At 41.4% G+C, this 259,658-nt stretch overlaps 5 protein-coding genes across 7 annotated transcripts; 1 reads left to right on the top strand and 4 right to left on the bottom strand.

The window, feature by feature from the left end:
* Positions 1-16,626: 16,626 nt before the first annotated feature.
* Positions 16,627-43,800, bottom strand: PGM1 (phosphoglucomutase 1). The gene is made up of 11 exons (XM_075037286.1): positions 43,468-43,800; positions 28,675-28,837; positions 28,244-28,390; positions 26,964-27,089; positions 25,788-25,978; positions 25,199-25,353; positions 24,464-24,579; positions 21,139-21,274; positions 19,522-19,705; positions 18,300-18,434; positions 16,627-17,324 (listed from the first exon to the last, which is right to left on the bottom strand). Exons 1-11 carry the CDS (start codon positions 43,711-43,713, stop codon positions 17,235-17,237), a joined length of 1,689 nt encoding a protein of 562 aa, XP_074893387.1. The 5' UTR covers positions 43,714-43,800; the 3' UTR covers positions 16,627-17,234.
* Positions 43,801-45,271: 1,471 nt separating this feature from the next.
* On the bottom strand, positions 45,272-75,915 carry EFCAB7 (EF-hand calcium binding domain 7). 3 transcript variants are annotated; one of them, XM_075037285.1, is made up of 16 exons: positions 75,807-75,915; positions 75,447-75,563; positions 72,989-73,176; positions 68,613-68,824; positions 66,561-66,647; positions 65,147-65,342; positions 63,922-64,046; positions 58,082-58,223; positions 55,957-56,066; positions 54,806-54,963; positions 54,471-54,604; positions 52,214-52,362; positions 50,109-50,318; positions 47,399-47,506; positions 46,250-46,301; positions 45,272-45,443 (listed from the first exon to the last, which is right to left on the bottom strand). In XM_075037285.1, the coding sequence occupies exons 3-16, from the start codon at positions 73,173-73,175 to the stop codon at positions 45,439-45,441; spliced, it is 1,875 nt and encodes a 624-aa protein (XP_074893386.1). In that variant the 5' UTR covers position 73,176; positions 75,447-75,563; positions 75,807-75,915; the 3' UTR covers positions 45,272-45,438. The 3 variants fall into 3 exon arrangements, with proteins under 3 accessions (XP_074893386.1, XP_074893384.1, XP_074893385.1); XM_075037283.1 differs by lacking the exon at positions 45,272-45,443 and having other exon boundaries at positions 45,451-46,301; XM_075037284.1 differs by lacking the exons at positions 45,272-45,443; positions 75,807-75,915 and adding an exon at positions 75,656-75,726 and having other exon boundaries at positions 45,451-46,301.
* On the top strand, positions 75,878-111,405 carry ITGB3BP (integrin subunit beta 3 binding protein). The gene is made up of 9 exons (XM_075037288.1): positions 75,878-76,003; positions 79,993-80,035; positions 85,570-85,708; positions 92,878-92,950; positions 96,383-96,461; positions 97,567-97,660; positions 99,665-99,715; positions 107,724-107,777; positions 109,797-111,405. The coding sequence occupies exons 1-8, from the start codon at positions 75,999-76,001 to the stop codon at positions 107,774-107,776; spliced, it is 537 nt and encodes a 178-aa protein (XP_074893389.1). The 5' UTR covers positions 75,878-75,998; the 3' UTR covers position 107,777; positions 109,797-111,405.
* A 308-nt stretch (positions 111,406-111,713) lies between these two features.
* ALG6 (ALG6 alpha-1,3-glucosyltransferase) lies at positions 111,714-137,560 on the bottom strand. Its single transcript, XM_075037289.1, has 15 exons — positions 137,493-137,560; positions 134,235-134,346; positions 130,531-130,615; positions 126,946-127,035; positions 125,919-126,007; positions 123,518-123,600; positions 122,766-122,830; positions 120,296-120,481; positions 119,649-119,784; positions 117,486-117,571; positions 116,840-116,924; positions 115,647-115,717; positions 114,593-114,661; positions 114,244-114,442; positions 111,714-113,971 (listed from the first exon to the last, which is right to left on the bottom strand). Exons 2-15 carry the CDS (start codon positions 134,314-134,316, stop codon positions 113,774-113,776), a joined length of 1,524 nt encoding a protein of 507 aa, XP_074893390.1. The 5' UTR covers positions 134,317-134,346; positions 137,493-137,560; the 3' UTR covers positions 111,714-113,773.
* A 6,658-nt stretch (positions 137,561-144,218) lies between these two features.
* Positions 144,219-147,085, bottom strand: FOXD3 (forkhead box D3). Its single transcript, XM_075037282.1, has one exon. The coding sequence runs from the start codon at positions 146,942-146,944 to the stop codon at positions 145,715-145,717; it is 1,230 nt and encodes a 409-aa protein (XP_074893383.1). The 5' UTR covers positions 146,945-147,085; the 3' UTR covers positions 144,219-145,714.
* Positions 147,086-259,658: the final 112,573 nt, after the last annotated feature.

The following is a 259,658-nucleotide window of genomic DNA, read 5'->3' as shown; positions in this document are numbered from 1 at the left end:
CATGCTGCAGCCTGTCGTACCACAGTGGAAGAACTAAAAATATATTAAACAAAGGAACTAGAGTGGACACAGCCCTAAACACCGTAAAATGAATAGCACAGAGTATTCGTAACGATCTGATGGCAAAAAGTAGTCGAGGTAAAGATAAGCACTGGCTTGGGAGGGCAAATTAGAGACAGTTTCTCCTACATGGTCTGCAGGATGCTTCAGAGATGTAATGCACAGCTAAAGCTTCAGAAGGTGACTCTGGGGAGAAGAATCAACTGTTTGATGCATGTCTACATATTTTAAAACAATGAAAGGCTTACAGTCAACATTGTTGTGGAATTAGTTCCCGCAGGGAAAATGTATTGCACACAAAACTTTTTTATTCTTTTTTTTAATGAAAAGATAGCAAAGAAGCTGACTGTCTGGGAATGATTTGTAAGTACAATAAACCTCACAAGAGGATGATAAGCAAAATATTGTAAGAGAATAGTGTCAGAAGTACAGCAAAATAAAAGAGAAACATTACACATTTGTAGTTACTGACGACGTGTGTTCTTAAGTATCTTGTCACATTATAAAAGAATCCTTGTTTTCCTTTCCATCTTTCACTAATACTCCTATTAATCTAGACCAGATTTTTTCATTCAACCATTTGAGGCTGTATCAATCATCCTTTGCCCATTTGAAATTCAACTAGAATTACACTAATGTGTTAAGGCTTCCAGAGTGGAACCTGGAGATAAGGTTAGAACTGCCCATGGATTCCTAGAATCTGTGCACCCATGGAAAGACCACCTGTAAATCTGATTTCAGTGCTGATTTTTGAATGCTGATATAACATGGAAAACAGCAATTGCTGGTACTTTTTCAAGATTGGAGATTTACATATATCTTACACTGTCAATTCTTTAAAATAGGAATTCTAACATGTGAACATACTGTCTCAATTGATGCATCCTTTGTTTTCTAGCTGAGTTTTCAGGAGCAAGTGCAGTACAAATAATAACATGTTTCTTTAAAAGGAACAAGAGATATGAGTGTAAATTTTCTGAATTCTCTAAAAAAAGTCAGCCACTGTATAGAGAATAGGCATGAACAAGAAAGACATGTATTGTGCTATCCGATTTTTTCCAGCAATTTATAGGTCTTGTAAAAGTCTGTTGCAGACAGTTTAAAGAAGTACAGACATTGGCCAACATGCATGTGAAAAATTTTACTTTATACAATCCTGTAGCAAAAGCTTTCTCTTTTGTTCATAATCGCATAAGAAAACGGTTGATAAACCTGGGGATCGTGACAGAACACTATTAAGCAATTAAGGCTGGTTTCAGTATTTGTATTTTCAGCAGGAGCAAGAAAAGACACCAAAGACAGGGAGGTAATGGATTGCACTTGACGCGTTGTTTTAGTTAAGAGTTAAATCCAGCGCCGGTCCTTGTCAGGATGTTTCCTGACATGCCTTTCACTGCCCGAATCAGGCAGGTCAGCTGCAGACACCCTGGAGTAGCTCAAGGTATGTCAGTAAGTGGTGGGATACGCATGCCCTGCCGGGGGCCTCTTTTTATTTTGAAGGCAACAGGTTAGGCCGATGAATCGGTGTGTTTGTGCCAGTCTTTGCCACAGCTCTGTCTCCTTCTCAGGCTGAAATGTTTTTCTTTGCCTTAAAAGAAAAGCAAAGGACTGGCTAGCCGTAGGGAACGGTGGAAGAGAGCACCATCAGGGATCAGAGGACAGGTTGTAGCCCTGGGGAATGACGGAGGGAGGGAATATCAGGAGGTGCGGTACAATCTTGTTCAGACTGTGATCTGGGAGTACTTTGAAAATTGGCAGGAGACTGTGGAAAAGATAAAAGGAAAAGCCTTGAAATAGACCACAATTCTTTCCCTTTCATATGTGTATTACACTGGAATTTTATATATATAGCAGAAGGACTCTGTTCTTTATATCCTTGAATTACATACCTCCATAACATGTAATGTTACCCTTCTGGAAAAACGAGGGCGATAGAATCGGACACAAACACCAGCAACTACTTAATAACATGTGCAAATATTGGCACGCTTATTATGCATTATTTTTGTTGTTGTTTGTTTACAAAAATAAATACTTTATTTTTGTAACTGTGTGTTGGCATCCCAGCATTTCATTGAATTTGATATCCATTGTGCTGGGCACTTTCAAAGCGTTAATTTAACAACCAGACGTGGTACAGCGCAGGACGGTAGATGGGAGAAGCGTGTAACAGCAATGTTTCCAAATAGTCACACAGGCTGGTTATTTCCATGTCAGATGCTGAGCTTTGTAGTTATCCTTCAGGAGGAAAGAGTTGCAATTGTTTTATCTCTGACTTTCTCATTAGCCCCAGAAGTGAGTCTTGAAAAGAAGGCAATGGATTTACAGCTTAGTTCAGGCATGACCAGGTTGTACTTTTGCAAAATATCTTGGGTAATTTCAGGTGAAACTCCTCTTTAACTTCAAAGGGACCATGACTCCTCTTGCAGAGTTTGTTTGCTTTTTCTAAAAGGAATCAGTTAACCCAATCCTCAAAAAATCTGATTCAGGGAGGAGGTTATCAAGGCAATAGTTTGGAAAACTGAACTGATATTACACTCAACTGTCTTAATCCATGACTTCACACCATTTGCAGGGAGCCCCAGACCAACCCGTAGTAAGTAGTCCTGTCAGGAAGGGCCATGGCAGCCATCAGCATGAACAAGGGAGATTTCACCACCTTCCTAAACAATATCATCTTTGTTGCCAGGCATGTAAAGCAGTAAAATACTTCAGTCATTAGAGGAAGAAGAATGTCACAATTTTTGCGGGAGAAAAATAGATTCCAGAATTCATGGTTTGACAGGTTAATAAGAAGCCCTGTACATTTGCCTTTACAATTTATTTACTTGTGAGTCTATACAGGGATTTTGTTAGGGATTTGGCATCTTAAACAGGTTTTTGTTCCAACAACATTTCAATTCACCTTTAAGACTTTCAATTAAGACAAACTGAACTAGAGATCCATCGGTGGAATTTGCATGGAAGTTAGCGGGGGGTTGGCAAAGCCATGATAGCAGGGTTTAGGTATCAGGTTTATAGACTTGTATCGCACTATCTAACATCTCGTATTTTCCACTCATTTTGCATGTAAAACTTTTATTGATATCAGCGTGAGTTTAGCACGCCACTAAAATGGAGACTATGCCCCTAGGACACAAAATGATGTAAGGTACCCCATTTAGTTATAACAATTTGGCTGCACTAAATCTTGATGTTGAATGTTTGGTTTAGTTCCCCCATAAACTTCGTCTGCTGGATTTATATATTTTGGCTCCTTTTATTTTGACTCTAGTGGCTAAATTTGCAATGGGCTTAAGTGAATGCAATTCCAGTCACACCAGCAGCAAATCTGCAGCACAGTGGGTATTTCTTGTTATATAAATATAGGGCCTCATCTGGCAAGATGCTGAGTGGACTAACTTGGTCGGGTTTCTGTGAGATCCGAGAGTGCTCAGCACCTCCAGGGAGAAATTCCAGACCTTGCAGCAACTGAACCTCCACACAGCATGTCTGTGGTCATTTTCTATAGCCCTTTGTCCAAATCAGAGTACACAATGCATTTATCGTCTTTTTAATCACAAACACAAAAGCTAAAATATTTATTTTCCTGGATCTTATAAAAGCACACCTCTATCTGCAACAAAGAATTATGTAAATTATGAGGATGATGGAGGGTTTTTTTTCCTCTATAGCTCTGTGAAATTTAGCTTTCGCTTACACGGGTGTGGGTTTTTTTAAATAAAGCAGTATTTCAATAATGGCTTCAGTGGGATTTTTTAATTCTTTTGCTCTATTTAGAGTTTTTTTAAAAATCCATTTCAATTCCAGTGAAAATGTCTCTGATCTGATAAAGGAGATGAAGTCACTGCATAGGCTTACTATTTTATTTCCATAAGGTTTGAAAGTTTTGTTCCCTGCAGTGTTTTGGAGCCCAGGAGTATTCATCTGTTTTGTAAAAGGAAAGTTCTACGGAGCAACATTTGGTCACTGTTGTCTGAATTTCATTATTCTGTTCTCCAGACTAGCAGAGGGGAAAAGTGCAAGTTAGCTGGGTCACAGTCTGAAATGTGAGAGCAGTCAACTTTTTCTGAAGTTTATGGGAATGAAAGGAAATTTAATACTGTTCAAAAGAGAGATTTAAAGTTGCATCATGTGAAAACAATTGGAGAAGTTTAATCCTGAGGTCTTGCGTTATTTGGTAACTTACATGACCATTTGTCAGCCTACAAAAGCTGAAGTTGGCTTTGCCTCTGTTAACAGTTGGCCTCTGTTTTGGAGTGGTATTGCAATACCAAAGGAACAAATACAAGTTATATTGGTTTTATAGACCACTACTAGTTCTATTCTTCTTTATCCTTTCAGCTCATGCCGTGTCTGCTTGTCTCCTCTGGGTTGCCAGTGCAGATCTCCCACCGATCTCAGCAACACGTGCTGACAAGCCTTTCATGTAGAAGGGACTACAGAGCCTGACAGCTTCTTAGACCTTTAAAATGCTGAATACATATCCATAATTTAACCTTTACCTCTCAGACTGCTTCAGGACTCATACATTTCACTGTATGTGGAATGAAAGCAATGGGACCCTGGGACGTAACTGAATACTTAGTATTTTGTAATGTTTCTAGTGTATCATTTATGCTAAAAGATGTTGATTAAAATGTTCTTTACATTTATATTAGTTTCTATGGAGCAAATGAAACAGAAAATCTACAGAGTTTTAAATGCATAAAAACTAGAGATGTTTTCCAGAGTGTTCCTTCACAAATTGCATCAAATAACCCCTAGCAAAACCTCTTACTGTTAAGAAAATTCTCCTTTAAGGTAGCCTACATGTCTCTGTGTCATCTCCTTCTCCCTCCACTGATACATCCTCTCTGGTTTCGGTATCTGCATCAGCACCTTCTGTGTTTAGCCATCACTCAAGGTCTCACTACACAGATTTAAAATAATGCTAATAATCATTATTAATGGGAAAAAAATGAACGGTGTCAAAATAAAGACAACTGGTTTTTGAAGGACATTTCATATACTTTTAAATATTGTTTTGAGGGACCTGAGTCCCACAACAAGACTAACTTTTAAGAAAATCTTTGGGGTCTGCATTGGTACCGGGTATCACTGACCCACGCAGCCAGCAGGAGTGCTGGAGCTTGGGGAATAAGACCACATACATAGCGCAAACATCCTTGCTTCTACTTCTAGGTTAAATATTCCCAGTTGCCCCGCAGTGCTGGAGTGCCCAGGTACATCTGCGCCAGGGGCTTTCGCCCACGTTGTGAGCTGGGCAAGTACCGAGCTGCTCCCGTCGGACGGCTGCACGCTCACCCGGGCTCCGCAGCAAAGCATGCTGGTTTGTGCACAGGGACGTGTACGTGTAGCTGCCATGAAACTGGACAAGATGTGGTTTAATCCTTCCAGCTCACGTTTGCAGTGACTGATGAGCCTCTTTCCCTTTATTTCTCAGTGCGATTCATTTATAAGTTGCTTATACCAGCTCTGAAAATTGGGGGTTGTGTCCTTTTTTTTTCCAGTCAGTGCTTCATGGCTTCAACATTCCTTGCAACCGATGATCACTGCAGTACTGTAAAGTACAGGAGTGAGGCAGTCCCATGTGCTATTGCTACTACAAACACTGCAGTTGCTATGGAAGATGTTCTTTGCTTTAACACAGCCATACACATTACAACATCTCTTAGTAGGACAAACCTCCACAGCTCAGGCTACGTGGCCAAAGCTCCCCGGCCCCCAGCCACGCTCAGCCAGCCCAGAAGGCGCCACCGCAGCCAAGGTGAGCCAGAGGAGCCACTGTCTCGCTCTTCTCCCATGGGCGCTTTCTGGGGACATTACAAAAACTGCAACATCTGCCTTTTCTGCAAGCTCACCTGGTTGTACAGTAACTCCTCAGACATCCGTGCTGGTGTTCCACAAAGGGAATTTTAGTGAATGCTGAAAGCATGGACCAGAGGAGGGTTTGCAGATGTTGATGTTCAATATTGAAGTCTTGTGTTCCTACACGGTACTACAAAAGAGAAAAGAAATCTAGAGGGGGAAAATATATTATGTACAGAGAAGATGTCAAGTTGGAAAACTGTGAAGGAGACTGAAGAGGAGGAAAAGCCGGAAACAAAGAAGGGAAAAAAGAAAGGAGAAGAAACTCCAGAAGTTAAGATGAAAGAAAGATCCCATATGCAAGCACTGGGCTACGAAACCATTATGCATAATTTTGCAGGAATTAGTGCACAGTGAGAGGAATCTGTAGCACTTCCCTGGATCTGAAAAACAATTCCTATGAAACATCCAGTGGCTATAAGCTGTTTAGCATCAACCCACTTGGTAATGGCAGAAAAAATTAGTAGTATGTTATTTATATATGAGCTGAGGTATATTCTGTACCTTCTTTCTACCGCACAGGAAGTTTAACATACATGCACAGGGACATTCAGCTATTTAGTGGGTTTTCAAGGCCTGTATATAAAATTGAAAAATGCAGCTCAGCTGCTTTTTATAAGACATTCACAATAATCAGTTCAAAGTAGAACATACAATAGCTGCTTAAAAATTGACTTTGATTCCCTCTATGATAGAGAGCTTACCAGTACAGCCTGGGTATTTGAAACCACTAATGTCTAGTTTAGTTTTTGCTGCTGTTTAATTTGCATGGATCTATTCCATCTCTTTTTTTTTTTTTTTTTTTTGTGAAAGCAGAAAAATAAAATGTCTTACATTGCTAGTGCTGCCATAAATGTTATCAACAGTAAATGCTCGAAATTGTGCCAGAAGCTCTACTGTCCCACCTGCTACTGCGAGCGAGATACTAATTAACAGCCCTGTACATGTAGCACATTTTTGCTTGCAGTTTTGTTTTGCAATAAAGTAAAAAATAAATGGCTTCAATTTATGTTAAACATTTTGCTCAATCAAAATAAAACGTATGAAAATGAGGACGTTTATCCTGACAATACAGAGGCAGAAAGATTAGCTTTTTTAAAATACCTCCCTGATTTTCTCCAATCAAAACAGTTTGCTGAAGCAAACAAGTATCTGCAGCGTCACAAATCACCATCCCTCTTCACCGGGGTGGACTCGGGGAGGAGAGCAGCCCCAGCTCCGCACGGCACCTGCCAGCCCCCAGCGCAAATCCTGGCCCTGCCTCAGCCCCCCGTGTTGCACCCAGGCAGGTAACGCAGCCCAGCACCACGGCTCTGCAGGGTAAATGCCCGGCTTTGCCGGGTTGTTGTCTTCACAACTCTCATCACGTACAGATTTTAATAGCAGACACGCACAAAAGTCTAAAATGTTGGCAGCTTGCATCCAACAGCACGTTACTATAAACAGAGCAAGTTATAAAATAGCCGGGTGTGTTACCGAACCACAAACACAGCTTTCATACCCCGTAGATTCCCTTTACTTCTGCCGGGGCAGCTTTGGCCACATTCTGCCATATTTCTTTGTGTCGTGATTCTAATGACTAATATCAGAATCCCAGAATATATTTTTAAGCAAGATACAAACAGCACCAGTAATGATACCCAGCAGTTTTGTGTCCTTCATCCTTTCCACTTGCACCTCAAAATTCTTCCACCAACTTTCCAGCATCCATCACGACTCCAATTTACTGAGTTTCCCACCTCGTCAGGGAGCTCCCACCTCCCTCCTTGCCCCAAAGCTGCTGGTGTGGCGGGTGCTGAGCTGCAGTGCCTGCACACACACACACACACGCGCCAAGGGCAGAGCAGGCAGAGGCTGAGGTCACGCCACAACTTTTCCCTTTGGTAAACAAGCAGAAGAAGGAGTAAACCAGAAAAAAAAAAGCTTTCCAGCAGATCCTTCCACAGCTGACCAAGTGCGGCTGCTGCTGACGTTGCCCTGGGGCTGAAGAGTCATGGCATCCCTTTCCATGTGTGCAAGTACCAAACTCCAGAGTTTGGCGGGATCCTACAGTCTCAGGGATCACGGAAAAGAAACTTGACATTAACAACAGCAACCGGAGACGGGATGAGCCAGACCCCTGCCATGAAGCAGACCTCTGCGAGCTCTGCCCTGCCTGCTAAGAGAGGAGGGAGCCAGAGGAGCCGTTTCGGGGGCTCTGTGTCGCACCACGCACCCCACGGGGCAAACAGTAGAAGACCGTGGAGAAGCACCAGAACCTCACACATTTCTTTTGAACAATTATAAAACAAATAGTTCCACTGGCACGAGAGACGATGGCACTGGATTTCCTATAAGTGTGTGTTTGGGGCATGCAGTCCTGTGTGGATTCACTGATGTCTAGAAAGGGCTGAGCTCCCAGAGCTGCCATTCTTCAGCAGAGATCTCACCAGGGTTTCCTTCTCTCTGCCATTCCGCCGTGAAGTACCATTGAACCAACTGTATTTAACCTCTCTGCTAACTCACATCTATATCCAGTTTGAAATAAGTCAACAGATTTCCTGGTGTCACCTAGAAGAGACACGCAAAGGTGGAGTGACCACATGGGGCTCTTTAGGAAACCAGGCTAAAAAATTCACAACAGCGATGTGCAGGCAGGCGTGATACCCTTGCATTGCCCATTAAGAAGTTAAACTCGGGGAAAGCAAGTTTCTTTTGATTGCAGGAAGTCTGAGGGAATCTCTGATAATAGGGTTTTAATTTGAACAGTGAAAACAAGAATGTTTTCACAATGTTTAACAGAATGTCTTTAATTTTTAATAAGCTTGACTAGTTGGTTAAATAACACAGGCTGAATGCTGCCATCCTGCATTAGGAAATCTGTTCTTAAGCTACCTAAACTTACTGACTTCTCTACTTTCCATATAACTTAGTGTTTCAACTTCCACAAAAACAATAATTTTATCAGGAGGACACTCAAAGCTAAAAAACAGTAAGCATGGGGTACACTCTGACCTCTCAAAACACATGTACTCCTGACAAAGGCAATCAGCACCTAACTGGGCCATATCCATTTTAGCATTCTAGTAAACTCCTATTTAGCTATTTGAAATAACACTTACATACTAATTAAGTTCTTCAGCCTAAGCTGCATATAACTGATGCTTTCATTTGGCTTTGTAAAAGGCTATGCTTCACCCTGAAAGATGTAGGCATCTGGAACTAGGCAGAACTGTCATTTAAATTATACGTATTATTTTTTCTCTGTCATCCAAGTGCTCAGACTCTCTAATAGTCTGAATTTCTTATGAAGGGAGAAACACCTCTAAATTGTTGCTGAGCCAAATTAAACCCCAGCATTGTTTAAAAATCACATTCTTTCATTTTGTGCCACGGATTGTAAGAGCTGAGCATCTGATTACTGCCCTCATAAAATTTCTTCTTTGAGGCTGACTATAATTACAGAGTATTTTAACGCTTTTATCTTTGGACTACACTGGGACAGGATAGGTTTGTAGTCTCTGTCTCCTGTTTCATCCAGTTTTGCATGATCAGAAGGGAAAAATACATAAAACTTTCTCTCTCCTTCCCCTCTTTCTGGACAAGTGTGTAGCCTTAGCAGAGCCAAACCCAGCCTGCAGCAATACGCTCAGTTCAGGGAGGGAGCAACATTAGTGACCTGAGCAGGAAAATGCTTACAGAATCATAGAATCATTTAGGTTGGAAAAGGCCTTTAAGATCATAAAGACCATCCATTAACCTCGCACTGCCAAGCCCACCACTAACCCATGTCCCTAAGCATCACATCTACATGTCTTTTAAATACCTCCAGGGGTGGTGACTCAACCCTTTCCCTGGTCAGCCTGTTCCAACGCTTGACAACCCTTTTGGTGAATAATTTTTTCCTAATATCCAATCTAACCTTATAGATATGGTGGCCTTAAAACAAATCTTAAACTCAGGAAAACCTCTCTCTTGGTAAGGAACCTTGCAGGCAGGTGATCCCAAAGGAGAAGCAAAGTCCCACATGCTGCTGCCCCTTGTCCGTCCTTCCTCGCAGGAGGGATCCTCCAGCCAGGGCAGGGGTTCGGCTTCTGCTACCTTGATACCGAACTGCCTGGATTATGCGCCTTCCTCCGAGCGAGCCATCCTGCAGCCCTCAGCACCGCTCGGAGATAAAAGCTGTTTCTCATTTCAATAGCAGCTGCCTCCAGCGCTTTAACCCGCATTTGTGAGATTTATTCTGCATAACTGGATCCTGCCCCACCTTGCTCATGGCTCCTCCTGGCAGTCCAAGCCTTGCTGCTGCCAGGAACAACTGCCGAAGTCATCCTTCATGGAAGTGGTGGAGCTGATCATTTCTGAAGGTCTCCCGGCCTCGCCATGGGAGGTTAATGGCATTGTGAAGGGACACACATGACTGGTTATTTTGTGCCAGAAACAACACAAGCACTCTGCTTGCGAACTTCCTAAACTCCTCCGCTTCCCTCCAGCTCCCCCCGTCTCCCAGGAGCGGTGGATAAACATGGAGTCAAATGATTCAAAGCTTGGCAAACTCGCTCACTGTGACACAGGACTTTCTTTGCCTATTTATTCCCCCTACAACTAACCTTTTTTTTTACCTTCCTTTCTGCCGAGGACACGAGGAGGTTCACCGGGACTGGAAAGAGCGGAGGAACGACCCTGAGGACTCCCCACGCAGGGAGCTGTACACCATGGTGGGAGCCGCAGCACATCTAAAAGTCACCCTGTGGCACCCAAACAGGCACCTCGAGGGAGCAGAGCGTGAAAGGTTTTTAACAGTCCTTCCAGAATGGCTTTTATAAAGGAGGCGAGGCAGCTGAATTGATCCGAAGTTGGTGCAAGGTCTTTCTTAGCAATGCCATGATATTAAATATAGCCATTAAATACAGCCAGACTCTTCTATTGTTTATCTCATCCTCGCTACATCTAGGGATGGATGGAAAGGTCAAAATTATGGCAAATTAAATGTGCCACGGGCGGGATTTCTTTGCCAGCCTTTGCCTCGCTGTAGTTTCGCTGGTGAAGTGCACAGCGTTGCTGCTTTGTCCAGGAGCCGGTGGGATGCCAGGAGATGTTACCAGTGCCCAGCCCCTGTGGGCAGAAGGCTGTTGTGCTGGGGTTCGTTTACCAAGATGATGCAAATTATAACCCGTGCAATCAAAAATGGGAGGATGGATATTTAATAACGACTTCAGATGCTGTACGAATCCATCCTAATGGCTGCGGCTTTGGCTCCTTTCACACACTGTCACACAAGCCTGGATGAATTTCAGATCTGGACTGTTGCTCCTCGCTAAGATTCCTCTTCCTAATTAAAACTTAATTTGTTCCCTGTAATCAAGCTCTGTGTGAGTATATCTGAGTGTTTAGCCACAGAGGAAAGCGTGAGTTTACAGAATTAAAGTGCAGGTGGGATGCTGTGAGCAGCAGGTTCTGCGCTGGTGTATAAAGCCATTTCCCATAATGGGGAATAGGGCCGTTATCTCTGTTAATTCTGGCTCGTAATCACAACCTGTGAAAACAAAGGCAGTAAAACCAAACGCGTCACTGGGTTGAAGCTTTCATCCCTTCCAGTCTCCATATATACCACCCCCCACACCTCCACCCCAGTGCCGGTGCGTGATCCACTCTCATTCTTGTCACACTTCCCTGACCCTCCTCCTTTGCCCGCATTCCCTGGCCCCAGCCTGGCCCTGCTCCTTGCTGGTCCCAGCTCACGGTTTCTGGGATCTTTCCAGAGCCTCCCAGAGCTGGGGAGTGCGAGGGAATACTAAGGGAAGGGATGAGAGGAAGCTCTTCTGACGGTGGAGAAAGTGCACCGACACACCGGGACATGCTGGTGGTCCCACATGCCTGGACAGCATCAGAAAACATTGAGGGGAAAAAATGAGAATTGGTTTATTTGATTTGATAAGTGGTTTGTTTCATTTGCAGCCATTTTCCCCACCTGAAACTGGGCTGTGATGGAAACATGCCGAATAACACAGGCTCTTCAGGGCAAAGCTGAGGGAACAGATTTTTTTCAAGGCTTAACTGGCAATTTTGCCCCAAACTCTGCATACTGAAGATCTGGAGATTAGACTTTGGATTTATCACATGGAAATACCCCACAAAAACCCAGCATTGTGCAGCATTTTCCTGAATTGTTTTAGCCAGTCTCAAAGTGACTAGTTTTGGTTTACCAGGCTGGGTTTCAGCTTTGTGCCAATACTTATGCTCAAGAGACTATGCTTAGGGAACAGCTTGGCAGCCCGTGAACTCACTAAGAACTTCAAAGATGCAGTAATTTTGAACTGTGAATGAACGCCCGGATTATAGATGAAATCGCGGCGACGTGAGGTGTCGCAGGACCCTGGGTCCATCGGCCACTGCCCTGAGACTCTTTACCAATGCTGCCACCTAGAGAGAAACAGTCCATCTTCCACGGGTGTCACATCCTACAGAAGAGCAGGATTTCAGAGCTTTTCTGCCTCTAGCACAAGGGTTCAGCCTCTGGTGCATGTGCTCGCTGACACTAGCTAGTAAAATCATCACCCCGTGCGCTGGGAGTCACCCCGGCCGCTGCTACCTGCTAACTTGACTTCTGGTAGTGGCTCCTCTGCAAGACCCACCAAACTGGGACAAGAAATCACCGAGCAGCAGTTCAGTGGCTGGGCTGACTTCTGCTCCATGTACACCCATGGTTGCTTTTGTCAGTGAGCTCTTACGATGTATTTTCACTTCTGTGCAGTGGAAACTGCATGCAGAAATGAGATACGGCATTACGTAAACTCAGGGTAAAGATTAAAATGCATACGATTAGTGAGACATCTGGATCTAATTGGGCTCCTCCGGGACAGGAGTCTATAGCTTTAGTCTGAAGAGAAGCAACGAGCGAGCAGAAGTAATTTTTCATGCAAATATCCGTCTGTGCAGAGGGGCCGAGTCTCTGCAAACAACAACTCCATTGCCACGTCTTTGGCAAACGTGGCCCATTAAGTGCCGTACGGGCTGACCGCATTTCTCTGTTGTTGCACACAGTCACTGATTTGGAAGGAATCCGCTATACTACAGCCCAGGGGTAAAAGCGAAATTTCCTGAGAAAATTATGACTAACTGAATCTCGGCGCGTAGAACGAAGTCTCCCGTAGTCAGAGCTGTACCAGTTATCCTTAACCACCAGCCGCTTTTCCTTCACTTGCTGTATATTCAGAGATTTGCTGGCACTCAGGTGACTGCCAAGAGCTACGTCCCACTCAGCAACCCAGTGGGCAAATCCACCCGGGCTTCCCCAAGAGCAACCGTTGCCTATAGCCATCTCCCTCTCCCATGCAAGGCTCCAAATCCCACCAGCTGAATGGGCAAGGGCTGCACAGCCACAAATTGTTTGCCATGGAGGAAGGATACTGACGGGGGGAACAGCTTGGGCTCTGCTTTGCAGCACTTGTAGGTGCAGTGGAAAGGAACAGTTGGAGGAACTGTAGCTGAGATAAAGCTATGAGAGTGCAGGAAGCTTTGCATCTCATTCGGAAGATGCTGAAATAGTGGGGAGCCCCAGGAGAGGAGAGCTGCATACCACTGTAAAGCTGTTAGCACCATTGTGGGCAAGAGAGCAGTTTTTAATACATAATTTGACTGAAAAGCACTCACAGTTCCATTAGAAGGAACTCAGGACTGACCTGCTTTAAAAAGAGGCCAACCATAAACTATGGGGTCACTTGTTCACGCAACACTTAAAAGGCAAATTAGAGCAGCCAAATTGTTTTTCCCCCACTAATCCCAGCTTTCTGGTTTAGTGCTTTGCAGCCGGCGGTGAGGAAAGCCTCCGAGACCCGACCCTGCCAAGTGAAGCGCCGGCCTCGCAGGCACAGGACCACGGCACAGAAAACACGGCTCTCCCAAACTCTGGCACACGCTTTCCCCGGGTCAGCAGCCGCCGCACCGCAGGGCGATGATGCTGCACGCATGCACACGCTTGTGCACGCACACCGCGGGTCCTGCTGCACGCAGCAGCTTAGCAGAGCCTGCCTGTGGGCAGCAGCGTTTCCTACCATGGCTTTTAGCCTTTATTAATATCTCCTTTTTTCTCTTTACCCTAAGACTAAACCAGGTCATTTTATTGAGCAGCTATTAGGATGCTAACACATTTTACAAAACATTATTTGTGATTCTCATTGGTTTTTTTAATCAAATCAGACTGAAGCACTATGGTGCAAATGTAAATTGTTTTGTCTCTGCGAGTATTTTATAATCACCAATTTACATTGGTTTCAAGTTTGTTATTAGCTGACTGAGAGATCAAATGTTTCTGTGCCATATGGGTCCCTACAGAAGAAGCTGTCAAGTAGATTTAGGCTTGGTCTTTCAAGTGCTCAGAAGAAAGGAGACTCCCCAGATTAATTTGGAAGCTTCCTTGCTGACTGCATCTGCCCTTTCCTGGCCGCATGGCTCACACTTCCAGACCAATTCATTTGGCAAAAGTCACAGGAGCATCTGCGTTAACGATGCCTGACATGCAGTATGGAAATGGAGTCCTTCATTACAGCCCCAAATACTCCACAAACATTTTCTCCGCTAAAACAATTACAAACCTCCTCTGCAGATTAAAAAGGGAAGAGTGAGCCAGTTCTGTGCTGCAGAGCACCAGCAAAGAGAAGGTGTTTTTATCATAGCCCAGCACTAAGTACTCTCAGGGAACAAGGGCTTCTGTTAGAGGACTGAAATCTGTATTTGCCAGTAAAAATGTTGGCAAAAAATCAGAAAGGAGGTTTCACAGCAGTGATTTGCCTGAGTAGAAAAAAGGGCAGATGAGTCCCATGCTAACCCACATGAGCTAGGCCAAGGAGAGGGGATGGAGCAGAGATCTGACAATAGTGGTGAAAAGCAGCGGGGTTTGGTCCCATGTCCCTGATGCTTCTCTGCTGCAACTGCCACTGTGGCAGGAGCTGGGCTGAAGGAAGTGCCCCACAAGACAGTGCACGACGGGGACAGTTGCTGGCTTTTTGGATTTCTTCACTTGTGTTTCGTTAAGTGACACAGCACAGCTTACTCCGGGTAAGGCTTTTGTGCTCCCTGGGAGCAGCACCCACCTCCTGCTCTCTGCACCCGTACTGCCTCCAGGGAAGCTTTCCTTTCGCTCGGCAGATTGCGAGGAGGAGGAATCAGCAGCTCCGCAGCAGCTACAGGGGAAAGAGATGCAGGAGCGAGTCCCCCGGCAGCCCGGCCGCGCAGGCACAGCTCTGCATCAGCACAGAGCCCTTTCGGTGACGGCTGTTAGCCGCTCAGCACTTTCAACACATAGACTTTGGAGACCAACCTTCGGCATCTGTTTTTTGTGAAGAACCCTCCATCACGTGCTAGGGCGGAAACTCTGGTCCATCTCTATGCACATGGGTTGTTTGGGTTTGGTTTCTCCTTTTTGCCTGGAATGGGAGAAACCCATATGCCACCTCTGCTATTTTTCACTGTAAACAGGAATCGTTGCTGTAGTTTGTGGCCAGAGCCCGAGCACAAGCACTACTTCCTCAGACAAACAACACAGGGTTTATTCAGATAATCTTCTGGTATTCTTCTGCGTTGCTGACCTGAATCCATCCAACGCAGAGGCCACGGCTGGTCCAAACCCAGAGCACGGCGTGGACAGGGCTGCAGTGGAAGTGGCACAGCTGCGGCTTTCCCCCAGGACCATTTGGCCATGCATCCCCGTGGGCACGGCTGGCCAGCGGAGCCGGGCTGCAGGAGCAAGCAGGGACAAGAACTCTGCGTCCCCAACCAGGCGACATCCAGCACCAGGGCTCAGGCATACAACGAGCAGCAACAGGCTGTGAGGTGTTTGTTGTTTTTTTTTTTGTTTTGTTGTTTTTTTGGTTTTTTTTAAATATGCCCCACACCAAAGCAGCTCTGCCAGCAAAACTTAGAGCAGATTAAGCAGAGAAGTCTGTCTGTCTGTCAGAAAAGACACCTCACCTCTGTGAGGAAGATGAGATAAAGAGCTTTTTGTCAGCACATCTGCATCTACCTCAGAAGTGTGCTGGCAGCGTCCTGGTTAGGGTGAGGGTGGGATGTTTCACATTCCTGGAAAACAGAGGTGTTCCCTCAGACCTGCCCAGGGACCCAGCCTGAATTTCAGCTGCACGGGCAGTGCCTCCACAGCAAGGCCCCGGGGCAGAGGGCGAGACGGGCCACGGGTGTTGCAGGGATTTGGGTGACAAAGGCAAGCAAACCAAAAAGGGGGAAAGCCACCTAAACTCATTCCCACTGGTGCGGCTACTTTTATTAGCCTTGCTTAAGCCGCAACAGCCTTGAGATAGAGGGAGTAAGTCTTGTGGATTTACCTGGGGTTATTTTCCAGAGTCCCCCTCTCATTGCTGGAGGGTGTCATTTCCATGGATGAGGGGCACTAAGTCAGCGGCACGAGCACATCTAGTCCTCTCCAGGGCAAAATCAGCCGGTCAGCAGGAACACGGCTCAAATCCGAGGGGATGGCTTCCAGGAAAAGGGCAGGAAGGTGCAGCTGCAGGGCATTAACGTCGAACAGCTACAAGTGTTTCCAAAGTGACCCTCTCTGTGCCCTTGGATAAGATACTGCACATTAATGCCTGCAAATCTGATTATTCCAAGGATCTTACCATCCACGTACGACCAAAGGAGAGCTCATCAAAACAACCTTTCATTCTTCAAAAAGTAAGAAAATAAAAGAGCACTGAACAGTAATTGTAGCCTGTATCACTTTAATATCCTGCAATGCTTGTTATTGCTCATTTCTGTGTGGAGGGTTTGTTGTGGGTTTTTTCTTATACAGAAGGCAAATGGAGGTCAATTTACATAATTTGTTTTTGAAAGGGAAAAATCCACCTACTCGAAAAATACTCAGCCTTAATACACAGCCATTGCTGATTCAGAGACATCACATTTAAAAGACTATGTATTAACAAGGATAAAGTATTTGTGCTTCTTTTCCAGTAAAGTTTCCAAGATAGAAAAAAACCTCTGTGCTATTGAAGAATTTAGTCTCTGTTATTTCTAGAGCCTTTTGTTTAAGAAAAAAAAAATACATATGCTAAACCAAAAGGCTGTGCTAATGAGCACCATACACAAATTGCCAGCAGTGCTGTGTGACGCAGAAAAGCAGCACAGCAATGTGCACACAAAGTGCTGACAGGGGCTGGGTTTTATTGTCTATCTTTAGCAGTTCAATAGTGTTCTTAAATACAGAGATAAAATTAATATTCCTCTTTTAGTGACAGATTTGACAATAAAAGGGGAGACAGGCTGACTTCCCTCACTCGGTGTGCACTCCAACATGGTGTCTGACCAAGGTTTTACGTTATGACGGTCGGACCGGTGCGGCCGGTTCTTTCATGAAGCTGTGAAAGTTTCAGTGCAATAGAAATGAGAGGTGCCAACATGACCTGCAGAAAGGAAAGAGACGGCTCAGAACTGCGGAGCAGAGCAGCACGCGCAGCCTACGCCCGTCGTGTCCACCCTTCCCTCACGGGCGTCTGTCTGGTGTCAGCCCGGGACACCCAAAACTTGGCACTGCTGATCAAAGGACTGTTTCAGGTTCACAACGCGAGCTGTGGGACCAGCGAGAGGAAAGGCGCAGTGAGGGATGCAGTGTTACAACCTCGTGCAGGTGCAGTGAGAAAACCCAAGCACAGCTACGGTGTCGCTGCTGCCACCCTCATTGTGCTGTACTCCAAACTCTGTTGCGCCATCGGCACAGGACAGTTAAACTGTTAAGTTTAGTTTGTCCCTCTCAGAATGTGGGGGTTTTTCCAGTCTTTTTGTCAATAATGGCACAGTAAGTTATGCAAAAAGAGCTCAAAGACTGTTTGCTGGGGAATATAAGATGAGGATTCTTTTCCTCCTGAGCCTATGAGAGAGGTCAGCAGCATTTTTAAATGATGCTGTAAAGAATATGTGTTAAACTTAGTACAGAACAGGTCAGCATCACCTTATATACAACTGCATCCTTTTACTCCTATTTATTTGTTTTAAACAAGTATTTCCCAAACTCGCTATAGGAATGACCTCATTTTATCCCTAGCAATACAACACTTCAATTAGAAGATCAGTTCTGGACTGAAGCAGTGTCCTCCCACACCTGCGACCAGGCACAGATGTAACATAAACAGGAAAAACTAATGTGTGATTGCAGGAGCAGCTGTGAGGGATTCTGAATAAGTAACACTTGTTCCACATAGAGGTTTGTTTTTTTTTTTTTAATAAATCTATTTATACTGGGATTAAAGATAACAAAGCCCTTGTTTCCAAAATACCTAGCACCTCCACATAGCTCTAAGCAAGGCAGTGCTAAGCAAAGATTTAAGCTTTTTAGGAAGGTTGGGAGCCAGTGGTGCCATGACTTGAGATGCAATGCTTACCTGTGGGTCTTCATGTATCTTCTGAGCATCTTTCTCGTAACTGTCGATGTACAGCCGCACAGTTGCTCCAGCACTGCCTGTACCACTTAGTCTGAAGATGATGCGGGAGCCATCAGAGAAGATGAGCCGCAAGCCCTGGAAAGACAGAAGGGGAGGAGAAAAGCCTCTCAGCTATGCGCCTCTTGGGTACCCAAGGTATTTTCCACGAGACCCAGCGTGGCTATGCCTGACCTGCACAATCCCTGAGCTCCTCCTCTTTAGGGAGCCACAGAAGGCTCCATTATCCTCTGCCCACTCCCAGAGGAGCTAGTGTCCCTCCTAACCCACTCTGGGGAACTTGCTAGAGCTCCTGAGCACCAAAGCACATTGCTGCTGTAAGGTCCCTCGCCTCAGGGCTTGCTTGGAAACAAGAGTCAGGGACTGCTTCTCTGTCAGACACAGCATTACCAACCCACTTGGTTACCAATTCCACGAAAATAGGACATAAAGAAAACGCTCCTGTCATCCCACAGGCAAGGCAATCATTCTCCCCATTATTCCTTCCCACTTACTATGCTTCCACATTATGCTGTCAAACCAATCCATCTACAGGACATTTTTACTTCAATAATCTCTGGTGACAGGTTACTCATCTCACATGTATTTAATACCCCCATGACTTCTGGAGCCTGGAACTCAATCCCCAGTTAGAGCTGCTCTGCAATGCTGCCTGCCCTCTTTAGGGACAAGCATGTGAGGAGTGCCATCAGCTCAGGGACAAATGCACCTACAGAGGATTCGCTTGCAGCAACCGGGGGGGTCTAGCGCTGGAGACGAGACGAAACCTGAACGGGAGGGTTTGTGCCTCATGCTCCAGTGGGGTTTCAACGCTGTCTTCAGCACAACCCGTTTCCCAGCTGCTGACCCATCGGCCAAAGGATCCCCCTCAACTCAGCTCCGTCACTCCTTCCCCTTCAGAGCGGCTCTAGGGAGGCTCTGCTCTCCCTCCAGGACCTGCTGGGGCTGGAGCAGCCTCCAGAGCCTTCGCTCTCCAAGGCAGCAATTTCCCTCACGTAGGGCAGGATCCCACCAGCAAACACACAGGCAGAAAATTTCTTCCAAGGGACAAATGCAACGTGTGACTTTAAAGCAGGTGCAAATGCAACAGACAAAGATTAAGCCCAAAATACACAGCGCAACACCCCTCTGAGGTCACGTTCAGCCAAGGCCAGGCTATGCCCACCTGGTTTTTGGAGACACTTCCATCCACAGGATCATTGTACTCAAAATTATCAGCTTTCTCAACCGTGTAGACTTTGTCACCACATGATAACTGCTTCCCCACAAAGGAGCGGTCAAACATCACAGTCTCCAAATCCTTCATCATTTTGTTAGCTGCATCTGCATCCACCTCTTCATAGTCATATCTACAACCAGTCACCATCAAACAAAAATTAGGAAGGGGAGGCTGTAATGAATAGCAATGTTTTGTGATGCCCTTGTTTAAACACTGCCGTCTGCCCCATAGATGTTCTCTACTCCCTTACTGCAGGAGAGGACAGGAAGAAAAGAGAGGAGGATCTGTGTGCAGCAATATAGCTACGATCTAACACAGATCCGTGGGATACGCTTCAACGTATCACAGGGATTTGGCGTCAGGAGAGATGAAAGCGCAAAATGTGCTGTCTTGCACTAGGCATTTCGAAGACAGAGGGCTAGACTCCAACAACACTGACTGCAAAGAATTTATTCTAATTCTGCTGATAGGATCTCAGCAGGTTCCTCATAGTAACAATTTTGCCTGAACATCCTTGTGTTTGTCCCCACAGCAAAATGCAGGTGTGATTGCAGCGCATGATAACATACCAGTGCCAGCTTTGATCTCATTAACCCAGCTAAGTGAGGCAGCAGAGAGCGGCTGAAGCACACATTGGGATCTGAGACTTTGTACTCTGATTGCCAGTGTGATTTGCGCCGCTTTTATTTGCCCGGCTGGCTAGATGAAGCACGCACAGGCTTGCTAACCTGCCTACCATTGCACTTAGCTTGCTATGCAGACGTATGTCTGGTGCTAAAAGACTGCCTTTTTATTCTAGACTTTGGCATTTTTTCCACAGGTTTAAATGCCTCGGATGTATGCTGGCTTTGTGTTGGGGGCGGGGGGGAAGAAAAAGGCAAGTTCTTTCATTTGGCAATTTGAGACAGAATTTTCATGTTGGTCTTGCAAGCTGAAAGATTTCTGCCTAATGCTTTCACTCCAGACAGCGTTCCCACCTCTGCTTATTTGGCTGGGTTGGTTCTCACTCCTTCCTTTTTCACCTTCCACGTCTACTGCAGTAGAGTATTTGGGGACTGGACAGAAACTCAACCAGGTAAATAATGGCCTAGGGAGCTGGAGCATCCATTCAATAAAACATTGCCATCACTGAAGATACTACAAATTCACTTATGATTTCTGGTCTCAAGAAACCTACTGTTCCAATGGCAAAAAAGAATCTTGTAAATAAAAAAAAAAACCTCCATTAAAAGAAAAAAGATACCTCGCATATATAAAACGTACAGCCTTTGCAGACTTTGATACTTACTAGATTTATGTTTAGAATAACAAATCCTAAACTGGACATCATGAGAGGTTAAGGTGAATACCCACTGTTTTATTTCACCCAGATATGTTGCACACTGCAGCAAACTGCTCAGGGAGTTTTAAATTACTGCAACAGGACAAAACCAGCAAGTGTACCGAGGCAGGAACAGCACTGCCGTAGCATATGCTGGTGCCATCAGTGCTGGGGACTCTGACCTTGGAGGGTCGAACACAGGACAGAGGTAAGTGTGAGGCAGTCAGGAGCACTTTCCCCACCTGGTGAAGAAGTTCCTGCCGTATTTCTGCCAGTGATCCTTCATGATGTCCTCCACGCTCTGCTTGCGGGTGGCTAGGATGGACAGCCAAGCCAGGACAGCCCACAGCCCGTCCTTCTCACGGATGTGGTCGGAGCCTGCAGAGAGCCACAGCAGAAACACATTTCCCACCTCCTTTCACACAAGAGTTTCTGCTACAGCCCTACCTTGTTCTCCTCTTCTCCATCCAACTGGCAGCCGTACAAACTCACAAATGGAAGGCATTTCATGAGCTCGATCCCTGCTGTATTGTTAAAATAGTTCAAGATATCATCTGCTTTTAGCTATAGCCCAAATAAAACATTCGGCCCCTTTTAGCGCACACACACACACACTCATTGTTCACAGATCCATAATTCCGTTCCCAAGGAAGTAATGGGGAATGCACAGTAAAAAGGTCATTTAAAAAAAAAAAAAAAAAGGCAGACGCAAAGGAACAGCTCAGGAAGGACTAGCATCAACATCCTCAAGCAGCTGTCACGTACCGTTTGCCAAATCAGCATACTCTGATCAGCACATATTCTGGCTGAGCACCAAGAAAAATGTCAGCCCTCGCTGAGGAAGCCAAACCCTAACGACTCTGAAATTACCCCATGACGGAGAGAAGAGCAGCCTGTTGGACAGCACCAGCCAGCGGGGCTGGCAAACGGCAGCACAAGGAAAGACATCGTGCACGTGCGGAAACCAGAAGAGCACCTCGTGCCTGCTCTCACTCCCAGGTGCCAGGCACTGAAAGGCTGTGAAAAACCCTGTTTAGACTAGAATTCCTCCAAAACAAGCATTGCACGGAGAGTAGGAAACCATCAGAGGCCAGCCCAGCCTTGCCCTGGGAGCAGACTGGACAGGGGCTGACAGTGGCAGGGCAGGGACCGCACAGCACCCAGGCTCTCGGGAAACCCGAGAGGGTGTTGCAACTTAGAGAGCACCCTGAGCACCTAAATTAAACGAGGGATTAAATGGCAGCCCAGAATACATCCAACCCAGACTCCAGGCTGCTGGCTTGCGAGATCGGCGCTGTGCCCCACAGATGCACAACTTCTGAGTTTTATCCTTTGAGCTCTGGAAAACCTCCAAAGAGGTAATTAAGGAAATCCCAAAGAGCCAGGGTACACGTGCTAATGCAGAGAGCTGCCATTTTACCCTCTCAAGAATTGCCAGAGTGGGCAATCATCTGGGGAAAAAGGCTGGGGCATGGGTTACGTGGCGCTTTACACAAATCCCACTATTGTGGATGCGGTGATAAATTATCCTCACGGTCCTTTACAGCGGAGAGAGCTGTACAGAGGTGATGGAGAGGAATGCTAAATAAACAGAAGTCCCATGTGATGTATCAACTTATTGCTGGAATAAAATACCCAAGAAAGCAAGCAGGAATTCTGTCACGTCGCATTACTCTAATTGCTCCTAGACTCCAGTCCCACCGGTTCACAGTTTGTTTCAATTTTTACTGGGTCTATTTGGCTGCTCCTTCACCTCTCTCCCCTTCAGCACTCACATTCTGTCCGGCTCCAAACAACTCCTCATTAACTTACTATCAAACAACCTTCCTCACCCCTTTTCATTCCTTAAAGTGCCTTTGCCAGATGGACAAACCCCCTTTGCATGGCGGGCGGCATCCAACACTCCTGGGCCCTTTCTTAATCCGTCCCCCTCCAGAACTGCTTCAGCTCCTGGCCACTCAGACATGATGCTGCATGGCCAAAATCTCAAACCTCTCTCTCAGCCCCTGTTGCAAATGGAATCAGTCACTTTTATTTGTAGAGTCACTTACCTATTGGGGGGATGGAAAGAAACTATGAGCTCATTCCTCATACGATAAAAGATGGAAACAATTTTAGAGAGCTGCTCATTAGGGACCATCTCCTATCAGCAGCTCCATGAATCATTTGCTGCTTTTTGTTTTTATTTATTTACTGAAATGCCGGTGCCCTCTCATTAGCCAAAGTCTAGCACATAAACTTAACGTATGCCGAAATCATTCAGGGCAAAACTCCAAAATCTTTTTTTACTCATGATTTACTTCAAGATTTCTTTACAGAGATACCACATTTTCTGAAATTCCCCCTTCCTTCCAACCTGAAGCCAAATCCCATGTATCAGAACAGCATCCGATTGCAAAAATATTGCCACTGAAGGCTGCTTCAGCCCCACAGCAAACTGCTTTCAACAGGAGTCTGTGATGCCATTTCCTTAGCTACAGAAAAGCTGGGGTGATCCTTTCAGGTCAAGTTGTGCACCCCAGTTCCACAAAGCACTTAATTTCAGGCATTTGGGGATTTAAGGTCATCCCTGCTCTGTGAGACAGCCACACACAGGCTAAAATGTTCTTCTGAAATATGGAGTGGTAGAATGAAAACACACAAGGTTTGAGCCTGAAATCATCCAACCTAAATTCCCTCAAGACCCTGTGCCTTGCATATCCTACCAGCTGCCCCCAGTCTTCAGAGGTCTTTAGAGAATAGGAATAACAAGATCTCGGGGAGAATTCAGATCAGGTAAAACTCAGCCTTTGTGCATGAATTAGGTGCTGACCTCCTGCATGCAAGCAAGGTCCCGCTTCCACAGTCACGACGTTAAAACCATGTGGTAGATGCCACGGGAGAAGTCAGAAACTGCTGAGGCCTCCCGGGAACACTGCGTGTTTTGAGCACGCCGCTCCAACGCAGAGCAAAATCTGCTCACTTTAACTTCCCTGCACAAATAATAGTTTTGTGTCACGTGCACACCCCTAGTAAATTCCTTAAGATGTTCACTTTGTTTCTCAGTAACCTAATAACTTGCTTAGACTGTTCAAAGGCAAGTGTTAATTTAAACTTTATAAATCATACCTTGTTTTTAGAACAGGAAAATGAGGGCCCTATTAAGCTCAGAGATTTAATAGTGACCTGAAACCTTCCCTAATAAAACTGCATGCTCCAAACCATATTTCTTTCCAGAAATGAAAACATTTAGAAGGTTTTCCTGGCCACCAAGAGTTGAAAAATACATTTAACACTGCACTTAATCCCCATAGACTCAATGACCGGGCTAGTAAAGAGGCCCTTAAACTTCCTGCGTATCTACGTATGCCTTCCTAAGTAACTGAAAGGAGAACTAGCTCTTGCCTGACAAAACTTTTAGCATTGTGTTTGTTTCCACCAGTGATTCTTGCAAGCTTTTTTTTTATTTTATTATTTTAGAAGCATTAACAACTACACATGAAAGATAAACCCCCAGCTACCCAGCACAATGAAGAACTAAGAGGAGGAATAATACCATCATTGGTGAAATCAGGAACGCTGACTTACCAGTACCAAAACTTTCCTCTCCACACAGAGACAGTTTGTTTGCATCCATCAAGTTTCCAAAGAACTTCCAGCCAGTTGGAGTTTCATACAAAGCAATCTTTGTAGCATGGGCCACCCTTTAAAGGTAAGAAGGCTAAGTCACATCACAGTTGGACTCTTAGCGCTCCCATGTGAAATACTGCAGCAGGAGCTTCAGTTGCTACCAAGCATCTCTTTTGGGGTAACACTGAAGGCAGGTCATGCCACTGTTTTGGTTTTCTACAATCAACAAATCTTTGTACAGCAATCCTCTATTTTATCCCACTGTCACATTTGGAAAATGGGTGGGATGCGCAACTAGAGAATAAATATAAACACATAGCTCTTCTAAAGCCAATTTTAAATTGTATATCTCAAAGCATTTCACAAAGAAAGTATCACTATCAAATTTAAAAAAAAAAAAAAAAAAAAGGGGTGGGGTGGGGAAGATCATTTGTTTGGGCTTATCTGTAGAGAAGAGAAAGAGCCAAGAGCAGAGCCTAGCTCTGCCATGGACCCAAACAGGATTTAATTCATTAAACTTCACTGCCTCCCCTGGCAGCCAGCCCGCAGCAGCCCTGGCACTGCTTCACCCTTCAGGCAGACCATGCACTCACTCCCTTCTATAGACATGTGTTAAACCACAAAAAAGGGACAGTCCCCCTCCTTGGCAAGGCTCCCCTCCCCTCTCCCACCACACACAGAGGTAGATGCTACCTATCGAGAGCCCCACTGGTGGGCATGCTCCGGGCAAAGCCACGGACTCCAGTCTGCTGGAAATAAGGGATACTGAAAATATTGGCAGCGATGACAGCGACGGAGTCGGAGGGGTTCACAAAGAAGCCGTGTTTCCCAAGAATCATGTTGCGATCCTGGTGAAGACAAGAGAGAAACAGCTCTTATCCCTGCTTAGCACAAAAAGGCTGCGATGGCAGAAGTTGTTCCACTTGGCAGGTGCAGCCTACCAACATAACAACTCAGAGAGATTTTTGACTGCACTGAAATAAATACAGAGTTTTGAAAAAGTTAAATAGCAACACCTGGATAGTATTTCACCTTCCTGCTGATTTTTCACAGCTTTTAAAGCTACTTAAATACAGTTTGGACTTCGTTATTAACACAGTAGCCAACTATTGCCATGGTGGCAAACTGCAGCAAGTGGTTCACTTCTATTTGCAATTACAGAAGGAAGAGAGAAAGAAAAATGGTCTTTGCCTTCATCCTTCTCTGCTTAAAAGCAGCTGAACCATCACTCCCACACAAATGACTAGAGGGCAAAAAGGTGAATACAGAACAGCCCATTTACCCCGTCTCCATCAAAGGCAGCTCCAAAGTCATACTCTCCCGTCTTCATGGTCTGGACGAGGTCAGCAGCGTAGGTTAAGTTGGGGTCAGGATGGTGGCCACCAAAGTCCTCTAGCGGGGTGCAGTTCACCGCTGAATTTGCTGGGGCTCCGAGCTCCTCGCACAGGATCTTTTTCACGTAAGGGCCCACAACTATCACGGCAAAACACGGAGAGGAAAGAGTCAGCCTCTGCCCTCAGGCAGCTCTGCACCAGCCACATAACCACCCTGGCCTCCGGTCTGCTCACTTTGGGTCAGTTTATCTGGTTTATTGCACTAAAGCACAAGCGCTCACGCCAAAAGCCCCACGCAGCACATAGGTGTGCTCGAGCCTGATCCATCCAGGCACACAAGCTCTTACCAAAGCCAGCTTTTCAGCTGAGGGGCTGTCCCACTAAATAAGTAAGACCACTTGTGGGTTTAGAAGTGAGGATGACCCTATGCCAGCGGCTCAGCACATGAGCCAGGACCCCACTGTGAAGGGCTTGTGCACAGAGGTATTAGTACAACAGCCCCATATAACAGAACAAAGTGCATGCGGGATTCATGGATATCCAGCAGTACAATAGGATTTACTGCTTTCGAACACCAATAATGTAGACAATAAAAAAATAAGTGAGCATAGGAATGGGAATGTTCTGGAGACAAGAGAAACAAGATGCTAAGAAAGCTAGGGTGCTCCTGAAAATGTCTATTGAAAGAGACTCACGAGCTTGGCTTATATATTAAATTATATAAAACAGTCCAATGGTCCCATTTTTGTACTCAAATATCTATGGGCAGATCTTTGCCTAACTGCTGTGACCTTCATGGGACACTGACTGATATAAACTCTACCAGGGCAGCATCAGCTCTAACCTCCTCTGTCTCTCAAGTATGGATTAATGTGTGTGAGCCACACAGGATCCTCCCCGAACTCCAAACATTTCCCAAGTCCAAACATTTGACAAAAGAAAACAATGTAAAGCCATAAAAAGTTTGCCTGCAAAAAGAAAAACGCAGTATGTTGCAAAACAAGAAACAAATTCACAAGTGACAGATATAAATTCCAGAAAAAAGCTTTCTCTCTGAAGTAGATGGCAAAGCCCCAGGGACACCTGGCCCCCCACAATGCCCCAAACCCAAAGTCCACTCGTACCTCCGTGCATAGCATCTATGCGAATCTTGAGGTGATTTTTCCCTGAAAGCAGTTCCTTTAATGCATTGAAATCAAAGATGTTCCTCAGCATATTTGCATAAGCTTCTACTGAGTCCACAATTTCCACTGGGGAAAAAAAAGTAAATAGAGACCAACTCTCAGAGTCTGAAATCTTTGCAGAAAAACAATTTTGCTACACATGGCAGTGTGCTGACACTCCTTAGTGCAAAGGGCCAAGACTCAGCATAAAGCCTTTAAACATCCCATAGAATCATTTCATAAAGACAATAATAATGGTCCTACATTAATAATTTAATTACAGGCTGTCACTGCTAATCAGGTTACAGACCAAACAGACCAACATAATCCTTAAGACAAACACTGTTCCCAGCTACAGCTCCCTGGACTTCTTTTGAGAGGGTTCAGTTCCACTCTGCTTACCTGGAGACTGGAATTAAAGGAAAAGGGAGAATAAATAAATAACCAGATCTCCAACTTCCAAAGTCAATGGGAACTGTGCACCTAATAGTTTGAAAAAGTTGCACCTTTGCAACTAACAGGCCATATAAACACAGAGCCATGAAAACCTCATTAACATAAAAATCCCACTACAGAGAAAGGGAGAATGAGAGAAATACAAATTTTGTAATCCTCTGATTTTATTTTTTTTTTAAATTACAAGCACAGGTCACCAGGAGATGGTAAAAAATACTTGCAGTTAAGTGTTTTTCAAAGTCTTTTTTTAATGTATTTTCATATTTCACTGATAATTGACAAAAGTCATGTGTGAAATGTAATGGCTTTCCCACTCACAGAGAGAGCTTTTGTATGTGAAACCATGGGAAAAAAAAAATCTGTTATAAAGATTAAACACTAACACTATAATTTTTAATCAGGAAAGTGCACTTTAACTGCAGAGTTGTCCATTTCAAAAGTACATGTTAATGGTAATCTTACAGACAAAAGTCTCTGATTTTAACAAAGTTTGATGGCTCAGATTTACCTACTGAAGTACAACCATTTTTAGGACAGAAACAATGATATAATTAAAGTATCTACACAAGGTAAGATGCAGGCAAAAAAAAAAAAAAAAAAAAAAGCCAGGATGTCAGGGTGACCAGGAGCGATGTCCTTGCTCGGATTATCCAAGAGATGAGAAGGACAGATCAGAATGGCCACATCTGTCCTTCAGAAACACAAAATGTCCCTGTCTGTTCAAGGCAGGTCCACACTGACTCCACCTGAAACGAAACTTTACAAGCGGAATAATAGTTGTTTACCTGTAAATGGTTTAAATTTGTTCTCCAAGTCAAACTGCTGTTTCCCAATGGTGCTCAGGTCCACCTGGAGATCTGGGCAGATTGCATACTCTTCAATTTTCTTGCTGATTTGGAAAATTTTGTCCGTGATACCTTCAGGAGCAGGACCTGCAAGATACAACGGTCGAGGAGGAAGACATTAAAGAATCAGACTGCACGAGAAGTGCACTTCATAAGTACAGCAAAAGACCTGGAGCTGGGAACACCTCCCTTGGAGAGGAGTATCAGGGTGTGAGGGGAGCAGATCAATCACTTGCTCTGTTTAGGGAAACCCACTGCTCAGGGCACTGAATCTCTGCGATATTAAGACAGTTATATTAGGTTCCTCGGGGTCAACACAAGAAACAGCCTAACAGAAACAAAGCAAGTCAAAACGAACCAAGCAACCTTACCTCCATTGGCAGTATTGAATTTAATGCCAAAATCCCCATTGGGCCCACCAGGGTTGTGGCTGGCTGTCAGAATGATGCCACCGATGGCTTTGATTTTCCTGATGATGCAGGACACTGCTGGGGTGGAGAGAATGCCGTTCTGCCCGATGACCAAACGGCCAATCTGAAAATTGAAGAGCAAAACGAAGTACTGTGAGTCCCAAATCCTAACACCAGCAAAACCACCAAACCCCAAACACTGGTGACAGGTAACCAGAGCCCCCAGGAGGTGTGCTGATGGCAGAGGTGCCACTTCTCTGCAAGCAAACAGCTTGTTCCTAGGACGCTGCCGAAGCTCTCCACTCTCCTCTGTGAAGGTCAGCATCTGACCCCACTCTGTTGTGCCTTTTTAGCATTTTCCTTTATGAATGCTGCAGCTCAACTGGAAATGGCAGCTTGCACTGAAGGGCTGAGCTTTCCAGAGGCATCTAAACAACCACCAAAAAACCCCCCCCAAACAACAACCCCTTTGGCTATGGTCTCGAACTTTGCTTTCAAAAGACACAATGGGACTGAGAGAAGCCAAAACAAAACAAAAAAAAAAACCCAAAACAAAACAAAAAAAAAAATCAAACATCATCACTACTCCCATGGGACCAGCTGCAGATTCTCTTACTCACAGCGGGTAGCACACCTCCTTCCCACAAATTTAATAATATCACTGAGATTAAATCCAGACCAATGTGCTAAGCAATACAAGGTAATCAGGATCCAGTTGCTGGAGTTCACGTAATAAAACAGAAGATGAATATTTTTCTGGAAGAACATGCTCCTTACCATAGCCCCCAAATGAGGTGCCAGAGATTTAAAAAAATACCAGACTACTCTCCATCAACTGAGGAGATTAGACCCTGTATACAACCGAGAAAAGAGGAGGAATTTCATTCAAACACAGCATAAACCAGAAAACAAAAGGCAGCATGCCCAGACTGAAGGTCCACGTTCGGTGCTAAGCCAAGAGGACTGGATGACTGTGATTCCTCTCCTGCGGCACTGCCTGGTGCTAAGCTCCAGCCTTGCTGCCGATCGGTTATTACATGCTACAGCTGTCACAGGCCAGCTGGGCGAGCGAGGCACCGCTAAAAGAACTGCACCTCTAGCAAACAATGAGCAAAAATGTGAAACAGCAGTTTATAAACCCAAAGTGAATGCCCTTCTTTCAGCTGGCCATGGTAGCTAATATTACAGCCCTCACAGTGCCTATCTACCAGGCTGTCTGCACTAGTTTATTACACCATACATTTAAGTTGAAGTAGCCCAACCTACATGGGTTTTGCTTTTTTCCCCATTCTCACACCTTGTCTCATGTTTTATTCCAGCCTCCAAGTCTTGCTCCTTCAGTTTCACCGAGAATTAATGCAGTCTCCAGGAAGCTCCGCTCTAAAACTTCATCTTTTGTTTCCCAGGTTCATTTCAAGGGTCGCATTCAGCCGCAAAGGCCCCTCTGCATCGCTGCTCTGCCAGGCCTCGCATGCAGCTCAAGGGATGCTGCGGAGGACTGGCAAAACAAGGGGGTTTCCCTCCCAAACCACACAGCAGCTACAGGAGAGCTGGGTGAACACATCAAATCCGTTGTCCTTACTCTACTTGTCCTCCCCGCACACCTGAACTGCAGCTTTTGCATGTGCATTGCTGCTCCCGCAACGAGGAAGGAAAAAGAAGAAAAACTTGTCTCCATAACAAGCTGCTCTCTGATTTGGGGTCCTCCTTGGCTTTCAGAGGTTTTCAGCTGTCATTCCCCCCCATCCAATGCTAAATCCTTTGTGGTAACTACTGGAAAAGGTTGCTCAGTGTAGCAGCGTGCTGAGCAATTTACACTTAATCTTTTTTTAATTCTCTGGAATTTCTTATGAGAATAATCTAAGGATGTAATGATGCAGAAATACCTTTCACAGAATGCTCAAAACAGAGCCATTCACAGAGCCAATTTGTGCAGCAATTTTGGGTTACAGCACTTTGAAGCAATCCAGGCAACACTTGCACCTTGGTTTTACTGAAACCCCCACAAAGATACACACGGGCAAAAGAGGAGACCTCCTGCAGCCCCCCGTCCTCCCGCCCAGTATCACAGGCTGATGCTTTCACACTGAAAACATCTTTTCCAGCCCACGGAAGCTGCTGTCTACAGCTCCATCGTGTCATCAGCACACCCTTCCAGTCCTCCTTCCGTAAAAGAGATGCATCACAAGATGCACCAATCCTATATACTGTGCCACAGCTACAGTCTCTGAATAGAGACACTTCTATTTATACAGGTCAGGTTAAGTGGACAAACTACCTTGGTCATTTCCTTTGACCAAATAATCATCATTTAAAACATCCAATGTGATGCTACCGACATAGCAAGCATGCTTGGCGCAATTTGGAAAACCTACTGATCCCACGTTTGTGGAGGTAACAACACCCATCTCTGCTACACACCAACAAAGAGATTTTTGCATACTCAAAACACAATATGCATGCCCCCCTTGTGGCTTTTTATATTTGAAAACATCCTTGGACTCATCCCTTCTATTCTATAGAGTGAGATGAGCACAACACTGATAGACACAGGTATTAGCCAGACTGTATAAAAACAATCAATGAAAAATACCAAAACCAGCAGCGAAACTATATTTTAGCCAGACATGGGCCACACTGCTGAAAGAAGTGCATAAGAAAAGTCTCAGCTGGTGAAGATCAGTCTAATCTCACCTTTACCAGCAGAAAATCTGTCCTGGTGTCAAACAGTCCAATCAGCAGACCTGGCTCTTTGCGCACATTTTCCAGCTCTTCTGCTCAGCCCATACACTGACTTAAGAGGAATACATTACTTTGCAATGCCAAAGGAATTTTTTTTTCCAAAACAGAAAATATGTAGATTTAAAACAAACAAACAAAACAAAACAAAAAACCAAAAACAACACCTCTCCTCCTATTCATCTGTTCCTTACAAATTACCCTGTTGTGATCAGCTAAGTTTTTCTGTCAAACACATTCCTAAGATCCAGGTCTCTTAGAGTAAAGTTTTGCTCTGCATTAAGAGATCCAGGACAGATAGCAGAGTCATTTCTTATTAAAAAGCAAAAGGAAAACCTCAGTGCCCAGAGTCTTGCAGTGCATGAACCGTGCTCTACTACAAACAGACAAGCCTTCTGTTCTGCTTCCCAAATAGATTTCCAGCACAATCAGAGATCACTGTAAAGATTGCCACTCACTTGCTAACTCATCTTATTTCAATTTTCAAAGGCTCTCAGAGTACTTATCACATAGCCATAACTTACACCTGCTAACAAAAAAAAAAAAAAAACAACCTGTGTTTTGCCTTTTCATTTGCTGAGCAGCTCAGACCAATGCTGAAAGAGCTTCTGTTGCGCTGCCATTGAACAGTGAGCCATGGCTCTACCAGTTCTTCACTTCTTAACAGTATCAGGGTTTTATGATCTGATGGAGGGACTATGAAAGCCACAGATGCCAAGAGCTTGTGGCATGTCAAAACACAAAACGAGAACACGCAAAAACCCAGCACTATTTATTATCTTTGCTGCATGTGTATTGCCACATACTTATATCTAACTGCATCACTTAAAAGTGAAAAAACAGTAATTTCTGTACTATCAAACTCATTTTCCATTAAAAAGTTAACTATTAGCAGTTGAATAAAGTCTGGGGCAATTAAATCTCATAGTGACTAATTTATTATGGTTTTCTGCATTTATCAGCTACACAACTATAGGAATTTAGTCATTTAACATTTACCAACCCCGTTGGCAGCAGCCATTTGGACTATCAGTTCCACTGCAGACTTATTAAGGTATCTCCCATCACCTCCAACTACCATAGAAGATCCTTGTCGATCTCTTAGGTCTATGGAAAAAAATATACTCTGGATAAAATTCTGCAAATAGTTCATCTTGGATTCAAAATAAAAGGTCTTCTTCCGTAATCCACTGGTTCCTGGTTTCTGATCATTATAAGGAGTTGTTGGCATGGTCAACAGAGGCAGAGGAGCGTCTTCCATGTTCTTTTTTCATACAAATGCATTTAAAAAGTAAATCATGCAAAATACAAAAATCAATCTTGACACCAGCGATGGCCCACCTATTACACAGAAGTTCAGTGAAGTTGTTGAGCACCCAAAAATAGCTCCTTGAACCTCGAGCTGAATGTGGTTTCTGTAACTGAAGACGTTTCCTTGCACTTGTTGTGGAGGATCAATGTCACGGAGAATACACAATTCCACGCTGCCGTCCCTCACAGAAATGGCTGGGAAAGGATTTTGGTCTTCTTTACCATCTTCTGTTTTCCACAGGCACAGCTCTTTGCCATTCGGTGCGATCACCCACCAGAGCCCAGCACCGTCAATCCATCCGGTTCTCCCTTAGGGCAGGGGCGACTGGGGAGGCAGCAAGCAGCTCAGCCCTCTGCTGGGATGCACCGACGTGCTGCCCCAGCGCGGAGCCCAGGGTTTTCGCCAGCCAAGCAGATCTGCACGGCAGCGCCAGGCCGCTGGCCGGGGCCGGCCGGCTGGAGGTAAGCCTCCAGCAGGCACGGCAGCACTCTGCTGGAGTTATTTTGCAAAGTCTGATGAGTTAAAGGTCACTCTTAAAATGGAAGGCAACAGATCTGTTACCTACAGTTTGCTCATACGACTCCTGCTTTGACAACCTGACTTCTCCACGGGCTCCCTCTCAAACACAGGGACATTATGCACGATGAACAGCAGATCAACCTTTGTTCAACTAAGAAAAACCCAGAGTAGCTAAAAATCCACAAGAGCAATGGTTTCAACTGAATACCCACACAATTCTCACCAAGGGCAGTATATGCAACCGGAGTTATTAAAAACACAAAAAACTACCAGATGTTTTGGAAAACTGCATCTGATAAAGCTATTTGTTTTGCAGCAGCTTAAACAAATACAGAAGAGACTCAGATCCCAATAAACTTATGAAGCATCATGTTCCTGAACATGGGGAAGGTAACTTTGAATGCTAGATGAAATCAGAGTTTCCTCCAAACCTCTTCAATCACATTCAGAGTCCTCTGCCCAAGCTGCTGGAAACAATTTATAGATATTACTGGAGCAATTAAAGAACATACACTTTGTAATGACTCAGTTTGTCCCATTATTAAAAAGCAGGGGGGGAAAGGTGACGTGTACACAGCTGAATCGTGATAGTTTACAAAGGCACTCACGGGACTGTTTCCTGAGGTGCCAACTCTGTCAATTGTTGGAGCAATGACAAATTTTCTTCCAAGGGATAAAGAGATCCTGTTATATGCATCAGTATGTTGAAATCCAGCTGGGTAACTTGTATGAGACTGAGGGGAAACCTCATGACTGAAGGCAGAAAAACACCTTTGGAGAGAGAGGCTCTACCTGAGCAAAGGCATCAGCCAGACCCTGCAAGGGAGCCGAGCAGCCAGGTGAGCTTCCTAGGGAGGGAATTCAATTCCCAAGGAAGTGGAATTTAATTCAGGTTTAATCTGAGAAAGCAAAGCTCTTTAAGCCATCTGCAGGAAGCCTAAAGGCTGCTGCCCCACACAGCCACCTACCCAGGCATGTCCAAGGGGCAAGCACTGGCTTAGACAAAAGCTGGGACATTGCAGGGCGCTGGCCTGAACACACTGCACATGAACAGAGCTGCCTGATCCATCCAGAACCCTCTTGTCTCAGAGCCCGAGAAGCCATTCATTTTGCATGGGCTCAGAATTTGATTCCTTAATTCCTCTCTTTTCCCCACCAAACCACACTGAAGCATGTGTACTGCAGAACTAGGACGACACGTATTTTACACCAATAGTGAGATTGCCTGGGATATGCAGCTAGAAACAACTAGTTTGTATTTGATACATCCATGCTATTTCAGCATCCTGCAGCTGAGATGCCCTTTATTTTCATGCAAAGGCACAGGTTTCCCTCTAGTGGCACAGAAAACAAAATCCAGCTCCCAAAATGAGCTATGGGGAGCCTCACATGAGACAGTCGTCTGGCAGGAAAAGGCCTAAGCAAGCTCTTTCCCTTCTTATTCCCAGCAAGATAAACTTACTGCCCTACAAAATGCCACAGCATTAAGTGACAGGAGGACGGCACAGGCCACCTACCAGCTCCCACAGCTGCAGGGAGGAGATGCACACGGACTTACTGGGAGGGAAAAGGCCTATGGAGGGTTAGGAATTTGTGCATGTAATTAAGTGCACATGTACTAGACAGAGGAATCAAACTAAACTAAGCTGGGGAGGAAGGTGTTGGTCATTAGTGCCTGCTTATGTACATAAAATGAAACACGCTCTATCAAATGAAATATAAAATTCGGTGATGAGCTAGTGCATGTAAAGCAGAGGGACGAGAATGGCATATCCACCAACCCCACCTTTGGGGCGCTCACCTGGTCCCAGGGTTCTCCTGCAACACGTGCATCGCTATTTGGGATAAACTAAATCACCAGTAATTGGCCAAAAAGGCTGGTATAGGGGTTGGTGATCACACGGTTGCCAGAAGATTCAGAGGTGCAAAAAGCTCACCAAAGGTGGATCCTGTCCACCTGAAGGACTGGAGCAGAGACTGGGGAAGGATCATTTGATCTGTCATCTGGGATGGATGACTCTGATCATTACAGATCGCTTCAGCAGGTCATCTGCTCTCTCCCCAGAACTGGTACAGCATCAAATACACCTAGGGCATCCTCCAGAAAGTGGCTATAACTTGTTCTTGAAATCTTTTTCTCCAGGTAAACTGTGCCAGTACATAATTAGCCTTGCAGTTAGAAGTGCTTTCCTACAGTCTCCTGGACACCTTCCTTGCTGTGGTTTAAGTCCTCCTGAGCTGACACAGAAAACAAATGGATCATAATCCTCTTCCTGACAACTTCTCACACATTAAAAAAAATATCCTTTAGCATATAGAGTCTGAGTGCCCTCTCTTTGCTACAGTAAACAACGCCAATCTCTTTTCCTCTTCTCTCTCCCCAACTTTTCCTTATGGTCATGTTTCCTAGGTCTCTTATTCCTCAGGGCAGTCAGAGGCTGGTGAAGGTGTTTCCCCCTCCAACCAGCCAATCTGCTGTAGGCTGGGACATTTGCTAGCTTAAGGTCCCCTTTTACCGTCTTGTACTTCAGACGTAAAAGAACAGAGTTAAAACTATTGACTTTGGTTAATGATAAAAAGACAAACAAGAGTATTTTGAGAAGACTTAAGCCTCACTAAAATATTGCAGAGCACGCAGCTCCACCCTTGGCTCAATACTGCCAGTCCCTGCCCCATCCCCTCTCCTCCTCCGTGAGCTCTGCCGTCTTCCCTCATCCCACCCACTCCAGACCGTGGCTGTCTGGAGCCTTCCCCAAGCCTGGGACCAGGCAGCCGGGCTCTCCCAACGTACCACTCCGACACTAACCCATCCTCTGCACAGCCTTCCTCTGAGGTACAATCTTATATTTTGACATTCAGGAAAGCAAAATAGTTGTGGGGGGAACCCACTGTGCAAAAGCCAGACTGAATAGTAATTCTCTCTTCTCATCCCCTGGAAACACCCTTGGGTGAGGCATCTCCAAGGCCCAGGACACCTTCTCCTCCATGAGCAGCCCTTCTTCTCGTCTCCTTTCAGCTTCTTCCCATGCCTCTTTCTCACACTTCTCTCTCCCCATTCAGTGGGCACATAAAGTCAATGTACCTCACTGTGGGGCTGTGTTTAGATGCAAACTTTTTCCTGCTTCCCGAGAATCTTTCTAATAGCAACCATATGGCAACAGGCATTATCTCCTATGCTCTTTTTCTGTGATTTGTCAAAAAGTTACACTGCATGAAACCCCAGGGGAACAACTGGAGTCAAATCAGGTATTTTACACTTATTTTGCAACTTTCCTTTGAGACAGAAATTGCATTTCCCTAACTCCTGCCCACAGAAAAGTTCTAGTCCCTGCACTGCTGCCTGCACACTCACCGTAAGAGGGTGCCAACAGCCCTGAACAACCCTGCTGTTCAGCTGCCAAAACCACGTACTTTCTACCCGAGTACAACTCTGGTCCAGGGAGCCACTGCTCTGTCTGTGACATTTGGTAATGCCAAGACAAACGGAGCCAAAGTAAAATAAATAGACCAACTGCAAGCCTATTAGTCATAGAAGGAGTGCTGCTCCAACTGCAAAACTCTTTGTTTCCATACGAATGAATTAAAAATCTACATTTTGAAGTTGCTGTAGAGATTCCAGAGAGGCAAAATATCTGGCACCATCTTGATGGCATGAGTGCACATACATGCAACCACGTACATACAAATCACTCCAGAAATAAGAAACACTGTTCTGTACCTACATTGCACCCCAGTTAAAATTAAATGACAAGCCAGATGGGTGGCAGAGAAAGGGCTCTGCAGGGCTAGGGATGAAACCACCATCTGCAAGGCTGCTATAGATCCCATGGACTGCTATTAGATCCCGTGATGGGCTCCGGGTTTGTCACACTGGTAAGGGCCAATCCTCCCTTTTCCAGAAGTACACACCAATGACCAAGATTGCGAAACTTTCTGTTCAAAGGTCAGTTCTTCAAAGCACACCCAAATCTGCATATTACCTGAGACTGCCCTGGCATTTGCAGTCCTAGCCCTGCACAGGGAGGGGGGAGAGGGATTCCAGCTGGTTTACCTCGAGCAGACCCAGGAATGCTCCAGATTTCCAGCCCCAGCCTGCTGAAAGATAGTCCCTGTCCCTGGATCCTCTTAGAAACCAGCACCTGAACCCAAAAAATCCAGAATTACAAAATGCAGTCAATGTTGTGGAGCAGGAGGCGGCACTGGCTGGCTCAGCCAGATGCCAGCTTGAGAGGCAGAGACATACCTGGTTAAATCTTGCGGGATCAGGGACAGAAGCTCTGGTCTGAGGCATAGAGAGCCAAGCTGCTGTCTGTTAGCATGCCAATAACCCACAATACGTATACGTGATGGTGAGGTGGCTATACATAGCAGGGAGTAGCGTCAATAGAAGGGGAGAGAGGGAGATGTACGCAAGCATTTTCTCACAGACTTACTAAGATGTGCTAGAGAAGCCTCGTCGGTGGGCCCGGGGATAAAAAGCGGCTGAAGTACAGTAGCAGGAAAGAGGGCTGGAAAAGCTGTGGAGAAGTCACCTAGACCCTGCCCTAGGCAAGGTCAACCCTACCCAAACCATTCTCATTAGAGGCTTTCCCAGGCAGAGGGTTCAATGACCTCCCCAGGCAACGCGCTCGTTTCATTAGCCATAAGCTTCCAAAACGCTTTCGAATGGCTAACCTAAACCTCCGCTGTTACAATTTTAATTCTTGCCCTATTCCCAGCAGGCCCGAGAACAATTTGTTACCCTCCTCCCTGCAGCATCAGGGCAGACTGTCAGCATGCTTCCCCATCTCTCAGCTAAATTCATTCCCTCCTCACTGGCCCCATCTGCCCGACCTCAGGTCGTTCCTGCTAGAGTCTCCCCCAAGCACACTGCATCCTCTCTGAGGGGTGGTACCCCAGATCAGGACTTACATTCCTGGTGAGACTTTATTTCCTGGGTTTCACTTACAATGACCTCATTTAAAAATCTAGGAATGATGTTTGGTTTTCTGGATAACTGGATGATACTGCCAATAGTCTTTGTGGTCTACTCATCAGATCTGCTGCTTAGTATGTTACTCTGCAACTTGTACTATGATTATAGAAGTACACATTACATTTGTATTTTATTACTTCTGCCTATGCATCCTTCTTTGCACGTCTTCTTACTGATACCCTATGTTATTTCTGGTTATTTCTAAGATATGTTCCAGTTCATCATTTGAAACATCAATCAATATACTGGCTAGCTCAGAGAGAACCATGGCAGGATGGCAAGGAGTGCATTTCTTGATCCTGGTGCAGCTCAGTCTTGGCATAAGACATATGGGTAGCACCTATTTAGTCCAGCTCACCTATCCCAAACTTTGCCTTGACAAAAAGAAGGCATTAGACTCCATCCTGCTGCCCTACCAACACAGCCAGAGCCGAGTTTTCTGGTTATACAGAGTCATTGTTCCAGGAGATTACAGTTAAACCCCTGCTAGTATGAATTTCAACTCTCTCTGCTGGATTTGCAGAGATTAACTGCAAAGCACCTTAGCTCTTCCTTTGAGCTGGAGTTTCATTATTGTAGAGTTTAAAATTCCAAAAAGGCACTGAAACTGGACAACCTGGCCACTGCCTTAATAACCTTCAATTGTAAACTGATATAAGCCAGTTAGCTTTACATGCAAAAAGAAGCTTAAGCTAGTGTAAAAGAAGTCTCCAAGTGGAAGAGCTGCTGCATGCATGGTTGTCTTCTAAAACCCACCACAACCTGAAGCCAGCATACATCTGCATGGGAATGCTCATGGCACAATCTATTTCCTTACTTCAGATATCACATCTCTATTTCCCCTCCTGCTTCTGAGAAAAACAGTAACATAAGAAAGACCAGAAACTGAATTTTTTCTTAATGGCCTATAGGATCTAGCATCACAGCATCTAATTCTGGTACACAGGGATTGCATTTTGGAAGAACTTTCTTTACGATCACTTTAGTTTAATGTTTCTAATAGCAAGAGCTTTTACTTAAAGGGAAGATCTGACCCTGAGGACTGAGGGAGTCCATTCTTCAGGATAACAATGCCAATTGCTGAATGGATGAAGGTCTGTAAACCAAGAAGGCTAAGGCTAACTGCAGTGTTGTGCGGAGCCAGGAACAAGTAGAAGAGATGCTGGTAACAGGTTTCTTAAAAACTAGACAAGAAAAACAAGTGAGGCTGAGATAGGGGTGAGCAACAACTAACACTTCCCATCAGCATGCCCAAAGCAGATCACAGACATGCCGGTCCTACTATGCCCCTTCCAAAGCTGGGATGCTGAGGCTGAGAACACGGGCACACTCTAGTTGGGACCAGAATGTGGCTCTCCAAGCCAGCACTGCACCATACTGCTTATTATGGGCTCAGCGGCACCATCAGAACGGGAACTGGTCTGTCTGGAGGCTATGGCAGAACAGCACAAAGAAAAAAGGAGCAGAGCTACAGAAGTAGAGCAGTGGCAAATAAAGAGCTGCTGAGCAAAGCAACACAATTTAAACACTTGGTTTCCCCGGGATAATTGAGTGGGGAAAAAGGTTAACAGCAGCCAAGCCAAGAAACCAAACTTTGTAGGGTAGAGAGCAGTATTTCTAATAAATGCACTGTTTGTCCTGCAGCAGTAAAACAAAACCAGGCTAGTATTTAATATGCAAAGCACTGCCTGGCATTCAAAACACCTTCAAGCAATTTGCTTTAATGTAGCTACTTTGCAGCACTTTGAATTCTGTTTATTTAAGAAGGAACCAGGGGCACAGTAAATTTGTTGCATAGCGGGTGACAATGTTAGAGAATCAACCTGGTGCTAGGTATATGATCAGATCTAGATTTATAGCTTCAATTCTGTAATTTTTGCATGCTTTTGACAAAAAGCTATTGTACAGCCACAATTCTACTCTGACAGGTAATGCTCCGACAGAAGCTTCTAAGATTTTATTCATGTAATTAAAGACTCAGATGCACTAACTCTGTGGGAGTAACATCAAGGAAACCTGGCACAACAGACCAAAACAAAGCAGGCATGCTACACTGGATGCCAACTGAGAATGGTAAAACCAACAAACTCTATTTTAGTTTACTTATATAATGCAAACTTATAAATAGGATAAACACTCCTTAATCACGCAACTACAAATTGAGTTGTTGCTAGTCAAATATAAGTACTTAGTTATGTATTAACCATTTCTGATGGAAACAAAACAAAAACTCGCTTTAGTATCCTTTCCTTCTACATTGTAAAACTAACAATCAAACTGTGGTCCTCACGTTTCTCCTGTGGCCTGAGAGGACCACTCAGCCAGATATTAAAAAATCACATGATTTTACATTATTAATCCAAATACCTCTTACTCCATAGGACCAGAAATACAGTTTTCCAGAACTTGCTTTGGGACAGGTGGCTGGCTGACTTTAGATGAGTGAATAGAGCCTGGCATAACATACCTTGTCAATCAAGCAATCAGAAAAGCTAAAACTTCTTGTTTTAATTTCTATCACATTCTTACTATACCTATACACCATTCCCCCTTACATGCATTGTAATAACCATTCTGTTACAGATAAAACGGCACTGGCAGTTCAGGTGTCCAGACAGGGCAGTGCAGCCACCTCTGGAGTTTTCTCTGTATTACTCAGTATTTCTCAGCATGAGACTATCAAGTCTTTCTCTGAGACCTGGCTGCTGGAATTAGGAGACCCCCAGGAGCCCCAGCACTCAGACAATACCACAGTCTCCAGGAACAAGTTACCACGTGTTCTCTGTTCCGCAGCATGCCTTCTTACTGGTTAACAGAAGTAGTCCACCCTTCTCTTTGAAGGGTAGGCAACTTCCAGTTACTTCACATTTATTACCAAGAAACAGGATATTCATAGGCTCTTACTCAACTACACTGTGGTAATTATCAGGGAACTAATATTTGCAGTTATAGAGAAAAACCACAAAGCAAGCATCCTAACCATTCCAAAATACGAAAGCAAGTACATAGAAATTTATTAAAAACTAGCATTTTGCATTTGATAAAGAAACTTTCTATCTTTAGTCAACTTATTTCTTGGGACCTGATGGTTTTACCATTCTTGAGTTTGGCAATGCAATACTTGCACTGTCTTACATAGGCCAGTGCCACTCAGACTAAGCCAGCAGTCATATATCAAGTTTTCAATGGCTCTGTGTTCAGGCTTTACCTGCTGTTTATTTATTAAAAAATTTGGGGAATATTTTGCTCTTCTCTTCAGTGCTCCCTTACAAGGTCTTTTTCGTCCTCTTTTTCAAATGGGATACTTAGATCTTTCATTTTGCGGTGCTTTTGACCTGCCATTCCTCTTTGAATCTCGGGGGGGTGGAAGGTGGGGGCTAATTCCATGGCACTCCACAGCACTCTGGCAAAACTATACCACTACCTCTGTCCTGCTACAACAAAGGTATAGAGAACCTGCGTCAGTAGGTGACTGGTAACCCTGTAATGTTGCCAAATTTCTGTTTGAAATAGTCTAACATTTTGTCTCAGGCCATGGCCATTACCTTGCTTTATAAATTAATGATTCAGAATGAAAAAGCTTTTAAAGTAAGACTTCTCAATTTGTATACTAGCATCTTGGCTCTTAACCCACATATTCTTCTACTTGTTTTCTTCCTCTACTTCCCATTTCCTTTCTCGCCTTTCCACAACATTTTTCTGAGTTCAGAGCCAACTCTGTCCTAGCACTCTGAATTCACGCGGACAAAATACTACAAGGCAAATGCCCATTAGCAAGTCTGTCCCTTGGGACCTGCTTCTGCAACTCTGGCGGCAAGCTCAGCACTGTAATGCTGCACGTACACGAGTGTCTGCATGATGAGGATTCAAGCACTGACTGGCCCTCGACCCTCTCCCAAGAAAACACCTAATCAGACCCCAGCATGGTTTTACCTTCAGGCCCTTTCTTATTTCTGGGATCGAGCTGAGATGTAGATGACGGAGAACTCCTTGGTGCCCGGAAGGCTGCCACAACCCACCAGGCCCTGGGTGCATACCCAAAAACCTGCACAAACTAAGGCTTTATCCCAGGAAACAAGTCTCCTACTCTGCTTATTCACAGGGATCCAAGATGCTGTCTGTGCATGCAGTCAGGCATGAACACTGTACGTTTCAACCCCAAGCCCTTCTTAGAACAAATAAACAAACCAGTGTCTGCTGCTTTTCCCGTCAGGGAAGGTTGCACTATCCATCACTTCCACAGATGCATACAGCAAGGGCGATGCTGCTAAGGGATGCTGGGACATGGACTGAAAGTTGAACAGCTACCACAAATCACAAAAGATCAATTTCTGCGTGGCTTAAGAAGAAAGTTATTTGCTTCTTTATGCCATAAGAAGGCAGTGATCTCTAATTTTGTTTTTTTCTTAAGAAGCCAGGCATTTAAAGGCATTGAGGCACCTGATTGCCACTGGGAAGCTGAAACAGGTAACCCTAAGGTTTCACCCTAATGTCCAACCCTAACTACCAAGCATCCTCAGCTCACTCCCTCCTTGTTGGTCTATGAGGAAGCAAGTTTGCTGCTGACGAGGAGGAGTCAGGTGTCCCAGGAGAAGGGGATGTTTTTTCATTTGGAAAAGACCAAACGTAGGGAAAGGCCTCCCTTTGCAAATTCAGCTTCGGGGCAGCTATTCCTAACAACATCACATTCCCTGCTGGGCTTCTCTTGGGCTGACCAAGTGACAGGACCAAGATCAATCCCTAGGGACGAAGACTCAGGCAGCGAGACGCAGTCCAGCGTGGCGGAACGAAACGCTGCTCCCCACCCAGCACACCTCACCGCCAGCACGCCGTGCCACTGGTTTGTGCTGTTAACTGGAAAGCACAACCGTTGCCCGAAGCAAGAAAAAGCAGTAACAGGAAAGCTGCACTTGCTTCCCCACCTCCGAGCTTGCAGATAACCGATTGCAACCGCACGTATCACAGGGAGATAAAACCACGGGGCGATTTTGTACTGCGTCAAACACGACCTGAGCCTCGTCAGCTCCTCTGCCGTTCCCCGGTTTACTTCCACGCCACGGACACGCAAAGCACCGGCGATTTCCCAATTCCTGCTGCCGCTGTCAGCTCGCACACCCCCCCACACACCTCCCCGGGCAGCCGGACCGAACGGGGCGATACCGTTTCCCCACCGAGAGGCGAAGGTAAACGCCGGGGAGCGCGGCCTTACCCCGTTAGCAGCGGCGATGCGGACGATGAGCTGGATGGCGTCCCTCATGTAGAAGCGGCCGTCCCCCCCCACCACCAGCGTGGCCTCTTGCCGTTCGGCCGGCGGCACGGTGGCCAGGATGCTTTGGATGAAGTTCTCGGTGTAGTTGGCATTGCTTTGGAAGACGGTCACCCGTTTACGCAACCCGCTGGTACCGGGTTTCTGGTCGCCGTACGGCTTGGTCTTTACCGTCACGATCTTCACCATGGCCGGCCGCGGCTGCGAGTTCCGGGCGGCCGCGGGGAAGGGAAGGGAAGGGAAGGGAAGCGAAGCGAAGGGAGCGGAGCGACGCGGAGGGCGGGGGGACCCGCAGCCGCAGCCGGCCCCGGCCCCGCTCCCGCCCCTTAAAGGTGCCGCCGGCCCCGGGAGACAGCGGAGGTGGTGGTGGGGGGGGGATCCCTCCCTTCTTCCCTCCCTTCCCAGCCTCGTACCGGCGCTCAGGAGGAGGCGAGACGACGACAGGCTTTCCCGCCGAGCCGCGGATCTCTGCGCCGGGGGCTCTCTCCGAGGCCGCCCTGCCAAGGACTCTGGGGGGGGGGAGAAGAAGATGGAGGTGTTCCGTCCCGGCGCTTTGCACGGGTCGGGCCCCGCGTCCCTCCGGCCACCAGCGGGATGGCACCGCAGGCCCTGGCACCTCAGGCCTCGACTGATGGCCTGACACAAGCGGGAGACCCCCCCCGTGCCCCCAGAAGGGCGGCCGGGGAAGGCCAGCGTTAGCGAAGCCATGAAGAAGCTGCCTTGTGCTGTTCTAGCTCTGGTTCTCCAAAGAAAGCTAACACGCCAGAAATCCAGGTGACAAGCTGTTACAGGCACTTCTCCCAACTGCCTCCCATTGAAGAGAAGAGGCTAGTACCCCTGTTCAGCCTTAAAAAGAGAAGCTAGAATGTTTTTCTGCCTTGGTGGCACCTGGGCTTAGAGCAAACTGGAAATGACCCTGCGGATACAACTGACATCTCTATTCTCATCTCTCCAGGGCAGGAAAGGTAGAACCTACCATGGAGAGCTAGCGTATGTTCCCACTTAAAAAGTTAGAAAATGAAACTCTTCCTAGCAGTAAGGGGATCGGAAAAGAAAAAAGGTTCCACTCCTGTCTTGCTGTGTCCTGTTTAACTTAGACCCTACCTGCAGCAAAACCAAGTCTTTTCACCTGCAGTGATTCCTCAGCTAAGTACTTCTTCCAGTTTTAACCGTTCCTTTCCTAAAATGCAGAAAGAGTGCATATGGATTCCTGCCACATCTAACAAGAGTGATTTTATAAACAAAAGAAATGCAAATACTGGGGTGCTCGCTTGGTACTGTCTGCTGTACACAGAGAGTGTCTCGTGATTTCCCAGCTCCTTCCTAGAGACGTAGCTAGGAACTTCTGATGTATCCACATATCGCCTGAGGCAGCATTTACAGAGCTCAGTTGTTTGCTAGAAATTACCAAACATTTGTGGGGCCTCTTAATACAACTTCTACTTTTTTTAGACAATTCTGAAAATGAAAACGATATCTGCTGTACCTGCTACGAAAAAAACACCCAGAAAACTAAAGGATCACCAGTCAACCTGCCTGAGCACCAAGTACTGAAGTGTGTAAATCACCGCCAGCCTCTAGCAGAGCTCTCATTTTGTAACTGACATTTACTTGCCCAGGGTACGATTACAGCAGAGTAACAGCAGAGCGCAGGAGCTGCTAGCAGACAAATATAGCTTTTCAAGACTACTTGCTGCCTTTGCAGATAGATGAGGTCACATACATTTAATGTCTATTTTAAACTCAGACACTTTTTAAGCATCCAGTGACCAAGGTCATAATTTTTTTTTCCACATTAACAGACATTTAGAGGAAACAGAGAAACATAATAGGCTGAATATTTTTAGTACCTCAAAGCTGGTTTTCATTGCTATTGCGGCTTACACTTGCTGGACTTCAGTCTCCTTATTTCAGCTACCCTGGAAATAATTAATTGCTGTTAACAGTCAAGAGCCCAAGACAAACCTTCGCTTTCCTCAAAGTTATTTCCTTATTGCATATGAAAAGGCAGACTTTATTTTATATGAAAGAGTATAAAACCAGGCAGTAATTACTCACAACAAGTGTAAGATGAGTATTACGATCAAAGGACAAAAAAGCAAATAAAATTAAAGGGGAAAGAACCAAATCCTGTATCAGGTGGCAAAATAAAATCATGAACCCCACCCCTTTATACTTCTCATGTCAAAACCACAATAGTTTTTAATTAGGAACCCATGAGACCAATTCAACAAAGCAAGTTTCTCCTCAGTGAAACATTTCCAGCATGTGATGGAACTACACAATATGTTATAGAAAATAAGAGTATATTTGTGGAAACTAGCCTTTATGAAACACAGTTACATTACAACTGTCGGCTATATTACTGAACAGTACTAATTTTTATTGTGTCTCAATGTTTTCATGCCCAAGTATTTCATTAGACCATCTGTGATGAGTACTCTATTCTGTCAAAGGATTTTACATACTTACAGTTATTCCATCCCTATGCTATCACTATACATGTTTCTTAAAGGCTTTTAGCAGAATTGTGATACCAGAAATAAGTACTTATGTGATTCATTGGCTTTAACAAATCAAACGCTGGGAAGCATAAATATATGCCAGCTTTTTGAGAAGGACAAGACTAGAAATTGTCTAGTCAAAAAAAAATCCTGGTTTAGTCTGAAGGCTACCAAGAAACGGTTCTCTAACTAGAATTTTTAACGTAAGAGGGAATGCACACAATTATAAAGCCATTCTTCCTGCTCATTCAGTGGCATCACATGCTGAGAAACCTGTATAGAAGAGAGAAAACAGAGGTGAAATAGTTGGTTATTGGAGAACTGCGTGTATGTTACCTAAAGTGCTATGTAAGCAAAACAATCTGTTTCAGTACTTATATCACTAACATTAGATGACGAACATTCATCATCTCTAATGACAGTTGGTATTCAAAACATACTATTGAATTTAATTTGCATGACAGCAAAATATCCATAAGGGGCACTGAGCCTACAGTTTATACTGAATGAAGCCAAAATTAAAATTAATAAAACACCTTACAGGATCATGCTATAGATATCTAAAGCATCAGCAGTGATATTAGAACAGGCCCCAACCCTGCCCATGTCATGGGACTGTATCTGTTTACAATGGGTTTGAATGCATCCACACTGGAAAGCTGTGAAATAAAAAAATAGTTCAGATGCCTCTTCTTTTAAAGACAGACACCATACTTTTAGAATAATAAAAACTGGATTTTCTTCATAAGTGATGGAAGAAAAATATCATCTGCATTTGTAATGCATTTTCAATCTCATTCTCTCCCTTAGAACCCTCATTTAGAATTCCCACTAAAGCCTGCCCAGCTCTGGAATAGGGATCAGCAGATCAAATTGCCTTTTGGCTAAATATGATCCGTAAGTCAAGTTTAACAAAAATTAGCCATCTGCAAATCACGCTGTGCATAAGGAGTGCAACACATATATTTTTGTTTCTGACTAGCACATGCTTGGGCTGTTTCTCACAGACATCAATGTATCCGATTAAAATTTTCTAAGTGAAAAAAAAATACAGCCTTAGAAAAAGAATATTAAAAAAATATTAGTAAATGGTACATGTATTGAATGGGCAACTGAAACAGGCACACATATGAAAAACTGAACAGCTATGGACTTTTATAGCAATCTGCACGTGGAAACGTGGATACATTGAGTACATGTTCAGCTTTAAAATATCAAGAACTATAGCTGATCTGTATTGGTGATGAAGATGCCACTATCCACATGCTCATTATCATGATAAAAGACCTGCAAAAGGAAACTGTAAAGATGTCACATGATTTTTCTCTTTTTGCTTAGATTTTCAGTTGGCTAAACAATAAAAATCTTACCATCATGGATTTTGGTGCCACTTCCACAGCAAAAACAGTAAGTCCCCTATTACTTAGGCAGTTCTTACTCTGCTCATTGTTGACATGAATAATCACTTTGTTTTCAGACTGCAAGCGAGAAAACATAAAGGAACCCATTAGCTTAATGGTTAAGTGGCTGCTCTTCATGTAAAAACTACACATTCCTCTTACTTCCTCTGATTTTGCTATTTTATAGGATAGAAACGCTTTTAGGGTGCTGATGTCTATTCTCTTTGAAGAGTAACAGTTTCAAATGTACCTTAGCATCATCAGAGCCCAGATCCATCGTCAAAAGTCATTTAAGGCTCATTGAAATAACTTAAGCACTTATGAAGATGTAACTTGGGAACACCATTTAGTGAGTGAGCTATTTGCCACAGAATGTTACACATCCTAACCGTTTACATAGTTTCAAAGGTAACTGGACAAATTCATACTAGATTTTAACTACAAAGAAAATATTTTTGTCTCAAGTAGTGCTCAGACTGCAAATCACTAGAGGCTAAGACAGCGATCTGGAGAAGTGTCACTGGATGTTTGCCCAATTTTTGTTTGCAACATCCACTACAGGCCATTTCTGAAGACTTCATTAATAGAGATTTTTCAAAATATTTGATGAAATTAACATAAGTATAATCACTTAAAGAAGAGATGCTCTTGCTGAAGCTCTGCAAGAAGGATCCAATATATAAAACTGAAAGCTTAGGTAACAAAATTCTTTAACCACCAGTTTATCCCAGACAATACTCAGACACAAGACCTAAAGACATGCTACTGTACCCCGTTATTCAGTTGTCTCCAGAAAAATCTGACAGAGACACTGGGAAACATTTGATTCTTAGACAATGCTATCCAACAAGCTCTCTGTATTGAGAAATGGAATAGAAACACAGTTACTTTACACAATCAGCCTTACGCAGCAAAGAAGCTACTATTAGACTGGTAAGGTCTGACACACACACAAAAAAAAGAGAGCTATCTCTGGTGCTTACAGTACAAAGGGTTTGTGGACAGCAGAGTGCAAATATGGTATCGTTGCAGAAATGTAAACACAATCTAGTGTTAAGCTGCTCATTACTTTGATCTAGCTGCTCTGGCATCACTTTGTTGAAGTCCTCACGTCTACATGGCAGTGAGATAAAGGCAAACAGAAGAATTACCTGTACCGGAAGATACTTACAGCAACAGGAACAAGGTCACAGATATTCACCTAGCACAGAGGGTATGTTATAGGAAGTTTGTGCTTTGGATGATGGGAAATGCCTCATTAACTATTTATTTTGGCATATAAATGGGCAGACAGTAGACCTGATATTGCTTACTACCCGAGAAATTTGAGGCTCCCCTGCATGCAAAGTCTTTTAATTTCCCTAGTTCACACCCTCACTGGGGAGGGTTAGAAGACAGACACCTTTCTCTACCCACTGATTAAATACATATGCAAGACTATAATGAAATCCCTCAGGAACTAGCATATTTCCTTAATTTAATTACAAAAATAACAAAGAAACAATTATTTCCATTAAAATCATCAGTACCATAACTGAAGATATAATCAGGCTGCTTGCACTGTGAGAAGATTAAAAGAAGACCGATGCATAAAGCTGCCTTTTTATTATTTCTTTCCAGACATTTACAATACAAAAAAGCCTCCAGTCTACAAATTCTAATGAGATTTTTCAGGGAAATGCAACTATTTGCTTCAATGCAGAACAGAGGTATTTGTGAAACCTAAATGGTATAAATGGCAGTAGTCAGTGATTTTAATCAGGCAGCATCCAGTTGCCTCAGTACAGACCTCATCTCCTTCTCTTACATATCCCCAAACATATAAATAACTCCAGTATATCTACCCTAAAGGGCGAAGTGCAGATCTAAACCCGTAGTTCCAAGGAGCCTCGGCATTCAGTCCTAATATTAGTCCACCAACCCACCCCCTTTTGCATGTTTGTCCATTTAAAAATATACTTCTTGCTGTGATCTTTCAAGATTTAAAGCGTCTTAAGTTTAGCATCTTACTGCACTGTATTTATTTACTCACAGTTCCTGATATAAGTGAAACTGAGAATGAACAGCACATTCATTAGGATCTATGCAAAAAGGTTTAAAAATCTCTGCTTCTCACCAACCACTTTTGCTTGGATTTACAATTGTTAACTGGGATTAGTAATAAAGTAGGCCTGCCAGCCGGTTAACAGTTCCTCTATAATATGCTTTTAAAATACAATCAATGCAAATCACTGCCCTTTTACTTTCTTATACACACTGAAAACATTAAATAACATAAATGCTGTAGTCTTTACTCTTTCTGTAATTGTATTTCCTGTTCTTAATATTTGATTTCTGGTATTATGAACATATTATGTCTCCAATAATTATCAAAATATTGAAAATTTGGAATGTTAACATGAACAAATATTCAGATTCTATACAATACTTAAAACTGCTTGCCTCATAATAAGCTGTCCCTTTCAAGAACACTAATCCAGACTCTCTTGAATGCTGAGTCATTTGTCAAAAAGAGCTTTGGATCAGGCACTTGTTTTTTTAAATGAACTAGATACAGAAACAATATCAGAAACATCAGAAAATGTAATTCTCAAAAACGATGCAAGGAGGGAAGAACAACAATAATAGACACACAGACAATAATTAACACAAAGTACCTTACAGAAGTCTCATGCCATACCTTATTTTCAATAACAGAAGTGATTCTCCTGCCCGCTTTGTAGGTATAGATGATTATGTTTTCACAGCCATCCATTACTTTGGCCTCTCCTTTATTAACAACAGACTTGCAAATAGCCCTGTTGAGTTGTGAGCTCCCTGCCTCTAGATATATGGCTTTAATTCTGGGTTTGCATTTTTCTGCATAGATGTCAATGACAAAGGGGCATGCCTGCAATGGAGAAAATGAATTTCATCATCACTTTTTCCTGTAGTTTTTCCCCTCAGATTTTCACCCACAGCTCCTAAGTATTTTCATATATGCTCTGAAGTAGAATTACCCAAATACAAGTATGTCACTGAATATTAAATATTCAAAACCTGAGAGCTGTGGCAATCTTTTAAACCAAATGAAAGCTCAGGACAAATGAACGTTTTTCGTGCCTGTCACAGGACACTCGATATGCAGTTTGGCACATTCGGCTCCAACACAGCAAACCCTTCCTTGGATAGCAAAACGTACAGGAATTAAGATGAAGTGTGAATGTATTTCAGTGTCTGAAATAAACCTGTCTCCTTTACCTGTCACGCTCTTGCTATTTGTGCCACTTCATACAGATTTAAAATATCTGCAATATTGCATTAAGGACTCCGCTCTTACAGTTATCTTGGCTAAGATTAGTATGTGCAACAACCAGGAGTTTCTATTTTCTTAGACTCAGTAATAGCGCCTCGGTTTCTTTCAAATGGCTACTGGAATCCACTGGGATTTCTCAAGTTCTATCTTTAATTTGTTAGAGGCTCAATGCTCCTGAAATATCAATCTCTTAAATCATCTGAAATCGAGGAATTAAAGAGTTAAGTTATAGACACAAGTTAAGTAGATGTATATTTTTAGATGAACGACTAAAGTGTTTGGAAAGCTATATTGTTCTTTGGAAAGCAAAGACTACAGCCATAAACCACAGCTAGTATAAGGCACAAAAAAACCTTTTTGAAATTTCTAACTTGATAAAACACTCCCCAAAATCTACTTTCTTAGAAGATAGCTCCCTCTTACGTCTGAAATGCAGAAAGACAGTTTTGTAGTTGCCCTGCTAACCATGCTCACAGGAAAAGGAGGAAGTGCTCATCATTAAGAAATCAATCACCATGATCTCAAGATTTTCACTGAGACACAACTGATGTCTCTCAACCATACTGAGTATTTTTGGTTCTGTACATATTTGTTTAACACACGTATGGTTTTATATGGTGACTACACTGACCTGATGTTGTTTAACAAAAGTTAAAGATATAATATAATCAGACTATGGTTTTAAACAATCGGCTTTTCTTGGGAATGAAACTTAAATTATTAAATTATTTGCATATTTAATGTTTTCTTTAATTTTTCATAATTTTTTTTTCTCTTCATTAAAGAGATCCTCTTTCTTTAGTGAGAACTATTAACATCAACATAGATACTGTTTCTGTAAAAATGAAATAAACAAAAATAAATCTATAAGCACACAGAAACAGCAGAGAAATAATCCCTGGTCCTGTAAAGTAAACAGTATGCCACCCCAAGCCCCTTCATTAAAATTTTGTGTTGAACGCCTTCAGACACGGTTGTGAAAGGCAACAGTAATAGAAACGGCCATGTCTGAAAACTATGAATTCTGAATCATGGGGGGGGGGGGGGGCGGGGGGAGTTATCTTATCCTTATCCACTGCTGTTGTGGTTTGCGCCAGGGAAGCGACTTTTTTAAGCAGTGCAAGTCCTGCATTTTGTAGGTTTGCTGACAGGTCAGTTTACCATTGCTGTCTTCTTACCACTTCCCATGAGCAGGGTGCGTGAATGCTGTCAACAGGTATAACCCAATATTCCTTCCTCTACAACACCACAAAATAGTGCCTTTCTCTAAAGCAAATGCCAAATTTCCTCTTTCAACTCTTTCAGTGTTATCCTGAGAAACAGAATACCATAATGACTGAAAGTCATAGTGTAAACGCTGTATTAACAGTGTTCAGACTGGATCACTGACCTATTGAAATCAATTTATGACAGTCAGAAACAGTACTGCAGTTAAACATGTGCAGCAAGTTGTATGTGAAGCAGTTATTTTTGCTATATGGCTATCATACCTCTGTCATTTCTAATGCTTTATTGTAGCCCAGAGACAATAAAGTGACCCAAAGGTCACTAGGATCCCCTTCACGGTCATTGGCTTCCATGAGATTCAAATCCATAAATCCTTGTCTTGTTAGTTCATTCTTCTTCATATCAAAATTCTCTGTTTAAAAAGAAATATAAGGTAGCACTTAACGTCTGCTCTCTCTGCAAACACCCCTTATTCTTCCAAAGCTAAACTCCTGCTTATGTTAATGAGGTTTGAAAGATGGAGCCATCTTGCAGCCTCAGGCTCTCCGGTATTATTTGGGAAAAAAATGTCCTTGATCAGGTATGTGCTCTTTGCAGAGCTTCCCTGTGGATTTTAGATAATGACTAGAAACAGCTGGCCCCTTGTATAACCCAAAAGAGGGCAAGACTTCAAAACAGAAAGAGTTCATACTGATTTTTTTTTTTCTTTTTGCTAGCAGTATTTGTTGTGGTTGAGATTTGCAGAATGGGGTGTATTAGCAATGGGAAATGAAAGTCTGCTGGAGCCAGCATCCTTAGTGCTTGAGGTCCTTGATATAGAAATGATTTACTTAGTTCCTAAAAAGCAATAAAATGCCAGTAATCCTAACACCCCTCTCTAGATAGAATATCATAGATCGACCACTCTAATGTCAGCAAACACATAATTGAAATGTCCTTGTGTCAGAGATTTTTAAAAATGGTTTTCTCATCTTCATAACAATGCTAAATCTTTACTATATATTATTAAAAAGGGATTACCAATTTAATAAATCTATCTAAGGGTACAGATACTATAATAAATGGCTTGAACTTTGGTGTCAAGATTTATGATATTCGTCTGAACCCTTCAACTGATTAATGACCTGGTAAAACATTCACTGTATTCTCTTCTTTCCTCTCTTATACACTTCACACCCACCCACCCATCCTACTCATGTTAAGACCAGTGCAGAGGCATAACACTGACAAAGTCATAAAGTGTGGGATAGCATGTATGGGCATGAAAGGGACAAGAAACTCATATATAGAAAAGTATTTGTGTATGATCTTTCCATCATTTAGGAAAAAGTCTAATATCTTAAGAGTGTTTTGGGGAGAAATATTTATCAGGACTTGCCAGATCTGAAGTATTTTGGCCCAAATTAAGCAATCTATCAGAGCCCACAAAGGAATTATATCAAACATGACATGGGCCAATATACAATGATATGCCATACTGGCATGTCAGACATGAGTTGCAGAAAAACTGTATTTCTTATAGAAACTTCTAATTTTCATACAATGGCTTCTAAATTTCCAGTTTGTTCACTCACTGCAGCTAAACTGCCCATGCTTTGAAACCACTGCTTTCATGCACCATACTATCACAGCAGCCTATGGTCACTGGTGGTTGACTTCTCTTAGCCCTGCTATGAGATAAATATGTGCATTCTCAAGGCCTTTGCGAGCTTAAAGCAATGCCACAGAATTCCTTTTTTCTTCAAAATTCATGTTTGTGGCCCAACACTGTTCCTGCAAGCTGGCAGGATGTCCAGTAACGTTGATGAGATGTATCAGCAGACAGAAAAGAAAGCACAGCTGCAAGAGTCTTAACTGACTGCCAGCTTCCTCAACTCACTCACAGGAGTCTCAGAATCTCACAGCTGTCATATAGCACAATATGGACAAACTGACACATCATATATGAACCTTCAAAAGATGGATTTTTAATGAAAAACTGCTTACATCTGAAGAAAATATATAGTTGCAATAGGCATTTTCTAACGTCTAATTTTCTGAACAATCATCATAAGCTCTAGATGCCATTTTTAAAGTATCACATACACACTATCAAATGTCCCTCTCAACACTTTGTGAGGTATGAAAGCAGTATCAGCTTAGTCTGCAGAAAAGAGATTGATTAAATGAATACCTGTTACAGTTTAATTCACCATATGATCCATGATTAGCAAACTGTAGTTTTTGGCAGCTACAAAATCTTTCACCTACTAAAGTTTGAAATTAGCAATGGGAAGAATTTTCTCAGCAGAAGGTCAGTGGCACACTATCCAGAATGAAGCAAAACAAAGGACAGGAGACTGGAAAAGGAAAAAAAAGAAAAACAAAGGGAGAAGAGAACAATATCTACATGTATTCTTAGTATAGGCTACAAAATATTCAGTTCTTCTACACTATATACATAGTAGGATGCTATAAACAACAGCTTGCAAGTAGATTGATAGCCCTAATTACTTGTATCAAGCACAGCAATGAACTTACCTTTACATACAGCCCATGCTTCCTCATCACATTTCTCACCACTAGTTCTCAGTTCAAAGAAATTGTATTCCTCCAAACTCAGAAGGCCATTTCCATCCAAATCAATTGTTTCAAATATATCCAATAAAGCAGCTCTAAAAGATGAAAAAGGCAGAACTATTTCCAAACACTTGTTTCCTTGACTGTCTCATAATATTGTCAATAAGTATTCAGTCTATTTGAGAATATTCTGTACAAACAGTACTTTAGTAACATACAGCTTTTAAAAAGCTAGATGTTATTTGGAGCACACAAGTTTGTAATAGTTACCATGCCTATTTGGGAATACGACTCACCGGAACTCTTTGGTCAGAGCCAGTTCTCCATCTTCACCTCTATACACCAGTTTTGCTTCTCCAGCAATTTGTGTTTTTACCTTCTTCAACCTACAGCCTGTCGTAAATGGGAGTAGCCAGTAAACTCCTGATCCAAGCTCCCCTTTCCATCCAAACATCTACTCTTAAAGGAAGACAGACAAGTTTGTAAGTTACTCGTCAAATGATACCTTTCTTTATTACTAGTTATGTTCATGCAAAAGTGATTAATTACTTGAAAACACTGGTAATGCTAGGTTCTTTCCTTAAAGAAAACATGTCTACAGTGACATGCTGTATGATGCTATTTTAAAGACACAAAAACTAGTGGATCTCTTAGTTATAATAAAAGTTAGAAAACCATACAGGACCAGAGATGAGGGGAGAACAGTCATTACTAGAAGTGTCTAATAACAGTCCTATCATTTTTCAGATTTGTAACACCTTTTAATTGCTTAACTTTAAAACAAAAGCAGCCAGTAGCAGGCTGACAAAACCCACAGAGTTTTTAATTTCCTCCCTGATTTATCAACTTTGTTCAAACTAGCAGCAAAAACTTCCTGTCTAAAAAGTCACAAGTGACTTAGGGTTTAAGAAGCAAGCTGAGTTTCCTGTGGCTTGGAAGGGGGAAGCAAGTTAACGCTGCCATTTCTCCTCCTTTATTTCTGCCATAGGATAAGAATATTCTGTGCACTACGAAGTTCAAAATCATATATATGGCAACAAGAAAGAAAATTAAAGGAAATTTTAACAAATTTTACCTTTGAAATTTTGTTTTTGAAGGCGCAGGAATACAAGCGAGTTTCCACAGAGTATCTATATAGATAGCCAGCAACTCAGCAATACTTGCCTACACACCACATGATAATACGGTCCTCACCAGAATTTCATTACTTCCATACATGTCGCTTGCATTTCAGCCCATCCAAAGGGCATAACTAAGACAGTATTACATCTTACCTTGCACAAGTTCTGTCAATTTTGAAAGAGAACATGCACAGAACAAGGGTTTCTTCTCTCTTCTAGCCTGATTAGGTACAGTTTGAATTCCTGCCAAACACATGGGAACTCACGCATGCAACATTAACACATAAAGATACAAAAATTAAAATAGGAATACAAAACCATCTAACCTCTTTGTTCTGTTGTTCAGTAAAGCTCACAAGCTGTAGATTTTCTTGAGTTTCATTTTCCTTGAGAATATACAAAGCTGTATCCACTGACAACCAATGGTAAGATTTTCCTAAAAAGAAAAGCAGTCCCAACACAAATGCTTAATAATGGCACAAAATAGTTTTTCTTTGAACGCCAAAGTAGATATTTCTATAGTATTTATCATACTGATCCCTGTTAATGTAGGATGGAAAAAAATCCATTATATGCTATTGGGATTTCCTTCCTATTTAGGCCGATCAGATAAATAGTTCGAAGTCTTGTGATCGTCTTACAGATAATGATTACTATTTTGAGTTCTAATATTAAAACCTTTGGTAGTTAAGGAAGCTATTTTCATTGTTTTCTACTACTAGTACAACATTATTGGTTTTTATTTTTCTTTATACTAAGGCTCCTAGATATTTGCAATTAAGGATGTTAGCAAAATTATATAAAATTCTCTTCTGATGTTCTGTAAAATACTGTTAAACTCATCTTGACTGGAAACCCAGATTATGTGCAAAAGCTAGGGATACTAGAAGATGTGAATCTCAGAAGTATAAGTTTCAATCATTTTTAAGATTTAAATAGCAAGATCTCCCTACATGGCATCACTTAAGATTTATTTGTCTGATCATGTATGGTTTGTTTGTCTTGGGTTGGATTGGAATGGAGGTTTGGTCTTACAGGCCATGTTGAATAGATGCCATTTGAATCTCTTTGATTTCTTGTAGCTTCTCAGTTCCTGAGGGCAATTAATCAATGAGCTATTAAGTGGTCTTCAAGTTAATCAGACCACAGCAAAACAATGAATGCAAGGGCTTAGTTTTTCTACAGTTAGGAGTCAAGAACACTAATGAGTGGCTACATACCACACAACTTTGTTAAAAATTTTAAGATATTTTTGATTTCTCATAAAAAGCTAATTGCTCTGCTAACATGAATCCTTTCCTTACATACCAATATTATGCCTTCCTCTTCACAACAAAACAGAAAGATATTTCTATATACAGGACAATAATGTTGTGCAAAAGTAGAATTTTTTTATGGAAGACAAGTAAGTACTCTTTCGTTTACACAGAATGTCTGGACAATCCTGCAGCAGAACTATTCTAAGGCACAGTTTAAGAGGGTGCCACATGAAAAAAAGAAAAGTTATGAGCAGAACACTGAGACATTCTGTTACTCAAATCTGTTAGTATCGGACCATGTTTCCTCACCATTAGAAGTCTGTTGATCAGCTTCCCATTTCAGCCAGGTAGTAACTGGAATAAGACTACTTTCTGTCAGTTATTTACAGTGAAGTTTTTATTACCAACCTCAATCAGAATCAGTTACCAACCTGTAGCAAAACAGCCAGCCCAGATGACTCTAAAACATCTCTGGGATCTAATGGCTCCTGTTTCACAGGATTAAAGAGGAAATAATCTACTTGGGGAAAAAAATAATTCCAACATAGCAACTAAATAAAGCTCCTTGGTAAATCACTGGAGAGAACAAAGCCAGTAGCATTTGGAAAAAAGGCCCACAAAGGCTGACTAATCTCAGGTGGCTCTAATGCTGGGCTTCACTCTTTTAAGATGAAAATTAAAATAGGCAAACTAAGCTATAAATCTGTCAGACAAGATTCATAATCAAAACATCCAGATACCATACTGCCAGAAAAAGCCATAATCTATTTTAACTATGTACAAAAGTATTTTAGGTGGAGAATACAATATTCACTAAATTTTGTATTGTTGTTTCCCCACAAAGTACACCTTAAAGAGAGATACTGCAAACAGTGCTAAAATTTGAATTTTGTAATAAGAAACTTCACAAATCTATGGCCAAAAATAATCTAAGAGGTTGGCTGACTAAAGAGAGAAAGATAATGGACCTAGCTGATTTTCACTGCCCAGGCAGTGAGCACAAAATAACTAAGCAGAAAATAAGGTGTGACAAGTTAAGTTATATTTTTAGTAGGACTCCATCAACAGAGAGAAGTATTGCTATATTGCAATATTGCAAAGTATTACAAGTGAGAAATGGAGAGATATATCAGCAGAAGAGAAAATATTTGTAATACAGGAAAATTCTCCAAAGAAATACAGATACACTTACCTTCTACCTGACGAACGTTTAAAGGCTTGATGGTAATACATACTGTAGACCTTTGAGGTAAGTGCAACTTGTACTTGTGACTAATGATTTCACCATCTTCTTCTAAGTAGAAGCATCCTTTAGATTGTGCACATTGCCATTCCTGGAAACCAAGCAAATATTAGATGTTGCCTTGATCTTTGATAAAGATAAAAGTGCCTTCTCTGAAATATATTAATTTGTAGTCAATTTTTGCAGAGCAGTTAGTAACGTTGCTTCACTTGTGAAAATGCTTGAAAAACATACAGATTACCCCAATGCTCAGACAGTTGAAATGAAATTTGAATTGCCGTGAAGAATCAAACTGAACTCATTAAATTCTCTGAACTGTGTGATTTACCACTGAAAGGGTGGAATTTTGCTACGTTAGTTCCATCAGGCCAATCAAGCAAAGAACATAATTGATTAGCTGAACAATGAGGAGTTATTTGCTCAGACAAATCACAAACACAAGTACTGGTCAAATTAAGTGGTTCTTCTTGACTTCTGTCAAAGCTATTGGAAAGACATAAACTGAAAACTACTGTATTTGTGAATAATATGGTTCCTAGAGAAGCCATGATTTTGCTGAGATGCTAAAACAGCTACATGCTTCAAATTTTTTAATGTTTTTTTAAACAGCAAGTCCCAATTTGCAATTTCAAATATCATTCAAATGATATTTCTTTAGCAAAATAAAAATAAAGTCCTTGCAGACATATTGTATGCCTTGAGGGACAGAAGATGTTCTTGATTTGCCTTCCCTGGTCTGGATTAAATCCATGATTTCTAGTCACTTTCCTAGCAATGGAAGATAATGTTTCTGAGCAAAGCGTAGCTAAAGGAATCTTCCAGTGTAATCTTAGCAGAGAGCTCTGTCCAGGTGGCTGTACCTATGCTTAGTGTTCAGTGCCACAGGTAAGCTAACACAGATTTGAGAAGAGAGCTTGTAAAAAATGGGGAAGGTGTGCATGCAACTCCCAGTAAGAAGGCTGACTACTAACTCCATCCAAGGTCAAACAGTCTTCATCAAAGTGCTACACTTCATTTCTCCTCTTAAAGAATCAGTTCTCATTACAACGCATTCACGCTCAGTTGATGATACTTGACAGTCAATGACCTAAAGGTGACAGGCAAGAATAGGACTTTGCTAGCATACATCCATCCGGGATGCCAAGTAACGCACTTGGTAATACATGTAGCTGTGATCCTGAATTTAAATTTCTCCATTCCAAACTCTACATTTCTTAAGAATATAAATTACTCAGGGACTCATGGATTTAAGAGCCTTCAGTCCTGTGCCACAGTTTTGCCACAGATTTCTGTGGGAACAGGATCAGCTCCTCTATACTAGACACTTCTCATTCAAACATTACCAAATTCATCTTCATTATACTTCTTTCTGCTTTAAGAGCTTTTTATAAATAAATCAAAACAAAGAGAGAGATGTACTCTGAGAAAACTCACCACCTCTGTTGGCATAGAAAGACTGTAGAATCTAATACTATATCTCACTTCATTTTCTGCCTCTGAATCACTCTTATAAGTTTCACCCAAATAGCACAAACTCAGCTATGAAAAGAATCTTCACACTAAAGGAATAAAAATATATCATCCTGAAAACATGCATGTGGATAAACACTGAGAATTCCACATTTTACATAGCTAGAAACTATCTTCATCTCAAATTACTTATGGTTATGGTAAGACTACCCTGTCCCATCCAAGATGTTGATCTAAAGGCAACAATTATTTTATATTCAGTACCCCAATAGTTTTGGTAGCATAATGCATCATACCAATTTTAGATGTCAAATTCTGCTAATTATATTTGCATACAGCTGACAATATGGAGTACTTTTAAGTACAAATACTATATACTTTGCAAGTCACTTTCTGCTGTTCTTTGGAGGTTTGGGATTTCTAAAGAAAATTAAGACTTTGCTAAGGAAGTTCTAAGAAACTTTAAAAGTAAGCCTGTACTCTGGGGAAGTATGTTATCAAAAAGACAAAGACCAATTAAGCTATCTAAAATAAAGTGGGACATCCCATCCCTGATGGAAACTAATATCCAAGTCCCTCCCCTCCCATAATCTTTTCCAGTTAAGATAACATGTTGGATCCAGGGCCTTCGTGGAAGCCTATCTTCTCTGCCATGAGAGATGCAAAGGGAACAGCATGCTGTTGGGAAACAACAATCACTAGCTACATCTACACTGAGAAATAAAAGACAGCAAGAAGCAACACCTAGCTGTAAGCTCATTCCATGGCTCCGTTTCAGACGACTATAACTAGCACTCTTCAAAAAAATGTGTACGCAATTCAAAGAATTTTTCACTTCAGGCACCACTTTCAAAAAGGAATATGGATGTAACTGCACTCGTTTTGGCTTCCTGTGACCTACACAGTCCACATCAACCCATCAGGTTTTATAACCTTGCACACTCCATGCCATGACCTACCCCACAGCTTGTAACATATATTCTTGGTCAGGATGCAGAGACATAAGATTATGAATGGCACTGGAAAATATAATTTCTTAAACCCACAACACTACCACATGGGTTCTAGGAAAAAAGCAAGAAGTGCCGTTTAAAGTGGACACAATCTGCTTGAGAGGGTGCTAGGCCTAAGCCTTGTGGAAATACAGCTACGTGTGCTACTTGGTCCACAGAGTCACAGATCAGTCCCTGGGCACCTTTTACATAGCGGTATAGACCTAATTAACAAGGCCACCTAAAAATTTTATACCGAGCTCTACCCAGGAAACTAGATTTCTAGTGACAGGATAAGCAAAAGGAGTGCAATCACAAAGAATAATTAGGAAAGAAGTGAACAGAGACAAAACATTACTAGGACTTAATGGTGAGGGTTAAACATCGAGCAACAGATAGGGTTCTCTCAGTCAAACAAGTGGATAATGGGAGTTGATATTAACATTAGAGTCAACATAAGTCACTGCTAGAATTTGAATATGTAGTTTAGTCTGTTAAATCATTTCTAGCACTACTCCATTCTCAGTAAACTGTTTATTCCAATACATGCATGACTCCTAACTTTGTCTAAACTACATATGCAGTAGATTGAGATATTTCCTTAAAACTTGACACAGCTGAGATAACTGGTTGTTAGCTCATTTAGTCTCTAAGCTTAATACCTTACAAAACTGTTTGAAAAATTAATGACATTTCAAAAAGATCAAAGTCAAAAGGTCTGCTAATGAAGCAATATGGCTGTTCTTTGAGACATAAAAGTGCATAATATCAGTTTAAACAGCAGTCCAAATGTGCTATAACTACTCAAAAAGATACTGTGACAATATTAATGTACAAAAATTACTGTAACAGCCACATTTACATGTAACAGCCACAGTAAGCAAAAGTTTGACAATGCTTTACGAATCAAATACTAAACTGTTATTCTTGCAGGGAGCGTAAGGTGGTGCTATATTCTCTAAATTACTCATGTCAAATTACAAACAGGTATGTAAATATGGGAAGCTAAAAAGATGATTTTCTGTTTTGATTTTAGTATGTTCCTTCAAAGCATAACAAAAGTTATCAAATAATAGCTAACACAGTGGGAAATGTTTGTATTAGAAATGTTAATCATAAAGAAATATTAGGCACTACCTGCAGCTGCCAGTGATGGTCACTGCCCAAATAATGCATTCCACTGCTGTTACAACTTAAGTTATTATTGAAATTGTCCACACACTCATGCATAATTCCAGACAAAAAGCAATGTTTGTGAGAGGAATTGTTCCTATGATAAAAGCAAAGAACTTCAGTTCAAGGCTTTGTCTTGTACAAACCTGTTCCATATGCACAGAAAAAGTCTTGCTAGTTCAATTGCATGAGGCTATTTCACAGACATGAGTGGGAGCATATAACTGTTTCTTTCAGGAAAAAGACTTTTCTCAAGTATTTCTTTTGCTACCCACTGTGTATACAGGTTTTTCACTGACTTCAGTAGCGCAGAATGCAAAGGTGAGACTCCTTAGCAGGGATAATTTAGCTACCCAGTGCAGAGGGAAGATTTTAGAACATGATACACAGCTTGCTTTTTCTGTTTGTTAATGTCTTTCAATCTTGACTAAAACCGACACAAAGAATACTTTGCAGAAGTTTAAGATCTCCATTACCCATCTTTTAATAAATTGTGATTCAGCTACAGTTATAGCCCAACAGGTCAGCATGTTGTTTATGCATGTCTGTAGCACTTCTGTAACTATTTTTTTCTCCCCAAATTTATTTATATGGCTTTGAACGTGTCACAAAACTTCACTAACAAAAAGAAAACACATGGAAGAATGTACTATGAATATATTCCATGTTTTCTAAGGGTTTTTAAAATTCAGACATTCACCATGTTTTGACTCCCACTGTTTTCTTCTGTCAGAAATGTAAAGTTGGCATTGGTCCAACTTCATGATGGCAACATTTTCTTACTGTCCCCAAAAGACAGGCGAACTTCAGAAAAAAAAAAAAAATTCTGAATACAAGATAAATAAGAATAATTTTGGGGTGCTAGATTCTGATCCACACCACAAATGAATCACTGTGTATTTATTAATTGATTTTGACAGTTTGCATTGTGCCCTTAATAGTTCGGGTTAAAAAAAATTAGTAGTTCTACTTATACCTTTTCATGTTTATTGATTTCAGTTTTTGTGTGATGCTAATCAATAGTAATCGATATCTGCAGCTGCCTTTTTTCAGTGAGTTCTTACTAGCTTGCACAAAGAAAGAGGAATCCAATATTGGGAAACTGTGCAATGGTTTTATATACTACCCAACATGTTTGAACAAGGTGAAATTGCAGGTTAAATTGCATGGAGGTCCAGATACCTAAACAGACTGCAAAAAATTCCTTTGAGATTATGTTTTTAAATTTTAATATAGAACAAATGTCACTGTATGGCAATGTCGAAGATATAAAGGACTTTGGAGTTCAATAACAAATACAGAGTTGTTATTTGAAACAAAAATGTAACTCATGAGAACAATCAGTTCAGTTTTCTAGCAGCAGTTATACTATGTGGTCATAACCATTTTTTCCCTTTTATACAGGAGTCTCAAGGTGCACATTTTTAATGTATCCTAGCATTTTCCAGTTAATGTTTTATATTTCTACAGCTATTATTTTCTGTTGAAAGAAAACTAGTAAAGGTTCAGTCAAGAAAGGGAAAACAAAGGGAAAAGATCAATATTAACACTCTACAAATATTGACTTAGCAAAGTGACTTTGTTGTCTTTCTCCCACAGGAATTTATATTGAATGAGTGATTTATTTAAAAGAAAATACTGATAGAACATATTAGTCTAACTAAAAATCAATATTTTCAGGCTACAACATATATTTACAAAGTAATGCCCAACAAACTGAATATGCTCACAGATCTGTTATTTATTTCCAATTACCTTTCATATAAAGGTTTATGATACACAATCTTTCAGACTACTTAAGCATTTAAAGTTCTCACCAACCTAATAAATTATTAAATTTTAAATTTCTCAAAAAGTCATTAAATGTTTTATCCAACAGTGGTTTCATTTATAAAAACCACACTTTGTTCTATTAAACCTTCACACCTGAAAAATTATTTTCAATAACTAGATGTCAGCAAAACCAACAGTATATAAAAATGTTAATAACAATATGTATCAAGAAACCTCTCAGTAGTTTATAGCTGCCCTTGACAAACTATTAATAAAACATAAGCTAAAAATCAGAGAAAAACGGTTTCTTATTTAAAATGCAATAACACACGTGCCTAGAGGAAAACAGCATAATTTCAATAGGACTAGCTTACATGATACCTTCATTGTGTCTGGCTCAATTAGCTTTGTGTTTCTGTTGCTACTGGCACCCATGCTGATAGTGGTAGAAATGGATGCTTTGCAACTTTGAGCTGATGAGGGTCTTGAAGGAGTTCTACTATCACCTATAAACATAGATATTTTGTTACAATTACATTATTTCAACCCACTCCTAGTGCTATTTGTCATAAAGCCTTACATTTATAGGCATACAGAGAAAAACTGGATGACAAAAACTTCAATCAGATAAGCTGACTTCCCTTATAATTATATAACGTTTAATAATTCATTAGCCAAACATCTTTACTTCCCTGACTGTACATCCCAGGTGAACGGGCATATAAACAGCAGAACCTGGGAACCAAATCTGCCTGAAGGACAAAAAATTGTTACCACATGATTCTATTTACCTTGGAATCAAGGTAAACCTGTCCTATGTGGATAGGTTTAACCTACTTCTAATTTAAGTTATTTCTTTTCAGGACAATATAGTTTCCCTGCCAGACAGCACATCACTTATATGCACAGTTGCCCAACACAATTACTTCCAAGCCTTTACTTCCTGATTCCTCATGTCAGGGCAACTCTGCTCATACAATTGTTGATCTAGCTACACAAACTCAGTCTCCATCACTGTTCTGTCATTTTTGCACCTCTTCAGTATTGCCTAGAACTGAAGCAACTTAAAGTAAACAACATGCACTACCTGCAAATATTTCACACATGGTACCTTTGCAGTCTGTTAGCCTGCACTCTTTTTCCAGTCTGAGGAGGTTTTTAAGTATCTTTGTAACTTCAGGAAGAACATTAAACTCTTGTATTGATTGTGCTTTAAAAGTAGCCTCGACAATTGAAACAAACAGACTGCTGATTGATAAATATTTAAGGTTTCATCTCTGACCAGGGAAGGAAATAAATAACTTGCCTATGTTGCAACATCTGAGCATTCGCTTTGTCTCTCCCCCTCTGGACTGTGTCACATGAGAGTCAATGAAATTCACTCTTAAGAATTTGAGAGCTTCAGAACATAGATGCAGCCAATGTCCATTTGAACATGGAGATCAGATATTGTACTGAGACATTTATGCACTTGCCACAGTAAAAATGAATATTAGTCAGTAACATCCTCACTAATCTGAGAAAAATTAAACAGATATTCAACTGCTCATTGACCCAGAGCATGATCTCCAACAGAATGAAATCTCCCAATATGAAATATAAATACCTTTTGTTGGTGCTAGTTTGTGATCAGTTTTCCTCGAGATTCTTGGTGATGGTTTTGACACTGGCAGTGTGATCCCTTCAGAGGACAATTCAGCTTGATTTCCAAACTGCTGTTGCCTCAATCGACTATCAGCTTCCAGTTTCTCTCGTGCAGTCTTGCAGCACTGCTCACTGGTTGTCATGTATAAGTCACAAAACTTTAGAGAAAGAGAAGTAATCAGTTAAGTGAGACATTCTTTCTCACAGTTTTAAGGATTAAAATGTAACATAAATAAGCAAAGGACAGGTCAATAGATAGAACCATGGAATCATAGAATGGTTTGGGTTGGAAGGGACCTTAAAGATCATCTAGATCCAACCCCCCTGCCATGGGCAGGGACACCTTCCACTAGACAAGGTCGCTCAAAGCCCCATCCAACCTGGCCTTGAACAATGCCAGGGAGGGGACATCCACAACTTCTCTGGGCAACCTGTTCCAGTGCCTCACCACCCTCACAGAAAAGAATTTTTTCCTAATATCTAGTCTAAATCTACCCTCTTTCAGTTTAAAACAGTTACCCCTCATCTTATCACTACACTCCCTGATAAAGAGTCCCTCCCCATCTTTCCTGCAGACCCTTTAAGTACTGGAAGGCTGCTATAAGATCTCTGCAAAGAGATGTAATACATTTTCTGTTAAAGCACAATATTAATTTTCATTTTCATGAATCAGAGCAACCACTCAAGTGACACCGTAAAATGGAGTCATGATTCAACAAGGAGGTCCAAATATTGAATGAAAATTAAGTGCGACTTTCAACCCAAGAGGTGATTTATATTTCTTTCTAGATATTTGAAAACTGATTTTTTTTTTTTAATATAGGATTTTTAATAGGGGGTTGGTTTTCTTCTATGAAACTGTATTTATGCACAAATCTTTTGGACTGTTTATTCAGTTCAAAACTTAGACATGATGTCAGAAAAACTGATAAGGTGTTGCATCTTGAAAATTAGATGTTCACATGTACAATAATGTCCCACACACAAGAAATTACAAAACGTCACAGAGATAGCAATTCTCACTGATTAGCCAAGTTTGCTGCCAATGATCATCTTTAACCTGCTATTCCTTTAACTCTTACCTTCACGCATGCTGTTAGGTTTTGTGCTTACTATTAGGCTCTGTCTAAAACATTAAGTTCACTTGCAGCGAGTGACCTTTTCAAGGATAATTGCCAGATAAAGTGAGTGAAACAGAAATATATACCTGCCTGTGTTTCAGTATGTAGGCAGTTGGGGGGGGGGGCGGGCCTGGGGTGAGGTCATCAATGGACCCACACATGGAGGTGATATGTACTGAGTTTGATAATGTTAATACTATCAATAACATCAAGTCAATAACACAAGAACAAATAATATCACTCTGTTTGCCATACCTTGTTGTAGTCAAGTTTGCCACTGCAGTTAAAATCAGCTTGTTTAATAATGGCACTCACTTCATCCCGAGTCATTTTTTCACCTCTCTGCAATAAAAAACAACTCAGTTTGGGTTTCTCATCAAGAATGCTGTTCACCTACAGTGTACATTTAATAAAAACACAAAGATCCTTTTAATATCCTTTCAGGGAATCTTATCTTGCAATAGATTTAAATGGATTTTGACTTGAATCATCAAAATACAGGTCAACATCATAAAAAATTATGTCCCTACAATGCTACTAAATACTGAACAGATTAATTGCATCAGTTTATGCAATTCTGTGGTGTCTTCTGGAAGACCACTGTGAATGACACCTACATCATTTTCAGAAAATATTCCATAACCTGGGGAATCCCAGCTCTCAGTCATTCTTACTTACATTGTAGCACACTAACAACCAAGAGTTAACTTCATAATGGTTAGTTTCACTTACTTACTTGAGCTATTCTGTTATACCAGTCTACACCTGCAATTTAGTTCACTAGAAGAGTTATTCCAGGCATGAATTTGCCTTGCACCTGTCTACTTGGAATCATTAGTGTGAAGCCAGAGCAATTTCCCTCCTTTTGGAACCAAGTCTGAATTGCATGTCCAAACACCATCTGGAGTGCCCCACTTGCAATGTGGGCACAAGGTACATCTCTCAGGAAGAAAGCATGTCTTCCACGAGGTCCTCCAGAAGTTTCCTCTACACAGATGCACAGGGCTGTTAGCAATGACACAGCAATATGCGACTGCTGTACAGAAATCTACTTCACACTTTTCAGCTATAGGTGCATGGTGTAAAACTTGGGACTGAAAACTAACACGAACTTCATTGTTGGTAAACATGTGATGTGGACATATGGTCCCAGAGCCATAGTGGATTGCAATAAATCAAATCCTGATCCTCCACTCTTTGAACAGCACCAGTTGCTACTGCAGGCATATCTAGTAAGTTCTTCAGTCTGCATCTATATAAAGCAATGCCCTGACTTTATATAACAATACAGAGTTTGTAGCCCTTCATGGCATAACTACGGTAGCACTCAACATCTGTTACTTCTATCTTTTGTTATATATAGAATATTTCCTTACCATTGCAACTATATCGTTTTGTTCATACAGAATGAGGATTGAAGGTGCTGCCACAATGTTTGAAGTATAGAAATAATTTTGTTTTATTGGGTCAAACACAACAAATATTGTATGTAAATTTTTTGATCCTTCTGTCCCAGTTTGCTCTCCTCTACATTTCCTTGAAATTGTTCTATTCTCACTTTTGAAAACTCTACTAGAATTCTACTACCAGTCTGGTTTTAATTGTTGCTGCTCCCTAGTGTTTGTGCTGTGCAAGACAATTGGCTTTTACAATGAAGGTGGGGGGCGGGGGGCAGGGTTGGCTGCACAGAGCAAAAACCCTGACAGAACAGAGAAAGAAAATCATTGTAATCATCTGTGCTGTATATCAATTAGCTTAAAGTCAGAGCATCAGCTCTACACCAACTTGGAAGACCATTCTGCTTCTGAACATACATAGACAACAACTTGTGAGGGGAGAACAGCAAAGGTATGTCATTAATTCTCTTGGTAAAAGTTCAAAACCCCAAAGGGCTGCAGAGAGGCTCTGTAGAGAATAGAGAGATTTGCACTAACTGAACCAAGGGAGAGACATGTGCTTCCCCTTCTGTTGCTCCACTGCTGTATTGATAGAGTTTCAACAAAGCATTCTGTGAAAATATGAGAAATATTTTTTCTGCCAGCTTCCACCTTCAAGGCACAATTGCTGAAAGGAACAGACAGGTTAGCAACTGCACGACTGTAAGGGGAAAAACTGAAAGAAAGATCAGATAACCACAGACAATTAGACATAAAATAAAATAAGAAAACAAAAACAAAAACGTGAATCAGTTATTGATTCTTTTGGTCAGGAATATGTGTTTACACATTCAGAATAGTTTTCCTGTTTAATTACCAAAATCTCTACTAATGGTTAAAGATAGATAACTAAGTTTCTACTGATACTTACTGTTGTAAGAATTTTATAAAGTTCATCATGTAAAATATATCCAGTATTATCTGTGTCTATTTTTCCAAATGCTTCAAGCAGTTCAGTTTTTGTAGCTGGTTTTTCTTTTTTTAAAATAGTACAAAAATCATCAAAATTCAGTGTAGTTGTTTGTGAAGTCCAATATTTGTTAACCATCTTCTGACATGGATTTCTTCCAGCCTGTTGAAGTACTGAACAATAAAACATAATATTAACTGTAAGTTCCAGCTCCCAGCGAAGGAGTTTTTTCAAAACATCCTTTAATCACTTTCCATGTTCAGACTTTTTTTTTTTAGCCAAATCAATCCAAGGGAAAAGCAGGTCTAAAGGACAGTTTTGCTTATAGTCTTAATCCTGTACTCTACTGATACAGACTGACTGTGACCTTCCGTGGCCTTGAATTCTGTGGTTTGTACCAGAGAGGTTCAAGCAGCCTGAGGGGCAGATGAGCTCACTCACATATTCTTTTGAAAGAAGTCATCAAAGAGGCACTGCCTGGCATCCTAGATCATCCCTCGCGAACTATGATCCAGCACAGATATGAATATGCCACACTGCTGCAAATCACACCCACTTTCTTCTACAGAAAAAGGAAGAAACCAGAGAGCAGCCTGTGACTTTTTACAACACAACAATATCACAGGAATTATTTTGCTTAAAGGCTCTGATCTGCAGCTTCCACTTACTCATATGCACTGCTCTACTAAACTCAATGGGATGTCTTCCTTAAAGAAAGTTAATGGGTTCAAACTATTAAATAAGCAAAATATCCATGAATTCAAAGACAGTCTCCTCAAAAGACAGGTGTAAAATTCAGCCCAGTGTCTACGTCCCCTGCCTTAATATCAGGAAACTCTTATTTGTAAGCTTGCACATCATTAGATCCTGTTTCTACTGAGATCCACATAAGTCTTTCCACTTTGCCAGGAGCTGAGATCTAGTGTAGAATTTATCTTAAACAATATTTTATGTCACATCTATACATTTGAACTTATCAATTCAAATTATGCAACATGAATTTCAAATGTAAAGGAAAAATCATACCAACAGACATACATTGTTAAGGCCAACAGCCAATACCATGCATGCAATCAGTCCCGCTGCTGCTACACCTGGCATTCTTCAAAATGAATTTGCTGGATTTAGTTAGCCTCTTAAAAGCCTTTACTGAAAACATCCTTTCATCAGTTTCCAGGATGAAGAAGGTATTACATTAAACTGAAATTAAATTAAAATGCACAGTCTATCTGAAACTGGAGGGATGTTTTTATATCTTCCCATATAATCAAGTTTTTTTAGGGAAACACAAAAGATCCTTCATCTCTACCTAGGCTGGCAGCTTGATTTTTAGCCAGCTGACCAATGACCAAGCCTATACTGGCTGAGAGCAGTTCAGTAGCATCTGTGAAATGAGGTGGTGGCATTGTTACAATTCTCAGTAGGCAACTGTGTCACCATAAAAACAAACAAACAAAAACAGACACCTTTGCTGCTAATCTCCAGTTGAATGCCAAGGACTAAATAAAGATTTCTGCCCTGTCACCTCTACAAGCAGAGTCAGGAGAATACAGCAAAGCTTACATCTTTATCCATGCAAGGCTTGGGCACATAGCAATTGTTGAAGGATTTCAATGTCAAGGTCAGCCAAAGAAGGGCAGTTACTCTGTGTGTTTGTTCACATGGATAGCCCAGTTCCCTGGAATGTCATTATAGCACAGTATTCACTCACATTTAACAGAGTATCCTTCAAATATGCGACAATTTTGTATTTTTATATATCCAGGGAGATCAGCACTTGCCATACCCTACGCGCCTCCCAAGTTTGTATTTTTGAAAGTTCAGTTAGACTGCACCTTTTATTTATATTTCATTCCAGACTGATTCTGCTAAATACCTTAAGTAATATTACAACACAGCTACTATCCATGAATACGTAAAACTCCTACAAATAAAATTTTGCAGGGGCAATCTCTAAGTGAATATTTTACAGTTGAGAATATTAGCCAAAGATCATGCAGTAAAAGATGCTTAAACATTGGCACCACTCATTTGATAAATGCCAGAATTTACTTAAGATGCAATATAAATCTATAATAACTCTCAATGCTAACAAATTTTAAAAGAAGTTCTTAAATATCTCCGAAAAAACTGGGAGCCTGAGCAACTAATTGCCCTTTCCGAGTTGACCTTGAAACCAAAATGCCCAAACACTTGCTACGTAGCAAAGTGGCATATGGATAGAGATGAAAGCCAAAGCATATATAAAAGAGATTACATTTGTTCACACCACTCCTATCTTAAAATCCAGATTATCCAAAACTATCATTAGGATGTTATAAAGGCACTTTTATTACAGCTGAGAAAGCCTGGATAACACTAAGTCACATGCTGAAAGAATGTGCTTGCTAATGGGTAGAATTTCATGTACTGGTATAGGGAAAGAAGCTACAAACAATCAGTGCAATAGAGAAGTACACTCAGCTTTTATAGTGGTGGTTTCCACGTGGAGACCTCACATATTTTAGGCATGGACAATGCAGCCATTAGTGAGAAACATTTCCTCATGTATGGAAAAAAAAATACAGTCACTAGAATTAAAAATAAATTATTTGATAGCTTAGCATGTTTTTGCCTTTAGCCGTTGCATTTTTTTTTTTATTATGAACAACTGCAATGCCATAACACACATACTTTTTACTGACATCATAATCTATGACAACGACTCAAGAAAACAACCTGTACTACCACCAATCCCAAGTGTATTCTGAGCTGTACCCCCAAACCACAAAATAAAAATTATTTTTTTAATGATACATTTTGGTTCTCTTTATCTAACTGAAGGTTTATGTTCTCATGTTTTCTTTGTCAACCACGTGAGCTGGAAACATTTTTTCCAATAAGGCAAGCTAAGATTTTCACATCATGAAACTCCAGGTAGGAAACGGGACTGAAAGACACTTTCATGAGTTTCCTAACACAAGCCCACACTATCATATACAACCATGACTAAACTTCTTCACAAAAGGACGAAAATGCTCTAAGAAAGATAAAAACAAAACAAAACAAGAAACAAAAACCCCAAACATGGTAAGACATAGTACACAATCCTACAACTCCAAGAGAGAGCAAAGTTGGTATTATATTTGCTTGAGAAATTTTATCTGGGATAGTGAAACCTATTTCACAACTAAGACTGAGTAATAACCTGTTTCATCTTACTTGGTCACTAAGATATATTATAAAGAAATCAATTTCCAATACACAGCCCTAACTATCATTTTTGAGGTAAACTTTTGTAACCTTCCTAATAATTCCATACAAGGCACTTTGAAATTCCATAGGTTTTCAAAACAAATGTTGTTAAGCTCCACAGCTTTCAGTATCTACTAACACCTTTATTTAGTACAGCTGAAGCATTCAGAGATATTTTTTCCCTATTGTACTGCTGACAGCAATACCACTTATACACAAATATAATACGGATGAAAAAATGAAAACTTCATTTTAGTCTATGGGAACATTATAATTCAGTGGGAGTTTAAATAAAATAAGAGTAAGAATTCTTATGAAACACCAGTGTCTGAAACAGTCCATTTGATCACATAAAGTTGGTAGAGGAAAGGCAATATTTTCACATATTACTCAAAGTGGCTTAGAACTGATCTGTGAGACTATCTTTAGGGGTAAATTACCATATCCATGTACCCAATAACAACCTGTCATATAAGTCTGCAAATCTCTATGCCAATTAATGCCAGTTATCATGGCAATTTTCTGTGCCAGGGCAATTGCCCGCTATAAGCTGAACTGAGACCAACTCAATCATCTGTCAGGGATAGGCAAAAATTTATTGCAGAAATGTCGTAATCAAAAAGCAGGACATCGGCCCACCTCAAGTAAGCAACAACGCTACCATCAAATTTGGTGTTGTTAAACAACTCACTTAGGTCCCCTGTAAGCTGTCACCCAATATTGACTTTTGCCAATTCATACTGGTGATTTACAGATGAAAAGCTCTGTACACTATTCCCACTTCCACGAGTCATCCAACACCTAGTAACAAAAATTAAGGAGTTGAGGAAAACGAAAAACTTTGAGGAATGGTAGTTTCTATAAACTTTGAAAAATCACTATGTGACATAATTTATAACAGGTATGATGAATATGTCTTCAAAGATACAGCCATCAACACTTGAAATCTGAACCCCACCTAAAACTACTGTAAATTCCTTAAAACAGTTACTGAGTTTATGTATTAGAATATTCTCACTACTGAATTGCTGACTGCTGTTTGTAAACTACCCACTGTAATCATCACACACAACAGTTAGGGGGAAAAAATACCTAATCGTTACCTAAACTGAGTTGTTCTTTTGATTTAATATTTTCTAAACTGCTTTTGAAAACAGTTAGATAAGCTGCTCGGCAGTTCATATAAAAGATCGCTTCTTCTGCATGCTGGGACTTCTTTCCTTGGGAACTTTCCAAGCGCATGACTTTCTGAACGGAGGGGGATGCGTTATTCTCAGGACTGCTGGCCATTCTGTGAAGAATACAATTACAGTTAGAATTTGTTACTGTCTTGCCTGTTTAATAACACCTCTGCTTTGTCCTCTGAAACACAGACTAGCACAAATTATCTTAACATCTGGGTCATATGTTTTCCATTCTCAAAATCTCAGTTGGGAAATACTATCTACGCTTGGAGGTAAGCGCCATGAGATCCACAAACAAAGTTTCATTTTATTGTTTTTGGTTTTTTAATTTCAGACCATTTGATATGACAATGGTTATATAATCATGTTATTTGAAAGCATAAAAACAAATTTTCAAGTTATCTGTGATACAAACCATTGCTATCCATGTTTAGAAATAAACCACTAGGACTTGTCCTTACTACACATTTTCACTAGAATTTCTACTCTTGCCACACTAGCTAAATTCTTCTAATGACAGAAACAATGGGACAATTTGCACAGAAGCGCACTTGTTGACTCTGATGAGTTTCCTACCACTGTCTATGCCTAGCATGATTTGTCCAAATGGTAAATTAAGGAACATATGATACCTACCACTGTTTTCCTACCAGTGCCGCTCTCATTGTTGCTACAGCTCACCAGCAGTAGCAAAGGTGGAGTGTTTTTAGGAAAAAAATGCCAATTTAAACATGGCCACAGGTGTGAGAGGCACAGAATTATTTAAAAGACTTTTTCACCAAACAACAATAACAAAGTAAATATTATCAAGAATGGATGCAGCGTTTATGTCATTGGAGAAAGCTCTGTGGCTGCATGATCATGACTGGCTCATATCATGTTGGATTCTCTATTATATTTCTTGTGTCAACAGCAGAGTAAAAGCCCCCTTTGTCCTCCAGTGAAAACTACATGTGAGCATGTCTATATTGAACTGCATATTTGTCAGGATTTCCTCCCTCACTCAAAAACTGACTTTCATATTTCCAAGACTGATTTAGCTGGAAAACTGGGCAGAGACACTGTGTAATGTCATAAACACCATATAACACTCAGTGTTAAAAAAGGGATATAATAATTATTAAATTGATTACATACTTTTTTTCTGGTGCCAACCCATACCAGAATGGGCTTTTGTTTTCTGTTTTTACAGTTATAACTCAATAAAACATACTAATTTGCTAATAGCAAAATTGGTCAAAATTGTAACCCTTAATCCTTCAAGTATGTGAAGTTAAGCACACAATTCTACTTTTAAGAGTTATCTAAATATAATTAATAGAAATAAACAAGCATGAAGCTAAGATTGTGCATAAAACTTGGCGCAACTTAGGCCTTTTAAGTATGAGAACACTACCCATATAATTGTAAATGAATGGAAAAAAAAATACAAAATGCATTTTTTCTAAATTGCTAAAACAATTCAAAGCAGTAACTAATGCTGTTTGCTCACCAACGGCCAGCAAACTTTAACAGCAGCTTTCTGCTTTTACCAAGGGTGATTAAGGTTTTTAGAAGGCCATCGCAGAGGGACACTAAATCGTGTTGTACTGTCGGTCTAACAGCCTCTCATATTATTTTACCCAATGTTGACTTCAGAAAATATATTCTAGTATAATAAATGGAATATCTCAAGTTCAGCAACAAGACAACAACATCATAGGGTCCCCTTCAGGACTCATTGGATTTTTACTCAGGAGGCCTAAATCACTCGCACCTTGTTGAGTTATATAGGTCTTTTACACTTGGGAAAGAAAGATAATAATCGCTTATCATGGATGAAGTACCCTATTTATAATACACAGACCGCCTGCCTGACACTTTAATATTACACTGGCATTAGAAGGACCCCATAGGGACACTGTGATACAGTCTGGTTACTGCAAACGGGTGTCACTATAATTAAGCACCAGTGTTACACACACAAAATGGAAGTGGGTTAAAGTCAAGGAGGAAAAGAAGAATAAATGTTAATTTTCCAGTAACTAGTTTATAAAATGTGAACTCTCGTTTATACTCCTTAGACTTCCCATTACCAAGATATTTCTTACGTGGGCCACAGTTCTGCCAAGAGGTGCTGCCAATACATCGCTCAGAAATCCAGTGAGCAATAGCTTAGTGGCAGCACTGCCAGCAGCCCCATGGCTTAGGTTGTTAAATTTTTACCGGACAAATGACACTTTAGACAAAATAGACAGAAGGGAGCAATCTGGCCTTGGCTGAAGCATGAGGACAACGCAGCCTAACTACTGCTTTCAATTTTAGTTGCTATGATTCTAACAAATAAAAACCGTCTTCCAACCAGGAATTAAGTCGTACCTTTCCTGGCAATACCGACCTTTCTCGTCACGGGTCCGAGACCGAGGCTCGCCTCCATTCACAGCGAACACACCAGCGGGGAACCTTCCCACCGCTGCTGTTTCTTCTTAAGCTTCGGAGCCCAGGCCTCGCTCACCTGAAACGAGGAAACTCTTTTACCACATGAACCTCACTCCACTGCGCTCCGGTGGGGGCAGGGGCCTTCTTGGGCAAAAATTCACCACCTACCCTCCCACAAAAGACATTAACAATCCCCTTCCACCAGCCCCTCAATAGGAAGCAACTCTCCCGCCCTGCTCGGCGTCCCCAGCAGCCCCGAGGGACCGGGTTTCGCCACCCACCACCTCCCGCCCAAACCTTCCCCAGGCCCGGCTCCTACCGTTGCGCAGCACCGAGCTCAGCAGACGAACCGACCCCTCTCCCCTCAGGCCTGCCGGGAGCGGCCTCGTCCCGCCCTGCCGGAGCCGCCTACCCGCCCTCTCAGCACCGTTTCCAGCCGGCGGCTTTTGGCCGGTGCACGGCGGCGGGAGAGCTACAAAGGCGGCGGCGGGAACGGCTGCGGGCGTCCGCGATGTCGTAGGTATCGGGTGGCGGAGCGGAGAAAGTCGGTTCTAGGAGCCGCTTCTCGGCAGCGGGGCGGCCCCTGAGGGCGCGGAGGGGAGCGGGGCAGGCGGCCGAGGAAGCGAGGGCCCGTGGTGGGAACGCTGTGAGGCGGAGCGGTTCTCCCCGGCGGCCTGCGGGCTTCCTATACGGCGGTGAGGTTTTTTTCCCTGAGGAGAAATGTGCTCCTCGGGTGATCCCGGAGAGGGGAGGAGCACGCCGTTAGCGTGGGGAAGGGCGGGTTTTGTTTCTAGCTCTGGTTTCCCGTTGCTGGATGCGAGCGGGAAATGTTTAAGATGGTGGCTCCTTGGGGCAGAGCCTTCATCCTGAGGGACGTCGGGCGGGCGATGCCCACTGGCATGGGTAGTACTTTCTGTACGTTATGTGTCTGTTCCCGGCTTCCACGGCCGCCTCACGCCCCGCGGATAAAGCCTGCAAGGCTGCGTGGTAGGAGGTGGAAGAGGGAGAGGAGCCATGTCACGGGTGGGTTGTGCGGAGTTTGGCACCTGGGTTTAGTGCTGCTGTGGGAAGGTGTTGCAGGCCTGCGGTGGTAAGGTCCGTTTTCCATCAGGCTGTGTCTCTTCGTATTGCCTCCAGTGGGAATAAATCCTCTTCATGTTCTATTCTTTGCAATTTATTGAGCAGTAGTCATGTCAGTCTGATGCTATTCTTGCGTGTGTTTGCTAATTGTGGGCTTCTGAAGAACCGTAAAGAAAACGTGGAGGATGTTGCTAACTTCAGCAGTAAGGTGCTGAAAACTTACGCTGCCTAAATATACGCTTGGGATACTGTCCCAGTTTACGGCTTCTTATGCGATTTCAAAGATAATTTATGTTAGAGCTACCATAGGTTCCAACTTCTGCCAGTCTTTCTCCTGACCGCTGGTTGAAGTAATCATGCCAGACAGTAGTAATACAAAGGAAACATCAGTCCACAAACTTTGATTTTTTTTTGTGTTTAAGTCTGTTTCTCACTGGTTGCACACTGAATTTAACTACCATGTAAGCTGAACATAGAAAATGATCATGTATTCTTTCTGCTTTTCCAATTAATAAGACATTTTTGCTGCCAGGTTTTGAAGATGAAGCGATCTGTAAATAGCATAGTGGTGTTTTCTTTTTTCCCCCAGTGAAAGCAGAAACCGAAGAGGAAGCGAACTGAAATGGCTTCAGAATGCACTACAATATTCTCTAGGGTTTTTTTAATGAAATAATATAATCAAGTCCCTGATTCTGTATGTTCTTTTTTGTGCATTAAATCTGTACATGACTGTTACCATTGCATTCATTCATAAATGAATAGTGAAGGAAAGTTTAAGTGTATGTGGAATTAAAAACAATATAACCCCCCCATTTCTTTATTGAAAGTTAAATTGCATACCCAGACTTTCACTGTTAAGCAGTTCCTGTTAAGCTGAGAAGTGGTTTCATCAAAGCACTATTCAAGTGAGTAAAGGTCTCCCAATATTAACAAGGAACTGACAACATGACCTGGAATGATAGATGAACAATATGCTATAGAAGTAATATGTAGTTCTTTAACCTGATAAATATTATGGGCAAAATAATCATTGCAGGTTATACAGCTAGCTATAAACGTGTGCCACCATACTCTGCATAGTTAAGAAAATAAATTAAGCCCTCTCAGGGAATTTTGAACCAATTCAAGGGTAGGAAACTCAGGTAAATAAGTTATTATGTATTGTCATCACATATGCCACATTCTATCTCCTTTTCTTGTTCACACTCTGACATTTGATTCTGCTCCATAGTCACAGCAAGGCTTTTCTAGCCTAAACCAAACTAAAGCTTGTGCACTTCTTCCATGGTGTTTCCTAAAATACTTTAGGAATTTTGTTTGCACCTAGATGCATGTATTGGTTTTTCTCCATGCTCATCTTTTGAAAGATCTGAGAGAAGACACTTTGGCTAACTGGGTCTGCACATTAGATGTCTGGATGAATTTTGTTTCAGTGGTCCTAGCCAGGGACTGTGTGTAGACTAAGAGCACAAATTTTAACTTATTTTGAGTGAATCACAGTTGCCAGAGATTTACCTTCTCATATTGTGGCACGGGAAAGACAATCACTAAAAACAAGTCCACAAGCAAACCAGGTTGCTGGGTAGGATGGATTGGGAAAAGTGAGACAAAGTTGAGCTCCTGAAGCCAAAATTGTATCCATGCAGCTCCTTCCAACGTTGAAGTGCTTGCCTGGAATGAGGCTGCCTCTTCACTGCCATAGCTCAGGGTGTTTGCAGGGGTTTTGCAGGCCAGCAGAGAGAAATTTGGGCTGTCTGCAGCTCTATTGCTGTACACAGTACTTGACAGGCTTTAAAGAACAGTCTTGACCAGTCCACAATTTTCTCTCTAAGAAATTTTCTAATTGTTTATGATTCAGTGGGATTTTCATGTAGTTTCTTATTTATCTTCATCCTACAGCTATGTTGAGTCCAGATTCTGCTTTACTTTGGCTTCCAGCTTCTTTTGAAGTCCATCATAAAAACTTCCATCATAACATGCCTTAGTATAACATGCAAATGCATTGGCCCCTAGAGCATCCTTTCAGAGTAGATGTATTAATAAATATAATGTTTCTCTGCTGCCACTGGGGTGGAAGATGTAATGGAGTCTGCATTCCTTAAGCAATATGGGTTTCTATTTAAAAAAGAAATACATTGTAAAGAATTCCATCAAACTGTTACAGCTTTGCCCGTTGGCAAGAAGTTCACATGCTTTTTTAATTTAAATGTTACCTGTTTACTTGGCTTTTTTTAAGATAGGATACTTCTCTTCCCCTTTTTGTAAAAGAGATAGTTGTAAAACAGTACTCATAAGACTGTTGCCTGAGATATGTTTTAAAGATGTGTTTTCATTCTATTTTTCCAATACTTTAATTTACAGTTTTGGAATAGTAACAAAAATTTTAAAAGGGTATGTTTGGAGTGTGGTCATCTTAATTGCTTACAAGTCAAAACACTCTTTTCCAAGATGAAAACTGTGAACTAAATTCTTGAAATATGATGTATTTTCTAAATCTTGTTTAATTTGATATAACATTTATGTTTCTTGGGGACTGTTCTTATAAAAAGATTTTAATTTTTTTTCCTTTTTTTTTATATAATGCTTTAAACTATTGTTAAGATTTAGGAATGTGCTTTAAAAGTTTCAATTGTCTGTGGGAAAAATAGTCTTAATTTATGTTGACCTTTCTTTCCTTTGAGCATTTAGTCTGCATTCAATAAAATTTTGATGACTGCTCTTTAGAAGACAGCTGTACGATATAAAGTATTATAAATATTCAGCTTTCCTCTTCTAGCGTTGCCATTAACAGCTGGGCATCCAGTTCAGCAGAGCAGATTTTGCAGAGAGAGCTTGGCATGTTCCTGAATCAGTATAGTGAAGAAGACTAGAAAATAGTTTCTTATGGTTTGGGGACCTGTAAAGACATAGAGCATCTGTTCCCCAGTTAAGTCATAGTCTGGTAGCACTGAATCATGTTAAGAGCTAAAATGATGGGAAGAACTACTTTTTTCACCTTGGCTGTACCTGTGTTTTAAATGCCTAATACATTATTTCTACTAATGGCAAAATAATTTCAACCCTTGCTCAGAAGGTATGTAAATGATAATGCTTTTGCATTTTTTTCAGTGTTTATGGTCTTTGAGAAAGATACAAATATACAGTGCAATTTCACTTCAGTGTCTTGATTTTTATCTCTAGTATAAAATGGAGAATTGGATTTTCTTATGCAAACACTTTGTCCTTCTAAATAAGCAATGGTTTTGTTACACAGTATTTTAATCAGTTAATGTATTTGCTTTGGATGAGATTAGTTTTCTTGTGTAGTGTAAAAAATGTGAAACAAGAGAAAGGAAAATGTCTCTAAAATTACAGGTTATAGACCTTACTACCAGAAATCTTTGTGTCTAATGACCATGAAACTTGTCCATATTTTTCTCTTGCAGAGTTAAGAGAGCATTAAAGTTGGACACTGTTAAAAAAGATAACGTAAGTATTTTTTTGGTGTATGGAATCATCTGGGCTGTATATATATGTATGTGTATATATATCTGTATATGCACGCATATGTGTATATAAACATATTTCATTAGAGTTGCATTTATATTGTTACAGATTGGATGTTGTCTAGAAAAATCTTAACGAGGCAAAAAATTACTGCTGAAAGTATTAGTAAAAAATTTATTGTATTCCATTTGTCATAGAACTGCCTGGCTTTAAGTAATGTACATCTGCATGAATCACTTGAAAATAATGGAGAAATAGGCATATTTTAATTGCCATCTCTATTTACCCAAGAGCTGAATGAGTTAAGATCCTTGGTGAAATCATTTATTAGAAATTAGCTCCATTATCCTGGAAGCAAATGTTCTGCCATGTAATTGTACATGTAACAATATGGAATTATGATAATACTATAATCTGCATATTATAAACTGCAAAATTGAAATGAAAACATTAAAGGCATTTTCATGTCAAGGATATAATTACCTCCCTCAGCTAATCTGGCATAATGAAACAATAAAGTACTAACACTGCAATAAATTTCACCACAGTTATCACAATAAAAATAAAATTGTACTGTTGCTATTATTTTTTGTAAATGCAGCTATAGTATACTCCCAGAACCAGCATGTCATGACATATGTCAGTTTATTATCTGCTCCTACCAACAGTGGGTGTTGCTGCAGACATTAATACAGAGGAGTTTGTGAGGATGGCAGTGTTTAAAAGAAGGAAAATTTTGGAAAAGTACATACAGAGAAATAGCTGGTCAGCAAACAAGCTCCCAGTAGATCTCAATGTCTGTGTCATTTTGAAGAGATTTGTTTATATGCAGCGCATACTTGGAGGTCTCACTGGTATTTAGCAAGATAGAAATTTGCAATTTTAAAAATTTTCTAGATACTTTTTTCTTAATTTAAACAAAGGTGGCAAAATACCGCAGTGGCACTAAAAAAAATCATTAGCAATTTAATTAGCAGCTTAGTGTACCATTACCCAACTTGTTCTGCTCACAATGCAGCTGTGACTGTAATTTTGCATCTGTTTCTTGGGCTGTAGTAACGTTTTTGTAGATGAGTGGTCCAGCTGAAATTACATGGAATCCTTTTTCTGTCTTAGAGTTATTCCTTCCCTGCCCCCTCCCCATAAGATAAAAAGAAAGAGTTACTTGATGGTTACCTGTGTGCAGGTTCTTGTGCAGCAAAAAGCTTAACAAAAGCCCATGTGAATGATAAAAACTTTTATTGGAATCTCAGTAATGTAGGTTTACACTATGATTTTTAGGTCATATGGTGCCTCTAACAGATAGATACATGTCAAAGATTTAAAGTGTACCATAATCAAATAACATTATAGAAGGTAGGAAGGAATGTAAGGTAATAAATACACATGGTGTGCATGATGTATCTGTTTTAGCTCTGCTGCATCCATTGCTGTTTTCTACAATTTCTTTCCTGTTATTCAGGAGGCCCTCATTCAACCTGCTGGTCAGACTACCCAAAGCGTGCCTGAACTAACCAGATCAGAAATAAATATTTTTAGATTTTGTAATGTTAGTATGGTATAATTTAAAAATTGTGTAACTGGACTAAGACTATTCTTCCTGGAAGAGAAATTCTTACTGCCAAATACTGTCTTTTGAAGTACTACAGTAACTTTTTTCAGGTAGCTGCTCAAAGGAGTCTCAGCTCATATCCAGAAATATGGCAGTTGAGCAGACTGCTGTTGAAGCAGGAAAAATATCCTGAAAGCGTAAGCAGACTGAAGACTCGCCCTGTTACAAAAGAGATTTGGTGACATTTAAATGCCTAAAGTGGCATTGCTACTTTACTGTAATTAATATTTCATTTGAAGATGATTTGAAACATTTCTTTAACCTGCTTGAATGTGGCAAAATATTAGTGACAACAGACTGAAGATTTCTACCAAGTATTGTTTAAATACAGATAGACTGCAAAAAGAGTATATATGGCTGATGCAAAATTATTTAGGGGTATTCAAGACTAAAGCAAGACAGAGTAACATCCAGGAGCTATAAGAGAAGTAGGTAAGAGGGCAGCAAATTAAATCTTTTGAAATACCGTGTAAGTCATATTACTGATGACCAATACTAACACTGTTAGGGTCTAAATTAAGGGTTAGCACTCAAGGCAGAGTAGGAGAAGAAAAACATCAAAACTGCAGCTTTATGTAGAAGTGCAATAAGATACATCAGAAATAGAATAGCAAGTAGCACTGGAAGTATAATGCCATTGCATAAATCAGTATTTTATCTTCACCTGAATTAGAATTGAAGGTACTGTCACTCTGTTTTAAAGTATAATTGCAGAAATTATACTTTGAACCTGTATCATTCTGTGGAAGAAAATAAGTGTGAACATAGGCTGTGGTACAAGTGGCACAAGAAATGCCTTCAAATGAAGACAATTAAAAGATCAGGATATTTTAATAGGAGTTCAGTGGTGAAGAGCAGGAAAGGGGTATAAGAATATGCTGTATTCTTTTTAGAGGGGATATTGAACATTCTTTATACTTTTATATAACCAAGAGGAATTTAGTAATATTGCAGTGTGGAAAACTGAAAGCCAATAATGGAGACTTACCTTTTATACGACACATTAACTTCTAGAACTTATCCTGAAATTTTGGTGAAGTCAAGAACATCGTAGAAGCTGTAATAAAAACACTCATTCATACAGATAACAAGAGTATGCATATCCATGTAGGTGTGAAAAATAGGAGTATTGTGCTTCAGGACATTTAAATCAACTGCTAACTGTCTGCAATTGAGAAGAAAACTTCTGAGGGTTACATAATTGTCCATTTTACTTCTAGGTACAGTTTGTAGTCCTAGTTTTATATTTATGGCCTCTGTAAATGTATACTTTTTAGAAGTTTCCTTAACTCCTCAACGACTTAAGATTAATTATATAAACGTTCATGTTTTCTATCATTAATTTACTCAGTAATGAAATGTAACCTTTTCCCAGGTCCCAGATTTCTGCTGGATTGTAGAGGTTTTGTCACCTTTGTATATGTAGCTTTGTGATCTGATAGGACTTGCATCCTGATATGACTTGTGGCTTTCACACATGTTACCTGGTGAACCTGATTATTGGCCTTAAAAATACCACTTTTGCCACCTGTACACACCTTTTGAGATCTAAAATTGCTGTAGTTAAATTTTCCAAGGGATATCTGTGAGACCTTAAACCTATGAGGTTCTGGCTTTCTCAGAGTTGTCCTTCCATTCTGTACCATGCTCCAGACTCAGACTGCCTTTGCTCTCAACCATGTCCCCAGCAGACCCTTTTCCCAGAGCACGCAGGAGATTCCCGTGCTAAGGAATCCTTACTGGACTTGAAGATTTGTATGCCCTTTGTTTAATCTGGTTTGAAAAACAGTAGTGTGAGGGTCTTATTCCAGCAAAACAGGACAACATATGATTAAGTATGAAAAGGGAGTAAATGAGTTATTAATTTGAAATTGCAGTGGAAATGTCAGTTACCAAAGTGCAAATATCAGGTTGTCTGACTTGGTTTTTTTGTTTGGTTTGGTTTGGTTTTTTCCCAACTTGGCTTAGGTACTGTGCATTCTTTAATGACTATAAGCCCCAGATCCTCGCCTATTTCATTCATGGTATTGAAAGAGTGCAGTATGCTTACCTATTATACTTTTTGTAACATTAATAAATGGAACTTAAAGAGATTACAGAATAATCATGTACAATAAAGCTTCCAATGAAAAAATACTGTATGAAATTGAGTGACTGTTATGAGTGACATGAAGAAAAATGATAGTTTTACAGATGGAATGAGAGTTAAGTTGGTAGAAAAGGCTGGTTGTTTGGGAAGTGGATGAGTCATTCCTTTGCTTGATACAGTTGCAAAAGTAGAAATAAATTAATTTGCTCCTCAAATTCAAAGCCCCAGGATTGGAACAAAGTAAAAAAAATCAAGAAATCTCTTACTCCGTTTTTCTGTGATATTGGCTTTAATGATACTATGTTTCCATGAGGAAAATAAACAAACATTAAACCATAGGAAAAAAGTGTCCGTTTCACTGTGTTTAGACAGCCCTTCTTTAAGCCCTTGAGAAAATTTTGAAAGGGACTGGAAAAAGTGGTTTTGCCCAAAATGTCCCTTTAATCTTTGTGTGACAGATGTTAATACAGTGAAATCAGTTGTGCACTCACTACTTCCATTCTCCTCTTTAGAGGTGGCTAGTCTTTTTTGGAAGCAGTAGTTTACATGCCTGCTGACTTTTTCTCCTTGACATGAGAGGTAGGTAAGAATGAGAAAGCTGCCCTTCTGAAGCTGTGTTTTCCAGCTTGCTACATGGTGTACCTTCCAGCTCTTTTGCTTAATTATTGGATCAGCTGGTTACACAGCAGTGAAGTACTGTAGGTCTGGTAAGCATGCATATTGGATAATACTTCAAGTTCAGCTACCTGGAAAATCCTGTAACCACTTGAGCAGTGGTTTCTAAGAGTATAAGATGACATTAAGATGCTGCTGATGGCAGCAGAGTCGTCTTTAAGTGCAACATGTGTTCTATTCTGTGTACATCTCCTTTTTGACAGTCATTGATGGCATTATTTAAAGCTGCTGGACTTCTTAGTTGGAATCAAGTTGTTGAAGAGCTGAAGCCCTTTATGTGCAAACAAAGTGTGGTTTTGGTTTGGTTTTTTTCTTCTGTATGTTAATAGTGCAGTGAAATCCCAGTTTCTCAGAGTTGCAATTCAGCATCCAATCTAGAGAGTGAACTGCGTCCCAGATAATCCCAGTTAATGTTTCAGAACTGCAGACTAGTTCTTCTGAAAACTTCTCTGCACAATTCCTTTAACATCATTAAATAACTCCTTTTATGTAATTAGACTTATTGAAATCCTAAGCCAGAGACAAAATTTTGGATTTAAGAGACTCATTTGGGGTCTTTTTTAATTAACACTTGTTTAGAAAATCGTTAGAAATAACTCTTCATTCTTATCATTCAAATGTCTTAAATTCCCAATACTGTAGGAAAAATAATAACAGGTTTTGACTGCTTTTAAAAAAACAAACAAACAAAACTCCAGGTGTTCATGCCAGAATACCTGAATCTCTGGAATCCACGTACTTTTTGTTTATGAAAACTGGGAGCCTAGTGTTTGAAGGGCTTTTTATTTTTTTGAGTAGAACTAATGTTAATGAGGAGGGGGAGTGTTAGAGCAGCTTGGTGGGCACCTGGCAGCCAGTGATGGTCAACCTACCACAACACATAACATGGGCTTTCCATAAGTGGGAGGACATAAAGTTAGGAATTGCTTAGAAAAATCTATTACCAGATAGTAAATGTTCAGAGAGGCTTTGTTTGGTTTGGGGTGCAATATGTGACTCTACTGATAGGAAAGATAGAGGTCAGAATGTATTTAGTATGCAGAAGGAAGTTTACAACTGTTGTAGGTTTAGATGGACATAGGTACTTCTTTATCTTTAGCCAATATTCATCTAGATTCTTTGTCTTTTGCTACATTTCAGCTATCTGATGCGACACCTTTGACGACCAAAAAGCAAAATCTAAACTCTTACTCGCCGACAACAGGAACACGCCAAATGAGTCCATCTTCATCTCCCATGACTCATAATGCACAAAATGTCAGAAATCGCCCATCAAATGGTTAGTTGAACATTCTGTCTTTCTTACTGCAACATTTTTCTGGTTATTGGCTTGATTTAGTAACTTATGTCTCATGTAGTATGTTTGATTTCTTTTTCCTCTTATAGAATTTTAATCTCTTTTGGAAAAGCTGATGGTGATTTTTAAAGCTTGAATCTTTTTGGTATAAATCTTGGGGGTATTTATGAAACAACTTGTTTTTGAAACAAGTTTTGCTTTCTGTTGATTGATATTAAAAATGTTTGGCTTTGACTCAGCAAAAAAAACCCTGCACTGGCATTTTTGTCAATCATTCCATTAATTCCACTGCTTAGGCATGTTCATGCTAACAATGTCCTTTGTTTGCTTTCTTTCTAAGTTCCAACTTTCATTGGCAGAACTGGTATGTGCTACTGACAGTGACTTTGTTCTTTGGTTTATACAGGGAGATGTTCTCAGGTTGCTGTGTGCTACTTCAGATTATTGCAAGGAAGTCCTGGTTTACTCTTGCAAGGCAGTGCAGTTCATTGTTTATAATACACAGCTGAGCTCTGGACTCTCTCATGGTCAGGAGAGCTGGAAAGAAAAGATGTGTGTAGTTGAACCATGTTTAATTTTGTGGCCTTTTGAGAACTACATTGAGATTTGCAATGCAAGTCCTAGTTTATGTACTTCCAGGTATCCAGTGGTAAATGCTTGCATGTGTGCATGCATACATACGTATAGCACTTCCCAGCTCTGGGTCTTTCTCTATGAATATTGAAAGTTAGGTAGATTTTATCAAATCAGAGCTAAAAGGGAAGTTAGGGTAGTTTAACTCTTCTGCTTTGCATTCTTTTATGTAATTTTTTACTGTTGTTTTCCATAGTAAGGCACTTCAAGGCAATTTTTAATTAATCTAACATAACACTGAATGTCATTAGCTCTCAGAAAATATGCCTTTTTATAGTTATATTATTTCCAGTTCACTTTAGGATATCTGTCCACTTAGTTACAGTCACAGTTTTTGATGCAAACTATGACTGCTCAAGATGTATATTTTCAGTAGACTAACCTGCTTTTATGGCTGTATAGATTGTGGTCTTTTTAAGTGTTAAGGAACTATTAGGTTACCTGGTGTGACCTTTTTATATTAAAAAAATACAAAGAGACTTTCTTGTCATCTTTCCCATGTAGAGCCAAAGAGCTTTTATTTCCTTGCAGTACAACTCCTAGAAAGATGGTTAAGTCTTGATTTGAAGACTTCAAAGTATTTATAAAAATAATAATAATAATAAAAGTCCATCACTTCTCTTGTTAGGAAGTTCCTTGTTCAATTACCTTTTCTATTAAAAAAAAAAATTCTCCTGTCTGATTTTGAATTTGTCTGGCTTTAATTTTCAGCCATCAGTTCTTGTTATGCCTTTTTGTTGGGTTAAAGAGCTTTTTATGCCCCATATATTTTGGAATTTATGTGCAGTAATTGAGGCCTCACTAACATTCATGAATTATGATGAGTAGAAATATTCTGAGCAGGATAGAATAACCACTGTTTGAAATTTATCTAGATGTCTGCAGATTTTTGCACTAGCTATTGTACCATATGCTCTCATGATGGATCTGCAAAGAAGATTTTTCCTCTAGGAAAAAAGGGATTTATTTTTGTTTTAAAGGAATGGGATCAGGAAATTTGGGGATTCTGTCAAGGCTGGCTGACCAAAAAATGAAAATTACTGGAAGCCTTCAAGCTGAAAATACTACAATCTGTGACCATTACATCCCTTTTCCTTATTAAAAATAGCAGAGTACTTGAGGAAGCATGAAAGTATCGGGTGTTTTAGTGGCAGTATAGCTGCACATAGTTACAGGCCTGTGTGTGGAGATTTTGGGTTGTTTTGGTTTTTTTCCTAATTAGTAGTCTTGCTAGGAAACTAAACAGAAGCAGCTATATCCTAATTCTTTATCATGCTGCCAGTCTTCATTATGACCTGGCTTTGTGTCCTCGTTACCTGTTTGTCAAACAGTTTTAACACAGTCGAGTTTTCATGAGCACTCGCTGCCAGTCAGAATATTCACAACTTTCCTACCAAGTACTCTGCTGATTCCAGTTCTCCCCAGAACAGCTGCTGTTCTCTGCCAGTGCTATGGTTTCAAATTGGGCATTTGCCCCTGGAACTAATACTAAAATTACTATTTCAACCACTGACATTCCAATAAGCCTTTGGAGGAAGAATTATACTAATTTCTCCCCATTCTTTCAGTGAGTGATAGCATGTCTCAACTAGTTGTGCAAACCTGGTATATTGAGAGGACCTGTATTTTAGAACACCCTTGCCTTCACAAAATGTAAGATATATGCAGTTGATGCATGTTTAATTTTGTGGCCTTTTGAGAACTATGTTGAGATTTGCAATGGAAGGCCTGGTTTATGTACTTCCTGGTTTGGGATGGAGGGAGTAAGCCTGTGTCTGTCAGAAACTAAGGATCTTTGCCACAGTGCCTACCCTGTCTTGTGAACAATTCCTCCTCTCAAAACTAATGGCTTCTTCTTGATTCCTAAAAAGATGATTATTTGGCACGATGCGTATCTCCACACTCCCACTTACTTCACATCCAGAAATCTTTAGTGGCATTTAATCAGCCCTTTAAATATTGACCCCTGCATTCTTAAAAGACTGTAAACATTTTCCCTTTGGGATTGTTTTCCACGAAGTTGCTTAAAGCATTGTCTTAAGTATTCCCACAGATATCCCTGGTTATGTGTTGAATTTTTTCCTTGGAGTTTAAACCAAGTTAGATAGCAATCTAATCCCACTGTTTTCAACTTTCTTCTCATTGTGAAAAGTAACTCTTCCAATGAGCAGCATTCTGACTTAGTTTGTTAGGGAACTTAATGTCTTTGACACGTAAATTTATCTACTCTATTTTTCTACAGAGAGGAAGGTATTTTCAAGGTATTCCCAGGTCAGATTTCTATGGCAGTCTCTGCTTTCATCAGCAAGAAGGAAATTTTGTCTTTGCATGTATTAACTCCTACACTAGTCTCAGGATTTGATGGTACTTCCTGGATGAAAAGGAGAGCCTATGTGTCTTTTTTTTTTTTTTTTTTTCCTCCTCATTCTAAATAGGAATTTCTTCATCCTGTACAAAGAAACCTTTCAATAAGAATAGTTGCCAATAGGTGTTCTCTCTGCCAGATCAGAGATATGGCTGTTGTTAGTGCAATCAATTGGTATAACTCTACTGGCATCTGTCATGTCATGGAAAGGTCAGCTCATACCATACTTCAATTAATTGTTTTGTCATGATGTGGTGTCCTACATTCTCACCCAGAATGGAGCAATAAGTACTCAGATTCAAGCAAAGTAACTGCATATTATACCTAGCTGCTGATGATTGCTGAATTAAGGCTGCCTGTATCCTGAGGGAAGAATCGGGTTAGAACAATCTATGTCCCCATTGACTACAGTCTGAGGCACTGGGAGCAGTAAGCTTTCTGTTAGTGTTGCCACATCACAAAAGCAGTTCTGAATAAAAACTTATACTTTTTTATGTATAAATGCAGATTTTAATTTTGTGGCTGTCTGCAGAATATGAAACTATACCTCAGCCTGGCTGGATATCCACCTGCACTTTAACATTTACCTTTGCAAAAAGCTTTTAAAATTGTATGTAGTGATAGCAGTTGGATATAAAATTGAAAATGCTAAGGCTCTTTAGATATGTTCTCTTGAATATCCCTACATGTTTGTAATTACCTGCTTTAATGACCTCTTTAGCTTTAGTTGATGCCTTTTTGGTGACACAACACACGCTAATAAACAAACGTTTAAATCTACTTCAAGTTTTAAAATTTTCTCAGCATCTCTGCATTTACATTACATGTCTTATCTCTTAGGTGAAAGAAAAAAGGGGGCAAAATGTCTTGTATTAAAATGCCTGTATATTAGGATGTCAATGGGAAAGGTGAACATGTACTGTATTTCCATACTGATATTAAGTATGGACATAGGGGAACATTCTTTTTGCCTATTAAAAGACTGATCACATGATCATAGCTGACATTTAGATGGGTAATTATTCAGTAATGTAGTACTAGCCATCTTTTTTTTTCCCCTGTGTTCATATAGCTACAAGACGGTGGTATATAAAACTTCCTCTTATATCACAGGTTTCAAGTTGTCCTTTTAAACCCACAATTTCTTTTCTGCTTCTGAAAAGACACTTTTATTTTAACTGCTGTAGTGTTTTAATAGATTACACATATCACCTCTAAGTCAGGTGTTAGAGTATAATCTGTGTTCTGTTTTTCTGTGACCAATATGTAAGAAAACAACAGAGTGAAAATTGTTACAAAATTAATGCCATTTGCTATGAAAACATATTTTGCATTGTGCGAAGTACACAAAGTAGCATGCATCTATCTCACTGAGGAGACAGATGGAACTTACTTGTCTTAGGAACATAACTTTCTTTTGAATAACAGTATGGAGGAGTGCCTCAAAAAAGACTAAATACCTATGGAATGCTAAGATTGTTCAAAAGATTTACTTTAGGAGAAAACATGAACTAATCCACTTATAAGATATCACATCTTTATGATGTTGTCCTATGTATGTCCTATTGGGCTACCTGATAATTCATATATTGCCTAACTACCCAAAATCTCACAACCCATTTATGACATAATTTTCTAAAATAACAGAATACTAAATCTTCACTAGATTCTCATCATTGTTGGCTAAGATATTTTAAGATTTATTTTAAATCATTTTATTTTTATTCAAATCAGTCCAGGGTTCCACCATTCCGTAGTACTGGTCTAAAAGTAGTATCTGTTTGATAACTGATGACTGATTTAAGTGCAAGTTCTATGCGTACTTAGATTTAAAATGAAATCTTTTGGGTTCTTAACCTTTAGCTACTGTGGTGGAACAGCTTAAACTTTTATAGCACCTTGTCATTCTGAGGTATTTCTAAATGCTTTACAAAATATTAAAATAAAAATTAATTTATCCTTGAATGCTCATACTTGTATGTAATAATTTAGATCTAGCAAGAAGAAATCAAAGAGTCTAATGCTTATTGTGGCCTCTCGTTTTTAGTCTGATGTCAGAAAGGAGACATATTACAGTGAAGCATGAAAAGCACCTCATTCCAGAGGGTCTGTTCTAGGATCAATGCATTTGTTAAGGCCACAGTAAAGACCTGTTGGTAATTTCCTTCAAATCTTTCACTTAAAGGTGAATTTCACCTTACAAAAACAGCTGTTAGATATGAAGCATTTGTAAAAATGTATATGTATCGGTTGAAGGGACAGTAGATAAGAACAAATTTAAAACACCTTGTGAACTTCTTTGGCACCAGAAAAAAAAAAAAAGATCTTTCTTGGGTATTGGATAGATGAGTATAGTCTGAATGGCAACAAGTACAGTGAACTCTAAAGCTCAATTACTGGTATGCAATTCTAAGTCAGTAATTGTCGAATGCACTAATGATCTCATTGTTTAAGGGGAAAACTTACCAGAAAAAAAAGAATGAATACATGATTATACCTCTCCCACTTCGTATGTATGCATACACCTCCACCATTTTGTCTTTAATGAGTATCAGATCCAAAAGAAATCCATTGCACAGGAAAATAGAACCGTGTCCAAAAAAGGGAGCTTTTACACTGCGGTAGAATGTGAGGGACTGAGTATGTAACTGATACTGTTGAGGGGGGGAGATTCTTAAGGTGGAAGTTATAAAAACCTCCATGTTATATGATGTCTTCAGCTTCAGCCACAATTAAACAGAAAGCATTTCTGCTATTCAGTTGTGACCTCTTTATTGCTGGAACCTAGACAGATATAACATCTAAAGTGTTGAAAGGTGACCACATAGATTGCATGGAGCACAATACCATGAATACTTACGGCCTCACTAGTTTCAGTAGATTCACCAAAGACTATTGTACCGTGGGATCCTATCAAATGTGACAGTATATACTATTTTTTAACTACTAGTTGGAGGGATGTAGTACTTTTTTCTGCTAGTACATCACTGTCCTGATATGCTAATTGGAGGGCAAGCAGAATTGACAAGCTAATATACTGACTAAAACCAATAGTAATTGATACACAGGGTGAGATTTTAATCTACATTGGTTCCAATACGATTTCTGTCTGAATTGTATAGGTTGTGATAAGTTGTGTAAATAGATGTAAATACAGAAAGTCTTTTGTGGTCAGAGGTGTATTATTATACATAACGATATACATAATGAGGCCTTTGTAAGTGTCTGTTGAACAGTCTCAAGCAGATTGCAGCCAGTGAGCCAAAGATGTTATTTCAGTGCAGCACTAACTTTCTTAATCTGATCAGCATCACTGAAAACATTCCCCTGTCCAGGTGCTTTGCAGGGGGGCAATCTGTGTTAGATGCTTATCTTGGAATCTGGTAATTTCTGAATGCCCAACCTACAGTGACAGAAAGACAGTTCACCAACACCACATGTGAGCCTAGGTTTTATTAAAAAATCCATAGGAATGGAGTTTTGTGGTAATAGCCTGTTCCTGTTTCCTCACAGAAACATGCAACTGCTCAAAATATCAGTGCACTGAAATGTAGAAATATGACTCACCATGCAGAATAATGGCAACTGGCATATGATTTATCATGCCCCATCATATGACGAGCTAGAATATTATATTGTCAATATAGCATGTCAGAGCCTTTGGAAGTAATTTGCAGTATCTCTTTGTAGTTGTTTACAAGATAGAGTTGGGGCCCAGGCACTTTTTATTAAAGGAAAATGGAGGTTTCATTGCTCAGTCATTACAATATTTTCATGATGATGCTCTGGGCTAATATGCTGTATTTAGGCAGTTAATAAGATAAAAAGCTTCTGAGTAGAACACAGTAGCTACATGTCAGAATTATACTAACTTCCAGTTATTAACACTATAATCCCAAGGTTTCCACAAATACAAATGTAATGTGAATTGATGAGAGGTCAAATTACAAAAGAGTAATTTATAGCGAACTTAGTGTGTTTCCTTACAAGGGAATCTGTCCTGTTCTGTAAGTGAGTTTTGGGGGTTTTTTTCCTCTTCCTAAAAGACCATTCAACAGTCAAGGTTCATACTAACACCTTTTTCATGTGCTTCAAATACTCAATATCTTATTTTCATCTTTATTTGTTCTTTTCTTTCTTGTGAACCCCCTAGGAGAAGGAACTGAGCAGAACGATTCAAGCAGCAGATTATCCAGAAGAGGGCAGCCTCAAACAGAGGAGGATGCGTAAGTGTATTAAGCGCGTTGTGGGTGTAGTGCTGTGATTTTTTACTTATGCAAGATTAATATTTCATATAGAATTAAATTAATAGCGATTATTTTTTAATACTTATAATTCCACAGGACTGGATATTCAAAGGCACTGAATGGCAGGCTTACAGTTATAGGTACAGATTAATGCAGGGTTTGCAATACAACTGTCCAGCCAGTTCTGTCTTTCACTGGTAGTGTTGGGAATATGAGACTGCCAATTACTGGAGTCATGCTCATAGTACTACGCAATGAGGTATCATAAACTACTGAAAGGAAGGTATGTTTTTCATTTCCAGCCTCTTCTGAAAGTGTACATTCTTTACCTTATTTGTTTGAAGCATTAACTGCCAAAGATACAGGGCCAGTAATGCAGGATACTTATTGATTAAAAACTAGTCACAGATGGTCATGGTGAAACTTCATGTGTGCTTTGCAAAATCTTTTAAAATTCTTGTCTTTTCTGCCACAATCTTATTTTAAGCTATAAGCTTCCTGGCATTAATGGACTTAGGGCAGGCCACAGTTAGTAAAGCACTTAAATTAATGTTTCAGGTGAAGTATCTGATAAACTGCTTTCCGAAACTTGATAGATGTTGAGGAAGGAGAAGTGATAAAATGTGTTAGAAGTAAGGCTGCTGTTGTTAGTATGGCTTAATCTTTTCTGTTATGAAAAACATACTTAATTGTCTGCAACATTGCCAAATCTCAGCTGAAAAGTGAACTGAAATTTTCTGTGCCAACAGTGAGGTGTCAGGCTAAATGTGTTATGCATTTCAGCCAAAACAAACACATCCATCCCCAAGAGTGAGAGAAAGGAAATATTTGTTTCATCTATGATAGAATCTGGTGAAAAAGTGGAAAGCTGTGAACCTCTGTGTGTTGGATTGTATCAGGGATGCCTTTCGTCTTTATGGGAAGTTACCCAATTAGGAAATCCTGGAAGTTACGAGTTTTTTTTAATATGGAAGTTGTATATGCTCTGTAAAACTACTTAAGAGTTTAAGCGTTCATCTAGCTAAAAATCTGAATGTTTCCTTCCTCAATGAGCATGTTCATATTTCTTGCTACTAATCCTAGATAGTCCTCCATCCATTTCCATCCTTTTTATTCAAATGAAATTGCATTCACCAGAGAATTGTGATCTCTTACTAGCAAAATTTAAAAAAAAAAATCATTATTCTCATTCTTCTTCAACACTGTCCACATTTTTGTTCTTGAAATCTTAATATACTGTTGTGTTGTCCTGCTTTTTTATTCGATGCTTCAACTTGTCCTGTGGTGGAATCTTGACATATATCTTTGACATCTATCCGAGAAAGTCTAATTCACAGCTCAGCATCAACATGGCTATATCACATCTCTTCTTCTCTCCTCTACAACATTATATATTTTTATATCATTCTGTGTAATGTGACTGTCCTGTATTTCATTCAGGCCCAGTGCCTGTGCATCCAATTCAGATTGTTATATAAATTCTCCTGTCTGTAGGTCAGGCACACTTTCTTTCCAAAATCTGAGGTGTGTTTCCTGTTACCCCAGTTTTGTCACTAAGAGCTCACCTCTCAGTGTAATGCAAACCTCCATTGCTCGCATAGTCCTTTGTTGGTCAGCTTCTTTGTACTTCCCTTGTGTTCCTGCTTCTGACAACAGGTCATACTGTAAGTCCTGTTGATATTGAAGGCAGAGCGCAGCTGCTGTGCTGCAGCTTGTGTTACTGGAAGAAGTATCACCATGCTAGTGTGCAGTATTTGTGCAGGCTAGTTAACCAACATTAAAGAGTTCGGGTTTTGTACTGTAGTGGGTTTCTTTCACCATAGGCTTAAGTATATGTTGATTCTGTTATCCCTCTTCTGTATTCTGTTGTATGCATTAAATATTTGTATCACAGTTGTACCTGGTGTCCCAGATGAAAATTCCCTTGGGGCTAGATATTTTATGCATATGTTTCTTTTTTACTAACAAATAATATTTGTGACATTTATTCAACTAAATATTATGTTTCTTATGTTTGAAGTTGTAGCTCTTCCTTTTGATTATTGCACTTCAGCTCTCAATGTGTTTGTTGGGTTCTTTTCTTGTAATGGATGCTTTCTCCCACCATTAGCTTGAAATTTCGTTGTTGTAGGACAGTAAGTATCTTCTAAGTGATGGAGCTTGACAGATAGTAGAATTGTTTGGATGGCATGTTAGATAGTAAAAAATAAAATCTTACAGTTTTACCAGTGGAAAGCTGTAAACTGATTAATTGGGATTTTTTGTGGTTCAGTAAATCCCTTGGTCAACAAATATAGACTTGTTTCTTAGTGGCAGTAACCCTGAATTGCAGAACAATTTGAGTAATCATAGTCTTCATTGACATGTAAATGTATGCATTCAATAATTCAGTATGTTTTTTAAAAATTGCAAGATTTGCAGAAGACTAGCAGTTAGCGACATGCCAGTAAAACACATTTATAAACTAACACCTACACGGTAATATTTATGTGAACTTCCATACGCTTTATTTTTACAGGTGGAAAATATATTGTACAATACACTGGCATTAGCATTTTTCCTTCATAGCCTTCTGTTCCCATGTGGAAATACAACAGTGCTAAGTTTTTCTCATACTGTCGTTCTGTTTCTAAAGTTGAGGTTTCTTATAAGGGTGATTCTCCCTTTGGTGGGAGGAAGCAGTAAATAGATTATTTCTCTGTTGTCTCCATTTGATTTGCATGTTTAAATGGTTCAAAATGAAAATAGCCTAAACATTCATTGCAGGAATTTTTTCAATACGTATTCAGTGCAAATCCTTAATCATGCATTAAAGTCTGCCATTTAGGTCTAATCTGATTGTATATTATTTTAATTTTTATTGCAAAACCCATTAAACTCTGAAAGCTGACCAACTTTACACCAGTAGTAAAATATGTTTGTGGCTTAAAAGGGGCGATAAAGCTGAACAAATAACATCGTGCAATGTTGTCCCTATTGGGCTCAGTTTTAACTTCTCATGTTCCCTATGGCTACAAGCAGTGTCATACGATCTTAACAGTCCGTGGATTTGGGAAGCTCATCCTCTTGATTAAATTACTGTTCTTCAGGAACAAATGAATTAAATTCCTGTTTTTACCATTGTCTTCCTGCACAGCCATAAGAAAATCCTCTAATATTGCTGAACCTGAGTTCCTATCCTTAAAATTAGGATATAAGTATTTTTGGTAGTTCACATATAAATCCTAACCAAAGGCAAGTTATATTCAGTGTTATATGACACAACCAGGTTGCACAGCCCATCTGTTCACAGCTTATCTAGATCCATCTTGATTACAATGTGAAGAAACTCTGGGAAACATTGTAAACACTGATTTTCAGCAAGTGGTGTTGTGGCTAATTGAAATTGTTCTATTTTAACTTTTTATGCAGGTTCATGGAATTGCAATCCAAAGTGAAAAGTTCATTGGTTAAAATTCTGAAAATAAGAGCAAATCTGAGAAGCCTACAGGTCTGGTTTACACTGATTTTTTTTTTTTTAATCTACTTTTATATAAGATTTGAAATAAAAATGAAAAACTTACATGCAATGTTTGAGTTTTAAGAGATAAGGAAGCAATAAAATACTTGAAACCAGGCAGGTTTGACTTGGAAATGCAGAAAATGCAAATAAACCCCAGAATTTAGTAGACTGTTTTTTTTTTTAACTGGAGCAGTTGCTTTTCCAAGTACACCATTTTTAATTTGTATCACTCCTGATTTTGTACACGAATAAAAGCATATGAAGTAGTTATCAACTGTTATTTATAACTTGAAGTATGAATTATTACAGCATAGATTTTTATGTCCTTGAAGATTAAATATCCTTTTGTGTTGAAGTGATTGTACTATTTAATTTACCACTAATGTATCATCATTTAATAGTCTGTTTAATACATGCTAAAATGCAAATCACTTTTCTGTTTTATTCACACTTTGTTTCCTGAATAAATTTAGCACAAGTTTTGTTGCTGTATATCAATATCTGAGAAATAATTCAGTGTACTTAAATTATTTTACTTGCATATGTGGTCTAACAATGCTTTACTTACAAAAAAACCTGATACTAATTTAAAATATTTTAATTTAAATATTTATTTAGAAAACCCTATTGAAAAATCCTTTCTATTTCTCCTGAGATTGATAGCAGATGATTTTAGGTCTACCATGAAATGCTGAGGAGTCTGTTTAATAGAACCTTAAATGCTTGTAGATTTCCATTTTACTAACATATTACAGCAAGCTTGTACATGTGCCAAGATTGCTTTTCTGGGGATCAAGTGTTAATCTGTTTAAACAGCTGAAGATTTACGAATGAAGCGTAAATAACAGGAGATTTTTAAGTAACACTTTAAAAGGCACCTGAATGCCATTTTCAGAAGTAGTGTATGTTCTTACACCCCTAAACTTTATAGTGCCTTTGACTATCTGTGAGGTGGAGGCTCATGCATCGTTTAGACCTTATGACAAAATTCCAAAAGTTCTTTCTTTCAGATGTTTTTAATAAGTTGTAGGCGTCTAAGTAGATAGTTTGGGAATTAGATTTAACAATGTCTTTAATTATGCTTTTTTTCCAGGCTTTAGAGGGCAGTAGAGAGCTTGAAAATATTATTGGTGTCTCAGACATGTCTTGCGTCTTGAGTGCTGAAGTGCAGAAGACCGAACTGCTAAGTAAGGAGGATTTTCAATAATATTTATCTATCTCCTTTATAACAATTTAACAATTATCAATCCAAAGGTTTCCTAGAGTCATACCTCACTCTGTTATAATGGAGTGTTATACCCCAGTTCTCTGACGCATGAGTTCTTTTGGTCAGGACAAATGCACCTTAAATGTCCTTGTGCATCCAACCAGGGACAGAAAAGAAAGGCAGCCCCAACGGCCCACTCTTCTAACTCACAGTCACAGAGGGGGAGGAAAAACTTGCAAGAGCAACACCTTTTCTTATGTAAATAGTTAGATACTTAGTGGGTAGTTAGCTAGTGATTAGGCTAAATGTTTGCACTTTGATTGCATTGCCTTTCTTCTCTTTTTGCAAGGAAGTTGTTTTGTTTGTTTGCCTGTTAGGAGGATTAGGCTGAATATAGGTTTCCAGGCTTTTAAAATTGCTATTCATGTGTCTTTAAATGATGGACATACCAGATGCTTATTGTGTTGGGATAAGGGCACTTTACAGATGGCACATCTGTAATACTTTTCCAAAGGAACCCAGAAAGCCAAAGATTTTAATTTATGTGTGTCTACTTTTAGGAACTCTTTATCCTTACTCCAAGTCAGAGGTTCTTGGGACATGTGAATCCTCAGCAGCAAAATGTGCATTCATACTTCTCTTCCCAACTGCCTCTGTAACTAGAAGGGGAGTATGTGATGGGGAAATATCCAAATGAAAAAAACTTGCATTATGGATAACTGCAGAAAAAAAAACCCAACAAAAAAAATATTGGCTTTCAGGGAGAAGAAATAAAGATCTCCCTTACCAGGTCATTTCTTTAAGAGTTAAAAGTGGTGAAAGGTAGCTGTAGGCACCCAAAGGGCCCCAATCTTTATGCCTCAGAACAGTTCATTCACTCATTTTCACAAAAGCAACACCTTTTATCTATACCCACATGACATGTTTGTGGTACAGATGTGTGTCTAAAACTGCATTTGCCTACCACTACTTCTCCTCAAAGGTTTGCACATATGACATTGCTCTTGTAGACTTTCCATACCAACTTCTGCTAATCTGGTTTCCAGCTGACCAGGGAATATGAATAATATATCCATACACATAGTCCCTCTGTCCAGTCTCTGGACAAGCATGCAAAGATGATAAAACAGTTTCTTAAGCTGCAGCAAATGTGATGTTTTGCCAGTATACATTATTCTACAACCTGTCTGGTTGCTCTCTTTTCGGCAGAGTGTAAAAACACTGGAACTAGCTGTAAGAAAACAAAACCTAGGGTGTCTGGGACTGCTACTTTGTTTGCAGTTGGAAACAGGTGGACAAGAAAGCCACAGGTGCTAGAGAATTTTTCTTACCAAAGAGCACTGAGACTCTTCTAATGCATTAGGTGCATGCACCCCGGCAGTGGAATTTATGCACCATGCAATTCCAGCAACTACTGTTGTTTAAATTACCGTTTCTTTCCTGACTTGTATTCCAGTGCTCATTCAGCTTTCATTTTGCATGTGTATACACTGTACTAGTTCCCACTGTAATGCATATAACCAGATGCTTTCTTATACAGAATGAAGGTTCCTGAAAATAGTCTGTGTTTACATTACTACCCTACACTGTGGATAGGGCAGTAAGACTGCCCAAATGAGATGTCAGGCCTATGGTTGACACTTTCTGTTACGTCCACTCTTTCTGTTATCATCTTGTTGCCTTCAAAATGGGAATCATCTTTTGCCCTCATCTCTGAATTAGGAACAAAGCACCATGTCAGCACTAGAAGACAAAAATGGGAGCAAAATGTGGTATGAGGTTTATAAGCACAACTTCTCAAAATTATGTTAATTTTGAAAATTTTTTGTTAATTTTTTGAGCACAATTACATAGGTAAATGGGTTTTTGTCATCACTTGAAGAAAAATCCAAATGCTTTGAAAGTGAAAAAGGCGGCATAGGTTTTATTTTCTTTGAAATCTCTGGGGCAACGTTTATTGATTTCAGACTTATTTTTTCACTAGTGAGTCAAGCAGAAGAACTGCAGCTGTTGAAAAGAAAACTTCCTGCCCAAGGTAAGAAACTTTTTATCACTCCTGTGTAACTGCTGTTTTGATGATTCGTTTTAGTTGATTCCTTCTTAGTTCTTTTCACTTGAAATGAGTAACCGTTGGTATGTGAAAATGATGATAATCAAATTGATTTCTTCTGAAAACTTTTGCACTACTTAAATGTAAATTTCATCTTTTCTGCTATTTTCATTGTATTGGGTATTTCTCCATGAAACTGTGCAAGGAGAAGGAATCATTAATGATCTTGCACTTCGAGATGTGGTCTAGAAATAAGTGCAGTCAGGTCCTAGAGACTTTACATACCTTTTTTGTATACCAGTTATCCTTGTTCTTTCTCATTCTCTTCCCTCCCCCTGCATTTTCAGTGTATAAGCCAAGTAGCATACAGTCTTTGCAGCAAAACCTTTTTCACCTTAGCACACTCCAGGGGACTGTGAAATCCTAACTATTAGGTTTCTTCATAACTAGTGCTGTGAAAATATTTGAAGTTGGCGGCATTTAATATAGTGTGGCCCACATAGCCACTTTAGTGCCTTGTCTAGCTGGGAAGGTGGCAGGAGGATACACAAAAGATTTATTTTTTTTCTCTCACACCCAGTGAAATCAACAAACATTCACCACTGATATTCTGATGTTTCTGTTATCTTCACACATTCTGTCTTAAAATAGAGCAAAACCAGACTCAAAATTGGTGATGGCATCTCTATTGCTCTGTTGGCCAGCTGTCCCAACCAGCAAAACTGCTTCATATCACAAGTAGCCCCTTTGATTTCGGTTGTATCTGCTCTTCCGCAGGCCTAAATTCTTTCTGCTGTGGGGAATTCTCTTAAAGGAAAGAAAATTGATCAAACTTCAGTTTCCTCAGCTCCAGCAGATTATCACAAAATGAAAAGGAGTGACATCACTTTTTAAGAAATTTGGCTCATTTGTGCAATCTGCTGTTTCTGATTTACAGCTCCCTATGTCCTTCTGTTCAAATGATCACAGCCCCTGTCTGGCACTGATAACAGTGAATGCCATGGGCCATTGCAGATTTAAACAGTCATTGCTTCCCTTGTGTACTGCTTTTTAATGGTCACAAGGATATACATTTATAGTTCCATCTTTGCTCTAGAAACTAGCCATAATGCTAAGCACATATCCAGTCTTGCTAGATGAGAATTGAGATATTTTGTGAAAGTAGGATGGAAAATAGAATTATGAGTTTAAGTTGACCAATTTTGATGATGTTTCAACATCAGTTTTGCTTTAATAAAGAAGAAATTGAATGTTGCAGTCTTGAAAACACAGTAGGAGGAGAGGCAAAGAAGTATGTGATAAAAGAAAACCATTTGGAGATGTTTTACTTTGCCTTTTAGTTTTGGATGTGGTTTTTCATAATTATTTTTAATTAGTTATGCTCAGGACTTAAAACTTCTGACTGTTCTGTGGCTTGATACAGACGGAATGTCACATTATCATCACATGGTGAGGCATGAAATTTATTTACTTTACATAAACAACCTCTGCTTAAAACAACTTAATACAAAACATTCCTTGCTCAATGGGCAGCATTATGTAGAACTTAGTATATCATTTTGTGTGACCAGCATAAAAAATGGCATCATTGTTTGTCCATGACTAGCATTTACAGTAAACAAAATGTTTTTGAATAGAATGTAAGCAAACAGTAATGCAACTGCCAAGAGATGAAATCTAGTCGGTATGTTGCAATCCAAAACATGCTTTGTGTGTGTCGAGAATAAATGTGTAGGTTGCGATATGCATATTTTAAAGGAAAATTTAATAGGTTCAGAGTTCATGAAGATAACATTCTAAACAGGAAAGCTACTTAAGCTGGCTATTACAAATTATACTAATACTTTGCTTCCCAAAAAGAAAAACACTGACATAAATCATGTCCATGACTCCGTCTGCTATCCAAGTAAGAAACAAGAGAGTGTTATAGAAGATCAAATACTTGCAGTGTTAAGGAAAACTATTTTCAGACTATATCTTGTAATTAAATAAAAAACCACTTTCTTTTCTGTGGTGTTGTTCATCCTGCCGAGCTCAGGGACAAATATGATCACCCCTATTAAGTTTAGTTCTAAACATTCCTAACTTTCATATTGTTTTTAATACAAGTGACTGAAGTTTCCACTCTTTGCAACAGTAGTGGTGGCTTTCCACAAGACTAGATCAGGGTTAACTAGGTGGATTTTAATTTAACACCACTTGAAATTACTAATGAAAGCGAAGCTGGAGAGATTAGGGACCAAGTAATACTGAGTTCCCACTCACCAATTCAATTTTTTGAAGATGGTGTATATATGGCGAAACATAAAATCCCATTTCAGAAACAGTGCAAAATATAGATGCCTCCTTAATAAGCAGAGTTCCTTCTCAAAACAGATAAAATGGGAAGAATACAATATTCTGCAGTTTATCCCAACTCATGTCAGTTTGAGTTTGGACTTTATATTGGGTGTTTGTGTACAGGCAACTAAATAGCTTGGGTCTGGGCTGCTGCTGTTGAGTGAAGGGAAATCAAGTTTACAATATATTTCTACATCATTCTCAAATAAAGTAGAATAAATTTGTTGACCTCTAGACATATTTGGGTGTCTGTGTCCCACCTACCCTTCCTCCTCCTTTGGGATCTTCTGGGGAAAAGGAGAATACATTAGACTTCAGGTGTATATTTTCAGGAACATATCTGTGGATTTTTCTGACTGTAAAAAAACTAACCTAAAAAAAAATTATTTTTTTTTTCTCAGCCCAACTTTGTATTCACTTGCAGGGAAGAGATGTCATTATACCTTTTCTAGGCAAAGCAAGTCTCATGAACTGGCTAAGCAGAATTTTATTAAGTGAACTGAATGAATTCACAAGTAAATTTATTCAGAAACTGAGTTTCTTTCCAGAGTTTCCATTCCTTGAGAGCAAATGGAACAAATATCATGATTGTCTTTGCTTACAACAAATACTCACTGATCAGGGAAGTGATGAGGTAGATGCAGGGGTTGGACCCAGGCTGTGGTTTGAGCAAGCCCTACTTCTAGGCATTTGTGATAGAGGCTTTTCTGAGGTTCAGTTCTTCCATGTTTTTAATCTGTTTGAAAAAAGCTGCTAATGCTGACACAAACAGCAGTTCCTTAGTTCTACCAAGGTCCTTTCAGTTAAATCCTAGGCTTCTTTCCAGCAAAAGTTTTACAAGATCTCTCCAGCAGCCTTTTTGTGGTGTACATCATCTCTGAAAGCAACAAAGATGATACTGAAGGACTTCTTCTCAAATAGATTATTATTAGATGAAGGCTTAGAGCTTGTGTTTGCAAACAATATGCTTACTTCAGTTCTTAACACTAACAGCCAGGTTTGGTGTTTTGCCACACACCAGAAATGTCTGCTCTGAGTTAATGTCCCTACATAGCGTTTGGAAGAGAGGTGATGGTCATCGGTATTCTTTCACTTAAGTCCTGTGTCCAACCAGGATATGAGTTGCCCTCTTGACCTATTCAGAAAGGCTGTGAAACCAAGACAGAAGTTGAATCGAGAATTAATATTTTCTGAAGGGCTGAAAATACGCTCTAAAGCCTGTATGCCCAAGGCTGCTTAGGCCAGAGCTGATGCTTACACAGACTAGATCTGTAATGCAGCTGCAGTATGGAGTACATACCTGCCTTTACCACAGGACAGAGAACCCTTGGGCCAAGAATCTCCTCGTGGCCAGAGGTGGCACGAAGGGGCTGCAGCCTGGCAGCACTTTGCAGGATTTCCTCTAGAAGAGCAGTCGCCGTGACTGGCACGACTTAGGCCCTTAAGGTGCAGGTGAATGGTAGAGATTAAAGAGCGAGATCGGGCAGAGGCACTGCCCACATTCCCAACTAGTAGATGATTCCTTGGAGCTGAAACCAGCCGATGGAAATGAGTGTGCCCTGTGAGTGTTACGTTCTATGTCATTTGTCAGACAATTTCAAGAAGGCAAGTGACTTGTTTATGTGACGCTGGAGGGAATCTGGCCTTGTCCATCTGCTCTTCCTTGTGGAAGATCTGTCTGTATTTCTGTTCGTAAGGCTTTTCTACTGTTAGACATGGGGAAAAGTGAATCTCAGTTATGTTTTTAAGTTATGCCTCAGTGTGAACACTTGTAAATGGGACTGCATTAAGCAAAACTGCATAAAGACTACTTCAGTGCTGAATGTGCGAGTGTCTGTGTGCACACACGGACTTACTGCAACTCACCGGTTTTGTTTACTCATAAGTTATTTTGAATGTCCCCATGCAGAGACCTAGAGAAATTGTTCTGCCCTCCTGCATTTACAATCAAAACTCATTGTGACGTTGCCCCAAAGTGCACCTAGAGGAGTGTGTTGTATTCTAGTTTGTATTGTGTGGATTAAAAGCTGCTGTTGCTCAGGCTAAATTTGACTGTACGTCTTCTCTCATTCTGTGCAAGCAGGTCTATTTTTAGTCTGTAACCATGCAAAGTCCTTTACAGTCTAGGAGAGGTAACAAAAACTGCTTAGCCTGGTACCCAAAAACTGCAATGCTAGTGATTTTCCTAGGACAAGTGAGTAATCTTGTCTACTGGAAGAATGCTACTGAAAGGCAAAGGAACTGGGGGACAGGTTTCTGTTTGACCCCCAAATGCTGCGCTCTTTCCCAGCAGGTTCTGGGTCTGTTGGATTGCACCTGCACCTTAAGAGTGCATTATTTTAAAATACAACCTGAGATTTGAGAAGTATCTGGGTCTGAGGTCACCAGTATGATAAGCTTTTTGGATGGAAGGAAGGGGGCAAATTACAAACCTCTCCAATGATTTAACATTCTCTGCTATGTAGATGAAATATTAAGCTATTAACTTTTGTGGCAGATACAGAAATGCACATGAGACATATGACTATAGGCCTCAGACATATATACATATAGAACTGTCAACCTGCATTTTATATTTAGGTGTCAGCCACATTTATTCATGAATTTCACACTTGTGTTTACACTCTATTTTCCTATGTACCTTTTTACAGATGCAATAGCTATTAATTTTTAATTCCAGTAGATCTAGACTTTGGAGTATTAAGCTTAATGAAAAATTAAAAAGAATTGCAGTTCTTTCAACAGCTACATGTAGCAACTCCTACATGAGAATAAATGCTGCTTTCTCCCATGAATATAATTATTTTAAATAAAAAAGAAAAGAAACATTAGTTTGGACTCACTTAGTAGCAATTATATGTTTAAGAGGTGTAAATAACTTGCTATCCAGACATTACAAATATCCAGGTGCTCTGTATGTGCTGATGACAACAAAATTGAAAAGAAAGACTGTAATAATTCTGACTGGTTTTCTCTGCAGAAGATATTGATTATTTGTGTGTGGTGAGAGATTTGGAAAATTCAATTAAAGGAGTTGTGCAAAGGTTTCATAAATTTTCCTTGTACAGCGTGTACACAGACATTGTTGCGTATTAAATCAATGCAGCACTTCACAATATATTTTCTTTGAAACATAAAAATAAATAACATTTAAACAGTTCTGCTTACTACAGAAACAAATTTTATTTTCTGTGAAGCATTTAGTCATGTGCTATCACTGACTCATACACATTTGCCAGCTGTAACAAATTTTATAGACGTTTTCTCCAGAGACATAGCTCATATACTATGAATTTTTAAATGAGCAAATGGTGAAGAAGGGATGTCAGCAATATAAAAATTGATCAGTTAAAAGATAAAAGCATAAGTAAAGAGATTTGTATGGTAGTCTTAATAGGTTTTATTAAATAAAAATACTATAAAAAGACAGTAATGAATAGACTGAAGGTTTTAACTGTGGTTGAGGTGGAGAAAAATTATTCTGGCACATTTAGTAGAAGATTGGTTTTATATCACCTGACAGGTGAACATTTTTTTTCTCTCTGCTTTTTAGATCTGTAAATGTTTTAGAGCAGTCAAACTTGGGAAAGAATGGCAGTGAAAGTAGGAGGGGAAGAGAAACTTGGGAAGATTCTGCCCTTTTAATGCTTTTGTGGGCCGGGGACAGGAGACACCACGGCAAAGGGCAGCAAAGCTTCTACCAACCCACCCGCGCAGGGGTGAGGTTTCTGGTGACTCTCCAGCTGCTGCCTTACCCTACGCAACCCTAAAAAACGTTGAGCTGATGAGAAGAGAGCAAGGGCAGCCTGGTCCTGCACCAGCTAGTGCTTGTGCCGCAGTCAGCTGCAGCCCAAACGTCTTTCTGGTCACCTCTACAGATCCCTTCCTTTCCTAGCTGCTCTGGTCACAACAGATTTTCATACAGAGGTTTTGCTAATGTTCTCTTTGCTTTTATGTAGTTTAACTTACTTAGGGGTTCTGCATATAAAAATATCGAGAGAAAGAAGGGTTGTTAGCGCTTTGTTGGGTTTTTTAAGAGCAACTCATGAACTTCATTAGCTTACAAACCAAAAAAAAAAACCCAAGAAAAAAACAAAACAAAAAGCTTAAGGTGCTACAACAAGCATTGTAAGGTTGTGGAGCATATGAGTATGAGTAGCAAATCATATTGATTATTTGAACATCTAAATCTTAATGCCATCTGTATAAATATCACTATAAATAGGGCTGTTTTGTCAAAATATGCAGTCATGGTATATATTTGGAAAGAAAGCTGAGTTAATGATGTTTTATATTAATCTGGGCAGCTTACATTTTTAAGACAGCTTCTCAAGAGTGAAATACAGATCTTGGCATGGTCGCTTTGGCATGTATGGGTTCTTTAAGTACTGCATAGTCAGAATGCCGCAATCGGTGATTAAAGAGTTCGTAAAGACTGAATTAGAAAGTTGCATTTTGTACAAAGAAACTAACTTGGAGTTAAATCTCTGTCTCTTTCTGTTACTTGTCATACAAGACTGGACAGGTTCCTATTTTAAGCAATAGTAGTATTTTTTTGACGATAATTTGTGTAAACAAATGGTGTTAATTAGGGGTATAAGGCTGAAAAAGTTGTACCTGAGGCAAAGTTGAATTGGATGCCTTTTTTTTATGGAATAACCTTACGAGACCTAGCTTAAGGCAGAATTTCTGGCGTGGTCTGGGTCAGCTCCAAGTAACGTCCCTGGCACCTCACGTCAGATCCACAGGCAGGTTTTCTGCGTCACATCACGTGGAGGAAGCATGTGACACCTAAGGAATGACAGCATGCCAAATGAGGAGAGCCAAGGAGAATCTTCCCCACCACCACCCATGTCTCTGGTGGCTTTGATGCTTCTCTCCATCTAGGTTTATATGCAGTCCCTTTCCTCACAAGTAAGAGTCTTTTTAGCTATAAGCCACTGTACATATCTGTTTGTTATTCTCAGTATGTTTAATACAAAGCAAATAATTCTGAATTCTCTCTTCACCCCTTTGTGGTGGTGGAATCAAAATGCAGTAAGAACCATCAGCAGACACTGAGGGTACCGAGACCAGAGCTGATCATCTGCTGCAGAAAGCCGTTTGGCAATCCTGGCACTCAGATGCACCTGCTTCCAGACCCTTTCCCTGTATGTTCTCATTCCCTGAGTTCCCTTCTACCCCTGCACACTTTTCCTCTACTTCTTCCAGCCATCTGCTCAGACCTTCACCCTCGCCCTGCCCTGACTCAGGTGTGGTTGCTTCTCTCTTTGCCATCCCCTCGGAGGACTCAGGGGATGGTTGTTCCTCTTGTGCAATCCTTGATTGGATTCTGCTGAATCTGCTGATATGGTCTTTATGGATTTTTATTTATTCTTTTATTATTAATAGCAAAAAATGAAGGACCAGCTTCTAATACTCATAACATATGCTGTTCTGCTTTGTCATCATTGGTAATGATGTAATGTACGTGCACACACTCACCAGTAATTAAGACAGTCTCCTAAATTACTGTTAAGACACACTAACTCTATGAAGGGGTTCTGTTAACCACTGCAGTAACTTGTTTAACTCATATTTGTGTAGGGATTTTCAAAAATTCTGTAATAATACCATTGTTCTGTTTATCAAAGCTAATCTTCCTTCTCCACAGCGTACATTGAGCCTGCCAGTAGCTCTGCGTTCCTGAAGTCGCTCTTTGACTGAGGTAAGCAGCCCCTGGGTCTGCTCTGGGCCTTCCCCAGCTGCCACGTGCAGGTAGTATAATCGTAAGGACTGAGGTACTTCATTTTAAAACGTTTGCAGAGTGATCCAGTGTGGATGCCTGCAGTCAAGACTGTAATGGCTTGATGAGAAAACAGTTGTTATTCCACATGTGGTATTTCTGGTTAGTGGTTTGTTAAGCAAAATGACGTGTTGAATCTGTAGAAACTGTCCCACTCTAAAACACCTGATAGCATTTCTCCTCGTCAACGCTGTCAGTTTCTAACTTAACTGGATGGTTTTTCAAGAACGGTAATTCAGCTGTAATACATGTAGTGAAAGCAAGAAGATCTGTGTACTTCAGGTTACACCTTCTTAAACGCTATGACCGATGCCCTGGGATTCACAAGGAGGCTGCCTACTGCAGCCCTGCTGTGCTGTTGGTGGCAGGGGTACTTCACTGCCTGCGCTCGGGCTTTGCTTCCCTGTGAAGGGGCTGTATGTGCCCTCCTTCACTGTGGTGTCCACGCACGGGTAGAGTCCTCAGCTCACTCCCGGCAGCCAGAACCACTCAGCCAGCCGAGGGCCTCCAAGCAGCGCTCTTTTCCAAGAGAGGACAGTGGGCTGCAGGGCAGATGGTCCGGCTGAAGCAGCAGCAGCAGCCGCCCGCTTCCAACCACCCCCTTCCCCAGCAGCAGCTCGTCCCCCTGTTCCATCTCTGCACGGGCACCTCAGGCAGGCTGGGCCTGCTGCTGATCAATCCACCGCATCAACTTTCTTAGCAGTCCCAGAGCAGAAAGCATAAACCGATACACTAACAGACACCTCAAGACGTGTTTTATGTTTTGTTAAATCCTTCCTCCTTTGGCTACCGGTCTTTCTTGCAGTGTTGTAAGGAAAAGCCCAGTTAGCGATGGACCTTGTCTGTCATTGTGTATTACCTGTGCATGAGAAAACTAGTTGCTCATATGTTTCATAAAGTCTCATGAGACAAAGTCTCTAAAGATGACAATATCTGCAGATTATATCAATTCCCTGTATAATGTGAGAATGTCTCTCCTTTGGAAAGTCAAAGTATTCTCATTCTTGTAATTGAGGAATACGGAAAAGTAGATCTACCGGTTTTACAAGGTGTATAACTGAGTTAGTGCAGGGGTGAGCTCAGACACATGCATTTTGCTTCTCAGTGAAGGTTCAATTTTATTTTCTAATCTCAAGTAGCAAAAAAAAAGCTTTAAACCCCTGCTTGTCCAGAAGCTAATGTTACCCTGATACTTACTAGCTGCTTATGCCAGAGACTCTTTGTACTCCTTACTCCTTCCAAACCAGCTACGACACCAAAGGCAGAGTAATTGCAGGATGGAAACCAGTGCAGGAGAGCAGAGCTAGCATCCTGTTTAGCAGCTCTTTTTCTCCACTGAGCATAATTTCCGAGTCCTACAGAATGCAGAGAGTGCCCATTCTATGGTACAATAACCAGTTTAAGTCTTACACTTGCTTATTAACTTGAAGTAAACTCATGCTGACAACTACAAGGCCTCAATGTGAAGTTAGCTCAGAGCGCAGTTGTATCTCTACTGTTAGTTTATGTCCATGGATAGTATTGTCTAGTCAGTGAATAGTGGTTTTGCACCTTATGTCCAAACAAAGATACATTTACTTTTTCTGGTTCTCTCTGTCCCTTCCCAAGTGTGACCAACACTGTAAAGCCCTTTGCTTTCTTATTGTTTAAAAAAAAAATAGTTGTGATAACTAAATGATCTTTTAGCAATTATAGCTCAACTTTTTCTACAGATAAAACCTACAGCATTTCCTTCAAAGATCTTAAAATGTTACTGCAGTTCAAGGGAGACTGCCTGTTGCTCTGCATTGCCTTAGGAGGTACATGTGTCTGTATTTTTTTTTTTATGCATTGAGTCTAGTAGTGGATGTAGGACAGACAGATAATTCTGAACAGATCACATGAATGATGATGCTGTTGTCTAATTGCTATTTATTTTAGTCATTCCTTATCTCCACACAGGCATTATGTGAAAAATGCATTCCACAGCAACCCAAAGTTCTACATCTGCTTGACTGTACTTAAAAGGAGAGAAGAAATGACTGTAAACCTATCTCCCCAGCAAATACCAGTTTGGGATTGCTCATTGCTCTAGGCAGGTGCACATCTAGATAAAATTTCTGGCATCTATTTAAACTTAACAATGTGCACAACCAGATAATCTCAATGTAAATAATACATCATGGTTGTTTTATGCAAGTGTGTGTACAAAATGCTGATTGAGGTTTGCTGCTGCATGGAAAATAAACTGTATTTTCTTTATGTTCTTACTGCAAATAGATAATTATGCTGCCTTGTTTTTTTAAAAACAAAAACCAAACCAAACCCCACCACTCTAACCCTCCCTCCAAGAAGTGGGTGAGAAGAAACGATGTTAAAGAACTTTGGCTGCCAGGCCTCCAGTGGGAAATGGTTGCTTCCTGCCCGGGGGGGGGGGTGAGCACGCTCATGATTTAATCTACTCATCATTGCCCCAAAAGCTAGCAAAACATGGTTTAAATTAATGCATCTAGTTTTGCAGCAGCCTGCCTAAAAATTTACAACTTTTTCTAATGATGATTGGGGTCAAAAGATAGAGGAAGTTCTATTGTGGAAGGAATTATTCTGAGTGCTGAACATGTTTAAGTGGTTTACAAACAGCAATTTCCCTGTCTGTGGCTGCCACAGTTAGGGACATATTTGTCATCTACAAAGATGTTTCCTCTGAAGTCATCTAAGACACGCTATCTAAAGGTATCGGCTTCAAGCCCACCATGTTAAAGCAGATGGCTCTAATAACATTTGCTTTTTAGGTCAACATTTCAGTTTCATTTTGCTATTTAATGATGTAGGGGGAGAATTGTTATAAAACAGTTTCTTCTCTTTTTCATTATCCTCAAAACCACTTCTCCAACCTCATGAATACCCTGCATCTCAAATCATTGCACAAGGTGCAGCCTTTCTCACATTGAAAGAGCGTAGTAGAATGATTTATAATTTTTTTTCAGGAAGTTCAACATAAATGCACACAATTGAATGTCCTTTCTACCACTGCAAAGTACTGCTACTCAAACAGATGAACTGATTTTTACAACTAAAAGGCCGAGAACCAAAATGATAAATGTGCTCCAGTTTGTGGTTAAACATGTACGCACTCGAGCTTTGGGAGTTTTTAATTAATAAAAATGTTTTTACACTGTTCAGTCTGACTGGAAAAAAAATGTTAGTAATTGGGTGAAGGGAATTGTGCCAGTGGCTCTGTTTACCTTCTACACCATTCTCATTTAAGCTTTCTGTGCTGTTGGTTTTTGTTGTATGTACAAGATTCACCAGCTGATTGCTTTGTATGATAACGGCAGGTTAGCCTGAAGCAGAAATAGTTTATATAACCTGACTGTAACCACTGTAGCTGGAAATTAAATAATTATTGATCTGAAAAGAGTCTGTAAATGAACTGTATGCCAGTCTCAACCAAGCTGTTCTGTGTAGTCTCAGAAGAACAAAATAAAACTTTTACAGAAAATAACAGTGAAGGTGATGATTGACAAGTTACTGCAGTAACTTACACCATAGCAATTATTAAATACCATGAAATTTGCTACTGAATCATTTTTTAGGGAAATACAAAGTGATATACTAAGATTCTGCTGCAAATACTCCCCATGCATGCCTTAGCTATTTAAGCAGTTACTGTTTCTTTGACCTCTTGCTGTACTAGGCTTCTGCCTTTCAGAAACAGCTGGTTCTGTTAAGAACCATTTCCAGTTCCACACAAGGTGGATCGTATGACTCTCACTTTATCACCCCTGGAGGCCATCTCAAGGACAAAGAAAAGAGATACACTCAAAACTAATGTTTTTATATGGGGGGAAGGATCGCACCGGGATCCCGTGATGAACACAAGAGACCAGGCTAACTAGAACCTGAAGTCGTTCTGCTTCCTTCCATCTTAATTTGGCATTTCACACATTATTTCATTATTTCAAGCTGCCTGAACATTTGGCAGTCTTTCACCCAGCTGTGGTTGGAGGGAATGCTGTGGTTTTTAGCTTTCGCAGCCTCTGGAAACAAAGATTCCTATTTAGGCGTCCTGATACACATCAATGCCACTCGCCCTACGCTTCTGAAAAGAAAGGCCATGCTGTGGGCAGAGCTCTTGCATGCCGCAATTAGAGTTACACCCTCAGAAAAATTCTAAATACTTGTAAAAATATTGAAGTTTTGTTGCTTGATAGTGAACTGTTACAGTGTAGGTAAATTGCTGAACTGTACTCACCCCAATAACATTACAATCACTACTTCAAGAGCACCTTTTTTATTTTGTCTTAGCTGCCATAGGTATAATGTTGGCTGCAATTACTTTTTCCACAACAAATAAAGCTGGAAAAACTGAATACATACACTCAGCTTGTAGACACTTCATTTACAGTATTCATAACTGACACAGTTGGAAGTTCCCAGAACAGCTGATTCACACACTCACAACCGATGCTGCAGAGACAGCCCCAGAATGTGCTAATGTCAATGACAGGCTGGTATGTGACAGAGCGCAGTGAGGTCAGGGGAGAAGCCTTAAACAAGGATGGGTTTGCTTTTTGTTTTATTTATATATAGTGTCAGAGCAGAATGAAGAAAAAGGATAGACTGACTCCTAATTAAACTATACTACCCTGAATTGGTTTATGATTTATTTTCTTACTACATGCTTTGTTACATATATAATTATTCAATCAATTTGTACTCTCTGAACTATTGGCATTGGAGGCTGTACTGTGCAGAGGGAGAAATTGCAGAGTTTAGTTCAGTTTACATCTGCAAATTACTATGCAATAAGGGGTGGTTTTTACTGTGGGGTTTTTTTGTTTGCTCTGGGTTTTTTTTCCTGAAGAGTTTCGTACCTGCTTTCAAACTGCACTGCAGTACCTCAGCTTTTATTTCAGCAGAACCAAGGTCTTTTGGCTTTCCAGTCCCATTAGAAACAGTTGTTGAGAGTCAGAAGACTACAACAGTGTTAAAACCAAATCATAGCTGCTGACCTACAGCCAAGGAAGAAACGTACTACAACCTGCTGCACATACGAGACCTTCCCCCTTCCAAATGTCACTTCCAAGCCTCTACTACTCTGCCCAGCACTAACTTGGGTGCGTCTCTGGGGCTTATGGTATTCTTCAGCATTCTGAAAGTATTGGTTTTGTGGAAAATAGCACATAATACAAGAAAACCAAAACCCTGTGGGTGAACTGAAGCTGCTACAGAACCACCATCCTGATGCGCTACAGAACTGGGGTCCATCTTGTGGCTGAGCACATGGGTCTCCAGGCAGTGACACTGCTGGAAGGCTGAGTTTTCTCCCCTACAATATTAGCTGAAGAACATTAGCTGCTTAGATGACAGCATCCGGGCAGCACCTCACACCAATGCACAGCCTCAGGCAACCGCCTGGATGAACTGCAGTGTGTTATATGAAACGACGATGGAGGACAGTCACTGACTACACAAGGGAGTTTATGTCCTAAAACAATTCAGCAAGACAAGAGCTACCAGTCAGGAGTTTCTACTTCACCTGCACGACTTCACTTGCTTATGCTTTTTACGCTGGGAAACATGTAAACTTCATGCTAACAAAACAGTTTGCTGTTTTGCTAATACAGCTGGGGTATTTTAGCATTAATTCAAAATTTGGTCCTTTATTATGTATTCTAATTTTACAAATGGTAACAAAAGTATTACACTTCTGAAGAAAACACACCAAATCACATTTCCAAGTGCTCTTCATAACACTTCTGCTTTAAAACAGTCTTTGATTATTTTGTATTTAAATATGCATAAAGTGTTTCCTGATTTTCATTAGGTTACAGGAATTGTATTACATCACAAACAGGTTTACCTGCAACGCCAGACACCGTTCACTGAAAATCCTCTGTCCTTTCACAGTTTAGTCCTTGATCTTCACAGGCTGATTAACTGATTTTCTTCTGACTTCTAGTATTCTTTGAGTCCCAGAGTATAACAACATTAAAATACACCAAAAATAATAAAAAGTGTAAGCAAGAAATAACAGACACAGATACAGGGAATAAATCGGGTAACCTCTGTGGAGGATGCACTGCAGCACTCATTAGAGACAGGATGCCCATCAGGGTTACGGAAAGAAGAAACTGTAAGATAAGGAAAGATGTATTAGCTAATGGCGATTTAACACCTCAAACAAGTAAGCTGTAACTTTTGTTACTTGGGTACTCTGTATTCTTCAATCTATACATAGATGACATTGCAGAAAAAGAAATTATAGCACACCTCTACACTGACATAGTGTGGCTTTCCCTGTTTGGGGCTTTATGCACAGTTATGGACATAAAACTGGTTTATGCAAGTACTTCCGTACCATGAAGAGCTGCAAGTAAGAATTATAGGAATCAAAATTGCTTACCAGACTCCTGACAATCTTGGGAAATGACTTAACCCAAGAAACATATCCCTTCAGGGAAAGGGAGAATGGCTTCAGCTGCAGGTCCTCTGCCGAAGTCTTCTCAAATATGGAAAAGGAAGCCACGCAGACTGACAGGAATGCCAGCATTGTCACAGTGTAGGCCAGCAGCAGGCCGTCTTTCAGTAGAAGAGGCAACATACTGTTAAAACAGAATTACCCGCAGAAGTGAGTATTCATTCTGAGTTATATTTCAAAGAATGTAAAAAGAAGAGTAAAAAGAATACATTTATACTTCCTAGAATCGGGGAAGAATGCAGTTTTAAAATAACGTTAATAGTGTCCAACTCACCTGAAAGTTGATACAAGTAAAAACCACGTAGCCATAAAAGGGATTTCATTTATGATTAAGCAGACTGGGCTAGAATGAAAAGAGGAAAAACAGATGTGCAAACACTGAAGTGACAGCCCTTCATCCTCAACCTTTCATATGGATGCTGCACTCCCACTCCCCTGGCAGGTAGGGCAGAGCCCTACTCCTCACCCACCAGCACAGGCTCAGAAAATCCAGGAACAGGCAGCGCCCAAAGCGCTGCATCCTCTACTAGGGCACCCTGCTCCCCCCAGCGCCCCACTGAACCCCAATGTGCAAATACTCTGCCCCACGTGGGGGTCTGCAGCAGAGAGTCACTCAGCAGAACCCCTACAGCGTGTACCACGGGCGCGCACTGCCAGCCAGCTCTGTGCAAGGCCGCTCGTTGGCTTTGAGGAGCACCCGCACTGCAGCCTCTAGACAACTGCCTACAGAGACAACAGGAGTTCTCTGACCACCAGTTTAGCCCTCCTGTCAGGCGTGAACGAGAAGCGTTAAGCGGGCTGCCTCTCCAAAGCTTCCTTTATCAAACATTACTTTCAGGTACACGTAGGACATCCACGCAAAACAGCAAAGCTGCTGACTGTCCCTGCTGCCCTCACCTCCTTTGGGGCAGTGGATGGGAAAAACATACCTTAGTGACAAAGGGAGAGAGGGCCCCTTTACCATCGCCGTTAGTGAGGTATGGATCGCCCAGTTCAACTTGCAACCGTGCTCCAGCCTTGCTGGGCAGCTAAGTACGTGTCTCTGCTGTCTACGGCAGCACCGCCTTAACCAACCCCACAGCCATTCTATCCCTGGGCAAACAGCTCTGTTCTGTGCCACGCCGTACTCCAGGAAACGCAGTCTGGAGACGAGCGAAGCAGGAGAGACCAGCGTGGCTGGTCTCTGTAGACTTTCATTTACAAGTTATTCAGAAAAGCAAATGTGTAGAGTTTTTAACATCAGATACATTTTAAGTGAGAAAGGAGCATGAATAACAAGATCAGGAAAAGAAGATCAAAATAAGTCCACGGAAAAATAATTTACTTACACTGACACTAGAAGAATAGATTTTTCATGTACTTGAAAGGAGAACAGGAAAAATGACAATGCACAACTAACCTTAGAAAAGGAAATCAGAGATCTATTAGTATACGTGACTGCAATGCAAAGCACTGTTTTCGTTTCTCTGCCGCCATAGACTTTACATGAATGTATGAGCTAAATGATCTGATTTTTCTAATTAACTGCTACATTTACTCCAGTGCAATTTACAAGTACACAGAGCTGCTTCTGTAACCACCTATACATACTAAAAAATACATTGTTTGAAAGTTTACCCAGAATTACTCAGAAAGCACTTGATGTGAAGAGCCCTCGCTTAGCTTTACTGACAAGAGTATCTCCACCAAGTAAACACAATATTCACGCACAGAAGCACTGGAAAAGTTCAGTCATGGTGACAACTACCCACCTTTTTGACATAAAATTTTGCTCATCATCATGAACAGCCAATACAGCAAAGTAAACAAACTGTCTTTTTTTCCTACCAAATAAAAACACGCTGTAAAACATAAACCAATTCTTAGGATAAATGTTAGTTTTAGGCAATGTTGCGATAAACTCTCAAACATTACTCACACATAATTAAAAATAGAAATTATCTTGTAACTCTTGAAACCTTAGGACCAGCTCCATATAAGTTTGATTTCAAGGAAAACTGATTTTTGCACGTAAGTCATCTTACTGTGCTTAAATTCAATAATATGACTAAGAAAAAGCAAACATTTGGGAAAATAGTATCATTATCATTTTCTTTTCAACCGCTAATGAGTTTACAATGTCCATCTCGGGACATTTTTATTGGATTTTGCAGCCAATGCAGTAAGAAAAACTAATACTTTGGAAGCTAAAAAAGAAGAGGAGGAGAAATTCCAACTCTACATGAGGCTTTAACGTGTATGGAATCTTCTGAAGACTCTTCAGAGGAAGTTAATAAAAATACAGCACTAAATAAAGAAAATCGAGGCTAAGGGAAAAAGTCTGGATTTAAAAGACACGTCACACCTCCCTGGACATGTGATAGCAAAACACTTTTTAACCAATCTCTTCAGCAGAAACAAGATGGCATTTAACAGTACATGCACTTCCGCACATTGCAGCAACTGTAAGTAGAACTGTTGGCCGCACACCAGTGCTCAGTGGTGGATATAAAACAAGGAGCAATTAAAAACATACACTTACCAAAGCAAATTTAAATCCTCGGAGAGAAGGCTGGACAGTTAGTTTTATACAAGTAGGAAGCAGGCTCAGGAATGTTATAGCAAAACTATAGAATTTTATAAGAAAAACAGTTTTAATACATGAGTAACTGCATCTGTGATACCATATAATCACTTTTGAAAACTACATTAAATTAGGAATTCAGTTGTAATTTTCAGAAGTACAAAAATCACTCAAGAAGACTCAATCACAAGAAAAGAGCAGTGAACGGTCTTCACTGACATAAATGCTTCTGAAAAAGGAATAAAGCATTTCCATTAATATTTCAGACTACACCTAGACTTGAATTCTTCACTTAGTCAAAAAGCAGAACTGTGAACTCTGACTTCTAAGAGGTAATTCTTTGAAGAGGAAAGCATGCACTTTTTAACTCAGTTTTAACCAACCAAGTAGTTTACATCACGATATAAACAAGCAGAAAATTTTTCAGTCATAAATATTCCAGTACTTGGGGAAGTCCTTATCACCTGGGAGAAAAGTACAGTATAGGAAAGAAAACTTTTTTCCAAGATTTTAAACACCACTTCTCATAATTCTTTGACAAAAATTACTCATTTTGCAAAACAAATAATGCAGATAAACTACTTAAGCACTTCAGTTGTCTTACCTGAGTTTTAGCTGAGTTTGAGGTGATACTATATTCTTTATCTTTATAAGGACACTTAGACTGCACCAAATATTGGCTACTTTATCCTGGAAGAAGAGGGGGGGGGGGGGAGGTAATTAGTGATAATTATATTCATTTAAACTTATGTTTGTGACTACAATGGGGCTTGGGAGGTTGGGGGATTGTTGGGTTTTTACCATGACACTGCAAGAAGACACTTGCAGATATACATCATATTCTTAGATACACTTTAAATTATTCTGATCTTCAAAAATGGAAAGTTTCAAGAGACTCAATTAAAGCATGTTCTAAAATAACTGATAAATTCTTCAGCACAAGAGACTACTTCTTAACTCACGAGATCACACATTTTGTGAAAATAAGGCTCTGAAACTATCCTGTCCCTGCCTAAACACTGGCATATATGAATCTTTTTTCAAATGTGAAGACATTCTGTATACTGTCACATTTCATTACATACCTGAATGTATTTAGCTGTGCTTACTGCTTGCTAGCAGTGACAGAGTTAACCTCTAATAAATCAAGAAGTCTAAAGACATTAGCAGTTGTGCTAGGATCACTTTCAAAATTAAATTTGTAACTACAGCTATCATGCTCATGAAACTCATCCCTAAACAGCTGCTTGAATCACAGCTGTGTAGACATAACAGCAAGAAAGCTACTAGCACCAACAACTGAGCCATCTTCCTCATATGCTCACTAGCAATACAGAATATGCACTTCAAATCTGCTGAGGATTACAAGTGAACAGAGGGTTTGGCAGCACCAGCAAACACACAGGACGCCTACTTAATAGCCAATACGATTTTACAACCATCAGCATTTGTTACTGCTTCTGTAAATGGGAACCAATTCAAAGAACCTGTTACACGCACCCCAGTATAAATTTACTGCGCATTGCTTACGTGGACAATTTCTCATTTTATCTAGATTAGCATCCAGAAAGTCACTCCCCTGATCAACTCAGAAAATATTTGGGCTAATATTAGACTAAAATCCTCAGGCTCTTTCAGACTCATTGGTTATTGTCATTTACAGATTTTATTTTTAAACTTGGTACTGAATAAAAAGTGTGGTGGCCGAAACTATTTATTTATAAATTCCAGATAATTCCCAAGGAATAAGGTCATTGGGTTTTTTGGGGGGCGGGTGGAAAGGTCTTTTGTGGGGGATTTGTTTGGTTTTGTTTTTTTTTAAATAAACTAGCAGAGAATACACTGAGAACACTTTGTACCACTGCCTAAATAAAATGCTGCCTTTCGTACATCAGCATTAACTTTTGAAGAAAAAAGTGCCAGTTGTGATATTATTTATTTCTAAAGAAGATTAAAAGAAAATATAAGATGAATCAAACTATGTAAGCATTTGCTTAAATCCCTGTGACATCAAAACATGGAAATTCGAAGCTTCATTTTATTGGTTAAACTTGGAAGTTGAGAATCTGCTTTTAAAAGTCTAATAAGACTCATGCCCTAATTAGGCAAAACAACAGCAGCAACTCACTGTCACTTGGGACATGAGTACCCCTTCTTTTATTTCTGTGGCATTAGCGCTAGGTAAATGAGTAATTGCTTTACTGGATTAAGGCTGTGGTACTCAGCACCTTGCAGCATGCAAATGGCCGTAGCCTGAGGAAAAGTAAAAGCAGGACTGGCCTAAAACTTTCGGAAAATATTGTGGAAACTTGCACTGAAAATATAAGGTGGGTCACAAAGGGAGTTCTAGACTGCACCCAAAACACTATTCTGAAATTTTTTTATTAAATAATGAATCCTGTTGAAAAAAGCTGAGCTGAATCAGAGACAGAGACCGAAGCTGGTAACTTTTAAGGTTACATCTTCTGACACTGTCAATTACTATGGAATCTATTTCAATGGAAAAATGTATGGATTGAAGTATGGGTTTGATGATGGGATAAGTGTTGTCTACTCATATAATATCCTGGAAGATGCCAGCTGAGCTGGGGTTAAATACTGGATTAAATAACTGGCAAGAAATGACTGCTGAAGAAGCCATCTCAAATTACTAGTTCTGTGGTGTGTCTCCCACATGAAATCCCTAAAGGTCACAATGAAGGTTTCTCAAGGGATCTAAGAATACAGAACATTTACAGCAGGGTGGGGGAGAAGAAAACATGCATGCCTCAAACAAGCCTCGGTCAATGGGAAAGAGTCTTCTGAGTACTTGCATGATTTGTTCCATGTCGGTACAGAATGGGAGCCAGCAGACAGCAAAGGAAACCACCACTGTCCCTGCTATTTTAGTTAACAATACTAATCTGCAATCAAGAGAAAAGCTTACATCAGAAAAGATAAATCCAGCTACTGGTAACAAAAGTCAGTTCTTAGTTTATTTACAGCATAAACCTTTTTTAAAAAAGGGTTACAGAACTGAAGGTAGCAAATCTAAACAGAAAGAGCTACCAGTACCACAGAAAAAGTTCATCATCCCCAGATTAGTGAGAACAACTCCATGAGAACCACAGAGCCACTGCTGTCAATCTAATCTGGTTGCCCACTGCAGCCCATATTGAATTTAGCTTACAGAATGAAGAGTGTTAAGAAAAGACACCTTAACAGATTTTGCTATTTGTTCAGTGGAAATACATAATGTAGATCTCAACAAGAAATACTTATTTTGTAGGAGAGGAATACATTACAACAAGGTAAGTATCCTCCGCTAGAAATTAATTCAGAAATGCCCACATACAAATAAAAAGAATCACATTCTCAATGCCAGGCTGCCCAGGTGTATTCTTGAGAAAGATAGAACGGTCTAAAGTCACTTACCCCTTTCCTTTCAGTCCCTTCTTGAAGCACTTTCCAAGTAAATAGCAAAAAAAGGGCAGAGAATGGTAGAGTTCCATCTGCTTATAATTTAAGGCCAAGCAAAATGCCACTGACCCCAAAAGGTCCCAGTCATAAGACAAATAAAGTACACCCCACAAGGCAAATCCAAGGCTCACTGAGTTGTATATGGTTTTTTATGTCAAGGACAAGATACGCATATTAGTACTGGAAGTCAGTAATGAATGCCCTGAGGGACAAGCATAAAATAGCATGCAAAATACATTTTTCCAAGTTAGTTTTAAAAACACATTGCCAGTTGTGACTATGTTGTTCACAGACAGAAATAATTTTAGTTCTATTTAAAGTGTAATATATTTCCAAGGCTTGATTCAAAGCTTGCACAGGCAAGTATAAGGACAAATAGTGTGTGTATGTGTGTGTCAATTATACATGTAACATACATTCAGTCAACCAAGCTTTTTGTGACCGTACTCTGTAAGATGCATCAGGGTAAACTTTTTTTATTATTTTTTTTATTTACCTGATTAAGGATAAAGCTTTCAAGAGCCTCTCCTCCCAAAAGACATGTGCAGAATATTCAAATACATCAGTATTTAAATTATATATTATTTAGTTCAAGGACTCCTGAGGTTTTTGTGACTATATTTCACTCACAACACACCCTCATCCATGACCAGTTCCCTTAGCTGCTAATACTGTACGAACAATGAATAATAGTTACTAAAAGCAATGTTACTTCCTTATGACTTTGAGAAGAGGTTCCCAAGCTCAGCAGAGTTTGAAAAGACTAAGCTACACTTACTATTAAATTGCAATAAAATATTAGCTTTGTCTTTTACCTTATCTTTCCACAATGAGAAAAACCAATAAGACGTACTTGTCAGAAATTTCACAATATTTTGTTTTCTCTTTGTCAGTACAAATAGCTGTGACAACACATCACATTCAGATTGTCTACCTTGTTTTCAGCCCACTCAAAATCACCATGTAGATTTGAGATCTCACCAATTTCACATCAAAAAATTGTTATACCAAAGGGCTCTGATCTTGCAGAGACGTGCAGCAGCAGTAAAGGTTAAGTAAATCTATTGACTTCTTGGGAGCTGGTCACAGAAAGTGAAGTTACTCATGTAAGAGTCACAGGGCTGGAATAGAACACAGGAGACTATGTAGTCCATGTGCCTGCTTCAACACAGCCTCTGCTACACCTACGTCACCCCTGACGTGAGGTTTGCTGAGCCTTTTCTTAAAGATCTTGATGCTGCAGATTCCTCAACATCAACAACCTATTCCAGCATTTTGCTGTAATTAAGGCTCAAAAGATTTTTCCATGGTAACTTAGGGCCGTTACTTTTTGCCCTATCCAACATAAGACACACGGAACAGATTATTGCCTTCCTCTTTGTACATCTTTTACATACTAGAAAATCATAACACTGTGCCTTCTTCTGACCACCAGCTTCTCTCACCTAAGATGAATTGCGTTCATTCCCATCCCCATTCTTGTAAGTGATGCCTCCAGATGACCTACACCTTTAAAGAGTCAGGCCAAAAATAGAATGTCAGAATTCCTGAACTGTAATTCAAATATTCAAGAGCATTATGGGTTTTTTTCCCCTCAAAATCTGCTTTCTAAGCTATATCATCCTCCAAGTTCACCAGGCACACTCTTGGAAGAAAAACACAAATTAGTAAACTATTTGATTGTCAAAACTTGATTTAGTAGTAGATGCTGAGATTCCTATCTCCTTGGAATACTTAAATACCTACATTTATCACAACTCCAGCATTGTGTCCCTCTGGCTCAACGGCACTGATCAGCACAGCCTGGAGGAGTCACTAACAGCATTTGCTTGTTGGTGTGCAAAACAAGTATAAAACCAGAAATCTTATTTAAAAAGACCCACCTGTGAAGGTGTCTGCCACCAATATCGACTAGTTAGCTCAGACGGCCTAACTCATATTAGATGCCTCGCTTTTAAATGGTTAGGCATCAAGCGAAGTGAATCCAGTTTCAAGTAATTTTAAAAGCAAGACAGAACGGCACATTTTATAGAACTGAACATTTTACACAACTACACTTGACGCACTCCTCTGCCGTCTCAAGAAGATATAAGGTGATTCTCTCTCCAAGTACAAATCACAGGAGCACAAGTCATCATTCTTTTCACTGTCATAGTACCATTGATGTTTTCTGCAATAAAGTGACTGACAGGAATATGAGCTTGAGGCACAGAAAGAATGGTATTCATGTTTGGATTGATTTGTCCCAATACCAACTATTTACCTCCAATATATTTCAGACTTGCAGTTTTCCTTAATATCTCTGCTTTAGGGTAGGCAGAAGCCCCTGGATGACTTTGTATACAAAAGTAACAGCTACAGACAAGTGCTAAAGAACAGTGTTACTTTGTAAATGGAAATTCATTTCACTGCAGAACAAGGATACTGGAAGTGTCCATGGTCAATAAGAATGAGGCCTGGATAAAGCAGTATGCAGAGAGCACTGGAAACCTGGAAAGAAGGATCGAAAAAGAGGGGCAAAAATAATTATTAGACCTTAGACAGAGGAGCTTGTACTGCTTCTCCAGTACAAAAATTTGCCCCTCCATGGTGCATCCTCTGTGTAGGAATCTTATTCTCTACAAATAACCTTCTGTCAGTAATATTTTGAGGAATAAAAAAGGATAAAGATTTTCCATAAATAAGAAAATATTGAATAGAGACCAGCCTGCCCTTTGCAAACCAGCTGAAAGATCGCCCACACCCATCTTAAACCTTGGCACCACTCCAAAAATCAGAAGACTTATTATTCCAAAATGTATTGGTTCTACCATAAGGAGTGTGCAAGACAAAGCGGTTCCTAGATTCCCCCATGTCACAGCACAAATGTTGTTTTTACTACCCAAGTAATAAATCCAGAAAGAAATATAATTCAGGAGTTCATGGCTACTAAACTTCAGAGCACGTTGTTATTGAAAGCATTGAAATAATTGCTGTAAGATAAGTTAATCGCTTTTTTTTATCTTTTTAACTGAAAAGCCTTTAATATGAGATACACTGATTGTCATCAGTTTTATGTCAATTGAAGCCATCACGGTGTTCTATAGGTTAATTAACTCTCATACTGTTACATTTCTACCCTGTTTTAACAGTGTGTTTTCTTTGGTTTTTTAATTTACACACACACCAGATACTTGCCTTCTTTTTAGTAGATGTTTCTTTCAAGGAAAAACAATATAAAATAACTGCAGGAATATAGACCAGCAAATCAGCAACAAACACTGAAAAATAAAGATTAACTTTACATTAGAATCCTCCCACATACCTCATCTTAATGCTATCCAAGCTGTGTATTTTCATCTGGATTGTGAATCTTGGACTCTGCTTAGAGTTTTAACTTCTTAATACTCCACATCTTGGTTGTATTTGGTGTAAAAAAACCTCAGACGATAACAACTACACAGTGCTGAAGTGAGACAAGTTGCCTACCTTTGGAATATGGGATTTGCATCTGTACCCTCACTGAAAACTTCACTTTAGTCATTCAATTCAACTGAAGTTCAGAAATCATGTGTCTATAGTTTCAGCTGACTGTGCTTTTCTATTGTCTTACATTGCGTTACAGTACATTTTTCATAGTTTTAAAGACAGCTCGGGTTTGGCAGTTACACCAAAACTAATTTTTTCCAATTTTGGGGGGAAAGAAGAGGAAAAAATATAGACAAATAAACATTAAAATATCAGAAAGTCCTTCGATGGAATAAACTGGGTAGTTCCACTTCAAAGGACAAAAAGAAATAGGTCTACAGAATTTGATCTTGTTAATGTTTCTAACGCTATCATTTCTGATGTCCAAAAGCTGCTGCTTCCATGTGTTCAGCTGTTTTGGCTTCTGGCACAGCCTCAGTCAATAAGGGAGCACACTCTAGTTCCTCACATGCCGAAATGAGAGAAGGCATTCTTAATTCTCAAAAGAAATCAACTATGACTAGATGCAGTCAAGTGGTTTGATGGAACAGATAGTCTGAAGACACAAATAATTAAGAAACTCTAGATTATAACAATCTCCAATGTATCTGCGTGAATTACTAGTGATGTGGATAAATAGACTAAAACTAGTTATTTGGCTTTGATCATCTGCCTACAGCAAATATATGTAAGAGGGTCGGCAAGAAAATAGAACCAGCAGGTTCATCTGCCTAGAATTATGTCAACTCCTGCTCATGCTTAAACCACGAGGTGAATTCTTCTTGAGTGTCGTCTTAAGAGCCTGAGAAAAATCTCAGATTATCTCTATAAACCGGTTTCAGAAAATGTCCAATTATTCCAAGAGGGAAAGTATACTTTGCCTCTTTTTAGTCACAGGCTTTGGAAGAAAATGTTTGAAAATATCACTTATTCAGTGATGAATTGTTTTGCAGGCTTAAGCCACAATTAAACAAATATACCCAAGGGGTTAGCAAAACAAATACACTGACACTTAAAATAAAGGTATAATACCAACAACTGACATTGACCATTCTGAATTATTTTAATGCATTCTTCTAATGGCTACTGTTAAAAAGTGTTTATCAGTTCTCCTAGATCCATCAGTGGTTTGTCAAGTGAGTTGATTTCAAAATTAATAAAGACCATTTCAAGGGTAATTAAGTTCTAGTGATTTTTTTTTTTTCCAATTCAATCAATTACTAGAGACCAGACTGAGAGGTTTGTGAAGTACAGAAAAGCTATTGATGAACAACAAATTCTGCTGTTGCAATTGAAGTATTTTGTGGAACTCTAGTGTTATGCAAAGCAAAAGACAGATTTAAAATGAAAGAAAATAGCAACAGGATAATATGGCATCTGCCATCACTTAGAGAACAAGAGCTCACTGGCCACCTTGTTTGCTGTCCTACAGACACAGCTACTGAATTACGTTATCTACAAATTTTCTTCTGCATTTGTTTTATCCTTTTTTTTGTAGAAGCCGTTCAAAATAATCAAGTGGTCAGAAGAGTGAGTGAAGGAAAATTAAATTTAGGATAAAAATGGTAAAATAAATTTTTACATTTTTGTTAACAGTAGTTTATCTCTAGAAAGTGGTGACTGTTTGAAAAAGTAGCATCTTTAAAAACATCAAATACCTCTCCCTTTCACATAAAGTATACAGCTCATACTAAAGATCCCTGAGACCTCAAGAGGCTGTTAAGTCAGTGAATGCCAGTCTACACACAAAATAATTTTACAATAAAAACCAAGCTAAGCTGAAAAAGAAAAGAATATTTATCAGAATGGAAAGGAAAACAACAATACTATTTTCTAAATTAAAAAATGGGTCTATGCTACCAAAAAAAAAAAAAGTAGCTTTGTTTTAGAGTTTTTACTGAATCAACACGGTTGAAAACTTGTTTGCATATTTTCTGTTTATCAGCTTCATAAATGATGGCAGAAGAGGGAAGAACACAGGAGTTTGGTTCATAAATGGACCTGCAAAGCCACCCAAGTTAAAGAACTGAGAATAAACTGGTGAAGACAGAGGCTGCATGATATTAAACATGCTAAATTAGTAAGCAAGACAAATCTGTATGATCATCCTAAGGAAATATAATTTTCCTACCTGTTGTACGCATAAATAACTTATGTGGCTGACTCTCATACCCCCGAGATGTGTGCAGAGCAATCCAATCAGGATTTATTAACTTTGCACTGTAAAACAAAGTACAGACACATCAAAATGTAGACAGTTCTCATTTCCCTTTACACTCCTTTCAGCAATAAAGATGACATGCACAGGAGCATATTCCAAGAATTAAGATGAATGAGAAGAAATATTTCAAAGAGCAATAGTGATCAATGAAATATTTTCCTCACCACTAGATCAGTTTACACTATAGACTTTAGCTGCTCTTTCACAATTTAAAAAAAAATAATCTTTTACAACAGTAAATATGGTATACAATATTTATTAGGATAAACCACCTTCAGTCTAGTTCCACCAACTTTTAAAAAAACAATTGTAAATACCTTTCATACTTAAGTATTAAATATAAACCATTTACAGTTCACATAGATGCCCCACATAACTGTGCCTGTGCACTTTAACCTACATTCTTATTCCATAAGTCTCATTCCAATAGCAGTAAAGCCCTTGTGGAAAAAGTATTCCAATAACAGAATTCTATTTACATGATATCCAGTCATCAAATGTCACTTGGGCTCTCAATACACGAAAGCTTTCCCATGCAATGCACCCAATTCCTACAGCACTTTTCTCTGTGCATCACTGATCCAACAGTGGCTTATGTGGAAAGCTAAATATCTAAGTCATACCTAAATCTGCTAAAATTTCCAGACCTGGCAAAAAGAAAAATGTAACCCTTCAGTCCTCCTTGCAATAATTACAAGACAGAAAAATAGCAGTATTAGTTTTAAGCAATAGGGATACACATAAAATCTATTTCCCCAGCTTTAAAGTAGCAAACAATACTTTCCATTTCATCAGCTGCCCAGATTGGTAGTTTTTAGCTACTAGTTTCTCTCCCCAGGAGACAAAGACAAAAAGAAAAGAAGGGGGAAGAAAAAAAAAAAAAGGTAAATTTGGTGTTTTGTATTCTCCACAGAATTATTTAAAATAAAGAACTTACATGTAAGCACACACAAAACTGTGATAGGCAGTAAGAGGTGGATAATCAAGGCCCCAGTACAGTAGGTTGTTATCACTTGTATTGAAGTACCTAAAAAAAAAAAAAAAATAAAAAAAATTTAAAGAAGGATCTACATTTCCAGCTTTGTTTCAGCCCAGAGAAAAGGCTGACTATTAAACCAAATATTTTTATCAATGTATTTAAAATCCAATATAGAAGTTAGCAACTTCTCTAGCTATCTGCTTTATTTTACTTCACACAAAAAAAATCTCAAGCAACAAAACAAAAGCAAAAGTGCTTCAGAGTATACTCACTGGTGTTTGCAAAACAGATTTTTAAAAGCTGCTAAAGCTTACTTACCTGGAGAGGGAAAGTCCTTGACGTGAACAGACTTTGACAAAAATCCAGAGACAAAGCCTGCACAAAAATAGTTGTACAAACCTACTGTAGCTCTAGATTTATGTGGTAGGCTTTGCAGGTCCTCACCTCCACCTACAAACCAAACCTACATTTTTTCATCCATGTCAATTATTCCAGAAGACAGCAGTCAATTTGCCAAAAAGGAAATAAAACAAATGCAGTTAAAAGGAAATTTCAAAAGAAATTGAATTCACTAGTGATTTTTCCGTATATTAATCCTAGATTCCTTCCTTCCCAGACTTGGACAGCATATTTAATATGCGACAATGACTTCTGAATAGTTAAACTTTATCTGCTACTCTTAGACTGTAATGTAGCAAGTTGTGAACTGCTTCTGCTCAACAGACCTTAATGTGAAAATTCTGAAAAAACATCTGTCAGAAGTTACACTGCTGGAAAGTAACTGAACAGAAGTGGGGAAGGGTAGCATAAAGATATTACACAGACAAACAAAAAGCAGCATAGGTCTGAAAGAAAACCATGCCACAGCAGGTGCACCTAGGCAATTCTGTCAGCATGAACATAGGAGTCAGGGGGCTAAAAAGTTCTTTAGAAGGCAACACCAAGTTATCAGAGTAACATCTCCTGAATAACCAAGACAAGGTCATGAACCTCAATCAGATGTCAGTCACAACCACTTTACCTACTTCTGCCTCAAAACTCAGGTGGACCACGTGAGAGAAAGGAAAAGGATTTTCCCATTTGTAATTATGTTGTGTTGGTATTTCTATGGAAGGCTAGCAGCAGTGAAAATTAAGTCACCTCTTCCAAATGAGAAACAGAAGGTTTTACCCAAGGAAAACAGAAGTTGCTGAAGTAAGGCATCAGGCCCTTTACAGCTCACAGTGAAACCGAATGACTAGTCTACTCTAACTGCCAAGGGGCAAGCTCTTGGCTTTTCCCGTTTCTCTCTTCAAATGCAGCCAATTTTTGACATTTATTATAGTAAATGATATTTCCTGAATTCTTTATGAGCTGCCTGAAGTATCTTACGAACTGATGATAAATCATATTTCTTTGAGTTGCATCTCTGCTTCTTATCCTATGATTCAAGATTGCTCATGCCAAGGCAGTTCAGATTCTTCACGCAGATCATAGTAGTCTGCAACTCAGTAGTAAACTTTCCAGTTTTGTATTTTTTGTTTTCAATTTTACCCTTCATAAACCCATAGTTGCAACAGAAAAAACAATGCCTATATCCAGTAATGTTTAGCAAAAAACCCTTCACAATTTTAATTAGCAGTATAATAAGAAAGTATGTTCTTAAAGTAGCCTTTAATAAATAATGTCAAGGCTCTAAAGAATAATATAAGAAAAGAAATATTTAAATTCTGGCCTCTGGCTCAGTTTCCTTGTGTGAGATTTCTCTAACTACAAATCATACTGTAGTTTACTGCAGCATTATTTTTTTTAACATATCTTTGTTTGGGATCAAAGAAAGTAAGCATGGAACATGGAGCTATATTACCTATACATGCCTGTTTAACAGTAAACGTGACAATTAAGTCTGTGAAAAGATCAAGAGATCTTCTAGGACTATGCTCTCACGAGAGAGCTGCTCTCTGTATCTACCTAGACAAATTTACAGAAAAACGTGTGCTTGCTGCATAGACAGCTTTTCTAAATACTAAACAAACAGCAGCACTGTAAGTGATTAGAATCTCATCCTCAAATTTGAACACTATTTTTACATGCCAGAGTAGAACATCTTTTCACACTGCGTATTTCTATAATACGGGAGGAGAAAGACAGCTTAGTATTCTAGAATGTAATGCCTTGCATGTCAGCCAAGATGTTCTCTTCCAAACGCCCAAAACTGAATATGACTTCGCTGCATTAGAGATTCAATTCCCAAAGCAGATCCAACGCAAAACACTTTTGTCATAAATAAAACGAAGAGCAAATACAACAAGACTGAGATGCCCAGCTAGCAGCCCATAGGCTAATTCCAGCCTGCAATATAGTTTCATCTGGCCCCTGGGAATGCCTAGAAGTAACAACTGCTATAACTCTTAATTTTAAGTACATATAGTTCCGCGTAGCAGAGTGGATCAAAGCTGCCAACTCTATTATTACATTGGCTCTCCATTGTCCCAACTCTGATACAATGAGGGGTTTGGATATCCCAGAAAAACGTAGAAGAGAAATGATAATATAGATACAACACGATGATCTGAAGACACAATACAGAGTCATCTGCAGAGTTCCACAAAGTGCCATACTTTCAAAATTGGCCCCACGTATATTTACAGAACTACAATTGAATTAATATTCTATTCTGTCGTATCGGTCTGTTCCCCAACAGAGAGCAGAGGAAAAAAATTACACCAGACAAACAGAATGCCACTATCCCTGTTGGAAAATGACCTGGAGTTCCAATGTATACCCACTTGTGTTGTAGCATATATATGGACTAAATAATTTTTACCATTCCATGCAAGCTCCAAGGAATATTAGGAATAATTTAAAAATAAATAAAGTATTTGGAATAATTTTCCTACTGTTTTAAGTGATCTCTACAAATTAACTCTTCTTACATCTAGATTCCAGGCACCTACATTTTAAAATCTATATTAAGAACATGGGTGTGAACAATGAACTTGCAGGTGTGAAAAAGAACCGGTGCCTCCAGCACAAGAATCCAAGTTTCTGCATTTACTGTCATGCCCCTGCCTTTTAGCTTAGGAGAGATAAGCAGGGTTCGTTTTGGCTTTGTCGGTGCTGATAATGATGAAAGTTTTTATGCATTAGAGAACTGGAACTCAGGAAGCTGAACTGATTTTTTTCTAAACCAGGAAAACAAGCTTCTCTATGATCTTTTATAAAAGCCTGCTAAAGAAATTGCTTCTTGATCTTTCCAGTCAATTCAAAACAAAGCTGGAGCTTCACAACAGAGAGACCTACCAGTCAGAACATTTTGTTATACAAGCTCATAGCTAGCAAGTCAAAGTTCCAAATTTTAGCTTTTTTCTTTCTTGTGAAGAAAATGGTACCTCAATCTAAGAGCAGGGTGATATTATATTACTACAAAAGGGGTTTTAGAATAGTTCAGAGATAGTAGACGTTGCAGAGGTCTTAAACTTAACAGTATATTAAAGTAAGATACGAACTAAAGTTTCATTACATTTACCCCTTTGTAACCTGAACTACAATAGCACTACATACCACTGCCTGATGGGTAAATTGTAAGTAACTTCTTGCCAGTGTCTCTGAGCTTCATAGTCTCCATACATCGGTGGTTTTCCTGCACCTAAAGAGAGATGACAAGAGTATTTAGGAATTTATTCGGTTTACGCAGACTGCTCTTCCTCCAGATATGTATTTGCATATTAACATATTACTAATTTTATTCTCCATTCCTCTATGATATTTGAGAGCAAAATAGAGACCTCATCTGCTATGCAGTCTAACAGGGAGGAAAAAAAAAAAGTTATGCGTTCCTTTGGCTTTCTGGATATTTCTGCGATAAGCATTTATCAAGATATTCCACTGTGAAGAATTGCTTCCTCATATGACAAAAAAAAAATCATTTCCAAGTGTAGATGAAAAATGTGGCACCTTCTCTGAAATAAGAAAATGTACATAATGGACATCTTACACTGATTTTGTGTGAAATACTACACTTCCTTAGTATATAGTAATTGACAACGTTCTCATTTGTGTTTCAGCCACATTGTGGTACCTTGCTATTAAAAGTAACAACCAGCCTTATTTTTAAATTTACTTACAATTAGGACCTGCTGCAAGTCCTCCAGTTCCTCTCCCTTTCCTCTGCTGCCTGCTTTGCAACACTAGCAAGAATACTGCATCTGTCCCTTTCCCCATGATTCTTAATAAAGAGTTAAGATGAGCTATTTACTAAATCAGGCCATTCAGTACACAGAATAGGTTTAGAAGAATTTTTTCTTATACTCTACAAAGCTTTCTAAATAATAACTGCTCCATTTTGGCTTATAGGAATTGTCTCTCACATTTTTCAACTGAGTGATTGTTATGTAGCAGTTCTGCAAAATGAATTATGTTAAAGGACACTTGTTATACATGCATACATAAGTCTCTCAGGAAACTAAGATTTTTTTTTTTCCATAGAAAAAAGCTTTATCAATACAAATACTTCAGATATCTACTCATAAACAATTCCCTCAATGTAAGCCTTACTCTGATAATGGCAGTATGTTAAGCATCTTTATCACAGAGTTTATTTACTTCTATTAACCTGTGCTTATTGAGAACAGAAATTGGACTGATAGAACTTCCAGTAAAATATTGACACTAGCCAGACAGAGATTTAAGAGTTTCTTTAAAATATAGGAAAGCCATCTATATTTTTTTCACATGATCTATGTCTGTGGGAGTCACACAAGCTCAGATATGTACTATTTATTCCTGGGTAGTGGAGAGAACAGATTATTTCCACTAATTTATTCCTGGGTAGTAGAAAGAGTAGATTTCCTCCGCTATATGACACATTGAACTAAAAGTTTCCCAAATAAGTGAGGTCACTGGAGAATAGGAGTTTTATCAGTGTCCATTCTGTAACTATAAATCTAGTGGAACAAAGAACCTGTCATAGGATTACTGAAATACAAAAATAGGTGTTATCCAAATTTTAGAGTGTGTGTATATCCGTGTGTGTGTTTTCTGTGTTTGTGTGTATATACACACACATTTTATTTCAGCTTCTCCCCCTACCCAAAAAAAAAAAAGGAAATTAATTGGTTTCAGAATGATCAAAAGAGATCTTAATCCAAAGGTTCGATTACTAAAAGCCAAATACAGAGACTGATCACACATCAGTTAGTTTGAGAATGCATGTTTAGCTTCCGTCTACAGCCAGAATCAAGTATACAGCCAAACAGAACTCAGAATTAATAAAAATGAAGGATTTTATTTTAAAAGGGTCACAAATACTTTAAATTTAGGGTGGACTTATTCAGTTTCACTGTTACCTGGAAACAGACATTTTTAAGTGTTTGAAGCTGCCTTTCAACATAGGTATTTAGCTTCCACTCATTTAGCAGGACTTTGGCAATGCATTAAAAAAAATTATGCTTTAATCTATGAAGCCAAATTTTTCCTCAATAATTCTTCAAGACCAACTGATCTAAGGTCATCGTAAATGGTAATCTTTCAAAACTAGGTATAAGTTATCTGCTTTCTCACCATCATGACCCTAATTCCAGAGGCAGATCCAAAAGCATGCTAGATGGCAAGAAACAACAGAATGGAAATGATACAGCGATCCAAGACTATACGGTAAATGAGGGCAGAATTAACCTCCTTGCTTCTGGCCATCCATGCCACGCACGGTTTCAGAGTATGCCGAATCAGCATTTCTACCAGAGTCTGCTTCAGAGAAGGATGACTACTTCTAATCCTTTGCTCAACTTTATTGCATCGAGCAGCAGTGAAAGCAAAACAGCCACGTCAGTTTAAACACTACTCTGCCCAATTTTTTTTCTTCTTCCTGTCATTAAAGGTTTCATTACATCTGAAGGAAGTCAAAGAGGAAAAAAAAAAATTCCAGTGTACTTATGCATTTGACAGCTCTTCCTAACATTCAGATTTGTCTTTTTTTCAGCCAGCCAATGCTCAAAGTTAAGCACATGCTTTAATAACTTGCTGGATTGGATCAGACCAGACTCAGCTTTTCCTATTCCAAAAGAATTTATAGGATCATTGTGTAGGAAACAAGACTGTTATTTTAGTTCAGGCATTATTTTAAGACTCTCTTTCAGAATCTTGACTGGTATGAAATTAAATCAACGTTAAAAAACCTAGTTAGCAATGTCATTGTAAATACTTGCAGCGCAACAGAAAATTAGTATTGTGTGGCAAAAGACGGGGTGTTTGTTTTCCTGCCTATAGGTGGGTAAAAAAGAGCCTCAGTTACCGACAGAACAGATCTCTCATAATGGCACTTTCAGAAAGCAAACTCAAAATAAAACAACTGTGCAAGAAGGCATGCATGCAACTTATCTTCAAGCAAATTCCTTCAAATAGATGAAACCCAGGAGTTACCAGTTTAAAATCACTAGAATACTACTTGAACAGCTCCAGCTACTCAGGGGATGAGACTCCCAATTGCCTTAACAGAAAACCAGAGTTGAATTTGACTGAGCTTGTGATACTTTTTGCTGATGGGGAAGTAATGGTTCATTTTTTTTTATTTTTCTTTAATTTGCAGAGAGCAAGCTTTGTGCAAGCTTATGCTAAGTGTAGGAATGGCATTGAGAGGTTTGGAAGAAAAAAAACTTGCTAGTTCTTTGCAAGCATTATGAGATGGGGAGGGGAAAAACTCATCCATTAAAAGAATATAGCCCTAGTTCACGCTGTAAACAATCTGACGGAAGTATAGCTACAAGGCAGAGCATAATCGTTCACTCCACATCACCTTTACACTGTCTTCATTATCACCAGTACAGTTTTATCTAAATATAAATTAAGGCTATATCTGTTATAGAACTTAGAGGACAAAATTAAACAAATGTACAATTGGACTGCAATAGTATTCTGCAGCTACTGAAACAACAAAGGCATAGGGGTGAACAGCCAGCTGTTCTTTGGCTCCTCCTAAAACATTACTAACAGTCACCCTTCCTCCCCACACCCAAAAAAAAGTTGTGGTAGGTTTTTTTTCAGCATTTTGTTCCAAGCAGCTGTGACGTTAATCATTGCACACTTCAGAAAAAGAAGAACAAGGTATTCTATGAACCTTCAGGAAATAGAGAGGCACGAAAATACGACAATACTTGAAAAAAACACATTGCTTCCTATTCATGATTTTACATGCAAGTTTATTTTAATTTATCACAAGCTCCATAATTCACCTTCATGTGGTTGTTTTACAGACCATGAACATGTATTACCTGAATAAGAACCAAGCGATACAGTCCAGCGTACAGTAAGTGCTAGTAAAACAGTAATTGTCATTAAGCTCCACTTCTCCATAGCTGGTCTTTGTAACAAGCCAAAAGGTACCTGAAAAAACACCATAAACATTGCTACAATACTGTCCATGTTTTTGTTCCTTAGGCATTTAATGGTACTACTGATAGTACCAGTTTTCTCCCCCCACAGCAGCATTCTGTTACTGTCTTGCATCTGGAAGCTCACTACGATCAGGAGGGGTTTTCAGTACCAGAGAATTTCTAACCATGAAGCCAAATGCTGCCCAGAAGCAATTTCTCCCACTTCTGAGCTAGAAGCTGAAAAGGTATCTGACAAAAATGCATAAAAACAGCAGCAAGAAGGGTAAAAGATTTCAAACCACTTAAGAGAATTCAGATACCAGATCAACACTACGTTGTACATACACATACATACTTAAGCTTCATCTTAATAGGCTCCACACAATTTGTTACACAAACATGTAGCATGTTCTACCTGTGAGTGACAAGAGAAAATTCTACAAGAGACCAGTAGAGAAGACTGTAGTGGTAGTCAAAATACTTATGCCATGTCTGTTAAGTAGCTTACAAACTAGTATTTGCCACTGAACAAGAAAAACCTCTTCAAAGAGGTCTATAAAAATTCCTAGATTAATAGCTCACTAGGGAAAAAAAAATCTATCGTTCATAAGCTCACAGTTTTAAAAAGTAAGTAAATGTCCCAGTATACAGTTAATGCCACTTATTTTCTTGCTTGAGAACACCACAGCCAAATTATGCAAAAGGTAGATCTGGTATAGGCTTCTCTGTTGGTTTAAACATACTCAGAAACTATTTAAAATTTAACTATGTACTGGCAGGTCTTATCGCTGGACTAGATATTATTGTCTGTTCTCCTGCAGCCACTATAGAAGCACAGAGCCCACCATAAACTCTGTATCATGTGTTCTAACTAATTCCACAGGAATACAGTCATGAGCCGGCACATAATCAAAAAATTAAATGCATGCTGCCGACGTAGGAATGTAAACATCTGGCATTAATGATGAAAAATCCCTGACCTGAATCTTACTTCAGTCTCCCCGACATTCAAAAGGGGGCCTGAAATTCCACCTCTCCCTTCCCAAGCATAAGCACACTATCCCTAGAGGATATACCAGATGAAACCTACCAGGCTCAAGAGATCTTCTCCATTCTTCTACCCAAAAAGGCAGGAGGACTGATCTCCCACCGAGCTTGCTTGACCATACTAAGGATCCAGTAACAATAAGAAATGTTGCTAGATCTGCGAAGTTAAAGGCCACATTCCTCAAACTCAGAAATCAAGAAACAGGAAAGTAATGATGTTGCCCTACGCAAAAAACACTAACTATAGAATATGCAAACTTTGACCCAGAGAATCAAAAATATTTTAGCCTGAGTTAGAAAAAAATTGAAGAAGAAACTACTCCAGTCTTGACAGTGAGAGACAGCAGTAAATCCATAGGCTGTACTTCTGCCAAATCAGCAGCAGCAGCACCATTCCCTCCCCAGTCAGCAACAGATACATTACAGAAGAGTGGATGAGCCTGGGTACAACTGCCAAAGACTTTCCTTGCAGAAGGGGCATCATCCGACTTAAGTGACTTTAATATACTTGCCACTGCCAAAAAAAAAGCAACAACAACAAAAAAAAAAACACAGCAGCAGTACTGAATTCCTGTTTTAGTAACAGACAAGCAACATCTAAGACATGTTTCAGTTATTCTGCTCAAACTAAATCCATATTTATTTGCTATTCACAGAAAGGTATGACCCAACACCACCACCAAGGGGGGGAAAAAAAAACAAAACCCACAAACTTACTTTAACAATATAAATCTATGACAGCAGTAGATCACCATCTATAGGTAGAAATGTGAACACTGATATTTGCATGCTTTCAATGGTACACCTGTGCCTAAACCACAGGCTAGGCACATTTATCCAAATAAAAGATACTGAGGTCGACTCTATAGGTGATTTTACCCGAAGTGAACTCTTGTGCCTCCTAAACTTGGGTCCAGTAAGACCTGGGCCCTATATGACGTCCAAAATCAAGTGTCACAGGCCAGGCCTTTCCCTTCTGTAAAATACTCACACCTGCCCTTCCTTTCTACCTCCAGTTAGAGCAATTATTACTTAATGGTACCTTCTCAATTCTTATGTAATGCCAGTCTCACCTACAGACTCCCCCATCACTGTTCCTCTCATTTACTTCTGCCATTCCCTGTGCTTGGAGTAACTGTCATTTTCTGGGGTACGGAGTACCTTCTTCCTCTCCTCTCAAAAGTGCTTCTTAAAATATTCTTTCCTACTTTCTTTTCATCTTTAATAATTATTCCATACCTCCCGAAACAAAAACCATGCTTTTACTAGATTCTAAAGCATGGCTCTCTAGTTTTTGTGATCCCATGGGTAACAACGTTAAACAAGTAAGACTTTTCAGGAGATGACAGAGCTGGTTTGGCAACTGTCAAACATTTTACCTTCTGCCTCTGGATGAGCAACACCAGAGGGTCTCTCAAGGGAGATGCCACCTATAAGCATAAGGTGAAAATCACAGCTCCAAAAAAACACATCCTTCCACGCTGCCTACCATGAAGATTCAGATGAATAGCACCGATACAAACCACCCGCTCCTTGCCAAAGGGAAGCTTACGAAACTCAGTCATAGATGCACGGCCCTTAGTATAACTCGTTGTTTTAAAAGAGATGTCAGCACACAGCTCAACAGCATCCTTTCCTTCCTCAAAAACGCAAAGAATTTCATTTGCTGAAGTACAAACGAACGTTCTACAAGCCTACTGTCTCCCTACTCCTCGTCAGAAGAGGTGTTTATCCCTCAATTTTCCTCACACACCCCCCCCTCTGTCCCCAGCCTCCTCAGAGAGAGATACGAGGCTCAGCTGCTGCAGCAGGACTTCACCCTGGGCCCTCCCCCAGCCGCGCTGCCCTCACCTACCAGCGCCCACCGACCCGGCCCTCCGCTCCCTCCCGCCTTGCTCCGGGCCACCCCCCCCGCTTCCCCTCAGCCCCAACAACCGCCTCCCGTACCCCCGGGGAAGGGACGGAGGGGAAGGGAGGAGCGGTACACCGGACCCGCGGGCTAACACCACCCAGGCTCGGCTTCGCTTCACGCCCCGTCCCGCCCCGTCCCCTCAGGTCCGGTCCCGTCCCTTCCCGCCGTTAAACCGGCGCGAGCCCGCGGCTCCTTACTGGACACAACCGGCCCGCACGCGCTTCCGCCTTCGGAGCGGCTTCCGGCCCCCCGCGCGCGCCCGTAAGGCGGCGCAGGCCGGGCAGCGCGCATGCGTGCGAGGGGTGAGGCGGTTGGGGGGGGGAGGGGGGGTGTTGTGCGTGTGGTGTCTGCGCATGCGCAGTCGCATCCCGCGGCGGGACGGCGGCTGCCCTCGGGTGGCGGTTGGCGATCGGGGATGGGATTCGGCGGGAGTGTGTGTGGAGAGGGGGCGGGGAGATGGATGGAGCTGGGCCGCGGGGCTCCGGCCCACCTCGGAGCTCTCTGGGAGAGGCGGCCGGACGAGCAGCTGTACCTCAGGAGACGTGGCAGCGCTCCTCGGTGCTCAGCCGCTGTGGCAACGGCGGTAGCCCTGCACAGGGGCCTGCCCCGGCCTTGGTGTTACCCCGGCTGGTGCTGTCAGAAGCAGATGCTCCTTTATTCTTTTTTTTTTTTACCCTGCTCACATGCATCCCTTCGTGACACAGGTTGTGCTTACATCTCTGTCACAGCAGTGAAGGGAAGTGGGAAAATGTAATAGTGGGTATTACTGGTGAAAAGCATAGTCTTGACACGTGGGAAGACCAGCTTTTTATTCAGGCGACGAATCTAAGTGTTTGGGGTTTTGTTTGGTTTTGCAGAAGGAAGGGAGCAGCTGGAAGACTTGTTCTTTAACCGTGCCAGAGAGCTGGGAAGCAGCTCCTCAGCCTTTATGTCTGGGAAACGATATCTAGGAACAAACGTGAAGGAGAACGATCTTGGGCACCATAGGCCTCTCTTTTACAACCTTTCAGTTTCACCCTCTTTGATTCTCTTTAAGGTCTTGACAAAGTACATAGCGTAACATAAGTGATCCTAGATCATCTTTAGACAACCCTTCCCGATTCTTAAAAGTACGCTCTGCTTTTGTTTAGATTGCTGTGTTTTTCTTCTGGTTGTGTGTCTCACTGAGGTTGGGATATGAAATTTAGTAGAAAACTGACTATTTTTTACAACTGACACACATACTGAGGATTTCATGACCAAACCTTCCAGGCGAACTGCCAGTGGTGCTCTCCTTGGACTGGAATCCCAGGACTGCAGGTGGTAATGGATTTAAACCCAACTGGTACAAAATGGAAGTATGGTCAAGAAGTATCTGATGACTTACAATAGAAACGTTAAAGCAACCAGAGATGATAGGAAAACAAAATTCTTCACAGATTTTTTTTTTCACATGTGCATGTTCTTTTCAAAATACATAAACATTAGGCACCGTACAGTATTGTATACCCCCAGAGATGGCTTTTCTTTAAGTTCTTCTAGTGCAATAACCTACAGAATACTAATTTCCACTCTCCCAACCATTCTTCAGTTGAGTCCCCTTTACTTGGATGTCCTGGTCCGTCTTACGCCTGCCGTAGTTTCAGCATTCTCAGCAACTGTCACTTCTGAGTGTTACCTCAAGCAGGATGGTATGAAGAGGCCAGAAGTTTGTGGTCTTATACAAGTAAATGTAAAAATCACAGTAGTCTGCTGGCCTGCCAAGGTGTTTGGAGCCATAATCCTATTGAAAATGGCCGATTACGATCATCAAATTTTACATGTTTTACCAAAATCTGTTAATCACTCATATAGCTGCTAAAGAAAATGCTTCCAGTTTAGGATAGTAACAAGATCCTAAGGGATGTCTGGAGGTGACAAATCTGTAAAATAAGCATGGTCCTAAAAATTCATCAACTACAGAGTAAATTAGAAGATGGGAAGAGTTACACCTCCTGAACCCCAGCAGGGCTTTGGCGTGGTATATGATACTGAAGGTTCGCGGTGCAAAGTGAATTCCCAGCCGAAGCCAGGGGGGAGAATCACCAGGGCAGATTCCTATTTCAATTTTTCCTTTCCCAGCCCCTCGCTCCTTTCCTTCTCGTCTTCCCTCCAGGATTTTCCATGCCCGGAATTCCCTAAAGCCCACTCCCGAACCGCAAGGCCGGGGAACGCAGCACAGCAGTACTACGCCCCCCCCCAAGTCCGTGAGCGTTGCCTATGGGCTCCTACTGCAAAAAAAAGAAGAGTTTTCAGGTTTTACCTTGTGGGTTATTGATAATTTGGTCCTGGAGCCGGCATGGGCGAGCAGGAGTGCCTGGCTGCACATTCAAGTGCATTATTTCAATTAGCTGAGCGCTCTTTGTTGCAAGGTGAAATCATTCACTCCCCGGGAAAGCTTTTTTATTGAATGCTTTCTAAATACTTGCATCGGTCACGTCGCCTGGCATTGAGTCTCTGTCACTAGTATTTCTGCGGTGACTTTGACCAGATCAATGACTGGAAAAGGCATTAAGGACACATTGATACCGCGGGGTAGTAGGCAAGCGGGACTTGGTTTTGGTTCTCGGTAGTAAAGAGAAAACCGATAATGAGCGGATAAACGGCTTTTCTTAACCCTTGGCGTTCTCGGGAGGCTTCAGCAGGTCTGCTGGCTCTTCTCCTCCACCCCGGCTCGTAGGGTTGATGTAAAGCCGAGCGGTGGTAAGGCAAATATCTCCCAGGTATTCCATAAATCTGGAGCGAAATGCGGTCAGAATAATGAGAAAGTCTTTCCTAGGGCGGGCGGGAGGAAGGCAGTCCTGGGAGAGGCTGCGGCTATAAAAAGTTGCTTTCCAACTCATGCAGGATTTAGTTTCTGAGCTGAGCCGTGATGCAGGAGCGAGCGGGGAAGCAAACTCCAGAGACGTTTTCAATTGTAGATTCACCATCTGACCTTTTCCCGGGTTCCCGGCACTATAAAATCGCCCGTAATTTAGCGGGCACTTTTGTCAGGCTTTGGGGAGGGGGGGTAGGTGTGGATGCGGACAGACAGCCGGGCTGCGCTGACGGATCGTTGTAGCCACGATTCTTTAGCCTCTTCATTTCCCCAGCAAGAGAAACAAACGCCTTTGAAACCACTACCGTAACCTGCAGGGAGATTGATTATTGCCCCCCCCCCCCCGCCCCGAAATACCAGCACTTAATAAAGTAATCAGAAAGGCTTGAGGTTTCGGTTTTGTTTTCTTAAATTCCTGCGATTCTCGGAGCAGGCAGTGCCGGGGAGGTGGGCGCAGGGGGACCGCGGAGCTTCCCCCGCCTGCCCCGGGAAGGCTCCTGCCTCCGCGCCCGGGGGATGCTCCGAACCCCCCGTAAAACAGGGCGAGAGGTTTCAGCCCTTAACGGAGAGGAGAGGGGAGAGGAGGGGAAGCTGAGCGGTTTTGGCGTGTCCCGGCTTGTCCCCTTTTGCTGAAGCTGAAGGAAACGGGGATTTTGCTGAACCTGGAGTTCAAGGACGCTCCCTCTCCCATATTGCCATCTTAATAAAGTTGGGAAGTGCCTACTTTCTCAGCTTGCTTACCAAATCCTGAATTAATAAAGTTTACTTAGTTATTTAAATAGATTAAATGTCACATTTTAAATGGAAGGGGAAGGTTCTACCTTACTGACCTATTTTTCATTTCTGATTTAGAAAAAGGCAAGATTAGCATGGATATTGCATTTTCAAGGACCTCGCCACTATTAAATAGACTGTTAAGTGCATTTTATGGCTGAAGAGTCTGTTCCCAGTTCAGTCTGGAAGACGTGCTAAGTTCATCTCTACCTGCTACATTGAACATTCACTGACTAAAATACTTTCTGTGGATGTAATACCTATGCTCTGTATCTTTTAAGTACATAACGCTTAATGTTTTAGGACTAGTAAAACGGAATTCAGTAAAAGTCCCTGGAATAGAAGTGTTGACTGTGGAGAACGCAGTGTTTGCCCAGTTGCACCAGTTCCCGGTGAGATGGAGGGAGGGGAGTCTGCGGGGACGGCGGACGCGGATGCCCGGGAGTCTCCCGCGGAGACTTAAGCTCCGCGGAGATTTAAGCGGGCGTGGATCGTCTCGAAGGCAGCCCCGGGGGATGCGCTAAACCGGAGCACCGTGCCCCGTCCGCAGCCGCGGACCCGCGGGGTCGGCCGGCGTAACTTCCGCGCCGCTCTCGCCGTGGTTCCTCAGCCGCCGCTTTTTTAAAATCGCTTGGAAGTACACCCCCAAAATGGCGAGGCCCCAAAATCCCGGGCCCTGATGACCCAGGGAACACCCACCCCCCCTAAAACAAGTCTCCGTGGCATTTTTCTCGGAGTGGGAGACCCCCACGAAGGACGAGGGATGGCGCTTCCCAAACCGAAATACTCGCCCCCCTGCCTTTGTTTCTGGCCCGGGTCGGCGGGGTGAGGACCGGGGCGAACCGCATCCCCCAGTGCCCCCCCCACCCCACCCCCGGACCCCTCTCTCGGAGCGATCCCCAAAAGCTTCCCGTGTCCCAAAGGTTTCTGGTGTCTCCAGTGGATGCTTTCCTCCGCCCCCCTCTCCGTGGGACAGCCGAGAAGGAAAGGTCTCGGACGGGAATCTTACACACACACACCCCCCCGGGAGAGGTTCCCCCCGGTACCGGCAAACCCGGCCTCAGCTCTGCCCTCCCGCAGCTCCGGAGCGGGGTCTCCGACCGCTGCCCAGCCGGTGGGGGGGCTGGATGGAGAGGGGGGGGGGCCGCAGTCTTTCAACACCCGTGAACTCTCAGCCCCGCTCTGTGCCCGGGCAGAGATCAATTACGCTCTAAACGGGCGGCGTCGAGAGCAATTAGCGCGGAGTGGGGGGCGGGGGGCGCGCAACTCCCGCGACCGCGCAGCGCCCCGACCCCGCCGGCTGCGAAAGCGAGAGGGTTCCCCGGGAGACCCGCAGCAGCCGAGGAAACGGCCCTGCTGAGCCCATCTCGGCCCTTTTTTCGAGCAACCTGGTGGTTTAGAGGATTTAGGGCCAGATCTTATCTCCAGCCCCACTGTACAATTCTCCGGGCGGGGAGAGCGGCGGGTCCGCGATTGTAATAAATAATTGGGGGGGGGTCGGGGAGGGCTTTGGGTAAACTCTCCGGGCTGCGAGGACGGTCATTTTCGCGGTGCTTAAGATCTAGTTACTTTCAATACACCCCAGGGACCAGACACGACACGGCTTATACTAATAGGCATCTGTCACCGACCGTGTCAAGTTTTGCCATATGCGTCCCACAAGTTTGTGGAAGGAAAAGGAAAAAAAAAAAAAAAAGAGGAAGAACAAGAAAAAAAAAGACTTTCTGTTATCTGGTTGAAGGGAGTGGCTGCGGAAAACTTTGCCGGGAGATGCTGTCCCCGACCCGCCGCCGTTCCCGTGGAGGGCTGTGCCCCTCTCCGCTGGAAAGCCGCTCGCCGCCCCGGCTGCAAACCCTCCGCCGTTTGGGGACCGATTTCTCGTACACCTCCCCGACCCCCCGACCCCCCCGAGCCCCGCCGGTAGCTTTACGAGACCCTCCGCCCCCCCAAGTCGTGCCCCCCCTGCTGTAAGAACGCTCCCATCCCGGGCGATTCCAGGCAACGGGATTGCTCCCGGTGCCCCCCCGGGGAGGTCCCGAGACTGCGGGGGGGGGAGAAGGAGGAGGAGGAGGAGGAGGAGGAGGAGGAGGAAGGGGGGACGCGCCCCCTGCAGGTGCCGGTGCGTTACTGCAGCCCCCCCCGCCGCCACCGGGAGCCCTCACCTGCCCGCAGGGTCCCCGCTGCCCCAACCGGGAGCCGGCCCCGCGGCTGCAGGAAGGCAGCGGTTCCCACGGGGAGGCGGACAGACGGACGGACGGATTGTCGCCGCCGCCGTCCTTCCCCCGAGTGCCGTTCCCTCCCGGTGCTGCCGGGCCCTTCTTCCCCGGGAAAGGCTTCTCCGGTGCCGCCGATCGCTTTCCTCGGCGATCGGGGAAGAAGGAGGGAGGGACGGGGACGGGGTGGGGGGGAAGCCGGGGGGAGAAGGAGAGGACGGAGGTAACGGAGGGAGAAACCCTTCCCGGGGCCGGCGGGGAGGAAAGTTGCCGGTTCCGCAGATGCCGAGCCCGAGGTATTGCTGCTATGTGGGGAAATATGAGCGAGTAATTTTATAAGTAACAAAGGCCGGGGAATGGAATGAGCCCCTGTTATCCGGTGTCCTCTGGAAGCCCTGGATCAGCAGGTTCTTGAGCCTAAAAGCGAATTCAAGAAGAGGCTCCTTTCCCTTTTCCCAGGGGGATCCGCTAAATATAGAAATAACCTCCGCGCGTGTTTGCCCAAATCACCTACCATTTGCTGTTTGTGTAAAACCGATTAGCCAGACACAACTGTGAACCAACTTGTGACTTTTATAGCCGCCGAGCACAAACAAATTTAGATCCGCCGGGCAGAGGAGCCCCCGGTGGGGGCCCGGGTCGGGCCCGGCCGGACACCGAATCCCCCCCCCGACCCCCGACCCCCGCCCCGGTTCGCTTCAGGTGCCCGTTTCCCCGGCAGCTGATGAGCGAGTGCTTCTTTCTAAAGTTCAAACTAGCTCATCGCCGGGCTGCTGGTTTTATTTTAGTCCGGGCGTGCGGAGGTATAAATATTTACTTAGGAAGAAATAATATTTACTGCTTACCGGGAAAGCGAGGACACTTTTAGGGAGTGAGTGACGGTGAAAATCCCCCGGTGCCGGTGGGTGTCAGGGCTGGGAGAAGCCCCTCGTCCTCCTCCTCCTCCTCCCGCAGCCAACCCCGGCGCCCGCTGCAGCCCGCCGGCAGTTTACGCCGCCGGTTTTCCTAACAAAGAACGCGAATTATTTAGGCGGAAAAGCCAAATCCGCGAAGGTTTTCCAAAATTCCACGTTTGGCGAGGGAGAGAATAAAGTCCCAAACACCGTCAGGGCACCGGAGAGACCGAGTGCCCGACAGCTCGCCACACTAACCCCCCCCAAAGCGGGGTTTTCAATATTGTAACGCGCCACAGATTATTAATATTATTTTTTTTTCATCTTGGCCGTCTCTGTATTTTAGCCCCGAAAATGCACGCAAATGTACATTTTTTTTTTTCCTGGCAGCTGCCCTTAAAACTTAGTTATTAGGAATTAGCCGGGAAAGGCCGTTCCCTTTCCGTGGGAACGCGGAGCCGCTCCTTTATCACCGATTATTTCCCCGACCTGAACGAAAGATCCGCGCTCGGACACCGCACGGGCGCGGCTCGAATTTTATTTTTTTCGGTCAATTTTTGTTCCTTGCAAAATAAAGAATAAACGTCGCTTAGATTGCCCCAACGCCTTTTATTTAAAACCGTTTCTCTTAGAGCCAACCCAAAGCGTACCTAGTCCGGCCGAGAAGGGGCAGGATCCCGCAGCGCCCGGGATGCCGAGCCGAAGTCAGGCTGAGAAAAAATTAATATATTTAGGGGGAAAAAAAAAAAATAAATCACGGCACGGTTGAGGGAGCCTCGGACCTGCCGGGGAAGGTTTAATTTGGAAGGACTCGCCGGGATGCCGGTCCGGCAAGGAGCGGGGCCGGTGGCTGCCGTTGCGCGGCCGCGGAAGGAATCCGCGGGGCCGTGGGAAACGCGCCCGGTTCCGCCCCGAGCCCGGCGATACCCACACCTCGGTGGGAAGGAGAGAGCCGGCGCTCCGCGGGCGCGGATTCTCCTCCGCCCGTTTTCCAGCCTCCGCGGCCCCCTGCTCGGGTGGGTGCTCAAAGATACGCCTCTCACACAAAGACGGGCAGAGCATTTTAAAAATTTATTTACAAAGTTGTGTACAACACGAAGGGATAACATTTAGAATACATATATTCATTCATATATAAACAGACTTCTATAATAGAGTGACAGCGTTTTCCTCCTCTGTGGGTTTTTTTTTCCTCCAAAATTCTTTTTTGTTGTTGTCGTCGTTCGTTCGGTTACTATTTAAAATTTCCCCCGCTTATTGTTTTTTTTGTATACATTTTGTGTGTGTGTGTGTTCGGTTTTTTTTTCCTCGTTTGTTCGTTTATTTCGGATAAAACCGCTCGGAGCGCCGGAACCTTCAAAAAAAGTGAAAGTTCGCAGCTCCTAAACGCGACCGTCATTTCGCCTCTTTAGAAAAATAAAAACCCCGAAAGCAACGTCAGTGATTTTTGATACAAATATGTACAAGCGGCGGTGGCCGTTGGGGAGAAAGGGGGGGGGGGGGGAGCCCGACTCCGGCTCCGGAGCCCGAGCGGGGCGACCGCGGACCCCCGCACCCCCCCACCCCCCCACCCAAACACACACAGAGAGGAGCCCCGAGGGGGCGGCCGGCGGCGGGGCTGCAGGAACCCTCCGGCCGGGGGGGAGCGGGGGGCTACCTACCGCCGGCCGGGGCTGGTGGGCTACCTACCGCCGGCCGGGGGGCTACTGCGCCGGCCACTTGGCCTGCACGGCGGCGGCGGCGGCGGGGGCGGCGGGCTGCAGGAACTGGCCCGCGATGATGTTGGTAGGCACGCTGAGGATGGGGGCGATGGCGGCGGTGGTCCTGGCCAGCGCCAGCGGCTGGTGGGCCATGAGGGCCGACTGCACGGTGACGGGCGGCCGCAGGAAAGTCTGGGCGCCGGCGGCCGAGCTGGCGGCCGGGACGCCGATGATGTTCTCGATGCTGAAAGAGGGGCGGCTGCTGGGCTCGGATTTGACGATGGAGCCGGCGGCTCCCAGGCTGTTGAGCTGCAGCTGGAGGCCGGGGCTGAGCTGGGAGTTGAAGGCTTTGCGGCCGAGCTCGCCGGACGGCAGCAGCGGCACGGCGGGCGGCAGCATGGGTCCCACCGGGGGGATGTAGGGGTACTGCAGCGCGGCGGCGGCGGCCGCCGGGTGGGTGTAGGCGCCGGGGTGCAGCCCGTAGGGGCGGCCGTAGGGGCCGGCCAGGCCGTAGGCGCCGAAGCCCTGCATCATCAGCGCCGTCTGGTCCCGCAGGTGCTCCTGCTGGTGCCGCTTGAAGCGCTTCCTACGGCGGAGGAAGCTGCCGTTGTCGAACATGTCCTCGGACTGCGGGTCCAGCGTCCAGTAGTTGCCCTTGCCCGGATTGCCGGGCTCCCGGGGGATCTTGACGAAGCAGTCGTTGAGGGAGAGGTTGTGGCGGATGCTGTTCTGCCAGGCGGGGAACTTCTCCCGGTAGTAGGGGAAGCGGTTGCTGATGAACTCGCAGATGCCGCTGAGCGTCAGCTTCTTCTGCGGGCTCTGCAGGATGGCCATGGTGATGAGGGCGATGTAGGAGTAGGGCGGCTTCACCAGGCTGCTCTTGGGCTTGCTCTGCCCCGCCGCCGCCGCCGCCGCCGCCGTCGCCCCGCCGCCGCCGCCGCTCGCCCCCTCCTCGCCGCCCCCCTTGTCGGCCGCGCCGCCGGGGGCCGCCTCGGCCGGGCTCCCGCCGCCGCCGCCGCCGCCGCTCTCCGCGCCCGCCTCCGCGGGCAGCGCCGGCTCCGCCGCCTCGTCCAGCGGCAGGCGCGGCAGGGCGGCCGGGCTGCCGGCCTCGCCGTCGCTCTCCTTGCCCGGCCCGTCGTCTCCTTCGCCCACCACGTCGATATCCACATCCTCGGCCGCCGGGACGGCGGGGCCGGACATGTCGCCGGAGCTGCCGCCGCCCGACAGGGTCATCCCCGCTCGGCGGAGAGGCGGAGGCGGCGGCGGCGGCGGCGGCGGCGGCGGGGCCTCCCGCCCGCACCCGGCGGGGCGGCGGGTTCCCCCCGCGGCCCCCTACCCGCCGCCGCTCCTCCGACCGGTCCCTGGGGCTAGACCCGAGCGGCCCGGTTGCCCCCCGCGGCGCCGTCCCCGCGGGGCATGGGGCGGCCGCTCCCGCTCCTCTCCCGTCCGCGGCGTCCCGCGGCTCGGGGCTGCTGCCCTGGCCGCCCGGTCACCTCCGGCTGAGCGCTCCGCTCCCGCCGCCGGGCATCGGGGCTCAGGCGGCGACGCTGGCTCCCGCCCGCCGCGATGGGCGCCGCTGGGCGCCGGGCATGGGGCCGCCGCCGCCGCCGCCGCGCCTCCGCGGGCACCCGCCGCTCCACCGCTCCGCTCCGCGGCCGCGGCCCCCGCCGCGCACCGCTCCGCCGCCCTCGGCTCTGTCTTTCTGGCTCGGTCGGCCGGGTTGTTTCTCGGTGGGTTGTTTTTGGGTTGTTTTCCTCTCTCTCTCTGGGCTTTTTGGGTTGGTTTGGGGCTTTTTTTGGTCCTCCTCTCCTCTTGCCCGCGTTTGGTTGGGTTGGTTTTTTTTTTTGGTGGGTTTTTTTTTTTTTGGTCCCCCCCCTCGGCGGAGGGAGGGGACGGAGCTCCCGGCGGCCGGGCGGGGCGGGGGGGGCGGGGGGGGCGAGAGCAGGAGGCCGGGGCGTCGCGGGGCCTCGCTCGCCACTTTGGAAGCGCGGCGCGGTCCGGACTGCCTGATAGATTACTTTCCCGTTAAAGATATACTCGGAGGCGGCGCCACGTGACCGCGTGACGTCAGGCGCCCCGCTGTGAAGTCATGCAAAACTCGAGTTTGTTTCATGGACCGTCAACAAAGAGCAGCGCCGAGCTCCGCTCCGCCCGCCCCGTCGGGCCGCCCGCCCGCCCGTCCGCCCCGACGGCTCCGCCGCAGCCCGCCGGGAACCGGCAGCCGTGTGTGTCTGCCTGTCTCTCCCCCCCCCCCCCAAAAGTTGCCTCCCCGGGGGGGTCCCGATGTCGTTGTCGGTGTCCGGAGGCCGCCGCGGTGCGCTCGGCAACCGAGCGCAGGCTCAACGGGCGCGTCGCCGTAAGAGCGCTTAAACCCGCCAAGTTCGGGCTCTGCAATCACTTTTCCGTGGTTTTCCTTTTTTTTTTCTTTTTTCTTTTTCTTTTTCTTTTTTTTTTTTTTCCAACAGCAGCACCAGCTGGGAACGGAAGATCAGAGAATGGCTATTGATTAATCTATTAGGTTAGTCGCAGGGAGAAATAAAAAAGACGTAAAATAACAAAGGGAAACTATAAATAAAGAAGCTTTTAGCCGGTTCCTTTTTTTTTTCCCCTCTTTTTTCTTTTTTTTTTTTTTTTTTTTCCAGAGGTGTTAACGACTTAATCATTGCGGGCGTTAGCATATGAAAAAGTAGGAAATGAGGGAGTGTGTGTGAATGTGAGGACCGTATTGACGCGGCCCCAGGTAAGCCCCGGCCCGGGGAGAGGCGCCCGGCGGGGCGGGAGGGGGCCCGGCCGCCCACCCACCCACCCACCCGTGCCCCGGTGCGCCCCGGAGAAGGAACCCCCGCCCGGGACTTCGGCCGCGGGTGGTTCACGGGGCTTTGCTTTTTAATTCGTGCCCCCCCCCTCCATCCCCATCCCTTCGTCGTTGGTCATTCTCGCAGGTGTTGTCGGATTTCGGGGAATACAATTAAATGAGGAAAATGCCCCACGAGCGAACAGTTTCACAATCTTCCCGCGGGGCCGGTTCCCTCCCTGCGCGGCCGCGGACCAGCCACCCCGCGGGGTTCCCCCCCCCCCCCCCCCCTTCTCCGGCTCCTTTTTTACGCGTTGCCCGGCGGATCTCCGCGGACCGTGACCCTGGCCTCCGCACCCGCGTACCGTCCGCCCGCCCCACTCACATACCGACGTGGACACTCACACTCACACACTCACACACTCACACTCGTGTCCCCCCCCCCGCCCCGTTGCATCCCAAAAGCTCTCCCAGGGAAAAGGGAAGGAAAAAAGACCAACTCCGCAGCCCCCTGTTTCATTTGTTGCGCTTTTCTTCGACACAATAAAAGTCAAATTAATTGATTCATACCATTAATTACGGTGCTTAGCGTGAAAAGAAACGTTTCCCCTCGATTAGGGCTCTATTGTGCTAATCCCGTGTTCAATCACGGCTGCCGACTGAGGGGCCCGGCCCGGCGGGGCGGCCCCGCTCCGCGCCCCTCCGCGCCCCTCCGCGGCCCTCCGCGGGCCGGGGGGTGGGTGGGTGTGTTGGGGGGGGGCTGCTGGGGCTCCCAGGGCTTCAGGCGGCGAAGTTTAGGAAAGTATTTAGGAGCCCACCCGGCTGGAAAGTATTGAGGAGCTTAGCCGGGCGGAGTGGGGAAGGAGAAATGGTTTTCCAAAAATCAGGAAACTTTCCCCGAAATATCCCGGGAGCCCCCGAAGTTCAAGGGCTGAACGTGAGCAGGAGCAGGGGCTGCGCCCCGCAAAGCAATAAAATAATTAAAGCAGGCGATGCGGAGGTGGAAACCCACAATAATGCCACCGCCAGAAATAGAAAGTGGGCGCCCATATAGACAGATAGATTTAGCAACAGGAGAAAAACAAACTGTATCGTCCGGATCGATACGGAGTCAAATAGAGACACGGCAAGCAGCGGGGAAAGGGAGGATGGAATAAGTTATGATAGAGAGGGAGAAATTAATTACAACTCAATTTGATTCTAATATGGCAAAGCAAGATCCCGGCTGCGAAGCGAGTTAAAAATAAATCCGGAGGCTGAGCCTCGGGGGTGGGGGGGTGCTGGGGGGTGGGGGGGGGGGCTGAGGAGGAAAGGCAGAGCTGGGGCAATTTCTGCTTCTCTAATCGTTTTAAAGGAAGGAGAAACCGAAGGTGTCCCCTTTCATCTCCTTAAGCCTATTACTTTCACTAATGAGTTATATAAATCGTTGACCTGACCTGGATTAAACCAGCATTGTGGTTCGTTATAAACGTGCGGGGGTAAAAGGGGCTCGCAGGAGAGGGGCTGCGGCTGAGAAATCCCTGGAAAATAAACATATCCGAGGCGGGGACACATGCACACACATCACACCCATCACGCACAAACATCCCCCGGCCGGGGCCGGAGCTGCGGGGCCGGAGCCGGACACAGCGCCGGCCCCGGGGCCTGGACCCTCCCCTCCCCCGGCCGGGTTTTGCTCTAAAGATGCAGATTTTCAAATATATCTGCGCCTTTTTTTTTTTTTTTTAAAGGCCTCTATTTGCACGTGTTTGGTTCCTTTTTTTTCTTTTTTTTTTTCTTTCCCTTTTTCTTTTTTTTTTTAATTGTAATAAATCGCCTGTAAAACCGGCAGACCTCAGTGTAAAACGAAATTGGTCATGTTTCCAAAACGGTTTCGGATTTATTTGTATTGGAAATGTATAAACATCCATTCTGTAAAAGGCAACACGTTTAATTAACGATGAGAGAGCAGTTAGGGGCAGAAAGCTAGTAAAATTGTGTGATAAATTTATGGCATTGTTAGCGTGCTTTTAATTATGGCTATTATGTTAATTATTTCACATTAGCATGGAGTTATCAGCAGCATGTCAGATTTAATCAAAACGAGCCTTTCTCTCGAAAATTGTGCTTTTCGTTCGCCGCGAGGAGAACGGGGGGTCCCGAGCCGAAGCCGCTCCCCCCCCCCCTTCTTTATGTATTTAAAAATAAATAAATGAAGGCTTTTTAAAAGAGGACTTCCCATTGAAAAGAGTGGCTGGACGTGATCCGGGCTGGTGCAGGCGGCGGATCCCTTTAGGCTACCGCGAGCAGCGCAGGGAGGCAGAGGAGAGAAGCGACGCTCTTGTTTTTTAGGAATTCACCATTTTCACCCCCTCCGGAGAAGGCACTTTATCATTTTGGATCATTCTGTCAAACAATATGATGTTGCTCATTTTTATCTGTCCCGTTTTACAAAGCCCCCGTTCACACTGCTGGCCAGGACAACACGCCTGAGTACAAAAGAATAAAAGAGACAAGCCGGGAGAATATAGGATCGCTGCGTGGATCAAAAAGGAGAAAAGAGGAGGAGGTGTGTGTGAGGGTGTGAGTGTGAGGGGGGGGACGCCGTGGGGGCTCGCAGCGGCCCGGGGCCGGCTCCCTGCCCGGCGCTGCCCCGCAGGAGCGCGGCGGGGGCTCCCGCAAACGTTCCGCAGCCCCCGGGGCCACCCCCACCTCTCTCCCCCGCAGGGTCGGTGCTACCGGGGAGGCGACCCGCCGGTTTCCGAAAGGCTGCCGTGCAAAAAAGACACACACAAAAAAAAAAAAAAAAATTAAAAATAAATAAATATATTGCCGGTTGGGGAGCAGCCAGCAGCGGGGCAGGCGGCGAAGTTGGATTTTTTAATTTTTTTTTTGGGGGGGGGGGGGGGAAGGCTCTGTCCGCGCCGAGGTGCGGAGCAGCCCCCTCTCTCGCCTTCCGCGCCCGCGGAGAGTCCGCGGCAAACGCTCCGCCGGCCGCCGCGCAGCCCTCGTCGCTGCCGGCTGCACCGCCCCGGCCTCCGCCTTCTCCCGCTCCGCGCAGCCCCGCGGAACCTCCGCGCAGCCCCCGCGGTGAGCCCACCCGGCTCTAACCCACACCGCCGTGAGCCCCCTCCTCCGGCCGGCCCCGCTCCCCCTTCCTTCCCCACGGGAGCGGGGGGCTGCGACCACGGCAGCTGCTGGCTTATTTTTAGAGCATTTCCATTCCTCCGGTTAATTTTAGATCGATTCATTATTTAGCCCCAGTTCGCCTTTAGGGAAACCCAAGCTGGGGGCTTTGCCGGCGCTCCGCGGCCGCGGAACTTTCCCCCCGCGCGGAGTTTATTTTCCTTTAGGTACGTATTGACGGGGTCCTTTGCCTCCTCTCTCTGCCCTCCCCTCCCATGGGAGCTGAACCAGGCGGTGGATGGGTGCTGGGGGGGGGCACCCAGCGGTGCTGGGGACATCCCAGTATTGGCCATAGGCAGGAACTGTCCGGGGACCTGGAAAAAGCAGGTAGCAGCGCTCAGGTGTCCCCGTAACATATTCTCTTGGGACTCATGAAATAAAAGCAAGATTGTCAGAAGAGTGGAGGCCAGCACAGCTTAGATTCGGGTGTTCTACAAAGCAGGGAGAGAGCAAAATTAGTCAAGTAAGTTAAAATACAGAATTATTATTGGGCAAATTGGACTGTGTGAGCAGAGGAACTCTGCTGCCTTTTGTGCAAGACGGCGGTAAAGTTAGTTGAGATCCAATTCAAAAAAAAGCCACACCACCAAAACCGTTTGGCAGCTGTTCAATAAAAATGTGTTTATTCTTCAGATTTTCATTTTGCAAATCCCCACACTAAACCAGCGGATAGGTCTCCCCCAGTTCGCAGCCCGCAAGCACCCTGTGCTCGCTCCGCACTCCCACACAGTCCCGGTCATCCAGCAGCGGTGGTTCCTGGAACCACCCCGACCATCTCCAACAAAATGGCTAAAACTCATCCTCTACACACCCGCTCAAATCCCTGTCCCTGGAGGATGCTCCTGTGAGGCATAATAAATACACAGCAAAAAACCTGCTGAGGCAAGTCTCAAGAAAATCCTTTAAATTTGCTTTATTTGAGGGAGGGGATGCGTGGGAAGGGGTGACCCTGGCCCAGCTCCTGGGGTGGTGAGGGGGGGAGGCAGGTGGCAGCCCCCGGTCCGGCTCCGTGCGATGCCGGAGTGCGACGTCCTCACCCTCCGGGGAATGGCTGGTTGGTGAGGGAATGTTCTCGGGCCATCATTTCTCCTTCAAAACCTGGGGATTTCTTCATGCAGGGAGGGAGAGGAGAGGCTTGATGGGCTCAGGAAGGAAGATACATTTCATATGAAGACGCCTTTATTTGTCTGAGGAAGGGGAGTAAATCAACGTGACATAATATTTTTCCTTTCATCTACACATGGCCCAAAGGGACGGTGCAAACGGTGCTGATTTGGTGGCGAACATGGGGATGCGTCTCAAAAAGAGGGGATGCAACCCAAAAAGAAGGGACGCAACCCAAAATGAGGGTCCGCAGAGAGGCAGCGGTGGAAGCTCCCTTCAAACCGCTGCCCGTGTGTGTTTTCATACTGACTTTGCAGGTAGACAGAAGGTGTGAGGAAGGCACAGCAGGTTTTTGTCTCCGTTGTTCCCCTTGCCCGTGAGATGCAAATGGCTGAGAAGAAGCTAAGAGGATTTCCAGGGATGTGAGGAAATCCCTTTGCCGAAAGCAGCATCACTGCGAGCCCTGCATGGGCCAGCCCGGTCCTCTTCCCAGCATGAAGCTAACGCGTACTTAACTCAGAGACGCTCCCGTGAGATTTTGCACATCGTGAGAGTGCCCAAGGAACGCCACGAGCTGATTCAGGATTTAGTTTTATTGATCGGCGCAGCCAGGACGTCGGCGGGAGCCAGCTCATCGGCGGGAGCCAGCTCCCCCTCCACGTGCTCTCATGCTTCCCAGGGCTTCATTTGTTTGTTTTTTTCCAGGATAGTTTTGTAAGCCGTTCCTCTGGCTCGTGTATAACACCCTTGATTCCCTTTATTAAGCACGGAAAGACAAGCGGTGAATTATCGCTGTTGTTAATAAAATTACTCTGCTAATATTTTTCCCCAACACATTGAATATTATTGATACATGACGGATGAAACCCCTCTTGACGCAGGCGGCCGGCGCAGGGCCTATGCATCACCGCAGCTCCACGTACACCATCCAAATGGTGCCTTGGTGGAGCGTAAGTGGTGCACAGGCCTTTTATGGGCCTTCTGCAGAACGGTGAATTTTACCCAAAATGCAGGTTAAAACCCATGCTAGGTATTAATGTAATCAGGTCCATAATCTCTCCATCAAAAACTCCCCAAGCACCTCTTCACCTGCTAAACCAGGTAGCTCCTTATCTGGAGAGTGCTCTAACACATTTTAGGGGACTCTGCTTTTTTTTCTGTAAAGAAAATACGCGTCGCTAAACCCCTCCAAGTCCTGGCTTAGTGGCAGAGCGAGGGGAGTCACCAAAGGGCTGTCCCGACTTGCCACGTGTCTGCGCCGGTCCAACATTTTCCTCCCCTACCTTCAAAATACAGAATTGAGTCATCGCAATTTTTCTATGAAAAGTGGGTGACTTCCACAAACTTCTTGGAAACAGAACCAGCAGCTTCAGAAAGAAAAAAGTCTGTGGTTTTTTTTCCAAAATCCATTTTTTGGGCCCAAAATAATGTTTTTTTCTTCTTTTTTGGGGCAACACGGACCATTTCCAGCAGAGCTACTTCTTGTCGTGCCCCACAACGCTTCTTTGTCAGTTTGACCACTAGGGTACTTCTGTGAATTCAATTTAGATCCTTCACCTTATTAGAAGAATCTTTATTAAACGTTTTATTCAAGTATTTTAATGCCTTACAGGGCATGTTGTAAAACCCTACTGGTTTCAGAAGCTTCTTTGAGGGATCACAGGCAGCGCAGAGCCCGGATGAGCGTTTCCAGCGCTTGTGTGATGGGAGCAGACGTTGGCAACCTTGCTCGTGCATAGGACAGGACGGATAAAAACAGGGATGGTTTTAATTTTGACAAAAATCACTAAAGGGTGGTATTCCTAATCAAAAGGGGAAGATGTGAAGGATCAGTGTTTATTCCTTAAACCACATCGACATTTTTTTTTTTTTTTTTGGTTGGATTTCCTGCTTTGGCCCAGGTAAAAAAGGTTTCCGAGAGGAATTCCAGCTAAGGAGGTGATGAAACAGTGTATTGAGCTCATCAGGCAGTATTTACAGTCTGTAAATAAAGCTTATTTAGGGGCTCTTGTTAAAATATTACATGATGGAGGAGTTCAACAGGCATGTTTAAATGGATTCTAAGCAACTGGGCAGAGAAAAAATATGTCTGTGGGACCATGAAACATTTATCTGTCCAGAAGGAGAGGGAAAAAAAAGCCAGGAATGATCTATCATAAGGGAGGAAATCTGCACCTCAGCATTTGCCAAAATGTCTTAATTGCTTTGTAAACTCATCTAAATAAATAAAACGTGGAGCAGCTCTCTGCTACGGACGAGCGTGGTCTGCGCAGCAGGGAGGATTGCTTGGGGATAAAAGATCTAATCCTGCCCAGGGCTGGGCTCGCTCCTGTCTCGAGGCTGCTGTGGGGTTTATTGCAGCCGTGGCCGGTGCGGGAGGGTAGGAAAGTTTCACAGGGTTTGTGGGGGGGTCGTGGAGGTGTGCGGGGGCTGCCGTCCCACCGGCTGGGCGGCTGACACGGGGAGCCATCCCCTGCACCAGCCCTTGGCCGTGGACAGGAGCCGCTGGGGCAGCTTTCAGCCCCGCTGGAAACTCTGACAGGCGTCGTGGCTCCTCTTTACTCCGTTTTTTTACCGTTGCTTGTAAGTTTTACTGGTGAAAATGGCTCTGGGCGATACTTGCAGATCATTTACTTTGAGGACTCACGCAGCACAGGTGTAAGAGGGCTTCTTCTGCTTCCTTGGGTTTATTTAAAACTGCCCAATTTGTGGGGTTTTTCCCTACTTCCCTTGGGAAAATATTCCACTGCCTATGACACACTTCTCCTCGTAGTTGGTCTACATAGGCCATTTATTAATTTTACCTCATTACTGCTTGTTACACCTTTTAGCACCAATGCAGAGTTAACGTTCATTCATAATAAGAAGACATTTGTGCTGACATAAAGCTTTCAAGGCAGTGATCTCAAAACACCGAATGGGAATGAATGAATTTAACTTGTGCAACTCATTTAACTATGGAAAAGCATTTATTGTTCCCCAGTGCTGCAAAGGGAGATACTGGGGTTCACTGGGAGCAACCCCAGTTAGTGCCTAGTGCTCAGGTCTGTCCTTGTGGGATTGCACCCTCACCCTTCTGCAGGCTCTGCCAAGTCCTCCTCATCCTCAGCTTTTACTCTCCGTCCTGCTCCAAATAAGCGGGGAGATGGCTTTCCTCCTCAAAATCCAAGAGATCGCTGCTCAGCACAGGAGGGCACGCTACATTTCACCCTACGAGCGTTGGGCCCCCAGAGCGCAGGTAACTGCGCTGCGGCAGTGAAAAAGGACTTTCGGATTCACTTCCAATGAGCTCTCAGTCCTTCGTGGCTCCGGGTTTGGGGGTTACTGACTGACGTCCGAACGGCTCGGGAATAGGAGATGGCTGCAGTTTTTCAAAGGTGAAAATAGTCATTAGGTCCCTACGCCCATTGAGACCCGCCTGTGCGTACGTGTATCTGCAGCTTGGGGATGCGTTTTTGAACTAATTGCACTTCTCTTGGGATGGGGTTAGGACTTACATCAGGTCAGATCCCGGTGCTGTTTCAGAACGGGGTAAAGCTCGCACGGGCTTGACAGGCGAGGAGGTGGCTCCTCTCTTACGCGTTCGGTTTGTTTCTGGAGTATAACGGGCTTCTACCCATCCCTACAGCCTGCAGTTCCAGGTCCGGCTTTGTTAGATCTGTCAGGGTCTTTCTCAAAGCAAAGGGGTGAACTTCCTCCAGCCCTGTAGCCCGTGTTTCCAGAATTACTCAGCGTAGCATTTAAACCGTGTAAATTAATGGGACTTAAATATGTGCTTCAAGTTAACTGTATTCTAAAGCTGAACTAGAGTTTCATTTTCCAGGTAAGCCTTGTTAAAATTTGCAAGGTAAATTTTCATCTTCATATATATGAAATATCTTCCTTCCTTGCTTTCTCCTGATAGATTTTACCACTGTATTTTCGTTTCTTAGTGAACCTCGACCTGGAGCAATGGTCATTCCTGTATCAAAGCTGCAACCAATGCAGCTCCTGAGTTACTCCAGTGGCGGCTGGAAGGGTCCTGCAGGGCTGGTTTGTGTTAACGGGCGCTGCTCACAGAGAGACGATGACCGGAGGAGGCACACGGCTGAGACTTTGTCACAGTATCCTGCCGGTTTGGCTTCTATTAACCACTAACTAATGGCCCAGTCCTGCATCCCTTACATAGACAAAAAAGGACATTTTCTCAGAAAGATCGGCCAGATCCTGAACAACTTTACTCATGTGGTTGCTCTCCATTACAGTAATTATTTGCGTGAATAAGAGGGTAAGGATTGGTAAGGATTTTTTGGGCTGTTGTTCTGGGAAGGACATATGTCTAGCATAGCTTTAGCTAAAATGTCCTGCATGTTTTACGTGTTTCTTATGTGTGTGAAATGTAATATACTTATATGTTTTGGAGTCATGTATTTAGATATGATCTCATATAAGTTTGGCAGATAAATATGTTCATATCATATAGCACTGACATACTTATTTTTACTTAGGACTGCTTGTATTCAAGGACTTCTTTCTGTGCTTGGTAGAGTCAGTAGAAGCCTTGCTGTTGGCTTAGCTGGATCATCATTAGGTCCAAATTTTCTCTTCAAATTGCAGCCATCCATTTGAACAAAAAACATGCTATACAACCTAGCCATTATGTTTAAGTCAAAGGTGAATGTTAGATACCGATCCGTCCTGTCAATGGCAAAAAGATTTACGCCTGTCTGTACGAGGCTAGATAATCCCTTGAAACAGGAACGATGTTTTATTTTCTATCTGCCCATGACACTTCAGCGACTGGTCTCTGGGGTCTTATTCCTTCAAAGAATGACGTGAAACAGGCTGAGCTGCGGCTCTGGCCCAGGTGAATGGGTGAATTTGCAAACGACTTTGTGCAACTTGCTGGCAGAATTACCTGGACAGAAATCTCTCCTTAAATTTACCTTTCTCCCACATTACTTGCCTGAATGCATGATGCTAAGGAGGAGGAAGAGGCAGGAAGAGGAATGTCCTGATTCTCAAGAAGCTGCGAATCTGAAAATGGAGAGTTTCAAAAAAATTCAAGAGGAGAAATTAAGTAAATAAACAGTAGGTATAGAAATCAAACACACACTGCCCAATGGGAGAGCAGTGCTTTAATGGTGTAATTAGTGAACAATCTTGCTGAAAGGTCTCTGTGCTCACTGCCCCTTGGTACTGTACTGTGCTTCTGTGGTGCAATATTTGTTCCTGGTTTCTTCTGGTAAAGTTTATAGATGCAACTTTAAAAAAAGACGGAGTATTTTCTGTAATTATTCGTTAACCAATCTACTGCAGTAAATTATGCCCCAGCCCTGTGGCTTTCTGTGTAACACGAATCAGATGGGAGCTTCATATTTAGTTTAATAAACCGTAATTTCTGACAAAGGTAACTGTCACCTTTTGTTTCATTCTGTGCGTTTATTTTTCAAGCACCAGAGCTGACCTCCGAACTCAATCTGCACTTGCCTATTGATGCATAAATATCTGTAATATCACAGTAAATTAAATTCAGTTTTAAAGGGTTTCTATTTAACAATCTGTCAGAACTTTCACAGCATTTGATTTCTAGTTTCCTCTGTCCACTGACAGGTTTATCTCAATATGGCTTGATTAATGAAACCTTTTATTTGGAGTAAGCATACCTATTATTACCATAATCTCTTAATGCTTGCTTAGGCAACATTGTACTCTAACAGCAGGGCTCCAAAAACTTCCAGCCCCTTCACTACTTGGCAGAACAAGCAGCGAGATTTGGGGGCTGGGGAAGGGATAGCACTGTCCTGCCCTGCACTCTCGGAGAGGGGTGTGTGTGTTGCAAAATCAAGCAGTTTCCCAGTTTAGTGCATTTGGAAATGTTATTTCCATGGAAGTTGGTGCTGAACATGCTTATCACAAAGTATTTTTACTATAGATTAGCAAATGTACATTTCCTGTGATTAGTCTTACCCTAGGGAGGCAATGGATGTTCTAAAGATGAGTTCTTAAGGATGATTCGTTGAATTTAGGGAAAAACTACTATGGCATAGCCTAGAGAAGTTTGTATAGATTTGGATATCAGAGTCATTGACTTCTGATGCTTGGTTTTCCTATCATACGGCCCCGGGTAAATCACTTCATCTCTCTGTGCTGTAATCCCATCTCACTGATGGTCACGTGTAACAGCGTAAATAGAGTTACACCATGAGAGTGGCAGAGTAAAACTGCTCCAGATGAGAGAAGGGCCGGGGCAAAACATTTCCATTTTTCTCTGTTGAGTGGGAATAATACTAGTTCCTTACTGCACAGGAGGGTTTGGAAGTTGAATTACTAATTCCACCGTGCTTTCAGCATGCAGCGTTGCTGTTGTCACTGCGGACTGCTCTGCAACAGTGACTTGGATGAAAGATGAGGCGCTTGGATACCCTTAGCGAGACAGAAGCAAGGAAGTAAGCAGCAAGTTGCATCCCTGGATTAGGAAAAGACAAGGACCGTGCTTTTCATCCCCGAGAGATCTTTACGGTTAGACAAGTTCAGGAGAATTGCACCTTTCCCTGGGCTCCCCAAGGATTTTGCTCCTTCCCAGCTTGTGCAGGCGGTGGGTGAACTTGCAGCCCCACAGAGAGCAACGGGAGCTCTGACACTGACTTTAGCAGGGCCAGGGTTCACCGGGAGTTTGATCCCATTCTTATTCCTGTTTACAGCTGGGGTCTGGGCTTTTTCCAAACTGCTCCTCCCTGGGACTTCTTTGTTTAAGACCCGATTGTCAGACTCCGTCAGGTTCTGCCGAGTCCAGCGCTTCTGAAAATGAAGACCCCACCTCCCGGCTTAACCGCCTAAAAAAAGATTGAATAACCTAGGTGGGCTCTGACAGCTGGCTTATCTCCAGCTTTCCAGGGACACCCTTTGCTTTTAGCTCTCCAACATCTCCGAGAGACTCTCTAATTGAAGTCCACATCCCGCTGGAGTCAGGGACAAAGTTCCCACCAGTGTCAGTAAAGGTTTGATTGCTGTGCGTGCCAACGTAAGGATCAGACGTGTAAAATGTCACACGTGCTATGTCACTCTAAATAGTCGCAAATCCCTTTTGTCTGGAAATATAAAGAACTACCACATCAGCATTATGTAACCATTAAAGATGAGAATAATTTTTAAGGCCGTTTGTGTACTTGTTTCTACAGAATGAAAATCTTTCAGGAGGTTTATTTCATTAAGGCATTAATCAGCATCAGGAAATACATTCTCAGTTCTGCGTTAAGACCCAGACAGGCACTGTCATTCCCATACAAATAACTCGCATATGAGGATTGTATTTATCTATCAGTGTACACACACAAAGAGCACACGCAAAAGCATATACAGTACTTTGCACGTATATACTCGATCACAGAATATTTTCGCAGTATAAAAAGTTGGAGAAACTCATTAGAAGCAAATTGTATATTTTCAATCAATAAATGCAATATGGTTCAATGGCCCTGCATACAATGTGTGCTTCTGCAGTACCAGGAGCAATACTTTCAATAGACGAATGCTTTCGATTGTCATAAAAATGTTTATTTGCTGGAAAGTACAGACTTCTGCTCATGCAATCCTCCTTGTAGAATTATTATAATTCCCCAGCACGTTTCAGACTTTTTGGGTTGTTTCACACTCTGCTTTTTAACCTTCAACAACAAATATTGTTGTATCATGAAGACAGCAAATCCAAACAATTACATATGTAGTCCAAAGGCATACACAAGAAAATCAATATTTGACGTCTTTGCAACTCCCTCTTTGGAGCAGCGCTCAATAGCTCTTATTCATTATACACTTATATCTCTTTCAGATTCGCCTTTGTCACCAGAAACCCATTTTTTTTTCTCCTTTGACTTCCACATAACTTCTTTGCCCTGTACTTTTACAGATGCCTTCTGGCTATAAATACTAATGAAATCTCTTTGCTTAATTCAATTTTGCTGGTACACTTACAGTTATGACCTAACTTTCCCACGAGAGAGACTGATTGAACATTCCAATACCTTATGGATGGGAGCAAACACTCCACAGAACTGGACTGACAATTTCCATAATTATAGAATTCACAGCCTAATGACCTTAAAAAACAATAAAAAGATCTCTTGTTAATTCCATTTCTGTTACTGACATTCAAGATATTTCATTTTTCACAGGACAACAAATTTACTTTTTATTTTCAAAAGAGCAGTCTATCCTTTTACCCTAGATTAAATTTTCTGAATATTGAAGGATTTCATTGAATATTTAGCATTTCTTTGTCTTTTAAAAGTTAGAATATTTATGATCCTTAGAATGCTTCTGACTGATTTATAGCAATCAATTATAAGAGTGCGTTTTCAAATAGCCCTTTTAAAAATGAAGAATAGAATAATTAAAAAGATCAGAAGTCCTCCCTTGCATATAATTATTTCATTATTTCATTACAGTGCAGAAATTGTTTTTGCTGACTGTGAACAATTTTAATTGAGCAAAATCTGTATTAATATACGATAGCAAGCAGTTCTTCCTAAGAAATAAGATCACTAATTGCCTAAATTTTTATTCAGCACAGTGAGCCTTAAAAGCCACATTGCAATATAAACCTAATCACTAGGTACAGCGGTTACTTTTGCCATAGCGGAGACATTCCCAAAGCATAACCTTGCTGTACAGCTAATTTATTCCTTCAACAGGTTTATGGCCGCATGAAACGTTTGTTTGGGTGCTGATTTGTCGCAGGCTGGGAGCAGAGAGCTTTCCTGCCAGCCTGCCTGTCCCTGCTCAAGCACGGCTGCCCCTGCCACACGGCCTGAAAGATGGCTCGTGCCACGCGTGGCCACCTTGTCCCCACGTCTTGGTGGGACGCTGCCATGGGTGGCCATGTGCCTTGCCTACACTGTTCTTGCTCCTCACTTTCTATTGCCTGGCTCCTCCGTCCAACTGCTCTGGGGTCTCTATCTATCAGCTCAACGGAGAGAAAGAGAAACACCACCAGGGAGAAATTAAAAAGGGGAGCCTGACTTTGGTGTCTTGAACCACCATGTGGATGAGGTCTCCTCTCCCTGTCAGGATTTGGGGAGCTTCTGCTGTTGCCGAAAGGTCTATACTGTACATACCCCACCCTGGAGCACCCACTGGGAAAGTAGTGATGTCTGCTGCAGGCTGGGTTTTGGGTGGCCTTACTTTGACCAGGAGACCAGTTCTCAATCTGTTCGTGCTGCTGCTGGTCTCTGCATGGGGTGCTGCAGTCGGGTGGACACCCCCACGATGGTGTCTATCTAAGAAACCCCAGTCAACTCCAGGCACGGGGAGGAAGCTCCGGAGGAACAGAAGGGAGTGCTGTGCGCTTAAATTGGGATGCTAACATTTGTTTCACTATCACCGGTGCCTCCTCTCTGCGTGGAGGGATTTGGCTTGCCCCGGGGACTCTCTCTGCCGCCTGTCGATAACCGCCCTTGTGCTGGCTGGACTGAAACTCCTTTGGCCCCATACGACACGCCAAATTGTCGTCTGCTTTGCAAACACACACTGGGTCACTTGGCCACGATGGTCCTTCCCGGCGTTTGCCACAAGGGAAGATGGGACTTGCAGGACGGGTGAGCTTGGGCTGCCCCTAGTAGTGTGGGCACTGACGGGGGCTGTATAGGAGGCTGTAGGAGCAAGGCTATAGGGGCAAGGCTATAGGGGCAAGGGCACCCACCAGCTGTTGCATGCTCCCAAGCCCTCCCCAGCCACTGGGATGTAATATTCTTGCATGCCAGGCACAGGCAGTCCGTTCTTGTGTTCAGCTCCCAAGTCTGAGCTCAACATCCCGGTTGAGTTAATGATGTAGACAAAGAAATACCGGTGAGGTTGCCTCAGAGTCCTTTAACTTAACCAGAGACACTTTTTTAGAACAAAGTAAAGTCTTTTTAATAAATAATAACACCTTAGCCAGCACAGGGCTGGCAGACAGCTTGCAATAGCTTCTGCCTAAGGTCTCCGAGCTTGACAAGAGGAGCGTGCGAGTCCGCGTCGGAGGCGGCACGGTGCCTGGAAGTGCAGATGTGGCCTTATCAGGAAACGGCCGCTGAAGGGGAAATCTGGAGTTTGTCTGAAGTGCAAGTTTCTCTTGTCACGGCGTAGTTGCTTCCGGGGTGCTGGGGGAAGTCGCAAATGGGGCTGCTGCTGGTTTGTGAATAAGGCCCTTTGTCAGCACTCAGCTATGACCCCCTTCCTCTCAAAGACTGGCTGAAGCCCATGCGAAGAAAAGAATTGGAAATTAAAGGTAAAATTCTGGGCCAATGCAGCAGCCTTAATATGGCATCTGAATGGGAGAGAAAAGATTTATAATTACCTCAAAGTGAGGCTGGAATTTTCCTCCTGAGCTCATTGCTTTCCAGTCCCGCTGTGAAGTCTTAAATGCAGTTTTGGTGCCAAATTAACACTGTAGCATTAAAGTAAGAACAGTAGAGGTACTAGTACCAATAACACCCGGCAGCAAACACAGCCACATTAAGGATTGCCTGGCAGCAGATGTGATGTATCCCTCTGCTATTCTGTAGTGGCAGCCCTCAAGTATATAGTTATAATTCCTGAGAGAGGCAGGCTCTGGAGATGACAGACTGAATAGTTACAATCTATCAGGAAAAATTTTCAAGGATGAGTTAATGATTTTGTGCAATTTCCAGACCAGGTAGCAGAAGACTGGGACCCTTGAAGCCGGAGTTTCCCTGGGCTGCAGCTCTCCAGGAACAAGTAACTGTTTTTCCCTTGTGCCTCGGTTTCCACATCTATAAACCGAGTAAAGGTCCTGCCTTTTCTGTGAAATGATTTAAATGTGTTTCAGAAAAGTGCTGTATAGGAAATACTCCAGAGCAGGAAAGGGGGGAGGGGGGTTTATAATCAACCCAACTTTTCCTGTAGTAAAATCAGTGCTAAAACTAGTCCTAGGTTAAGGCTTTTGTTACTGCTGAACAGTTACATCCCATGCTTGCCTGAAGAAGGCAGACAGTATAAGGCAGGGAATGCATCTTTCTTTCTTAGTGACTTTGATGTCTGATATCTGTCCCCAAGTGGATACATGGGCGTTTACATTTCAAGCACCCCGTTACAGATCCTCAGCCCTGCTCCCTGCAGTGCAAGCTGCAGCTAGAATTCATTTTTTGCATCCAAACGAGATATGCACAGTAATCCAAGCTACTGATGCTGTAAACCAGGCCACTTTGTGTCCACCAGCCTGGTTTGTGCACAGGACATGGTCACACACACCATCCCAACGGGGAAATGACTAATGTAGGCTTGAACTGGGGCAAATTTACTATCCTCTTCTGCAGGTGGAGGTGGGAAATATTGGAAACTCCTTTTGTACATGCTTGTTCCTAGCTGGGGTCTGCTGTTGCGTGCCTGGTTTTCACGCATGTGAGCAAGTCTTGCACCTTCCCGGGTGAGCTCTTCTCTGCTGTGGGCTTCCCTGGTGATGGTCATTTTACAAGCGACAACAACTGCACAAACACCAGCACCGGTGCAATTTCCTTCCCAGTCTCCACCAAGTTGGTTTGCAGAAGTCTGAAGCTTAGTTTCCCAGCCTGTAACAAACTGCTAACAGCCTGCTCTTCCACATGTTGGCTGAAAATCTAAAAAGTCGGGAAAGAGCCTCGGTGACTCCACAGTCCGTCCCTCCTGGGTATTTGCTGGAGCTGCTGGCACCCAGTACCCTGCTCCCTGGGCACCAGCCCCGCAAGGCTGGTCCTCACAGCACTCTGGGACTCTGGCAAGGAAAGGAGGGTCCAGCTGCGCCCAGACACATTTCTGCAGCACTGACCCTCGGCTCACAGCTCTGTCCTTTGAAAACTTTGGCACTTTTACTGTGGTGAACCCTCTTGGTGCTTCCTCAGTGCCCAGGGTAATCTGTAACAGGTCTGTTCCCTCGCAGTCCCAGGACAGCTGTGGTGGCAGCGTGTGTTACAAAGGCTTTGAGCTGCCATCTGTGTCCTTTGTGCCTGCTCATGGCTTCTCTCCCTGTGCCCGGCAAGATGGAGAAGGTTATTTGTCTTAAGAACATTTTCTCCTTCTCCCTCTTTGTTGGGCACCAGTGTCAACAAGCAATTTGCTCTCTCTAGCATAATACATTTCTGTTTGGGCCCTAATTGTCCCTCCCTCTACGTGGCTGGCTGCTTGCCTAGCTATTCCCAGGCTCTCCCCGGGGTGTTTCGCAGAGCTCCGTCGAAGCAGGGTCAGCCCTCGGCTGTCAAGCGGTGGTTGCTGTGCTGCTCGTGCCTTCCACGCAGAACAGGGACTGCTCCGAGGGGCTCCCATGGTGCTTGACGTGAGTGAGGATGGGGAGAGCTCCAAGCAAACACTTTGGGGCAGTTTAAGATGTTACTGCCTCCAAGGTAGCTGTTGTGCTGGGAGGCTGCTACTGCCCAATTCCCAGACCTCCTGTGGAGCCCTGTTCAGAAGAGGGCAGCTCTGACAAGACATGTGGGATTGGTGCTATCTGCTCATCTGGACAAGAAACTAAATGCGTTCTCAGCTTTCTGTTTGAGATATCTCATTTGACCCCTTGCAAATAGTTTATTTGACGTTTGTGTAGCCCTGAGAAACGCAGACATGTCAGGACTGAATTACCGGCATACGTAACCTGGATCTGGTTTTTGTAGCCCATGTGGTGCCGGCAGGCAGGGCAGTGCATGCTCCTTGGGACTCCAAAATGGACCTGCCTGTAGACGATTGTTCCCTTCTGCCGGTTCACCCCGTCCCCAGACGTGCCTGTGCGTGGCGGCTGATGCACATCTGGTGGGGCACAGCTGGAGAGTGGGAGCGGGGACGTGGGCCTTTGCTCTTCCCGCACCATTGCTGCTCAGTGCCCATGTGGGTCCTGGTGGGAGCCTGGTTGTGGCAGAGGGATCTCAGTGCGGGCTGAGCTAAGAATCAGAGAAGGGGGAAAGGTGCCCATCCTTTATGCTGCTGCAGCTAGGCTGCCATCAGTGCCCAAACTAGTTCATTTAAGGCTAAACTTCTATAGTTATACACTGCACTGCACTGTGCAATCATTAAAAAAAAAAGAAAAAAACCCTTCCCTCTTTCACCAGGATGGTATGAGGCTTAATTAATTAGCACTTTAAGGTGCTTGGATAGTCTGTTGATGGAAAAATCATAGCTTATTCATTCATTTTCCCCTCCAGGCGGTCAGAAAAGCTTTGGCATTTCACTCATGGATGCAATGGAGGCATCTCCATTGCAGTCAAAATTTTGCAAGGGCGAGAAGACCTCGCAGAGGGCTCTTGCTTCCTGAAAGTGATTCTGATGGTAGGAATCGTTTAATGGGACAGAAAACCATGCCCTAGCATAAGGGACTCCACTCAGCCCAACTCAGAGCAGGTTAAGGAAGACTTGATGATAACCCAGAAGTTTCTACAAGGACAACAGAATTTTCTTCATGATCTTTTCAATCTGTATCAATCAGGCAAGACAACAGTAAGGTGCCAGAAGAAGCTAGGCAAATTCAGAGTAAAAAACAGTGCACTTTTTTTAAGGGTGAGGAACAATTCAGCAAGAGGCCCAGTGGCTTGTTTTTTTTGCTGGCCATTTTAAGATTAAGATTTTTCATTTCTCTGAAAGTGATGCTGGAGTTTAAACAAGAATGAAGACAGGATTTTCTGTGCCTGTGATGCGAGAAGAGACTGAGGGATCCTCACAGCTCTCCCTGACTTTATATTCCATAGAGACCAAATTCCTGGTCCTGCCCTCATCGCCACGCCTGCAGCAGAGCCGTTAGGAAGGGGCTATATCCCTCATCACCGACAAATAAGCAGAGTTGCCTGGCCTGGGTGCCCCTGGGAGGATTTTGGGCTTCTGGGTGGTGCGGAGTGTGGCAGGGCTGGTGTCCCCTCCTACGAGCAGGAGTGCATGGATGCACCATGCCCTGCCCTGTCGCCTTCCTCCCTTTGGTGCCCAAGAAATCACAGAAAGGTTTAAACCTCAGGATTTCCCTAGAGGGATTCAGTGATTCATCCTGAGCTCCCTGTGCAGCTGGTCTGTGCTGCACAGTCATTTCTGCACCTACCTCCTCGCCAGCACCACACACACACAGACACATGCTGCACCTCCAATGGCAAAAGCCAGAATGTATCTCTTAGAAAGGCTCCAAAAAATCCACTTTTCTTTTATAATAATATTTCCACAGGCCAAGCAATTGATGGCTGGGCTAGGGGAAAACATACATCTTTGCTTCCAAGTAATAGGCTGCAGATTTGCAAGACTAAATCCTTTTAAAAACCCAGAATCACATCCATTCAGTCCGTAAAAGAAAAAGAAGTCTAATTTGATAACATTATACGTAAAGCGTTTTCTTGACTTAGATATATTTTAGGCATGCCAGTTATATAATACAGAACAAGCAGGGGGAAAGGACTTGATCACATTCAGATGATACTAAATTATCTTATGACACAGGCTGTATCTTTTTTACAACAGAAAATGGAAACAACTGTGTCCTTGACCTTCAAAAAGGAATTGACTTCCCTAGCTTAACTATTCAAACAAACAACTGTGTACTCTCTTCAATTCCTGTGATAATTTTGATTTACTGTAAATGACTGAATTTAATGAACTAAATTATGCTATTTAAATGCATTTTGTGAATGGTATTGTAGTTTGTTACTAAGCATTATGTCTATGCTAAAGTGTGCTGTAAATGATATGATATGGAACATATGTGCTGTATTCATAATTTAACTGTTGCTATGGAGTGCCTTCTTCAATAGGCTTCTTTGAAAAACGAGTTCTTTATTTACCTGGTGAAATGAAGGTGATTTCTCAGCAAATCTCTAGGTCTCACTGACCTTGACAGAATTACAGTGCTAATATTTTCACATGGATGAACTGTTCTTCAATAATTTTTCCAAAATAGATGGCACAAATAGGTTTTCCATTAATGCTGGGACATATTGCATGTTTTCTAACCTCACTTTTCTTTTTGTTTGAACAAATGTTTATTACAGCTATTGCAAAATGACTCCCATCCTCATTAGTGATAACAGGTTTCTTAGTTCAGAGCTGGATCTCAGGGTCTTGGACATGATTTCCACAAATGCCTTGAGCCTGATGCTGCAGAGACAGCCAGTGCCCAGCTCCTGCGTCCGGCCATGCGATGCAACGTGCATTACGTTCCTCGTAGGAGCTGTTGCTGAAGCACTTTGTACATTTGGATTTCTGTGTTTATGCAGGTTTTTTATATTGAAGTGAACCACTAAACCCAATGTTTTTTTTAAAAAAAATGCCACTGCTGGTCCTGCAGTTTTTGTTTGCCACTGCAATGGTTGTGTTGCAGGGAACAGGGCTGCAAGATCGCCTGTTCCCCATCTTTTGTGATCCGCCCCTCAGCGTCCTCAAGAGCAATAACTATTCAGCCTTGCTGGGGTATCAGGACCACACTCAGGTCTGCATAGAGACAACATGTCACTCTTCTGAAGATCCAAGCTGGTCTTCTGCAGAAGCTCTGAAATGTGTGCTCCTGCACAGACACTTCTCACTAGTGAGTCCTCCTTATTCTACTGCCCCTTTTGCAGCTTGGTTACGAGATGGCAAAAACACCCCGCTCTTTTGGTAAAGCACAGTATCAACTATGAATCAGATGAAAAAGCCCAAGTGGTTGCTCTTGATAGCTTTTTTACAATTCTAACCCGGTATTTGAGCCTTACTTTCAGATATATCAGTGATCAGTGTTCAGAGCATGGTTTAATACGTGGTATTAATCAGACAGGATACCACTAATAAAAGACCAAATCCCGATTCCAGCAAAATCATGCAAATTAAATAGTAATCGGAAGCGGCACGAACATATTTCTTTAGCTAACTAGATCATTTACTGGGCAATACAGGAAGTTTGGTTAAAAATTTAAACAAACTGTACAACCATGCAAATATAGCAGCACAGTGGCAAGGTGAATTTTCTTCTGTATGAGATGGATGCATCATTTAAGTCCAGAAATTCAACAGGTCCTTTGGCAAGTTGGTGCTATGTACACCAGAAATGTCACATATGATAATGTAACATGTTTAAAGGGAAAAGGCTACCTAAACAGATATTTTTGATACTGCAGGCCACAGATTTGACTCTGTTTTGCTGGTATTGTTATTTTTTGCACTTAAAGCCAGGTTCATCAGAGCTAAATCCAACAGCTGTAGCTGGTCCTGCAACTGTTTGCAAATTCCCCTTAGCCAGATACATTTTTTTCCTTTAACGCTTCTGCACTAGTCAGGGCCACACAGCTAGTGGTCACAAATTAAGGATGTTATACATAAAATGATATATAAAAAATAATCCTAATGTTTTCAGAAAATGATGGGAAGTTGAGTAAAGCCTCTAGAATTTTAATGGCTACTTTTAAATTTGAAGCCTCATTTCAGATTTTTCTTATTCTCTTCTTCTTTCCAAAGGGAAAAAGGTAATACTTTGTGTGAGCAAATAACAGTGCAAGAAAATTCTGGCAACAACAGGGAAGGATATTTACAATATCTTGGACCGTATCAGTCTTCATACAATGTGCCTTTAATGGGTCAAATAAGGACATTCTTTAAAGTACCGATGAAACACTGAGCCATATATAACACCGCCTTTTAACTAATTTGAACATTCACAATAAATTATGGCTGGATTTCATAACTGTTCATCAACCATCAGCTCCCAAGGAGAACAGCTGAATTTTCTGAATATTGATTCTTTTGAAAAACCTGGCTGGTTTTAACTATATTTTGTGTGCTACCATTGCAAACAAATGTAGCAAATATTGTAAGGTTTTTTTAATAGCCATATTTCCTACAGCGTATATCACTGTTGGCATTTTTATATGTACAAAGGCTCCTCCTGGAGGTCAGTTGTGTTGTTAGATACCCCGCTCCACAGCTTAGCAAACTCAGGTGGATTTTTGCAGACCAGCCTGGGTTCTTGCGTATGTCAGAAAATGTACTTGAAAAACAAACCGACAAAAATATAAAATCAAACGCATGCAGTGTGCATAAGAAACTCTTGCTGAAAAGCCCATTCCAAAATGTTTGCTAACCAAGTGGAAGCAGGTCTGTCAGTTTGGATGTGTCTATAGAGGAAGAAAAACCTGAAGACGACTTCGTATTTTCACTTTCTCTTGAAAAACTAAACGGAAAGATCTGCTGAAGGAACCGTGCTTGCCCCTGCATGGTGTACAAACAGCAAGGCCCCCTCCGAAAGGGGATAACACTTCCCAAGGCCTGTCTAAAATGGTTGCCCCTCGGCATCTTCTTCTGTGGGGATCTTGAGCGCATAGCCAACGTGTCCAGGAGGATGAACAAAGCGTGGGCCTGAGCTGAAGCTCAGGTCATCGTCTTCCTGAAAGGTGAAAGGTGAGGCTGCTGCTTTAGCGAGGACGGTGCTGGGAGCAGGATGGGACCCCTGCCCACCTACCCTGCCAGCACAGCTCCATGAGAGGGGTTCATTCTCTGGCACTTTGTTGGCTCTGTTTTTATTTTGGGTTAATCAACTGCAAACCAAAATGATGTGCAGAAAGTGGATAATGCCTCTTGAGCCAGGAATTACCATGGCACGAGCAGTCTCCCCTGGGTACCTGCTCTGCATTGTGTACCATAATTGTGTGAGAGAGAAGGAGCTATTTTTCAGCAAGTGGCTATTGGATACTTCTTGTGCTGCATATCAACAACCAGATCTTGACCCAGAAATGTCAGTCCCTGCTCAGAGCAGACAAGGAAGCATAATTAGAGATGCTCTGGCAACGTATTTTAGCACTGACGGTGACAATGTTTAAATTTTTAATCAGGCATGTAACATAAAAAGCACATAACATGAAATGTGAAAAGAAAATTGGCAAATACCAACGTGCTGTTTGACACTTTATTTCACTGAAGGAAGTGAACATCAATAAACATTATTTATCATAAATGACAGAGAGGAAGGCGTGTTTCTAATAAAAACCTTCACATTGCAAGGGGTGAATCTCATAAAAGCACCCTTATAGTACTGTAAAAGCCATGCTGGGCCAGATCACAAAAGGAAACACGGAGATTTTTCTTGTGAAGCTGTCATGAGCACCCAGATGTGTTCCCTCATGACAACTGGCTTTTTGGGGCAGAGAGGTCCCCCTAGGGTGCAAGGACCCTCCTCCTTTATCTGCCATGTCCAGATGTGGCACAGCTCTGAGCCCTATGGTGGATGACACAAATGTACCTACATTTGTGATACAGCAAATTTCCTCCCAGGTCCAAGGCTCAACCCTTCAAGAACCAAATATCCTGTGGCAAGTTTTGCTCAGTGCTGGAAAACACTGAGCTCGGTTGTCAGATATTTCTAGCTGGAATATTAGGGACAAACCTAAGAGATGGTGTGGGCTGCAGCTGAGTCCAATGTACTGATCCAAGATGCAAACAGGGAGCTGTTGCGTGACCCTCTCACACCAAAACTCTTATAGTCCCTTCCTGTTTTTGCAAAGCCTTTTAACGTCAATGAGTCTGTAAACTGGCACTTTCTCCTGCCTAAACCCTGTCCTGCCCACCATGCTTATTTGATGTGGGCTCTGCTGAGCGAGGCTCCGTGGTGTTCTGAGCCCAGAGAAGCACTGACCTCGCTTTACAGGGCTAGACGAATGCACCCAAAAATTACTTGAGGGAAGTGCTAAGGTGCCAATCCAAGTATGCCAAAGTTAGAAAAGGCCTGATTTAGGGCTATTCTTGTCACTTTAATTTGTCTCTGTCGTATGCCCGAATAGAGAGAGAGTCTCCAACTGCATGATTTCAGCTTCTGCAACAAAAGAAGTACAAACTTAGAGAGAAAAACCCATTCATGCAGTGCACACTGTGGCAAACAGCATGTGATTGCTTCTGAAGCCCATATGAACATGCATGCATACTCTGCTCAATTCCAAGTGTCTGGAGCCCCTCTCTGCCTTGTCTAGCTGTAGTTCTCCCTTTCCTCCCACTTGAAAATCCCCTTCCAGTCCTAGTGCCTGACATCTGCCTCCCTGTTCCAGGTTCCTGCATTTACCTCTTTACTGCCAGGTCTGACTTTTGCCTCCTCTGCACCAGGGTTATGTTTTCCTGGTCCGTGCTGTTGGGATGTTGTGGGGGAAGAGCTGACAGTGGAGGGGGCAGAGTGGCCTGAAGCAGGAGGAAGCCTAGGAAGTCCTGCCCAAGTTCCAAAGTTGTGGGCTGCTCTTCTCTTGCTTGCTCTCATGGGATCATAGTGGCCTGGTTGACAGGAGCTGTGAGGACAAGTACTGTCTTACGTGCAGAAAACAGAGTCTTTGGAGGATGTAGTTGACAAACCCTAAAACCTCTAGTGAGATTTTAATTATTTTTTTTTAACTTGGCCAAATCCAGACAGTTTTTTGGGAAGAGGCAAGACTTCATTCCCAAAAGCAACAGAAGCCTTGCAGCCAAATTTTAAGTAAAAACCATACTGAAGTAAGATCTCCTTAATGAGATGGTCATGAGATTCCTTTTAATGTGGGCAAAATAAAATCTTTTGCCTTGTCCTTGTGTTAAGAAAGATGTGAATCTTCTCTCTTTTTTTCTTCTTTTTTTTTTTTTTTCTTCTGAAATATAGCAAGATAATCCAGCTTGAGGCAGACAGTTATCATGGGACATTTCATCTCAAATGGGTAAAGGCTGGAAAAGATATGGGCAACGGAAAGCAGATTTATACAATGGGAAGTGTCAGACAAGCCTAACTGTGGGCACTGATCTGCCCCACTTTTCATGGTATTCATAATAACGCTTTTCATGGGAGCCTGCCTGGGTTAACTCCTGGACGATCACAAGCCTGCATGTTGCTAATAATAGCATTGTTGGCTAAAATATCTCCACTTTCACTGAATTTCATATTCCAATTTTGTGTCTCCATTTTGTCCTGCTTTTTCTCTTTTGTTTTCCATTCCCGTCATGCTGTTACACTAATATTTTCCATCTTAGTTCCAAGGGCTGCCATCATTAGCTCCTGCACCACGTGAACATTTGTGTCTCTCCATCAGATTTGTGAGGAGGCTGCTATGGCATGGCCAGCTCTCATGGCAGTGTTTCCAGATAGCAGATGGTGACAGCTCAGTGCTGTCACCCGAGGCAGCCAGGGTGAGTTCCTTCTCTTGGAAGCATGCACCGTGGCTGGGGCATGTGTTCAGACCATGACATTGCTAGAATTGGTCAGAAAGTCTGGGGAATTTGGGCAAAGAAAGAGGGTAGGAATTAATTTTTTTCTAAAGAGAAGTAGTTTTGCATTTATTTCAAATTGAGGCACCTGATAAAATGCTCTGTTGTCAGCCCTCACTACCCAGCAAGAGTAGCTGTTTCTATTACCTACAGACATTACTGCACAGTACTCCAAATTAAGTTCCATCACACAGTGCTTGGTAGTTATGACGAAGGGTAAATTTGCGTCATGGGAGGAAATAAGAGAGTTTGTGACTGGACTGTTAGTCCTCCTTTAGACTCCATGGACTTGGTCAAGCACAAGACAGTTTCTGCTGGACCAAAATCACAGCTGAAAGCCAGTAATTAATGTTTATTCCAGCTTCCTACCAACTTTTGGGACACTGGACAAACCTCTTCAGACCAGATCCCTACATTCGATTTCATGAGGATTTAGATACTGAAGGATTTGGGCCTTAACCTCTGCTCTAGTTTCCCAGCTGAAAGACAGTAGTGATATTTCTCTGCCATACAGCAGACTTGCAGGGAGTAATTATTTCATATTTGTAGAAGACTACTTTGGAAAGAATGTGCTCCATATTGCTGACATTATTAACTTTTGGAGCCTAAGATGAAGCTGTAGAAGTGCCTCTGTGCTATGTAGTCCTTGCTGCTCTTGAAATCCAAGGAATATTTAGAGGGTTTGAAGGGAAAAACTCTTAGCAACAAAAATCCTTCCACACAGCAAGAATTTGGGGAAATAATGAAGAACTATCAGTACAGAGCCTGTCTTCTTGTTGCAAAGTGTGTGTTTCCAGCCCATATAAAAGCCCTATTTACTTATCTTGTCAGATGATTTTGTGAGTGTGTTGCAGAGGGTTAGAGCATGCTGTTGGAGCATGCCAGGGTAACTGAGTCGACGTGCAGAGAAGTCAGACTGACAGGCCTGTAGTTCCCCAGATCCTCCTTCCAGCCCTTCTTGTAGATGGGTGTCACATTTGCTAACCTCCAGTCAACTGGGACGTCCCTGGTTAGCCAGGACTGCTGATAAATGATTGAAAGTGGCTTGGTGAGAACTTCCACCAGCTCCCTCAGCACCCTTGGGTGGATCCCATCTGGCTCCATATACTTTTGTGTGTCTAAGTGGTGTAGCACGTCGCTAACCATTTCCCCTTGGATTATGGGGGCTTCATTCTGCTTCCCATCTCTGTCTTCCAGCTCAGGGGGCTGGGTACCTGGAGAACAACTGGTCTTACTGTTAAAGACTGAGGCAAAGAAGGCATTAAGTACCTCAGCCTTTTCCTCATCCTTTTCACTATGTTTCCCCCCACATCTGTACGTATATGTGTGTGTGCGCAGGCAAGCGTGTATGTGTGGGCATTCAAACTTCTATCAATGTGATGTGCACTGTGCAGGAATGTGACGAAAGTAATCCATAACTTTTCATATCATGCAAAGAAGTCATAGGCAACGCATACAGAACCATCTTTTAAAAACATTATCCACTTCAGCATGCATCCACTCTGGCCATGTCATTTAACATTTCAGCTGGTTCCTGTTCTTTTTCCTATTCCTGCTGGGAAACCGTTAGGTATCGAGGCACTGAATTTAAAATCTTGATTTCTGTTGTTTGCAATGGAAATCGTGACCTGGCTCACTTTAAGGCATTCAAAATGAAGGTTGTTTTTTTTTCCTTTTCTTGTTTTTATATAATTTTCGATAATTTCCTCTTGCCTGGTGCTATTTTAAGACGTTTAACTAAGTAGCTCCAGAAGAACCATTCGCAAATAGTGTTGATCTGTGTTTTGAAAGTTTAACGTACACTATCCAATGCACATTTACATACACCACTGAAATCCGGCATTTGGGAAATTAAAACAACAAAACTTGATTGCATATCATGATTTCATATTTTGCAGATGTTAATATTTAATCATATGCAGAGCCATTTAGCTTAAGTGCATTAATGTAACTCATTTAAAAGAGGCCAGTAATTGTCCTATTAACTCCCAGCCTGGATGTTATCCATGCTGCCCTGCTGGTAAGGCCAGAGGGAGAGTCTCCTATTGGCACCCACAGAGATTGCTCTGATCTGTTGAAAATCCTGTTAAAATCTAATTACTTAGGAGAATAGGCCAGGGAATATCTAATGAGCTTCAGGAAACCCACTGAAAGAAATTCTCTTTTAATACAGACTGAAACATCTTCAGTGTTTCAATTACAGTGATACCACACGAACATAATTACACTTGTATAGAATGGGACTCTTCTTTGTTATTTTAATTATATATCATTAGATTTTTCTTAGTCATGGAAAAAAATCATTTGATTCCCCATAAAGGTTAAATGTTGGTGAAAAGCTTAGTGTCAAAATAAATGTAATCTTTGTTTATGATGACTTCTTCTTTGTTTTGTGAGAAAATGTTAGTAAAACCAGGTCACTGAGGGAAGCTGACCAACCAAACACATACTGGGAAAGCCTGGGGAAGGCAGAAACATTGCTGTACCTGCGTGAAAAATTTCAGAGAAGGTCAGTCACTTCTTTGCCTGCATGAAATTTGGCCTTACTTTTGTTAGAGTGATTTAAGCTGTTGACATTAAGCTAACAATAAAATTAAATAGCAGCAGCAAAACAGACACCTCCTTCCAACAGGAGGGACTATTTGCAATTTCTTCTGCTTGCAGTCTCTTAATTTTGTTCGTTTGAAAATTCCTCTGCTAACATGACCAAAATTATCACTGATGGCTCTCTACAGCGACACAAACGGCGCTGCTTCTGCCCAAGTCAGTGGACCTGCACTGCTTTGCCCTGTCAGGAAAAGCAGAGCACGGGACTGTGCCACTTGTGAGTTTTGGCCCGTTTGTTGTGGCTGCCGAAAACCCCAGAACCAGAGCAGCTGATCCAGATGGCCCCGAGCATTACTGCAGCTGCAGTAACTGGGCTTTCCGTGGAGTGATAGCTCAGCTCCACTGAATTTAACGGGATAAAGTGTTGAGGAGATGGCATAGGTCCAGATGTGGTGGGACGCCACGTCTGCCTGCCTGAAGGAACAAGCTGGGCAGCGGAGGTCCCATCCCAAGGAATGTTACCCCAGATTATTTCTGCCTCAGCACATGGTCAGACTGGTCCCAGGACAGGGATGGCAAAGAAGCCAGTGACAGAAGAGGTGCTGGATAATCCCGCCCTTGTCCTTGTCCCTGTCCCTGTCCCTGTCCCCCATCCCTGGTGCCCAGGCCCTGGCCCCAGGTCCTTCATGCTGCTGTGAGGGACAGCACTGAGGCGGGAAAGCACTTCCTCAGCGGCCAATCTCAGGCTGCCATCTGTCTGCTTCTGACCAATCCCATGCGAGGACATGTGTCTCTGACCAATCGGGCGCTTCCACGCAGCCTGGCTGCCCCTGAGGGCAGGTGGCAGGCTGAGGGGCGCTGAGCAGGGGCTGGCGCCATTTTGGTGCTCAAGGGTTGGTGTGGGGAGAGCCTGCCAGGGTCTGCTTTTTCCAGTTTGGTTTGCCCACCCTGTTTCAGCCAATGCTGAAGGAGGTGTAAATGGAGCCTGGCTGTACAGGTAGGTTCATAGGGTGACTGGCAGAGGTGACCTTCAGGTATCTGACTGACTTGTACTGGGGTAGGCTCTGAGTTGCACTGAAATTTAAAGAAGAGGGCGGCTGACTGTCTGGTGGCTATACGGAGTGAGGCACAAGCGTGAGGGGAGATTCTCTCTCCTCAGAACTGATGCAAATTTGTTATAGACTAAGGTCCAGTATCCACCACTTCAGACTGCTGCCCAAGGCTTTATGCTGTGATGAAGCTATTGCAGTCAGTGTGGTGGAGAGTCAGGACTGCAGGATAGCTTTTAAAAAGTTTGGAAGAGGCTGCTAGGAGCAGCAGTAGCCTTTGGGGGCTTCTCTGACTTCACAGGAAGTTCGTCTAATGTTTGCACAACCAGGGACCCGGGTAACGAGGTCTTAATTCTGTTTTCCTTATTTTAGGCGATGCACAACCTTGAATTTGTGCTGATTTTTTTACTTTGGTGCTCAGCCTAATGACTTCCTTAGAAGGCATTTTGGTATCGGAAGTGTTCGAATGGCAGACGAAGGAAAGCTGACAACACAGGTAGCATACACAATACATTTCTATCTGATATATAGCTCTATATTTTAATTTCCTTAGTTTTCTTTTTTTCATCACTGAATGCATTTTACAAGCATGACTCCTGCTCTGAAAATAATCTAATACTGCAACGCAAGTACAGAAATGTGGACCAATGGAAAACATTAGCAACCTCCATTCTGGATGAATCCATCGCCTAATGAAGGCAATGTAGCCGTATTTTCTTAAGATGTTGGGGGCTGAATATGAAGGGTCAGAGAATAAGTTGTAGAGCTACAGGTTGATAAAAGGCGACCTCTTTAAAAGGATTTTCTTAGAAGTTTAAGTGATAAATCTTTGTCCAACACTTTGTAAACGTATTTACTGTGTTCATTCCAGCTATCAAAGTCAGCTGAGTGGGATTGCATCCATTATATTTGGTATTACTGGAAGTGAGGAAAAAAATGTGCTCCCTCAAGCTGAACTCCCACTCATCTACCTAGAATTTGAAGGCCAAGTGCCGTAGAAGTCCCATATAAATTCTATATGTAATATTCCTCGATATATCTGTTCAAGTTCTTTTTACACTATTAAGATGCACATTTGGCAGGGAGAAGGAAACAAGCTTGGGAAGAATACTAAGATTTGGCTGAACTGTAAAGTCTGTATCAGGAATTGATTCAAAACTTTGATTTTGCCCTTTATAAACCACAAAACTGGATCTAGATTAAGAGCGAATAATTCTCGAATTCTGAAGCTCGGTTTGGTGTGGAATTACAGAGTTCTCAAAAATCTAACCCCGGCCCTCGGGTAGGAAAACCCTTGGAGGTGATACTAGCACAGCTTGAGCTAGCATGAGAGCTAAAGAACCAGAGGGACCTCCTAGGCACTGCCGTCTCATTCACTGACTGATTATTGTTAAAACTGCTGCAGTCTCTTTCCTAATCTCACCCTTAAAAGATGTCACATAAAATGGGGTATTCTACTGCAGAACGAGCAAAAGAGTTTGGAGGCTATAGAGACTTATGGGAAGATGAACCTCCGTGACAGAGGAAAAAAACCAAGAAGTGTCAAAAGTGGAAAGGAGGGAAGAAAATGGCTACTGTGAAAGACAGTTAAAACCACTTAAATATTTCCACCCCCACCCAGGATCCTGGCTCCAGCTCTGTGTCAAATTGTTTCTTTGGAAAAAGAGCCAGTCAGACTACATTCCTCCTCAAGCCTGAGCGGGACGTTATAAAAATGGAGAGTAGCATGTAAATCATTCATGGAGACAGGGAAATAAATAACCCTTTATGCCCATATAAATACTGATCAGATGTTCATAAGGGGAATTTACATGGAGTTTTATTCAGTACTGTCAGCCATTCCTCTGTCTTCCATCATTCCTGCCGTGAAGACAATTCAAAATATGGCGGTGGAGAGAGCAGCCTCTCCACCGATTGATCCACAGCACATCATGTAGAAAGCTCTGAACTTGCCCTCAGTACTGCTGTTATTTTTATTATGGCTCTTAGCCGAGTGAGATCATTCTTCCTGGTTTGCCTCCCAAGAAATAATGGGAAGCAGTATGTTTAGTCAGTGGATTGATTCAGTGATCTATTAGTCTAATCCTGACTCTGCCAATCATCTACTAGGTGACTGCAGGCAAATCACGTCACTTCTTTGTGCCTCTGTTTCCTCTCTGACCTTCTGTCTGTTTTGTTTATTTGGACTGTAAGTTATTGAGGGCAAGGGCTACCTCTTGCTGTTTGTATGTACGTACCATGTCTAGCGCGCTGGGACCTTGGCGGCGGCTTAATCTCCAAGTAGTGCTGCATGTAAATAATAACATTCAGCTCCTCCTCTAGGAAGTCACAGAAAGAGAATGAGATGGTTCTATAAACTGGGGGCAAGCTAGAAATAAATGAGGAAGTCTCTAACATGAGCTATTTTGCTAGGTGCTAAAAAAGCACAGAGCAGGAAGATATTCCCTGCCCCACAGATGAGGATATAAGGCCACCTGGGCCATCACAAGCTGCCCTGAGCTCTCAGTGCCTAGATTCACAACTTACAGACACTTAACTGAGCATCAGGGACTGAGCTGTATGCAATCATGAGGCAGATCCATGCGATGTGGCAAATGGAAACTAAGGTGACTTACTTGGCCCAAATTAGGCTACATTATGTGATGTTACATTGCATCTACTGTGAACAAGGAATGCAGCTGAGCAGCTTTTGCAGGCCAGGTAGAAAGCTGTGGTAACCCAGCGTTGGGTTGTTCAGCTGAGCCCTCAGAGTATGGCTATTCTTTCTAGAAGGATTAGGCTGAAATGTCTTTTGTTTTTGTGGAACTCCATGTAATGGCAAGATTCATGCCTGTCAGCAGGGTTATACCAGAAATGTTTTTCATCGGTGTCAATACTGCTTCTTTCCAAGGATCCTTTTAGCCATCGTTTTGGTTTTGAAGCCTCTCTTTTAGGTGCAGGGGTGACAGCAGCGTTAGGTAAGTTTTGGTTGTACTTGACATTCTCGTAGTAGACTGTTCCTCATGGATGCTGTGGAAAACTTGCTCACTTTTTTACGTATGGCTTTTTTGATAGGCCTGATGTTTTTTTTCAGAGACATTTCAGATATCAGATTCTGGAAATCTCTTAAAGTGTCTCTGTTCTGTTCTGTTGGAAATCAGGTGTGGAGGTTGCGCGGAGTTCCACGGTGGAGCCTAAGATTTTGTTTGCTACTCTGCTCATGTCTGGCTGATTGCTCTTTAGTCCCTGAAAAAGGCAGTCAAAAATATGAAAAGAAAGAGGATGATCCTGCATTGTGCTCCATAGCTTTTAATATGAAATTCAGCATGTTGTTTTGTTTATGTACTCAGCATCATCTTTCAGAGACTTTGGGTTTTGAATCATCCAATTCACATACCAGTTACTGGTGATTCTGAAAACAAAATCTGACCCATCAGATGCAAATAAATAACAACTTATGTCCCTTTGTTAAAAATGAAATAAGAAAATTGAAATGATAGATGTTGTATGATATTTTCCTGATGTGATGATGCATTAACATTGGAGTTAGGGATGTCCAGAGGTAAAGGAAATAGCTACTTAGTTCCAGGCTGATAGACTCATTTCTCTGTGGGATGCTGGAGATGCTTTGTAACATACAGAGAACAGCGAGCTATATTACCCTATCCCAAATAGCATTATCCTCAAAATACAGTGCAGAAGTTTAAATAAAACCTGATGTTTTAGGCAGATCCTGTGCATTGGTGTTAATGGCCATTTGAAGAGGACTGAAAAAACCCCAACCTAGGATGTATCCAGCCAGTTTCACTATTCAAAACACGTCCTCAGAAATGCTCCCTAATGGTGAAAACAGCAACAGCATTTGTAGTTATTTATAAAGACCACAATAACCACAATTCTGCATTCTGTCATACTGCTTTATACCAGATCCCCTCACTGCTATGAGGGGCGCTGCCCCATATATGATGGTGAGCTTCTGAAATCATAGGGTATAAGTATATTATAGAGCAATGATTTGAGTAATGTTATAATCCTGATGAATGGGAATTTATGGGAGCAGATCCTACTAGTTTTATTGGGAGTAACATGCATAAATCCCTGTGCATCAAGAAGATTAAACTAAACTCTCCAGTTTTAATTATTGGTTACATCACTTTTTTATTTGTCGTACGTCAGCCGTGGTACTTAGTAAGGGAGCCTTGGTACAACTGCTGGCCCACTCTTCAGGCAGACTGGTGGGTAAGGGCTTGTGAGAGCAGCTAACGCCTCTCCTAGGGACAGATAAACTTGGCTATGTGCATTTTGATAGCCACCTCCAAATTGCGTGTGTTCATTTTGGTATTTGTCTTCTGTGAGTTTTGTTCAAAGCGAGTATTTGTAATATTAAAAAAATACCGCAAAATCAGAATGTGGGCTAAAGCTTTAGTGAGCTAACCTGTCAATACAAAGTATGTTGTTGCCTGTTGCCACGACATCTGGAGTTGTATAAAAGGTAGTACCAGCTCACATAGGTATTGCCCAGGCCGGACGGAACAACCCAGACTGTAAACATAGGCTACTTCTCTTTTTTATGGTAGAAAATAATATATGGAAATGTCCTCAGCTTGCATAAATCAGAAATATTCCGTTGAAAAACTTCAGTTCAGCTTATCAATTCGCTTGAATTTTCGGGTGCTACACTTACTTATGCTAGATGACAATCTGCCCCATCACTTTTTCAATTGCTGAAGAATGACAATAATTAAAAACTAACAAAACTAACGCATATGTACCATAAAGCACACTTACAGTGAAACATTTGGAAAGAAATTATTTGAAAGTTAAAGCAAATTTAAGCCTGAAATCCAAACTCTGATTAAATTTTAAAAGGTTTGATAAATAGCTTTTAAATTAATTGTGTGTGTATATGTCTATGTGTGTATTTAATTTCTTGATATGTTTTCTTATAATATACTTTGCCTAATATCTGAAATAATTACTACCTTTTTCTGAAACCTGTGTATTTTCAATTTTAGTTTAGGTCTGGCAGAAAAGTAAATCAGACAGAAACATAAACATAAAATACAGTAGTTAAATATAAAAATTTAAGTACCTTGAATCAAAAATAAGAAGATCATTGCTATGAAATTAGAACAGACTCATCAAAGTAAAAGTAACTGTGACTAAGGACTATGAAAATATAAAGGGATTAACATATGTGGTAATAGGGCAATTAAATCCTTAGCTTTTTCACTGTGATGATTTTATAGCATCTTCTTACTGTTGCCAGTTTGGAAGCTGCCAGCAAATATTTTCTTAATTGCAAAAGGAGACAATATGTGTCCCACTGTTTCATTCATAACATTTGATTAAATTAAAGAGGCTGCACTTCTATTTGAGAGAACAAAGAGTTTGAGATGGAAATAGCAAAGACACATTGTGCATTTGAAAAAAGATCCTGGGAACAAATGATTAACCAGAAATTTTACAGGAAAAAAAAAGTCTACTTGTCTTGACAGAATAGCCTGATCCTGTAATAAACCCTCCCAAAGTCAACAGTTCATAAAGTCTTTTGTTCTAGTAAAAGGGTCTTTAATTTTTAACACAAACTCACACTTTGGTATGCATGAGCTTAAGTAAAATTAGAAGACATGTATATAATAGGATTTAATGGATTATCATCTGCATTTTCCAAAGATGTCAGCTTCTCTCGGCTCTGATGGAGTAGCACTTAATGTAAATTTAATTTGAAGTGATGTATGGAGGGCTTGAGGTGGTACTCTGTGATTCCCTAACTGCCTGGAGAGGCTCTGTGGGTAGCATCTGGATTTGGCTGCTCCACATGCCCAGCAGCATCTACTAACTAGGATTAATGAGGTGGCCTGTTCACCAGTGATCCAAAGGAGGTATGCTACATTTACTCCCAACAATATGAATAGGAGGGCCAGTTTCCTTTGGGGGCACACTGTTTGATGAAACTTAATGATGGTCTCGATATTAGGTGTAATAAATATACTGTATAGAAAGCACTTTTGCTTTGTCAGATTTAAATGTTATTTAATCATAAAATGGTGTTTGGCTTAGCAGGGCTGAGTTAAAGATCATAATGGCCTCAGATGACATCTTTAAAGCTAATATTTTGCCTAAGTTGGGAAATAAAGTACCAACTTAAAAGATGTAGTATTTACCTTTGAGACAATTTCTTTTTTCCAGTTTGGGGAAGAGAGGGAGAAAATCTTTGCTTGCTTGCAAAGTTATGAGACCATCTTGAAAAATATCTTTGCACTTACCTCAAAGTGTTTATGTAGAAATCAACAGCTATTAACTTCTAGGCAAAACTTCTCCGTGTGGTCTCAGCCTCATTTATGCGTCAGAATTGTATTTTGCCTTTGTGTCTAACTGAGCATTGAATGAAATCTCAGCTAATTTCAAATTCCCTTTGTCATCATGGTTTTCAGCCAAAAGTCTATAATAAATGGTCAGAAGATGAGCTGAGACTGAATGAATAGTGAGTGGTATTCATCAGCCAAACATAGAGTCCAGATCCAATTATATGTATTCATTAAGTGATAATGATATCATGGTCTTTAACTAGGAAGAAAAGAGTGTAATTGAATAATAACAGTTGTACAATCCCAGCGGAACACACTTTCCATCCCAGCACAGCGACCCTCGGGGATGATGCAGAATTGATGGAATTCTATTACTCTTTGATAGATTTATTATGAAGGGCTGAGTGGACTTGCTACTCCACTTTGTCACTCACACTAATCAGTATCGTAAGGCCCCGAGCGTGCAGGCTTTTGTATCCCTTTGACAAAGACAAGGTTAGGGGAGGATGACAGACACCCAGACCTTTACAAACCCATACCGCAAGATGAAATGGGCCAGCTGAGCTCTGAGCTGGGACAGAATTTTAATTTGTTTATCAATGGCTCACATGTGCAACACCATAAGGATATTTGTCGGAGGAGTAACACTGAAGCTAAACTCTTTTGTTTGGCAAGTGGAGCTTGGAAAAATATTTATTGAACTGTAAAAAACAGGGTAAATGAAAGGAAGGTGAAAAGTCTAAATGGAGTGGAAAATAACTTGCATTACTGTGCATAAAGTATAAGGAGGATGGTTATCTTTGTCTATTTTTGTTTATTTCAGTTGAAAGAAATTTACTCACAACCTACAGTCTGATCTCTTGTTGATTTAGATTCTGTGGGGGACTCAGACAAAACAGAAGTGGGCAAAATGAATTTCATGTGTTGTTTTTTATTGTTGTTTATTTATAAGAAGCTTCCAGTTCAGATAGATGGATTGCTCTCATGCTTTTTCACCATTAAAAAAACAGGAAAGTAAATAAAATACCCTGGCCTTAAAAGCTGGAACTTGTAAATACAGTCGTGGATTTATAAAAACAATCTTGTATGTGTTCAAGTGTGGCTGTTTCTACTATTCATCGTTCCCATTCAAATGCAGGCAATAGGCTCTGTCAGCATGGTCACTAGCTATCAGAGCCTGCTGGATTCAGAGAAGCAGACAATTTGTTGTGCTTCTGATCTGAACAGGAGCTGCAACCAACATTGGCATAAACAAGGCATTGCATAGGAGGCTGCTGCCAGGGTGTGTTTTTTGTCAGTGTTGTTGAATGATAGATATTTCCATCCTTTTCTTCTTCTCTCTGAATTGCTTTTCTTTTTCTTTTTTTAGTGTAGCATTCTGTATTCTAAGAGGGACTTGACAATTCAGAGTCTGGGTTTAGTGTCCCTGTCCATAAAAACAAATAACTTGAGCAGTGCTGCTGTCCTGTGTGGATTTGCCATGCCAGCTCCTCTGTCTCTGGTTGGGATTTGTGTCAGAGGCAGCACAGTCAGCTGTGACTGCAGCAGCAATTGGCTTAGCTGGCTCCGGGGTGAGTGTGCCCTGTGGACAACGGCAAAGCAGAAGCGGGGATACCAGTGACCAGAACGGAAAGCATTTAGGAGAACATTGGTTTTCCACATTTTATGCTGTGGATTCTCTCTAGGGCTTTTCTCCCACAGAAGCTCTTTTTTTAATTATTTTTTTCTCTCCAGCCAAAGGCACAGTTGTGTGGATGTGTCTGTGAAGCTTGGTGGCCCTGCTGGGTACATCTAAATGGCAAACTGAAGGTGCATCTGGAGCATGGGAAGACATGCCCACACTAATTATTATCTTGCCAACAAAATCAGTGAAGGGAAGATGACCCAGGTTTTACCATATGTAGCAACCACAGCACAGAGTTGCTGGCTGGCTGGCGCTTGGGTCTGGAGCCCAGGCAGAAGCCTGATACCACATCAGCATGACTACTATGTGTTTTTTGTTTTGTCTCTCTTGTTCCCCCTGCACAAGTAGTTCTGAGGCCTGACAGTGGACTCTTGCTCTGTTCCAAGACCAGCCACATCTGTAAACTCTTGTGCTTACTGGGGTTCAATAAAGTACATTTATTTGGTTAAGGTGTCTGAATATTTCAGACCTGAAAATGGTTGTCTGCACTACAGAGAAGACCCGCCGTGACAACGGCCCTTCTGCATGATTTCCTCTGTATGCTACAACTGTGTGTCTCCCTTGGGGTGGGGTGGAGACTGCTTGCCCATGCAGGCATTTTTGTCACTTCTTTGCATCTTGCACAGTCATGAGCAGATGGTAGCATTTTGCATCTGTTTTGCAAGAGGATGCCCAGATAATCAGGTTCTGTAAAGGGAGTACAAGGAGGGTAATCTTTTTCAGTGCCATGCATTGTGGCAACAGCATGGGATTTCACAAGCCTCTGGTGCTTTCTCGTCTCTCCCAGGGACCAGCACAAGTGCCTGTGAACAGCCACTTCCTGTCCTAATCCGCTTTGCTTCTCTGCTTTGGCACATGGTGATCAACAGGTGTAATCATGTGGAAGGGGGTGTGCAATACCGTCGCTCCCACAAAGGATGACTTCCTGCAGAACAGATGTCATTTGCAGCGTTATGCTGCCTGCCCACCTAAACCCCTCAGTGTCTGGCCAAAGACCTGACCAACTTGCAGGCAGGCACAGTGCCTCCCAAACAGATGGGCATGAGCATAGGCAGGCCAGGGACCACATGTGAACGTGAAATATGTTGGAGGCGGGCAGTATGAGCAGCCAGGAACGTCACAGTATCTTTCACTCCTAACACCTTCACAACAGTGGCAAGATCAGATCCAGCTTAGAGGTGAGTTAACTCTCAGAAGCAGAGATGGGAAGCAAGAAGAGAGAGTACAAAGCCAGGCAGAGGGGTTACCTGGAAGAAGTGTTTTAACGATGTCATCACTCCTGCTTCAGCTAAGGCAGAGGAGCATGTACGGAAGAGGCCAGAATGAATATTTGTAGCTTAGCAGTATGAATCCTGCTTCTGTGATTTGCTGAGCAAAGTTATTGTAATGAGAAGAGGTGTGTACATACCTAAACAGACTTCGACAGCGGACAAGAGGAGAATAATTTGAATAGAAAATACGGTGTTAAAGCTGTTGTCAGTTCACAGCTGTCACAATGAATCCATTCGCTGCAACATTTCTTATACAGTTCCAAACACTGAAGTATTTTGCAATTTAAAAAGATGTATTTATTAAAGAAAAAAGGTCTTCAATAAGAAAGTGCAACTTATGTTCAATAAAAAAGGCCAACAGTGCCATAAAAATGTTTTAAATGAAATCTGCAGTACATCAACTAGAAAAGGAAGATGTTCCAAGAAGGAAGTCTTGCTAGCTATTTTCTTGACAGGTTTCACTTTCCAATGGAAGATCATTTTCCATGAAAAAACACTGTGTGTGTGTTTGTCATATTTTGATCCGCTGTGCTGGCAGAGAACAAATAAGTGCTTGAAACCCATTATATGAGTAGGATCTTTGTATTGCAGGGTGGGGATCACAAGCCAGATACTAATTCATGTTCTGTGCTACCAGGAAGAGGCAATGGATTGAGTCTCTTGGCACTTAGATTGCCTGAGGCCAGTGGAGCTGCCCTGATATTCACCACTGTAACCGAAGGCAGAATCAGACCCCTCAGATTTTCACAGGTTTAAATCAAGGTAGCATTCACCTCCAGACATATATGTGGTTAACAAGCATACCAATGGGAGCAGTGATGGGGGTCATTCAGCTGGATGTTCTTTCATGGGAGATATCAAAATAATGATTTTATGTTGACCAGATATTTTGTTATAGATAATATCAAGCTCCTTGTGAAACAAGGACTCACATTCTTAGGAGAGCATGGCTGTAACTAACAATCTATTCCTTTGGGATCTCCACACCAATGTAACCTAGGAGCCCCAGCCCTGCTGGCATGGCTGGTCCAGAGTACGTGTGCTGCAGCTGAGTGAGGGGTATGCCTGCAGTTCTGCCAGTAAAACGGTGTGGAACCTGTTCCTGTGTGTGTCCTGGGATTTACTTCCCACAAGACAGTACAGTGTACACTAGCTGACTTATCTGTGAACCATGGAAACATTTTGAAAAGGTAAAGCAGACAGTACACTGAAGAATCATTTGTCACAAGTAATTGCAGGCAGTCAGAAAGAGCAGAGAGAGTATATGAATCATGACGTAAAAACAGTGAAGGGCAGGCATTTAGTCTGGTCTGTGGCTATAAGTGCAGTGACACAGGTTAGTCCTGGCATGATATACAAATGTTATGTGCAGAGGGACAAGTACAATGAATAAAGAATTCCCGTTTTCTCATTATCTCATGCAGCAGAGAGGTTTTTTACTTCACACATAACTCATAACTTTTAGTAGGCAGGAGATGGCTACATTGAATTAGTGGGAACATTTTGTTTCCTGAATTTAAATATTCTCCCTGTGACAATTTATTTCCAGCGTAAAATCCTAGTAGGATGCATAGAGGCAGGGAAATTAGCCCAACCAGCCATTTCAGCTGGCCAAACCTGGGACTGGGTACTGCAGACCCACCACCGCCAAAGCACCAGACACAGACAGAGTCTGGCAACTACACTGTTGATAATGCTGACAGACTATCAGGCATCAGTGAGCAGTATAGATTAGGTTTGGCAACTTGCTGGACTATAAGCAGAACAAGAGCTCTCAATAATGATCATTGGAAAAATAATAGCATAAAGAATTAGAAACAAACAAACCAAAATATTTCTTAAAAACTTTTGCTTCACAAATCATTGTTTCCATTCTGAAATATTAAAAATACTAAAATCCATATAACCTAGGCAAGGAGAGAGGTAGATTTGGATCTAGAGTGAAACCTATCATTCAACAAGGAACAGCTGAGAAATCATGTACAACGCTATTGCTTATGAATTTGTTATAAAGGTAGGCGATAGTGGGAACTTCTGTTCTTATGTCTGCTTCAGGAATTTATTATTTATGGGCAAACACATGCATGATACATAATAACTTCTAGTTGTTCTGCAATTCTCTTCACTCAGACATCTCAAAATGATCTGTAAATGTGGGTAGAATTATTAGCTCAATTTTAGAGGAAGACGAATTGAGACCATGCCATTGGCCAGCAGTTGTCCACGAGGCATGGCTGAATTGAGGTGCAAATGTAGCACCTTGGAGTTCCAGTGCAGAACTGGACAAAAGGTCTCTGAGTATGGGATAAATTGATTTCTCTCGCTCCAGTTTTGCATCAGGGTAGCTCCATGGGTTGAGACTTCTGATTCACAGTCCCATTTGGATTTAGTCAAAGCAGTTGAAAAGGCTATCACCACAATTTCTCCCCCATGAACAGCTGACAGAGTCAATTTTCAGCCTAAAATACTTGCATAATCATGTGAATAACAAAGATATCTTTAAAGTATCTTTAAACTGTTTCAGCATGATTCAGCAGAACTCACAAGGTTGCACTCTCAGTTACTGGCACCTAAAATGAGAAGAGCTCTGCAAAGTATGTAAGCCATGTCACCCAATAGTTAACATGTGCCTACTTCAGTGTAAGCAAGCTATAAAAAAATGTGGATTGCTTGCACCATAAGGCGGAAGTTCCTTGCAACTACAGTGTTCTCAGGACATGAAACACTGGAGGCAGCACCACAACTGATCATTATCTTTGATGAAAGTACTAAAGACACTGAAAGCTTTGCCTGTTTTCTTGTCCAAGTATTTTCTTGTGCCACTCCATACACTTAGCCACAGATTAGACTGTAGATTGCATATGTCTCTGTAACAAAGTGACAAAGTAGTTACTTAAGAAATGCAACCCGGCCAAGCCTCCTTTTCTTCCACATCCTATCAAAAATAAACTGTATTGGGTAGTGGCAATAGGATGTGAATGGCTAGGCTTGATACCGTGACCTGCATAGTGTAGTCCCTCAGGTTTCCCTTTTCTACTGACAGCCAGTTGTTCCAGTGATTCAAGTAAATGAGCAGCACAAGCTGAAAGTTCTAATTTTCAAGTGAAAATGGGAGGGAGAAAAGTTCCCAGAAAGTTGAAATATCCTGTTTTGACATTTTCAGAGCAAAAAGTGGAAATTTCAAATGTTGAAATTACTTTTCATTTCAAATATTCAAATTCTGTATTATATTTAAATGTTGTTAAGAGATAAAAAGGTCAAATTCTAAAAGGCCATGTTAGAATTATTGTTTCAATTTTGCACTGAAACTATTTCCCACATTGTACAAATTTTCCTTCATTGAAAATTTCAGGTTTCATTTCTGATCATAACAAAGACAAATGTTCAAACATCAAATCCTTTGCTCAGTTCTACTGTGAGTCTCTTCTTTCCCCTTCCTCAGAATGGCGCTCAGCCTGAGTGGTGAGAAGCCTGGTGGAAGCAGTCAGGAATTTTTAGGAACCACTGTTCTTAAACCAAGCCATGGATTAGCCTTTTTGGAATTTACAAACAGAATCGATGTATCAAAACTTTTTGTTGATGGATAAAATAATAAATAAATCCTAAGCTTCTTCAAAACGGACAGAAAAAAACCCCATTTTTCTCAAATGTGTTTTTCTGTATACCTCTTTATAAAGGAAAAAAAATTAGGAGTCAAAGATCTTTGTAGATGTGTTTGTGTATGTTTATTTTCTAAAGCTAGTACTGATAAAACCAAACATCTGCTTTACTCTAATTACCACGCTCCCATTTCCAGTCTTGAGATTATAAACATCAGTTCTTACAGTTTCACCTCCTTTCCATTTTGTCTGGAATTGGCTGTCATCTCATCTGTCCTCTCTTCTGAAATGTGTATTTTCCTGGCTGTGATCTTTGCTGTAATTGGGTTATTCTCTAGCTATTTCTGTATTGGCTTACTGAGGTGGGGTAAATCTTGGTGCCTGCAAAAGACCAAAACTCTGAACTTTGGTGGAACTGAAATCTCACCTTCATCTGGGTCTGCAGTCTGTATAACATTTTGTAACCCATTTGATTTTTTTCTTCTCATCCATCTCATGTTTCTCCTTTGTTAAGCAGTTGCATTAGCTACCTTTGAAGTGAAGGATCAAGCTCAAAATCTTAGTGTTTTACAACTGAAAAGAGAGATTTGGAATGTAATGTCTTTTTCAGCCTTAACAATAACATCACTGCCAGCAACTCTATAACAAGGACTGTTATACTCTCACTCCTACTTAGTGGCAGAAATTGGTCTGTTTTATGTTCCTGCTCAGACATTTCCATTCATCTCTGCCTTGCTTTTAATGGCCCAATCTGTACCACTCTCGTTAGTCAGTGTTTACATTCATGGTCCATTTGGGTGGAACGATTTCTCACCTGAGAATTGCACAGCCATTGTTGCGCTTAGGTTTTGTGCACTGATTTTATTTTATGCTGAATCTGGCTATGGGTGGCCTTGTGTTTTAAGATATCGGTATGTCTAAGAGTGGAGTGCTGTTGTGACAAACACCAGCTTGGCTGGCACACGACAAATGGTATAGGCAGATCCTGTAGCACATCACTGTGCCACTATACCCTGCTTGTGAAAGGGTCCCTATTGCCTGCCTAGTACTATACGCAGAATGTAGACTGGTGCACTTCTCTCTCCAGGACTGCTTTTGAAAGAGTTCTGTGGGTAATCTAGACAGTGTACGCCATATAAATAGATGAAGGTTATTCTGGGTATCAGAATGTCCCATTTTTGCATGACTCTAGGAGAAGGTTGGGAAGATAGGCGGAAGAAAAAAAGGATGAAAAATTACTTTCTGAGCTTATTGTAATGCATCTTTTTTTTTTTTTTTCCACGCTGCCAAGCACTCCTTCCTTTTCAACTGTGGAAGTTTTCCAGCCTTAGATGAAGCTGAAGAAATGAGTTGATATTTTTATTGCTAACAAACAGCCCATCAGAGATGACTTTTGGAGACAATCAGAACACAGTGACTTACATACTCACCAAAGGGTGGCTGAATCAGGCACCTGCAACGTACAAGAACCCCAGTAACTCTAACAATTGAGCAACTGGAACCATTTTATTTCAGTCAAAATCTTAGTGAACAGCTGTTAATTTAAAGTGATTTGGTTTTGGATTTTGTTTGAGGTTTTCTTCTTTTTTTTTTTTTAATTGGGCTGGTTTTTTTAATTGCGGTTGTTTTAAATTATGCATCTCAGCTGCTGATTTGATTTAAATTTAATAAGAGTTATTATAGGATAATTAGATACCAAAGGACTATTAAGAGTGTTTTTAAATTTAACAGTGATACTTACTACACATTGATAAACACACTCTCAATAATCAATTGGTCTTTAATCACACAATTTTTTTGTGAAACTTATGTTTAACCTTATTCAGATGTAATTTAAACTGAATCAAACAGATACTCAACTATCTATTACTGTAAAACAGCAATTTGTCTTGCCTAACCACTGCTTACATGAATAATAGTACATAGCTTTTTCGTCTGAGTGATACAATGGCCTGGCAGGATCTCGGACAAGCACTGCTCAGCAGATGTGATACAACTGAAGGGTGGAAAAAGTGGGAAAATTGGACGGAAAGATGGAAATTGCTGGTGAAGCCACCTTTCCTTTCACATTGCTGACATTTTTCTAGTCATGGCTGCAGATGGATATTGATAGTATTAGCATATTGATGGTGAGTACTGCAGACTGGAGAACATTGTACTGTGTGCCGTATTTTATAGATTACTTGTAATTTGGGAGGAAGGGAAAGGAGAGATAAGATCTAACTTTATTTACTAAGGACCTGAGCTTCAGAGGTTATAACTCCTGTTGAGCATCTGTGAGGAAATAACGAAGGTGTCTACTTACTGACATATGCAAGGGTAGGTAGAGGAAACGGTTCTACATGGTAAAGATAGTTGGCCTTAAGAAGATGTATATTGGATGAGATGATAAGAAACATCTGAAGGAAAAGGGAAGAAGAGGAGTGGGGAGAGGGAACTGCAAAAAGTAACTGGTCACTTGAATGAAAAAAAAGACCCATCTCAATATATGTGTGGTTCATGTGCCGTCGGACCCCCAGCAGGGTGAACGCATATGACCTAGCAGACCTGCAGCCAATGAAGAAAGATTAAGTCTAGCCAGGATGACCCTCTGCTGTCTGAGTGCTGCCCCCTTGCAGTGTGCTACCATGGAAATCCATAGTAACTGGATTAATTTGATTCATCCCCACTCCACCCCACTCCCTCTTATTCCTCATTCTGAAGGCTCTTGTCATGTGAAAAAGTATGAAAAAAGAATTGAGCAAGCAGTACCAGTGTGGAAGAGCAGCCTCCTAAAGCCCGGTGCTTTATCATATGTACAGGTGTTTGGATACATAGGCCTATTTGGCCTAGATGGGTGTAGTAACTATGTGTGCAAGAGACTAGAAATAGAAGTGAATCTACTGTAGCACCTGTATATCAGGTGATGTTTTCAAGGTAATGCAGAGGATAGTAGTGTTTGGTTGGTCCTGATTTTGGTCTGCTTCACCTCACAGACAGTTTTTTAACAGAATCATTCTGTTTTATTTAATGTGCTGTTTATATCTTTCATTCTTGGCAGTAGAATAGCACAGATAGGTGGGACCTTTTCTCAAGCCTTTTCTGAAGTACAGGACTGTGTGCCCTTCCTACAGTTACCAAATTCCCAGTCTGAATGGGATTTCAGTACAGTAATGGGGAAGTTGGCCACCATTTCATTAGCTGGTCAAAAAAGAAAAGTCACTGGCCTGCAAGTGATACAAGAAGTCACCGGCAGGAGTGATAAATTTGTTTGTTGAACCAAAATTGTTTTTTTGTTTCCATCTTGGCTTCTAGAGCAGTCATGAGCATGTTGTGCTCTACCGTTCCCTTTCACAAGCACCCTCTGGACAGCTGACCCTCATATGCATGGGCACAAGGCAGCTTGCATCCTTACTAGGACATCCTCCAGCTAACCTCAGGCTCTGCTTTTAGACCTTCTGTGCAAGCCATGCACCTTCATTTGTCCGCTGTTGACTCCAGGCATGATATTGGAAAAAACATGTATTTCTCATTTCAGTTGCCTACTTTGATTGCGAACTCTGGGGAACAGACAGGCTGTTGCAACATATATGTCCAGTACTTTCCATGCTTAGTTGTCTGCTCAGCTGTGTCGTCTTAAGTGGCTTTATAATGCCAATAAATAATAATACTAGCAAAAGACTAAGGGCCAAATGAATTTCTGGCCTTATTCCTATGTCGTCAGTCTGGAGTCAAATGTGCCATTATCTTTTTCACGGCGTGATTATTTTATAGTAAAATTATAAGGTGAAACTGCAGTGGACTTACTGATTTTATTTGATTTCTGTAAGTGATCTAGCATCTACTGAAGTAAAAGACAAAGTCCCGTGAAGAGGAGTAAAACCAAACTCAGAGTTGTTGTTGATCTACCTGAGATTTGGTATTATTTTTTCCATTAAGGGTCTGGATACCAAATGTCAGCTTGTAAACCATCTGTAGCTCCAAATGTGAAGTCCATGAACAAATTCCTACTGACTTCAGTTAAGAACTTGGAAAATAAGCCCCAGTTATTAGGGAGCTATTGCCATATTTGTAAGAGGCAGCAAGGCACAGTGCAGAATTTGTCAGCCATCAAAAGGGTCACAAAAGACAATCAAGGAGATCTGAAAACCGAAAATGTTATTACAGTCTGAGGCAAAAACTCTTGTTAGCTTTCTATTCTCTCATCCTTCATGCTTAACTATTCCCTGTCAGCTTTCTAAAATACATGCACAAGTACATGACATTGACTTACTGTTGCTACCCTTGGTACAGGTGTAGTATCTTACTATTACGTCTATGGTAATATTTTTATGTAGCATAAACCTCACCAAGCCAGAATAGGTGTGAATGACTAATCATGTGTGGTTGTACCTCTAATACTAACTTAACCTTGCAGCCAGCAACAGTGTTTCTGTTAAATGTCTTGGGATAGGTTCAAGGCTTTGGTATATTTTGAAGAATCACTGGATCTGAATTTATATGAATTTGTATAAGTCATCTCAGGATCAGAAGGGCTTTGGTATATTTTGAAGAATCACTGGATCTGAATTTATATGAATTTGTATAAGTCATCTCAGGATCAGAAGGGCTGCTACAAATGCAACTGATCTGGGTTACGATGTCTACTTCCTCTGCAGGTTATCAGCCTTCAGCTATGACAGCACAACTGCTGGTGTAATGAGTCATTAACCCAGCTCTGTCAGAAGTGATCCTACTTCAAAAAACCTTGTACTAAACCTCTTTAAGCTAAGCCAAATCATTTGACAGATCCGGACTAACTAATGGCTACCTGAACAGTTGTGTTGGCCGCTCTAATGGGGCAATAATCTCCAGTGGGTGTGGAGGGAGTAGGGAAGTGCAGCTGCTGCCTAGACCAGCTACAGCATCGTGGTACCGTGATAAGTTACCCTTATAACTAACGTACTTACTCTTTCCTTCTGTACAACGCAATGAAAATGACCTGGTCTCAGGAAGTCGCAGGGACTGGCGGGTTAGTATTTGTACTGCTCATACATTGCTGCCTGAAGGCTATATTTATTCCAAACCAAATGTGTTGTCATTCCATATGCCAGGCTGTTCTTGAAGTGAAGGGGTAGCTCACATCCTCTAAGATGCACTGTCAGGCATTATGAAGAGGGAGTATCAGAGACAACAAAGTATTTGTTGTCTCTAAAATTGGGAGGATCATTGAAGTGCAGCAAGGGAAATTTGGACGGTTTTAGCCTGTTTTAAGAATGAATTTATACATGACAGATGGTGACATTTATAAACTGTTGGAGAGGGCCCTAAAATGAAGAGAATGGAGGTTGAAAATATGAAGACCAGCCTGGAAGGAGATGGGGGAAAAGATATTAATAGCAAACCCCTCCCTGAAATACAGAGAAGTAATGAAAGAACTCCAAGAATGTTCCTATTGGTGGATTTTTTTTGCTATGACCCTTCTCAGAACATTTAATTTAGTTCTGCTGCTTCACAAGACACTGTTGTAGCACAGATGGATAGTGCACGACTATAGGAAAAAGGGCAAATCTCTCTAGAGCAAAGCCTCGCAGCTCAGGGTAAAGTCCCTTTGCCTTCAGAGGGGTTCCTTTGTATTGAAAGCTAGTACAAGCTCAGCACATTTCCTCCACAGCTCTGCAAGACCATAAATATGGAGGTTAATCAGTGCTTGGGCAGCAACCTCCAAAGCAAGGCAAAGAGTACGGTTCTGTTCTGAAGAGGTTATTATGGAGATCAATGGTTTCACCTGTGCATCTGGCATAAATATGTGGGCTTGAATGTATACATCAGCCAGCAGTGTAGTACACAAGAATCAAGTCTTCAGAGAAATGGATTCTCTGCCTCCTTTGGCATCTTTAAGAGGAGTGTGTACTAAATAATCAATATGAAGACTGTCAGTTTTATATATGTACATACATGTGTGTGTGCGTGTATACACATAAATATATTTTTATATATGTGTATGAACATATACCTATTGGTACGTGGTAATACAATTCTTTAATGAGGAAACAAAGAAGTACTGGTCAGAAGGGATACATGAGAAGATGAAACTCCAGCTTACCTTCATAAACAGAATTCGTGGATGTTAGGTTGTTTTTTTACATGTAAGTCTTTGATTTGAAAACCACCAACATCCAGTAAACATTCAGCAAATGTTATTGGCAGAATAACTTTTCAGGAGGGAATGAAAAAATTGCATTGACATCTAGACATTGTTAATAGTTATTTAGTATGATAATATTCTATTTTTTTTTTTACTTAAAAGCATTTCAGAAATAAGAGAAAATCTTCGACTCTGACTGTGATTGGAGAAGGGACATTACTGACTCAGAGGTAGTCAGTACCTTCCTTTCTGCAACTATAGTGCCCTAATGTCCTATAGTAAGCTGTCCAGATAGCGTGTGCAGGCTTGAAATGTGAAACCAAGGTCTTGAAAACCTGGGGGACTATCTTTTGATTTTATTTTAGATAGCCCTGGCATCTTGGCTAGAACTGGATTATTACATTCACTCTTCCTGCATTCTTTCTGAGGTCTCTGTGAAATACATTTTTCACTTTCCCTTCTGAATAGTTGACACTATTGTGGTATCACAGTATGCTGCTAAATAGCTGATTCCTGCTACTCCGTATGGGGCTGTATTTCTGATGAATCCCAAATAAATCCTCAAATTGAAAATGCTGCATAATGTCAAATTATCGTTATTATTACAGATCTGGAGATTCCATTAACAATATCATAAAACATCAATAATATGCCTGAGATTCTTTAATGTATAAAATAAGTCCTTTCGTAAAGGGAAGTCACTCTCTGGCATATGAACTGGCTGTGGAGAGACAACCATACCCCACAGTATTTTGTTGTTCCCAAGGGAATCCTATTTCCTTTGAGATTTGAGTGTGGTTTAAATGGTGATTTTCTGTAGTTTCTAAGACCTATAACAATTTCTTCTCCCATTTTATTTTAACAACTCTAATAAATCATAATCTGGTGTGACTGGGGAGCCTTACAGCTATGGGGTTTGTAAGCACTGTAAAACTTTCTTCACTGCTGGTTAGCACAGATGGGAGCAGAAGCAATCCAGAGCATGTCAAGAATCTCTCTCTCTCTTGCATGGATAAGCTTAATACGGCAAACTTGTTGTTGAGGGAAGGCACTCAACTGATTCCAGAAACAATTAGGAAATACAGCAAACAAATAAGCCTTGGTGATTTGAATGGCTTTGGTGATCCACCTGATTCATATGGTAAAAAACACCTTTTCCTTAGTTACAGACTTGCTATTATCTCACTGAATTGAAGCAAAAGCTTTCAGAAAATCACTGCCATTCACTCATTTTAAGAAGTGTTGCAGTAGATGCTCATAACTATAGTAGGACTGTTAGAAGTTGTGGGCCAGCTTTATCAAAATGGCTAGAGAGTTTGGAGGCCCAGTCAGAGCAGTCCAAAAAGGACCTGATTTTTTCCATAAAGTGCCAAGTTCTCATTTTCTGAAAAGTAAATTTTAGAGGTACATGCTGATATTGTGAGTGCATTTTGAAAATCTTGGCCATGTGATTTGGCTCTTAGCCAAACTAGCTACTAACTACTTTTTATTTTTCTCTAAAAGAAGTTTTCCAAGCTCTTTATGGGTTAGTGTTGCATGAAGTGTGATCAGTGCATCAGGTAGAAAAGACAAATTTGGAGTCATGTTTGCTCTGTGACCATAGAAGTCACCGGGGCTGTATGTTTTGTTATTAGATCTTACCTGCAATTTTATAAGAGATAATCTGATGAAATTATATAGTTAATTTTTGTTAAATATATATTATATTAATATAGATAAAGCAAAGAAAGGGCAAGTGGGAATCCCATTGTCTGGCCAACAGACTGTTCTGCTGCCAACTCTGTGAGTATTGCTTGAGTAACCAGAGACCTAAAATGATATTACATAGACATAATTCAAGATTAATCTACTTTAAGGAAACAAGCCTCTCAATTTTATATTACAGCCAAAAGAACCCCCAACCCTACATTAAAAGGATATTAAGGGCTCTTGCAGTGACAAAGTCCTGCAGAAAAAAATGGGAGATAATTATGTTAATTACATTATCTCTAAATGCTGTGCTGTAATATAAAAGGGAGATAAATTTGAGTTTTTTTGAAGCAAACTTAATTCTGGTATTCCTGAATGGGAGTGTTGGAGTTTATTAGTTTAAAGTTGATTTTATCTGTGTGATTTCCTGGGCTGTTAAATAGGCAAACTGGGTCCAGCTGGAAAAGTCTTATATGAAACATCATATAGCTACTGCTTCAGTTTGTCTAAAGAGCTAGTATCTTTAGATTCACCACAGTGACTTGAATTTTGAGTTAATGAATTTATTAATAACAGAAGGTGCCATCGTGACGTGTGCACCAGCACAGTACTGGAATGAGACATACTTTGCCACTGGATTTCACAGATGCTTGCTGAGAGTAGAGGAAATTTGACATATAAGAAGCCTGGATTCCCCTCACCTTTCAAGATATGGTCACAGTCTTTTCCCCTGACACTCTCATTTCAGTCCTGTCCACTTCTCTACTTTCTGTTTACTTCTTGGATTAGTCCTGCCTCTCCCAAACATTTCTTGCCTCTCACCCATTACTCCCTCCTCCCCTGCTCTGCTTTTTCCCAGCTCTTTGTCCTTATGTGGAGAAATTCCTCTAATTTAATCTCAGTTTCTCTCTAAACCTCGTGATCTCAGCTAATAAAGTTCTTAATCTATTATCAGTCACCCCCTTCTTCCAGTCCTGCATTCCCTGGTCCAGTTCTCCTTTCTGCCAAGACTTTCACCAGCTCTGCATCTCCTGGTCTATACTGGTTGATGGTGCTCCTTTCTGCAAGCCAGGGCTCTTGTCTCCTGGGTGTCTCACTGCTTTTTGCTGCCTGAGTGCTGGGAAGGAAATAACTGATGGCAGCAGAAGGAGAGAAAGAAACTTCTTTGCACTGACTTAATGAGACTGGATTTCAACTTGAATCTACAGGATCTGTGAAATGCTTGCCGACATCTACAGGGTGTCTTTCTATTTCTATGTTTTAGTCTTGGCCTAATGTCAAACATTTAGTGTTTCTGAAGTCTATAAACATACTTTAGGAGAGGGTAAAAACATGACCGTGTAAACTGCCACTGGGGAGAAGACTTGGGCGAGATGCCTCCTCCGGCCCGTAGCTGTCATCTGGGCGCTAACCAGGAGGGGGGGGTGTTCTATGGGAGGACGGCACAGGTATAACTGCTCAGCACTGCTGCTGTGCTGAATTCGGCATGCGACGGGCGAAAAAGCGGAGGGCACAGCTGGCAGCGAGCGGAGATGAAGGTCCCCAGTCTGTTGACATCTTTTTTTTTCAGCTTCTGGCTTAAAACTTGGGACTGCTGGGCAATGAATAATTAAGTAATTTTGTAGCTTTGCAAAAGTGTCTGTGAAAAAGGACACTGTCTGAGATCTATAGTAGTTGACAATGTCACAAGTACTAGTATTTCCTAAGGCTTGAGGGCTTCTGTCACCATTGCAATGTCTGTTATAGTGCTAAGCACTATGGAGCACCTTTCTGGAGAGCCACATCCATAGCCATGGGTTCAGTTAGCAGCTGAACTACACTGCAGTGGGCTCCCTTTCCCCAGCTGAGAGCATCTAGAACCGCACCCTTCATGGCATACTCTCCTTCAGCCTCGTGACATGCATAAGCATCATGGATCAAACTGTCATTGAGCAACTTCATGGTACAACCCTTAAGCAGCTCAGCACTGATGAGGCTTAGCACCTGAGCTCAGCACAGGATGAGGCTAGGTGTGTTGGGGAGGCAGGCTGCCCTGGTGTAGGTTAGATCCTGCCCCCGAGTGCTAATAAAATATGCATGAGATTGCTTCTGTGAAGCATGGTGCGTCCAAGACTGGCCTCAGTGGAGACAGTGTGATTTCAAACCGTTTGCGACAGGCACCAGAATGCAGAGTACCCCATTGGTCCTAGTACTTCTTTACCGGTCAAATGCATTAAAGACAAATATAACCCAATTACAAAGCAGATAACCCACAGTAACAATTCAGATAGCACACGGGATGGAAAAATAATGTAGCTAAAAAGTCATAAAAATGAATACTCTTTGATTAGATCCAAACCAGTGGTATCAACTGATTTTGCTCATTTAACCTGTCTCTTCATCATAGTGCAGCCGTCATTTAGCTGCAGGGTGGATGTGTTCATACCGAACTATTAATCTGTTTCAAAATGCCATAACATTTCCATGAAGAACTTCCTAATTTTTTTTTCAGAAATTAAATGTCTGTTTAAAGTTCATTCCCTCCTGCTGCAACTAATTGAAATGAGATTTGGTTTATCTTTATGACATGAAAATGAGATTGAGTTTCATAATAATAACAATAATGATAACTCTATAGATTTTAGGACTAGTAGTTAATAATTATAGTAATATGTGGAGATTAGAAAAGAGTAATGCAGCATAAACAGTCCATTGTTATTTGTTGAGATGTGGGATTTGGTATCAGTTAATACCATTTTTCTTATTTTGTGTCTGTTCTCATTGAATTTTAGTCAAGTGCATTAATTAATTTTGCCACAGTATGTGATAGTTTAAGTAACCTTTTTTGAACTAGTGAACAATCTAACCCATAAAAAATGGATTTTAGAAAGGGAAAATTCTTGAAAAGCAAAAAGCTAAGGAATATAAACATTCATCAGCTAGCTATCCTCCTCACCTCTCCTGGGGGTATATGATCAGGAGTTGGCCCTGCGGGCAACTAGAGCAGCTTTTGCTGCAATTTGAAGGTGAACCTGAAGGTCCTTCATTCCCAGCTGATGCACTGAAGTCAGGAAGGGACAGAAAGGATCTGTGCTTTGCCCAGAGACTAGCCCAGTGGCTTGCATGCCGGAGCAGAAATCCTGGGGGTACTTCCTAGTTCTGTTTGAGGAAGGGTTTTAATCCAGTGTCTTTTAAACCACCTAGTGCCCAAACCTGTACAAAACACTGGTAGAATGAGCTCCCTTTAGAAGTGTTGTGGGACTGGTTGTTGTGCCAAAACCCTCTGCTAGAAAAGAGCAGATTTTTTTTTTAAATGCTGACTCAGTCTTTCTGTATATGTAGGTATATGTGCTGACCTCTATATGTATATACATGTATATACATATCTACATATAAAATACATACCTGTATTTTAATGACTCAAAAATGTGTTTGTCATCTTTTGAACAATCCTAGGAGTTGTGTAATTGTTATGATTTTGGATATTTCAAAGCTTATGCTGCTTATTAAGAGGATAATGATTTGAGGAGGAAAAGTGGGAATATACCCCTGCAAAAGGAAAGAGTATATTCCAGAGGAGATCTGCATGTTCATTTTTCCTCATGGCAGTTTTCTTTCTTTGTTTTACCTTCTTTGGTTGTTTTTAATTCGCTGAAGCTGAAGTCATACAACCCTCCATATGTGGAAAAATATAACACCTCTGATTGTATTGCCTTTAACCATGCTGAGATTTACCTTATAATATAACTAACTAGTGATTGCAATGGGCTTTTTGGGAAGTAAGGCAGTGTTTAATGCCAGTCAACAAGAATCTGGTCCTTAGTGCTTTGGATTGTAATGCCATCTTTCTTACGACAGGAGTCAAAGAAAATAAACATAAGGCATGTGCTGTATGGGGAGACAGATCTCTGGGCTGGCTTTGCCATACAACAGTACGCTGCCATGAGCAGATCAGTGATATCAGCAGGAGAGGTAAGGAGCTGGCAAACACAGCCCCTAGGTTTATGTTTTGAATGATTTATATTAGTCTGCAGAAGAGATGGGAAAAAATCTGGTCAGTGGATTGGAGACTCCTGACACTTCATGAAGTTCAGGTTCCTCAACAAAAACAAGAGAAAAAAAATCATCTCTATCCATGGTAGGTACAGATCAGAACAGTGCCAGTGAAAGCTCTCAACGCACTTAGATTTATGACCTTTTTACCTTAGGGACATATACCAGCCCCTCTGTGTGCCTCTGGGTAGGAAAGCAGAGGCTGAAGATTTGATCGGGATGGGAGAGGGCTGGCCGGGAGGGAAGCTGCCCATGTGGTGGGGGCTTGATGGCTTGGGGAGGAAGGGAATTGTTGTTATTGGAAGTAGGGTCTCCAAGGGGGACTCAGCTGAGCCCTTTTGGGAGGGAATGGAAGGAATTAGTTGACACAAAGGACAATTGGCTGTAATGGCTCTTTCAGATGGTTATGTTTTATTGTGTAAATGCATGTTTATAGGCTTTTTTAAAATGCAGATTAAACACCTAGTGCTGCATTTAGACATTTGGAAGAAAGCATGTCATTGACTCAACAAACCACTGCCCCTTCTTTTAAGCTGATATGTTCCTTCATGTTAAAATGTGTTTGGGCAATGTTTAATGTGTGTATTGCATAATCAAAGTAGTCAGTGATGCTACTGGCAGAGCTAAGGCCTTAGAGGAGATGGTAACATGGATGTGAAGTGTCTTTGAGGATATAGACCTAAAGATTGCCCTTGTTATTGTGCACATGGTTATAAGATTGAAATGACTGCACTGTGTTTGAGTTGGAAGCCAATATTCTGTTTAATCGTAACTGCTGCCTTATGAAGTATGGTTTAGATTTTGTCTGTGCAAGTTCACTGACTTTAGTGGGACCAAGTAACTTCAGCAGGATAAGGTTTTGTTTGAGTCTTTTACACACGCTCTTCTGCTTCTAGAGCTGCAGTCTCTCTGCTCGTGCTTTTACTGCTGACTCATGGCAGGTTCAGTAAGGAAAAACATAGGCCTCTTTTTTTATTACCAGTGTGATTAGCTTATAGTATGGACAGGTTGGCTTGAATCATCTCTCATGATGATGCAAATTAGAAGTAACTCCACTGAAGTGATCAGATGGACAGACACTTCTCACTGGTAACAGTGGAGGAAAAGCAGGCCTGCTGTTTGCCAAATATTGTCCTTAAGAACAGAAATTAGCCATGAGCAGAGGGGGTAAAAGAGGTTTTAAAGTAAGGAAATAGATACTTTGTTCTTTGGGACTTAGTTTCTAAATAATGCAGATGATTCTAGCTGTCCTGTTGTGGTAGACTGAAGAATTAGGTCCAAATATTCCTCTTAAAGCCCCCAGTTTAGGGGAATCAGGAATGCTGTGCCTTCTTCACATCATTCCACATCCTGTGTCAGCCCTACTGCCCAGAGGGTCCTCTTTTCAAGAAGGATTGTACTCAGTACCTTTCTGAATGCTTAAAAAGATTTTTTCTCTTTAAACCTCTCAACACTATCATCCCGGGAAGTTTTGCGGAAGATGAGATTAAAATACGCTTTGAAACCTTCAAATGGTCAGGTTGGCTTCTGTGGGAGCACATGGGGACCACTCCGTCCCTTCAGAGCAGCCTGTCTGCCTTGCCAGCCCTCTCCCTTGAACCCAGGGCTCTCACGCGAAGCGAGAGCACAATCAATAGGCCACAAGGGCAACCCCAGAATAAATTTTCAAAGACATGTTCTTAACTGTCTTCACAATAGGAGATGTAATGACAGTGCTGACATGGAATGGCACTGAAAGACTTCTGTAATAGGGCTGGTCAATTTTTTTCAGTGTTTAAAGGAAAATTAGGTTTTCTACTACGAATATTTTTCATGACAGGTGCCCACTTTTCTCTAAGCATGACAGTGTCTTGTTAAAAAACAACACTTCCAAACTGATGCATTTAATTTGAAAATGAACATTTTTCATTTTTTGTTACCTGACAAGAAGTAGGAATTTTGCCAGGAAAACACTGATGTAGGTGGAAAAAAAAAGACATCATTTTCTTAGGAACTGAATTACTGTTTTCTCTTTCTCTCTACCTTGTACCTACACCAGTAGACAACTACTTAGATCATGAGCATCAGTGATAATAGTTTTTAAATTATGCCACATTTTAGGGAGACTGTGTAAAAAATACATTCTTAAGCACAGCTAGTGCATATGGGAGTTCCTAGGACATAATCGGGGAAAGTGACAGAACCAAACCCTAAAATTCATAATGCGAATTAAAATTCTGTCAAGAAACATGGCAAGTTAGCCTCTCTGAGTTCCATGGTCTCATGGGGGTTCTGGGATGCTCACTGCAACAAGTTAACACTTAGGATGTGTGTGACTGTAGCACACTCATGTCTTGTGTTATGGACATCAGAGCAGAATCCAGAACGAGACCAGTTCCATCCCAACTGGTTTAAGTATATATTTGTTGGTGGGTTTTTTAGGAGCTGGTATATCTGGGATTTGGTGGCATATCTGTTCATTCATTGCACAGGAGGTGTGAGTGAAGCCTGGAGGATGGCCTGATGAGAGTGCTTGGTAAGATAATGTATGATGTCACTTGCGACTTCGTGTTTCTTGGCTTGCATCATCCTGAGCTACTCTAGCTGTAGTTGCACAGTTACCTATTTATGGTATCTTCTGAAGAGAGGAAAATAGCTAGATAAGGGTCGAATCTAGCTGTAAGAATCATATCTGTCCCCAGTAGGTGATGCAGGCAGGTGTTGGTTTGGCCTACAGCATATTTGGTATTGACAAAATTGTTTGTTGAAACATACTGGACTCAAACTACACGGTAAATCTTTCAAATAATGTTGAAACACAGAAAATGTTAATCTTCATTATCCAAGGAGCCTGGCTTGTTCATGTGGCATGGTTTCTTCTATCAGATTTTTAATAGATTTAGACATGTTAAAGCTGTAGGAGCTTACAGAAAGAAAGAAATCTCTTTAATGGCATTGCAAATGTTCACCCAGTAAACCAGTACATTTGGCACATATTTAATAAGCCTTTGAGCAACATGCCCTGGAATCACTTAGAATTTCCTAAAGGGCAAAATTCATCTCATTATGCTATTAGCTTTTTAGTGTTGAGGTCCCCATATTTACTGAGATAAACATGTTGTATTCTTTTAACACATAGTTGAAATACCATAAATGTTTTTAAAGGATGACACCTCAGATGCTTTGTCAGATTTTAATTTATCTTGTTATGTTTCACAGAAAAGGAGGTCTTTGTTTTTCCTAGTGAACTGAGTGCATGCAGAAGGATACTTTGATTTCTTAGAACTACCTCAGGAGGCATTGTAGCATCAGTTAAACATGTAAGGTAGCCCTTGGGGATGAATACAACACTTATTTCTACCCAGTAAACCATGTCCTGGTTGGTAGCAACTACTGCTAAATGACTGACAAGGAGAAGCTTTTGATGTGTCAGCCAAAGGTAGTCTTGGTAGGCTTATTGTTTTGCTATCTGTGCAACACTCTCCTCCACAGTATGGGGTAATGTCCAGAGGAGTCGCAGCGTCCACACCAAACCCCTTGCTATGGCAGCAGCCACTTCAAACATAGTTTCATGAATAGGAGCTCGTTTGACCCTTGACCACAACCAGCCTCTAAATTGGCAGACAGAGAATCAGAGTAATTTGTATCATTTCAATTAGTTACTAGCTGCATAACAGGGAGGTCATGACTTTTTTGGGATGATTATTGCCCATGGCAACCAAACTTCAATGTACCATCAGTTTCCAAATACTTTCACTTAATAAATGTAAGTTCATAAACAAGGCCTGATTGTTGGGGACACAACAAAGCTAATTATCTGCGCTGCTACCAAGTGAGCGGAAGATGACATAACTTTGTCGGCAAAATCCTTTTTATTAGCAACAAAAAAAAGTCACTGATAAATGGCTTTAATAATGTTGGCTGAATGAACAGTATTGATCTTTGACTATGTAAAATGGCGAGGAAAGGCAAGTTTATGTAAGAGCACTGTTGTTGTACTATTGAGAGCAGGCCGGTTTTGTTTCACAGTTTGTTCTATGCACGAAAATTCTGAAATTCTAAAATCAATGTTGCCATTGTTGGGCCAAAACAGCACACCCTTACCACAGACAATACAAAGAATTTCAAAATATAGATAGCTCCCTGATACATACAGATCGGATTGTAAGAAACATTGGGTTGTTTTTCCTTCTTGAAGAAAGGGCAGCTTGTTCCAGGGTGTAGACAATGGTATGTCTACATGCCTGTGAAACTTCATGAACCCAGTGCAATAATTCAAGCCTTTGATTTGAAAAATGTTTTGTATGTCTTCCTCCACATCTGCAAATACCTCCACTTTCCCTTGATGCCAGCCAAGAGTTGTTAGCAGGGGAATGTTTTCCACTTGAGGAAGAAAAAAAAAAGTTAGGCACGTACATAAGTTTTGCTATTTGGCTTTTGTTTTTTGAATTAAAATAAAGGTTTCCTTCTTTCATGTCACAATCTATTAGCCACTGGGATAGCTGGTATCACAGTTCTTTCCCCTTCACCCCTGCATTTGTAGCAGATTTGACGGTGTGTGGAAACCAACACAGGCACTGCGCTGTGACTGCGTCACCTGCAATCAGCCGGAGATGCTGCTAAGATTAATCATGACAGTAGGCAATATTTCCAACATTATTAGAAGAGAAACCTAATATTTTGGGACATCAGGGATCTCTGAGCTGTTGTCCATCAAACTGAGAACCTTCATTTTCTACTCCTTGGATGGGTAACCTTAAGTTTTAACCATTTCACAGACAGAAGATTCATACACATAAACACACAGGCACACTCAATATACTGTGCCAGATGCATGAAGTTAATCCTGGGTGCTCTTTGTAGTTGCTCTCAGATAGTTGTACAAATAGGGACACTGTGGTCAGACCAAGTCTCTGTCTCCTCTTTAGGTTTTAGTGAGCCACTGTTCACTGCCTTAACTCCTCACCTTTTTGATAATTTGTTTATACGTCTGTGGGCATTTGCAAGACATAAAGACTGATGTTTAGCTAACATCTGTCCATTCTACTGCATAGACTATGAAGAGGAATTAATTTACCTTGCTGATGATCTCTCAAGTACAATTTTAATAAATCATATTTAAAGTATGCTTAAATTTTGAGGCCTTAGGTTGTACAGAAAAACCACTATGATGTTTAATGAGTCCAGTTGAGCTGTTTAGACTGCATCATTTTTGACGGATAGAGTTAATGCAGCTTTTGTCTGAAGCTGAAGCAGTGCAATATCCACGTTAATGGGCTGGGAATTTTCATCACAGTTTTACTTTTTTCTTGCAGCTGTTGGTTGTAGGTCAGTGACATAAATTTTATTTAAGGCTTCATCCTGCAAAACTTTATTATGGATGGTAGAGATTATTGTCACTGGTACTGGGCACAGCAGTAAGTGCAACCTTTCATGCTAAGGACTTGCAGGGTCAAGCTGTGCTCTATTTGCAGGAGTAAGCAGTGCCTCAGGTTAAAAGATATGGGGGATCTGGCTCTTACAATTAAGGAAGATCTCTAAGATCATGTACGGCATTAAGCACATTTAGTCCCTCATGAATGCAGTGGGAGTTGAAGGCACTCAGCACCTTCTGGGATTTGGCCCAGAATAATTGTTTTCAAATGGGACTGCAATATTTGATTTTATTTTTAAAACAACTGCAGTCCTTACTCAGAAAGGAAGGCTGACATTGTTATGAAAAAAATCAGGGATTTTGTCCTCACTCAGCAGAGAGCCTGAACAATTGCCCTTTGATTTATAAAGAAAGCTCAGTGCACAAGTGATCTGGACACTGCAGATTTGAGATGGATTTGCATGTTTGCTTTCAAGCCATGCCTGAGAAGCTAGCGAGAAGGGGTCTTTTTTAAAATCACCACTGCACCTTTGACAGAACTGCTCTGCAGAATGTTTTGGGACCTCCTCATTACATTTCAATATGTTGCCCTGAGCTCATACACGAAGGTGTTTCTGGAATAAACCAGACCTCTGGTAAGTGCTGTGAAGATCTAGAACTAGCAATTTTCTTCTATTCTCATGTGAAACATCGTTGTGAGAGAGACTGAGCTTTCTTGCTCTTCACAGATTCAGTAAGTGAAGTGCTGAGGCACTGGCTTACATGCCATTTTCTTCACAGTCAAATTCATCTGGATTTCAGGAGCAGCCAGCCTCACTTATAGCCCCTGAAGCAACTCAGAAAGGCTTTCGAGTTTGGCCCATTGTGGAGCTCAGCACCACTGTAAGAACTGCACATAGGTATCTAGCCATGAGAGTCAGAGAAACAGTGCACCTCATCTGGGATGGAGCCCCTAATATTCTCCTAGTATTCACAGTTAGTGACATTATACAAAGTCATTAACAAACTCCATAAAGCAAAATGACTGTTGAGACAGCAAATAAAATCCAATTGCTTGTGTACCATAATACCTTCCAAGTAAACCAACAACTCTTTCCTGTACTCTTTCTTCCCCTCTCCCCTCCATGATGCATTTCTGAATATTTCTAGAACCTTTTCACACTTCTTTGGCAGCTGATCCTACCCTACCTTATCCATCATCATTGCTGCCTTGAGAGCTGATTCATTTGTCTCATTGCTTTAATGCTGTCACCTAGAGCTTTGGATACATAGACCCAATTTCTTGGATTTGGTCTTTCATGTGGCCTCTTCCCTGCTGGCATCCACTCAATCATCCCCTCTGCCAGCTGATCTTCTAAGCTCCTCATATGTCATACACTTCTCAACCACCTGGTGGTTGCACACAGTATCTACTTTTAGATCTTTCTCCCCCCCCCGCATTCCTTGTTTACTATCATATAATACAGGATTCATCTTTTTGTGTCTACATCTTTGCAAGACTGCTTTTTCTTAATTACAGACAGAGCACAGCAATGCAGACAAATGATGGTTTTGTGTCCTTTCTTCTTTATGTTCAGAATACTTTTTCCCCTCTGGAAAAGAATTTCTGATGCCTGTGAAATTCAGTTTTATTCCATACCTCCTTTTCTTTCTTATGTCTGTCTTGCTGTCTTGGCCCTAAATAAGTTACTTACTTACATTTAAAAATAATGTATGTACTCTCGTCCCCACCATCGCCACCAGATCTCCCTTGCTAGCATACGCTAGAATGTCATCTTGTAATCACCACCCTTGTTTTTCACATGCCACAAACTGACTTTGTTACATGAGACACCGCCATTCGAAGTTCCTTTCTTTTCATCTGCTCGCCTTTCCACCAGCCCCAATACAATTAATATTCTTTGCTGCAGGTAGCATCTTCTGCATATTCCAGCACCTTTTGCTCTCTGAACATAATTCTTATATAACTCTTGATATGATAAGTCATACTGGCCAGAGTTAACCTTATTACTAGAGATGTACTGAGCAATCTTGCAGTCATGAGATACCAGGGATATTTCAGTAATGGGAAATCTGCTTCCCATACAAGATTGATTTTACTTATGACCTTTAGCTGGAATGATACCTGTAAATTCTTATCTGCATTAATTTCTTGTTTTCTCTTGTCACATGCTGTCAGTATATGTGTATCTTGCAGATATGAAGTATTAAGAACTGGCCATGTAACATGGTCGCTGTGAGGACTTGGAAGTTATTGCAATACATTCAACTTTATTGGTCTAAAGTATCTGGACTCCTGTACTGCCCTTAGGACATAGCGGTTAAGAAAGATACAAATCCTAATACTGACTTTTCTGTTACTTACAGACTGAGAATTATTTCAGTGCATCTGCTCAATGTTTTCTTAATGTGAGTTAGTAAGTGATACATGGCTACAGTACTCAGTTTGCTAAAATCAGGGTTTGAAGAAATGAGATTAATTTTTAAGATAAAAAATAGGGTTTAATTTTCTAACATCATCTTTTCTTCCAACATGCTTTTTGTGGCATCCTAGTCACACAGAGTATTTGGGATTCTGTTTTTCTCCTTCTGATAGAGTTTGTTGTCATCGCTGATAAGTTTTGAGTTCATCAAACTGTAAAAATGAGTCATGAATTAAGGTTGAATATTCCCCTTAAAGATGGATTACAGCTCACACAGTAAGGTATGCTTATTAGAGAAATCAGTGTGGAGGTCCTGTGGCCATTGTTATGCAAGAAGACTGTCCCCTTTGACCTTAAAATGTGTGTGTGTGTGTATAGATGAGAGGACCCTTACTGTGTCTTACAGAATCTTTTCACCATTAATTAATTTTGGAGACCTTATGTAGAAATCAGCTTTCTAGAGCTTCTTTCTGTTTGCTGTGGAAAAACATTCGTATCATACTTCCTTAAAAAATCTAACTTATTTAAACTTCTGCTCCTTTACAGACTGTGTACATTTGAGTGTCTTGTCTATAAATAAGAGATGAAACACGTTACAGTTCATTTAGTAAAACAGACATCCCATTTCCTTATTGCTGAAATGATTGCAAAGGAATCTTCCCATTAGGTAAGACAAAAGCTGCCATCCACAAAGAAATCTGTCCCTTCCATTCTTTAAACTCTCTTTATGCTGGTCACAAGACTGGTTAAGTATCTTCTTACTTCTTTTTGCAATATTCCAGTTGCTCTTGAATATTCTGAATTTAGTTCTGGAATTAGGAACAAATTCGGTCAAAGGAACTGTATGAATGAAATACCCTGGATGACCCTCCAATAACTTAACAACAGCACTTCTGGAAGGAAGGTATAGCTTCTCAGTTTACATGGCATAATACTGAATTCAAACTGCCAGGTGCATTAGTCAAATCATGTTGTATATGTGATTCCTAACACGAATTAAAGAGAACACCTTCACAGATAAGGCAATGCCATGACTGTGTTCAGTTTTCCTCACAAGATCTCTACTCAAATACAGAAACACTCCTGTGTATTGCAAAGGAGGACTGAAATCTTTTTTATATCAAGGTAAGTAGTACATTGCTTAGAAGACAACCAGCCCTGTGAAACTTGGTGGGACTTTACATTTTCTTTTTGATACCAGTTTCCTTTTCCAGTGCAAAATGGGTGAGGGACCATTCTTTACAATGCATCTGACGGCTTTCTCTTGTGTCATGCAGAAAGGTGCTCACAAAGAAGACCTAAGTAATAGTGTGGGCATGCTGTAGTAAAAGTGGTTTTTCACTGCCTAAGATTGGTAAAAAAAAAATAAATTAAAAAGGAATGGAGAATCATCCTCAACATTATATCAATGCTAGGTGCTATTCTTGTCTTTGACCTTCTGGTCAGTTCTAGTCGCTGTGTTTTGAAAAAGATATAGCAGAAATATCAAAGATCTCCAAAAGAGCAATAAATATAGTTGGAAGCCTGAAAAGCTTCTATATTGTAGGAACCAAAATGTGGTTTCTGTGCTTAGTACAACACGAAGGTTCATGTTACTTGTTGTGTGAAATGTATACAGTAGAAAAAAATGGTTGTTTTAACTTTTGTCCCAGTACCAAAACAAGGAAACCATTGCATGGATGTAACACTACTAAAACCAAAAAGCATTTTGAAAATACAATATATTAGGTTATGGAGTTCCCTGTCACTAGACAGTGAGGCAGAAATTGAGAAAAATAGAAGGTTAGCCCATGGCATGAACAATAAGAACATCTGCAGATACATTAGGTAAGAAAGAAATACATAAGCCCTCTTACTTCAGAATAAAATCACCTGGTATTAGGAATTTCCCCAATGGGTATCTTATTGCATAACTGTCCGTTATAGGGATTTTATATCTAGTACTAGATGGACCATTGGTCTGATTTAGTATTGAAACTCCCCTCTTTCTTCCATCATTTTCTCTTAGGGATACTTCCCATCAAAGTCTGCAATGTCATTTGAGTTAATTCATTAATTTTCATTGGCTTCTTCACTGTCTTAAGCTGGGTGCACTGATGAATCAGTTAAGGTATCTTACAACAGTTGAACCTCATTCTGGATCCCCACTGAAGGCTGCTTGTCAGCTGATCCACCTACAAACGGCTACCTGATCATTTGGGTTGAGGAGTCCAAGTTGGCCATATAGGAGACTAGTCACTTCGATCACACTTGTGCTGGAGGCTGCAGAAGCTTAACTGCATTCCCCACCTGATTCAGTTTGGTTTTAATCATGTTCTACTTCTGTTTATTTCTCCAGTACTCTGCAAAGAATTTAGCTCCTACTTTTCTGTTTATCCTTTAATAAGGTCAATAGGAGAGTTTTCATTATCTCTTTCATTCTCTTATCTGCTTCATTTCTTTCTCGTAATTTCACCAGCTATATGAAATCCATTTTTCTACTGACTGATTTTTAACAGATCACAGAGTGAATATCACACACATTTTGTCCTGGGAAACCTATTTGGGCCCAGTATGAACTTCCTAAATGACACCAAAATACATTACTTTGCCCTTGTGTATTTTGTTGTATTTAATTTTTGAAATTGTGCATTATATGCACCTGACATACTGACTCAGTATGGGGCAATAGGTAATATAGCAAAACTACAGTGAAGACATATTATTGTCCTCTGATCTAGTGACAAAATTCCTGTCACATTTTTTCCTATGTTTGCCAAATACAGCTTTATGATTTCATGTCAACAAAATAATGAGAAGGGAAAGTAAAAGTAGAAGCTGAAGGAAAGGAGATAGAGACTGGGGTGTGGAACTGGAAGAATGGGGCTTATTATGGCCAAAAGGGAATGTGAGAACATCGTTACCTAAAACTAGCTTTTTGCATGCCAGAGGAGAAAGGGTAAATGCCATGAATTTTTCCTCTAGCATTTCTAAATGCCTGTCTTCTACCCTGCACAGTGTGGTCCTGTGCAAGCAATAACAGGTCTCTTCTATGATATGTCTTTAATCATCAGGGATTGCTTTCTCTCTTCTTAGGCAGCCAGTCTTAGTTACTGCTTGTTTCTTACCATGTTTCTCCTGGGTCTAGTCTTCTTACCTCTTTGGAGGTTTAGGATTGGCAAGAGTGGCCATGGCCACCAGTGCAAGCTTATGTCAACTCCAGGTCTTCCTTAGTCTCATGAACTTTCTCCCAGGTCCTTGAGTGCCCTGTGATACAGACAGATCCAGGACTTTGGAGTAGTGGAAAGCATCTTCTTAAACTGCTCAGAAAATGGTAAAGGACTCAGTTTTTTTAATGTCTCTAATACATTCTCTCCTGCTGTCAGTGGTGACTAGTCCTATGCGTCCTTTCATCAGACAGCCTGCATGTGATGTCATGAGAACATGCTGATTTGAAGTGTTGACCCCCAAAGCATAAATCTTATTGGTGTCACAGCACAACCATGAGTAAGGAGCTGAAGGGTAAGGCTCAGGTCATGTAACCAGGTCACGTAGCCACAGGCTATGAAGAAAGGTCTCACCCCTAGATATTATTTGCTTACCCAGCTACAGTGAAGCTATAGAAAACACAGGTGCAGGCAGTTGCATACTAAGGCAAAGCTCTCATGTCAAAATGTGATAATTATGCCTTAAGAGGTTATCTCTGACTGGCTGGCAAAGAGAGAGGGTCCCAAAAATTACCATCAGAGGGTAGTTTGGGAAAGGATAGAAGATTGCAGCACTCTTGGGGCTTCTGTGGTATTCTCAGCCAGGAGAGAAGCTTTCACCTGCAACCCAGTCTGCCCCCTGACTCGCCCCATTAGTTGGAGCACAAATCCTATCTTGGGTTGAATCGTGCTGTGTGTTGAATAAAGTCAGGACAAGAGTAGCACCCTAACGTAACAGTGTAGTGAAAACAAGGCCTTAGCTTTTCTTAGACTGTTTTCAGTCAACAAAGGAAACTGAAACACTGTGAGGAGTCCAGCATATCCAAGAAAACTGTAAGTGCAAACACCTCCAGTTTCAATGTCAGATCTACAGGCAGCTTGAGACCTACTAATATTCCTTGCTGTTAAGATGGCAATATATGCGGTATTGTCTCCTGGACTGTATGTCCTCTTCTCTTTCTTTTCCTGTTCTGCTTGGAGTCTCTAGCTTGAGCACTTACAGTCACTCAGCCTTAAGCTAGTTTTCATATTCTTGGTTTCCCAGAGAACCTGGCTGCATGCTTTCAATGCCATTTTATCACCTTTTTTACTAGCCAGTATTTGAGTGGAAGAAAGGAATAAACCAAAACAATAGGCAAAGAATTACACTGAGCAATTTTTTTTCTCCCTCTGAATGTTTTAGGCTTTTTTCACACTGCTTTTGCTTAATTACTCCCGCCAGCTTCATTTGGAGCCTACAAGATGATGGTCAGATCCAATTTAACATCTCTGGAAGACTCTTTGTTTTGAACAGTGATGCTAGGAATTCCTCCTTACTATCACACAACCAGTTAGAGCCTTCATTTAGCAAAATGTGGAGGAGCTTGTACAGTTTTTTTCTGCCATCAAATGTGTAATGCACAAGGTGCAGGACTGTGGCTGCCCAGGTGCTGCAGGCTCCATCACCCCAGTACAGCGATTAATAGTTTGCTGCTCTTGGAGCAAAATTGTGGCTCTGGGCTTTGTTCTATTTTTACACTCCTCCTATATGCTTCTGTTCTCACTTTATTCTACATCCTGTTGCCATCCTCCTGCTCATCTGTCTCTGCCATCTTTAGACATCTTCCACTATCAGGTTGACACCACTGTAAATTCAGTGCCATCAAAGGAATTACTTCTGAGTTATGTCAGTAAGTAAAGACTTTAGGCCTTTGTTTTTTCTCTCACACCCACCTTTCTTTTCTTGCCATGTGCAACTGGACCTTCTCTCAAGTGTGGATGTACACTGGTCATCAAAATTCTTTGCCATTAAATGCCATTGTAAAGTCATTAATGTCCTTATCACTTTCTTTCTGGGCATTCTCTTACCAAGTGTCAGTGCAGTACAGGATGGAGAGTATGATCAGAGGAGGGGCATGTCTGTGATCTGCCCTGTAAACTGGTGCATATGCTGACAGCATGCTATGTAGCTGTCCTGCCCAAAGGAAAAAGGTATTTTGTTTGAGGCAGTGCAGTGATATACCAAAATAATACAGTGAGTTCTGGGCTCTGTCAGCATGTGCTGTGTTCCATATTACTGGATTTCTGGATGGTGTGATACCGTCAGCTGTACTAGTCATCACAGGTTACCACTTGGAAATAGTGCAAAAATTTTAGGGGCCTCAACTTATTTTCAGAGAGATGCGGGCTGTTAGGAGCCCAGGTCTCATGGAAAGCCAAGAGTATTTTTGTTCACAGAGTTCTAAATAATTTCTGAAATGGAATTTAAGGTGCATTTTCAAAAGCTCAGTGTGCCTTCCTAAGTCGCAGAGACTTGAAATTTCAAGCTTAGATTTGTGTTACCTGAATATTTATACTGGATTAACTAAAATCACTTGATAGTGCATGTGACTCCAGAAAAGTGAGATTTCAGTTGTTTTTAGGACCAGGATCAGAGGTGTCAAACCTGCAAAGTCTCTGGTTGTGGGTTGCTCTTTTGTTGAGAGTAAGTGCCAGTTGGTCCCAACCCTGGCCCTCAGACAACTGGAGAAAATGGTATTGCTCCCATGAAATTCGGGGGGGCAGGGTCAGGCCTTGGTCCATTCTGTCATTCTCATTCCAGTGTGTATTGGCCTTGTGTAAAACTTTGGTAAAATAATAAAAATGTTCTACTTACATAAATGCTTGATAAATCAGTGGCTCTTAAAGTGGTATTTCCTTGTTCCTGCTACGAGTTTATGATGTAGTTTCATGATAAAAAAGAAACAGAATATAAGATGTGAAAACTCTGTCTGAAGAAGGTCCAATCTGTCATCACAGGATACACTAAAATTTCCTTAACTCTTGCCACAATCACAAAATCCACTATCTAAAATTCTGACATTTTCTCTCTAACAGAAAACAAAGGAGGGCAATATGCACAAGAAGGCAGTAGGAAGCCTGAAGCTATTAGCATGTCATTGTCAAAGGCAGAAATAAAAAACACAAAAGTTAAAGGATTCTGGAATATAGCAGAAATCTCCAGACATGAGTCAGACACTAAAAATGCCCAAACTCATTTAAAAAGCTCTTTGTCACGGTCCAAAAAAACAACATTTTCAGTGTTTTTCCTTTTACTTTACATCCCGCTATTGCAAGTACATGGCTAATTATGATCTGAATGATATCTATTATTCCTGTGTCCTTCTAGATCAAGCCGGATGTGTTCCAAATATGGCCACAAACATATTACAGTGTCCAGTAAAATCAAAAGAATAAGATAATTCTGTTTTAAGGGTTAATGGTATTCACTCCCACTCAGTTTGACTCACTGGACAAAAGCTCTAGTGTGCCTATTCTAGGCAGCTGTGCTGAACAGTAAAGATTTGGAGCCCTTTGTAGGCTGGAGAAAAATAAAGTCTTTGTAAACTTTTTATTTAGTATATTCTACCAAACACCCATGTGTAACAGTTAAAACATTTGGAGTTGCAACAGGCTAAGGAAAGTTTGCACAGATAAACAGAGTTATTCTAAATTTTGTGCCTACTAAGGTCTGAATCACAAAGTCTCATTGCATTTCATTTAAAATGTATGTGCAAGAAATCATTTTTCTTACCAGGGCCATTGTGTTCTTTGGGCTTTGTTTAATCCTGTTAAAAATGTTAATACAAAATAGCAAAATTATGTACAGTTTGAATCACTACATGTTTACAGTAATCTGTGAGTGATTGTGCTTCAGAAGAGCATTGTTTTTATGCTGGTATAATTCTCTTTACTTCATTGATGTTGTTCTTGGTTTATACTGATGAAGAATTAGGCCCAAAGCTGCTAAAAAGCAAATACATCCAGGCATATTCTTTCATTATCTGGATATATCTCTCTGAAACAAAATTAGCTTTTGCAATGTTCCTCAGCCTTTGCATGCCTCAGCACTTCCCTGATATCCTGGCTAGGAAGGCACTGAAGCGCTGGCTAGGAAGTACTTAAATACAGAGACAGCAGAGTAGAACTACAAAGAATCTGGCTGGATGGGTTCCTCCTCAGGGCTAAGCCCTATTAGTGCAGGGGTTTATAACCCCCCAGATTGATTCAGGGTTTGCTTCCTCCACCATAGTCTAAAGTATCTAGTGCCAGGACCATGGCCATGTTATAAGGCCAATAAAAATGAGTATGGCTATTTTTATCACCCAGACAACAGTCATAAAAGAAAGGGGGAGATAGAAAGAGTTGGGGGGCACTGGCAAAGGGCATTTCAGCCTACTATAACCTTTAGCTCCTTCAGTGATCTTGCAGGATGTCTCTGCTCCGAACGTGTGCATCTGAGGCTAGCTGAGATGACTGAGACTGTGTCAGGCATTAAGGCAGTCTCTTCATTTCTCTATCTAGTTACTCAGTATTTCACAGCCCATTTTATGAGGTGTAGTATTACTTCTATTGCAAAATGTTTCCTTTTCCAGTAGCTGTCTGCTGCGTTGAGTACCGATTGGTGGCTTTTTCTGTCCCAGGGCAGGCTGCGTTTCACTGGGGTCCTATGTTTATTTCCCAGTTTTTAAAGTGTCCTGAGGAGTAAAGATGTCACGGAAGTGGTTTCCCGAGGAATGAAAAGCAGTGAGGAAATCACCTGTGTATTGGGCTGATGACCAAATCCTGAAGATCTCACCTATTTTCAGTCTGTAAAGTGCCTGTTAACATGAACAGGAGTTTATTTCATTAGGACTGTCAAAATTTTGTTCGGAATTCATGATTCAGGCCATAACTGAAGTAGGTGCTTAAGCATATGCGTGCATCCCATTGAATTTAGGGACTTGGGAATAACGTAGATATTTTGCTTTAACTTAAATATGTGCTTAACATAAAGTACATCCCTGATGCCACAACCTGTTGTTATTTGTGTATTTCTCAAGTGCATCAGAACTGAAATATTGATACAACACTTAAATCTGAGATTTTGAAGTAAATCTGTGTTTTTAACTAGGTGCCAAAATATTTGCTAAGTTTTGAAGGAAAAACCCTCCGTACTGAATATTCTCCATCTTATTAAAGATTTTCCTACTGTCACTGATGCATAGATCTTGCCTCTTCCAGTCAATATATATTTCAGTCAATATACAATGTCGTTCTTCACTGTGTTTATTAAGAGCACAAAAGATGAAGGCACTTACTTAAAAAACATGTTAAAAGTATATGTAATGTTATTCTAGTTACAATTATCTCAGAGGAAGGGTTGTGCTTCCTTTTCAAACTGATTTTGATGTACAGATTTGCCAAACTGTTTGAAAGCCGCAGACACTTTAGCATTCATGACACTATTATTCACTACCATAAATCTAGATCAGATATGTGCTGTCTGAATTGATAGTGGGTATTCTGTCTGAGAAAAATGTGTTCCCCTTTAACTTTTAGCAGTGACATTGCTTATGTTACATCACTTTTCATGTTACTATGCATCATATTGGTCAAAGATGTCATTATTTATAGCACAGAGATTGTGTCACTATAATTAAGGTTGTGTTAGGGTTTATATTACCTTATAAAAGCTCTATTTCCAGGAGCTTGTAACTCCATTACCAAATTCATTTTGGCTGTGAAGCTTTCAGTTGGGGAGTATAAGAAATGAAACACACTCTTGTAGTCTAAGTGGGTGATGGCCTCTTCACTTCCAGTTTGGTCTCTGCTAGTGTGACTTCCAGTCACTGCCATGTTTTGGGTGGTTTTGCTTTAATCTAACATGCATTGAGAGGTAAACAGATTCTTGCTTCTTTATATTTTTAAACTAACAGACAACAGCAATAAAGTATGGGTATACTTTGTGAATCTGGGGAATACCCATTCTTATCTTTGGTACCTCCTGCAAGTTGAGTAGTGCCAGCAGGTTTTTGAGCTGATCTAAATCACCAGGGCAGCGTGTGAGTATGGAGACCCAGCCACAGAGAGCAGTTTGCAGTGGCAGATCCACAGGCTACAAACACTTTGTGTCAGGGTCTTGTACTGTAACTTCCTGGGTCCTCTGGATGCTACCACTGCTACCGTAGTGCAAATAAAAATACAGGGTGAAAGAGAGCGTGTTGTCTTTCTTAAGTACTAAACATTATAACCAGGCCAAACTCAGATTTTGTTCAAGTGGGTACAGCTCTCCTATGACAATGAATGTCTTTGGGTTTTGTAGTTTGAATGTCTTATTATAGGGTTATAAAAAGTTCTTTCTGAAGAACAGCACATAAACACTAACACTGTAAGTCTGTGGACAGACTCTCAGCTGCTGCAAGTCAATGCAACTTCCCTGAACTACACAGAACTACTCAAATGTATACCAAGAAAAGCTGTGGACCCACTGTTTGGGTTTGGTTTTTTTGGTAGTAAGGATGTAGCTACAGTTTATTTAGAGCAACCCTCAAGTTTGGAGTGATTCATCACAAAAAGGACATACTTAAAGTCATAAATGTGTTGACTAAAAAGCTCAGATATTTTCTTTATAGACTAAGTGTAGAGCCAATGTTTGAGTAATCCCTTTTATTGGACTAACTATACACTATTGACAAACCAGCTTTCTGGGTATAGGAATCCATTCCTAGAGTCAACCCCTTCCTGACCTGCAGGGGAGTTTTTATATCCCTAAAGCACGACTGTCAATATTGCTGCATTAGTCCAATAAAAGGGATTACGTGAAACTTGACTCTAAATTTTGTCTCACTAGTAAAGGCAAGTAATTAAAAATATTGAACTGTGTAACAAGACACACTGTGTATCGTGATGCGCTAATAACCAAGTCCTTCCAAAATGATTTGCTGTATTGCTTCCAATGTACACAGTGGATAAAAACAAGTAGGAAATTAAAAAAAAAACCCAACAAGCAACAGCCCATTTCTGATTTCTGTGTGAGATTAGCCAAGCTGAATATGCAGATAAGCAAAAAGAGCAAAAGACTTAAAACATCCTTTCTCCTTCCAGGAATGGATAGGTCAGATGACATTTTCAACAAGGCTTTCAGGCAGAATTCTGACTCACATACTCATGCCACAGAGTGGATTGCTATCTGAGTGTTCCCTTTGAAAATTTCAAAACTACTCACACAGGAGGAGGCTACTCAATAGAAATAAAGGTACTGGAGCACATGGCCCCTAAATGTTATGGACTTGATTAGGACTCAGTTGTAAACAAGACAGAGTTAGTACTAAGCATAGAAACTACTATTGTGTTGTGAGCCCTCCAGCACAGAGCCTGTCCTTTTGTTCTTGTGTATGTAATATCCCAGACCGCTGTATCAGGAGCTGAAAGACCTTTATACTACTGGCCTTGTTTCTTATGGACACTTGTAAAACTGGGAAAAACCTGCTTTTCTGTTCAACAGAGAATTTTCAGCTTGAACCATTTACTTTATAGTACATAGAGCTGCCCAGTGCGGACTGGGTCATACACTCTTGTGTTCCACCTAAGCCCAGGCCTGGACTTTCGGGGGAAGCTAGAGGAGTTTTTGCTTCCTATTAACCCCAAATCCCTCCACAGTGATGTCAGCTACTGTCCTGTGAGGCAGTGCGGTAGCATTTCCATGTCCTTCTGGAAAGATGCCTCAGCAATGCCTGGGATTTGTGCCATTCCACCCTAGTGTCCCTCCTTGTGCTCTTATGCAGAGGGCTGTTGCCATCCCAGGATCCCCAGATGTACCAGTTTGTCCTGATTAGAGGATGGGAGGACTCAGCCACCATGTTAATAGAGGGCATACACACTCTGAGGGTCTTGTGCACACTGCCTGGGCATTGCCAACAACCTGGCCCCACCCGAGGACACAAACTTCCCACTGTGCCAGGGCGCTGGAATCCTGCCCTGGGTCTTTGTTGAAAACTGCATGTTGGAACTCCCTGAAACCAGAACCCGGAAAGTAAAAGCTGCCAAAATTGGTGAAAGCTGAATTTGATTAGAGCTTTACTGCTTAGGCCATTTTCTTCCAAACTACCAAAGAAAAAGCCAGCCGTGTTTCTGTCGTTCTTGTTTACTGTAGAGCAGTACTTCTCTTTAAAATGGAGTCCCTGACTGACAATTTTTGGCACCCAGTTTGTTACTGTTGGCAGTGGTGCAAGAAAGGGAGAGCAGTACTGGGGAGCATCAGCATAAGTACTCCACTGCAGTGGGTTTGTGATTAAAGTAGAACAAAATGTTTAGATTCACCCTCTTGTTTTATTATGTATGACTTAATCTGTTTTCTTCCCCCTTCCCCATTTCCCCTAGAAGGTGAGGAGAGTGCACATTTTTTTTTACTAGCTTTATTTACTTGGGTGCTTCAGGATACTAAGTTATGACAAATTCTTCTCTGCAGTAGCTTTTGGCTTCCTTCTTCTTTGAGCTCTTTAGACCTTTGAACTGCTGCCATTACAGCTGCCTCTGAGCCTGTCATGTGGCTGTTGAATTGAGCTTTTGAGTATGCCTCTGCAATGCTCTCATTCCTAACTGTTGTACTTTTAACAGTACCATTGTTTTGAATGAAATAGCACTTCTGTGCCAAAAATGGAGGCTATTTCTCCACAGTACATTCTGGGCAGGCAAGCAGTCAGTCTGCCTGCTCTCCAAGCCAGTCAAGAGCCCTGTAACCGCATTAACACAGTATTGCGCCTGACTAAATAAACTGGATTTGCATTTGGGCAAAAGTTGTCTTGAAGCACTTGACTGATTCACAGCATAGTCAGAGGCAGCTTGTCTCTTCCAAGAATGTACAGGATGGGTATATTTTAACCAGTGGGATATAATTTAATGGTGATTTTATTATTATTATTATTATTATTATTATTATTATTATTACATAATACTTCTATCCCATTAATGACTTTGATGGAACAGGCATTTCACTGGGCTAGGCACTGTGCATTCACATCAATCGGGGAACCACAATTTTAACAGACCTTTATCTTGCAGATATTTACACATATTTTTAACATTTTAGAAAAAAGCAATCAACTGACTGTGTATCTTAAGCAGATGTGTGACTATTTTGTAGATGGGGACATTTATAATTCATCAAGGTTGGTCTTTGTTTCCAACATACATATATATACATAGGCAGTAAGCTAGAGTCTGAATTAACGCAATAGTAGATTATCTAGAGCCAAAAAGCACTCATAAAAGATCATTTGGTTGCAAAAGCCTATTAACAAATTTTCTTATTGTTTAGGTAGGGCTTCTCATCATTATAACTAGAGCAAATATCCTTGGCAAAAAAAAGCAGAAATGTGTCTTCAGTGCAGTGAGTTAAATACACAGAGACAGTGCTGCAGCCAGCTATCAGTAGGACAAACTTCAGAGACAGAGCTGGGGAAAACAATTACTACCTGATGTTTTCTACAAATGCCACTTCAGAGATGAATACAATAGCCTACTAGATTTTGCTTTTTTATTCTCTTTGAAGTAGGAGCATTAAATTAAAACCAAAGCAACAGAACACTTAGCACTCAAGCTGGAGAACACATGATGACTTTTAAAATAATGTTGAGGAAAAGACAACAGAGAATAGAAGAGGCTTTGTATCATGTTAGACTTCGTTTTCAAGCAAAACTAAACATCAAAATATTAGAACACAAGCACAAAAACTCATTGTCAGTAAAACTAATTAGTGTTCTGCTGCTTAATGCAAAAGCCTACATGATGTCTTGACCTTTTTTACACATTGTGTCTAAGGTTGTGCAATAAAACAGAGGGAAGCACAGAATGCCTCCAGTTAGCCTCAGAGGTTTTCTTCCTTACGGAGTTCAATTGATCGTAACAATACAGGCTATGTATAGAGCCCTTTTTTAAAGCTCTACTATTTCTTAGAGCTTGAGCCAGTGAATTAAAGCAGTCATGCTGGCAAATAGTTTTCACTAGAATGATTGCCATTCCATTTGCGTGTAATCTTGCATTTTTAACAGTATACACATAACAAAGATTAAAAGATCTTAGAGAAGTAATTTCTTATGAGACATTCCCACAAACTCTTCCTTCCTTGAGTGTTTATGCAACTAGTCAATAGAGAGCCCTCTTTGAAAATGATAGCCAAATCTGTTTCATATTGGCCAGATCTTGCAGAAATACTGAGTTCAGTAATACTTTGCTACAGGCTAATACAGTATCTTCTCAGATAGTAAAAGGAGCTAAAAAGTCACTCTTAAAGCAAAACAAAGACCCTGGTCCTCTTGCTGGTGGCACAGGATCCTTAACTTCCATTCAAAATCACTATTGGATATGCAAATCCCCAAACTCTGGACATTTCCATTAAAAGCATCTAGACAGATTTAAGTAAGCTTAGGTTAAAATGTCCATTAATATTTGGTGTTGACCTGAATGGGCCTCTGTTGAAACCATTGGTAAAATTCCCAACCAAGCGCAAAACAACCATTACTTCACTACCATTTACAAAAAATTGCTACTCTTAGTGGATGAAACACAAAACAAGTGAATGTGAATCAACTAAAAGTAATGCCTGTCCTGGTTTCAGCTGGGATAGAGTTAATTGTCTTCCTAGTAGCTGGTACGGTGCTATGCTTTGAGTTCAGTATGAGAATAATGTTGATAACACTGATGTTTTCAGTTGTTGCTCAGTAGTGTTTAGTCTAAAGTCAAGGATTTTTCAGCTTCTCATGCCCAGCCAGCGAGAAAGCTGGAGGGGCACAAGAAGTTGGCACAGGACAGAGCCAGGGCAGCTGACCCCAACTGGCCAACAGGGTATTCCATACCATGGGATGTCACATCTAGTATAGGAACTGGGGGGAGTGGAGGCGGGGGATCGCCACTCAGGGACTAACGGGTGTCGATCGGTGGGTGGTGAGCAATTGCACTGAGCATCATTTGTACATTCCAATCCTTTTATTATTACTGTTGTCATTTATTAGTGTTATCATTATCATTATTAGTTTCTTCTTTTCTGTTCTGTTAAACCGTTCTTATCTCAACCCACAAGTTTTACTTCTTTTCCCGATTTTCTCCCCCATCCCACTGGGTGGAGGGGGGAATGAGTGAGCGGCTGCGTGGTGCTTAGTTGCTGGCTGGGGTTAAACCACGACATGCCTAAAAGTGATTTTGAAAGAAAGGAAAGAAGGAAGGCAAAGAAAATATGAAAATTACTTATTTTTACTCATAAGCTTGAAGAGAGATTGGAAACCTTCTATGGAACTGAGAATGTGTTTCTTGTACTAATACAAAATTTGTTCCAAGGTTTTTACTGATACAAGAAATCAGAAATGTTCTACAGAGACCAACTTTTCAAAATGGAGCTAGCAAATTGCCCATTTATTTGAGTAAGCCACCTTAGAAAAACTGTCAGAAAGACTGTAAGTCAGTCTGGGAAAGGCATATGAATTTCTCCTTGCTTGGGATACTGAAACACTCCAGCTAATCTATTTGCCAAAGGGGCATCTCTATGCCTGGTAGAAAGATGAGGTAGCAAGGAAACTGTTGTGTAAATTGTAAACATGCAAAAAATCATGGTTTGGTCACAATCCAGGGGAAGTTTTGAATTTTATCATTCACGCTTAGCTGCCAGATGTTGCTAGAATCAGGCTGTCGGTGGGTACCATTTCTCACAGACAGAGTGAAAGTCTGTGTCAGGAGAAAACAGTTCTCAGTGTTTGTTATTAACAGTGCTCACTGTTAATGCCAGTAGTGTGCGTACAAGCTGTATTTGTGAATGAAGTACATGGCGTATTTCCTAAGGTATGAGTTGATAGCAGTTGTGATGGTTCATTATACAAACTCCACGCGTCCAATTTTGAAACATAAAACACTTCACTCTGGTGTCCAAATCCTTTAGCAAGGTGCTCTGGTTCCTATTGCACTATTAAGGGCTGCAGGATGAAATATCAAAGGTGATACTACAGCATCAGAAAAGGCTGGGACACCAGTTAAAACTGAGGGACTGTTGTGTGAGTTACAAAATACACAGAGTCCCTGAATGCCTACTTTCACAAACTCACATATACTTCCCAAATTCCCGAGAATCTGTCTATCATAGTTTGGAGCACAAAATAACAGTCGCATTAAGATATTATAGGGACACATGGGGAACTATGAGACGTTATACAGACAGAATATGAAGTGGGAGATGGAGAAGTGCTTTTGTGTGACTGCCTAGAAAAAATACAGCTGTCCAATTACCAGAGCTAGACTTACTAATTCTAGCCTGAGAAAAATACTCATGTTCCTCACCTGCTTGCTATTGCTGTTACTAAACCCTTTAATTTAGGGCTTCCTCGCATGTCAGGATCTGATCATACAGAGGTGGGATCCAGACGCCAAACTGAAGCACCCAGATTTGAGGAGAGGGCTGGAGCTGTTGTTTTATTGACTGACAAACACAAACACAGGCTTTTCCTTTCTCAGAATTAACCTCCCAGGTCAGAGAGTCTGAAGCTGACCTCCACAGAAGATATTTTCGATTTTGTGATGTGGTAGGTTGAAATTAAACATTTGCTAATTACAAAGGTACTACGAGCCATGCCAAAACCCTTTTTTGTTGTCTGGAGAGTTATAACAATCCTTTTCTGGCAGTTAGTTTTAAGATCATTAAATGATCCTCATTTGCAATATATTTGCAGAAGATTACAGCCCATCTAAATTGACCCTGAAGGAAGACTTATTTCATTAATGGGCTGTCCTGTGCTAATGCATAAAGCTAGAAAAATATATCTATTAAATTCTTAATGTGTAAATGATGTTTCTGGCTTTCTTCTTAATTACAAAGCAAAATGAGCCTGAAGTGCACTCTGTCTAGGAAAAAATGATCAATTTAATCCATCTTCCAAGAGAAAACTTTTTCAGTGAGTTCCAAAATTCCAGCTATTCTCAGCTAAGGTTGCAGCCTTATTGCTTTGTTCAGAAACACAATAAAATGTGCCAACACAATTTATTTTTTCCCTAGATTCCAATGAACAGAGCTTTTTCACATCAGTTTAGTTTACTCTCTATCTGTTAAGTTTTTGAGGAAAAAGCTAATGCAAAACCTGGATGAGCAGTGCTTTAGAAATGAATAATGCCATGAGATTATGGGTTGATAGGGTATATGCAGAATATTAATACAGCCCATAGAAAGAGATTTACAGGACATACGGATTTGCAATGTACTCTCTGTACAGAACCACCTAACTATGCTCTGACTATCATCACAATATAATTCCTAGACAAAAAAAAAGCAACTTGTGAAGGTAAGGCTGTAAATACATATCAATAATTTAGATGGGGAAAGGAAGGTAATAGAAGAGTGCAGTTTGGAGAGCCAAGTGAATGTCAGGAAATTAATTCTAAGTTAGTGTTACACTTGCAACAACCAAACAATGGAAAGTGTGGAAATGAGGGAAAGCACTGCAGGCAGTCTCCTGTCACTCTGAGCACCCCAGGGTCTGCATGGGAGATATGCTTTCAATGACAAGTATCCTAGCTAGCTGACATGTTTAATCTAAGATATGTCTGGTTTGGCCACAGCCCTTGATGGCTGAGGACCTTTTAAATCCTGTGTACTTTGGCATTTCACTTTCAGCTGATGACATTTTAAACTGTGTCCAGTTTACACAGCAGAGTAACTGTATCGTAATGAGGGGTTTCAAATGTCTGCAGATGCGAGTAAATGGCAGTAAAATTTTCCAGTGCATGTCCTGAAAGAAGTTGATTCCACCTTCTTTAGATTTTTAAGATATTCCTGTTGTTGACCATTGTGCAATAAAGGAAAGACTGATCCTATGTAAGGAAATATGTACCGTGCCCATGTAGGTATGCTCAGGAGCTAGGGAAAAATGACAAAAATCTTCCTAATGTATAGATGCTTATTGGAGAAGGCCCCAATGGGTCACTCCCTCTTGTTTGTGTCAAGCTGCTCTGTCAAGAGGCTCTTCCCTGATTTTGGCTGCACAGAGAGCTGATTCCCCTCATTCCAGGGACTCAGCCGTCGTGAGTGAATACCCCATATCTCTCTCCCCTGATGTCAGAGAACAGGCACCAGAGAATCAGAGCATGCCAGTCATTACAGGTACCGTGAAGACAAAGGAGGCCACCAGAGTAACTGGGCTCAGATTTAGACTGGGGACCTAATGTTAGATAATACCTTTCATATCAAGTGCAGAGTGCGATGCTTTCCAATAAATGGCTGGTCTTCCGCACTAGCCAGTGGCTCCAGTTGTCCTACAGAGTAGATCTGTAGGAAAGTGTTCCTTGCCCTTGGACATAAGCTTTCCTTCCTCTACATCAGTTCTTTCCTCATTGTGTTTCTTCCTTCCAAGCTCCTTGTATCTGCCAAGTATTTCTTGTGGCCACCACCAACATGGACTGGAAGCAGCAACAATAATAACAGCAGCCATAATGCCAAATAACATCTTCCTCTTCTTCTTTTATACTGTTTTCCCCACAGTTCTGGCACTGCAGAGCAACTGCACCACTTGAACTTTGAAGTGACAAAGTTGTGTGTGTTTTGTGCACAAAAATATCTCAGGAGAACCTAATCAGCTCTGTTAGCAAGTGAATGAGCATGGCTCAGATATGTTTTGATACATATGTTGAATTACAATTCAGCACTCGCTGAACATGGTGTGTTGTAGGAATGCTGCTGTAGATGTGGTGGACTGGTGCTGCCCTGCCTAAACTTCAGTTTCCCTTGTGGGCAGTGCCTGGTGGAACTGCATCCTTGAGAATATTAGGGATCTACGGATCATAGATCTGCCTGGCTTTAATCCTTTCCATAAAAGCAGATATTTGAGGAAATTCTTCCTTCAGTTGAGTATTTATGTGAAATTCAAAATATAATTATAAAACAAAACCAAAATTCTATCATTTTAGAGAGTGAAATCTACTCCTGCTTTGAATTCAAGCCTCCTGAAGTCTCAGTTTTATTTCCAATTTATTCCCACTTATTATTGCTACCATTCCACTTAATGAATTTGATATTTAATACTTTATTCACAGATTTTATTTTTGCACCAATTACAGGGAAGACAGATACATTGTTCTTACAGTTTTCTGTAATCTTCAAGGCATTTTTTCTCTTGCATTTTTTATTTCTTTAAAAATAACAATCATCTTGGTATTTGAAGAGAATAGCAGCAGGAGCAACATTCTTTTAATACTTAGGATATATTTAAATGAATCTCTTCACCTCTATCTGCTAGGAAAACAAAAATGGTGAGGGAACATCTTCAGAGTTTATGCCCTTGATAGGTCAAATGAAGTGTGTCTGAAACTAAAGAAGTCCTACTATAACCATGCCAGCGGAAATGAAAATTATACCACTCATATTAACAAGTACATTTCCAAAGGGGCTGGAGGTATTAGAAGACTCTAAACAGATGCCTCTGAACTTAAAATACACTTAATTCCAAAGGCTTGTCTTGTAATTAATTTAGCCAGCACAGAACCTATGAAGAGAATGCAGGGCATAGCAGAGCATTACTCAGCATCCACAAACTTCAAGGAGCATAAAGACAAGTAATTTAATTAAAAAAAAAACATTCACAGTCATTTTTCACATTCATTTCCGTCAGGACCATAGTGGCAAACGTCAAGGAAAACATTCTCCAATTTATAGCTTAATCTCCTGCAAGAAAAATATCCATCTGCTATAAAAGGAAAGTGCACACATAAGCCACATCAAAAGGATATCATTCATACTTTAGTTTCAGTTTTTATTCACATTAACTTGGACTTGCGGTATGTAAGTCTGTAAACAGCCTATCGAACAAGTGAAGCTTACTACTGACTGTTTTAGTAACACATATTTGAACCGACAGTTTTAACATGCCTCATGTTAACGCAGCTTGTATTTCATTAAGAACTACCAAATCTCAGCTGTTACGTGAGAATTGACAGCTGTATTTTTCTAGCATTAGCTAATGTGCAAGAGGAGACCAGTGCAGGGACTCTTAATGCACAGTGGAGAATGCTGAACTTTCCTGAGCTGCTGGTGCAAGTTGGTTTGCAATCCTGCTGCTTTGAAAAAGTGATTGGTACTGCAAAGTGGCTGCTGCATGCCGTGTTAATGGAATAGAGGCTGCTGCTTCCTCCTTTCTCCAAATGTTTTTTGGTGTTGAAGTGTGATGAGGCAAATCACATTGTAATGGTAATTAAACATTCTTAAGGTGTAGTAGATCTAAGGGCCTCATCAAAGATTGACATAAGTTGTATAAAAAAGTCTTATAAAAGGAATTGTTGATTGAAATATAGTTCAAGAAATACAGTTCACAGTTTTAGGGTGAGTGTCCCTAAAAGTAGTTCTCTAAGGCAGTAGAAAGATCTTGCATTGGGATTTCTGACCCTCCTTTCCCACCTGCCTAAGCTGCTGCTCTCTCTTTGGAGACTTTGGCTGTGCTGCAGGGACAGCCCAGCTGATGGCAAAACAGCTTCTGCACTGCTGTAGTTTGCAGCCTTACATATTAAAATAAATTGGCACACATGTCTATTGGTTTGGTTTATAAGTTGAAGCACTTGAAAAGTTGCTTCTGAAGCAGCTGTACAGTCTGAACAATAGTGTAGGTTATTTCTAAGACGAGAGCACAGGCGGCAGGGTGTGACAGGTAAAGATGGAGACCACTCTTGTCACTTGATTTTATTCTGCTTTAGGATTTTCAAAGGACATCACCTGAGCACTGGCTTTCCATGGAGGATCAGTGGGTGTTGACTGTCCTCTTCTCTTGTAATTGATAAATTCTTCCTTAATAAATATTTTTGAATCTAATAATTCAGTATCTATGATTTGAAGAATTCCTGTTTCAGAAGTGCTGGTATTTCAGAGGACTTCTTCAATGGGACAAACAATCATTAGGGAACCAGCTCTTGATGTTCAGTAAGAACTGAGCCCCTCACTAATACTGATGCCTCTGAGAATATCCTCAGGTGTGAAGAAATGACCTGGGCTTCAAAATTTCCTTGCTGCTCCTATTGTAATCCTGTTCAGGTTAGTGCAGTTAGTTTAGCTTAGTTTGCTCTAAAATCCAGGGAACATTATTATGCTCTCAAATTTTCAGACATATTTAGAAAGGAAGTAAATCCAGGTGCATACAAATACGGATGGGAAGGTCTGAATTTCTGCTGCAGGAAATAGTGATGAGAAGTCAGAGCTGTAGTGCATCCTGACCTAGCAAATGTGGAAAGACCAGGTTTATCTCTTTGCTCTTTCTATAAAGTGGTAACAATGAATCATTAGCAACATCGGTGCTTAATTATTAGGTTTTGATGTTGTTAACCTACTAAGGCAAATAAGAGACAATCCTGCTTCTGAAAAAGTCCTTACATCAGGCTCTCCTCATGCTCAGGTAGACCTTATTACATGACTTTAACCCTTTCCACGTTTTCTTTATATTTCTTTTTTTCAGTGAACACTTAGATTTTTTTAAAGCATATTTTTTCTGCAAAATAGGATAAGAGATAATTACAGGAGACTTTGAGATGCTGTATCATCCCAGTGTAATTAGCTGTGATTATTTCTCTCCAACAATTTGAGGTCAACCTGTACAAGTTACACCAAGAGAAAACTACCAGGCCTTCTCTTTGCTTATATTGTAACATCAAGAGAGCTATCAATGCAAAGCTGCGGTGAAAGACTGTTTTGCAGTGAAGACATAACTTTAGACAGCCATGTAATTCCCTTTTCATGTTGGTCCCTGACAAGAGACAATATGTTATAGTTCCAGGAATGGATAACAGGGGGAAGAGGGGAAAGTACGATAGCTTTATTTTAAAGCCTGTACAATCCTGCTTTGTTTTTAAAATAGCTTTGTGGAGTTAGCTTGGTAGTGTGCACAATAAATTATAGTATTGTTTCCAGATTTGCTATCAGTTAAGTGACTAGTCTGGTGTGTTTCAAGACATTTGGTCTGGTTTCCTGGAGGGTTATGATTAATAAATACTAGCATACAAGAGCAGTTAAACACTTGTGCTTTGCCTTCTTTATAATCTCATATTTAAGATACATTATGCCAAATTCTTTTCTGTTTATGGACCCTCTCTAACTACAGTGAAGAGTTTCCCATTGCTATTTATAGAAAATAGATCTGTTATAGTCCAATTGGTTGTATTCAGATCAATAAAAGGGCACTATGCACTTCATTCAGTCTTCTTAAATTAATAATTTGCAGATTGCCTTTTGAAATTGGTTCTTGCATTTGCTTAAGGAAATTTTTAGTTATGCATGTGTTAGATCAGGGTATAAGTATGCAATTTGTTTTCTGAACAAGCAAGTAATAAGAGACAATGTATATCCAGTTTTGAACATTGGTTGGAAAATTCATCTTGTGGAGTTGATGGGGAATTATACCCCATCTGTATTATACTGGTACTGTAACACACATTTACCTGTTAAATGTCTCACTAGGCTTTATTTCTGTCATCTATTTTCTTACTTATTTTTTATGAAAAATTGAAATTAAAATTCAGACTTTTGACCAACAATAGCTCAGACATTTATAGGAATATTGCCTCATATTTTAACTACCTCTGCCTTGAGTTCCTGCCCTTCACTTTTCTCTTGAAAATAATGAATTTCCTTTATTTTTTCTCCTTCTTCTGAAAAGCTTTGTATTTGTTCTGAGGGACAAACGTTTTGGAGTCTTAGAAATTCTCTATAGATGCTCAGATGCCCTAGTGGTATTTGGATACCATGGTGATTGATAAGTAATGACAGGAAAATTCCCTTGTAGGGACCCTGTGTGAGGATTATTCCCTTCTCTCCATTTCACAGGTGAAATTGTTCCCTCTGATGTCAGATATTTCTAAAGTTCATTAGGTAACCCAGCATCCCATCTTCTCTCCAGATTAAGACTTAACTCTGTTCAGATGTTTAAGATGGCACTATCTGAACTGCACTTTTGCCATCTTTGCAGGTGTTCGAGTACAGTAAGCAGCCTAAATATGATACATGAGCCAGCAGTACATCAGATCATTTAGATTCTACCTCACTGTAGCCAGAAATAGGAAATAAAACTTGCAATCTGACTGTTTTCATTGTATTATTATAACAGAACAACTGTGAAATATGTAAGTGTTTCATGCCTTTAGTAATATTATGAGGAGTATTACCACTATCTAGATCTCTAGTAAATCCTGCAGAGCTCCAAATCATTGAGTTTTAAAGGAATCTCTCATAATCACACTGAAATTCAATATAACGTTTGTGAAATTAGATTGGTATGTGTGCATGTGTATGTGTGTGCATGTAAATCTTTAATATTTTATCCTTAATATGCATATAATAGCGTATAAGAGAGAATGGTCTCTTCTGAGCAAGACAATTTCATAGAGATGAGAATAGGATTTTTACTGTATTGGTATTCATGTGATAAATCATCTTATATTGCTGTGCTCTTGAAATTAGCAGATGAAATAGCATCCCACATTGAAAGGCACAATATTGGGAAATTAAATTTATTGATAAACATGGTCTTGGTTATTATTTTATTTTTCCTAACCAGGTATTTTGCAGGAAAATATACGTCTTGTGTTTACTTCTGTTTGTTAATGCTTTGATAAATCAGACATTTTTAGTATTCTATCAATGGCAAAAGTCTAATTGCCTTATTGTATTCTGATTTATTTCTTTCCTTACTTTCTTTGCATCTGCAGCCCAACAAATGAGTCTCCAAAGAGATATATGTTATGATACAGTGTCAGTGAAATTAATCCTGATCAATTTTAAAGTTCACATTTTTATTTGATGACTTTCCTGGGAATCACTAAAACTGAGATTGACTCGGTCTCTTTTTGTTGGTTAAATATTGTTGTTTGAGAACACTGGATACAGCAGCAGAAATCTTATTATGATTCTAACAGTTCTGCATCTGTGTAAGGAAAAAAAACCAATATAAGCAATGATGTTTTACTAATTAATAGACACCAAATCCTGCTCTTTGCTGACACCAGTTAAAGGTTCTCAGTAAGGGTCTAATGGTGAAGAGTGTTGCTTGCCTGAGAATGCCTTACCCGTGCGAGGGGTTGACGTATAGCCCGAGGTCCCTGTATATAAGTAACGTAGCAAGATAAATACATATGGCTTTCTAAAATGTGTTCAGAAAGCCAGGCTCTCTGTTCCTTTAGGATTTCAGTCCTGCAGCTCTTCTGAACGTGTATTATCTCTAAAAGAAATTGGAGTTTTAGGTTATTAGGGGAAAACAGAGATGGGGTAGTGCCTCTCCATTTTTTTTTCACCTCTCTGTTTTTTATTGGAAAATAATTTGTTTCTCAGTTTGTAAATGCTTCTACGTCAGCCTGAAAGAACCACCTAGATTAGCTTTAGAAAATGTTTCTATACAATAACCATTTCAGAAGTATAAGACTGTGCTTGTATTGAGGTAGTTTTTGTGGGTGATGTTATTTATTTATTTATATATTTGATTTGTCAACAGAACTCATTTTTTTCAGGTACTCGTGGTAGGTGATGCTTTCAACCCAAAGGAAACAAAAGACTTACTGTTTTGGTTGTGTGATTCCTGCCTTCTCTAAATCAAAGAAGATGGGAGCGTACAAGAGTTATTGCTATCGAAAGGAAATAATTATATCGTTCGAAGTGCACAGCAAATCACATCTTAAGCCGTTCTCCCCACTCCACCCCTACCTTGCTAAGGTTTAAATAGCATAACCAGTTTCTGTGAGGAAACCAGATTTTTATTTTTTTTTATTGTTAATGTCAAACAAACATTTATTTCAGGTGCAAAGCCTCCGGATATGTTAGTGAAAACAGTGGCACTGCTGTTCTATTGCTTACTGCCCACTAAGTGGGTGGGAAAAGGGTACTGTGACCCTTTTACCCTTCCCACCAGTCTCCCTAACAGCTTTGGCCTTCAGGTCAGCTCAATTTCCCCTCCACTGAGTGGCCATTACTGTGCGAGGCTGTGATAAATGCTTTTTGTAAGGGACTGCATTGCCGGCAGCAAGCGCTAGGGAAGTAGGTAGCCTGGACCAGACAGACTAAGCCGAGAGACAGATAGACTAACATGCCTGCACGCTAAGTGCCTGTTACCTAGCAACATGACGGAGATCACAAAAAAATGAATAGACCCACAAACAAAAATGAAAAGGAGATAAAAAAGAGTAAAAGTCTATGGGGCTCAAAGGTTAATATTCCTCTATCTAATAACTTAGTTTCAGAAAATTGCATTTTAACCTTTTCGAAGCATTCAGGAGAGAGATTTCTTTGAAATTAAATTAGATCACATTTGTATGAAATGGGGGGAGAGAAATTAAATGCAGAATTTATTATTTTTCTATCTTCCTGCCCAGTATTTTTGCAATTCCTTGTATTTTCTGTTGACTACCACTCTTCCACTCCCCTTCCAGATTGCATGTAGCTAGCAACCTGGTGCAGAACTACTGATGGCTCCAGAGGGCTGGCCAGTGTGAAATACTATGATATAATATTGTATTTTGTAGAATTTTCTCTTAGGGAAACAGAAAATCTTCCCTGGTGTGGAATAATTAGACCTCGTATCCTCTCTGTAGTCCCCATCCATCTCGCACCTCTCAGAGAGAAGGAACAGTGAGTGACACATTGAAAGTCACAAAGCAAAGGCCTGGCAGAAGCAGGAATGGGACCTGGGACATGTGGTTTCTGGCTTGGGAGTCTCACTGCTTCCTGTGACGTTCCCATTCTTGCCATGCACCGACATCTACACCAGACTTGCAGTTTGTGGTGTGCCAGCCCTCCTCCCACAGCAGCCAGCCCCCACTTCAGGTGGAAGTGATCTAAAAGCTGGAACGTAACTGGAATTGACTGAAAATAGAGGAGCCTGTGGTAGAGTAGGATTGTACTCCCAGGAGTACCTCCTTTAGTAAATAGTTTTGCTTACTCTGATCTGTTTCCATTTAAAAAAACAAACCTCTTTTGGATAAAATAACTTGGGGTGGGGAGCTGAAGTCCATTTCTGTTAATTCTGTTTCTGATACAAGCAGATGGAGCTTTCACCTTGCCTGCCAGTTCCACAGGGAACCATTATAAATTCCCCTTTTATTACATAAGCCTTATTTAAACCACTGGATCCAAATTCCTGGTCCAGCTACTGTGGTGTAAATCTGGAGTAACTCCACGTGTTCCTGTAGGGTTATTTTGGGTCTGCAGCAGCATGCTGGGGGCAGGATCCAGCCCATGAATTCCTTAGCTGCCAGGGAAATCTGGGTAAAGCGATTGTTCTATTTGTGTCATGGCTGTTATATTTAACTTCACAACAGAATGCCTTTAAACTTTACTGCCATCTTTAAACCAATGAGCTGTATGGTTAACTAATTTTCTTGTGCACTGTATAATACAGGATCAATAATGCTGTTTCCTCCTGTAATATATATGCTCTCTTTCACTCACTCTGTTCATATATATCGTATAATTACAAATACTGAAATTTATGAAGCATGTAAACCCGTGTTTTAAATACAGGAGATCACTACAGTTGGGATGGTTGCTATTATTTAACATATTCCAATCAACATCTTCCATTGGAGACACAGAATCTGTGAGTATATAGCGTTACTATATAGCAGGTGAAATGGTCCCACGCAGGGCATTCTGCTGGCTGAGTCTCACAGCACTGGTGCCCGCCAACCCCTCTGCTGAGTAGCCCAGCACCTACGGAGCTGGTGGGAGAGGCTGAGAGATGATAGGAGCCACTGGAGGCTTTGCTGGTGGCAGGGGAATGAAGCTTCAGCAGTAGCTTTTTAAATCCCTGCACCCCTGGAACAGGAACCAGGAGACATGCCCAGGTTTTCCTTCATTTAGGAAAAAAATTAGTTTGCCGTATCACAAAGGCCATTATTTTAAATGACACTATGCTAATATCTTATTACTAGCTTCAGAAGGGGCAATCAGATACTTTATTTGAGCTGTTTCCCTATTTCTTTCTCTGCAATGATACAGATAGTAATGAAAGGGCTAGAGCTAATTAAAAGACAATAATTTCATGAAGGGGTGGTGATGATGATGAGGCAATAAACTGTGAGAACAAAGCTTGAGGGGTTTTAATGACTCATCAACCCCTTGATGGGAATTTAGCCTTACAATCACTATCCATTTATAATGATCAGTGATATACCTTCCTTAAGAACCCAAAAAACACACTGCTCATGGTGCCTGTCACACACTGGCATCCGATGCTGAGTGGCCCTTGTGCTTACAGTGTCCCCAGCTGCTTCCAGGTTGCAGTGCTCAGAGTGCTCAGTATATTGTAAATTAATTTATGGTGCTTTGAACTCTTGCTGTGTCAGAGCCTTGACACATGCAAGTGACAATGTTATATCAGTTGTGTCTGGATGTGACTTACGATTGATAAAAGGATGAGGAGTCAGATCAGTGGCAAGGATATAATTATGAATGTGGAGGCAGTCTCTGCTAAGACAGTCTTGGGGGACCTTTGCTGAGTCCTGCTGCAGGATGTGGTTAAAGAGCCAAGAGGTTAATTAGGTTAAATTCATTCATATAGTAGGTTCCTTGAGAAAAAGGTCCCATCTTCCTATCTTGTGTGGTATTGCACCCAGCCAGATCTCTGGGCAGCGAGATCCAGGGCAGTGCCAGATTCTCATATGTGCTGCAGCTTCAGCGTCAGCTTTGCAGGTACAAGAGTAGGGCTTCTGCTGGGGTAGGTGCTAAGTGTCCGAAGCAGAGCTCTGATGTGTGTACCTGTTCAGGGTGAAATGAAAGCAGCAGGGAGAGGACAGAAAAAAGGCCAGTGGTACAGGTTTCAGTCTTATTTTTCTTAGGTGAGATGATCCCAAAAGTCTGAAACCCAAGAAACTGGTGAAGAAAAAACCCCACATTTAAAGATCTCTTTCCTTTTGCAAGCTCAGTTTGATTCGTCTCTCTCTCCTGAATTCCCTGATGCCTCAAGGGGAAGGAGTGCACATTTGTGCAAGGGAAGGAGTATTTCTTTGACCTTGCCATCTCTAAACTGAAAACACAACAACATGTATATTAAGAAAGAAGAAAAGGAATCTATCCATAACCACTGAACACACATCTTTCCCCAGAGAAATGACCAGAGGACAAATAACACATACTTCATGTGCCATTGGAGGCACCCAGATACTAATGATTAATAGAATAGAATAGGTTATGTTACTGTCTACAGCAAATCTACCTAACTGCAATTAACAACTGCTTTTTCTGGCATTGGGCTTCTTCCATCTCTCTTTCTTCTGTTGTTCTTCCCTGTTGGTTTTGCATTTCTCTTATCCCCCCCCCCCCCCCTTTCTTTTCTCCCCATTCTCTCCCTGTTACCTCAATGTCTAGTTATCCACTTTCACCTAATGACCATTTCCCACTTACAAGTCCCTACCGGCTCTTTTTCTTTTGTGTGTGTTTTTTTCCCAATCATTGCTTGTCCTTCTCTTCTCCCTTTTCCATCATTTCATCACATTCCTCTTTTCCTTTATTATTTCACCTTGAGTGGTGAGTTTATGTCTTTGTAATTTTTATAGGCATGAGACATATCTATACTGTGTATTTTGATAGGGAGTAAGAGACTTATGTCTTTCTGGAATTGTGTTGTAGCTTGCACCATATATTATGGCTCTTTAATGCCTCAGAGTCCTCTGATATTGACCCAGGCTCTGTTAGCCTCCTTGAGTCAATTTTATTTACCATTCCTTCCACTGACTTTCTTAGCAAGCACTAAGGGCAGCCTGGCACTGTGTTTGCTTGGCTCTCTTGGCTGTTAGTCCTTATGAGATGGTGAGGTCTGGAGAAGCAAGAATCTGGGGCAGAGTATTATAATAGAGATGTCCTAATGGTAATTTACAGACATTTTGGATGACTGCCTTTACAAAAGTTTTCTAAAAGGATCCTTCCATACCCATCATGTCAGATACATGGACAAAAAAAGTAGGACCGTTCTGGTAAGCCATAATAGAGTTATTTGTATTCTGTTCTGAAAATGAGATTCCCAAATATAAAGCATAACTCAGTATATGAAACATACAGAAATGCTTCCAGTCCTAATGTTTGCATCAAAGTGGGATCATTAATTCAATCCTACTTTCCAATACTAATAAACAGAAAGAATCCAAACTGGCCAGAGATTCAGAGGGCTGGGATGGTCCACTATGGGTTGTGAAACTCAACTGTGTTTCTGCCTATACACAGTGCAGCAGCTCAAATGACAAATTATTGCAAATGGCAAATGAATTTGCTACATGTATCTGAATTTTGAAGGCAGGGTTGTTTAAGCTCTTTGTAAGAAGTCTAGTTTCCCCAATGCATCTTAAGGTTTTTACTAATAGTCAAGCTCTTTGAGTGGTTGTGCTTATTAAATAGGTGCAATCCCCCATGCAAAAGAAACTATACCTGTCTTGCTTGTGCATACAAAAAGGGCATGAAAGTAAATTAGTGCTCATCCTTGATTATTTCATTACAGTACATTCTCCTATGTTGCAAGGGGAAAAAAAGCACACAGAAAATGATTACAAGTGAGTTATTCTGTCTCTCATTATCATTCATAATTTGCCTTTGCTATAATTCACATCCCTTCACAAAATAGCAACATATTAGTTAGAGCTTTTAATTAAAACCCCAACACCTGCAGGTGAGAAAACACAGATGGATTCGCTCCTCCATGGAAACACTCAGTTACATGTGAACTGGCCACAGAGCCAAAGAGAGAATAGGTGTTAAAATAACACTCTGCTCCTCACAGTGACTCTATTCATTCCTACAGAAACAAACATACCTTAAGTGTGTACACAGCTTGCTCCACAGCTTAACCCTTTGCCTCTCACTGTCAGCTGTAGCATGCTACCTCCATCAGAGACAGGTTTGATTCTTAAAACAGCATTGAAAAAGCATGGTTGTGGGTTAGATGTGGGCTTCGGATTCCTAGCCTTGCCAAAAAGGACATTTTTATGGTTCCTAAACTTACCTCTCTCTGCTAGATCTCTGACTGGCTTTTCCCTTTTCTCCCTCTGCTTTTCTGGAACCATGAGTCAAACTAAAATTCAAAACTTGCTAATCCCTTTCTGAGCACTGCAAAATGACATAGAGCAGGGTGCAGTAAAGCTGCTCACTTCTCTGTGCACATATACCCGTACCTGTATAAAACCATCTATTTCTGCACTTGTCATGATATATAGATAAAACGTGATCACCAGCATCACTGTTGAAGAGGCTACTTCTCTAGCATACTGGTTCCTAGTCCCAGTGAGCTCCCAGTTGGGAATACTGGGTTGATGCAGTGCTATTCAGCTATATTAACTGTTTTTCCGTGACTACTATCAGTTGCAGTTAAGAACTAAAATTAATGGCTGTGTTACTGAGTGGTTTGGGGGAGCAGATGAGAACAAAGTTTTATGTTAGGCAAATGAAGCTGGTAAAATGTTAATTTTCCATATTGGACAGCATGACATTCTGACTTGTTAAAATTGACATAATTTATTTTTCTGTTTAAAATATTTTAATGGTTAGATCACAGGATGATGAATGTAAGGAAAAGTGCATTTTCATGTGCTCCATAAGAAAACAGTGTTGACAGAGCATTAAGTTGCAAAATCAAGCCCCTGAAACTGAAGAATAACATCTAAGTAGCAGAGGTTACTTGAATTCACTGGGAGTTTTTCTATGTAGTCTAACAAGATTTAGATCAAGACCAGTATATTTCACATGTCATGTTATATACTGCAGAGAGTATAGTGCATTCTAAATATTAGTCTATTGATCTCAGAAACCCAGAAAGGATCAGCCACACCACATGAAAACTTTAATTATCTCTTAAGCTGTCTGAGAGAGATCCCCAAAATTCACCAGTACTTTCATATCATTAACCTGATCCTCAACATAATGTTTGAAGAATTTATACACTTTGTACTTCTCAAAGTACTGCACTTTGCTATATAAAACACCCTTGGCAAGAAGAGTTTCTGCCGTACAGCTAGAACTGAAACACGGTCTTGGTCAATACAAAACTCCCCACGCTCATGTCACATTACATCCAGCATCATAGAATCATGGAATCATAGCATGGTTTGGGTTGGAAGGGACCTTAAAGATCATCTGGTTCCAACCCCAATGCCATGGGCAGGGACACCTTCCGCTAGACCAGGTTGCTCAAAGCCCCATCCAACCTGGCCTTGGACACTTCCAGGGATGGGGCATCCACAGCCTCTCTAGACAACCTGCTCCAGTGCCTCACCACCCTCACAGTGAAGAAATTCTTCCTTACTTCTAATCTAAATCTACCCTCTTTCAGTTTAAAGCAATTACCCCTTGTCCTATCACTACAGTCCCTCTCCAGCTTTCTTGTAGGCTCACTTTAGGGACTGAAAGGTTGTTCTAAGGTCTCCCCGGAGCCTTCTCTTCTCCAGGCTGAAAAACCCCACTCTCTCAGCCTGTCTTCATAGAAGAGGCTCTCCGGTTCTCTGATCATCTTTGTGGCCCTCCTCTGGACTTGCTCCAACAGGTCCATGTCTTTCTTATGTTGGGGGCCCCTGAGCTGAATGCAGGACTGCAGGTGGGGTTTCACGAGAGTGGAGTAGAGGGGGAGAATCACCTCCCTTGACCTGATGGTCACGCTTCTTTTGATGTAGCCCAGGTTACAGTTGGCTTTCTGGGCTGCAAGCACACATTGCCAGGTCATGTGGAGCTTCTCATCAACCAAGACAGCCAAGTCCTTCTCCTCAGGGCTGCTCTCAATCCATTTTCCACCCAGCCTGTATTTGTGCTTGGGATTGCCCTGACCCATGTGCAGGACCTTGCACTTGGCTTTGTTGAACTTCATGAGGTTTGCATGGGCCCACTTCTCAAGCCTGTCAAGGGCCTTCTGGATGGCATCCCTTCCCTCCAGTCTGTTGACTGTACCACACAGCTTGGTCTCATCAGCAAATTTGCTGAGGGTGCACTACTACACACTACTGTTTGCGTCGCTGACAAAGATGTTAAACAGTGTCAGTCCTAATACCAGCTTCTGAGGAGTGCCACTTGTCACTACTCTCCACTTGGACATCAAGCCATTGATCGCAGCTCTTTGAGTGCAGCCATCCAGCCAATTCCTTATCTACCGAGTGGTCCATCCATCAAATCCATGTCTCTCCAATTTAGAGACAAGGGTGTCATGCAGAACAGTGTCAAATGCTTTGCACAAGTCCAGGTAGGTGATGTCTGTTGCTCTTATCCACCAATGCTGTAACCCTGTTGTAGAAGGCCACCAAACTTGTCAGGCGTGATTTGCCCTTAGTGAAGCCATGTTGGCTGTCACCAATCGCCTCCTTGTTTTCAATGTGCCTTAGCATAGTTTCCAGGAGGATCTGCTCCATGATCTTGCTGGGCACAGAGGTGAGACTGACTGGCCTGTAGTTCCCCAGGTCTTCCTTTTTCCCCTTTTTAAAAAAGGGGGTTATGTTTCCCCTTTTTCAGTCAGTGGGAACTTCCCCGGACTGCCATGACTTCTCAAATATGATGGATACTGGCTTAGCCACTTCATCCGCCAGTTCCCTCAGGATCCGTGGATGCATCTCATCAGGTCCCATGGACTTGTGCACCTTCAGGTTCCTTAGATGGTCTTGAACCTGATCTTTTCCTACAGTGGGCAGTTCTTCATTCTCCAAGTCCCTGTCTTTGCCTTCTGTGACTCGGGCAGTGTGGCTGGAGCATTTGCCGGTGAAGACTAAGGCAAGAATGATGTTGAGTACCTCAGCGTTCTCCATGTCCCGGGTAACCAGGTCTCCCATTTCCTTCCGGAGTGGGCCCACATTTTCCCTAGTCTGCCTTTTATCAATGATGTACCTATAGAAGCTTTTCTTGTTGCCCCTTGACCATCTTCTTCCCAAAACACCTGAACAGAGAGGCACAGTCCAAGCTCAGGAACCGGTGCATTGGCCAAAGGAGCAGCAAGCACACATACCACAGATATGTTAGGTTTTTTTAAGACTATTTCAGAAATTTCTGTGTGGCACAGCAGTGTGTTATGTTAGTGTTGGGGAGAGTCAGCTCTCTGCTGGCACCAGTCTGCTCTCCCATTTGAATTTCTGCCATGCCAGACTTCTCTCAACTCCTGGTATTTCCTAGGGTTTTGCTTGAAAAGGCACAGAAGCATGAAGGTCTGCTGGTCTTTAAAGATACTTAACACTGTTACTTTATTTGGATGAACGCTCCTTGCTTGTTTATCTGTGATAAATAATTACCTGAATTAAAGTTGTGATTTTAAAGCAGTTAGATACCAAAGGCTTCAGGCCTCATCTAAATATATACAGTCAACAGAAAATATCTCTGTCAGTATCTTTATTAAATAACAGATATTTCAGCTGTGATAATGTTTGGTATTTTGTGATCCTTTCTCTGATTATTCCATTGTATCTGTGTGTTTACAGACAACATATAATAGTTGCTTTTGAACTACTTCTTAAGAATGAAAACCTCTGAGTTTAAATGTGAAAACCCAGTCTCTCATTTAGTCTGTAACTGTCAGCTCTAATCTAAACTCTGTCTGTCTTAGGCAAATGAAGGATTCAAAACATTTACAGTGATTTTATAGGTGGACTTTAAACTTGGTATATAACAAAAGGCCAATTAAAAGTAGATTTGTAGTACACTGAGAAAACAACTTCTCCATTTCCATATACTCCTGTAACTCATTTATAAGTTATGTTTGAATTATAACTCACACATTTTAATAGTAATTTTTAATGTAAAAATGGTGACAAAATTGTAGTGTACCATTGCTGCATGATGCGAAATACAAGTGCATGGTGTGATGCATGCTTTAAGGCTTAGGAGGAAGAGGAGATGGTGAGGAAGGAGGTTAGGCCTGATGGATCAAAGGACTGGTGACTCCAAGTGAGGCACAGAAACAGCTGTGTTTTATGTGTCTGGGCAAAGGTACAGGGCCAAACTAGAGCTGAAAAGCTGATTTTTATGTTCAGTGGTTTAGTACTGTGAAAGACTGATCAAAAGCAAGGGACTTTGGGGAATTGAGCAAACCAATAAATGACAGTATCTGCCAGGGTCTAGGCTTAAAGGATTAAGAATTAAAGAAGCACTCTAGGTGCTTCTTTCCACGTAAGATGGAGAGCCCCAAATCATCCCCTAATGGTAGAAGCCTACAGGTATTCTTTGAAAGAAGAGGAATTCCAGTCTTTTAAGAAAAGTTGAGCGTTACGTGACAACACTGGTCAGAACTCTTTGCTCAAGCAGTTGAATTCAGTCCCTCTCCAGTCTCTTTGGATTCTGTCCTGAACCTCTACCTTGAGAGCAGTTTCCTATTCTGGGGCTCAAACTGAAGAGTTTCTCATACTCATCAAAGCAGACATGAAGGTAACCACCTGGAGGGGACTGGTGTTCCAGCTAAGGTAGTGTGGTTGCAGTGCATGACCAGCACCTAAGACTGCCTCTCTGACATTTAGGTTTTAATGTTATTTATTCATGTGAGAGTGTCCCACAAAGGAAGTAATGGGAACTGGCCCGAACGATTCACAAAATTGCGTTACTTTGACATAAAGTTTCAGTAGGCTTTTCTGTAAACTCAGTCTTAGCATATATTTTAGTACTATTATTAGTAATCATTTATAATCTGTGCAAGTTGTACCTCCACATTGATTTTGCTTTTGTGTATGAAGTATGTTTCGAAGTATGAAAGGTATGTGTAGGTATGAAATCTTGTGCTGTTCTTGAGATACTGATGCATAGATAAATATATAAACAAAGAAACCTGAGAAGATACTTTTAAACTTAAGTTTATCTAGTAACAAATAGAAGAACACTGTACTCCATCATGGGATTGCATGCTAAATATAAAACGTTTGGCCTCAATAGCTCTTGGAGAGGATTCTGATGGAGTCAGTGGTAGTTCTTATTTCTAATCCCAATTATAAGTACATTCCATCTACATTGGCCTGTAAAAGCATTCCGCATCCTTTCTTACCCAGCCAGACGAGGAGTGGGCCTTTAGTTGTGTAAGTTCCGTATGTGATGTATTTCCACACATAAATGCAAGCACTGAAACACTTTGTTTAAGATGACCAGGCAGAGGAACTGAAAAGTTTGGACAGTTAGCAAAAATGATAAATTGTATTTAAAATACATTCTGTTAAAATATGGAATATTTTTATTCAATTAGAGATTGAACATGATGGTATTGAATGTCTTGTAAATACTGTGAAAAGATTCCTAAAATACAGGGAAGTGGTACTTGGCTTCTGTGACGATTCATGTTCTCTCTTTAATTTACGCCACTGGACTATGTCTGTATTCCTGAAATCCTTCTGAGCTTCTAGTTTGGGAGCAATCACTGGCCACATCCTAACTCCTGACCTGGATGTGACTAAGACATACACCAGTCCTTTCTTTTCTCCCTTGCTTTCTCTGGATTTCTATGGAGGGGAGCCCTGGATGCACAGACTGCAGCTGATCTCTAACACTCTCCTGGGGACTCCTCATCTGGCTGATCCACAGACCAAGATCCTGGGGCATGCTCAAGCTTGAGTGTGTCTCAAGACAGTCTTCAGGTACTCCAAACCAGCACACCTCCCTCAAAGCTCTTTTTGCTGACATCAGTCCATATTTCATCCTCATCATCTACGCTTCCTGTCCCCTCTGAAAATTGTGATCTTTTACTTGTACCCAAATTTGCCCATAGTGTGCCAGTAGCTTTACAGTAAGTTACTGAAGTTGGCACCCCTCTCTACCCTATCATGAACTTGCTTTTCCTTGTAAGTGTCTCAGATTCAACCACAACCTTTTTTATTAGGTGGTGAGATATGACGTTTGGTGTCTGAAAATGTTAATGAGACAGATTGAGCACCTTCAAGCAAGTGCATGCAGAAGTGTGAAATGAGGTGTGAATCCATGCTGAAATTTGGTCGGCTGTAGCTAGGAACTGACAAATTCAGTACATAGTTACAAACAAAAGGAAAAAAAATGTTTTGCAAGCATTGACCTGTCATTTTATATTCACTTTTCTACCTAATTACAAAAAATTCCACAGGAAGGTCTTCCAGGAAAGGATGAGAGTGTTTCATCTGTGTAAGGCACTCTGAAGAAACAGTGTTAAGAGTGAACTCTGTGGCCTGTTCAGTCTATTTAGCAAGCTCTGAGATGTGTAAGTACATTATCTGCAAGGCTGGTAAAGAGCGCTTAGGGAGGATTTGTGGGTCTGTGGGAAGGACAAAGAAAAATGTTTTCTAATAAATTATTCACAATCTCACAATCCCTTTTGGGCAGATTGTTGCTCTGTTTGCCCCAATGCTTCACGTCTTTTCTCTCTGCATTCACATGCACATAGTTTCTCACCTCCAGAGAGCAGCAGAGATCTCAAGCAGGCTGCTGCAGCTAATGGTGGCAATTAATAACTTGTCATAATCCTAAGGATGAAAGGGAGGGCTCACCATCAGCAGTCAGGTCATGGCGCTTCTGTAAAGCAAATGAGGTGCAGGTGTTGTCCAGATTTAAGAGCTTTGCTAGACTGTCAGTATGCTGCAGTGCCAAGCCATAGACAGAGTATCACCCTACAGGTACATAACTTACTGTACTAGTTTTCATGCTCCAGGTGCACACACATTATACAGCCCCCCCCCCCCCCCCCACTGTTCATTAGTGCTGAAGAGGAATCCTCAGAACATTTCAATAAATCATAACACAGCACAGTTAATTCCAAACATGTAATTGCAGTGTGCCTATATATTTGCATATACGAGGCAGACCAGTGAAGCTTTATTTTGCATTTGTAAACAGAAATGTGTTTGGAAGCAAATGTGTTATCTTTTTCTTTTAATTCAACATTGTAGATAAATAGCAGCTTGACTACCTAATAGCATTTTAGGTCCATGTTCTCTATTCAAGCTTGAGAAAATGAAACCTCATTATGCCTTTCGTTAAACAACAAACTACAGAATCACTTATTTCTAGACAGCTCAGTTGGCTTTTCCTTTTTCCATTCCTGTGGGTCAGTTCTGCTTGAAATGAACTAAGTTTACAAATCTGTACTGGTTTGTACACTCCTATTATGCATACTAGGTTATGCATTTGTAACTGTCACACGAGTCAGGGTGATACAGCATTCTCATCTGACCCTATTCATTTAAATGGGTGCGTCTTGTTGACATTGATTCATGTTATAAGTTATATCGATGCATTATAATCCTTTTGTGTCACCCCACTGGTTATTTCTACTAAAATGTTGTGAATAAATGCTGGCAATAATGGTCAGTAGGATTTGAAGCTGTTTTAAGGGATGTGGAGTCCATCTGAAGTCCTGGGTCAGTGCATTACGCTTGCTTTTTCTCTGAAAGACAATTAACATGCAAAGTATCCTATTCTTATGCATTTGCAGGGCAAAGCGTCTACCAGCTTATTAATAATTTGGAGCCGTGCATTCCAAATGTATATTGCACTCAACTAAAGGGATAAGTAAACACGATTATGCATGCATGTAGGTCTTTATCAAGGTGTGGTTGATAATGTTTTAAAGCAGAACTATTTCTCATGAAAATAGCTCCTCTTAATAGCCTCTGTCTCTTTATTGTGCTTCTTAGTGAAACATAAATCACTAATATGTTTTCAGCTGCAAACTACTCTCTTTTTCCATTGTATTCACAGATTTAGTGGCATTTCAAATAGATAAACACAAGCAACATCTATCAACACTACAAAAAGGGGGCCTTAATCAAAGCTCCAGGTCCCAGGTCTCAGCATCTCCATTTACCTTGAGATAAATCCATTGGTGTGACCACCACTGCACAGGGTGACAAATCACCCTAGTCAGCTGAGCAGTGCAAGGGCTTATTGGCCTTTCTTTAAGTGGTCTTACCCTTCAATGAAAAGGATGGTGCTTGTCAAGCAGGGCCAGATTAAAGTTAGACAAAAAGAAATGATCTGTTATTAGAAAACTCCGATTGAGAATCACAAAACAGGAAAGAAATATGAATAAGAATTTACAGTGAGGATGCTCCCCCCACCTTTTCCCATCCTCCCCCAAGCAGAAATTAACTTTAATTACTTTCCCAGCTTAGCACATTATGAATGTCAAGGCAACGGGGCATTAACATTAAATAAATATGTGGCTCCAGGAATGTGCCTGTTGGATTGCAGAAGAAGGGGAGCCCATGCCTGATGGTGCCTGGGTTGCTCAGCTGTAGCTGGAGTGCATCACAGGATGCTTCCTTCAGGTGTGGCAGGGTCATGGGCTGCTTTTGCTGTAGAACTGCTGGATACTCAGCATGGAATGTCTCTGAAGAGAGCCATACCATCATCACCTGTTGGAAGGCAGCACGCTCTGTGCATGGATATCTGGAAATGAAAGGATTAGGGTTCAAAGGGAGGAGAGCAACAGATGTATGAGCAGAGTCTTAGCTGGGTTGATCAAGCGCCTGTTGGTGCCAAGGGCAGACTGGAAAGGCTCTTGATGCTTCTGGGGCTACATTCTGACCTTATTTACGATGACACAACTGGAAAAGCATAAAAATCTCCTATCAAATTTGGCCCTTAGTATTTTAGCTTACATTGTTCCTAAAAAGAAACTTGAGGTTAAAATAGTATATGCAGATAAGCTAAAGCTCCCTGAATGTCACTAAATTATCTCAATTAATAATGGGCAAATTCTTCCCTCTAAGAGTACCCAAAGCCTCTGCTTTGTATTCTGGTGATCCACATAAATGTAAGACTGTGTTTTAAAGTCTCTCAAAAAATCCTACTTTTAAAAAGGAAATGACTAAACAGACAGCAACTGAAAAAAAATAAGACCAAACATACCTGGAAAACGGAGCAAATACTATCCAATCAGTTTGTTTGCTAAAGAAACTAGGGTCTAGTAAGATAGTAAGAGGAAAAAGAAGGAAATCGCTCATGTTTATTTTTTTTCAGAGGGCCAATATATATGGTTGGGTAGGTGGCTGTGGTTTGTTCCACCACCACCACCACCCCCCGCCCCGAGATTCAACCTTTTAAAATGCACTTGGTTTCTTGTGACTTGATAGGCCACTATAGAAAGATTAATTTTCTGTAATAATTTGATTTGATAAATGTCTACACAGCCAAATATAAGTTTATTTTCTATTTATCCTGGTCCTGAAAGTAGTTGCTAAGGGTACTCAAGAGAAACACTTCAGTAATTATAAATAGGTCCTGACAGCAGACATTTAAAATTGTATAATGTAAAATGGTTATATTTCACATCAGAACATAAAATTGCACTGGTGAGGATGCACAAAGGAAGTACATACTGCTTTCTTATTACATAGACTGTGCATAAATAGACATGGCATTTGCAGGCAAAAATAGCATATGTGCTTCATTATTTTACTTTTTTAATGTGTAGACTGTACGATATAGAAAAATTAAGGGACTTGCACAAGATCACAGCAGAAGCAAGCAGCAGAGGTAGAGAAATGTCAAGGTTTCCCAACTCCTTAAGTGGAGAGGGCAACTGTGCTATGCCAATTTAAGTAAGTAATGCAAAATTAATGTTTGTATTGGTACCTTAAAAGCCATACCCAAAGCCCAGTGAAACCATGGGGGATGAAAGACGTGGTTCGTGATTACTTTATGGCAAAATTGCTTGTCTTCACATTCATCAGCAAGGCAGGCTTGTACCACAGGAATAAAGAGAGGGTGCTAGTGCTGCATTGCCAGGCGCTATCAGAAGGCCTGCTGAGATATGTCAGCATGGCTATGATAACGTCCCTTATGCAACACCACAGAAAAAGACCATATTAAGTCTTTAAGGTTGTAAAGTGGAGAGGCATGGTATATCATGGAGGTTGAGAATCATTGACCGTAATCCTTAGGTGAGGCCAAGCAGCCGGCAAAGATGGATTGAAGCCAATTTTTTCTTCCTGGGCAAGTCATGTACCAGCCCGATTGACCTGAGCATGTTGGGGCTGTAGGGCATCCCAGGGAGCCCTGGCCAGGCTGTGTAGTCTTTAGCTGTACATGCAGTGCTGATGGTCAGGAGGAAGATGACCAGCTGCACAGGAGTACTGCTCTGGAGCTGCTGCATTGTTTAATGCTGAGAGCATTTGCTGTTTTATGAGGCACCTACACCAAAACGCACAGCACAGACAATTAAAAAGTATCATCTTTAAATGCCTTTTAAAGACAATGCAGTCACAGTTACTGTGGTAGCCCAGATATAATAAAATATCTATTTAAATATACCAGTTGTGTAGATATAAAATATCAAGTAATGCTCAAAAGTTAAGGGAACATAATAATTATCTGATAAAATGTCTAATATACATAGGCATAGTCTTAAACTGCCATGGTGATTGCACAGTAATTTAATATAAATTGATTAAGTACATTTTTACTGATGCTTAAAGACTAGTCATAGCATGGGTAATGATGTTTTGTTATCAGCTGTTACTAAATATACAGTATTTGCTGGAATAAATCCAAGTGTTAGCTTTAAGGCACATTATTTAAACGGTATGCAGCTGCTGTTTCTGCACTCCAGGTTGAATACAATTACCAAACACCTGATATTCCTTGCAAAAACGGGCATAACTTCTTCCTTCTCCGCTGACCAAAATGTTCTGCACAATAGTGCTGTTATTGATAGGTCTCAATCACCCTTGATGCTGGATCATATATATCATCACAGTTCTCTTTTCCAAACAACAACTAGCTGTGATAGAGAACTTGCAGAATAATGCGTGCTCCCCATCGAGACTCTAATACAGGCTTTGGCGTTCATCTTCCTGGTGTGCGAAAAAGACTCAAGCAGTTTAGGAGCTCCAGGACTGAACCTCTGTCGCTGAATCGCAGCCGACGTTCAGCTTTGGACTGCGGACTGGAGAGTGGGTGAGCCTGCACATCCCCAGCCCTGCCGCAGTCTCACCTGGGGCTCCCGTCCCCCAGGTAGGCACTAGCTGTGCCACATAGCTGATGCGCTGCTCCTGGAGAGGTGAGCGCCTGACGGCTGAGCTGCTCTTGCAACGCTAAGCTAATTCACACAGAGAGTGGGTTGAGATGCGGGTCTACATAAGCGCTGAGAAGAGGAACTCTCTCTGAAAATGTGTGTATATCCCTCTGCCCCTGAGTCTTGTGGGGTGAGTCAGCAAATGCTGCAGTGGAATGATTTGGGAACAGCTGACAAAACTGAGGGGAAGAGTGAGAATGGCTTTAAATCGTTAACTAAAAAAAGTGAGACTAACAAGACACAGACCAAATATAGCCATTTGGCTTTCTTGGGACTGCCTGGTAGACTGTCTTTTATTCAAACCACGGTGTTCAGCCAACACAGGTAAGTCTACAGCTCGTGCAGTGCCAGCTTGCAGTTTCAGCTCTGGAAGTGTTGAATATAAGTGCTTGTCCCACAGCCGTTTCAGAAACCAGGGGCTTCTGTCAACCCTAAGGGCTTAGCATACCGGGGTACGATAGAAGAGCAGAGTTGTCCCTGCCTTTAAAAGAAAAACAGTTGCTTTCACCAAAGTAAACAGAGGAGAATCCTCACATACCTCATTCATGTAGGAAGAAATCTTTTGCCTTGTGGGGTGATTAGAGGCAGCATCTCATTTGAGGCAGAGATACTGAAATAAAGATCGCTCCAATTTATATGTCCCAGTCTGTAAGAAAATTCTTCTTGATCTACAAATAAGTAACCCCCGGACTAGCATAACCTGCCAGATCATTAGGTTATCTTCTATTATGAAAATGGCATGAATATTATTAGAATATAACTATAAATATTTGTGCTGATAGAAAACCCACTATTGTTGTTATTCTTTTTATTATAATACCTTGGAAGAGATGCCAGATAATTACAAGATTAAATAGGTCACTAGAGGTAAGGAGGGAAATTCTTCTGGAGTTACCATTTCTGAATATAAACTGCAAGTGAAAGTATAAGGATTTTTTCAAATCTGAAAAGTCGCTATTTCTCTTTTAAAGAAGAGAACATATCCTTTTTTAAATCTTTAAAGATCATCTGTTCTGCAATGCCTGCAAATCATTACTGTTTCATACTGGTTTGCCAAGTGAAGAGTTCAGCTATCCATTTTTCTGCTGAACTCTTTCCATCTTAGCTCATACGCTCACCTTCTCTGCTTGCTTGTGTTGTTCACCCCAGACGCTCTGTGCGATACTCTGCCATGTGGACTGTTTGCATCTGTTGGCATTGGCACACCCTAGTAGCAAAAGTGGAGGTTTGAAGTACTAATGTAAAACAAAGTAACAGTAATTGCAAATCTTGTATTCTGAAGCACAGTGTTTGATTCAACTGCCCTTTCTGAACTGAACATGAAGAAGGTAGAGATTTTTGCAGATGTAATCTCAAACACACACAAAACATGGACACAGGAAGTAATGCCACTTCCATGAAAACAGCCCTAGATTTCTGAACAATTGAAGTAAGTATTGCTTCAGAGACAGAGCCTTAGAAATTAGGAATGCTATCTGGATGGAGTAAGTCAGGTTTTTTTAAGTTTATGGGTAAAATAAATGTTTATTCTTTATATAAATCCTAAAGAAGGCCAATTTCCCTAAACGTTGACTCTTCAGTTTCACCCAGCTGCTTTAAAATGGAATTAAGAATTTTTAACAGTTATAGTAACAAAACTTAGTCAATCTAGTTTAAACAATTATTAGCATAGCCTCTGAGTCAATTCCGTAGTTTTATACCATACAATATATATTGCAATTGTATAGTTTAGGCACTGTGCAAGTAAGACAGGAGTAGGCAAAAGCACACTGACATACTCCCAAGGGCTTGGAAAGTCTCTCTGGCAAAATGCTGGGCACAAAACCCCCAGGATGTGAGGTGATCTGAGTAAAATAGATCTTCAGCATATATGTACTGTGGATTTCAAGAGATGCAACACAGCACAACATTAAATGTCATAGTGAAGATTACCCACTAGGAAAGAAAGGTGTAAAATATGTTAGTTTTGCTAACTGTGCATAATGTAACAAAATTAGTTGTGGATGCCTGCTGGAAAATCGTGTTACCAGCCTTGGTGTGGGCATGATGCAAACAAGAAGGAATAGGCCATACAAAATGTGCACACAGAAAAGACAGTTTGATGGAACTCAGTGGGCTCCTGACTTGGTTGGCTTGTATATGGCAGACTGGTGAAGGTGTGAGTTGAGTTTGAATGCAAGGATGAGCAATCAGGACAGTTCTGGCACAGACCATTCACTGTGCATATTAGAGAAGATTTGACACCCTTGGGATTAACAGCACTTCTAGAGCATGTGATAGTGGCGAAAGCGCTCTGTGTGTGAGCGAGAGACATAAAAAGAGTGAGATTTTTGTGGTGAATCTGGAAAGAGTGTAAAACTGAGTATAGAGCAGTGACATACTCTGCTGGGTACATAAATCTTGTCATGAGCAGTGCCTAATGTTTCAGTTCTCCTTCTGGCTTGGTGCATGTTTTTCCAAAAGGAGAGCAATTAAGACTTGTCTGTCTCTAAGGGTCTTTTGCCAAATAAACAAATCTGAGAGTCTGGAGTCATAAATATCCACTTGGTATTGAATTTGAGTCACCTACATTAGAATTTTGGGGCCTTTTACTCTCTAGGATTTTTAGATTCTTGCTCTGTGAAGCAGGGGTTAAATTCTCACCTCTGTAACTCATGAGTCACTAATTCATGTTTGTAAAGTGCTGTGTTCTTAAAAGTCTTTTCCAGTGTAAATGATTCTAAGATTCTATGAAAATTAACATACAGTTGGTTAGCAAAATGTTGTATTACAAATAGGAGTATTGAGGGCAATTTAATAGTTGACCTATGTTTTTATTTAACCTGTAAAATTATTCTATTAGATCTGAATTTCACTTTCTTCCAGATAGGGATGACTCCTGATTTTCCTCACTCCTTAAGCACTTTGTTGGCTCTTTGAATGGAGTTGAATTTTACCAGCAGACTATTCCAACTGTTACTGAAAATCACAGAGAGGTTGTCAACAAATGCTTGAGTCCAGAATTTCTTACTCTTACAATTTCTTTACTACAGTATCCCGTCCAAGACATGTTAAGAACTGCCCTATGTTCTGCCTAGCTGAGTCACGCTTTTTAGCGAAGCTCTTTGCAATGCAAGCAACAGAAACTTCAGGGAAATCAATATGGCTTTTAACCTGGCTATCAAAAGTGTTGGAGATATTTAGGTCGTTAAATGGCAGTGGACGCAAGTAAAAGCCTATATCTCACATCATTAGCAGTAAAGATGCTATTTAGTTTTAATTGCTAAATCACACAACATATATAAACTGCACAGGAGATTGCAGAAGTGTGGAAGACTGATTCAGCAAAAATCCAGTGAGGAGACAAAGTCAAAGAATGGCCAAATTTCTGTGATCTCAGTGCTCGGTGCAAACTTACTTTATTGAATTTTACTTTTATATGCCATATTAACATTTCATTTGCATACAGATTGCGCTCCATCTTTACTCTAAAACTGCACAGTCAGCAGTCCTCTTCCGCAGACAAGGTGTGGTACAGCAGCATTTTAAAGTACTCTTGTTAAATTTTAAAGCAAGATGCATAAGCTTTTGGTCAGTCTGCTTCGGCAGTTATCATACACATTTGTCTTTTCCTTTACAATACAGTAATAGCTGGGGGTTTGATTTTACTTATTCCTTTTAGGATTGTTTGAATGCTCACAAATGAGGCACACACATCTAAATACTTCAGCTGCTCCATGCATAGACTCCCTAATAAATCCAGTGCTCTTCACATCAAGTATCCCTGCCTTGCTAATGCTCCTGCAATTCTAATTGCGAAAGCAATGGCACAGCTAAAGCACGGCCAGCACAGTGTTTTTCCACAATGTTATATTTACTAGAGGAGGTAAACACTCAATCTCTTGTTGTAGTAGAATTGCATTAGAGTCAAAGGGAGAGAAAACAGACAGTGCTGAGCAGAATAAAATGTAAATACATCCAGCAGAAGTACATATGTGCACTGTAGTAGCTGTATATGTGGTAGATTAGCATAACACAGTTTTTTCTCCATGAACATAGATTATTCCCAGCTGCCCTAGTATTTTTTTCACCAACCAATGCTTAATTTATGAGTTCTAATAATTCTATTCTGAGGCTAAACAAATAAATACACCTACCAGACATTAGAGAACATGACAGAAATTACAGCGTAGTATTAACAGTTGGTATCTGCCATGCTAGAATAATAGAGATGATAGTGCTAATACATAAATACATACAGTGAATATTACTTGGCAACTGTTGATGGTGTAACTGTCCTTATGTGATTATGCAGAGATGCTGTGTTTTGTGAAAACACTGGAATTTTTGGATGTCATAATTAGTGTTGGCAGTTAGCAATGCAAGCCATCATGTCTTGTAATGTCATTAAATAGAAAAAGCAAATAATACAAACATGTTAAGGATATGGAAGTTTCAAAGCTGCATCCCCAAAATCTGAGTGTCTGGAGGCTCAGCTCGGCCTTGCACTTAGCATATAGCATATAGTTATGCTAAATGCACACAACACTTGGCTGCAAGCCAGATCCGTGCTATTGTCCTTACAATGTGGCATCAGTGTTTCACATACAAGATAACAAACCAACTGCTAATGGTAGTAATTAGGAGCCTTAGGGGTGATTTATACCTTTTGTCACTGTTAGTGCTGAGGTTTGCAAAGATAACAATTATTGGTTCAGGTGATGATCCTTTCATCAGCAGGCCCAACAGCAAGATAGACATCTGATTTTTAACCATCAGAGTTCAGAACTGGGCTCAGTAAAAACATTCTCATGAGTGGAACGAATTTGTCCAAACATTTGGTCTTAATTCAGATTGAAAATAAATACATAATCAAAAAATAACAAAGTGGCAAGATTGTAGAAATGTGGCAGATCACAACTCTAAATTGCTGATTATTTACAGATGTCTAAATGTATATGCTATATTATTTATGTACTATATTTTTACTTATCTTTCAGAGACAGAGTAGAAGTACTGCACTTAATAGCACTAACTGCTTCTTATCTGAGAATCTCAAATACTAGTGAATTAACTCTCTTTGTATTCTCACATTACTACCTGAAGAGTTAATGGAAACCAGCTGATAAATCTCTCAACACATGCCTCTACCCAAATTGTCCCTAATGTCTCTGTAGTTACTAGAACACCTAGTCACAGCGTACATTCCTCTCAGCTGAGCCTTTGTTTACTCCGAATTACACTTATGCAGACAGCAATTTACTCCCTTCCTTTAAACCTGTATTACTGAGAGCACCATCACTGCTTGGTTTTGACAGAGCTAGGATTTGAATTCTGATCTGCTGAGTATTAACCTCATGTTTTCATGGTCACCTGGAGCCTTTCCCTTTTTCCTAAGATCTTAGTTGTGTCACCTAACGCATGCAAGTGTCGGTGTGTGTCCCCTGCACTGCTGATGTCAGTGATGGCCAGTGGAGTCTGGTTTGCCTCTGAACAAGCGGATCAGGGCCATGAGTTACCCATCATGTTGAGACTTGCATGTGCTACTGAGAAGCATCTCATTCTGAAACAGCTCTCATAACTGTTAGAGAGAAGGAAAACAGTTGGACCCAAAGTTAAAACATATTCTAAAAATACTTGCCTTTGCCAAAAAAAAAAAAAAAAAAAAAGAAAGAAAATTCTTCAAAGTTAGATTTCTTGGCTAATCTTGTTCTGTACAGTGTGCCTGTTTGTGTGCAAGCTTCATTCTGAGAAAAGACAAAATGACCTCCAGGAAAGAGCAGGATATGTTTTAGAAAAGGGAGGAAATGCGATAGTCTGGAAGCTTGGAGTACAAGATCCAATCTCTCTCCATGGATGGCAAGAGCATGTCAGACATAATGGAATATTAAGAGAAGGAACCTATTGCAGGCTCAGGGGACTTCAGTAAGATAGCATTAAAAACTTTACTGCTATTAAATCTTGGGAAGCTGTAGATAATTTGCTTTAGAGGAGCGTGGCTGCTGGTGTGGTTAAAAATGCTATCGAAAAATCCACTCAGGAGGAATCCCTCAATAAAACAGAAACAATTGGGGCTACATTGGAAGTTCCTGCTAAGGAAAACATCATTTGGCAGAGAAGATTGGAGAGGCTGGAGAGTGACAGGAGCAGTGGAGTTTTAGGACTGCAAACGGGTGCTGAGGGAAATAGTGGAAAGACTATTGAGACTTTATTAACTGCTACATTGGGGATCAGAAATAATACTCCCCACAGATAGAGAAAAAGCCTTTCACAGTCCAGTGAAACATTCTGCATTAGCTGCTATGCTAGGGAGAGGGAAGAAGCCATTCTTTTTCTCTGAAATCCCTCAGACTGGAGTAGCAAAGCAGATAACCAACAACAAAAAGAGATTTCCTGCCAGCAAACATTTTCATACAGGAGGTTTTATGCTCAAGGAAAATTATGATGTGTACAAGTAGCAGAGAAACAGAAAATTGGATCATATATAAATTCTTAAAATCTGCTGTTTGATTACTGGATAGCTAATGACACCACATTCTCTGAGTCCCCTTGGATGTCTGGCATTTAGTCACCAGCCTTAGTTTACTAACTCATCCAGTACATCTTCCTCACTAAGCACAAGCAGATAAGGAAATTGAGAGAAAAATCAGTATTTAGAATCTTTAGAAGAAGATAGAAATATTTGGAGGTGTTTGGATTTTTTTTTACAAAGGTAAGACATGTCTGAAAAAACCAAAAGACTCTTTTTATCCCTCCAAATGTGTGGCACTGATAAATATGCTACTTTTGTTAAAGGACAGCTACACAGAAATACGAATGTGTAGCAGTGGTATTGCTCTTTTTATTTGTTCCTTTTTTATTTTAACAAAATGAGTGCTGTAGCATTACTCAGGCTACAGAATACCCCAAATTCATAGCAGAAGGGTGACTAAACAGACTGAGCAGAGCATACCTGTGCCCAACCAAATACAAAGAAAGTCACTGAGGAAAGACGGTAGTTGTGGTCGTCTGGGACAAAATACATCTATGCTTTGTATAGCTGGGACTGAACACAGAAAGACACAGTATAGATGAGCTCAGAAGGACAATAGCACCAAACTGGAGCAAAGTGCTAATGACAGAGGAGGAATTGCCTTTGTTACTTGTAAGTGTATTAATTTTCTTTCCGTTTGTGTATTGTGTAGAGGCTTTTGTCAGCACAGCCCTGTTCACCATATATCGTCTCTTTCTTCATCACACACCTAATAGACATAGTTACTCCAGCAAAAGTTTGTAGTGTCGGCTGCTTTATCCCAATGAGTGACACTGACTGAATTCACCATAATCCTGCAAAATGTTTCTTGGAAGTTCTGATACTGTTGGTAGGAGGCAGAGGGGAGAGAAACACTCAGTGGTGGGAGGCTGAGGGGAGAGAAACACTCAGTGGTGGGAGGCTGTGAGGGAGTTAGGAAGGAAAAACAGAGTTTTCCAAGAAGTTTTTTATACTGTGCCTTGCATTTGATCTATTCTCTTTGCAAGAAGAAACCTTTTACTGGCACAGTGGGGTCTGGAGGTTAATTTCTGTGTTTTTTTTTTTCTCTGAGATGTTTCTATTCCTGGAGATCCAAATCTGTTCCATGGCTACATTAGTAAGTAGTTTGGTGACTGACCTCATAAACACTATAATGTTATATGTATCAGTTAGGTCTCCAGAATCCTTAGAGGTTGGCCAACTGGTTAGTTAGGTGGGCCTTCTTTCCTTTGAGACTGAACTATCCTAAATTCCAGCCTTGGGATCTTGCGAGAACTGTATGTACCTCATAGAGGTCTCCTTCCATGTCTCATCTGATGAAGATTCCCATTTCTTGTGCACTGGAAAAGCTGCATACCTAGCTGCTGATAACTACACAGAAAATGGTAGAAGCTTTAAATTTTAGTTTTTTCCAATCTTCACCTACTGTACTATTCTTAAAATCTTACTGTGGGCAAGGGAAAAAGTCCATGTACCAAAAATAAAAACTAAAGCACGAGAAAAGGTTTATGTACATAGCTCAGAAAGTGAAATGGAAAATAGGAGGCAGAAGGTGAATGACAGCCACTAAAAGGTCTTTTCCACTTTGAAGAACAGAATCGAGTTGTACTAGCGACGAAGAGCATAAAATGTGTCTTATACACTGCCTGGCCTGTACTCTTCAGTTTGTGCCAGAGTATTCTTGTGCATCTGTCAGTGCTGGAATTTGTATGATTCGGGTTTTTGGGGGGTGATATTTACAGAGGGAAAAAGAGATTCAGTAGTTACATAGCTTGAATATATCAGACGTGCAAAGGAAATACTTTCCAAAGTTCCCAATAAAAATCATTAGTGATCTGTTACTGTTTACAAGAGCATAGTGTAACCCCTGCAAAACTGCCTTGCTTTCAAGAGGACTTTCACTATCATATACCCAACAGCAAGTGAAATGAAATCAGATTTCCGCCTCAGCTGCATTGTGCACTTGGGATCATTGCTTAGGTTCACTGCCCTGTGTTGCCTGATGGATATCAGGAAGATGAACCACTAATCTGCTCTTTTGAAGTTATTTTCTTTGAATTTTAGTAGGGAGAATGGTCTTCCATTACTTAACATTGAAGACAAAGGTAAGGGAAGAGCTGGATTTTTATCAAAAGCCTCCTTCAAAGCAAATCTGCCCCTTTTCTACTACAGCTGTGAGATCCTTAACATGAAGTACAAGCAAGGGACCCCATAACAGCTATCACAAGACCAGTATCTGAAGACTTTCCTTTCTTGAAAGAAACCTAGTTTGGCATGGCAACATAAAAAAAAAAAGATAATTTTAACAAAAAGAAAAGTACTTTAATGAATTGCAAATAGACTGTAAATGACTACAGAAAAAACTGATGGTATGAACAAAGTACATAAAAATCCTGTGTGCATACACTGTTTATAAATCAAGCTCTTACCCACCATACTTGGAATAGACATCTAAAGGAACATACCAAATTACATAAAAGGTCAGTGAATGTAAAATACTGAACAGACTGTTATGGGATCATTTTTAATCTTTTCCATCACCTAAAAACTTGTAGGGAGGGGTAAATTATATTAAATGAACATAAGAATCTAATGAGAATTTTTGGATTATAATGCCAAAATCAGGTGACTTTTTTTCATTCTAAAGATCTGGTGCTTGCTGGAAATTCTGTCCAATTACTGAAGACATTTGGGAAAATTAATTTTCTTCTTAATTTTTTTTTTATGCACTACTGGCTTTTAAAAGAAGAAGCAAAGTTTGAAAGTATTTACAACATTATTAAAATAGAACTCATTCAATTGTTGCAGAACTCCTTTGAGATAGTGTTAGCACTGTTTTACAGAGGGAAGACAAGGTTATGGTCACAAGTCCCATGTTATACCTGCATTCTTCTTACTCCAGATAACAGCTGAGGTAGGGAATTTTCAAAGCAATCAAATATTTTCATTTTTAATTCTTTGAAGCCTTACCTCTAACTCTATATTTAGACACAAAAAAAGCATGGCTTGATTTCCAGGACCACTGAGTGCTCAGTCAGTACTTCTTCCCGTAGGAAGTAGAGGAAGTTCACGTAGAGGAGGCTCCTTCTTTCCCTCTGTTTTATTCTTTCTCTTTGTTTTCTGACATCATCACTAAGAAGAAGAAATTCTTAATTTGAGTTTATGGACCCCTGGTAAGATTCTAGAGAACTAGGAGGTTTGAGGTTTTTATGTGTTGGCTTTCAATTGATGTAGAGCATCTTGAAGATTACAGTTTGTTTTGGCTTAATCAGAAATTTACTTGGTGTTAGTTTTCTCAGTAACAAACCCACACTGCCTCTGTTTTTGAAACCTCTAATGAACCTTTTTTTTTTAATGTTTTATATATGGGGTTTTTTTTAGGAGAGAAAACAAAAAATAGCGTGCTCATCCCAATCCATCCTATCTTTTTGTGAACTAGGTAGGGGCCACTTTTTCTTAGGTAGATGTGCCTAGATGTAACATTTCTTGACCATTCTATCACTTTATGATTACTTGAATGAATAATGCTATAAAAATCATGTAATCAAAAGTGTCCAGTTGCAGTCTGATGTATCAGCTCTGGGGTTGTGACAAGATGGGAGATGTTACCTACATAGTAGGAAATAGAAGTACTTAAAATAACCCTCTTCTGTTTGAAGTGTGGATAATCCAAGCCAGACTCACGATTCAGCATCCTTACTGTATGATGTTGCATACAGCAAAATCAAGACCTTAATCTAAATTTTGTGACTTAGGTCCACCCTTTCACTGGATTTCTCCTTCTTCTTAGAAATCTCTTTGATTTGTCTGCTATTTATCTTGAATTTTCCTATTTTAAAAATTAACTTAAAGCTAGCTGAAAATGAAACTTTGGTTTGGTTCTGAGACCATATAGAACTGCTAATGATAGCCTGGGTGAACACAGACTAGCCCCCTGAGTTCCTCTCCAAAGCCTTCCTTCCCTCCACCTCCCCTTCCAGTGTCCGACCATCTTTGCAGATTGCTGTAACAAGTTCTCCCAGACAGCCCTACAGTAGCAGAGAGTTTAAAATGCATGCTCAGGACAAGACTGACTTGCCAAGCAGTCCTTCTTGAGTATGACCAAGAATATTTTAATTTGGACTTTTCCCAAAGAAATTAAATTACTTGTTCATAAATATTTTTATTGAGGTGTGTATTATTTTTGTAGATGTGTTTTTGTATGTATGCATATGCGGAGATGTATTTGTCTGTATGTATGTCACATATTTTGCACTTAGTGCTACTAGCTTTTAA

Source organism: Buteo buteo, chromosome 10 (genome assembly GCF_964188355.1).
Source record: "Buteo buteo chromosome 10, bButBut1.hap1.1, whole genome shotgun sequence".
Lineage (NCBI taxonomy): Eukaryota > Metazoa > Chordata > Aves > Accipitriformes > Accipitridae > Buteo > Buteo buteo.
The sequence above is the reverse complement of the archived record's forward strand: the minus strand, read 5'-3'. Positions and strand labels throughout refer to the sequence as shown.

Coding starts and splice junctions, on each gene's coding strand:
- EFCAB7 (XM_075037283.1), bottom strand. CDS start 73,175: ATGGCCAGCAGTCCTGAGAATAACGCATCCCCCTCCGTTCAGAAAGTC. Junction 56,067..58,081: donor AAACGTTCGTCAGGTAGAAG/GTAAGTGTATCT, acceptor TTTTCTTTTTAG/GAAAATCTTACCATTGGTTG. Junction 50,319..52,213: donor AAGCATTAGAAATGACAGAG/GTATGATAGCCA, acceptor TCTCCATTGCAG/GCATGCCCCTTTGTCATTGA.
- ITGB3BP (XM_075037288.1), top strand. Junction 80,036..85,569: donor ACACTGTTAAAAAAGATAAC/GTAAGTATTTTT, acceptor GCTACATTTCAG/CTATCTGATGCGACACCTTT. Junction 97,661..99,664: donor GCAGAAGACCGAACTGCTAA/GTAAGGAGGATT, acceptor TTTTTTCACTAG/TGAGTCAAGCAGAAGAACTG.
- FOXD3 (XM_075037282.1), bottom strand. CDS start 146,944: ATGACCCTGTCGGGCGGCGGCAGCTCCGGCGACATGTCCGGCCCCGCC.
- ALG6 (XM_075037289.1), bottom strand. CDS start 134,316: ATGGAGAAGTGGAGCTTAATGACAATTACTGTTTTACTAGCACTTACT. Junction 126,008..126,945: donor AGTTTTGTGTGTGCTTACAT/GTAAGTTCTTTA, acceptor TTTGTTTTACAG/TGCAAAGTTAATAAATCCTG. Junction 117,572..119,648: donor TTGACCGAGGCTTGTTTGAG/GCATGCATGTTT, acceptor CTCTTCTTCCAG/GATAAAGTAGCCAATATTTG.
- PGM1 (XM_075037286.1), bottom strand. CDS start 43,713: ATGGTGAAGATCGTGACGGTAAAGACCAAGCCGTACGGCGACCAGAAA. Junction 28,391..28,674: donor ATTCAATACTGCCAATGGAG/GTAAGGTTGCTT, acceptor TGTATCTTGCAG/GTCCTGCTCCTGAAGGTATC. Junction 27,090..28,243: donor CAAATTTAAACCATTTACAG/GTAAACAACTAT, acceptor TTTTTTCCCCAG/TGGAAATTGTGGACTCAGTA.